At 42.9% G+C, this 238,685-nt stretch overlaps 2 protein-coding genes across 10 annotated transcripts; both read right to left on the minus strand.

The window, feature by feature from the left end:
* Positions 1-1,622: 1,622 nt before the first annotated feature.
* NRF1 (nuclear respiratory factor 1) lies at positions 1,623-154,628 on the minus strand. 9 transcript variants are annotated; one of them, XM_030931841.1, is made up of 13 exons: positions 154,502-154,608; positions 135,636-135,726; positions 106,427-106,655; positions 91,146-91,260; positions 85,005-85,131; positions 72,468-72,608; positions 52,895-53,053; positions 51,732-51,929; positions 50,718-50,819; positions 42,495-42,652; positions 32,088-32,212; positions 15,081-15,137; positions 1,623-3,694 (listed from the first exon to the last, which is right to left on the minus strand). In XM_030931841.1, the coding sequence occupies exons 3-13, from the start codon at positions 106,647-106,649 to the stop codon at positions 3,531-3,533; spliced, it is 1,569 nt and encodes a 522-aa protein (XP_030787701.1). In that variant the 5' UTR covers positions 106,650-106,655; positions 135,636-135,726; positions 154,502-154,608; the 3' UTR covers positions 1,623-3,530. The 9 variants fall into 9 exon arrangements, with proteins under 9 accessions (XP_030787701.1, XP_030787700.1, XP_030787699.1 ...); XM_030931840.1 differs by having other exon boundaries at positions 106,427-106,658; XM_030931839.1 differs by lacking the exon at positions 135,636-135,726 and having other exon boundaries at positions 106,427-106,658; positions 154,502-154,628.
* On the minus strand, positions 152,762-167,405 carry LOC115898178 (transcription initiation factor TFIID subunit 4-like). Its single transcript, XM_030931992.1, has 5 exons — positions 167,383-167,405; positions 166,214-166,278; positions 154,578-154,794; positions 153,903-154,474; positions 152,762-153,761 (listed from the first exon to the last, which is right to left on the minus strand). Exons 1-5 carry the CDS (start codon positions 167,403-167,405, stop codon positions 153,628-153,630), a joined length of 1,011 nt encoding a protein of 336 aa, XP_030787852.1. The 3' UTR covers positions 152,762-153,627.
* Between the last annotated feature and the right edge of the window lie 71,280 nt (positions 167,406-238,685).

Below are 238,685 nucleotides of genomic sequence, written 5' to 3' on the forward strand. Positions count from 1 at the left end.
ACGCTTCATTCATCTGGCACATGACAGGCATTCACGGAGTTAAACGCAACTGACCCTCAGGTCAGGTCTGGTCTACACGTGTTTTATTTTGCCTGCAGAGTATGTACATTTTTTATTTGTTGCAATCACATTTCATACAAAAATCTGGATTCCCCAGATTCTCTGGACAATTTTGAAGATGGGGCATTAGGGTCCATCTTCAGCACCTAGGACAGGCTGCCCCATTTAGATAGATGCTGTCCACTCTGCCTGTCCCCATCACTCCCTCCTCTCCCACGGGAATTGCTTCGGCTTCCCTCATTGATTTGACCTCCCTGGTCCCTGTAGACAGTGGAGTTAGCAGCTCCTGTTGGTGACTTAGGCAGGAATGGAAGGGAAGGTCTCCATCGGCCCCACCAAAACCAGTTGTCAATACATGCCTGTGGCAAAGGCAGCATCTGAGGCTTGCCAGGCAAACAGCAGCTAGAAGGTGCCTCTGGAGAGGCCCTTGGTCAGCAGGGATTCTAGACAACCCAGCTAGTTCATGGTAGTCAACAGCACGGATGTGTGGTTGATTAGGCTGCATTCAATCCTTTTTCTAGTCCATTCTCTCTGGTGAAAAACAGGCGAGGGTATGCCATTTGTGCAAGAAGAAGGGGGAAAGGTAGGCAGTTGGCTTCACCGAACCATTATCAGACATCAAGGAAAAGGCTTCTTGGCCTTCCCATCCAAGCATTCTAATCATGATCACCAGGAAAGCGGCCAAGACACCCAACAATATAAAGAAAGGGGTGGTGGGGGTGGCAGCAGGTCATTCCAGGCTGAGGCTAGGGTATGCACAAGGATGGAGGTGCAGGCCACTGGGGTCTAGGAAGGTCCTAAGGATGGGGCAGGAGGACAGCTGGAGAGGTGACAGATGCCACGTTAAGAGAGTAAGCTGTGTGAGAAACCAGGGAGTGAGGATGCAGGGGAACAATTCATGGCTTGAGGCTTGTGCTTGGAGAAAGACAATTCACTTTAATAGTGATTCCCAAGATTGAGAGGCACCATCACTTACCCTCATTTTTTTTTTCTTTTTTTTGAGATGGAATCTCGCTCTGTTGCCCAGGCTGGAGTGCAGTGGTGCAATCTCGGCTCACTGCAACCTCCGCCTCCTGGGTTCAAGCGATTCTCCTGCCTCAGCCTCCTGAGTAGCTTGGATTACAGGCGCCTGCCACCATGCCCAGCTAATTTTTGTATTTTTAGTAGAGACAAGGTTTCACCATGTTGGCCAGGCTGGTCTGGAACTCCTGACCTTAAGTGATCCACTCACCTTGACCTCACAAAGTGCTGGGATTACAGGTGTGAGCCACCACGCCTAGCCTAGGATTTTTTAAATTAGATTTTTCTCCCAGAACATCAGTGTAAGAAAACAAGTTATATATGAAATGTATGAAATAGAGCTGGTCTGGTGATGAGGCTCGCAGGGGCTCTGGGCAATCTTCAGTGTCTTCTTTACGGAGGTCCTCAGCGTCGGAGCGGCATAGGTCGGAGACCACTGATCTCAAGTAGGACTACATTTTAGAAAGCAGAACAAGCTGCCCCAAGATGGAGTTCCTTTTGCCTAAGAAGCCAAGTGCTCCTATAGAGATGAACAATTCCACTTCCTGTTGCCACATTTTGAACTATTTATTGAATGAGGCAGTCAAAGACAGAAGGGGAAACAACACAGAATCCATGCTCTGCTACTGGGGTTTTGCTTTTTTCTTCGTCTTGGCAACTTCTCAAACTATTTGGAGGTTATTTCACCACAAAGGAACATGGACTTTAAAGTCCCTGGACAACTTCACAATGACGATAAAAAATAATAATTAAAAAAATAACAAATTGTAGAACTAGGATTATTTATATGTAAATTTCCCTCCCCTCCCCCCATTACGTACAGAAAAGAACATATAAAGAACATTAGATAGTTTTATATAAAACAAGCAAATACAAGAATCTGAAACTTCTCTCAAAGGTTGAGCAAGACATGGAGAATCTTTTAATGTCGCATTAAAAAAACACATTAAATACACTATCACACACATGGGGAGAGCTGGGAGGAGGGAGGAGGAGCTGTTCCTGTACTCAAGGAGCAGAGATTTGACCTGTCGAAAAGTCAGGTGAATTCAGCCACGGGAGACTCAGGGCTTGCAGCTGAGAAAGACAGAGTTAACGGTTATCAAGAACACCCAGTCAGTCAACACCTCCGAAGAGGCAAGCTGCTCCCAGCCTGGGCCACCAGGCTGCATCCAGGAATACGGGCCTCCAGGAGTCCCTTCTGAAGCAGGGCCTGATCCAGGAACACAGCAAACACCCTCAGCCGTTTTCTGTGGCCAGGTGTCCCTTCTTCCCTTCCGTGTACTGACCAGGCCCAACCAAGCTTAGCTTCCAAGATCATACGAGATCGTGGATGTTCAGGGTGCTGTGGCCACAGACCAGGTGTCCCTTCCTGTTCGTTCCAGCGCCTCCTCTGTGAAGCTACAGACAGCTAGAGAAAACTGCTCCCACAGGTGTATCCTGGTCTAGGAAGATTTTCCTTTCCTTCCTTTCCCTTCCAACCCCTCCAACCCCCTTCCCATCCTCTCCCCTACCATGCACGCACACACACAAGCACACTTACACGCACGCACTCCTCAAACCCCTAATACTTCTGTTACCTTCAGTTCATATATACGAGCAATTCAGGACTGACCTTAAAACCAGAGCAACATTTTAATAGTCATGAGATCAAGAAGGATTCCTGGGAAGGAGAGGAGATGGGAGGCTGAGGCCCAGGAGCTTTCGAGACATTCATCTGCCTGTGGCAAGGTCAGCACCTGGGCCAGCCCGAGGAGCGTCTCAGCTGGCAGACCACGCAGCCCCTGGACCTTGCAAACACATCTCTGACCCACCCCATGCTGGAGCCTCTTTCCTCAGGTGAGTCCAGCAGGGAGAGTTCTGTGTGGCCACTGGGAGGCAGCTTTGGTGAAGGGCATGGTCACCTCCGCCTGAGTTTGTCAGTAGCTCAACGCATGACCCTGGTATGAACAAAAAACTGGGTGACTGTGTCTGGCCACGTACCTACCACCCACTAAACTGGGTGGATTATTGTTTCCACAGCTCACCTTGATTTCATACAGATAATTCCATGCGGGTTTCATACATATATATATATGTATATATATACTTTATATATATGTAAATGTGTATGTCCATATGTACACATATACATATATTCACACTCACACATACACACACATAAGTATACACACACATTTCCGCAGAAAGAAGTCCTGCCACAATTTGACTTTTTTGGGACAGTGAAATTGACAACGCAGTTTCTTACTCCACCAATCCCAGAAAATCAAGAGTGGTGCTTTAAAAAATGCAATTCCAAAATCCGCTGCCTTTCTTCCTTTTAAAAAAAAAAAGGTTAACAAAACTTTTCTTCCAAAGTCGAGAGACTTAATTCCATTTGATTGCACCTCTGCAAACGTGTAAAAAATTTTGAAGTAGACTAGAAAACGATGCCATAATATGGCTGTATGTCACTGTTCCAATGTCACCACCTCCACAGCTTGGCCGTCCATGGTGACTGCGCTGTCTGATATCCTGGTGGTCACAGGAGCCATGGCCACCTGCACTGGTCCGTTGCCCTGGGCGAGGCTGGTCACCACAGTCTGGTACATGCTCACAGGGATCTGGACCAGGCCTGGAGAGACAAAGAGAAGACCGTTAGTGGGGCTCAGGCTCAAGTTCCCGGATGCTGGCTCAACGGGGGCACCCAGCATTTGAGGTATTGTGGTCACCAACCCCAAGTGATCACATACCCATGGCCCAGGCACAAAGACATCTCTTTCCCACCCATTAAAATTTTTTTCATTAATTTTTAAGATTTATAATTGATATATAATAACTATTCATGTTTATGGGGTATAATGTGATGTTTCAATGCATGTATACATTGTAGAATAATCAAATCGAGATAATTACCATATTAATCTCTTTAAAGATTTATCTTTCATTGTGGTGACAACATTCAAAATCTAGCTGTCTTGAAATATAGACCTCATTGTTACTCACTACAGTCACCCTACTGTGTAACTGAACACCAGAACTTTTATTCTTCCTTTGCACCTGCTGGCCAACCTCTCCTGCCCCCGTCCCCAACCATTCCCCAGACTCTGGTAACTATTATTCTACTCTCTACTTCTATGAAATCAACTTTTTTCCATTTTAACTTTTATTTTTTTTTTTTATTTTTTAAAGAGACAGGGTCTGGCTCTGTAGCCTCGGCTGGAGGACAGTGGCGTGACCACAGGTCACTGCAGCCTCGAACTCCTGGATTCAAGTGATCATCTCACCTCGGTCTCCTGAGTAGCTGGAACCACAGGCATGTGCCACCATGCCTGGCTAATATAATTTTTTTTTTTGAGATGGAGTCTTGCTATGTTGCCCAGGCTGGTCTTGAACTCGTGGCCTCAAGCGATCCTCCCATCTTGGCCTCCTGAATAGCTGGGATTATAGGCGCGAACCACCAAGCCTGGCCATTTTAATTTTTTAAAAACAGACTTATCAGGAAAGAAAAGTTTGGAGGAATTGTGGAAACATGCCTTAGGGTAGGGCCTCCCCAGCTTGCCATGAGAGGGCCCTGCCTGCCTCCGCATCTGGGAAGTACAGGCCTGTCAGGTGTGAAATGTCCCCAGCCTGTCTTCTCCCTCTCAGAAAAGGCCACCATTACTTTACTTTGATATTTGGCTACACTGCCTTTTTCAACCCTCTTTCTGCCTATGCTCAAGTCTCTCTCAGCCTGAAAAGAAAAAAACTTGTCCCTCTCCTATCCTATCTTCTGGCCACTGCTTCATCTATGTGCCTTCCTTCATAGTCAAGCGTATTTATTAATTTATTTATTTTTAAAGCCTAGGTCACTTGTTTCCTGAGTGTTAGATTTCACACACCAGTAAAATGCAAAAACACATTTTGGTGTCAACTTAAAAAAAAAAAAAAGACCCCATCTACTCCCTAATATCACTATTATTTCAGAGTAGAAAGGATGGCTTAAAGGAAGAAGCACATAACCTCCATAAAGGTAGTCCGGCCTAAAAAGGGAAAGCTGATAACTTAATATATTAAAAAAAAGGATTCCCAGTAAGTAAAGCAGTAACTAATCTATACATCAATCTCTCTTCCTTCTGAAACTACAATTACAGTGAATGAGGAAAAAAGGATATAAATGAGGGATGTCAGCATTTTTTGGAAGATGCAAAGCAAATGTGAAATGGTTCTAATTTATCAGAGAAGTGGAAGGGGCAACTCCTATGCTTACACAGGGCTCAGGACATAGAGGCCTAGCTACTGCAGAAAGAGATGAGGCCAAAAATGAGAATGAGTGGGAAGTTTGAATTTAATTGATTAGACCAACCCCAACATCTAGACCTAAAGACCTTTGCTCAGTGGGCCTCTGAGGTTCACCCACTGTATTGAAAAACTGACCCAGAGAGGCCCCTTTTAGTTCTTTTTGACATTTAAATCATAGGCTACTTTGATGAAGATAAAAATTAATTTAAAAAAGGCTTGTCAAAATATTTTCTAATGCAAAAAATCAAATATAAGATTTTCTTTTCCAATGTTAAATTGTATGTAACTGTTTTCTAGGAGCAAGTTCTGCCAGTTTAGGGATAAGGGGTAAGCATTCGACGATGCAATGAGACTTCATGAAGTGAGACTTGGCTGTTCGGGTGACAGATCACTAGAAACCCTGGCTCCTCTGGTGTGCCCTCACACAAATGGAAGACGTGGCCAGTCGCCCCCACACTTGCAATGCAGGCCTGAGAGGAGGAGAGAGACCAGCCTCCATGTGCACATGGGCATGGGGGAAAGCAGGCTGAAGGGCCAGGCCTTGGCCTACAAAACTGTGGGCTTCAATTTCTTTCAAGTAAACCTTTGCAAATGGCTCTTAACTATCTTTAATCAGTCCCTCTTTCAGTTCACCCCTTCCCAGTCACTCAAATTATCTTTATTATTATTTAAAAAAATTTTTTTAAATAGTGACAAGGTCTCACTATGTTGCCCAGGTTGGTCTCAAACTCTTGAGCTCAAGTGATCCTCCTGCCTCAGCTTTCCAAAGTGCTAGGATTGCAGGCATGAGCCACCACACCCAGCCAAATTATCTTTCCATAATGTGTTACTCCCCTCATCTCGAACATTTAAATTCCATGGTTTTAAAAAGGTTTCCAAAGCTTATAATAAAGCTCAAATGATTTAGCATGGTCTTCAAGGCCTCTCATGATTTGCCCTGGTCCATCTTTCCAGTCTCATCTCCCTCACTCTCTCACAGGTGCCCTGTGCTCTAGGTGCCCCCCACCCCCAGACTACTCTCAGTTCCCCCAATCTATCAGCCACACTCTTTTGGGCCTTTGCTCAGGTTATTCATGAGATAGACTTACCCCCCACTTCTTCCCTTTACACTGGGGTCAGTTTTCCCTCCTTGTGGAACCTGCCCCATCCCAGCCTCTTCAATGCTGGAGCAGCCTCCTCTGGATTCTCAGGAGGCCCAGGGACAGCCATGGATAAGCCAGCTGGGCCAGTTGATGCATGTCTGCAACAGGCCTTCCCACTTGACAGAGGGTTCTTTCAAGATCAGGCCTGGCTCTGTCTTATTTCATGTTCCTCACAGTATGAAGTATAAAGTGCGCCACAAGTTGCTATCAGCATAGCCTCAAGGGCCATGTACTGCTGGCCTCAACCAGTGTGCAGCTGGGCCCTCTCCCCAGCGTCTAGATTCAAGGCATGGGCCTGAGTATATGTATGTGAAGACCGTACAACCTCGTTAGTCCCCTGCCTCCTCCCAGTGTATCATGATCATGCTCTCCTCTGGTCAAACAGGCAAAGTTAACGAAATCACCCAAAATGCCCAGTGGCAAAGCCAAGACACCTGTGTACTCCTCCAGGGAACCCACGTGCTGGCAAGTAGCAAGCAAAACCAGAAGCAAAGGTCAGCTTCAGTTCACTGCTCTTGCCTCTGGGCTCCATTCAGTTCCAAAAGCTCCAGGCTTGGGGAACCAGTCCCCTGCTGTGCAAACACAGTGACTACAGTGTGCAGGGAGATCTTTTCTAACTGAGCAACCATCTGGGTTAGGGCTGGTGTGAACAGAAACTAAAAGAATTGTCAAAGTTGAATTTCTTTCACCCTGGCTGTGATGTGTTTGTGGGCATGCCCAGTTGGTGCCCATGTGGGCCCATGCCCAGTTGGTGAAATAGTTTTTATAGTATCACGGAAGATTGTCCCCAGAATAAAATGAAGCAAGGTTCTAATGTAAAAATCTATCTATTGGCTGATACTGCCATCATCAGAATGATCTTCTGAATATCTGACCTGATCTTGCTGTTCTCCTTCACAATTCTTCAGTGGTTTCTGGTGGCTCACGGGATATCAAGTCCAAACCCCTTTGCAGGTATTTAAACTCTTCACGTCGGCCACTGTTGTTCAGTTAAGCCTGGTTATCCACTAATCCCCACTCACTTCACACGCCAGCCAGATGAACTACTTGATTGAGGTTCTCTAAGCACACACCTCCATGCCTTCTGCCTGGAGGGGGCTCCTTCCCTTCCTCCGAGAGCTAGCCCCAACCTCTCTCCTCCCCATCTTGGGTCCTCTTCTCCGATGCTCCTCCTCGGCTCTCTGTACAGGCTCCTTGGAGGCAGTGGCCTCATTCATCCTCACTGCTTGCATGTCTTGTCCCCGAGGAGACTGTAGATTCCTTAAGGGAGGGATTAAGTCTCCATCTTTGAGTGGCTAGCCGTCAGCAGGTGCTGGAATGTTTTCTACTACCATGAATGAAACCTGGCTTCTAAGATTTAACATGTGTCCCTTCTAGAGACTGCGTGATTAAGGTGGGTGAGCCTTAGGGTGATGAGGCTGTTTTGGAACAAGAGCTTCCAGCCAAGAAAAAAAGCAACTTAAAAAATACTACATTCGGCCGGGCGCAGTGGCTCAAGCCTATAATCTCAGCACTTTGGGAGGCCAAGATGGGCGGATCACGAGGTCAGGAGATCGAGACCATCCTGGCTAATACGGTGAAACCCGGACTCCACTAAAAAATACAAAAAACTAGCCGGGCGAGGTGGCGGGCGCCTGTAGTCCCAGCTACTCAGGAGGCTGAGGCAGGAGAATGGTGTGAACCCGGGAGGCGGAGCTTGCAGTGAGCTGAGATCCGGCCACTGCACTCCAGCCTGGGAGACAGAGCGAGACTCCGTCTCAAAAAAAAAAAAAAAAATACTACATTCAAGACTCATCCAAATAAAGCTGGTTTTGAAAGATTCCATCTTCTGTACTCCACCCCAGACAGGGAAGAAGCACATTTGGCCACACCTGGGTGAGGAAATGGTCCCTACCCAAAGCTCCCAGGGATGAGTAACTGGTGAGGACAGCCACACACCTTAGAAGCCCAAGAGAGGGAGGCCATAATGGGAGTCATTTCATAAACTTGCATGCCTTGGAACCCCAATTCCGCTATTTTCTACATAGTTTCTGTCTACTGCCACCTTAAATAAATGCATGACCATCCCACTGTAGGGATTTTAAGACCTCTCTCTCTCTCACACAGCCATTTTGACATGGGATTAGATTAAATCGCCTCAGTGTCTCTGACCTAGCAGCCTTCATGTCCCTGGCAAGGGAAAGGGGGAGGGGCTGGAGGCCTGGAAGCCCAGCGTGCACTAAGTCGGGCAGCTGCCCTTGGAAGAGAGATGATTAAATGCTGAGGTACAGTAATCAGGCTGGGACTGTCCCCGCATCTGCTCAGCCTGCCCCTGATTAGCCCTAATCTAGAGGCGCATGTTAATCCAAGCTTGTATTCTGGGTCATTTCGATTGATTAAGCAACAGGAAGCCCTTCGTGTTCTACTTTAAGGGGTGGAAGCACTCCTTTTTCTTTCTCACAGGGCCCCTGTAGAGTCCTGGTATTGAGACCCTTGGCCTCAGTACAGCCCCTTTCCAAGCCCTCTCACCCCCGCTGCATGTCACTTGACTTCTGCTGAGACCCTCGAGAAGTCACAGGGCAGGGCTCCTTCCCTTTCACGAGTCAGAGCCAGAACCACGGGGCTCATCATAAAGGCACATACTTCTAACATCCTGAAGATTTTAGTATTTCAGAGCTACACACAACCTTAGAGTTCACTCAGTTTAGTAAATACAACCCATCTTTTTTTTTGAACTCAAAAGTAAACATAAAAATTTTATTAAAAAAAAAAACCCTCGGCCGGGCACAGTGGCTCAAGCCTGTAATCCCAGCACTTTGGGAGGCCGAGACGGGCGGATCACGAGGTCAGGAGATCGAGACCATCCTGGCTAACACGGTGAAACCCCGTCTCTACTAAAAAATACAAAAGAAAAACTAGCCGGGCGTGGTGTCGGGCGCCTGTAGCCCCAGCTACTCGGGAGGCTGAGGCAGGAGAATGGCGGGAACCCGGGGGGGCAGAGCTTGCAGTGAGCCGAGATCGTGCCACTGCACTCCAGCCTGGGTGACAGAGTGAGACTCTGTCTCAAAAAAAAAAAAAAAAAAAAAAAAACCCTCAACACAGATCAAAGGAGGGCTGATTTTGTTCCCCAAACGACTGAGTTGATGGTAAAGTCAGGGGCCCAGGCGTTTGATTTGGGAGTTTTTCCATATATTAGAATGTCCTTAACACTTAACACCAGGGCCAGGAAGGACCCAGAAGGGAGAGGACTGTCCTCTTTGGGCCCCCTGCTGTTTTTCTTCTCAAGCTTCATAGTAAAGTTTATAGAATTGGTCAAAATGGAAAAAAGGTCAAAGGTCTGACTCGGAAAGTTCAGGTGCCAACACAAAGATTTCCTCATCAAACAGCAGTCAAACCCAAATCTCTGGAAGAACTGGCTGCAGGACCACATTTCCCTGTCAAGGACAATGAGGCCTGACATGGCTCTATTTTTTTTTTTTTTTTAATGAATATCATTCTTGAGCCAAAATGGGGAAACATGCTTTTCCCAAGTCTCCACTCTTCCCAAATGCAATAACATTCTTCTAGTTGCTCAGGCCAAAAGCTCTGAAGTCATCCTTGACCTCACATTCAACCCACCAGCTGATTCTCTCCCTTCAAATACAGACCCCAAATTCAACACTTTTCCTCCTGCCTCCCTGGATAAACACTACCATCTCTTGCCTTCCTTTGTAATCACCCTACTTTAGCACTTGCCAGAGGGATCTTTTAAAACTTCCATACAAAGTGATGCCTCTGAAATCACATTACATGGGTGGCAGATTATGACATCTACTCATAAGCCTGGCCTTGCATGCTGCAAAACAAGGGGCCATGAGGTTTTACAGTGGTCTCTGATGGTGGCACCAGGGGAGCACTGTGGTAGACCATGGGCGCCAATGAGAGTTGCTTTAAAGGTTAGGGTCACAGCCTTGCACACTCTGGATTTATCATTCATGAGCCAATCTACTCTCTTCCAGCACTCTCCTGGGGCAATGAGTTTCATCACTTGGCTATTCGTAATGGAATTTACACACATACACATATGTGCATGTATATGTGGAATTGGAATTTATTTATTTTATTTGAGGGAATTTATTTTTCCCAAGGCTAACTTCTTTCAGTATTCAGTATTATTGGATGAATAAGTATATATATATGGTTAACATCTTAAAATATTGTTTGGCAAAAGCAATCCCATAAAAAAATTACTTTGCTTTCTCCGATCAGGAAAATAAAGTCCAAATAGCTAATAGTTGAAGGAGATTACGTAGCCTTTCCCGCAAGCACTGTACTCTACCCCCTCATTACAATCACATGTGTCCCCTGGATGCCATGTGAACTTCCTCAGGCAGGTCCCTCTGTCTGGAATTAGGCCCTGCCAGTCTCAGGCCAGTTCTTCTGGCAGTTTCCACATGGTTCATGGGGTTGCCTCTGAGGGGACAGCCTACTTGGTTTCTCCCTCCTGTGACTTTATTGCCGCCAGTATTCATTTGGCCCAGGTATGTGTTGACCTGTTCCCAAGGAGTTGCTGCTTTTCTTTTTATAAATCTGCATGCTTGCATTGTTGGCAGGACTGGTTTTTTTTTTTTTTTTTTGAGACGGAGTCTTGCTCTGTTGCCCAGGCTGGAGTGCAGTGGCATGATCTCAACTCACTGCAACCTCTGCTTCCCAGGTTCAAGAGATTCTCCTGCCTCAGCCTCCTGAGTAGCTGGGATTACAGCTGTGCACCACCATGCCTGGCTAATTTTTGTATTTTTAGTAGAGGTGGGGTTTCACCATGTTGGTCAGGCTGGTCTCGAACTCCTGACCTGGTGATTCACCTGCCTTGGCCTCCCAAAGTGCTGGGATTATAGGCGTGAGCCACTGCGCCCAGCCAAGGACTGTCTTTTAATGCTGAGCAACTTGAACACAGTAGGTGCTCAATAATTGAATATGATATAAAAATGAATCATTGATCATACTCTTCATGATTTTCAGAACCCTCCACAGACTGAAAAGCTTTAACGCCTTTTACTGTGATCCAGAATGAAGTCGAATTTTCTCCACAACCACATTCTCATGGTGCTGTAGATCAGGTGCATTTTATGTGAGAAAAAGTAGACTGTTTGTTTCCATTAAAGGCTTCGCAGTCAGAAAGACCTATATCTGAATCTTGGTTCTGCTGTTCAATGGCTTATGAGCCTGTTTCCTCATATGTAAAATGGTGATCACTCATCTTACAGGGCTGCTGAACTAGATGGGATGACACATTAAAATCTATTACAGTGCTTGGCACATAGTAGGTATATAATAAACGCCACTGCTTTTGAAAGATGACTGAGTACGAAGTTTGATGAAGTCTGGCTGGGGTCACAGATGTTAGACTAAAGCTCTCGGGAAACAGAAAGAAAAACAGAGACAACACAGGTCTCCTTTCAGCAGTGATTTTCTCCTGCCAGGAAGCACATCATTCGCCAAAGGCCTTCAAAGATGTAAAGATTAAAGATAAAAGCCATGAAATCAGGGCAGATGGACTGGCAGGCGGCTTCCCTTCTGAAACACAGCGGTGGTCAGAACTGGCACTGCACATGACGTAGATGAAGCAGTTGCTAATCGAGTGCATTTGTCAATAAGCAACCAGGCGAAACCACTCCTCAATATTAAGAATGTGAAAAATACGATCAGGGCAGTATGATGTGATGTCATCACCCTGATACGTTTCTGAAGTCCTCTAGAAACTAACAGGCTTTAGCCTAGCAGAGCACAGGACTGCAGGGCTGTCGAAGTTATCCAGCACCATAGCAGGCCCTCCTCCCCTCACCCCACGACAAGATAGAGCAGGACAGACAGCCTGAGGAAGAATGGGCCTTTCATTTGCCCTCACAGTCTGGGAAACCTTTGGGAATTGTTGTTTGCTGTAACTGAATCTTTCAGCCCGAAGGCCTTCCAAGTTGGTCATGGAAATATCTTTAGTTGGCAGAAAAATATTGATGGCTGTTCAGAGAAAAAGAGAGAGCTAAACAAATAATAAACATGACAGTTGGTGGAAGAGAAGTAATTCTTAAAACCCAAAGGAAAATTTACATTATGTAATGTCTTCTTTAGTTTATGAACATGAACGCTAACTATGTACATCGAGGAAATACTGGCCCAAATGGGAACCGGGACCATGATTAGAAAGGAGGGAATACATGAGTAAGAAATGAAATTACAGATTATATTGCTTGAGTTTTTAAGGAGCCAGCAAGGGTATCTATAGGTGTTTCTAGGGGTGACAGGCAGGAAGGAAGTCCTTTAAAAATCTTCCATTTACAGGCCTGGAAAAATATTTACATCAGTGGCTGACGTCTAAGGAAAGCCACTATATGAAGAAAAACAGGCATGGTATGTGCCAGTATAGAAGTGGAAGAAGATAACAGGAAATCAGTCAAGAAGCTCGTCTAGCAGGCAGACATCAGTTAGGCTGAGAATACCAAGGACTAGAAGGAAAGAGGACATATGTAGGGCAAGAAGAGGAAGGTCATGAAGAGAACGTCAATATCAAACAAAATGGAGGTCCAAGTAACCTCATGATAGTAGGGCAAGCGGGGAAGAGAAAAAGCATTTCTTTCCCAGTGGTTCTGTTTCTGTTCTATTAGCTCCTTCTGGGACATTTAATTTCCCTTTTCCGCGTTTCCTAAGTCCAAGGCTTTTGGGTACATTTGGAGGATTTATGGATTAAAATATGTCTTACATCTGGCAAATAAGGAATATTCTCATGAAGCCAAGAGCAGCCTCACAGGTGCCTTGGTGCACAGGGTGCTTTTCAGCACCCAGTGTTTTCTTCTGTCTTGCTGGACCATCTCAAGACTCAGAGAAACTGCTTTCTGGAATAACATTCAAAGGAGTGACTCTGGTTGAGACCGGGTCACTCTATCTTTTGCCTGATTTTGCAGACCACCAGGAAGCTTTTCATGCCCCGCATCCCACAGGCCAAATATTAAAACTGAATTCATTTTTACTTTATTAGTAAATATATCTCAAAACCTATTTTTGGAGATATAATATCATGATTGCCTTTTGAAATTACTAGAGATGCCCAGGAGCATTATGAAATCAGGGTTCTGTGTTTCAGTATTCAGAACCACCATGGTTTATTATCTTGAAAATTGAGCTCCCAATGTGGGGATGAACAAGCTAACTGCAAGGCCTGTTGACCCTGCCAAGAAGGCTTTAAACTGAAGACGGCAGGAGAGAAAGCATTCTGCTAGAGCTTGTGGAATATGCATGTGCTCTGGAGCAGCGGTCCTGAGCATTTTTGGCACCACGGACTAGTTTCGTGGAAGACAATATTTCCATGGATGGGGGGTTTGAAGGAGATGGTTTGGGGATGAAACTGTTTCACCTCAGATCATCAATTCACAATAGGGTTCGTGCTCCTATGAGGATCTGATGCCGCTGCCGATCTGACAGGTGGAGCTCAGGTGGTGATGCTCGCTCACCTGCACCCACTTCCTGTGGTGCCAGGGGTTGGGGACCCCTGCTCTGGAGGACATCTGATCTGACTACAGAGAAGGGCAAGGGGTACCCAGTAAATTCCCAGAAGAAATCACTAGGAAGAAGGGTGGGAACAACACTCAGGTTGAGGTGTGTGTGCCAGAGGATAGAGATGCAGAGTGCACCAATATTTTAAAATGGAAAGTGGAACCCAGATGACAAAGAGAAGAAGAAGAAGGTCACCGGGAGCCTGCAACAGTCAGGTGCAGAAATGAACAGCAGGTCCAATCAGGAGTTACTCAGAGTTAGGAAGGGAGATTTGTTTATTTTTCTGTTATTATTTTCAAACTTTTTCTTTTTTTTTTCAAACTTTTTATGATGGAAAATGTCAAATAGGTACCAGGAGAGGGAGGAATACAGCGAACTCCCGTGTGCCTGTCATCCAGCCCCTGCCTCTTCTATCTGAGCAGGGATACAGTGAGGCAAGGAAGCTTCCAAAGATGTGCTCGTGACTTTTCATCCCCTCACTCAGCATAATCTGTAGAGCACCATTTAGGAAAAAGCCACAGAAAAACTAAAACTTTTTAAGAGCACATAAAGGGCAGAATTACATTTGCTCTGGGCAGTGAGACACCTGAAAAAAGCAGATCAGTAAGTGGAAATAGACAGTAATGGGGCTTTAGAGTCAGATGGAGAGAAATCTATCCCAATAAACTTCATCAAATTTCTCTCCTGCTTTTCCTGTCTGAACTGTACTTAGCATAGCCAAATTGTTAATGGGGACAAGTTCTTTATAAATAAAGAATCCCAACTAGAGGTGGGAGGATCACTTGAGGCCAGGAGTTCGAAGCTGTAGTGCGCCATCATCGTGTCTGGGAACAGCCACTGCACTCCAGTCTGGGCAATGTAGTAAGACCCTGTCTCTTAAAAAAAAAAAGAATTCCAGCTAATCAATGCAAAGGAAACATTTAACACTAGAAGAATCCAATAATCAATGGTTACTAAAACGATCAGGTGACCGAGTGAGGGGGACTGCACAGAAGAGGAATCCCACCATCCATGTAGGAAGCAGCGCCTGGAATGACAGCCTCACAGTGAATCTATCCTCTAGCTGCTTCCTTCTTTCCCCAAAGATGAACCCACCTGTGGCTTTGTCAGTCAGGATCCACTTGCGACCTGCACGATCTGCCATAAAGAGGCCTGACAATAACACAGAACTGTTAAAAAAAAAAAAAAAAAGCACCGGGCAAGATGGGCCACCAGCCCCGCTGCGGCGCTGCAGCTTCCCATGCACATCCGGTGCAGGGTGCACAGCCTCGCTCCTTCCACCCGTGAGGAAAGCCTTCGGCAAGCATGCCAGCACCAAGTGCTAATGTGCACTTAGACCACCAGATTTTAGTTCAGCTGAAGGGAGAGGGGGTAATTTCCCTCATATTTCCCCCTCGCCATTGGAATTTGTGATGTAATTTTCTTGTAGCACTTACCTTCCTAATTATGTCTTCTTTAAGCTAATATGAAAACTAATTTGTATTCCCTAAGTACCCAGCAGCTGGGTCGGGGGCGGAGGAGATGGTCCAGGCTTATACTGGCTCGCTCAGAGAAATTGCCCAAGGATTTAAAATGTGTCACGAGTAATCTGCATGACAGATAATCTGTAGGTAACAAGTAAGAGTTGACTATATTCACATTTGCAAAACCAACAGGCCACTTCTGTATCTTAGGACCACTATGAGGATAAATAACATCATGCTTACATGACTTAAGTTCTTGAGAAAAAAGACACAGTCTAAATTTGAAGTAGTGTTGTTATTTTACATGGGCTTTCTCCAGGAGTCAAAGCAACTGTGCAGTAGCTACTAGACACAGACAAATGGAAGAAGCAAGATTAAAGGCCCTGTCCTTGGTCCCAGGAGTTGCTGGAAATGGAAAGTGTTGGCAGCCCAGCGTTCCACGCCCAGCAGCATTGTCCACACAATGCACAATTCGTTTGCACACTCTTGGCTCAAGTGTTCACATGCCCTCTTGTTTTAATAAGATGCTCCGTTTAATGAGAAAAGGACTGTCTGGTCCAACAGCAGGGCTGTGAAAGCTTAATTAGGAGAAGGCCAAGGAGAAGGTCAGCTGAAAGTGGACATTTCTAAAATTAAATTCCCTTCTCATTTGTATGATTCAGGTTTAAAAAAAAAAAAAAAAAAAAAAAAAAAAAAAAACAAGGGGTAGGGGTGGGAAAAGGACATGAAATCCTTGGAGGAAAAATTACAAAAAGCTGAACAAGAACACAGTCTAGGTAACATGGCTGGAAGGAGTTGTTCCAGAAACATTCAGGCAAATTTCATTTTTTCTTTCCAACAAGACTGCACTAGAAACTCCCAGGCTTCCTTAAGCAGTCGAGGCATTTCAAGAGGTTCAGACCAACCTCAAACAGTGCAGTCCACTAGAGCTTCCTGTGATGATGGGCACGTTCTGTTTGAGTGCTGTCCAACACGGTGGCTAGAGCGCTTGAAATGTGGCCAGCATGACTGAGGAACTTATTTTAAAATTTTATTCTGTTTTAAACAGTTTAAATAGCCAGAGTACAGCTCTAAAACCTTTCCAGAGCTTCCAGTGTGCCAACTCCATATCATAAACGTGCCTCCGACAGACACATACACTCACACTGTGTAACACTCTAAGGGTTGCCTTTGTTGAAATGGAAACTCAATCTAAATTGGATGCTTTGTATTTACCTAAAATATAGTTTTCTGGCATTTCCCTTATTTAAATTACAGGTTCTTTCCTTTACTGCCATACCTCATCAACTTATTTTAACACCCTCCAGCCCCCTAGGACTCTGCATGAGAAACTATCAGCATGTGAAAGCAATGCAGTGTAGATGCACGTTACAGTGCTGCAGGAATATGGAGAGGCTGGGCTGGGCGGAGTCAGAAGACTGCTGGACGCCTCTCTAGCAAGCCAATCTGATAGCATGGTCTTTGTAGTCTCCCTCACAGCAGTGTCTCAGTTTCCATATTTAGACTCCTTCAATGATTCTCAGATTCAATTGCTAGGCTTTATGATGGCAAAGTTTTTTTTTTTTTTTTTTTTTTTTTTTTTAATCAATTTCACTTCGAAAATCCCATTTAGGCTCTGAAAATCTCTAAATTGGGGCCTTTCTAATAATGAAGATTTGGTGTAATTATAATGTCACAGGCAATTGTGCTGACAAAGCAAAACCAGTATGTCTCCTTGCCAGGCCTTTGCTCTCAGTCTGACCAACAGGAGGAGAAAAGAGGCTTTGTCAGGAGCAGATGTGTACTGGGAGGCCCCAGGAAAGCAGATCTGTTGAATGAAGCAGGTGCCACTTAGACATTCACTTCACTGACTCCAACCACAACCTCCCCTTCATTTGATATCCTGCTCTTGGCAGGAGGATGGAGAAAGAGCATCGCACAAAGAGGAAGCATGTTTGTCCTGTTCAGATTACTGCTTCTGCCGGGCTGCTGCTGCTGCTGGGTTCTGCACATTTGCTCTTTATTAAGCAAATGTTAGAGCTGGGTGCTGGCAAGTGAATCCCTGTATTTACACAGGTAACCTGAGAGGCAGAGGGCCCCAAACCATCCTGGCTGTGAGGGACAAGCTATTAGAGTTAATAACAGGACACTGACATTCCTTCAAAATCCTAATGGAAGTATAAATAAAAAGAGGAAAGTCCCCTTTACCCAATAACCTGAAAAACTTTATTCTATAAGAATTTTTCCTGTTCTGATATTCTGATTCCTGTGTGAACGGTGATTAATGCCCTTTTTACACGCTCAATTGAAATGACTCCAATTAAACTTGTCCGATTACGGCTCTGGATTTGGTATGCCAGAAAAAAAAAAATTCCTTTACAGAATAGTGCTCACAATGACAGGCACAAGATTCAGTCTTGGTTTATAAGGAGCTGGAATAATCTAAGACCAAAATCTGCCTTTACATACAAAGACTCGGAAAGATCTGCGGACCTAAAGGGAAGGAGAATGAGACAAAGAAGCATGTAACTTGGCCTTGAGGACACCGCGGATGGAGAGGAGACCACAGTCAGTGGCATCCATCTGCCAGATGGCAGGGACCTTCTTGGGAATCTGTCCGGCAGCCCTGACCTGAGTTGTCTGCTCAGAATGTCCCTGGCTCAGATTGCTGTTCTGTTCATAGGATGGTGTGCTGGCTCATCGAGTTCCCCAAGCTGAGAATACCCAAGACAGGCAGACCAAAGAGTACATGAATTACGGAACTGAAGTACAGAAAAGCAGAGTACATGAAGGTATGCCAATGGGGCTTGACAACATGTGCTAATTCCCTGTGGGGCCCTGACACATTGACTGGAGGCACCCAGTCTTTCACATGAAAAGTATCTAAAAGCTGTATCTGAAGGACATGGTCATGGCTTAGATGAACACTAAGAATAGAGACTGCCAGCTAGTGGCCTATCATCTCATTGTAAAGGCCCTCTATGTCCACTTTTGATCTGCCCTTCAAATAGTAGAGCCTAGGTTAGCAGTTCCTGGCATACAAATGATGAATGCCTGAGGCTACCCCAGTTTATAATGGTAGAGAGAGAATGACACATCCCCTCTGGATGTGCAGACTACACAAGGAACCTAAACCTGCAAAGAGGAACAGGAGATACTCTCATGAGGCAGTGCTGGTCTTTCTGGAGGTGTCCACAGCTCAGCATCTCTGCAGGAGGCAAAGAAAAGCACCAAAGAACCCTGGCAACTGGAAATCCCTCCAGCTATGGGGGTTATGCCTGAGGAGCGACAGGAAAGCCCTAGTAATTCTAGAAAACAGAATCTCAGTATGCCTGAAGGATACGATGGACTTCCACCAGGAACACAGGATTCCTGAAGTAGGGATCCTTGTGGGAGATTCACTACCACCTCTCTGCAAATGAAGACTCACTGGCCCCGGCCCTAAGCATGTGTGTCAGAAGTACTAAGAGTGAACCTCCGAAGGTTACTTCCCTTCCCATTCAGTGTGAGTGATTAATCATTATAATGGTAATAATCGTAACAGCAGTTGCAGCAGTGGTAGTCAACAGTTACTGCGTGCCTCGGATGCCCCAGCCGGTAAAGAGAGTAGGATTATAGTCTCTGCTACCCCTCAAATTAGTGCCATCAATACATCTCCCAGGATGGGGGAGACTGGGGAGTCAGGAAAACTGCTACCTCTTCCCAAGAGCTATTTTGGAACGCACATTGGACTTCAGGAGGTCATTATGAAGACAGGGAGGGAGGACACATTTTAGAAGTGAAGAATCACCACTGAGCTGTCCCTTCCCCTCCTCAACACCATGAAAAGGTCGGGTGAGAAACACACATGGGGCAGAGAACTGTACCCCTCTTTGAGTGTCTAGAATCAAGAGCCCCAGTGAACATCTCTGTGCTCCCATTTCTCAGCAGCAGCTCTGTTTCACTGTGAAATCTGGAATTCATCCAATAGTCATGGCTCCTGTCAGCCTTGTGACCATCAGGCTTTGGATATTTAATCTTTTGGCGGGCTACTGTAAATCCATTAGAGCACCTGGCTGCAGATACCTGTAGCCTAGAAGAGAAACTTGCACTTGTGAAGAATCCAAGTGGAAATATGCACGTGGCCTGAGTCATGAATAAACTCACTAGGAAGTGAGTCTCAGTGTCGCCACTGTCTCCGGTCTCAGGTTTTCCTGCTTGGACTCTGCAGTGCTTAAAAATAGATCAGTGCTCCTTGCAACCCTCCTACCCTGCTGTTTACTGGCTATGGATTACTGCAGTCACATGGGTAGATTTTTTTTTTTTCTTTTAAAGCAAAGCCATGCTGTTTATGAGCTGAGGAGGTCACTGGAAGACAAGGTTCATCAAGTATTCGTGTTGTCCTCCCCTGTGCAGAGGGGGCATAACTTGCCAGAAGAGCGCAGTGTTATTGATACAGCCCTTAGATCAGCACTACCCAATAGAACTGTCTTCAGTGATGGACATGTTCTGTATCTGCACAGTCCATTAATGTGGCTACTAGGTACATGTGCCTGTTTACATTTAAATGTGAATAAATTATAATTAAATAAAAAATTCAGTATCTCAGGGCGTATGTGGCTATTCAGCACTTGAAATAGATTGTGACTAATAACTACCTTTAACATTTTATTTCATTTTAATTAACTTGCATTGAAATTCAAATAGCCACATGTAGCTAATAGCTATCCTACTGGACAGTACAGATTTAGATGTTAGGTTTTGGTATCATGTTTTTATTTGCCTCTGCTAAGATTTACCATGACTCTTTGACTTCTGAAGTCAGTAAAACATACCTGCCACCATTCCTTAAAACAATCCTGCAAAGGAGTCACCACACCAAGTACTAGCATAACTAGATGAATAATGAAGACCATGATTTTCATTTGTATTATGCCTTCTTTACTTTCTAGGTTGGATAAGCTGGCAAGAGGGAGTAAAAGGGAAGAAGGGAGTTTTGTTGGGCAGTACAAAGAGTACTGGAGATCTGGTATGATTTCCAGTCTTACTATTTAATAGCTGACAGATCCTGGGCAAGTCCTGGCTTTAGCTGCCCCTGAACAAGGCTTAGAAGATCTGTTCTACTCAGTTTACTGGGCGAAGGTAGAATAATGCAGACATTGCTTAGCCATTTGCAAGGAGATGATGGTGGCAGTGGTGGTGGTTGTAGTAGTAGTAAAACAACAAAATGAAAGAATGGACAATGAAAGGAAAAAGATGAAGACCCTAAATAATTACACTCAATGCGTATAGCCAAAAGGCAAAATTAGAACCAACTGAAATGGTTATTTTCCTGGTATGACATCTACCAACATGTTTCCCAGAATGAAAACGATTCATCTTAGAGAAAAGTTAGCTGAGTTAAATGGGAAAAGTCCCTGTCTGCAAAGAAAGACTATTTCCCAGGGGGGCGTGTGGAAGACCCTAAGAGACACTGCTGTCCCAAGGTGCTGCACCACACACACTATTCAGTTCCCAGGCACAGCCGCCAGCTCCCAGCTCAGCTGGAGCTGCAGGCCATGCTCGCATACTGCCCTCACTCCTCTTCATTTTGATCCACAGCTCACAGCTCTCCTTATAAGAAGGAATCTTTTCAGGTCTATTTAAAAAAGACCTATGATTCCAGAGGAGAAACAGTTGTAATACACAGGAATCTTCATTTGCTTTTTCTTACAGAACAGACGATGCCTCAGCGCGGTCTGAGACCAGCACCCTAGTGTCTTCATTTTCTCTCAAGTCACTCTATCAACAAGGGGGTGGGAGGAAAGGACCATTTACGTTACAGGAGGGCAGCCTAAAAATCCATAGCTACCAGCTGTGCTGCTCTTTGGGGACCTTGAAGATGAGAGGCTTGTATGCTGGGACTCACAGCTCACACAAAAAACAGTTGCTTAGGGGTTGCCTGCTACAAGTCCTAAGGCACTGAGCTTACCATCTTTGGATGAAAGCTACAAATGGTATCACAGTGTCATAGAACACAACAGTACTTTTAAGGCTATTATGCTATGGTGACTGAAAATGCACTCTTACACTAGGACTATTTAACACATTTATTTAAACTTTAATTAAAATAATGAGGCAAAAAGTGATTTAGTACACACTGGAATGGCACATCAGCAACCTTTTTGGGGAAAAACAATACAGTTCCTAAATTAATTTAACATTTACATCTCAATGGACTCTTGTGAGAACAAGCCCGTATGCTGATGTGTCCAGGGAACGAGGAGCACAGAAAAAGGTGGAAGGAGAGACGTGTTTTACAGCCCAACATGCGGAGGATTGGCACCGTCCCTCTCACTTGTAAAGAGCTGGAACAGAGGGACATGCAGTAAGTAAAAATGGATGATGGTGGTGACAAAGAGGAAAAAATGGCAAAAGCCAGCTTTTGTGATGGAGGTGAAATACAATGCAGCTGTTGAGATTTGAAGACAGATTGTGCCATTTTAGGAGTAAAAAGGCCACACTCATGACTGCAAACTATGTACAGAAGAGAAGAGCAGCCCCAGACGAAGGCACATGATAGAGCCTTTAAACAATGTCACCTTGTATTTTCTTCAGTCAAGATTATAGAAAGGGCTTCTGCTCTATTCCCATTTTTACAAGATCTACCTCTGCAACATACATCTTCAACTGCGTAAGGCAAGCATTCAGGTCTGTCTTAAAGACAGGAAAGCAGCGTCTATATAGTACTGTGCACTCTAACATATGTGAGGAACGATGGAGAAGAAATTGATGCCGACAGCTAAAGAATTTTATATTTATGATGCATCCCTGTGCCAGGCACTATGCTAAGAACAGGAATCATCTTGTTTAATGCTCACAACTTCCTTCTGAGTACAGAACTATCATTATCCTAATTTTTATAGCTAAGGCTTAGAGAGGTTAATTTGCTTGCCTAAGATTACAGAGCTTGTTACAGGTTCAGCTTTTAGGGTATCCAGCTCTGTGGGACCTCCCCTCTCCCTTGCTCCTCCTTTTATTCTCAGTACTATACCAGGTATCTTCAAAGTTAAATGATCCTCACCACCACCTTCTGTAGTAGAGGTTCTTAACCTTTTTTTGTGGGCTGGAGATGAAGAGGGGTGGGGGCGGGAGTGGGAATGCCTCTGGTCTAGTTACACATTCAATCAAAGCTATAGATACCCTCCCTGCTGCTAGCAGAGGCAAAGAAAAAAAAAAGGCGATACCAAAAAAAAAAAAAAAAAACCTTTGTATAGAATTTCTCAGGGTCCATAGACCCCAGGTTAAGAATATCTTATTGGGCTGGGTGTGGTGGCTCATGCCTGAAATCCCAGCACTTTGGGAGCCCAGATCATTTGAGGTCAGGAGTTCAAGACCAGCCTGGCCAACATGGTGAAACCCTGTCTCTACCAAAAATACAAAAAATTAGCTGAGTGTGGTGGTGCATGCCTCTCAGGAGGACATGTTCTGTATCTGCACAGTCCATTAACGTGGCTACTAGGTACATGTGCCTGTTTACATTTAAATGTGAATAAATTATAATTAAATTAAAAATTCAGTATCTCAGGGCGTATGTGGCTATTCAGCACTTGAAATATGATTGTGACTAATAACTACCTTTAACATTTTATTTCATTTTAATTAACTTGCATTGAAATTCAAATAGTCACATGACGAGACAGTGGGAAAAAAAATCCTATGGTTCTTATAATACACATAAAGTTGGTTTTCATGGGAAATTAAAACATGTGTTGCCTCCTTTGGCTCTAGCTGGGTTTGCTCTAGCTGGGTTTACCACTTTTATAATCAGTACAGAACAGGCTTTACAGCCATCCTGTCTCACTTGGGAGGCCTTGCAGAATAGAAATCTCTCATGCAAGGACCTCACCCAAGAATCCTGCTTTCTTGTCTGAACTTCTTGTTGGTCCTCACCCATCTTCTCTCTTACCCCTCTTGTTAAAAAGATTTAACTTTTAAGAAAGTATTCTAATGAGCATAGTTGAGATTAAATTCTGCTGGGAAAACATACGTATTTTCACAAGTTTTTAATAAGGTCAAAGAAAACAGGGATGTGAAAAGGTGAAGATTGTTTAGTGTAAAGAGAAGATAGATGTTTTTCCCTAAAGAAACTTCTACACTGACTTAACTTGGTAGTTAGAATGCATAATAAAATGTACGTTTGTTTTACAGTAGCACAGTAAGGCAGAGTGGGGTCTTATAGTTTTATTATTTATTTACTTATTTTATTATTATTATTGTTATTTTTTTAGATGGATTCTCACTCTGTCACCCAGGCTGGAGTGCAGTGGCGCAATCTCGGCTCACTGCAAGCTCCACCTTCCGGGTTCACGCCATTCTCCTGCCTCAGCTTCCCGAGTAGCTGGGACTGTAGGTGCCCGCCACCACAACCAGCTAATTTTTTGTATTTGTTAGTAGAGACGGGGTTTCGCCGTGTTAGCCAGCCTAACACGGATCATGAGCCTGACCTCATGATCCGCCTGCCTCCGCCTCCCAAAGTGCTGGGATTACAGGCGTGAGCCACCGTGCCCGGCAGTCTTATAGTTTCAGATAATGTTATGTTGAAGTCTTAAGGTGGAACCTCAGCAGCAAGACTGTTGCCAGGACCAGCGCAGAACGTGGGACATGCTACCCTGAAGATACATGCGAAGGGCTGCTTCTTCTCTAAGTGTAATGACAATGCCTTGTCATTAGCTTATTTTAATTTTAATTTAATTTAATTTTTATTTATTATTTATTTATTTTATTATTTACTAGGGAGTCTCACTCTGTCAGCCTGGCTGGAGTGCAGTGGCACAATCTTGGCTCACTGCGACCTCTGCCTCCCGGGTTCAAGCGATTCTCCTGCCTCAACCTCCTGAGTAGCCGGGACTATAGGTGCATGCCACCACGCCTGGCTAAATTTTGTATTTTTAGTAGATTGGCCAGGCTGGTCTCGAACTCTGGACCTTGTGATCCGCCCACCTCGGCATCCCAAAGTGCTGGGATTACAGGCGTGAGCCACCGCGCCCGGCAGCTTTAATTTTTAAACAGCCCTCCAGTCCATTTTTCTTCATTCAGAACATGAGGAGGGAAGGTTGAGACCCCTAGTCTTAACTAGGGCAGCATAGGTAGTGGGTGGTTTCTGAGTCTTCAGTGCTGACCGGCGGAGAGAGATGTGCTCTTCAAAATCTCTGGGGGACCCCAAGCAAGGGCTGTAGGCAGAGCCAAGTGGAAGACCTGGTGATGAACTGGGGAAACAAATAAGCCAGTAAACTTGCTCCAGGCAAAAACTAACACGCCCTTGACCCTTTCCCCAGGCTCCACAGTCCTACCACCTTGGTCTCAACTTTGCTAGAGACAGGTGGGAAGGCTGAAAGAGTCCTGGCCTAAACTGAAGGGCAGCAGGAAGGCTCGAGCAGAGGCTTCTAGGAGCTGAGGAAACAACTCGTCTGCTGGGGTTCCTTCCTTCTGAACATCACCTACTTCCCCTTAGTTTCCCTGGCTCTAAATAGCACCCGTAGCCCACCACCCAACTCTAATCAAGATGACACATTCACTAATTGCAAAGTACTCTGCTCACTGAAAATGTTTGAGGCTGACAGCCAGCCAATGACGAGTTCTGCAACCGGAGAAGCATACAGACCTGTCAGCTCCTCTGGCCAGCAAAGGCAGGCCCGTGTGTGTGCAGAGGGAGGGCTGCTGAGCCAGGGGCACTCGGCAGCATGAACCTCCAGAACACTCCTACAGCCCTCACAACAGCTGGGCAGATGGGCACTGTGGCTAAACTAGACTAAGGCAAGCAGCCTCTGGCAGGGGTGGGGAAAGGTTTGACATTTCCAAATGTATTTGTTCAACAATGGTTATCACCTTGTATTTGTGGGGTCTAGGCAGGAACCTAGAGCTCATATCAAAGGGAGACAGTGTAGTACACTGGTTTGGAAACAAATTGCCTGAATTCAAATTCCATGTCTGCCACTCTCTATGTGAACTTGGTTAAGTTACTGAAACTTTTTGTGTCTCAGCTTCCCTGTGTGTTAAATCAGTTTAACAGTGTTTACCTCATAAAGTTATTATGCGTTTTAAATATAATGCATGTAAAACACTTAGAATGCTTGTACATAATAAGCATTATATAGATTGTGTTAAATGAATAAAATTAATGAAACAACAAGATTGAGAGACAGAATGCAAGGTCAACAGGTAAGAAGTATGCTGATGTCCCAGGTCAGAGAACTCCGTAAGTGGGGTATGCCCTCCTAACATCTTTTTTTTTTTTTTTTTTTGAAATGGGGTCTCACTCTGTCATCCTGTCTGGAGTGCAGTGGCGTGATCTTGGCTCACTGCAGCCTCGACCTCCTGGGGTCAAGGAATCCTCTCGCCTTAGCCTCCCGACTAGCTGTGACTATAGGCATGAGCCACCGTGCTGGGCTAATTTTTATATTTTTTGTAGAAACAGGGTTTCACCATGTTGCCCAGGCTGGTCTTGAACTCCTGAGCTCAAGCAATCCACCTACCTCAACCTTTCAAACTGTCAGGATTATAGGTGTGAACTGCTATGTCTGGTCTCCACTAACATCTTTATTACAAAAAATGAAATTGAAAAAAATCAAAAGAAAATAAAGGAGAAAGTGAAATTTCAAAGTGCAAGAATACTTGCTTCCTTTACCCGGTCCATCTCTGTGATGAAAACTCCCTATAAACCTGAACCTGGGGAAAGCTCGGGTAGAAGCAGAAGAGGACTTGAGTCAATTTTACAGTTTGTTAGTGGTTCTGTTGAAAGGCTTGGTAGGATAAAAAATGGCTAAGATAAGGTTTTACTCTTTCAAACGAACTTTAAAATCAGCATAAAGTTCATACTCCCAAAACACTCTTTGGAATTTTGAATGAAAGTTTTTTCAAATTTAAAAGATGAACCTTTTGTTCATTTGAGACAGTCTCACTTTGTCGCCCAGGCTGGAGTGCAGTGGCGCGATCTCAGCTCACTGCAACCTCTGCCTCCTGGGTTCAAGCAATTCTCCTGCCTCCACCTCCTGAGTAGCTGGGATTACAGGTGCCCACCACCATGCCCAGCTAATTTTTGTATTTTTAGTAGAGATGGGGTTTCACCATGTTGCCCAGGCTGGTCTGGAACTTTGGGAGGTTGAGATGAGCAGATCACCTGGGGTCAGGTGTTCGAGACCAGCCTGACCAACATGGAGAAACCCTGTCTCTACTGAAAATACAAAATTAGTCAGGTGTGGTGGCACATGCCTATAATCCCAGCTACTCGGGAGGCTGAGGCAGGAGGATCACTTGAACCTGGGAGGCAGAGATTGCGGTGAGCTGAGACTGAGCCACTGCACTACAGCCTGGAAAACAAGAGCAAAACTCCATCTCAAAACAAACAAACAAACAAACAAATCAAAAAAAACCCCAAAGGACAAAACCCCAAAAAACCCCACCCAAAACCAGCAAATACTACATCCTCTCTTTTTTCTTGTGGCATCATTAGGAAAAGTGTCAGCTATATTAAAAAATGTTGGTGCTTTCTTAGCAGCTCTGGTAAGAGTCTTATTAGGTTGGTGTGAAAGTAACTGCACCAACTTCAAATTTGCCATTACTTCAAATGGCAAAAAAACCCACAATTACTTTTGTACCAACCTATAGTTATGAACTTGTTCATCTATTTTGTTTTCCCCCATCTACTTTTCAGGAATGAAAGATAGCTGTCTGAATCTGCGATAAGATCTCAGACAGCAGAGTGTTTCTGAGGTGGCCAAGTGCCAATATAATCCTTCTCTTTCATTATGTTTGCTGCAATAGGAAGGAAGAGAAAGGTCTGTAGGCCTGGTTTTCTGAGGCTTGCCAACGATGGGTGTTAAGGTCTGGATGAGAGGTGAGAGGCACTCAGCAAAGAGCTCCTCAAGCCTGAGTGAATGTCTGTATCTGTTGATCTTGGAGGTCAGGAGTCCTGGAACACAGGGGGTTCTGGGGACCAGCAGAGAGGAAGGGAGAGTGAAGAAAAACAAATGGGCTGAACTGTATGACTTCTGACATTAAGGTGTGTAGGATGAAAAGAGTACTGAGATAACTGTGTTCAAAAAAAGAAGTAAAGGGCTGGGTGTAGTGGCTCATGCCTATAATCCTAACACTTTGGGAGACTAAGGCGGGAGGATCCTTTTGAGCCCAGGAGTTTGAGATCAGCCTGAGTAACAAAGGGAGATCCCATCTCTACAAAAAATATAATTTAAAAAATTAGCCCGGTGTGGCAGTGCGCACCTGTGGTACCAGCATCTCAGCAGGCTGAGGTGGAAGGATAGCTTTAGCCCGAGGTCAAGGCTGCAGTGAACCAGCCTAGGCACAGAGCAAGACTCTGTCTCAAAAAGCAAAAAACAAAACAAAACAAAACAAAACAAAACAAAAAAAGAAGTAAAGGAAGGAATTCATCTGGTAGCCTTCACCAGCCTTAGACAATTCTACCTACATCTAAACGAAAAGGCACCTGTGAAAATCTTTATATTGAACCAAACCATGAAACTCCATCCTGAGAGACCAAAGACTCTATTGAAAAAGACAGAGAACATAGAAATAATGTGAGTGCTTGGGTAGTTCCTTTAGTGTTGGGGTAGTGTGGGGTAGATGTTCAGAAAAAAGAAGTCTTTGGGGTGCTGGGTGCAATGTCTTCATCAAGTCTGCTTTGGTGATCCATAATTTAAACCTCTGGCATGCATGGGTCATTATCCTTTTTTTTTTTTTTTTTTTTTAAGATGGAGTCTTGCTCTGTTGCCCACGCTGGAGTGCAGTGGCATAATCTTGGCTCATTGCAACCTCTACCTCCTGGGTTCAAGCGAATCTCGTGCTTCAGCCTCCCGAGTAACTGGGATTACAGGTGTTGCCACCACGCCTGTCTAATTTTTTGTATTTTAGTAGAAACGGGGTTTCACCATGTTGGTCAGGCTGGTCTCAAACTCCTGATCTCAGGTCATCCACCCACTTTGGCCTCCCAAAGTAGTGAGATTACAGGTGTAAGCCACTGAGCCTGGCTCTTTCTTTTATTTATTTATTTATTTTTTTTGAGACAGGGTCTCGATCTCTCACCCAGACTGGAGTGCAGTGGTATGATCATGGCTCACTGCAGCTTTGACTTCCTGGGCCCTAGCAATCCTCCCACCTCAAGTAGCTGGGACTCAAGGCCCCCAAGTAGCTGGGACTACAGGTGTGCACCACCACTCCTGGCTAATTTTAAAAATTTTTTTGTAGAGATGGGGTCTTACTATGTTGCTCAGGCTGGTCTTGGACTCCTGGACTCAAGTAATCCTCCCACCTCGGCCTCCCAAAGCGCCAGGATTACCAGGCGTGAGCTACTGTGGCTGGCCTATGGGTCATTGTCTCTAACTTGAAAAACACCATCCCCTAGGATATTGCTTCATAACCTCACCCGCCCCCCCCACTTCTCATTCGTTGTGGACTTCATCAGACTCCACATGCGGTGGTCCTCTATCCCTGCTAGTTCCATCCCATGAACTCTTTCTACTTCAGGACTGAACAATATCCAAATTGCTCTCAGAAGAGTCATCTGCTATTCCAATTTTGATTTAAACCATACTCTGAAATATGGGATACATGTTTTCTCCTAAGTAGTATCTGTTTCCAAGTTAGTTCTATGTCAACAAACAGTACCTTGTTCTGCTATCATCTGGTTCTTCCTGATAATAAACTCTTTCTGATTAAAAAACTTGGCTTGGCTGGGGTGTGGTGGCTCATACCTATAATCTCGGCACTTTGGGAGGCCGAAGTGGGAGGATTGCTCGAGCCTAAGAGTTCGAGACCAGCCAGAGCAATATGGAGAGGCCCCATTTACATTAAAAAAAGAAAAAAGATTAAAAAAAAAAGTGACCTACTGGCAGATACTATAGCTTGTCTGCCCAGAAGTGACAAACATAGGCTGGGCACAGTGGCTCACGCCTGTATTCCCAGTACTTGGGGAGGCTGAGGTGGGTGGATCACCTGAGGCCAGAGTTCAAGACCAGTCATGGCCCATCTCTATTAAAAACAAAAATTATCTGGGCGTGGTGTGGCACGTCTGTAATCACAGCTACTCAGGAGGCTGAGGCACGAGAATCATTGGAACTTCCGGGAAGTGGAAGTTGCAATGAGCTGAGATTGTGCCACTGCACTCCAGCCCAGGTGACAGAGCAAGACTCTGTCTCAAAAAAAAAAAAAAAAAAAAAAAAAAAAAAAAAAAAAGCGACAAACTCTGGCAACAGGACACAATCCAAAAGAATGATGAAAAAGAGAACCTTTAAAAGTCTAGCCAGATATCAAAATTGCTGATTAAGAGGGAAAAATCTGGTTCCAATCCCAAAGTAAATACTATAGCACTGTGGACAAAAATGTTAGAAGATAGGAGGATTATCAAAGTTTCTTGGATCATATCCAATATAAGATTCATTCTTTGGATTCCCAAGGGCAGATGAAATGATTGGCCTTTGCCTAAAACTGCTGGGATACAGCACAACTCAAGAGTCTGATTTGATACAGAAATGCTGCATTGAGAAAGAGAGAACTTCCAACTCTCAAGGCCTGAGTTCAGCAAGTACTGGCAGTCACAGAGTGAGGATGGCCTGCTTTGGGGGAACTAGTGGCTTTTAGGACGTGAACCAGAATTTTCCCAGATCACAAATGTAGCCAACAACATGAAATCACACCAAATGATTCACACAACCCAATGCTACTGAAAAGAGGCAGCTTCCAGTAATCAATAGTAGCGGGTGCGGTTCAGCTTTATCGTATGGCTGAATGGTTCTACTTGGCCAAGAGCCAGAGGGTTCTTGGACTTACCTATAAACTCATCCATCTGAAAAGGTGATGCTGGGGAGAAGCCAGAACTATAAAGCAGTCTGTTCTCTCCCAGACAGGTCAAGTCGATTAGAATGGATAATAAAGTTTCCTACCGAACCCACATGGGAAGTTATTTTTAGCAGTTCCATAGTGAATAAGAGCAATCACACTTCACATGAATACCACATAGCCAGATATCCTACCCTTTGCTCAGGGTGGCTTAGGACTCTGATGAGGAATAGAAAAAGGTAAAAAAAAATAGAAGTAGGGTTCTAGCTAGAAACAGAGGTTTTCCTTAATTCCAACCATGGTCCATTTCATCCTGAACATGTGTGGCTATAAGATGTCCTTTGTCCTGCAGCATTCTGGCTGAGATCAACTCTGTCTAGATTTAGGTAAGTTCACGAAAGCCTCTTGCCCTACAGAAAAAGTAGGCTATAGTTTTAGAATTGAATTTGTTTGGCATCTTTGGAAAATGATTATCAGAAGCCACGATGGCTCTTTGCATTTCCTATGTTATTCTTCTCTGGGGGGACAAAGGTACTTTGTTTCTTCCTATTCCAAAGGAGGACACAGCACTATGTCTTTCTTCAGAGACTTTTCCAACTAATAGATAATTCAGTTCTTCGGGACCTACCATAAACAAAGTGCCAGGAACTTTTCCTTCTGCCACTAATGACATCAAGGAACCTTCTGCCTAAATGATGAAAGTATGTTATTTATCTATCCTCATTCCAGGATTTGTTGTTTCTTTTTTCTGAGACGGAGTCTCATTCTGTCACCCAGGCTGGAGTGCAGTGGTGCAATCTCAGGTCACTGCAAGCTCTGCCTCTAGGGTTCAAGCAATTTTCTTGCCTCAGCCTCGCACACCACCACGGACAGGGTTTTGCCATGTTGGCCAGGCCGGTCTTGAACTCCTGACCTCAGGTGATCCACCCACTTTGGCTTTCCAAAGTGCTGGGATTAGTAGGCATGAGCCACCGTGCCCAGCCCCATTCCAGGACTTTAAAGCAAGAATTTCCCCAAAGCCATGGGGTATTTAATTTGTCCTGCTTAATTATATATTATTTAAAAATGTAACCATCACATAGGGTCTCACAGAACAGATCTGGCCCTCCTCTTTGACTCAGACTTCTGAGGCACTTTCTTGGGCAGCTTAAGTCTTGCCAACTGACTCCTTACCAATGTGGACCCAAAGAGCTGGGCTGAAGTTGTATATTTTTGCCACCATATTTCTATGAATTTTATCCCTTTTGTTTATTCAAGATATTCACCAATGTCCAGGAAGTCAAAGAGCTGGGGAAGAAGCGCAGGATAGGGGCATGTAATTGGCTAAATCCAGAGGTCCTTGGTGAGGCTACATATAACAGGAAGCAGAAACACAGTGCCAACCAGAGAGGCACCGGCATCACAGCCTGCTGCCTGACTCTGAGCACAGGTGAGACGATGGCGCCTTTCTTGATGTAGTCAGAACTTTCCACAATGGTCCTGCCCATGAGAGTCTCTGCTACAGTAAAGGACACTGATCTACCCTATCCGATGAGAGAGTAAAAGACAAAATGGGGCTCACAGCAAATTTTAAGATGCCTCTCAGCAAGTCTTGTCACAACAAGATAATTATTTTTTAAGTAACAATTCAATTAGGTAGCAATTATCATGGCATTTTCCTTCAGGAACCCCCATGTCTCCTGCTAGTGAAAGGAATCACAAGCTCCTAGAATATTCCTAGGCATGAAATGCCTGCCAATGAAGAAAAAAAATCGAAGCTCAAACTCTTTCTGAAGGGTTTGTTGCCAGGCATGTCAGGAAGGTTTAAGTGGAAACAGGGAAGAAATTTAATAAAATATTTATGCTCTCTTACCATTAGCATCTTGGACTCCAGTAAGTGCTCCGACGGCTGCTGCGGTTTCCCCAGACAAGACGATCTGTCCCCCACCTTGTAAGGTGGCCTCAGCCAGGGTGGCGACAGCATGGGCGGCAGCTTCGCTGCGGGCACAGGAACAGGAGAGAGGGGGATGTGTAAGATGAATAGAGGAACAGCACTGCAGCCAAGACAAACCATCCTTTCAACGCTTTCCTTGGGTCTCTCTACTGACTCCATGGTTGTGATCCTAACAGCAAATACGTGTTAACAGTGCTAACAGATAAAGCCAGGAGTAATTCTGAAATAATATTAATGGCTAGAGAAATCTGAAGTCTTACACAGCTATAAAGCTAATGGTGAGAGTTTCTTTGAACCTCGGTGTTTGACGACAGAAGGCACTCATTATCAGTTTCTTCCTTATCAATATCAGTTGAGTGCTTGCAAGCCATAGTGGAAGCTCTGATCCATACTCACAATGCAAAAGCCATTTTGGTTGTCAATCACAAGGTTTTCCTTTTCTCTTTTCTCCTTACAGTAACACAAGGCAGACCATCTGAGACTGTCCTTTTATAGCCAAGGATGAATGATAATATGAGGAGTCAGCAGCAACCTGGACTCACTCTTCAATTAATATTAAATAATAATTTGATTTATAGTCATGCTTTTCAAATACAAAGTAATGGCTGATTTAATATCCTGAAGAGTCCAACTCTACCCTTTGACTCACTGTATATGCAGGCACGGCTAAAACAAAGGCTTAAAATTTAAAATTATCACTACAAGTCCAAACTGTATACATAGTTTGCCTCTATAAATACAACAAAATAATAAACCTCCCTATATTGCACAAATGCTCTGTAGAATAGGAAGACATTAATCATTTGTATATAGCAAGTACTATTTTAGCAATGTGTCTCATTTTTCTTTCCTTCCTTACTACATGCTTTTACTATGTGCATAAATACCCATTTTTCTTGATTCTATGATGCTACAAACTGTAAGACATACTATTATTTTATGGGCCAGTAAGGAAGAAAAATTCCTGACAATTGTAAGATTATAATTTGCCATCCAAATTTCAGAGAGGTAAAAATGTGAAAAAACAGGCAAATTCATTATCCCTTCTGGTAAAGTATCAGGTGTCAATTTGCAGTTACTGAGGGACTATCGAATTCCAGTGGGCATAGAATAGAGATGGTGGTGCCATTTAGTTTAGCAGAAGTGGACAAATAAGCCAGTTGAGTCAGCTTTGCTCTGAAACTGCAGGCTTTGCTGTAACATGGCAGTGGTCTTGTAACCACAAGCCGTAAGTGGAGGTGGGTGAGGGGACAGGGACTAATTGGGTAAACATGTTAGGACCGTGGGCAAAGCAACATGTACCAAACTCAATACTGTCTCCTTAACCTAAGACAGTCAGCACACAAGTAAGACAACAGATATAGTAATTCCCCTGCAGAAGACTTCTTAGTCACTGTAAGGATTTTTTTTTTTTTTTTTTTTTTGAGACGGAGTCTCGCTCTGTCACCCAGGCTGGAGTGCAGTGGCCAGATCTCAGCTCACTGCAAGCTCCGCCTCCCGGGTTCACGCCATTCTCCTGCCTCAGCCTCCCGAGTAGCTGGGACTACAGGCGCCGCCACCTCACCCGGCTAGTTTTTTTTTTGTATTTTTAGTAGAGACGGGGTTTCACCGTGTTAGCCAGGATGGTCTCGATCTCCTGACCTCGTGATCCGCCCGTCTCGGCCTCCCAAAGTGCTGGGATTACAGGCTTGAGCCACCGCGCCCGGCCTGTAAGGATTTTAGGAAGCAGGAAAAGAAACCGAATGGCCAGAAAAGTCTCATTAAATAGAAAAGTTTCCTCTTCTTACTAATTTGTCTTGCTTTTTAATTTTTATGACTGTTTTAAACAGTTATCTTTTTCTGATAATAAAAGCAATATACTTGCTTTTATAGAAAGTTTGAGCAAACTCTATTAAGTATAAAAGAAAATTTAAAATATCATAATTATTTCCTACTAATCTTAAATACAACTTTAAAAAGATAAGATAAGGCCAGGCGCAGTGGCTCACGCCTGTAATCCCAGCTCTTTGGGAGGCCGAGGCAGGCGGATCACCTGAAGTCAGGAGTTCGAGACCAGCCTGGCCAACATGGAGAAACCCTGTCCCTACTAAAAATACAAAATTAGCCAGGCGTGGTAGCGCATGCCTATAATCCCAGCTACTCGGGAGGCTGAGGCAGGAGAATCGCTTGAACCTAGGAGGCGGAGACTGAAGTGAGCTGATATCACACCACTGCACTCTAGCCTGGTCAACAAGAGTGAAACTCTGTCTCAAAACAAAAAAAAAGATAAGATAATAATTAGGATTGTACTGTACAGTTTTAAAAACTATTTTGTTGTGGTAAAATTCACATAACATAAAATTTACATTCTTAACACTAAAGTGTGCTGTTCAGGGAGTTAAATACACTCAAAATGCTGTGCAGTCATCACCATAATTCATCTCTACAACTCTCTTCATCTTGTAAAACTGGAACTCTGGACCATTAAACTTCCTATTCTACCATCTCCCTAGCCCCTGGCAACCACCATTCTACTTTCTGCCTCAATTATTTTTTCATTTTTGTTTTTATTTTTTAGAGACGGGGTCTCGCTATGCTGCCCAGGCTGGTCTCGAATTCCCAGGCTCAAGCAATCCTGCTTTAGCCTCCTGACGTTAACAGCTGGAACTATAGGTGTGTGTGCCTTTGTTGTCATATCTAAGAAATCATTGGCAAATCCAATGTCATTACATTTTGCCCCATGTTTTCTTCTAAGAGTTTGATAGTTTTAGGTCTTAGATCCACTTTTGAGTTTTTTGTCTCTATGATTTTTACTGCTCTATCTCACATAAATACAACCACACAGTATTTGTCCTTTTGTGTCTAGCTTATTTCACTTGGCAGAATGTTCTCAAGGTTCATCCATGTCATAGCATTTGTCAGAATTTCCTTCCTTTTAAAGGCCGAATAATACTTCCATTGTGTGTATATACCACATTTTGTGTATCCATTCATCTGTCGATGATCACCTGGGTTGCTCCCATGTTTCAGCTATTGTGAATAATGCTGCCGTGAACATGGGCATACAAATATTTCTCTGAGATCCTGCTTTCAATTCTTTGGGATATATACCCAGAAGTGGATTTGCTGCAACATATGGTAGTCCCATTTTTAATTTTTTGAGGAATTATCATACTGCTTTCCACAGTGACTGTATCATTTTACATTCCTACCAATAGTGCACAAGGGTTCCAATTTCTCCAAATCCTCACCAACACTTGTTATTTTCTGTTTTTTGGATCGTGACCATCTTAATGGGTATGAGGTGGTATCTCATTGTAGTTTTGATTAGTGATGTTGCATATCTTTTCCTGTGCTTATTGGCCATCTGCTTATCTTCTTAGGAGAAATGTCTATTCGAGACCTTTGCCCATTTTTGAATAGAGTTTTTGTTGTTGTTGAGTTTTAGATATTCCCTATATATTCTGGATATCAATCCCTTATCAGATATGATTTGCAAATATTTTCTTCCATTCTGTGGCTTGCCTTTTTGCTCTATTGATAGTCTTTTGATGCACAAATTTAAAACATTTTTGTAAAGTCCAATTTGTCTATTTTTCCTTTGTGATATCCAAGAAATTACTGGCAAATCCAATGTCATGAAGTTTTGCCCCATGTTTTCTTCAAAGAGTTTTATAGTTGTAGGTCATGGAACCACTTTGAGTTAATTTTTATACACGGGGTTAGGTAAAGGTCCAACTTCATTCTTTTTTTTTTTTTTTTTTTTTTGAGACGGAGTCTCGCTCTGTCACCCAGGCTGGAGTGCTGTGGACGGATCTCAGCTCTCTGCAAGCTCCGCCTCCCGGGTTCACGCCATTCTCCTGCCTCAGCCTCCCAGGTAGCTGGGACTACAGGCGCCGCCACCTCGCCCGGCTAGTTTTTTGTAGTTTTTAGTAGAGACGGGGTTTCACCGTGTTAGCCAGGATGGTCTCAATCTCCTGACCTCGTGATCCGCCCGTCTCGGCCTCCCAAAGTGCTGGGATTACAGGCTTGAGCCACCGCGCCCGGCTTAACTTCATTCTTTTGAATGCAGATATCCAGTTTTCCTAGCACCACCACTCACATTTCTGATTTCAAAACTTAACACAAAGCTGTAGTAATCAAAACAGTATGGTACTGGCATAAAGACAAACATAGAGACCAGTGGAATAGAATTGAGAGCTTAGAAATAAACCTTCACCTATATGGTCACATAGTTTCTGACAAGGGTGCCAACACCATTCAATAGGGAAAGGACTGTCTTTTCAGCAGGGGACCCTTGATCTGGAATTACTACTAAGGCTGTTCTTTACATTTTTCATGGTAGAATTTAATTTTAAAGTGCTTTTAAGTATTTATTAGAGAGACTTTCATAAATTTTAGTACGTAGGCCCTTAATTTTTAATATTTTGTTAAGAAATTTATGTTAATAAACACTACTACCAACCACTGGGAATTTTTTTTTTTTTTTGAGATGGAGTTTCGCTCTTGTTGCCCAGGCTGGAGTGCAATGGCGCAATCTTGGCTCACCACCACCTCTGCCTCCCAGGTTCAAGTGATTCTCCTGCCTCAGCCTCCCAAGTAGCTGGGATTACAGGCACCTGCCACCATGCCCAGCTAATTTTGTATTTTTAGTAGAGACGGGGTTTCTCCATGTTGGCCGGGCTGGTCTTGAACTCCCGACCTCAGGTGATCCGCCCGCCTCGGCCTCCCAAAGTGCTGGGATTACAGGCATGAGCCACCGTACCCAGCCGGGAAATTTTATTAATTACCTATATTGGAGAAAAAAAGTAAAAAGAATAAATATATGATCAGCCAATTTTATAGCATCCACCTGTCAATGATTAATGATACAAATATTTACACTGTGACCTGAGACTTTATGGAAAGTAGGAAAGTATATTCTTTGGAAAAAGCTGTGTGAGAGTCTGAAGAAGAAAACTGTAAATAAGAATTGTTTATATGGAATTAGGATCTTTGTTTATAGGCCACCTCAGTGACTGCTTATTTCCTATAATTCTTCCTACAGTTTACAATGATCTCATCTTTATGACCATCAAAGATGACATCCTGCCACTCCTGTACATCCTGAACACACTCTGGCAGAATGAGTTTCATGGACAGCAAAAGGAGAGGGCAGCTCTCCAAGCGTTGACATTAAAGTGTACCTGCAACTGATCACACTCCTTTCATTTGACTTGAAGCCCTAAAAACTTGAAGTTATTTTCTTTAACTTCTTTCTCAAATATGGTATGGTAGAAGAAAAGCTGGAAACCAGCAACAACCTAAAATAATCTGGAATGCCAGGGATGAGGAGTCCAATGCAATGGGGGTGACAGGTTGACAGGTCAGTACGATTAATTATTCAACCCCCAGTTAGGGTCTTTACATGGGGCATGAAGACAACAATGATGCCTGTGGTAAGCAGGGCTATCATTTCCAGAGCGACTCTAACCTTTTACACTCAACTTTATGGGAAACGACCCAACTAAACTGCTAGAAAGATTTTTTTTTTTTTTTTGAGACAGAGTTTCACTCCTGTTGCCCAGGCTGGAGTGCAATGGCATGATCTCGGCTCACTGCAACCTCCGCTTCCTGGGTTCAAGCAATTCTCCTGACTCAGCCTCCTGAGTAGCTGGGATTACAGGCGTGCACCACCACGCCCGCCTAATTTTGTACTTTTAGTAGAGATGGGGTTTCTCCATGTTGAGGCTGGTCTCAAACTCCTGACCTCAGGTGATTCACCTGCCTCGGCCTCCCAAGGTGCTGGGATTACAGGCATGAGCCACCACGCCCAGCCTAGAAAAATATTATGTTCACCTAAAAAGGTGAATAGGGATTAAAAAGACTTTACAAATTTTTAAACAAAAATTTTGTAATTTTACAAAAATTTGTAAAAAAATTTATAAAAAGACCACTTTACAATTTTTAGACAAAAGTCATTTCAAAACCAAAGCTACAAATAAGAGGTTTCTATCAACCTTTTATCTGTAAGTGTCTAATCTTTACCTATAGGAAAGAAAAGCAGTTGTACCATCGCTGACCTCTATTCCAGAGAAGATTTCTGATCTAAGTTTTCCATCCCATTTTATTGGACAAATATCACTCCACATATTAAAGCCCCATTTTATTTTAATAATATGTCTAATTTTAAGTCAATAATATTTTCATCTTAAAGACTAAGATCAAATTTTTCTTTCAAAATATGACTTTTAAAAAGCAAAATCTTCTCAACAAAAGAAGGACAAATTCTAAAATTCCTTGAGAAGAGGAATTAATCTAAGTATTTCCCCATAGCACTGAGTCACAGCCCTGCACAGAGTAGACACACAATAAATACTCTCTCAGGGTTGACAATATACTATCAAGTAAGTTTCCACTACTTTAGAAACGTAGAGTAAGTCTACAAAGCCAAATCATCATCCTACATGCAAGGACTATACTGGCCATATTCAGGAAATGGGTTTGTAGAAGGACATGTTTAAGAGGAACTACAAGTCCAGGACAGCTTAACCAAAGAACTGAAAATTCAAATTAATCACTGCATCACAAGTAAATGGTGATACCACTTCCTTTCCTCTCTGGTTGTTCAGGCTAAATAGCTTATATATATAAGCTATCATATATATAATGCTATTATATATGTATGTATGTATATACACACACATACACACACACACACACACATTGTTTTAAAGCTGTGATGTTCTGCTCATTTGTTCACTTTGATTCCCTTCCCACCTCCTTTCCAAAAGTGCTGATTTATTCTTTATTTTGAAAACGAAAATTAACATAGTTTTTAAAGGACAATTTCTCCATACCCACTTTGGGTTGTTAGAAAGCCAGGGTGGGCTAAAGGCTGTGGAGCCCTGGGCCCTTGTGACTTGCAGTATGAAATTCTCTCAACAGCATGGTTGAGAAACAAGTCCGTCCTGCAACTGTCCTGATTCCATTGTACCCTGTAAAAGATGAAGGAGCCCCTCTGCCTCCTTATTCCCCAACCTGCCATTGCACGTAGCTTCCTCTCCCTTCTCACCCTGCGCCCACATCTGCTGTTTACATTGCAGCAGAGGTGCAGCTGGTTATAAGAGAACCATGCTTGTTTTATCTGCACCTGAAACACAGACAAGCTGCAAGAGGGCAGATTATGAAACTGCTTTGTCATCATAGGAACAAAGACCAGATTTCTCTGTGTATTTCTCACTGAGATGACTTCCAACAGCAAATTATGTGGAGAGGCTCAGAGTGTAGGGACTAAATGATTCTACTGCATCTCGTCCACAAGGAAGTGAATGTTAAGGGCTTGTGTCTTATATCCAACCCTCCTGACTAAGACATTAGACCATGGGTTACCTCTCTTGGGTTCAGAAAGCCCTGATGTTCCCCTAATAGTCTGCTATAGTCTAGTCTCTGCTGCCAGGCTTGGTTTCATCATCCCCAGCAGAAGCTGTAATACACCAACCCCTAACACTCATTGGGGTAGCAAACTACCTGATTGCAAAGATATGTCAACATCTCTTTATTCCTCCTCTATGCCACAGTGAACACATTCTCCTTCCTTTGGAGTAAACACTGTAGCCACCTCAGCTGCATCTGAGTTTGTTAACAAGCCCTCAGGGGATACCATACCCTCTTGCCTTTAGAAATAAGCCCTGGTCCTTACAACAAAGGGAGCCCAAATGTGCCTCATATTTTCCACTATGTACAGAGTTCCCAGGACACACACACTTCACTGGAATATCCAAGGTGTTGGCTGCAAGTCTCAATGAAATCAAGTTTTGCTGGTCTTTAATGAGGGCCTGTTAGGCCCCATGCTACAGTCGGGTGGGGGATGGGGGCTGTTACTGGACTAAAGGGTGGGAGAGTCACTTGGCCATGCCTTTCAGGAAGTTTATCTGGGTGTTTCTCTCAAAGACAGGGGTAGAATTGAGCCAAGTGTAAGGAACCAAATAAGACTTTCATGTTACTGAAAAGCAACATGGTGGGTATACACGTGAGTGGGGGAAAAAAAGAAATGAAGAGCAACATGAGCAACATGGCTCAATAGGCTGAAAAAAATGTTCTGATCACTAGGGACTAACTGGGTAACTCTGAGAAGACGTGTTGTGTGTGTGTGTGTGTGTGTGTGTGTGTGTGTGTGTGTGTGTGTCTGTGTGTTTCAGTTTCCTATTCCTAATCAACCACTAATCTCTGGCCATACTTCTTTAAAATGAATCACTTAGGCTGGGTGTGGTGGCTCATGCCTGTAATCCCGGCACTTTGGGAGGCTGAGGTGGGTGGATCACCTGAGGTCAGGAGTTCGAGACCAGCCTGACCAACATGGAGAAACCCTGTCTGTACTAAAAGTACAAAATTAGCTGGGCATGGTGGCAGACGCCTGTAATCCTGGCTACTTGAGAAGCTGAGGCAGGAGAATCGCTTGAACCTGGGAGGCAGAGGTTGCAGTGAGCCGAGATCATGCCATTGCACTTCAGCCTGGGCAACAAGAGCAAAACTCTGTTTCAAAAAAAAAAAAAAAAAAAAAAGAATCACTTTACCTCCATTCTTACGACTTTACTTTCCAAGACCTTAACAAGGTGTGCTGGAGTGCCTCTTCCTAACTGATCTTCTAATCTCCTCTCACTATAATCAAATCAGAATAGACAGTTCTTAAAATATAACTTAAATGATAATAATTCTTGAAGTGCTAACTCTGGATTGGACACTGCGATAAGAATTTTATCTATATTATCTCATATACATGATTCTGTATGATAAGTATTATCCTCATTATAACAATGGGGAAAACAAGGCTCAGAGGTTATGTTTCTCAGGATCAAATGGCTAGTGTGTGGTGGAGCCAGGATTCAAACCCGAATATGTGACGTTGGAACCCTGCTCTCAGCCACCATACCATACAACCTCATACAGTGAACCATACACAAATCCATCTTAGCTCTCTAGTATCTATCATAATCAACCTAAACTTTCACTGATTTTATATTTAGGGGAGGTGATCCCCCTCCTCTGAATTTCTACAATGTTCATAGTCTTTACCATACAATTCAACAGTGAGTTATACTCTAAGTAATACTGTTTGCTAAGTGTTACTTAAATCAGTCTCCCCAATAAGAGTATGATTTCTTTGAGGGCAGAGTATATGCTAGAGCACTCTATTCTCTATTTACAGCCTTACCAGTAGAGCTGGCATGTCGCAAGAGTTCAGTGACTATCAAGGACTGAGAGCTGCTATGGATGAGAATAGCAGCCCTTACTGCGTACAAGACACTGACCTAAGGATTTCACATGGAGTAACTCAGTTCTCATAACACCCCTAGAAGAATGTACTGTTATCACTCCCATTTTACAGAATAGGAGAGCCTGGCTACTGAGAGTTCAAATGAACTGCTTGATGCCAAACAGCTCATAAGTGACAGAGCTGGGCTTCAAACCGAAGTAGTCTGGCATCAAGGCTCACACTCTTGACCATTAATTTAAATGCCTGAGTCCATTAAAAATAAAATTGCACGAGGAATGAAGAAGAGGGAGAATGATATGAAGCTGATTTTCCCTGTCAACAACCAGTAGAAGGAACCAAGCAGAGAACAATACAATCGAGTTTCAGAAACCACCTCTTGGAGCATCCCATTCGGCAGCACCCTACCTAACACACCTGAAGAAAAAAGTTCATTATTTCCCCCAATAATCCAAAACTTATTTATCTTGAGCTCACTGATAAGCAAGGGCAACACATTTTTCTCAAAAGCAAGTAAAATCAGCCACTTGCTGCTTAAACATGGATTAATACCCCCCCAAAAATGCACTTTCTTTTGTAGGGCAAAAGGACAATTACTCTGAAGCCTTTAATTTGTTCTGTATTCCTTGAAAACATGAAGCACTCAAGCCTTGCTGCTTCTGCTTAATGGACACAGAATAGGATAAATGGGAAGGCTTGACCAGCAGTCTTGGGCTGGAAGTCAGAAAGGCTGCACTGGTTGTTGGGGCTGGGTGGCGGCAGGAGTGAAGAATGATGCGGAGATGATCTTTCCATCAACAGCCAGTAGAAGGAACTAAGCAGGAAACAATACATTGAGTTTTAGAAACTACCTTTTACTGGAGGATTCCATTTCACATCACCTTTCCTAAGCACACCTGAAGGAAAGAAGTTTAATTTTTCTTGGTAAGGGCTGACCTATTATAGGCCAAACTACAATATCATATGGGCCAAAAGTGTTAAGTTCCTACTGCCAACTGTGGCAAACTGAGATATATTTCTCTTTAAGAGGCCTCCACCCATATCTGCAGGGACAGATTTGTGATCCTCATTTATTCCCGGACTCTTGCCACCACCTGTTAAGCGCCATGGTGACTGTAGCTCCCTGCTGCATCTCCTGAGAAGCTGCCACTGCGGCCTCTGCCAATGATGCCACCGCCTGGGTGGCCTCTGATGCTTGCGTCGTCTGGATGGTCATCTCACCTCCCTGTAACGTGGCCCAATTTTGTTCCACCTGAGGCAGAAAGGACAAGATAGTAAAAAAACAAAGCCACAAACGTATAATTTTAAAAGTAATTTTTCTAATAATTGCTACTTTTTGGCTAAATACACATACTCTTTAAAATTAACATGACCTGCAATGTACAGAACAGAGTTTTAAGCATGCTACCTTTTGTGTAAAAAAGGGGGTATTAGAATATATACCTGAATTTTCTTGCATTTGTCATAAAGAAATTCTGGAAGGACACACAAAAGCCACTGAATATATTCTCTGGATTGTATGTGTGGGGTTGAGAGGAGCTGGAAACAAGTTGGATGGGAGACAGAAAGCAAGACCTTCCACTGTACCTTTTTTGTTTTTTGAGAGGGAGTCTCCCTCTGTTGCCCAAGCTGGAGTGCAATGGCACAATCTTGGCTCACTGCAACCTCCACCTCCCAGGTTGAGCGATTCTCCTGCCTCAGGCTCCCAAGTAGCTGGGACTATATGTGAGCCACCACCTCTGGCTAATTTTTGTATTTTTAGTAGAGACAGGGTTTCACCATGTTGGCCAGGTTGGTCTCAAACTCCTGACCTTAGGTGATCCACCTGCCTCAGTCTCCCAAAGTGCTGGGATTACAGGCATGAGTCACCACGCCTGGCCCACTCTACACTTTTAAATACGTTTCTCAATTTACCTCCCAATGTATACATACTTCAAAACAACACATTGTGCAAAATAAATATATACAATTTTTTGTCAATTTAAATAAATACATAATAAAGTTTAAAAATATATAGGCTGGGTTGTTAGAAATAGCCCATGAGAGGAAAAAAAATTCAAACTATACCAAAATTTCAAACTGTATCAAAGGGAATATGATACCAGTACTCTAGACCCTTTGTCCAAAGGGTCTACTACAGTGCCTATTTTCTTTCTCTTTTATTATTTTTTTATCATTATACAATATTTCCATGTAATATACCTATTTTCTTGTGTACCTTTGTAGAGCTATTCCCACTATATGGAAGTATATTTATACAGACACACACACACACATTCACCCTATGTCCCCTTTCTACTACCTCCTCTTTAAAATAAAAATGGCAGCATATTCTACATATCTTTTGTATCTTGCTTTTTTCACAAACAGTACATCTCCGAAATGATTCCATTTTGGAACATATAAAACTACTTTACTGATTCATGATTCTTAAGAATGGCTGCATGGGATTGCATTTTTTTTTTTTTTTTTTGGGATGGAGTTTCGCTCTTGTTGCCCAGACTGGAGTGCAGTGTTGCGATCTCGGCTCACCACAACCTCTGCCTTCCAGGTTCAAGTGATTCTCCTGCCTCAGCCTCCTGAGTAGCTGGGATTACAGGCATGCGCCACCACACCCAGCTAATTCTGTATTTTTAGTAGAGACAGGGTTTCTCCATGTTAGTCAGGCTGGTCTTGAACTCCCGACCTCAGGTGATCCACCTGCCTCCACCTCCCAAAGTGTTGGGAAGCATTGATTTATATAGAAACATCATAATTTATTTAACAAGTCATCTTTTAATGCACATTTAGGTGGTTTACAGTCTTTTGCTATTAACAAACAGTGCTGTGATGAATAGCCTTATATACTATTATACTTTGTATATCACATGTGAGTCTATTTATAGGGTAAATGCTTAGAGGTAGAATTATGGATTAAACTTACTTTGCATTTTTATTTTGATGGAAACTGCTAAACTCAGAAACTAATTTTTTAAAGTGTAGCAAAAACTGCTTTCTTTTCAGTAGGGGAGAAGTTATGAAGACTCTCCCACTGCCCACAGCAAAAAACTCAAAAACAAAAATCATACTCTCTGGTGATAGGGTACATGAGAATCCAGGTTTGCTAGGCCTCTACAGAGTCTCGCAGTCTTGGCATGCTAACATTTTGGCCCAGGTATCCTTGGTTGTAGGGCTGTCCTGTGCGTTGCAGGATGGTTAGCAGCATCCCGGCTTCTACCCACTAGTTGCCAATAGCACCCTCCCAAGTCAGGACAGTAAAAAATGTCTCCAGATATTGCCAAATGTCCCCTCTGGTCTGGGGTACAGAACCACTGATTTTAGTACAATTCTTTGTGTTTAGAGACTTAGTTCTGAATACCTGTATCTAGTTACTTCAGTCTGTTTTGCTCAATAAATACTGGTTAATTATCCACCCTCAAAACTGAAAAGTAGCAAGGGCAGTAAAAGCAGTTTCTATTCCGAAGTACGGCAGGTGATCCATCAGCTCAGGTGTATATGTCTTTGGACTCCTGGGACTCAAGACCTTAGCAGTGCTTACTGCAGCTCCTGCTATTCCTGCTTCACATTGCTGGGGCCTAGTGAGTAGTTATCTTGTGCCTGCTTGTTATTGTGTCCCAAAGGAAATGCTCCAAGCTTTAGAAGGTAGATACTTTAAATGCTTCCTGCTTTAGTTCTATCACCATACTTAGATTATGATAATGCTTTTCAGAATGTTTGCCAAAAGCCTCCCAGAGAAAGAGACATTCCTTTGAGCTACCTTCGTGTTTGCCCTGAGTTCTCATGGGCAGTGGATTGTGCCAACAAGCCTTCAGAGCCCATCACTCCTGAGGCAGAGATATCCTAGAGCTGCAAAGTTGCCCCTCAGGAACTCCAAAGCGCTTGTTTTCCAAGGTTGGTTGCTTTGATCTCATTGCTCCAATGAACATCACTGCCAACACTGCCAGTGTAAGAGGCAAGCTGCACTATCAATTCTTAGGTGGCTAATGATTCCACTCAAAACATCCACTGAAGCTGGGCAGTGCTGTTGCCTACAGCGAGGCAATGGTCTTCCTGTTTCCTGATCTGCCCCTCTATTTTAGTCCGGCCCATGCTGCTGCTCTCACCTGAGCTTGGTCCAGTGTGGCTCTCTCAAGTCCTCAAACTCCAAAGGCAGCAAGTCACTACAGACACATTTAGTTACAACTATACTTGTAGTGAAAATAGCATTAGAATGCTGCCATATACAGTATAATTTAAGAAAGTTAAATTACGTGTCATGGAATGACAGTAAACAGTGAAGAGAAAAGAGGAGGAGAAACAGAGAAGAGATTTCTAATCAGAAACACAGCAGGTGATCAAGAAATCAGTTCAAGTGCCAGCATCTCTTCGGAATTTCCTATTCCTGAGTCTCAGCGCTTTCTTAAACTGTGTTTACTTAAGCTCTTGTTTCACTTCCTTCCCCAAAGAAAGGGCCACAAGCCCTGGGAGGGGAAGATATTCAGAAGATATCTCATTGGTTACTATGCATTTCTGAGAGAGGCCCTCTACCATAAGGCCCTTCAAACTATGGCTGTTCCACGCTTTCACAAGTTAATGCACTGAATGTGTTGCTCCCTTTGACAGGGTAGAACTCCTATCCCTCTCCTTTGTTTGGCTAGTTACCCCTCTAGTCTAAGCTCAGGGACTTCCTCTGGGAAGTGTTTCCTGAGACAATTCCATTCCCCTGAAGTCCAGATGAGGGCCTCTCCTCTGCTGTTCCACAGCACCCTGGGCTTGCTGCTACTAGACCCTTATCTCACTGCAATTGTTCTTTGCCTTTCTCTACCACCTACCTATGTGCACTTTAAGGGAAAGGGGAGTCTTTATTATCTTTTATCTATAGTCTCTACAGTACCTGGCACAGGGCTCAAAAAGTGTTTACTGAAGGGATGGATGGAAAAATACTATTGGTATTTTCCTACTTGTTATTCAGTCTGCCCATATTTAAGGTAAATTGACATTCATAAAAATACACCTAAAATGAGTTATGCAAATCAAAACTGTTATATATATTAATGGTTCAGTTTAAAATTCACATCTCTAATGTATTTGTACTTTGGCTTTCTCTTCTTCTAACAGAATTATATATACTATTATCGATAGATACTATTCTATTTCAAATTTAGACTTTTCTGACACCTAATGCAATTGATATCACCAATACCTGGTCTTATCACACAGCAGAATGGACTCTCAAACCCATCTGCGTCTTTCAATATGCCATCAAAATAAAAACTGTATATTTTAAAATCAACATAGTTTATTTCACATTATTTTGAACTTCTTTCCTTGTTCAATTATAAACATCTATGTAGGCCGGGCACGGTGGCTCATGCCTATAATCCCAGCACTTTGGGAAGCCAAGATGGGTGGATCACGAGGTCAGGAGATCAAGACCATCTTGGCTAACACGGTGAAACCCCGTTTCTACTAAAAATACAAAAAATTAGCCAGCCTGGTGGCGGGTGCCTGTAGTCCCAGCTACTCGGGAGGCTGAGGCAGGAGAATGGTGGGAACCCGGGAGGCGGAGCTTGCAGTGAGCCGAGATCGCGCCACTGCACTCCAGCCTGGGAGACAGTGAGACTCTGTCAAGAAACAAACAAACAAACAAACAAGTCTATGTAACTTGTTCTGTGTCACTAATTAATTTTCAACTGCTTAAGGCTATAGAGTTTGTTGCTCTGTAATTACTCAGATTACTGAGTATTCTCAGCTCAGCAGGCCCCCAAATGACCCTTCCCATAAATAACCGGACGCTGAAGACAGTGTGGTAATGGTGAGAGCTCTCACTGGGAAGGCTGGGATAACAAAATCACCACACAACTTCTAAAAGTATAGGCACTGCTTGTTGTTATACTTTCTGCCCCATGGGAGAAAAGACCTAAGCAAAAAGGCTGTTTCTACTGAGTCACCTGATACAGTGTCTACACTGGCATTGATGTGGCCTTATATAGCCCACCTCAGAGAAATATTAGAGTCATTACAGTTCTTATGGTTCAAAGCTAAGACACTAACAACTATGTCAACATCTAAGAGAAATCAGACGGCAAACGGAAACACAATATAATCTAAACATGTCACTTTCTGACATAACCTATGCTTCCTCTCTTTATGTCATTTTCATTTCACTGGAAGTGTAGGAAGAGTTAAGAGTATTTTTTTTTCATCTGACTGAATCCAGGTATTTACCAAAAGGCTATAAAAACTTTATATATGTCATTCAGCAACCTCCACAATAGCTGGCTTAACAATGATGTTAGTGTGCCAGAAAAGCCAGACATATGCAACTGAGATTTAAAAAATATTTTCTATGAATATTTGAATATGTTGATTACTTTTGTATGTTATTTAGCAAAGTATATTTCATAGACTTAGTCCCAGAGAAGTATTTAAGAAACACAACTCTGGCCGGGTGCTCACGCCTGTAATCCTAGCACTTTGGGAGGCTGAGGCAGGCGGATCACGAGGTCAAGAGATTGAGAACATCTTGGCCAACATGGTGAAACCCCATCTCTACTAAAAATACAAAAATTAGCTGGGCATGGTGGTGCATGCCTGTAGCCCCAGCTACTCAGGAGGCTGAGGCAGAAGAATCGCTTGAACTCGGGAGGTGAAGGTTGCAGTGAGGTGAGATCATGCCACTACACTCCAGCCTGGGCCACAGAGTGAGATTCCGTCTCAAAAAAACAGAAAAAAGAAAGAAAGAAAGAAAGAAACGCAACTCCATAAATATGTTATAAATATTATGTGTCAAAAACAAAATTTTTATAGAGAAGGAAACAAAGTTACTTTCTTTAAATAGTACCAAGAAACATTCAGTAGAGAGATAGGGTTGATAACACTTTGTCTAAGCCAAAAACTAACACATCTTCTAACTCTACCCCTTGCTGTCTTTTTCACCTCTTTCAGACTTTAAGGAGTGTCATCTCGTTCTAGTGTTCTGGACCTGACAAATTCTTTGCTTTGCTAATCCATATCATTTAATGATGTTTATGTACTTAGAAAGTAAGTGTTCTGTCAACCTTCACCTTTCCTCACCCAATAACCAAGTTTTTCAGTGTCCCAAACTTTCCCAGGCTCCTTAGGTGGAAAGGAGGTACATACGCTTTACAGCATCCCTTACAGCAAGGCTAGAGTTCGTTCACATAGGCCTCTCTCTCTTCCCCACTAGACTGGAGTCCCATGAGGGCAAGGATCCTGTGTGAATCAACCCCACACACCTGTAGCTATACAGGGTTTTGGCACATGCAGGCTGGCCAAGAAGCCTGTGGTGCACTCTCCCTCCATCTCCCAGCTATGCGGCCTTTGCCAGTTCTCCCCCTCTCCTGAGGAGCACATATGAAAGTGACTTTGTGGTGTTCTAAGAGGAAATGCTCCATGGCTCTCAACAAGGGTGAGATAACACTTTTAGCTTTATTTCTGATACTGCTCTTTGATATCTGTTGGCTATTTTTCAAACTTCAGGACACCACATCAGTATCTTCAAGGGAAACACTCATGGTGACGTAACAAACCCTTTCCTTCACTTGTTGAATCTTCACCAATGTCTCAGAGCCTAGGTAATGTTTTTCTCAATTCATTACCAGCTTCAACACTGCTCTGGGACTTTGGGCAAATCATCTAAGCTCTGTTATGTCTCGGTTTTCTCATCTCTGAAGTGAAGATGATAATGGAACTTACACTTCATAGGGTCGAGTGTTTAGCCCACCAAGTGATCAATAAAGGTTGGCTGTCTTTAGATTAACGTCCCATAATTATCTGAATTTTGGTAAGGAAGAATTCTCCTAAGAAATCTTTTCAAAGGCGTATTTAAAATGTAATAAATAATGTTACTGACTTGCAAACATATTTATCCCTTCAAAGAAGGCTTCCCTTAGTTCCAGTTTTAATGCATCATTTTTTTTTCTCATAAAGACCAAAGATGAAATTCTTCGGGATTCACAGCATAAAAATGCTAAAGGGATAATCCCTTTGTATTGTGTATAATACCAAATGCTATACATTCAAATGTAAAATTCTAAGTTCCTGACAGTTGGGTTTGAGTCATACTAATCCATGAATCTTTTTTTTTTTTTTCTCACATATAGTACTTTATTATTTCGCAACTTCAAATTATACTAAAAAAAAGGTTTCAGATGTTTGTTTTTTTGAGGTAACTTTAGCTCCCGCAATCAACAAGCTTCTTCACCCCATAATGTAAATGAGCAGTGAAAAAAAGGCAACAAAGTGAGTCCCGCAAACGGGCAGTAAGAGAAATTCGGAAATCCAGGTCTGTTCCAGGATGACAGCCAGGTCCAAGATTCTGCGTTCTCTTCTTCCATCACTCCTTTCAATAACTCAAAATGCCAGTCAGTGCAGGTAAAGGAAGAGGCACATCCGCCGGTTGCCAATTTTGGAAATTTTCTTGTTACTTCTAGGACACAGGCAAGTGATGCCTTCTCATCTTCGTCCAGGTTTCCTCCAATCTCCGAACACAGCGACTCCGAATCCTCTTGCCACTCCCTTCTCCAGGGACCTACCTAGGCAGCACTCCCAGCCCCTGCCAGCTCTGGAAGCTGCAGAGATCCCGACAGTCTGGGATGGGGATTGAATCCTCTCATTGCAGTGCAATTAAGCGGAACCACGACCACCGCACAGATTGGCTGACAACACACATTCCCTAAGACCAGCGATAGAAATTTTGACAAGCCTTGTCCAATCAACAGGCTTTATTTGGGATTCAGTTTTTTAATTTGTTCTATTAGGAGGAAATATAATCAGCCACCAGCGTAGCCCTCAGCAAGAGGGGACAGAGATGTTTCTCCCCTTTTGCACGCTATAAAGTGAATCTACAAGTAGTAGTTAGTGGAGGGAAAATGGGCCTGCATGGAGAAGGCTCCCACCACGAAGGCATGGCCAAGCCGGGTTGCACGCAAAGAATACACACAATACCCGGTGATTTACACAAACAGCCCCCAGGACCACCATTTTTGTGGTCTCCACGGCAAACGAGTGGGATTCTCCCGGCAGTTTTGCGGCAACAGCTAGTTCAACAAAGCTCTTCACTTGGCTCGCCCAGATCCCGCCTCAGCGCCGCCGATCGCCGCCATCTTGGAGAAGGAGCTAATCCATGAATCTTAATTGTTACAATTAATACACATAGCATAAGACACTTTCCAAAACTTTCATGGGCTCATGTTCAAAAGGTTTAAATGAAAGAGTGCTGCAGACGTGCAGGCTACTCCATCTTCTGGACCCTCACTTCTCCCTCATTATACGTTCACCTATTTAAGAAGATGCAGACAGAATCTCTTTCTTACCTCTCCATCAGCCACGGCAGAATAATTCACTTGGGCAACGGTGACTGTGGTTGGCAATTCTGAAGCATCAGCCAATGTGGCTACTGTTGCCCCTGTACCAACCTAAAAAAAATATGGAAAGTGGTAAGTGTCGGTGGATGGATTCTTCCACTTCTTTACTCAGAAGCTAAGACTCCTTTAATCCCAAATTTAGCACAGATAACAATGAATATGTCTTATGATGTGAAATCTAAAATCATAGCTCACTAAAATTATAGTTCAGAGACTATATCATGAGTTTCAGAATTTTACTTCAACCAAATAAGTCAATATGAGAAGAGCTATCACACTGCCATATCCATGCCCAGTGTCGGTCAACCAACTTTCTATTCTCACCCCAATTTGAACTTCAGAGGTTCCCAATCAACAAATTGTGTTTTATCTCAGAAGAGGTCATTCAGAAGGAATATTCCCTGATCACTGACAGTGAAACTGTTAAACAGAAGTCATTTTAAGGCCGGGCATAGTGGTTCACATCTGTAATCCCAGCATTTTAGGAGACCGAGGCAAGAGGATTGCTTGAGTTCAGGAGTTTGAGACCAGCCTAGGCAACATGGAAAGGCCTTGTCGCTACCAAAAAAAAAAAAAAAGTCAGCCAGGCCTGGTGGCGTACACCTGTAGTCCCAGCTACTTGGGAGGCTGAGGTGGGAGAATCACTTGAGCCCGGGGGGGGGGAGGGGGTTGAGCCTGCAGTGAGCTGTGATGACAGAGAGAGCTCCTGTCTCAAAAAAAAAAAAGAGCCCTTTAAAAGTGCTTTGTTTTGGAAATGTCCAGGAAGCTACTCATAGTTCTGTATTTAGCAAATGCAAAGAATTTGAACTATTCTTCAGGAATCAATTTCAGGTAGGAAGATCTTGGGGAGCTATATAAAGTTCATACAAGAGTTCGCACAAAGGAAACTTTCCCCAGTCTGAGGTGAGGCGCCCACTGATCCATCTCAGAAGCCACAGTCTGGTAGCCCTCAGGTTTACTCACCTGGATAAGCGAGACAGTGCCATCAGGGTTACTAAAGGTCTGGACGACAGTCTGTGACGGTACGAGATGAGCTATACTGTGTGTGGCTGTGGCCTGCGTTTGCGTTTGCTGATCCTCAAAGGCATACAAAAGGTCTTCCCTCCCATGCTGTTTATAACAGTTTTTAACTATGGTCCGTAGTGCCTGGGTCCATGAAACCTGTCACCAAATGACCGGAAAAGCACAGTAAGCCACAAAGAACTTTGGTTATTTAATGCCAATATGCAATAAACAGCTACTTCTTTATCAAATCAAACCAAACCAAACCTCTTATAAACTCTCCTAGGATTATTTCCCACAGACTGGTTCTGGTAGAGAGAAGCTGAGTATGGCTGGGCGTGGTGGCTCACGCCTGTAATCCCAGCACTTTGGGGAGGCTGATGAGGGTGGATGACCTGAGGTCGGGAGTTCGAGACCAGCCTGATCAACATGGAGAAACCCTGTCTCTACTAAAAATACAAAATTAGCCAGGCGTGGTGGCGCATGCCTGTAATCCCAACTACTCGGGAGGCTGAGACAGGAGAATCGCTTGAACCTGGGAGGCGGAGGTTGCAGTGAGCCAAGATCATGCCATTGCACTCCAGCCTGGGCAACAAGAGTGAGATTCTGTCTCAAAAAAAAAAAAAAAAAAAAGAAAAGAAAAAAAGAAAAAGAAAAGAAAAATATGCAAAAAAAGAGTAAGGAATGATATGTAGTTTAGTCTTCTAAAAGTTTTGTTATTAGCAGGCTCAGCTGGCAGACTTCATATCCTTCTAATTCCATATTTACATTGTTCAACAATGATTTTTAGTAACCAGAAATAACAGCATTTCTAAGTGTTCAAGTGATTAATACTTTTACTTCAAGTTTCTCTGATATTCCCAAGCACTTCATAAAATTAAAACTGCTCCAAAAGGCAACCCCAAAGACACAGTTTAGATTCATGAATCCACTCTAGTTTTCTCTTTACAGTATAGTGATGGAGTGACAAATGGAAAAAGCTATAAATCAAAGAACATGAGTCTTTGGAGGGACAGGCTTAACTATTACATGAAGACTTTTTAGCACAAGATGTAGAAATGACAAAAATTGAAGTGGTTAATTTAGGATGGAAAAGCAATCAGGTCACTTAGAGGAATTCTCACCCTCTGCTTTTGCTCTTCTGTGCGGACATCACTCCGGACATTTGCCCAGGGGATATCTTCAGGCCACCAGATGGGCTTGCAGCTTTCTTTCCCCCAGCCTGGTTTTCCCCGACCTGTGGAGTACTTGAGCATCTCTGGGATAAATGCCCGAAGCTGGGCCTGGAAGAGAATAGTATGGTCATCAATACTCATGAAGAACATCTGGGGTGTGTTTATGACCCCTTAAATTCTAACCTTATAAAACAGAGAGGTTTCTGGGAAGGCCCAGAGAATTCTAAGATGTGACTGATGAAAACCCACTGTTTACCATAGGTTCCTATATCTCCATGGGTGGCTGAGAATTATACATATGTTGGTAAAGTGCACCTTAGGCTGCATTTTGTAGACTTCTTCCTATAAGAGTAAGAATATCTGCCCCTAAATTTAATTACTGCTTCCCAAGATATTACTGGTACTATGGCTTATTTCCCTTCTGTAGTTTTCATGCATGTAAGGTGCCAAACTCAGGGTGTTTTCAACACTGTTCTGGAAGTAGGAATCAATGCAATTAGATAAGAGAGAAATAACAAGTGAACTGATAAAATCATTACTATTTATAGATGAAGTAACCTTATATCTAGAGAATTCCAAAGAGATCAAATGAAAAACTACTATAAACAATACAAGAATTCAATAAGGTGGCTGATTATAAAATATATGAAAATAAACAGGCCTTTAACTTAATAAAAAGGGAAAATAACCCTAAAACTCTTCTAGAAATTTTCCAGTAAGCTAGGCCACTGTCCATGAGTCTGACATATAGACATAGCAAAGCATGTGTGAATTTAAATGCATTATGGACTTCATTCAGATTTATTTTACAAATCAAATCCAGACCAAACAGGTTTTAAACCACAAAGACAACTGCCATTCTTATTTCCTGGCATAGTAACCACACTCTGTGTGTGCTGGGGGAGGGTCTACTTTGTGAATATTCTTAATCGCTGATAATGACTTTTGGCAAGAAAAGCAGTTTATCAAGTTATGGTCTATGCCTCCTTCCCAGACCAACTGTTTTCCTTTCACCTGGGGGTCTACAGCACTCCAGAGATAAGTAGCATCCTGCAACTAAGGATGCATCCATACTGCCCCTGCAGCTGAAAACCAAAAAGAGGCCACTTTTAGCAATGAATCAGACTCAGGGGCATGGATTTATAGTTACAAAGTAAAATAAGAAAAAAACTGAAATGGGAATACTTAAGTATTAATGAGAGAATGAGTACAGCAACACTTTATTATTAAAGATTTCTATAAATATCAGGTGTTCTTATCATTCTTATAACACATATTAGATATTATTTTACGAAAAGATGATACAGATTGTTACATAACAGGGAACCAGGAACCCAATCAGTAATGTTTACCTAATAAAGTTCTGGCTGACTGTAGTCATGCTGTTAAGTCCTGTGCCAAGCCTGCCACTTCACCTCTCTTTCTAAGTCCCCCAATGCCCCCGACAGTCTGCCTACAGGATATGATATAATATACTCCATATATATTTGGCTCTGGCATCAAGCAGCAGGCTGATAGAAACGTATCCATTTAAAAACCCATCAGCTGGCTCATGTGGTCATTACTTCAGTTATTTTAAGAAAGTACATCTCAAAGTCATTTTTCCCTTTATTCTAATTTCTTGGGAGTGTGACTTTTTCTAGGCTCAAATACACAGAGCAGGAAAGGGCTTAATCTTCACACACAATATTTTATACTTCTTCACATCAAAAAAAAAAAAAAAAAGGCTTTCTCAGAGGTGTAGATTAAATAAACTGATACAGACTTTCTTTTTTTTTTTCTCTTTTTTGAGACGGAGTCTTGCTCTGTCTCCCGGGCTGGAGTGCAGTGGCCGGATCTCAGCTCACTGCAAGCTCTGCCTTCCGGGTTCACGCCATTCTCCTGCCTCAGCCTCCGGAGTAGCTGGGACTACAGGTGCCCGCCACCTCGCCCGGCTAGTTTTTTTTTTTTTTTTTTTTTTTGTATTTTTAGTAGAGACAGGGTTTCACCGTGTTAGCCAAGATGGTCTCGATCTCCTGACCTTGTGATCCGCCCGTCTCGGCCTCCCAAAGTGCTGGGATTACAGGCTTGAGCCACTGCGCCCGGCCGATACAGACTTTCATAAACTCCCTTTTCTTTGAATATCATTAACAGTTTCCAAAAAGGAGAATTATTTATATTCATACCTAGGACAGTCTGGAGGAAATGACATGAGAAGGCTAAATAATTCTAAATTAACAAAATCCTGAAGTGGGTTGGGTACAGTGGTTCATGCCTGTAATCCCTGCACCTTGGGAGGCTCAGGGAGGCAGATTGCTTAAGACCAGGAGTTCGAGACCAGCTTGGGCAACACAGTGGGACTCTGTCTCTACCAAAAATACAAAACTCAGTCAGCTACAGTGGCACATGCCTATAGTCACAGCTACTGGAGAGGCTGAGGCAGGGGGATCGCTTGAGCCCAGGAGGTTAAGGATGCAGTGAGCCATGATGGTACCACTTCACTCCAGCCTGGGTGACAGAGTGAGACCTTATCTCGAAACAAAACAAAAATCCTAAAGCAGGTGACAGAGCAAGACCCTGTCTTAAACCAAACAAACAAAACAAAATCCTAAAGTGGTCAGAAAGCATTCACTGTGGAAAATACTAGACTGATAGAGTCTGCTCAGATCTACCTGGAACCCTATATATTCCCTAATTCTGGTGATCACTTCACTTCTGACGCCTCACCCTATTTGCACCAATAGTTCCTTATGCGCCTCAGTTCTGGGTCACGTGGATACCTTTCATCCTCAAGTCTTGCTTCGGCTCTCCCACCAGGCCTTCCAACTGAGTTCCAATAACTCAATGTTACTTGAAAGGTGGCCTCAGCATCAGCCTCTTCACTTAAACCCCATCCTACCCTCTCTCCAATCTACTTGTCTTCTCAACTTTTTTATCTTAGCAAGTAGAAAACCACCCTTTCGGCCAGGCGCGGTGGCTCAAGCCTGTAATCCTAGCACTTTGGGAGGCCGAGACGGGCGGATCACGAGGTCAGGAGATCGAGACCATCCTGGCTAACACAGTGAAACCCCGTCTCTACTAAAAAATACAAAAAATTAGCCAGGCGAGATGGCGGGCGCCTGTAGTCCCAGCTACTCGGGAGGCTGAGGCAGGAGAATGGCATGAACCCGGGAGGCGGAGCTTGCAGTGAGCTGAGATCCGGTCACTACACTCCAGCCTGGGCGACAGAGCGAGGCTCCGTCTCAAAAACAAAAAAAACAAAAACAAAAAAAACCACCCTTTCCCCAGATACTCAAACTAAAAATGTCAAAGTTATCTTTACTTTTCTCCTTCAACACTTATCTAGCATTGCAAGTCCTATTCTTTTGTTTTCTTTCAAATGTCTCTGGTGTCTATCCCTTCTTCTCCAGCCCCACCTTTATTCTAACTTTCTGGCCCAAGGCTAGTGCATCCTTCTAGTTGGCTTTCTTGGGGAACTTCGAGTTCTCCCTTCATTCCTTCTTCCCACATATCCTTGCCGGAGAGATTTTCCTAAATGTTACCTACATAGCTCCAATGCTCAAAACACCTTGAAATGTCTTTTAACGATGGCAACTAAACTAGATCCTTCTGCCCAGCTTTTCAGACCCACTACAATCTGGCCTCACACTACAGTAAGTTCCCATTAATTCCCACCACTCAGCCTTGGTCCTCCATCAGACAAGTCTCTGCACTGTCTTATGAACTACTAAGCCCATTCCTACTTCTCTGCCTTTGTTATGTCCCCTTGCTGGACTACTTTCCATGCTACTATACCACTCATTCTTTAGTGCCCAGAAAGTCCTACATTCTTTGTGGAACATATACTACCATTCATTCATTCATTCATTCATTCTGTCTCTCTCTCTCTCATATACTAACTATTCATCCATTTTCATTCTCTCTCTCTCAGATCTTGCTCTGTGGTCCAGGCTGGAGTGCAGTGGCATGAACACAGCTCAATGCAGCCTCAACCTCCAGGGCTTAAGGGATCCTCCTGCTTCAGCCTTCAGTAGTTGGGACTAAAGGTGTGTGCCACCATGCCCAGTTATTTCTTTTTCTTTACTTTTCGTTCTTTTTTTTTTTTTGTACAGAAGGGGTCTCCCAATGTTGCCCAGGCTGATCTCAAACTCCTGGCCTGAAGCAATCCTCCTGCCTCGACCTCCCAAAGTGTTGGGATTTCACATGTGAGTCATTGCACTCAGCTTCACTTCTCTTAAGTTACCTCTTTCTACCAAAAAGAACATAAGGGCTGGGCGCCATGGCTCACGCCTGTAATCCCAGCACTTTGGGAGGTCAAGGCGAGCGGATTGCCTGAGGTCAGGAATTTGAGACCCACCTGGCCAACATGGTGAAACACCATCTTTACTAAAAATACAAAAATTAGCCAGGCATGGTGGCACATACCTGTATTGCCAGCTACTCGGGAGGCTGAGGCAGGAAAATCGCTTGAACCCAGGAGGCTGAGGTTGCAGTGAGCTACGATCGCTCAACTACACTCTAGCCTGGGTGACAGAGCAAGACTCCATCTCAAAAATACAAAACAAAACAAAACAAAAGACTCAGAGTTGGCTCTGAATCTTAATTTTCTCATCTGTAAAACAGTAATAATAACAAATATACAGTGTCAATTAAGAGGCTGAGATAGCAGGTATATTAATTAATAGCAGTTTTATTATTATTACCTTAGTCATCAAGCCATCATTTTTTCAGCAACTTCTACAGTATTCACAACTTTTGTTCTAAAATTTAGAGTTTAATTTGTTATAAAATTTAGGTGCATCATAGCTCTTTGGCAACTGATTGATAATTCTGATTTTATAATAAGAAAAAATTGTTCTTTTTTTAAAAAAAGTAGATGCTTTAAGCATCCACTCTTCAAATCTATTAAATAAAACTACTCTAAATGTAAAACAAATAAGGACTCAGAAACATCATGGCTTTAATCCAGCACAGTTTTAATCCTTAATCTGCTACAGGTTGAGCATCCCTAATCTGAAGATCTGAAATCTGGAATGTTTCAAGAGTCACATGTGGAAAATTCCACCCATGACCTCAAGTGACAGGTCACAGTTTTCAAAACTCTATTTCATGCATAAGGTGTATATAAAACACAAATAAATTTTGTGTTTAGATCATGGTCCCATCTCCAAGATATCTCACTAGGTATATGCAAATGTTAAAAAAATCAAAAAATATATGAAATCCGACGTACTTCTGATCCCAAACATTTCGGGCAGGGGGTACCCAATCTATATTAAGTTTCTATCAAGTCTAAATGTGACCATTTCCCAAAAAGAAATATTTAAAAGATAAATAAGGTTTTACTTTTAAATCAGGGAAAATAGGGAATTTATTCTCCCAATGCAAACAAATAGCCAGCTTTCTGAAACAGTTTACTAATACTGAACACACTGTAATGTACATAAAGACATTCCTCATTAGTTTTTCAACGATGGGTAAAGTGGAAAAAAGCAGAAAGTGGCAGAAGAATGAGTTTATATGTATCTGAAACAAGGTTGAGGATGAGAAATAAAGGGTGCTAGAACTAAGAAGGAACAAATTGACCATTTGGACCAATTATTTGCTTTGAAGCAAGCAAGCTATTACTAACACACCCACAATGTACAGGAAGTTTAGGTGCCTTGTTCTGCTGGGTCCCTGAGCATTAAAAATTTGTATTAATATAAGCAGTTCCCTCTCGCACATGCACTCTTTCTCTCCCCTCAATTAAAAAAAGGGGTGGGGGGAAATGTACAAGCAGATTACTAATGGAAATCGTCAGAAAAAAGGGTAACCATAACGAGAGGAAAGACAGAACTGGGAAACTTTTCAAAGATGATTTATGTGCTAGAAATCTCTGGATGAGAAATGTTTCAAATTCCTAGGAAGATGATCCCAGAGGCTAATATGAGAGGCGGGAGACACAGAAACAGTACAAAAAGAAGGTTACTTCCACAGGCTGAAACCCCATCAAGTCAAAAAATGGAACCAGAGTGAAATCAGCTGCTGGCATACAAGTTCTAATTCAGGAGCAGATCATAGCTCTTAAAAGTGCTAATTATCAAGCATATAAAATTTGCCCCTATACCAAAAGAAGTAAAAGGTATTTTCTACTATAAGAGTTTGTTTTTTAGGTGTGTACATTTTGGGAATGAAGGGTATTTTTTACTTTTAAATGCTTAAGAGATGATTTGACTTCATTGAAAAAGGCAATCTTCCTACAGGTTATTTTTACACTGTCCCAAATAAACAGTGCTAAGGCTAAAGCGACTATTAATAAAGGGAAACTAGCAGTCCAGTACAGGAAGAATTAAATAATTCCTTTCCAGAATTCGGAACTGTGCTCTCATTACCAGTTGAATTAATTACTGATCCTGGAGAGTTTTGGAAACCAAAGCTTTTTGATGTGCTTGTTAAGGAAGGTTTGTCTTTAATCCACAGGGAGACAATCAACAGGATCAGCAAAGCTAAAGCCTAACCTCTCAGACTGTCCTTTAATTGGGCTGAAACAAACTTTCCTGGACTCTCATTCTGATTTAGGGCTTTAGGTGGGCCTAAGGTACCCTAGCTTGGTCAGTAAAGCCACACCAAACCAGCAAAGAATAGAAAATACTACCACTTCCCCGGACAATCAGCAAAGATAAGGATATCAAATTCATGCCCGTGTCAGTGAAAAGTAAAGATTACGTGGAAACCACAGATAGGTTTAAAATAAAAGGTTCTCTAAAACTCTAAAACGTCTAATCCAATCAAAATAAAAAAAAATTCTTGCTATGCTAGAAATTTCCTTTGTAAATTAAGTTAATTCTTTGCTATCCAACAATGCATTATCCTTACACATCCCCAAATACCCTCTTCTCTCGTTCCTCTATCTTTGCTCTGCATTTACCTGAGTCTAGGGATTTTGAGGCTCCTGATGTCCATTTAGGCTCAATTACCAAGAACAGGTCTTTCAAACCAACATATCTGATACCTCCACCTCTACTGAAGAGGTCAGAGAATGCATAATAAATTTTAAGAGAAGGCAGTTGAAAGCAAACCATGCTGAAAGGTTATGTTTTGTATAGCCTACAGAAAATAGGAATGTAGCAGGGAAGGAAAAATGGAGATTTTTCAGACTGTGGCTACACTATTTTAACTTAAAATTATTACCGTCCAGGCTGACAGACCCAATTATATTTGAATGGATAGGCCGGGCGCGGTGGTTCACGCTTGTAATCCCAGCACTTTGGGAGGCCGAGGCAGGTGGATCACGAGGTCAGGAGATCGAGACCACAGTGAAACCCTGTCTCTACAGAAAATGCAAAAAAAAAAAAAAAAAAAAAAAAAAAAAAAAAATTAGCTGGGTGTGGTGGCGGGCGCCTGTAGTCCCAGCTACTCAGAGAGGCTGAGGCAGAAGAATGGCGTGAACCCGGGAGGCAGAGTTTGCAGTGAGCCGAGATCATGCCACTGTACTCTAGCCTGGGTGACAGTGAGACTCTGTCTCAAAAAATAAACAAAACAAAACAAAACAAAACAAAACAAAACAAAATTGAATGGATATCTAAAGGGCATTAAAGAGCTAAAGCAAAGTGATTCATTTGCCCAATGTTCGGAATTATTTGTACTACTGATCTCTATTCGGAGAGATGACTACGGTGGTTATTATCAGAAACACCATTCCAAGCAGAAACACTGGCTTCTCTTAATCTCATTTCCCCTAAAAACATATTCCCATAGAAAACACAAGAAGAGCAAGTTTGGAGAAAAGATCAACGTAACTTCAGAATTAGTGAATTTGAAGGCCAGCCAATGAAGGCACTCATTTAGACTCCTCTCTCAAGTCAACACTTCTGCTTCTGTATCTCGGCACCCTCAACCTACCAAACTTTCTCCCTCTCATTAATCAAAATGCTCTTAAAGTCCTACTTTCTCTTTGAAGGAGACAGGTTGGTTAGTTTCTGTTACCTTATGCTTGTTGTACTCTTCTGTACAAAAATGTAAATAATATAGATAAAGTCAAAGTCCCCTTTGCCATCTATTCTCCCTCAATCCAGTCTCCTGTCCAGAGGCATGAGTTTGATGAACAGCCTTCCTTCTAGGCCAGATTCTATACATTTACACAAATACATGCTAGAAAGGCAGTTTTATGTGATTAAAGAAAAACACAAATGTATTTTTGTGTTTGTACACTATTTTATAACTTGTTTTTTCCACTCAACATTTTGTCATAGAGATCTTCTCATGGTAGTGCAACTAGAATAATTTTTAAAAACAGTTGCCTAGTATCCATGGTATAGAATTTCCATTTTATTTAGCTATCCCCCTATTGATAAACATTTAGATTGCTTACAGTTTCTCTTGCTGTACAGTGCTTGTACATGCTTCTTTGTGCACAGAAAACTCAGCAGAAAATGTTAAATCCATATACCCTTTAACCAGCAATTCCACTTTTCTGAATTCTGAATTCAGAATTTAACATTTTAATACACTGCCAAATTGTCCTCCAGAAAGACTTTGCCAATTCCACTGTCACTAAGAGTACTAGACAATACCCATTCATGCTCTTCCACATTTTATTACCTCTTCCACATTTTATTACCAAGTTTTCTCTCTCTTTTTAAATTTTTCTTGAGACAGTCTCACTCCATCACCCAGGCTGGAGTGCAATGGTGCGATCTCAGCTCACTGCAACCTCCGCCTCCCGGGTTCAAGTGAACCTCCTGCCTCAACCTGTAGCTGGGACTACAGGCGTGCGCTACCATGGCTGGCTAATTGTTTTGTATTTTTAGTAGAGATGGGGTTTCACCATGTTGGCCAGGCTGGTCTTGAACTCCTGACCTCAAGTGATCCACCCTCCTCAGCCTCCCAAAGTGCTAGGATACAGGCATGAGCCACTGCACCCAGCCTTACCATCAAGTTTTCTTATTTTGGCTCATCTGACATGGGGGAAATGGTTTCTTAATTTCCATTACTAGTGAGTTGACAATCTTTTTATATGTTTACTGGTTATTTTTCCTTTCTGTGAACTGCTTATAATGTTTGCTTATTTTTCTAATTATCTTTTTCTTATGAATATGAAGAAAATATTAATCTGCTCTGGATATTAATTCTGTCATATAAATTGCAAATATTTCCTTAGTCCAGTTGTATCCTATGTAAGTAATTTATATGGCTAGTTTCTTCTCTTTAGTATTTCTGAATATACCCTTATTCTTTACTCGAAATATGCTATGTTACATTTAAGAACACAACCAGTGTTTTTATTTGTTACGTATATATTCTCTCTTTCTTTTCCTTTCTTTTTTGAGACAGGGTCTCGCTCTTTTGCTCAGGCTGAAGTGCAGTGGCGTGATCATGACTCACTGCAGCCCTGAACTCCTGGGCTCAAGTGATCCTCCCACCTCAGCCTCCTGAGTAGGTGGGACTATGGATGCACCACCATGCCTAGCTAATTTTTAAATTTTTAGTAGAGATGAGGTCTTGCTGTGTTGCCCAGGTTGGTCTCAAAACTCCTGGCCTCAAACCATCCTCCTGCCTCGACCTCCCAAAGTGCTGGGATTACAAGCAAGAGCCACCACATCTGGCCCACATAAATTCTCTTAATGTCATCATGCCTACTAAACATGACAAGACATCGTATACGTAAACATTTTATGATAATTTCAGACAGTAAGAAGAGCTTGCTTTGCCAGTAAATTCTGGAGAAGCAGTTTGGAATTGTGAGCCACCATAGTGGTTTTCAAAGTTGCCTGCACACTGGAATCACTTGGAGAGTTTAAACACTGCAGATGCCTGGATCCCATCCCTGAAGGCTGTGACTTAATTGGTCTGGAGTGTGGCCTGGGCACTAGGATTTTAAGTTCCCTAGGTGATTCTATTATGCAGCCAATTTTGAGAACCCAAACTAAAATACTTTTTATCCAGTCCTTCTTTTCAAAAAAAATTTTTTTAAACAATGGCAAAATACACATAACATTTATTATTTTAACATGTACCATTTAGTGGTACTAAATATGTTCACAATGTTGTATAACCATCATCATTATTTCTAGAACTTTTTTTTTTTTGAGACAGAGTCTCACTCTGTCGCCGGGGCTGGAGTGCAGTGGCCGGATCTCAGCTCACTGCAAGCTCCGCCTCCCGGGTTCACGCCATTCTCCTGCCTCAGCCACCGGAGTAGCTGGGACTACAGGCGCCCGCCACCTTGCCCGGCTAGTTTTTTTTTTTTTGTATTTTTAAGTAGAGACGGGGTTTCACCGTGTTAGCCAGGATGGTCTCGATCTCCTGACCTCGTGATCCGCCCGTCTCAGCCTCCCAAAGTGCTGGGATTACAGGCTTGAGCCACCGCGCCCGGCCGAGACGGGGTTTCACTATGTTGGCCAGGCAGGTCTCAAACTCCAGACCTCGTGATCTGCCTGCCTTGGCCTCCCAAAGTGCTGGGATTACAGGTGTAAGCCGCCGTGCCTGGCCTATTTCTAGAACTTTTAAAGCATCATCTCAAACAAATTCTGTGTCCATTAAAACAATAACTCCTGACTTCTACCTCCCCATAGTCCCTGGTAACTTATATTTTCTTTCTTTCTTTCTTTCTTTCTTTCTTTTTTTTTATTTTTTTGAGATGGTGTCTCTGTCACCCAGGCTGGAGTGCAGTGGCGCAATCTCGGCTCACTATAACCTCCACCTCCCGGGTTCAAGCGATTCTCCTGCCTCAGCGTTCCCAGTAGCTAGGATTGCAGGCACCTGCCACCATACCCAGCTAATTTTTTGTAAACAATACAAAAAAATTTTTAGTAGAGACAGGGTTTCACCATGTTGGCCAGGCTGGTCTCGAACTCCAGACCTCAAGTGATCCACTTGCCTTGGCCTTCTAAAGTGTCGGTATTAGGCGTGAGCCATTGTGTCCAGCCACTTCTATTTTTTATCTTTATCATTTTGCCCACTCTAGATACCTCATATAAGCAGAATCACCCAATATTTTCCTTCTGTGTCCCGCTTATTTCAATTAGCATAATGTTTTCTACTTTTTGGGTAGAAGAGGTGAGACCTATTTTTTTTCAAAACAGAACAAAACTCTCAAAAAACCTAAGCAGATAACTGACTGGCTGTTTTCTAAGTAAAATATCTCCAAAGCCTTGTGAATAACTCCTTCCTAATGAAGCAAGCACTGTGCTGAACATTTCAGAAGGTTTACCTGAAACTGCTATAAATTACTATCCTGTTGCATCATCAAGCCACGGGAATATTAAAGCAATAAAGATTGCCCCAGTAACAGTAAGAGGAGGGCAGTAAGTTCAAGGAAGGTGAGGGAAGGGAGAAGGGAAAGAAGAGTGGATTTTAATCAATAATACTGCCCAGGTCTTTCCAGTGATGCTTCTTCTGGAATTATAATATATGCCTGGATGTCTTCCAATACAGATTCCAAAGAGATTTACCACCTCCCAAGAACAAGAGAAGCCTATAGGACCCACGTCTGGTAAAGAGCAGAATTGATTTTCCACTAGCAAAATCATAATTATTGCTTAAAGACTCTGCAAGAAGCTACGCAATTCCTTGAACTCAAAGCATAGTCTGAGAAACAGCAGCATTGACATCACCTGGGGGCTCACCAGCAAGGCAGAACCTCAGGCCCATTCCAGACCTACTGATTCCTAATCTGCATTTGAACACGACTTCTCAGGTGACTGCTGCACACTCTGAAGTTTGAGAGGCAATGACTTAGCCCATCCACTAGGACCTGGTCTGTAGTATCCTAAAACAAATTTGCTAACCTGACTTTCAAAATCTGAAAAAGGAGACTTCACTGTAAATGAATTCTAGGGTTGCAGAACCTACCCCAAACTAAGGATCTCTTTTGCTAAGCTTTATCTCAACCTCCTCCAATTCTAAACAGATATGGAATAAGTATAGAGTAAGTTCCAGCCACTATTCTTAAAGGTGCCTCGAAATCCAAATTTTCATTTTAATTACTAAAAATACTACAGAGATATGTAGTATTCTAACACGCACACCCACCTCCCACCCCGCCCCCGCCAAAATAAGGACTATTCCAACTCATGGCACCAAAACAAGAGACTAAAAATCTTACTATAGTCATAATAGTAAAAACAGAAACTTTTCAGGTAAAACGTCCTGTTTACTAATAAAGAATCATACTTTCAACGAAACAAAAAAGCCAAAAGCCAAAAACCAAGAGAGCTGCTTCCTAAAAGAACAGAGCATTTAGTTCTCACAGAACTTCAGACATCGTTATGTGCAATTTTTATCTGTGTAGGAGACAATTTTGAGAGTTTTGGGGCAAGTAAAAAATTTTCTTAAAAAGTAAATGTTGGCTGGGTGCGGTGGCTCACACCTGTAATCCTAAAACTTTGGAAGGCCAAGGCGGGCAGATTGCTCGAGCTCAGGAGTTCGAGACCAGCCTGACATGGTGAAATCCCGTCTCTACTAAAAATACAAAAAATTAACCTAGCGTGGTGGCGTGCGCCTGTAATCCAAGCTACTGGGGAGGCTGAGGCAGGAGAATCACTTGAACCCAGGAGGTGGAGGCTGCAGTGAGCCGAGATCGCACCATTTCACTCCAGCCTGGGCAACAGAGTGAGACTGTCTCAAAAAAAAAAAAAAAAAAAAAGAAAAGAAAAAAAGAAAAAGTAAATGTTTAGTGCAGACTGGCTGAAAGAGTCAATGTGAATAATGAACACAATACAGTTTTATACAAAAAAGATTTTTTAAAAAGCACTGGCAATATGAATGTAGCCCTAAGTTCTATTTGTCACTAGCTTGCTTCATACATTTCATTTTCTATTTATGCCTAAATTTTCAATCTGAAAAATACTTTGTTTTCGTAGACGCCAGGGAAAAGAAAAAAAAAGCCACCTGTATTGTCCCACTTAACTGCTGAGAAAAATTAAAATTCTTGGCTCATGAACTTTCTCTAATAAAGCATGGCTGAGAGATGGTATGTTCAGGTTATTCAAAAATGAATATAGGCAATACATATAATTGCCATTAATAATTAGTAATAATACCTTGGTGTGATGCTTTAGTTTTCCAAACATTTTCCTACACCAAATTTTATTTTTCTTCCTCTGACTCCTTAAGGTAGGAGGGCATGTATTTCATCAGATGAAAGTGAGAACCATGGTTATATGTAGTAGAATTGAGACTAGAAAATAGATCTTCTGACTCTGAGTTAGTATTCTTTCCAATAAATCATGCTAACTTTCTCATTTGTAAAGATACAAAATAATGCAATGCATAATATTAGAACAATATTGAATATAATTTACTCTCTTTAGACGATTCAGAATGTATCTTAGGATCCTATATAGATTTGTAAGTTAGGGTCATCAATATCAAGTCATCTCTATACCATCAAGTGCAGATAAGATGATAATAGAGCTGTCTGGTTAACCCAAGTCTATCTCTATTACAGTCCAGTTTGATAGTTCTAGAATTTTATCACTTCAAGGAAGTCATAAATTACTCATATGTTCTGAAATCTAGAATTAATATCCAGTAAAATGTACTTGTTCTTAATGGCTATAAACCATATCTGAGCTCTGCTTCCTTGACTATAAAATAAGAACTTTTAAGACACACATACACACACACACAAAGGTGGATTAAATGAGATGTCCCTGTAAAGAACTTAGTAGTGTGCCTTCCAACACAAAGTATCTATTTAAGAGGAAAATAAGGGGGGGGAAAAGAGAGATGTTGACATCTTCATGCTAACTTATTAAATAAAAGTAATCTTTGGGCAAAACAAAGCAGAAACATTATCAAACTTTGCACTTTATTTATTTATTTATATTTTTTTTGAGACGGAGTTTCGCTCTTGTTGCCCTAGGCTGGAGTGCAATGGTGCGATCTCAGCTCACCGCAACCTCCGCCTTCCAGGTTCAAGTGATTCTCCTGCCTCAGCCTCCCGAGTAGCTGGGATTACAGGCATGCACCACTAAGCCTGGCTAATTTTGTATTTATTAATTTTTTTAGTTGAGACGGGGTTTCTCCATGTTGGTCAGGTTGGTCTCGAACTCCTGACCTCAGGTGATCCACCCACCTCAGCCTCCCAAAGTGCTGGGATTACAGGTGTGAGCCACTGCGCTTGGCCTAACTTTGCACTTAAAAAATTCAGGTTTAATATAAAATAGGAAAATAGTTTTTTGTATTTCTATTATAAAAGCAATTCATGCTTATTTAGATAAAATGAAAATCACCTATAATGCCACCATGCGTAGATAATTAGTGTTAATATTTTAATGTGCATCCCTCCAAGTTCTATACACACAGAGGCGGGTACATTTTATGTTAATGTTTTAGAAAATGAGATAAATCAGCTCAATTCTGTGTTCCTGGAATTAAAAAAAAAAAAAAAAAAAAACTCCCAAAAGAAAGAGAAAAATAAAGCCCTAAATCCCTCAAATTACAGTATATAAGAAATGTTACTTTACAATCAGTTTTTTTTTTGAGACGGAGTCTTGCTCTGTCAACCAGGCTGGAGTGCAGTGGCATGATCTGGGCTCAGTGTAACCTCCACCTCCAGGTTCAAGCGATTCTCCTGCCTCAGCCTCCCGAGTAGCTGGATTACAGGGGCGTGACAACACACCCGGCTGATTTTTGTATCTTTAGTAGAGACAGGGTTTCACCATGTTGGCCAGGCTGCTTTCCTGACCTCAGGTGATCCACCTGCCTCAGCCTCCCAAAGTGCTGCGATTACAGACGTGAGCCACTGTGCCCAGTGTTAATATGTGCATCCCTCCAAAGTTCTACACACACAGAGGTGGGCACATTTTATGTTAATGTTACAGAAAATGAGATAAATCAGCTCAGTTCTGTGTTCCCAGAATTTTTTTTAAATCTCCCAAAAGAAACAGAAAAATAAAGCCCTAAACTCTTCAAATTACAGTATATAAAAAAATGCTACTTTACAATTTTTTTAATTTAACATACCACAAATATTATTCTACTGCAATAAAGAGCAAATCATCATTTTTAGTGTCTAATAGTTCACTGTATCATCTCTTTTCGGCTATGCTGCTCGTCTTCCTATATGAATTCTAAACACTATCGTAATTTAACCAATCACATTGTTCCCAATTTTCCTATTGTAGACATGCTGTAATAAACAATGTGCATCTGTGTTTAATTGGAGGGCATGATATACACCTTTTAGACTTTGATATGCATTGCCAACGCCAACCTGCCCTCTAGAGAAAGTGTACCAATCTGCATTCGACTAAGAGTGCATTAGACTGCTTGTAGTCCCATACCCTTGCCTATCTAGGTTTGGGTGGAAATAAAACCCTCCTTTTTTACTCCCATTAATAGTGAAAGTCTTTAGGATCAATTATAAAAGAGAGCTATTGGCCAGGCACAGTGGCTCATGCCTGTAATCCCAGCACTTTGGGAGGCCAAGACGGGCAGATCACTTGAGGTCAGGAGTTGGAGAGCAGTCTGGCCAACGTGGTGAAACCCCATCTCTACTAAAAATACAAAAAAATTAGGCAGGCATGGTGGTGCACGCCTGTAGTCCCAGCTACTCAGGAGGCTGAGGTGGGATAATTGCTTCAACCCGGGATGCGGAGGTTGCAGGGAGCTGAGATCATGCCATTGCACTCCAGCCTGGGCAACAGAGTGAGACTCCGTCTCAGAAAAAAAAAAAAAGACAGAGAGAGAGCGCTAGCTATTTAGCTCAGAATAAGAAAAAAGTATTTGAGGAAAACAAACAACAATAAAACGTTGAGGGGGGAAAATGCCAGGATCCAAATACTTGGAAATTCCCATTCAGTTGGGAGCTGGGTTTTTCATCATCCTGCTCCCTCTTCCTCCTCATTTGTTTATTTTATTTTATTTGTTATGTTTGACTTTTTAGTCATCATCTTTGGTAAGAAGGGGAAGGAGGGAGCATATGATAGAGAAAATGTGCACCTCCAGCAAAGCATCTATGCGTTTGACAACTGAGATCCAGCTCCTCATTCACCTGCACTCCAAGCTCTACCAAGTGTGGTTTTGACAAAAATCAAAAAAAACACTTTCAAATGTCTTACCTCCAAAATGATAATAACTAAACTGTTTGTTGACTTCTGCGGCCACTAGCCAATTTTCATGAAAACCAGTATCCACGATGATTTAATATAATCAAAACCTCAGACTGTTTTACCCTAGCACACTAAATGTGACAAAGAATAGCAAATGCCCATCACAGGAGAGGAGTGAACCTAACACAGCATTCGAAACCAAAGGCTTAGGCAGTTTTAGATGTGCTTTACATCTGAGACAGAGTAGATTCTTTACATCAACCAGATAAAAATAATTCACTTTATGTTTTCTTTACTTGAACCAGTCAGAATGCCTCTAGAAACAGAATAACAGAAACTGTTAAAAGACAGTAAAGAAAAGTTTAGATCAGGAGTGTCCAATCTTTTGGCTTTCCTGGGCCACATCAGAGGAAGAATTATCTGAGGCCACACATAAAATACACTAACAATAATAGCTGATGAGCTAAAGAAAAAAAAAATCGCCAAAAAATCTCATACTGTTTTAAGAGAGTTTACAAATTTGTGTTGGGCCACATTCAAAGCCATCCTGGGTCGCGTGCGTCTTGCGGGATGTGGGTTGGGCAAGCTTGGTTTAGATAATGCTTTCCTTTCTGAACCATTATTTAGAGATCCTTCCAGTGTCCACAGAAAGGGCTATGAATCCAACAATCAAAAGATCACTATTTAGGTTTATATTTATAAAATGTAGTATTACTTCAGACCAAGTTGCTGGTTCAGATGGAATAAAAAATAAAAGTGCCACCCCTGAGCAGCAGCATCAGAGTCTGCACTGAGTCAACACCTGCCCAGGGGACTTGCGATCCTGTTCCCCACCATTACACTTAACTCATTTTTACTCTAACCCTGAAGTCATTTACTGAACAGATACTATTATTTAGATGACATGTTATTTCAGAGGCTGAGCAGCTATACTGAACAGAAGTAAACGACAGAAACTAAATTCCTCAAATTCTAGCTGGGGAGACCACAAATAAGTATACAAGTTAACAAATGAGAATATTTCAGGTAGTAACAAGTGTTACACAGACAAGAACACAGAGGATGTATTAGTGGCTTGGTGGGGAGAAGAAAGCTTCATTTAGGTGGGATAATCAAGAAAGGCTTGTCTCAGGAGGTGATATTTGAGCTAGACTTTGAATAAGATAAAGTCCATCATGCAATCATCTGGCAGAACAATATTCAGGCAAAGGGAATAGCGAAAGCAAAAGAATGGATGCAGGGTGTTTGAGGAAAAGAGGGTTAGAGTGGCCGGAGCCCAGTGACTGAGGGGAAGAAGATGAGGCAGAAGAGGCCAGATTACAAAGGGCCTTCAAGGCCACGGCACAGTCTGAATTTGATTCTAGGAATAGTGGAAAACCATTAAAGGGCTTAAACAAGGAAGTGATATGGCCTGAATTAAATAAATAAATAAATTTATTCACTCATTCATTCACTCATTTATTTGAGGCAGGATCTCGCTCTGTCGCCCAGGCTAGAGTGCAGTGGCACAATCTTGGGTCACTGCAGCCTCAACCTCCCAGGCCCAAACGATCCTCCCACCTCAGCCTTCCAAGTATTTGAGACTACAGGCACACACCACCATGCCCTGGCTAATTTTTGTATTTTTTGTAGAGACAAAAAAAAAGAAAAAAAATTCCAGCCTGCTGCCCAGGCTGATCTCGAACTCCTGGACTCAAGGGATCCTCCTCTTGATTACAGGCATGAGCTACAATGCCCTGCACGATGTAAGTTTTTTAAAAAACTACTAGGATGGCTACGTGGAGAATGGACTGCAGCAGACCACAGTGGATAGGCTATACAAGAGATGCTAAAGGCTTGGACTTGGGTGCTGATGGGAAGTGAGATGAATGGCCAGAGTCAGAGTACATTTCAGAGGTGAACTGACATGACCTGCTGCTGAATTAGATGTGGAGGGTGGCAGGGGACTGTGGAGGGAGAGGGCAAAACAGGGAAATCAGGATTACTTCCATGCTGGGACTTGAGCAACCAGATGGACAGCAGTTCCATTAACTGATACGGGGAACACTTAGAGAGGAACAGATGTGGCGTGCAGAGTAGGAACAACCAAAGGTTCTGTTTGGGGCATGTGAGGACCAGACATCTAACAGTGAACATAAGCTGGGTGAAAACAGCATATCGATGATCAGGTGAGAAGAGGAAGAGGGGCCCCAGAAGGGATGAGAGGAGCACCTAGTGAGGGATGAGGATCTTCAGAAGAGGGTGCAGTCAAGAGACAGAGAGAAGATGCTTTAAGGAGTAATCAACTGTGTCAAAAGGTGCTGAAGACTTAGTAAGATAAGGAAAAAAACCTGACAAGTGGATTTAGCAAGAGAGAAGTAAATTAATAAAGAAACAGGGTAGGTTGGGCGTGGTGGTTCACGCCTGTAATCCCAGCACTTTGGGAGGCCGAGGAGGGGGATCACGTGAGGTCAGGAGTTTGTGACCATCCTGGCCAACATGGCAAAATCCCATCTCTACTAAAAAAACAAAAATTAGCCAGGTGTGGTAGCGCACACCTGTAATCACAGCTACTCGGAGGCATGAGAACCTCTTGAACCCGGGAGGCGGAGGTTGCAGTGAGCCAAGTGCAGTGTAAGCCAAGATCGCATCACTGCACTCCAGCCTGGGCTACAGATCGAGACTCCAGCTCAAAAAAAAAAGAAATAGGATGGGAAAATATGTTAAAAAGGTGTTTGATTTTGATCAAGCTAAACTAAAAATATATAAAAGGGATAATCTCATAAAAATTACTGAGGTATGCTGATTTATCAGGCTAAGTACATTTTGACTTCCCTTCTTAAAGGAAGAGGAAATCAGGCTGGCACAGCAGCTCACACCTATAATCCCAGTACTTTGGGAGGCTGAGGCAGGAGGATCGCTCGAGCCTAGGAGATTGAGATCAGCCTGGGCAACACAGTGAGACCCTCATCTTTAGAAATCATAAAATTAAAAAAAATTAAACAAAAATTTTAAAAAGGAAGAGGAAATCAACGACTCAGAAGACTGTCATTCTGGGTTTTACATTCTTATTTCCTGTGGAAGGGAGCTGTACTTAGTAATCATCATGGAGGTATTCAGGATTTACATTGAAAGAGGAGCCGAGCAGCCAGAGGGCTAAAAGTTTACTTGGCTACCTTGATTGTGATTCATCAAACTCCTAATGTTCTTTTGTTCAGAACAACCCCAAGCTAAAAGTTTTTTTTTTTTTTTTTTTTTTTTTTAAATCCAACCCAAAGGACCAAGTGAAAGGGAAAAAAAAACTGCCAGAAGAAAGAGGACACCACAGCCATGCCCTTGGTTGGGAGCACTCTTCTGGCACTACAATGTCTTTTCCAAGGCTGCTACTGTTTCACTACCAGACTCCAGTCTGCATCTCACTCCCTGGTCAGATCACTGAGGACAAAATGCAGAAAAGTGATCAGAGGCCCGCCCACACCTGTGCCACTTGCCTCTGAGTCTCTTCCTCACCTCCCACCCCTTACCTGGGTCATTTTGTCCACAGAGACTGGAATTCCGTCGATGGTGAGAGGCGGCAGTTCTGAGTTAACCTCCTGTGGCGCAGGGGCGTGTTCTGCCAGAGCAGACTCCAGGTCTTCCAGGATCATGCTCTTGTACTTACGCACCTGCAGGGAATTAAGGGCAGAAGTAAACAAGATGCCCAACAACCAGGGAGGATTGGTGCCAAGCAACAAGAGAGTGGGTGGGGCTGGCCTTCCTGAGTCATAGCATAGCTCTAAGAACACTTTTACAAGCAAATAAAAATACCCACTGGTCCCAAAGACAACATACTGAACAGAATTAAATGAAAAGATGATGAAATTACAGGTAACAACAATAGAAAAGAGCCAGTGGAAAAATTTTCCAGAAATACTGCTTCTCAGTTAAAATCACATTTTCTCAATGAGGGTGCCATCGCCTGTTCCAGGTCTAACAGGCATGGTATTCATGGTTCTGCATTTCCCAGGCCAATGGATGAACAACTAGCTGTGGCAGCTCATCACCAAAATCATTTTCAAGATCTTCAAGGACTTACATTTCTAAAACTCAAAGTAACCAATTTGTTCAAAATTGCTGCTACATTCCTGCAAAGTCAGACTACCAAACAGACAGGAGATTCAAGCATACAAGAGACTGAACTGAAAAGAATTAGAGAAAAAAAAAACAAAACCGATAGGTGTATGTTGTAGCTGAGTGCCACTATTGGTAAGGCCCGGGCCAGAGGGAGCCCCCTAGGTCAAATCTCCCTTGCTTCTGGTAGGGCTTGGTGACAGAAGTGAACCTCCAACCCATGACGCCTTTAGCTCTAGCCCAGGTCGGAACCAGATATTGTTGTTTGTTGTCTGCATTCCCACCACTGCCAGTGAAATGTCTCAACTTAACAGTAACACACTGGACATGCACACATTTTTCTATCATGAACAGAAAGGGTGGACAGACACTGGGTCCTCCAACCACCAATATAATGGGCTCTATCAATATAATGGCACTATTTTAGGGGAAAAAATGGAAGAGAAAATGAGGTTTGTCTAGAAGTTCCAACAATGTTTGAATCCTGGGTTGTCTGCTGAGTGGGCTGGACTCTACACACTTCCTTATAAATATCTCGTTATGTGGATTAAAAAAGAAAAATTCCCATACTCTACCCCAAGCATCTGGAAAAATAAATATTATTATTCGCTACATAGTGCAACTTCTGCAGCTGAAGAATCCTCCAAGTAGGTCAATAACTAAGGGGATCAGAGAAAAATAGCACAAACTGGCAGACTCATTATCTTTCCAGAGATGCAGTTGTATCCTGGTCTCTAATAAAAAATAAAGTTTCAAAAAGTATTGCCATTATATTTATTGCAACATAAGCAGCTGATGTTGCCACAGCAACTTTACAGGATTATATTTTCTGCTATGTTTCTGTATTCTAGACAGTATTTATGCTGCCTACTTACACACACACAAAAATGAATCTTACGAGCCTAGTGATATGGTTTGGCTCTGTGTCCCCACCCCAATTTCATCTCGATTGTTATCCCTACATGTTGAGGGAGGGACCTGGTGGGAGGTGACTGGATCATGGAGGCAGTTTCTCCCATGTTGTTCTCGTGATCGTGAGTTCTCACAAGAGCTGATGGTTTAAAAGTGTTTGGCAGTTCCCCTGGCATTCCCTCCCTGCACCTGTCTCTCTGTTCTCTCTCTCTCCTGGCACCATATAAGACGTGCCTTGCTTCCCCTTCTGCCATGATTAAGTTTCCTGAAGCCTCCCTAGCCATGTGGAACTATAAGTCAATTAAACCTCTTTTATTTATAAATTACCCAGTCACAGTTAGTTCTTTATAGCAGTGTGAAAACGGACTAACACACCTACCTTCTGGTCTTAGAACTTCAAGGTTTATAAGGTTAAATCCTTATATTAGGTATAAGCCAATAGGAAGAATGATCATTTTAGAAAAACAGGCTGTGTGCGGTGGCTCACACCTGTAATCCCAGCACATTGGGAGGTTGAGGCAGGCAGATCCCTTGAGCCCAGGAGTTTAAGACCAGCCTAGGCAACATGGTGAGACCCTGTCTCCACTAAAAATACAAAAATTAGCCGGGCATGGTAGTGCATGTCTGTGGTCCCAGCTACTCAGGAGGCTGAGGTAGGAGGATGGCTTGAGCCCAGGAAGTGGAGGTTGCAGTGAGCCGAGATCGTGCCACTCCAGCCTGGGTGACAGAGCCAGACCTTGTCTCAAAAATAAATAAGTAATAATTTTAAAATAAAAACAAACTTCATCTGGCTTTTAGAAACACCTGGCATTCAAAAATGGAAAATCATTAGGTTATTACTTCTTTATTAGCCAGTTTCAAACAATTTCAGCCATTTTTATGAGTCAGTTTATGAGTCAGTGCTATATAATTCTTTTAAAATATCTTGTTTTTGTTTGTTTGTTTGTTTTTTAGTGCCGGTAGAGCATCCCTAAGTAATTTGCAACAAAACAACTTCAGGTATAACCAAAGCATTTCTATCTAAGCTTGCTTACTAAAGTTAAGTAACTTTCTCAGAATTACTCACCTCGTGTTTTAATTCTATCTGATCTATCAATTCTGAGTTGCATTTTTCTTTGATATTTATCAGTCTTCTGAAATTGGGATACATCTTAAAATTGCTATGGACAAGGCAACAACAGGGCATAGCTGTCACTGCCTGCAGCCATGTGAACATGTTTGCTATCCCTGGCCTTTTTACTCAACAAATCATTTAGCACCATTTGAGAAGAGAATGTGAGTCTTGACCGTTGTCTATAACCTTCCCAATGACAACTTCTGGTAAGATCAAGAAGCACTGCCAGGCGCGGTGGCTCACGCCTGTAATCCCAACACTTTGGGAGGCTGAGGCGGGCAGATCACCTGAGGTCAGGAGTTCAAGACCAGCCTGACCAACATGGTGAAACCCTGTCTATACTAAAAATACAAAAATTAGCTGGGTGTGGTGGTGGGTGCCTATAATCCCAGCTACTTGGGAGGCTGAGGTAGGAGAATTGCTTGAACCCGGGAGGGAGAGGTTGCAGTGAGCTGAGACTGTACCACTGCACTCCAGTTTGGGTGACAGGGCGAGACTCTGTCTCAAAAAAAAAAAAAAAAAAAATGTACTTGCATCAAACCTGTTGCTGCTTGTGGGGGCGGGAAATCAGAGACAATAAAAGAGCACTTTTAAAAGAAATACAGCATTGCCCGTTTTCATGATGCCACAGAGGACAATATTACATGAAAAAACACAGATAATGATGACTGAAACAAGAAGTAATTCAAAAGGGTTGGACTCTGAATGTGAAGAAGTTTTAGGAATACCTTATTTCACTTATATTTTCCTTTTTATATACACACAAAAATGATATATGATTAAAAGGTATGTCTAAGAAAGAGCTCTTTCAATGAGTAGAAAATAAAAACTCTAAGTGATAGCACTGTGTAAACACCCATCAGTGTTTTTTCTTTCTTCATAGTACACAAATAACAGCACATCTTATAATCAATGGTGTCACAGATGAGATAAAATACAGGTTTGTGTTCCAACTTATGCCTTCTATTGCAAAAACCACAGCTTACGCCTTTGTCACTCCATACCAATATGTCAATTGGTTTCACAACTAAGGTAAACATCCACTTAAAATCAAAATCAGTTACCACTCTCTTTCCCCCATCTTGTATACCACTGCCGTTTGAAATTTTGGAAACACTTATTATCATCATCAAACACCGTTTACTGAGCACTTACTTTGTGCTAAGGACTACATGTGTTGTCTCAAATAATCCTTACCATAATTCTATAAGGAAAATATTATTATACTCATTTTGCAAATAAGAAAACTGAGCCTTAATAAACTTAAGTAACTTTCCCCAAATCATATTAACTAGTAAGGAGTATAGCCAAAAAACAAACAAATTTTTATCTAGCTCCAAAGCTGGTATGTTTAGCCACATCACTATCATTTATCTTTTTTTTTCTCAAGAAACTGCTATAGTTCCCCACTTCTTAGAAGATGAAGTCCAAGTTTCTCTGGCCAGCATTTCAATCTTTCCAATTATTTGTTTTTTCAATACTCTTTTGCCAGAGCCACCAGAAACAGTTGTACCTGCCTAATCCTGGAGACTATGTGAATGACACCTCTTAAGCTCCCAGCATACAACCTCCATGGAGTCCTATACTGAGCAACTTTGTTCACTTTCTTCCTTCTTTAGCTGCCCAACCTCGTCACTCACCTTGGCATCTAGCAAGTTCTTTTCTTTGAAACTTCTAGAGACCTTTTTTTTTTTTTAAAGATGGAGTCCCGCTCTGTTACCCAGGCTGGAGTGCAGTGGCATGATCTCGGCTCACTGCCACCTCCATCTCCTGGGTTCAAGCAATTCTCCTGCCTCAGGAGAATTGGGATTACAGGTGCCCACCACCATGCCTGGCTATTTTTTTATACTTTTAGTAGAGATGGGGTTTCAATGTGTTGGCCAGGTTGGTCTCGAACTCCTGACCTCAAGTGATCCACCCACCTAGGCCTCCCAAAGTGCTGGGATTACAGACATGAGCCACCACATAAATCTGCTTCTTACCCAAATATTTTCCATTTTTCTAGGACCAGTTCAATTCCCACTTGCTCTGAAAAAACTTCCCAATTATTCTTGCTATAATTCTCTTCCTCCTTTAAATTCCTACTGACATAAATAAATATGTGTCATTTATACTGTTATTTCTGGAATACACTATACACAACCAGTGCATGACATTGCTGAGCACAGGGACCAGGTCTTTTGCTTATTTTATACACACACACACACACACACACACACACACACACACACACAAATGAGACAGGCTCTTACATGTTGTCCAGGCTGAAATATTATAAAGTATTTTAAATATACAAATACAGGTAACACATTAACAAACATTTTATGATTACCAGAGATGGAGGGTGTTTGTGGTATTTGCAGGAGCCATTAGAGTTTTATTTTGTTTTGTTTTTTGAAACAGGGTCTTGATCTGTCACACAGGTTTGTTCACTGCAGCCTCAAATTCCTGAGCTCCAGTGATCCTCCCACCTCAGCCTCCCAAGTAGCTGGGATCACAGGTGTGCACCACCACACTTGGCTAATTTTCAAAATGTTTGCTATATGGTCACTGGGTTGGGTTGCAAAAATAGTCCCAGACAAGATACCGTAATTTTTTTGTATTCCTGCAGCTTGACTGGATAAAGGAAGAGTCTTTGGGAAGGTCTCATAAATTTTTTTTTTTTTTTTAATTTTCTACAAGCTCCTATGAGACTAAAAACATATTGTCATCTGAGGTATGTAACAAAGAGCTGGCCTCAGACCTGTGACTGTGAAGCACATCTGGCTTCCAGCCAGGCCACAGGCTGTGGCCCCTGAAGTTACGCTGATTTCATCCTATTTTCTCTTCAGCCCCAGAGTCTGCCTCCTTTCTTCTCCTGCCTCCGTTCAGGGCTCTCATGTCCCCTTAGTCCTTTGGGATTCCCAGTTTTGAACCCTGAAACCCCAAAGGACTCAGATGGAATCCTTATCTCATACCTTGTATCCAATAGCGTTAAATCGTTATATGTTGACTAAGTAAATACATGAGCAACGTGGCTTTCACTATACTACTTTCCACATATCTTCCACATTGCATGCAACTCCCACGGTTGTTCATCACCCTAAAGACTATGATTATATATCATTAATCATTAGGGAAATGAAAATCAAAATTTGATTAATAATAAATGACCATAATAAGACTAAGGTATAAGATTAGGGAATTATTTGTACCTTAAATGTTTAACAGAAGTCAACCAAAATAATTGGGGCCTAGGGTCTCTTGGAGGGATGTAGTTCTTTAACACTTTTCCAATTTTGTATATGTTTATTACTCTATTGAGGTTTTCGGTTAATGCTTATTCTACTGAGGTTTGGATGTGTTTTGGTTATTTTATTTTCTTACTAGGTTAATCCACTTGGCTGAGTTTTTAACTTGCAAGAACAGAATTAATAGCCTTTTCTTACAATTTTCAATCTCTTCTTGTCTGCAACTATAGATATCTTGTTTCTAAAGGTACATATTTGTTTTCTTCTCCCTTTTCCTCATTAGCATGTAGCAGTTTTTTTGTTTTATTAGACTTTTTATAGAACCAATTCTTGAATTTAACAAGTCTACTTTTCTTGTTCCCTCATTCATTTCTTTCACATGTTTATTTGTTCTATTTTTTTCTTAGACTTATTTTATTATTCTCTTTCCACCTACTTTAGCTAGATGAAGTTTCTTTCTTTTCCAAATTTCTCGTATATATTTTTCTTTTTAAATAAGATCATGAATATTCCTTTGAGTACCAGTTTAGATAATAACTTCTAAGTTTTTATTTTTGATTATTATTTTTGTTTCTAAATAACCTGTAAATTAAGATTTTTCTTTTAAAAATTTCCGGCCAAGCGTGGTGGCTCACGCCTGTAATCCCAGCACTTTGGGAGGCTGAGGCAGGAGGATCACCTGAGGTTAGGAGTTCGAGAGCAGTCTGGCCAACATGGTGAAGCCCCCTCTCTAGTAAAAACACAAAAATTAGCCGGGCATGGTGGCAGGAGCCTGTAATCCCAACTACTCGAGAGGCTGAGGCTGAGAATTGCTTGAACCTGGGAGGCAAAGGTTGCAGTGAGCCAAGATCGCACCACCGCACTCTAGCCCGGGCGACAGAGCGAGACTCCGTCTTAAATTAAAAAAAAAAAAAAAAAAAAATTCCGGCCAGTTGTGGTGGCTCATGCCTGTAATCCCAGCACTTTGGGAGGCCGAGGCAGGTGGATAATCTGAAGTCAGGAGTTTGAGACCAGCCTGACCAACATGGTGAACATGGGCCTCTACTAAAAATATAAAAATTAGCCGGGTGTGGTGGCACGCACCTGTAATCCGAGTTACTTGGAAGGCTGAAGTAGGCAGAATCACTTGAAACCGGGAGGCAGAGGTTGCAGTAAGCTGAAATTGCACCATTGCACTCTAGCCTGGGCAATAGAGCAAGACACACACACACACACACACACACACACACACACATTCCAGGTGACTGCAATTTTTTTATTGTCTTTTGAAATTCTAAAATTCTGAATTTTCTGTAGTATGATCAGAAAATATTCTTTGGGGCCGGGCCTGGTGACTCACACGTGTAATCCCAACACTTTGGGAGGCCAAGGCGGGTGAATTACTTGAGGTGAGGAGTTCAACACTAGCCCAGCCAACATGGCAAAATCCTGTCTCTACTAAAAATATAAAAATTAGCCAGCTACTCAGGAGGCTGAGGCAGAAGAACTGTTTGAACTAGTGAGGTGGAGGTTGCAGTGAGCTGAGACTGCACCACTGTACTCCAGCCTGGGCAAAAGAGCAAGATCCTGTTTTAAAAAAAAAATTATTTGGGGCCTGGTAATAATAAACGGTCAATTCTTATAATTCATTTATGTGATTTTTCAAATATGGTATATTATCCCCTTGAAAGGTGTCAATGCTTCTGTATGTATTGTATCACCTTTATTCTTTTGTTTTTTGAGCCATTGTCTCACTCTGTCACCCAGGCTGGAGCACAGTGGAATAATCATAGTTCACTGCATCCTTGAACTCCTAGGCTCAAGTAATCCTCCTGCCTCAGCATCCCAAATAGCTGGGACTAAAAGTGCACACCACTACACCTGAATCAATTTTTTTTTTTTTTTTTGTAGAGACGGGGTCTCGCTATGTTGCCTAGACTGTCAACCTTATTAAATCTGTTATTCAGATCTCTATGTTCTTGTTTATATTTTGCTTTGTTGATCTGACAAGGATAGTAAATTCTTTTACTACCATTGTGTGTGTGTGTGTGTGTGTGTGTGTGTGTGTGTATGTGTGTGTTTTTCTTTTGGACAGGGTCTTGTTCTGTCATCCAGGCTAGAGTGCAGTGGTGCAATCACAGCTCACTGCAGACTTGACCTCTGGGCTCAAGCAATCTTCCCATCTCAGCCTCCCAAGAAGCTAAGATTATAAGCATGTACTACCACATCTGGCTACTTTTTAAATTTTTTGTAGAGATGAGGTCTCACTATGTTGCCTGGGCTGGTCTCAAACTCCTGGCCTCAACCAATCCTCCCACCTCAGTTCCCAAAGTGCTGGGATTATACATATGTGCCACCATGCCCAGCCCCATTGTGGGTTTTAACTATCTTTTTTCCTTACATTTCTAACTTTTTGATCTACATGCTATGGTATGTATATGTCTGGTGGACCGACTGACTAACTGATTGAGAGACAGGGTCTCACTCTGTCACCCAGGCTGGAGTGCAGTAGCATCATGGCTACTGCCTCAGCCTCCCAAGTAGCTGAGTGTGGGCCAGTATGCCTGGCTTTTTTTTTTTTTTTTTTTTTTTAATTTTTTGTAGAGACGAGGTCCCACTATGTTGCCCGGGCTTGTCTTCAACTCCTGGCCTCAAGCAATCCTCCCACCTCAGCCTTCCAAGTGCTGGGATTACAGGCATAAGCCACTGCAACTGGCCCCATGTTTTGCTTTAAAGTTACTTGAAGAATATAAAGGTTCATGATAAATATGTACTTCTTATTTTAGCTGGGTGTGGTGGCACCTGCCTGTAGTCCCAGCTACTCAGGCGGCTGAGGTGGGAGGATCACTTGAACCCAAGAGGTGGAGGTTGCAGTGAGCCGAGATTGCGCCACTACACTCTAACCTGGGCAACAGAGCAAGACCCTGTCTCTAAATAAATAAATTAATAAATAAATACTTCTTATCAATACTAAATGACCCCTGGTTGTCAGTTAATACTTTTTTGCCTTGACAATTAGGCTTTGTCTGATATTAATGCTGTGATCCATGATTTATTTTTTTCTGACAAACTTTTGCCTGTTATTTTACATTTAACATTTGTAACAGCTTTACTAATACACAGTTCACACACCATATGTATTTGTTTCCTATGGCTCCCACAAATCACCACAAACTAGGTGGCTTAAACCCACACAAATTTATTTTCTTGGTTTCACTTGGCAAAAGTCAAGGTGTTGGCGGGGCCGGGTCCTTCTGCAGGCTCTAAGGGTGCAGCTCCAAGAGAGAATTGTTTCTTTATCTTGTCTAGCTTCTGTCTAGCCTGTATCACTGGCTCTGGACCCCCTCCTTGCATCCAACCTCTTGCTTCCACCAACACATCTACTTCTATGCCAATCTCCCTTCGTTTTCCTCTTATAAAGATACTTGTGATTACATTTAGGGCCTACCTGGATAATTGAGAATAATCTCCCCATCTCAAGACCCTTAACTTAATTACAACTGCACTTTTGCTGTATAAGGTAATAGTCACAGGTTCCAGGGATGGGGACCTGTACATCTCTGGGGGGGGGTCATTATTCAGTTTGCCATACCATACAATTCACCCATTTAAAGGGTAAGACTTCATACTCGTAGGGTCCTAAAATTATCACTAAAATCTAATTTTAGAGCATTTCATTCCCCCTAAAAGAAACTTCATGCCCACTGGCTGTCACTCTCCATTCCTCCCTTCCCCTTCCCCAGTCTCTGGCAACCATTAATCCCTCTCTCTCTATAAATAAGATTTATCTATCCTGGACATTGCATATAAATAGAATCATACAATATGTGATCTTTTGTGACTGAGTTCTTTTGGTTACAACAATGTTTTAAAGGTTCATCCATGCTATAGTATAGTATCAGTACTTCTTCCCTTTTTCTTGCTGAATAATATTCCATTCTATGGATATACCACATTTTATTTATCCATTCATCAGCTGACTGAACATTTGAGTTGTTTCCACTTTTTGACAATTATAAATAATGCTGCTATAAACACTGGATACAAGTTTGTGTGTGAACATATGTTTTCAGTTCTCTTGGGTATAACTCAGGAATAGAACTGCTAGGTCACATGGCAACTCTACTTGTAACATTTTGAGAGACTGACAAACTGTTTTCCAAAGCAGCCATATCATTTTGCCTTTTCTTTCTCCAAATCTTCACCAACACTTATTGTTGTCTTTTTGATTATAGTCATCCCTGTGGTTATGAAGTGGTATCTCACTGTGGTTTTTATTTTCTAATGATTAATAATCATAGTCATGAGGGAAATGAAAATCAAAATGTGATTATTAATGATAAATGACTATAATGATTAATGATAATTATTTATCATTAGTTCTCATGTGCTTTTTGACCATTTCTATATCTTCTTTGAAGAAATATCTATTCAGATCTTTTGCCTATTTTTATTTTTATTATTTTTTGAGACAGAGTCTTGCTCAGTTACCCATGCTGGAGTGCAGTGGCACGTGATCTCGGCTCACTGCAACCTCTGGCTCCTGGGTTCAAGAAATTTTCCTGCCTCAGCCTCCTGAGTAGATGGCATTACAGGTGCCCACAACCACATCTGGCTAATTTTTGTATTTTTAGTAGAGATGGGGTTTCACCATATTGGCCAGGCTGGTCTTGAACTCTTGACCTCAAGGGTTCTACCTGCCTTGGCCTCCCAAAGTGCTAGGATTACAGGCGTGAGCCACTGTGTGCAGCCCTTTTGCCTATTTTTAAATTGGGTTGTCTTTTTGTTTTTTTTTTTTTTTGAGATGGAGTCTCGCTCTGTTGCCCAGGCTGGAGTGCAGTGGCACGATCTTGGCTCTCTGCAATCTCCGCCTCCCGGGTTCAAGAGATTCTTCTGCCTCAGCCTCCCGAGTGGCTGAGACCACAGGCAGGTGCCACCACGCCTGGCTTTTTTTGTATTTTTAGTAGAGATGGGGTTTCACCATATTGGCCAGGCTGATCTTGAACTTCTGACCTCATGATCCGCCCGCTTTTTATTGTTGAGTTGTAAGAATTCCTTGTATATTCTCAACACAAGTTTTTTTATGAGACATATGATTTGCAAATATTTCTCCCATTCTGCGTGTTGTCTTTTCACTTTCTTGATTCTATTACTTGCAGCTGCTTTTAACATTTGTGAGTGGCTGTGAGTATGACATATACACTGAATAGAGACAGGTTTGATTTGGATTGTTGTTCCAACCTGAAAGAACATCTATGCCCTTAACAAAACAGTTTAACCCATTTATATGTATGTTTTATAGCAGAATTAACTGGCCTCACTTGTATTATTGTGTTCTAGACTATGTGTTTTAGTTTTTAAAACTTCCTTCCTTGTTTCTATCTTTTATACAGAGACTTGGTTTCATTTTTTTTCTTCAGTGCTCTGGAAGATATATTCTGCTTCTAATTTTACTGGTACTTGTAGTTCCTAACCTGTATTTATCAATGGCAGTCAAAGGTAAAATGTTTTTTATCTCAGTCTAGTGTATCCTGTTTAACAGAGTCTATATCTTCTTGTATTCTATGAGGGACTCCAACAGTTTTGCAAAACTTAAAAAAATGTTTTTGTAGTGAGTAATTTTCTAAAGTATTTTTCTGAGTCTTCTAGATGAATCTTTTTCATAGATTGCATCATCTTTACTACTATCAGTAGTATTGTTTAAGATTTTTGGTACTAAAGAAGAGAAGATATGCCCAGATTTCATGTTTGTCAACAGTGTGACAGTAAAGGCTATTTCTCAGATACCATTTTGAAGTAGGAGCCTTCTACTATATTCTTCTAAGGAAAAGTCCTAACACATCCTCACTGTAGGGCTTCAGGAATTTTTGGAAAAACTCAAAATAAAACTCAAAAATGTTAAGAAATACCCACAACATTTCAGGGATGGGAAGATGGTGTTTAAAAAAAAAAATACAACAAACAGAATTTCTATCAATTGATTACTAATTCTGAACTCAAAAAATGCCTTTATTCAATATGGGAGACATCTAATAAATGTCATTTTAAGCAAATAAATTTTATCCTAATAAAAACAAAATGCAATTTAAATCTTGACAGATCATTACTCCACTGATTCAAAGTTAATTTGGCCCAAGAAGGAATAGTTCCTATTATATAAGTATGCGGGGGCAAAAGACTATTTTTATAAAATTAGCTCTGGATAGTTATACAATCAAAATGTTCAAATATAGTTCTATATTTGCAGCAGAGTATTAAATCAATTATTTGATAAATGTAAGAGATTTCAAATATGTAACTCAAATAACTAATCAATAAAATGCCCCCCAGGTTTCCCTTAGGAAATCGACACCTTGGAATTATCTACTATTTTGTTTCTGATATAAATCAGTAATTTTCTTACAAAATCCTGCATTGTTTCCTAACAAACAAAACCCCTTGTTTCCCCCTCCCCTCCCCACTTCCCCTGGCTCCCCATTGCATCTGGGCAGGTAAAATACCTTGACACAGGTAAAATACCTTGACACAGGAAGTAAAAACAGTAATGATCATTTTGTTTTGATATGCATAAAGCAATCTGAAAACTAGTCCCCTCTCCCATGCCTGAATTAGGGGGTAACAGAAATGCTAACTGTTATTCTTGACAGAGGATCAGAAGAATGGAAGCAGCTGACAGAAAACAAAGGGCAAGCGAGAACAGCTTGGTTGTGACTTACCACATTCTCCAAAGGTGCTGCACCAAACACTTTAAAGACAGGGTTAGGTTTAGAGGGTGAGATACAGAGGACAATAGCTTGCTGTCCCACGCGAGTAGTATATTCATCTAATGTGGCTCGAAGTTTCCTGAATCAGAAAAGGAAACAAGAATAAAAACAGTTCTAAAAAGATGGAAATTATAGTGACATAGACACAAATGACTTAAGACAGTTTATTCTGATCAGATATGCTTTCTTTTACGTAAAATGTGAAAAGGGGATCAGCAGAAATATGTACATACCTTTTTCTTAAAGACTACTGATAGAAGGCTCAATTGAAGGTTTTGCCTTGGGACATAACCACGACACAATTTGGAACATGGTATAATTCTTCTTGATCTGATAACACCACTTACTACTACTTAAAATTATAAAGATTACAACTGTCCAGGCACGGTGGCTCATTTCTATTGTAATCCCAGCACTCTGGGAGGTCGAGGCGGGCGGAACACTTGAGGCCAGGAGTTCGAGACCAGCCTGGCCAACATGGTGTAAAGCCCGTCCCTACTAAAAATACAAAAACATTAGCCAGGCTTGGTGGCACATGCCTGTAATCCTAGATTCTTGGAAGTCTGAGGCATGAGAATTGCTTGAATCCAAGAGGTGGAGGTTGCAGTGGATCAAGATGGTGCCACTGCACTCCAGCCTGGGCAACAGAGCAAGACTTTGCCTCAAAAAAAAAAAATTACAACCAAGATGTGCTCTTACAAAATTTATTGTATCATCTCCATGCTTAATAAAAGGGGCTCAAATGCTTTGCTTTTACTACCTTTTATTGATATTGTTTATATCTCACTGAGATAATTTTGTTCAAAAGTACTACAAGCATACCTAGTTTTATTGTGCTTCGTTACTTTGTGTTTCACAGACACTGTTTGGGATCTTTCTTTAAAACAAAGGTTTGTGGCAACCCTATGTCAAGCAAGTTCATCAGCGCCATTTTCCTAACAGCATGTGCTCACTGCATGTCTCTGTGTCACATTTTGGTAACCCTAGTAATATTTCAAACTTTTTCATTATGATTATAATCTGTTATAGTGATCTGTGATCAGTGATCTTTGATGTTACTATTTTAATTGTTTTGGGACACCACAAACAGTGCCCACAAAAGACGGCAAACTTAACCGATAAATGTTGTGTGTGTTCTGAATGCCCCACTGATCAACTGTTTCCTGCCTCTCTCCCTCTCTTCAGGCCTTCCTGTTCCCTGAGACACAGTATTGAAATTAGGCCAACTGATAACCCTATAATGGCCTCTAAGTGTTCAAGTTTCAGGAAGAGTCGCACATCTCTCACTTTTAATCAAAAGCTAGACATGACTAAGCTTAGTGAGGAAGGCATGTCAAAAGCCAAGACAGGCTGACAGCAACGCCGCTTGTGCCAAACAGTTGGCCGTGTTGTTAATGCAAAGGAAAGTCCTTGAGGGAAATTACAAGTGCTACTCCAATGAACACACAAATGATAAGAAAGCAAAACAGTTTTATTGCTGATATGGAGAAAGTTTTAGTGGTCTGGATAAAAGATCATACCAGCCATAACAATCCCATAGGCCAAAGCCTAATGCAGAGCAAAGCCCTGACTCTTTCAGAGGTTGGTTCATGAGGTTCAAGGAAAGAAGCCATCTCCAATACATAAAAGTACAAAGTGAAGCTGCAAGTGCTGATGTAGAAGCTGGAGCAAGTTATCCAGATGATCTAGCTAAGTGGTTACACTAAACAACAGATTTTCAATGTAGACAAAACAGCCTTCTATTGGAAGAAGATACCATCTAGGACTTTCCTAGCTAGAGAGAAGTTGATGCCAGGTTTCAAAGCTTCAAAGGACAGGCTGACTCTCTTGTTAGGGGCTAATGCAGCTAGTGACTTTAGGGTCCTTTAAAAATCATGTTAAATCTATTCTGCCTGTCCTCTGTAAACAGAATAATAAAACCTGGATGGTAGTACATCTGTTTACAGCATGGTTTATGGACTATTTTAAGCCCACTGTTGAGACCCACTGCTCAGAAAAAAAAAATTCCTTTCAAACTATTGTTGCACATTGACAATGCACCTAGTCACTCAAGAGCTCTAACGGAGATGTACAAGGAGATTAACGCTGTTTTCATGCCTGCTAAGACAACATCCAAGTAAGAAATACATTTTGAAAGGATACAGCTACTGTAATGATTCCTTTGATGGATCTGGGTAAAATAAATTGAAAACCTTCTAGAATGGATTCACCATTCAAGATGCCATTAAGAGTACTTGTAATTCATGTACAAGTACATGGGAGGAGGTCAAACTATCAACATTAATAGAAGTTTGGAAGAATTTGATTCCAAGCCTCATGCATGACTTTAAGGAGTTCAACACTGCAGTGGAGGAAGTAACTGCAGATGCAGTAGAAAAAGTAAAAGAACCAGAATTAAGAGTGGACCCTGAAAATGGGACTGAATTGCTACAATATCATGATAAAATTTGAAGGGATGAGAGGTGCTTCTTATTGATGAGCAAAGAAAGCAATTTCCTGAGATGAAATCTACTCCTGATGAAGATGCTATGAATACTGTTGAAATGACAATAAAAGATTTAGAATATGACACAAACTGAATTGATGAAGCAGCAGCAGAGTTTGAGGGGATTAATTTTCCAATTTTGAAAGTTTTACTGTGGGCAAAATGCTATCAAACAGCATCACATGTTACAGAGAAATCGTTCATGAAAGAAAGAGTCAATCGATACAGCAAAATTTGTTGTCTTATTTTTAAGAAATTGCCACAGCAGGCCGGGCGCGGTGGCTCAAGCCTGTAATCCCAGCACTTTGGGAGGCCGAGACGGGCGGATCACGAGGTCAGGAGATCGAGACCATCCTGGCTAACACGGTGAAACCCCGTCTCTACTAAAAAATACAAAAAACTAGCCAGGCGAGGTGGCAGGCGCCTGTAGTCCCAGCTACTCCGGAGGCTGAGGCAGGAGAATGGTGTAAACCCGGGAGGCGGAGCTTGCAGTGAGCTGAGATCCGGCCACCGCACTCCAGCCTGGGCCGCAGAGCGAGACTCCGTCTCAAAAAAAAAAAAAAAAAAAAAGAAATTGCCACAGCCACCCCAACCGTCAGCAACAATTACCCCGATCAGTCAGCAGTCATCAACTCCGAGGTAAGACCCTCAACCAGCAATACGATGATGACTCACTGCAGGCTCAGATGAGCATTAGCATCTTTTTAGCGATTAAGTGTTTTAGTGGTCAAGCCCAGTGGCTCACGCCTGTAATTCCACCATTTTGGGAGGTTGAGGCGGGAGGATTGCTTGAGCCCAGGAGGTTAAGCCCAGTCTGGGTAACATAGTAAGACCCCGTCTTCATAAAAAGAAGAAAAAATTTGCCAGGTATAGTGACATGCACCTATTGTCCCAGCTACTTGGGAGGCTAAGTGAGAGGATCACTTGAGCCCAGGAGATGGAGGCTGCAGTGAGCCATGATCGCACCACTGCACTCTAGCCTGGACAAGAGAGCTAGAATTTGTCTCCAAAAAAAAAAAAAAAAAAGGATTTTAAAATTATGGTATGTACATTGCTTTTTTTTTAGACATAATACCATTGCAACACTTAACAGAGTAGAGTGTTAACGTAACTTTTTTATGCATTGAGAAACCAAAAAATTTCTGTGACTTATGTGATACTTGCTTTATTGTCTGGAACCAAACCTGCAATATCCAAGGTATACCTATGCTTTTAAAACATTGTAGCTTCAGATTTTCATTGTGATATAAACAATTATTCTCAGTCCTACAGTATTTCACAAGTGAGGATGAAATGAAAACAGTTTTTTTTTAAGATGGAGTCTCACTCTGTCGCCTAGGCTAGAGTGCAGTGGTGCAATCTGGGCTCACTGCAGCCTCCGCCTACTGGGTTAAAGTTATGCTCCCGCCTCAGCCTCCCAATTAGCTGGGATTATAGGCGCCTGCCACCATGCCTGGCTAATATTTTGTATTTTTAGTAGAGATGGGGTTTCACCATGTTGGCCGAGCTGGTCTTGAACTCCTGACCTCAGGTGATCTGCCCACCCTGGCCTCCCAAAGTGCTGGGATTACAGGTGTGAGCCACCGGGCCCAGCTGAAAACGGCTTAAAAAAATTATTTTACTTTAAGTTCCGGGATACATGTAGAGAATGTGCAGGTTTGTTACAAAGGTATACCTGTGCCATGGTGGTCTGCTGCACCCATCAACCCAAAAACAGGTTTTTAAAACATAGTAACAATGGATGAAACAGAAACACAGCCTCTTCCCTCTGAAATCATGGGAGATGATTTCAAAGTTCTACATTTCATAATTCTGAAATGTGTGAGCAAAGGACCACTTACCAAACAAGAAATCTGATGGAATTCCTTGAAACAATGGTTTATATTCACTGTCTCTAATTCTCCTCTCTCCATTCTCCCTTAAAGCTATTCCAATCTTTTCACCCTTACTGCTCCTTTGAATACACTCTTGTCAACTTCAATCGTGAACTCCATGTTACTAAATCTAATGGTCAGTTGGCATCTTTTTCAACCCGTCAGAAGCATTTGATAGCTGACCACATGCTCTCCTTCCTGACACACTTTTTGTACCTGGTTTCCAGGATACCACTCTCTTGGTTTGTTTCCTGACTCACTGGTTGCTTCTTAGACTCTTTTGCTGGCTCCTTTCATCTCTCTAACCTCCAAAAGGTGGAGCGCTTCAGGCCTCAGTCCATACTCCCTGCCTAAGTGACCTCATCCAGTCTCCTAGTTCTAAATACTACTTACATGCTTATATCATCTTCAGTTAAGGCCTCTCATTTGAATTCCAGGCTCACATATCCAACTGCTTATTTTGTATCTCCACTTAATGGTTAGAGGCATCACAAACTTACCATGTCCAAAACCAAATTCCTGATTCTGTCTCACCCTCACTGTCATGCTTGCTCCCTCTCCAGTAAATGCCATCACAATCCTTCTAGTAATCAGACCAAAAATCACCCTGCACTCCTTCTTTTCTCGCACACTCCACGTCAACGAATCATGATGAGTTGACTTTTGAAATACATCTAGAACCTGATCACTTCTTACTACCCATGCTGCTGCCATGTTGATTTTAAGACACTATCATTTCTGGCCTAGATTACTATAATCACCACCTAATTGGTCTCCCTGATTCCATTCTTGCATCCCCAGATTCTATTCTCAACACTGTAGCCTGAGTGATGCTTTAAAAATGTAAGTAAGATGATACCATTGCTCTAGTCAAAAGCCTACACTGACATCTCATCTCACTCAGAGTAAGAGTCAAGCCCCTGATATTGGACTATAAGATCTCCTAGGCCAGGTGCAGTGACCCACACCTGTAATCCCAGCATTTTGGGGATGAGGCACAAGGATTGCTTGAGGCCAGGAGTCCCAGACCAGCCTGGACAACATAGCAGGACCACATCTACCAAAAAAAAAAAAGATCTCCTGGAGTGGCTCTTCTCTACTACTCCGAACATCTTCTCATATCTCCCTGGTTGTTCCTCAAAAACAACTACCACGTTCCCACTTTGGGGTCTTTGTTCTTGATACTCCCCCTGCCTGAGATGTTCTTCCCCTCAGTATCAACGTGTATGCTCTTTCAGCGTCTTCAAGTCTCTGTTCAAAGGCTGCCTTATCAAAAAGCATTTCCCAGACCATCCTCATAAAAGAGAAAAATGACTATATCCCCCTACCTCCTGACTTTTCTATTTTCCTTACTCCACTGTATTTTTTTTCCCATTGCACTTATCATCACCTGACATATTGCACATTGTTTTTTTTCTTTCCCCCTTCTAGCAGGATACAAGCTCTCTAAAGCAATTTGTTTTGTTCACTCTTCTATGCCCAATGTCTACAACAATGGCTTGCACATAGCAGGCATACAACTTTTCTGAATGGATTAATGTGATATTACATATCTGTTAAATCATATTTCTTTGTTTTCATGTATTTAATTTTGTAAGAATACTTTTAAGTCTACATCTGTCATCAAGGAATCAAACCAAGCATCCTTGACAAACCTAATCATATATGTTCTAAGTCTGTCATCCACAGGAAGTATTTGAGGAATAGTAATAATACGGATAAGGGAGCCCTCACCGAAGCAAACGTGTTTGTTGCCTCTTCCGGATAGATGGATTAGACTCAAATACATGAGGCCGTTTCCGTTTCTTTCCTGTTGCCACAGCAGCAGCAGCGGCCATTCCCACAGGACCTGAAATAATAACGTATGTGCTGAGATTAGGCAGCTGCCTGTAAACTGTTCAAGACAGAAACAATTAAAAAGGTACAAAAAAGGTAGCACTGCTTTCCCAATATGTTGTCAGTAAATACAGAATGGTCCTGATATTACCAGTATACTTCACTATTGTTTAACATGATTCATATTGTGATTTACCAATAAAACACATAATGAATCTTATAAAAAAGCAAATGACTTACACCTCCCCACCACACACCAGTTTGAATTTTGTATAATGTTGTTTTTGTTTTGCTTTGTTTTGCCAGCATGCCCATACTGTTAAGGCAATATTCTTAGAGGTGCTAGGAAAAATTGCAGCACTAAGAGGAAAAGCTTGCCAAAATTGAAAAAATTTACAGATTTTACTTCTATCCCTGTGTCCCTGTTTCCATTACTCCAAGACACTGCCAAGTTAAGGAAGTTGGAGATAATCACTCACATTTGGAACTCCAACAACACCTAAAGGAGTATCTGAATGAATACCATCTTAATTGAAAAAATTTTCTTGTATATCTGGGAATTGTGCCAAAAATGGAGATGTTCAACACAAGGTCAAGTTGATGAAGGCATTCTGGCAGAAAAGAGATAACTTTCCCACTCTGAGAAAATGTTAATAAAAGTTAGTCTGGCTTGCCCTGAAACTAATGTATAATGCCTTGTTTTGTCTTTTGAAGGGTAGATGGAGGGTAGACTCTAAGTAACTGCTGAAGTCTCTGATTCCTGGGACCTCAACATATCAAAGACAATCTTTTTTAAAAGGCATGTTACCTTTATCTTTACTTGTGAATCTTGTAAAAGGCTTAAATAAAAATTAAATTTAATTGCTCATCTGTATATTGGCATATATATTCTAAGTGGCTCAAATAAAATAAGCCTCCCTGTAAACCTAAATGAACTTTTCTACATGTTGTTAGTAGTATAATCAGCCTGACTTAAATAAACCCCTCTAAAGAACCTCAAAGCAAATAAAAAATAAATGACTGCTTTTTCCCTTTCTTTCCATCATAAATAGCTGTTATGGAAAAAATTTTATTGCTGCATTTCCCAACATTTTATTTATTTTTCAAAATTGTGGTGAGAACACTCAACATGTTATCTACTCTCTTAAAATGTAAAGTGTACAATACATCATTGCTAACTATAAGCCCAATGTTGTACGGCTATCTAGAACTTATTCCCCTTGCATCACTGAAGAGCAACTCCCCATCTGTCCCTCATCCCAGACCCTGGCAACCACCATTCTCCTCTGTTTCTATGACTATTTTAGATACCTTCTATAGGTACAATCATGCAGTGTTCGTCTTTCTATGACAGGTTTGTTTCACTTATCATAATATCCCCAAGGTGGAACCACGTTGTCACATATGACAGCATTCCCTTGTGTTTTTAAGGGTGAATAATGTTCCATTGTACATGCAGATCACAATTGCTTTAGCCATTCATCCACCGATGGGCATTTAGGCTATTTTCACATCTTGCTATTGTAAATAACACAACAATGAACAAGGAAGTGCAGATATCTCTTTGGGGTCCTGATTTCAATTCTCTTGGATAAATACCCAGAAGTGAGACGCCAGGATCATATATGGTAATTCTAGTTTTAATTTTTTGGAGGAATCTCCATGCTGTTTTCCATAGCGACTGGACCACTGTACATTCCCACCAACAGTATATAAGGGTTCCAGTTACTCTATGACCTCACCGCCACCAGTTATCTTTTATATTTTTGATGACAGTTGAGCATCTAACCTGTTGGTGATTTTATGTCTTCTTTACAGAGATGTCTATTCGAGTCCCTTGCCCATTTTTTATATTGAGTTATTTGGTTTCTTGCAGCTGAGTTGTAGGAGTCCAATATTTTATTATAAAAACTTCAAAACATATGTGCAAAGTTGAATTTTAACATCTTATTATACATATCTATCCATCTTTCTATCCATTCATCAACTCACATTGAGGTTTTTTCAATGTGTTTCAAAGCAAACTGCGAATATCAATATGATCCCCCTAAATACTTCAGCAGGCACAGCATCAGCTAGAGTTCAATATTTTACAATTTTTTTCTTTTGAGGTAAAATTTGCATATAATGAAGTGTACAAATCCAAGTATACATTCAATAAATTTTAAAAATGTATATACTCATGAAACTCAAATTCTGGCCAGGCGCAGTGGCTCATGCCTGTAATCCCAGCACTTTGGGAGGCTGAGGCGGGAGGATCACCTGAGGTCAGGAGTTTGAGACCAGCTTGACCAACATGATGAAACCCCATCTCCACTAAAAATACAAAATTAGCTGGGCGTGGTGGTGCATGCCTGTAGTCCCAGCTACTCAGGAGGCTGGGGCAGGAGAATCGCTTGAATCTGGGAGGCAGAGCTTGCAGTGAGCTGAGATCACACCACTGCCCTCCAGCCTGGGTGAAAGAGCAAGACTCCGTATCAAAAAAAGAAAGAGGAGTAGGGAGGGCAAGAGAGGGGCAGACTGAGACCCTATCTCTAATAAATCAATAAATACCTTTAAAAATGAAAATTTGAAAAAATTATAATTTCTACAATAAACTAGTATATTTTATAAAGTCAGAGTTAAGAAGAATTCCTTAAACAAAATCCCAAAAAGATAAACCATAAGGTAAAAGATTAATAAATTTCACAATAATATAAATAAGAACCTTCATGAACAAAAAAATAAAATAAATGGGGTGGGCAACAAACTGGGAGAAAATAATCACATATTATTTTTATGTATGCATAAAAATGCATACTGCAACCTCCGCCTCCCAGATTACATAATATGTAATATTAAATGTAATATTAAAATAATTACATATTACATATTATTGGGAAAGGAATGCAAAATATATATCAATAATTTCTACAAATTGATATGAAAAAAGACCAAAAAACTGAGTTGGAAAATGGGCAAAGGTATAAACAGGAAATAGGCAAATAAAGAAAATTGAGAAGTCAATAAAGATCGAAAATGGTGCTCTACTTTGTCTTACTGCACTGGCTGGAACCTCTTGCTCAAAAATGCAAATTAAACCAACACTGAGATGCCATTTCATACCTACCAGATTGGCAAAAATGAAAAAGACTGGTAACACCAATGGTGAGAATGAGAAGCAACAGGCATTACAGCACACTGCTTGTGGGGATGTAAATGAACACGATTTGGAAAGACATTTAGCAATATCTAGTAAAGTTGAAAATGGACATCTTTGGCTCTCCAATTCCCCTCCTGGGTATATCCTCCAGTAGTACTTTTCAAGCTACAGCTAGTGTGACCTTTCAGTGGCTCATGAGTGTTTTGTTTTGTTTTGTTTTGTTTGAGACAGAGTTTCACTCTTGTTGCCCAGGCTGGAATGCAATGGCACGATCTCGGCTCACCGCAACCTCCGCCTCCCAGGTTCAAGCAATTCTCCTGCCTCAGCCTCCCTGGTAGCTGGGATTATAGGCATGTGCCACCATGCCCAGCTAATTTTGTATTTTTAGTAGAGGCGGGGGTTTCTCCATGTTGGTCAGGCTGGTCTCGAACTCCCAACCTCAGGTGATCCACCCGCCTGGGCCTCCCAAAGTGCTGGGATTACAGGCATGAGCCACCGTGCCCAGTCGAGTGCACTTTTTTCTAATAAAATAGAACAGAGTAGAACATATCGCAGAGTATATAATTTGCAGTAGGGGTATTACCTCATTAAAAATTGTAGTTTTGGCTATATGTGTATTCATTTATTCTGGGTCACAATGTAAAATGTATTACTGTGGTACATTGTCAAAATAGAAAAAATTACAAACAACCTGAGTATCTACCAATATGTGAAATATTCAAGCTGGATGCCGTGGCTCATGCCTGTAATCCCAACACTTTGGGAGGCTGGGGTGGGCGGATCACTTGAGGTTCAAGACCAGCATGGCCAACATGGCAAAACCCCATCTCTACTAAAAATACAAAAATTAACCAGGCATGGAGGTGTGTGCCTGTAGTTCCAGCTACTCCAGGTTGAGGCAGGATAATTGCTTGAACCTAGGAGGCAGAGGTTGCAGTGAACCGAGACCACGCCACTGCACTCTAGCCGGGGCAGCAGAGTGAAACTCCATCTCAAAAAAACAACAACAACGGAGAAAGAAATATTCAGATAATGAATGGAACACCAAATAACAGTTAAAATAAAAACAGCCACATTATCAACATGAGTGAATCTCAGAAAAATGTTGAATGAGATAAACATATTACAGAAACATAGTATCAGAGTGATACCATTAATATAAAATTTAACACATGCAAAACAATGCTAAGTATTGTTTAATCATACAGACACATAACAGCAAATATAGACAAATGCAAGAGAATGACAAAGACCAAATCTAGAATACTGGTTACCCCAGTGGAGGGAGGGAGGGAAAGGAGCAGGATTTAAAAGAGTTCTACTGAGAATTTCAATCACATCTGTACTTTTTCTTTTATTTCTTTTCTTTTCTTTTTTTTTTTTTTTTTTGAGATGGAGTCTCGCTCTGTCGCCCAGGCTGGAGTGCAGTGGCGCGATCTCAGCTCACTGCAAGCTCTGCCTCCCGGGTTCAAGCCATTCTCCTGCCTCAGCTTCCTGAATAGCTGGGACTACAGGCGCCCGCCACCACGCCTGGCTAATTTTTTTGTATTTTTAGTAGACGGGGTTTCATCGTGTTAGCCAGGATGGTCTCGATCTCCTGACCTTGTGATCCGCCCGCCTCGGCCTCCCAAAGTGCTGGGATTACAGGCATGAGCCATCACACCCGGCCTGTACTTTTTATTTCTTAAAAAACATTTGATGCAAACATGTGAAAGCAGTAATAACTGAAAAGCTGGGCAGTGGGCACACATGCATTCGTTACGTCAACCTTGATACTTCTCTGTATGATTCAAATATTCAAGTATTTTCTACTTGCTGGACAATTTACCAAAACTATCACTCTCAAGATACTAATTATGTCTATAGACCATGTGAATCTTTCTCCACTTCTTTATTACCCTATCTCTTATCATTTCAAAGAAAATGAAATAATAAATCCAATTTTGTTTAAAAAGAAGTCCTCTAGGGCTAGGTCCAGTGGCTCACGTCTGTAATCCCAACACTTTGGGAGGCCAAGGCAGGAGGATCGCTTGAGCCTCGGAGTGTCCGGAGCCGTGAGGCCCGGAAATTGCCGCGGCCTCTGTTGCTTAAGCTCCTGCATTGTGGAGACAAGATGGCGCACTTCCTGGTTCTTCATCATCAACTTTACCCGCGCGCGAACTTTTCCCGCCCGCGCTTAGTTAACCTCCCATGCCCGGGAAAGACTAAGTCTACCGAGCATGCGCCTGGTGACGTCTCTCATTATTCTCCTCCCCGCCTGCTCTGAGCCCCTCCTCTTCCCTGCCAGCCTATATAAGGCATTGCACCGCCGCCATTAAACGAGACTTGATCAGGCTATTTATCTTGTCTCCATTTCTCATGTTTTCTTGTCTCCTCCATTCCCACTCCCCCTTCCAGGGTCTGTTCGACTGTCCTGCAGGTCGGGACACCTGGCGCCCGGACAGGGACCTGGACATGGGGGAAGAAGTGAGGAAGAAGGCACTAAAGTCGGCCGAAAGTAAAAGTGGAAGAAATTCCTCCGGACGTCGCGGGAGCCTGCCGCGTTGGAACCAGAGAGATGAACTCCAATTACAGATTCCTCTGGACCCTCGTGCTGACTTACAAGGCATTCCAGGCTCATGCCGGTTTCGGTGATCCACGTGAAGCTCTTACGATATTACAACAACGGCATGGTAAGCCTTGTGATTGCGCTGGGGGATATTTCGCCAGCCCACCTAATCCTTATATCACAACTGTATCTTGCTCCTCTCACACAGCATACCTGCCATCTAATTCCCTTAAGTGGAGGTGTGTATTAACCCCAAGAATATCTAGTGGAGGGGATAACATAACCTGCCCTTGTACCACATTTTGGGACTCTATACACAGCTCCTGTTTCACCGCTTATCAAAAATGTACCTCTGGCGGTAAAACATACTATACTGCTATCTTAACAAGATCTAGAACCCCTACTATAGGGGCCAGCAATGTCCCTACAGTATTAGGAAATACCAACAACATTATATCAGCTGGCTGTACTGGAACGGTAGGACAGCCTGTCTGCTGGAATATTCGCCCCCCTCTTCATATCTCTGATGGAGGAGGACCACAAGACAAGGCCCGAGAAATTATGGTACACAAAAAACTTGAGGAGTTGCAAAGGTCCTTGTACCCGGAAATTTACTACCACCCCTTGGCCTTGCCCAAAACTCGAGGGAGAGAAAAAATTGATGCCCAGACTTTTGACCTCCTCACTGTTACACATAGTCTGCTCAATAATTCCAACTCTGGTCTAGCCAATGATTGCTGGCTGTGCTTACCATTGGGAGATCCTGTTCCTCTTGCCATACCCAGTAATGACTCAAGTTATACACCCAATACTTCCTGCGCCATCATTCCTCCCCTTCGAGTACAGCCCCTCGAATTCTCGAACTCCTCTTGCATCTACTCTCAGCTTCTCAACAATTCCTACGACATTGACGTAGGCATAGCTGAGTTTACTAATTGCTCTATTATCACTAATGTTTCTCATTCGCTGTGTGCCCCGAACAGTTCAGTTTTTATATGCGGCAACAATAGAGCATATACATATTTGCCCACAAACTGGACAGGACTTTGTATCCTAGCCACTCTTCTGCCAGATATAGACATTATCCCTGGAGATGAACCTGTACCTATTCCAGCTATAAATCACTTTTTGGGAAGAGCCATAAGGGCAATACAATTTATCCCCTTACTTGTAGGACTAGGCATCACTACTGCCGTAACAACTGGGGTTTCAAGCCTAGGGGTCTCTGTTACTCAATACACCAAATTGTCTCGCCAATTGATCTCAGATATGCAGGCCATCTCAAGTACTATACAGGATCTACAAGATCAAGTAGATTGCCTGGCAGAGGTAGTGCTCCAAAATAGGAGAGGCCTCGATTTATTAACTGCCGAACAGGGAGGTATCTGCTTAGCTCTACAGGAAAAGTGCTGTTTCTACGCCAACAAGTCCGGGATCGTCAGAGATAAAATCAAGCGTCTACAAGAAGACCTAGAAAAACGACGAAAAGAAATGACTGATAACCTGTTTTGGACTGGGTTCCATGGACTCCTCCCCTATATTATACCGTTATTGGGCCCCCTGCTTTGCCTATTGCTCTTACTCTCTTTGGGGCCTATAATCTTCAATAAGCTCATGACATTCATTAAGCAACAAATCGAGGCCATCCAAGCCAAACCCATACAGGTCCATTATCATTGCCTTGAACAAGAAGATCACGGTGGTCCATACTTACGCTTGCCGTAAACCACCTTCCCTGTGCGCTGAAATGGACAGCCAATGACGGGTAAGAGAGTGTCATCTCTCACTAACGTAGGACAGGAGTGCCGTCATAGCTACTGCCTAATCCCATGACGGGTACCAGTGAAGAGATGTGTCACTCCAACCTAAGACAGGCGCAGTTCCCGAGGGACTATCTTCTAGTCACTAATAATATAAAAAAGGAGGACCTGTCCAGAGCCGTGAGGCCCGGAAATTGCCGCGGCCTCTGTTGCTTAAGCTCTGCATTGTGGAGACAAGATGGCGCACTTCCTGGTTCTTCATCATCAACTTTACCCGCGCGCGAACTTTTCCCGCCCGCGCTTAGTTAACCTCCCATGCCCGGGAAAGACTAAGTCTACCGAGCATGCGCCTGGTGACGTCTCTCATTATTCTCCTCCCCGCCTGCTCTGAGCCCTTCCTCTTCCCTGCCAGCCTATATAAGGCATTGCACCGCCGCCATTAAACAAGACTTGATCAGGCTATTTGTCTTGTCTCCATTTCTCATGTTTTCTTGTCTCCTCCATTCCCACTCCCCCTTCCAGGGTCTGTTCGACTGTCCTGCAGGTCGGGACATTGGAGTTCAAGACCAGCCCTGGGCAACATGGCAAAATGGCATGTCTGCAAAAAATTTAAAAATTAGCTGGGCATGGTGGTGTGCACCTGTACAGGAGTCTGAGGTGAGAGGATCACCTGAGTCCAAGGAGGTTGAGGCTGCAGTAAGTCATGATTGTACCACTGCACTGCAGTCTGGGCAACAGAGTGAAACCCTGTCTCAAAAAACAACAACAAAAACCAACATACTGGTGGTTGATACTAAAAGAGGTCAACCAACTTGAGATATTGTTGTTTTATTACTTGAAGATCTCATTTAGTTGCACTACTTATAGACTTTTTTTTTCTTGAAAATCAACAATAATCAGGGGCTGTCTGTGCTGCAGAGAATTAGAAGTGTTTCTGAGGGGCAACACAATATAGTAAATGGTCATTTACCTTTTCTGGGTCACCTTTCAGATATGATGAATGCTACAGACTAGCTCCTCAGAAAAATTCCCAAGCTGGTTAAGTAGAGTTGGGATTCCAACCCAGGAAGCCTGATTCCAGAGTCTGGGCAGGTAAGCACTGTGCTCTGCTGCCTCTCCAAATTCCTTACCACACACAGCCCCTGGGCCCTGGGTGGTCTGACTCATGCCTGCCTCACAAGGTTCCAACCACACTGGCCTCCTTCCCATTTCCCATCTGCAAGTCCTTGCTTTCAATGTTTCTCAGTCTGAAATGCACTTCCCTTTGCTGACACCTAACTGCCTGTCAGTCACAACCTGCCTCCTCAGAGAAGCCTTCCCAGACCACCCAAACTAGCAGCAATCTGCTGTCCTTCTCTCTCCATTACCTTCCCTCATTATTTTATTCAGAAGATCCAATGCTTTCTCAAATTATTTTACTTTATTATTGGTAGCCCTCCCCCACCACTGGATGAAAGCTCCTTCAGAAACAAATTCTTTTTCTTCCCCCAATAAGCCTTTTGCACTCCTAAGAAGCAAACTCTTGCCTGCCTTGTTCATAGCATCTACCTAGGCTACATATATGTACTATACATTATAATTCCTCAATAATTGAATATTAAATTATCAAATGGTAAGTCATTTCTACCAGCTGTGTTTCACTTTCCACATGTGCCACACAAAGGAGTCAAATTAAAGTCTTTTCCTGGTCTTAACACTATGACAAAGCAGTACAGTAATACAGCAAAGCCATGTCTCAAAAGCATCTTCCTTCATAGAAAAGCAGTGGACCTGGATTCATGATGTTAAGATGCCCTCTGCTGGAACACATGAGCATTTCACAAAACATATTTTACAAACATTTCATGTGTTTTGCCACTAAGACTTATTTTTAAATTCACCACTCCAGTAATACACAGTGGACAGTAACTGACAGTAATAAGGGTGTTCGTCATTGCATCTGTCTTCCTCTTCTTAAATACAGCATATATTCAAAACGTAGTATTTTGGCCACTCTTCATCATTAATTTCTTGTCCAGCTTTTCTAAATACCTTCTAAGATCAATATCTAATACCATACCCATTCAGGCATGGTTTATATGAAGTCTTTTCACCATGGTGCTAAATGTTCAATGTAAATAGGAAAGTGAATGATATAAAATGTAGCCCAACTTTAAGTAATTTAGTAGCCCAGAAAATCTCAAAACCTTAAATTGGATTAAGATGATCCAGGATTGCTAGTGCCCTCAGGCATCTGGCAGAAGCAAACAAAAATCCTCTCTAGAGGAAGATAACATTATACTAGACCCCAAATTATTTCTAGAAATAATTTTCCATACACAGCATCCAGCATTCATTGAAATATAACAGTACACCAAGAAAACAGCCAACGTGAACAAGAAATGACATTAACAACATGTAACAGAAACAGACTCATTGGGACTTGAGAGAGAATTACCAGGTAAATTATAAAATTGTTTGCTTAAAAGAAATTTTTTTCCACTATTGGAAACTGTTCAGTGAAAATCTGGGAGGAAACACACACACACACACACACACACACACACACACACACACACACTAGAAATTCTAAAACTGGAGGGAAAAAAACGGTTAGTTTTGGTTAAACTACTAACAATTACCAAAATTAATAAGTCAATGAACAGATTTAAAAGCACCTTAATAAATAAAGAAAAAAACAAAGAAAAAACATAAAAAAAGCACCTTAAACACGGCTGATATGGTTTGGCTATGTCCCCGCCCAAATCTCATCTTGAATTGTACTCTCATAATTCCCACATGTTGTGGGAGGAACCTGGTGGGAGGTAACTGAATCAGGAGGGCAAGTCTTTCCAGTGCTGTTCTTGTGATAGTGAGTAAGTCTCATGAGATCTGGGGGTTTAAAAAAGAGGAATTCTCCTGCACAAGCTCTCTCACTCTTTGCCTGCTGTTATCCATGTAAGACATGACTTGCTCCTCCTTGCCTTCTGCCATGATTGTGAGGTCTCCCCAGCCACATAGATCTGTGAGTCCAATGAAACCTCTTTTTCATCCCAGTCTTGAGTATGTCTTTATCAGCAGTGTGAAAATGGACTAATACAGTAAATTGGTGCCAGGAATGGGGTGCTGCTGAAAAGATACCTAAAAATGTGGAAGCGACTTTGGAACAGGCAGGGGTTCAAACAGTTTGGAGGGCTCAGTATAAGACAGGAAAATGTGGGAAAGTTTGGAACTTCCTAGAGACTTGTTGAATGGCTTTGCCCAAAATACTGATAGTGATATGGACAATAAAGTCCAGGTTGATGTGGTCTCAGGTGGAAATGAGAAACTTGTTGGGAACTGGAACAAAGGTGACTCTTGTTATTTTCAGCAAAGAGACTGGTGGCATTTTGCCCCTGCCCTAGAGATATGTGGAACTTTGAACTTGAGAGAGATGGTTTAGGGTATCTGGCAGAAGAAATTTCTAAGCAGCAAAGCATTCAAGAGGTGACTTGGGTGCTGTTAAAGGCATTCAGTTTTATAAGGGAAAGAAAACCCGAAAGTTCAGAAAATTTGCAGCCTGACAATGCAATAGAAAAGAAAATCCCATTTTCTGAGGAGAAATTCAAGCTGGCTGCAGAAATTTGCATAAGTAACAGGGAGATGAATGTTAATCCCCAAGACAATGGGAAAAATGTCTCCAGAGCATGTCAGAGGTCTTCATGGCAGCCCCTCCCATCACAGGCCTGGATACCTAGGAGGTTTCAAGGGCTGGGCCCAGGGCCCCTGTGCTGCGTGCAGCCTAGGGGCTTGGTGCCTTGCATCCTAGCTGCTCAGCTGTGGCTGAAAGGGGCCAACACAGAGCTCGGGCCATGGCTTCAGGGGCTGCAAGCCCCAAGTCTTGGCAGCTTCCACAAAGGTGTTGAGCCTGCAAGTGTACAGAAGTCAAGGACTGGAGTTTAGGAACCTATGCCTGGATTTCAGAGATGTATGAAAATGCCTGGATATCCAGGGCAGAAGTTTGCTGCAGGGGTGGGGCCCTCATGGAGAACCTCTGCTACGGCAGTGTGGAAGGGAAATGTGGGGTTGGATTGGAGACCCCACACAGAGTCCCTAGTGGAGCTGTGAGAAGAGGGCCACTGTCCTCCAGCCCCCAGAACGGTAGATCCACCGACAGCTTGCATTGTTTGCCTGGAAAAGCCACACACACTCAACACCAGCCCATGAAAGTAGCTGGGAGGGAGGTTGTACCCTGCAAAGCTACAGGGGGCAGAGCTGTCCAAGACCATGGGACCCCACCTCTTGCATCAGCATGACCTGGATGTGAGACATGGAATCAAAGGAGATCATTTTGGAGCTTTAAGATTTGACTGCCCTGCTGGATTCTGGACTTGCATGGGGCCTGTAGCCCTTTTGTTTGGCCAATTTCTCCTATTTGCAATGGCTGTATTTATCCAATCCCTGTACCCCCACTGCCATCTAGGAAGTAACTAACTTGCTTTTGATTTTACAGGCTCATAGGCAGAAGGGACTTGCCTTGTCTCAGATGAGACTTTGACTGTGACTTTTAAGTTAATGCTGAAATGAGTTAAGACGTTGGGGGACTGTTGGGAAGGCATGATTGGTTTTGAAATGTGAGGACATGAAATTTAGGAGGCGCCAGGGGCAGAATGATATGGTTTGGCTCTATGTCCCCACTCAAACCTCATCTTGAATTGTACTCCCATAATTCCCACATGTTGTGGGAAGGACCAAGTGGGAGGTAATTGAATCATGGGGGCAGATCTTTCCCATGCTGTTCTTGTGATAGTGAATAAGTCTCACAAGATCTGATGGTTTTAAAAGGAGGAGTTCCCCTGCACAAGCTCTCTCTCTTTTTGCCTGCTGCCATCCATGCAAGACGTGACTTGCTCTTCCTTGCCTTCCACCATGATTGTGAGGCCTCCCCGGCCAGGTGGAACTGTAAGTCCATTAAAACCTCTTTCTTCCCAGTCATGGGTATCTCTTATCGGCAGCGTGAAAACGGACTGATACAATAACTAAAGAAGAAAATCACAAGTTGAAAGACAGAGGAAACTACACAGAAAGATGATACATACAGAACAGATAGTAAGAGACATACAAGTGAGGAAGACTAACATAAGTAACTGGAACCATGGAATGAAAAGAGATGGAACTCAGCAGAAGCAAAATCTAGTGGCTAAAATGTCCCAGAATTTATGACATTGGTCCACGTAGTCAAGATGTACAAAAAAATCCTAAACAGAATAAATAAATAGAAATCAGAGCCAAATACATCACAAAAACTAAAGAGGAAAATCAGTTGGGTGGGGAGAGGGGGCAGGCTATGTGGGAGATAATCTTTGAAAGACTAGCAGTTAGAATGAAATAGCTGAATTCTCAATAGCAACAATGGAATCCAGAAGACAGTGGAACAGTACCTTTCAACATGAGGAAAGAATAACCACCAAGCTAGAATTCCATACTCAGTGAAAACATCCTTCAAGGTTGAAGTTTAAGTAAAAACATTCATAGACAAACAAAAATAGAACTTGCTACTAGCAGACCCATGTTAACGCAAATACTAAATGGTGTTTTTAGGCGGAAGAAAAACCATCTCAGGAGACCAGTTGGAGATGCAGGAAAAAAAAAATGAATATTATTTATTAAATAAAAATATTGGCCGGGCGCGGTGGCTCAAGCCTGTAATCCCAGCACTTTGGGAGGCCGAGACGGGTGGATCACGAGGTCAGGAGATCGAGACCATCCTGGCTAACACGGTGAAACCCCGTCTCTACTAAAAAATACAACCAACTAGCCGGGCGAGGTGGCGGGTGCCTGTAGTCCCAGCTACTCAGGATGCTGAGGCAGGAGAATGGCGTGAACCTGGGAGGCGGAGCTTGCAGTGAGCTGAGATCCGGTCACTGCACTCCAGCCTGGGCGACAGAGCTAGACTCTGTCTCAAAAAAAAAAAAAAAAAATATTGTTGGCTGAATGCGGTGGCTCAAGCCTATAATCCCAGCACTCTGGGAGGCCAAGGTGGGTGGATCACCTGAGGTCAGGAGTTCAAGACCCGCCTGGCCAACAGGGTGAAACTCCATCTCTACTAAAAACACAAAAATTAGCTGGGCGTGGTGGCACACACCTGTAATCCAGCTACTTGGGAGGCTGAGACAGGAGAGTTGCTCCAACCCAGGAGGCAGAGGTTGCAGTGAGCCAAGATTGTGCCACTGCCTTCCAGCCTGGGTGACAGGGTGAGACTCCATCTCAAAAAAAAAAAATTGTCTTGTGGTGTTTGAAATACAGTTGTCCCTTCAAACCCTCGTGAAATTGGTTCCAGCATCTTGATGTGCAGATGCTCAAGTCCCTGAAATAAAATGGTGTAGCATTTGCACATAACCTATGCATGTCCTTCTGTATCATCTCTAGGTTACTAATGCTAATATTATAATACCTAATACAATGTAAATACTATATAAATAGTTGTTGTATTGGCCTTTTATTTGTATTATTTTTAATTGTTATATTGTTACTTTTAATTTTTTTTCCTAATACTTTTGATTCAAAATTGGTTGAATGTGCAGATGTGGAATCCACAGTAAAGACAGCCAACTGTATACCAAAGGACAATAATAGCATATAGGATGGGCGCATGAAATGCAAGTGTTCTAAGAAATTTGTATTATCCCTGTAGAGAGGTTAAAAGTTTCAAGTACATACAACTTTTTGCTTTTCCTTTTTTTTTCAACTGGACACAAGGCTCTCACTCTGTTACTCAGGCTGTAGTGCAGTGGTGTAATCATAGCTCACTGCACCCTCAAACACCTGGGCTCAAGCAATCAGTCATCCCACCACAGCCTCCCAAGTAGTTGGGACTAGGGAGCACATCACCACACCCAGCTAATTTTTTTTTTTGGTAGAGATGGGATCGCACTACATTGCCCAGGCTGGTCTCAAACTCCTGGGCTAAAGTGATCCTCCCACCTTGGCCTCCCAAAGTGCTGGGATTACAGGTGTGAGCCACTGAGCCTAGTCAACGTAAGACATTGATAAATAAAGGATGTATGCTATAATTTCTACAAGTATTGATAATAGTAAAAGCTTATAACTTTCAAACTAACAAGAAAAGAAATGAAAAAATAGAAAATTTTCAATCACTACAAAAGAAAACGCCAAGAGAAAAGTAAACAGAACAGGTAGGGCAAAGAGAAAGCACATAGAAAAGAAGGTAAATTTAAATCTAAATATGTGTCAGTGATTGTTTAATGTAATTGGAATAAATGCTTCAGTTTAAAGCCAAAACACAGGCAGAATAGATGAAAAAATAAAACCAAAGTCATAACACTGATAGTAAGTGATTCCAGACCTCAAGCCTCAGTACAACACAGGCTCAAGTTATAACCGCAAGGCTTAAAAAAGTTGTGATAAAAGCCAGGCATGGTAACTCACACCTGTAATCCCACTAATTTAGGAGTCCGAGGCAGAAGGACACCTGAGCCCAAGAGTTTGAGGCCGGTCTGCATAACACAGTGAGATTTCTGTCTCTACAAAATATACAAAAATGAGCCAGATGTGGTGGTACGCATCAGCAGTCCCAGCGACTCCGGACGCTGACTGCGATGGGAGGGTCACTTGAACCCGGAATATCAAGGCTGCAGTGAATCATGATTGTGCCACTGCACTCCAGCCTGGGCAACAGAGCAAGACACTGTCTCTAAAATAAATAAATAAATAAAAATTAAAGAAGAGCTTCTAATCCAAACAACATTACCTGCAGCAGCCAGATGAGCTGTCACCTCATCAGCTGCTGTGGAGTTGAGTATATCTGAGTCATCGTAAGAGGTGTCCTCAGGAGAAGAAGGCGAGTCTTCATCAGCACTCAGCATACTGTGCTCAGTGTAAGTAGCCACATGGACCTGCTGCACTTGCTGGGCCACCGCATGTGCTTCTATGGTAGCCATATGTTCGGTTTGGGTCACTCCGTGTTCCTCCATGAAGTTCTACTGTCAGACAAAAAAGAAAAAGAACAGGATTCAGTGTGTAATATAACACAATGCTTAAACTAAGAGATATTTTCTTCAAGATCAGAGGAACCTTGACAAACTTCCAATTTCGCTACTTACCATGCCATACCAAGTCATAGGAAATGGGAAGCACCACTCAAGTGTGACATAAAAATGACAGAGTGGTGTTCCTTATGTGACACCATTTTGATGGAAATTCGCTGTACTAATTTTATACCTCAGATCACAAAACAACAGATACCCTTAATAATAAAAAGACATTCAAATATAACAATAAAAAGATACTCAAGATACCTCAGTGACTAGCATTTGACCTTGTGGACATAAAAACACTTAGTAAATAAGTGAAATACTTAACATTTTCTCTGTATGTCAAAGACAAGTGAGAGTCAACTTTTTTCCCAAAAATTCAAATTGGTCTTTCTCCTTATAAAACTGCTTCTTGAGGGCATGGCAGCACGTGCCTGTAGTCCCAGCACTTTGAGAGGCCCAGGCAGGTGGATCACCTGAGGTCAGGAGTTTGAGACCAGCCTGGCCAACATGGCAAAACCCTGTCTCTATTAAAAATACAAAAAAATTAGCCGGACGTGGTGGCGGGCGCCTGTAATCCCAGCTACTTGGGAGGCTGAGGCAGGAGAAGTGCTTGAACCCGGGAAGTAGAGGTTGCAGTGAGCCAAGGTTGTGCCATTGTACTCCAGCCTGGGCGACAGAGCAAGACTCGGTCTCAAAAACAAACAAATTCCCTACCCCTCAAAAAAACAAAAAACTGCTTCCTTTAAACCCCAAAATGATACAGTAATTTATAAAGCAGTAAACTTAAAAGTTGGCTCTTCTATCACACTTATAATCTCCACTCCTCCCCACCCCAGAAGTTCATTATTTTTGAAAAATAAATTTGGAGCATACATACATAGATTTAAAATAAAAACAGGTTCATATTATACATATTGTCTTTTTCATATTACAATATATCTGGACATTGTTGCATGTCAAAACATACAGATCTACCATATCTTTTTCAAAGAGCTGCATACTTTATTATATCCATGTGTCATAATTTATATAACCAGTCACCTGCTCATCAAATATGCTTCCAAGTTTTTGCTGTTATAAAATAAACATCAATGCAGTATAAAATTTGTCCTTGTATATAAAATTTTATATATTAGTTCCTCAAAAAAAATCAAAAATAGAACTACCACATGATCCAGTTATTCCACTTCTGGATATATATACCCAGAAAAAACTGAAAGTAGGATCTTGAATAGACATCTGTACACCCATGTTCATAGCAGCTTTATTCACAACAGCCAAAACATGGAAGCAACCCAAGTGACCATTGATGAATGCATGGGTTAAAAAAAAAAGTGGTATACACGTACCACCTATTACTCAGTCTTAGAAAGGAAGAAAACGCTAATTAGAAAGAGGGGAATTTCCTCAACCTGATAAAGAACAGCTACAAAAAACCTACTATTAACATCATACTTAGTTGTGAAAAACTAGAAGCTTTCCCATTAAGATTACGAAGAAGGCTGGGCGAGGTGGCTCACACCTGTAATCCCAGCACTTTGGGAGGCCAAGGGAGGTGGATCACCTGAAGTAAGGAGTTCAGGACCAGCCTGGCCAACATGGAAAATATACTAAATATACTGTCTCTACTAAAAATACAAAAATTAGCCAGGCGTGGTGGTACACATCTGTAATCCTAGCTACTCAGGAGGCTGAGGCAGGAGAATTGCTTGAACCTAGGAGGTAGAGGTTGCAGTGAGCTGAGATCATGCCACTACACCACACTCCAGCCTGGGTGACACAGCAATGGCGGGACTCTGTCTCAAAAAAAAAGGTCAGGAAGAAGACAAGGAAATTGCCTCTCACCACTTCTTTTTAACATTGTACTGGAAGTCCTAACCAATGCAATAAGATTTTTAAAAAAGAAATAAAGGGTACCCTGATTGGGAAGGAAGAAATAGAACTGTCTTTCTTCATGGATGACATGGTTGTTGATGTAGAAAATCCAAAATAATCAATAAAAAAACTCCTGGAACTAGTAAGTAATTACAGCAAGGTTGCAGGGACAAGGTTAATTGTTTTTCTAGATACTAGAAATGAATAAGTGGAATCTGAAATTAAATTAAAAACACAATACCATTTACATTTGTACCACCAAAAAGTGAAATACTGAGTAAGGTATAAATCTAACAAAATATGTACAAGATGTATATGAAAACAAATACAAAACTCTGATGAAAGTAATCAAATAAAAACTAAATAGAGATATTCCATGTTCATGGATAGAAAGACACAATACTGTCAAGATGTCAGTTCTTCCAACCTCATCTCTAGATTCAACACTGTCCCAATCAAAATCCCAGCAAGTTATTTTGTGGATATCAACAAACTGACACTAAAGTTTACATGGAGAGGCAAGAGACCCAGAACAGCCAAAAAAAAATATTGAAATAACACAATCAGAAGACTGATACCACACAACTTTAAGACTTACCATAAACCTACAGTAATCAAGACAGTCTGGTATTGGTGAAACAACAGAGAAATAGACCAATGTAACAGAAGGGAGAGTCCAGAAATAGACCCACATAAATACAGCCAGCTGATCTCTGAGAAAGGAGCAAAGGCAATACATTAGTTTGGCAAAATTAGTCTTTTCAATGAATGGTGCTGGAACAAGTGAACAATCACACACCAAAAAAAAAAAAAAAAAAAGAAATCTAGACACAGACCTTACACCCTTCACAAGAACTAATACAAAATGGATCATAAACCTAAATGTAAAATGCAAAACCATAAAACTCCTAGAAGATAACATAGGAGAAAATCTAGTTGACCTTGGGTATGGCAATGACTTTTAAGATATAATGCCAAAGGCACAATCCATAAAAGCAAAAATCGATAAGCTGGACTCCATTAAAACAAGAAACTTCTGCCCTGTGAAAGACACTGCCAAAAGAATCAGAAGACAGGATATAGATAGGGAGGAAATGTTTGTAAAAGATCAATCAGAAGGATTGTTATCCAAAATAAGGAATTCTTAAAACTCAACAATAAGAAAATGAACCCGATTAAAAAAAGGCAAAACACCTGAAGAGATCTTACCAAAGAAGATATATAGATGGTACATAAGCATATGAAAAGATGCTCAACATCATATGTCATGGGAGAATTACAAATTAAAACAACAAGATATCACCACGCATCTATTTAAATATCGAAAACTCGAAAGATTGACAACACCAAACACTGTTGAGGATGTGGAGCAACAGGAACTCTCATTCATTGCTGGTGGGAATGCAACATAGTACAGCCACTTTGGAAGACAGTGTGGCAGTCTGTTATAAAAGTAAACGTACTCTTACCATACAATCCAGCCATTACACTCCTTTGTATTTACCCAAGGGAGTTGAAAACTTACATCCACATAAAAACCTGCACATGGATGTTTATAATTTTATTCATAATTGACCAAACTTGGAAGCACCAAAATGTCCTTCCGTAGGTGAATGGATAAACTGTGGTACATCCAGACAATAGAATATCATTCAGCACTAAAAAGAAATGAGCTTTCAAGCTATGAGAAAATGTAGAAGAAGCTTAAATGCATATTGCTAAGTGAAAAAAGCCAATATGAAAACGCTATACACTTATGATTCCAATCACATGGCCTTCTGGAAAAGCAAAACTATGGGGATGGTAAAAAGATTAGAGGTTACCAAGGATTAGGGGGAAGTGAGGGATGAACAGGCAGAGCACAGAGGATTTTCAGGGCAGTGAAACTACTCTATATGACAAAATAATGGTGGATATGGGTATACATTTGTTCAAATACATAGAACGTAAAATACCATGAAGGAACCCTAATGTAAACTATGGACTTCGGGTAATAACTATGTGCCAATGTGGGCTCAACAATTGGAACCAAATGTACCACTCTGGTGCAGGATGTTGATAGTGGGGGAGCTGTACAAGTGTAAGGGAGAGAAGTATAGGGGAATTATCTGTATCTTCCACTCAATTTTGCTGTGAACTTAAAACTGCTCCAAAAAATAGTCTTATTTAAAATCAGTTTTTTAAAAAAGGAAATTCTGACTCATGCTACAACATGGATCAACCTCGAGGATATTCCGCTCAGTGAAATGAGCCAGCCACAAAAAAGAACAAATACTGTATGATTCTACTTATATGAGGCACCTAGAGTAGTCAAATTCATAAAGACAGAAAGTAGACTAGTAGTTGCCAGGGGCTGGGAGAACAGAGTTTCAGTTCTGCAAGATAAAGACTTCCGGAGATTGGCTGCACAACAGTGTGAATGTACTTAACACTACTGAACCTTATGCCTAAAAATGATTATGATGGTAAATTTATTGTTATGTATATTTTACAACTAACTTTCAAAAATCACCCTATATACCAGTGTAATTTCTGTGCAAAGAAGTGACTAATCTAGCCGGGCGCAGTGGCTCACACCTGTAATCCCAGCACTTTGGGAGGCCAAGGCAGGCAGATGACGAGGTCAGGAGATCAAGACTATCCTGGCTAGCATGGTGAAACCCCATCTGTACTAAAAAAATACAAAAAATTAGCTGAGCATGGTGGCGGGCGCCTGTAGTCCCAGCTACTCAGGAGGCTGAGGCATGAGATTGGCGTGAACCCGGGAGGCAGAGCTTGCAGCGAGCTGAGATGCACCACTGCACTCTAGCCTGGGCGACAGAGCAAGACTCTGTCGCAAAAAAATAAATAAACAAATAAAAATACATTTAAAAAAAAGAAGTGACTAATCTTACAGTAGAATAATATAACCAGCCTGTATTATCTTTATTAAAAATTTTGTATACTATTTGATGATTATTTTAAAAAATAAATTATTTTAAGAATAATAAACTCTTGAAAGTAAATTGCTGGGTCAAAAGGCATACATATTTCAAATTTTGATGTATATTGAAAAGCTGAGTGCTTTAGTTGTACAGTAACACTAATACAAATGTACTCTACTTGTATTAATACAAACGCACACAAACATATACACACATTTAAAATTTGACTATCATGTAACAGTATATAGCACTATACATCTGGAGTTTACCAAAAAATCTCAAACATATAGATATAGAAATATGACCTCTATGGCTACATGTAAAAAGAACGTAATTATTTATTTATGTAAAATATTTATCTTATTTTGTCCTACTCTATTATAGAAGCCTTTCTCCATCTTGAGATCTTTTGATTCTAAAATCCTTTGTTCCTCTGAGTAACTGCTCTCTTAAACTAATCCTGCTATGTCTTTATTCTTTAGGTGATTTGTTTCTATGTAGATAACCAAATTTTCAGTTTTCTGAGGTCTTTGAAAACATGGTAAAATGTGAACATTTGGAAAATCTGGGTAAAGGATACATGAGAATTCTTTGTACAATTCTTGCAACTTTTTCCAAAGTCTGATATTATGGCAAAATTAGAAAAGAATGTTTAAGCTACCTGATAAGCTACCCTTCCATATCCTGTTTTATGTGAGTTTCAGAATATCCAAGGGAATATATCTTAGCCCCCAGATTTGTACTAATCTAAAACAATTTCACACACTAAGTCACACAATTAAATATATATGAGAGAAAGATACCATTAAAAATGCTATTTTTCCATCCATTTTACTGTTCTTTGAGACAAACTGCTTAGGGCATTTTAGAATTCTGGGTACTTCAAAATTATTTTTAAATGATTTGGGATTAGATGGCACCTAACTGCTTTTCAAAGGGATTTGTAGGCTATGCACTTGGCATAATGGATTTCAATTATTTGCTCCAGAATGCAGTTCACAGCATGAATCAATAGGGCTGTCTGCTTCGCAGGCTTGCCATTTCTGCCTAGAGCCTCATCTCTTTCCACCTCTCTCCCTATCCCATTCTTTGGCCTCTCTAACCAATTTTTTTTTTTTTTTTTTTTTTGAGACAGAGTCTCACTCTGTTGCCCAGGCTGGAGAGCAGTGGTGTGATCTTGGCTCACTGCAACCTCCACCAACCTGGGTTCAAGCAATTCTCGTGCCTCAGCCTCCCAAGTAGCTAGGATTACAGGTGCACCACCAAGCCCAGCTGATTTTTGTATTTTTAGCAGAGACTGGGGTTTTACCATATTGGCCAGGCTGGTCTCGAACTCTTGACCTCAGGTGATCCACCTACCTCAGTCTCCCAAAGTGCTGGGATTACAGGCATGAGCCATCACGCCCGGCCTCTCTAACCATTTTTATTCAGTACACTCTGTGAAAAGCAAAGGCAAAGGTATTTCTGACTTCTTTTAACTAGAATGGGATACTTATGAATGATACAGTGTTTCCATAAAATCATAAAGGAAGCAGCCTGGTTAATGCCAGGTATGACTGATATGTCATATGACATATTGCTGGACATCATCAGACCCCACTCTCCCAAGTCAATTTAGTGAAGCATTTTAGCATTTCTCCATGAGGAGTTAGATTCCCTGGATAGTTGAAGTGATGCGAACTGTCAATAGGTAAAAACATATTAAATATTCTCCATTTTATAAAACAGCACAGTCTATCACCAAGATATCCAGAACCCCTGGACAAGTTACTTAATCTCTAAGCTACAATACTATCTTTTTTTTTCCTTTTTCTTTTTCTTTTTTTTTTTTGAGACAGAGTCTCGCTCTGTTGCCCAGGCTGGAGTGCAGTGGCCGGATCTCAGCTCACTGCAAGCTCCGCCTCCCGGGTTTACGCCATTCTCCTGCCTCAGCCTCCCGAGTAGCTGGGACTACAGGCGCCCGCCACCTCGCCCAGCTAGTTCTTTGTATTTTTTAGTAGAGACGGGGTTTCACGGTATTAGCCAGGATGGTCTCGATCTCCTGACCTCGTGATCCACCCGTCTCGGCCTCCCAAAGTGCTGGGATTACAGGCTTGAGCCACCGCGCCCGGACTCTATCTTTTTTTTCTAATAAAAAAAAAAAATGACTACCTATTCTTAAAAGGATGATATGAGGATTAAATGAGATAATCCAAATAAAGTCAGGAACACAGTGACCAGCAGTAAGTGCCTGACATTAATGATGATGATGATGCCAGAATCTCTGTGTCTTCCTGATTCTATCCTTCTTGACTCATTCCTTGACTAGTCTCACAAGCACTGGGCCTCAATTTCTTCATTTCTAAATTAGACAGTCATCTCTGAGGATAGTTTTCTTAACTGTGTGTAAGAGACTGAATCAGGCATCTAAAAAAGCCCTATGTTAACTCCAGCAACTGAAATACTGTTCTCCTAGACATAAAATAAGGGAAACTATAGGAAACCAAGGCCCCTAGCATAATTTCACAAAACAGTGCACAAAATGAAGAGGCAGCAGATGGACCTGAGAGTGATTCCTCTGAACTGATATAAAAAGTAAGATGAAAGCGCTGGCAACACATAATGACCTGTGACCCAATACCACATTCAAATAAAACAGCATATATATCACCCAGAGCCAGTGGTGTTCAGCAGATTAGTCAATACTTCATTTAAAAAAAAAAGAAAAAAGAAAAAAATTCCCCCAAACAATAACTTAACATGGTAACAATTTTACTAAAACCTTTCTTACCCTGCATCATTACCTGGGGTGCAATATATCCTATATCTAAAGATCCTTCTTGGCCAGACACAGCGGCTCACACTTGTAATCCCAGCACTTTGGGAGGCCGAGGTGGGAGGATCACTTACGTCCAGGAGTTCGAGACAAGCCTGGGCAATGTAGGGAGACCCCGTCTTTACAAAAAATGAAAAATTAGCTGGGCACGATGGCACGTGCCTATAGCCCAGCTACTCAGGAGGCTAAGGCAAGAGGATTGCTTGAGCCTGGAAGGACAAGGCTTCAGTGAGCCAAGATTGCACCACTGCACTCTGTGTGAGTGACAGAGTGAGACCCTGTCTCTTAAAAAAAAATTAAATTAAGAAGTCCTTCTTTATTATATAAACTACAAGAGGTTGGGGAAGGTGTAATCTGGTACAGAAGAGTTCCTACTTTTGTCTCTCTAGGCCAGTATAGGTGGGTTAGTGGAAGAAAACACAGAAAAAGATTGTCTTGGTCCAGAGCACCCTGGTACTTGTAGTCAGTAATACCTAAAGAGCTACTGGAATTTGAAGGAAATGTCCAAAGGAGTTAATTTTAGTCTAATCCACACATAATAGATGAGATTAAGTGTAGAGTATTTTAAAAATCAAAGCAGAAAGAAGAGCAGGCCAGGAAATCTAATCAAAGTGTAACTAAATGTAAAAGAAAGCATTAGTCTAATCAATAGCATTATCATATCAAAAGAGAAACCACAAGAACTGCCTAAGGGAAAATCTGACACCTACCCTCCGTCTACAGTCCAAACGCAGGGGAAAAAAAAACCTAGGCAGGCTCAACTTACATTCTTGGACATATCCAGAATATAAACTGCATAACTAGGATAGAAATTTTACCCTTTTTCAAGAAGCCTAAAGAAGCCTAAAGTCAACTATAGGGTTTGCTTCTCTGGGGGATACTAAGGTAATGGATGGAAATCTCACCACAGCAGTAAAAATTAAAAACAATTCCACAGCTCAAGTCAGAGTGAAAATAGAAGCAAAGTAAAATGTGCCTTAATTCTGAGTAAAAATTGAACATAAGAAAAGAAGAATCCATTTGACCCAGGATAATTCTCTTTCAAAGAGTGTATGAGTGATGATATCTGACATGGAGAGAAAAAAATTATCCTCCCACACCACTGGGCTGGCTCCACAGTTGGAAAAAAAAAAAAAATGAAGCTATAGTTGTATATGTAGTCCCATCTCCAGACTCCAACTACAGACCAAAATACAGAAAATGAAATACAAGACAAAACAGAAGGTAAAAGTTATGAACCATGACAATGAAAAAGCAAAGATAAGGCTGACAGAAATTTGGAGGCGGGAAAGGGGCAGAGAGGTGAAAGAATGACTAGAGTATTAATATCCTATCCTTACATGGTGATGGAGTCAGGAGACACTATCAGGAGGAGATGGAAATAGTATTACAATGTAACTATCAACAGCAGAAGCGAAAGAAAAAGTACCAAAAAAATAAGTACCTTATATTCCATAAAAGAAAGTCAACCCGGGCGCTGTGGCTCACGCCTGTAATCCTAGCACTTTGGGAGGCCGAGGCTGGCAGGGCGGATCACAAGGTCAGGAGGTAGAGACCATCCTGGCTAACACCGTGAAACCCCGTCTCTACTAAAAATACAAAAAAATTAGCCGGGCGTGGTGGGGGGCGCCTGTAGTCCCAGCTACTCGGGCGGCTGAGGCAGGGGAAAGGCGTGAACCCGGGAGGTGGAGCTTGCAGTGAGTCGAGATTAAGTCACTGCACTCCAGCCTGGGCGACAGAGTGAGACTCCGTCTCAAAAAAAAGAAAAAAAAAAAAAAAAAAAAAAAAGAAAGTCAATAATGCCCATTTGATAAATCAAGAAATAGTGGTATAGACATATTATTTAGAGTTATGGAGGCATTACTGTTTGATGATACTAAAAACAAACTATAAACAAAAAACAGTTAATTGTCTCTGAAAAGTGGGACTGGAGATAGGGAAAGAATGGCAAAAGACTATTGATTTTTATTGTAAGTCCTTCTATTTGATCTTTTATTATTTCCACTTTTAACAAAATGAGCTTTAAAAACAAATAGCTATGATACAGTAGTCTTCCAAATTCATCCTTTTGAAAATTAAAATTATGGCCGGGTGCGGTGGCTCCAGCCTGTAATCCCAGCACTTTAGGAGGCCGAGACGGGCGGATCACTGGTTCAGGAGATCGAGACCATCCTGGCTAACACGGTGAAACCCTGTCTCTACTAAAAAATACAAAAAACTAGCCGGACGAGGTGGCGGGCGCCTGTAGTCCCAGCTACTCGGGAGGCTGAGGCAGGAGAATGGCGTAAACCCGGGAGGCGGAGCTTGCAGTGGGCTGAGATCCGGCACTCCAGCCTGGGCGACAGAGCGAGACTCCGTCTCAAAAAAAAAAAAAAAAAAAAAAAAAGGAAAAAAAAAGGAAAATTAAAATTAAACGACATGCTAGAGCAAACTGTCACTAGATAAAGCTCCTTACTTCAAGAACTGAGAACACAGTTCAAGTTTAGAAGTAGCCTTGCCTTGGGTAAGACTAACTTCTAATTTGGGGCATCTAAAACTAACAAAATTGTATGACTAATCAAATATTTTTCATACCAATAGGTTAACTTTGTAAATATTCCTTAATATTAATAACACAATAATCCAGTTAACTTTAATAATCCAGTTAACTTAATAACACAATAATCCAGTTAATGCTTTTATATAACGCTTAAGAAAAACAAGCTTTAGGCCAGGCATGGTGGCCCACGCCTGTAATCCCAGCACTTTGGGAGGCCAAGGCTGGGGATCACGAGGTCTGAGGTTCGAGACCAGCCTGGTTAACCCTATCTCTACTAAAAATACAAAAATTAGCCAGGCGTGGTGCCGCTTGCCTTTAATTCCAGCTACTTGGGAGGCTGAGGCAGGAGAATCGCTTAAACCTGGGAGGTGGAGGTTGCAGTGAGCCACTCCAGCCTAGGCAACACAGTGAGGCTCCATCTCAAAAAAAAAAAAAAAAAAAAAAAGGAAAAAAAGAAAAAAAAGCTTTACCACACAACTTCATAATGACTTAGGGATGAGTAGATGATTTTATGAAAATACTGTAAGCGCCGGGCGTGGTGGCTCGTGCCTGTAATCCCGAGAGGCCGAGGTGGGCGGATCACAAGGTCTGGAGTCAGCTGGGCCAACATGGTGAAACCCCATCTCTACTAAAGATACAAAAAATTAGCTGGGCATGGTGGCACATGATTGTAATCCCAGCTACTCGGGAGGCTGAGGCAGGAGAATCGCTTGAACCCGGGAGGCGGAGGTTGCAGTGAGCCGAGATCGCGCCACTACTCCAGCCTGGGTGACAGGGCGAGACTCCGTCTCAAAAGAAAAAAACAAAATACTGTAAGCTCACTGCAGTCAGGGCTTGGGTCCATAAAGTCTCTATGAATAGATCTATCATAACGTGCTCTTGAATAAATGATTGTGGGTAATCAGCTGCACATTTTAATTACTAAAGCTACACCCAGGCAGTTACAGTTTCTGTAATTCTCCTATAAGGCTGTGCTGGCTGTTTCTCTCTCTCTCTCTCTCTCACTTCCAAGCCCTGTCTTCTATTCTGGTCCGAGTTGTACTATTCCTCTGGGGCTGAGCTTGCCAACCATGTTTTCCAGACTTTCCTTCCAGTATCCTGTTAGGTTTTGCCTAGGGAGACTGAAAGGGAAGAGAAGAAGGGATTTCTTTGCCGTTTTCATTGCTATAATATCAGCATTGATCCAGCAAGAGGAGGGTTGCACCTCCCAACTCCAGCTGTGCCCCTTCTCTCCTGGTGGTTGAGTACCAGCTGAATGGCATTCCACTCGGAGATCAGATTACACCTGCAGGAGGACCTCTCTGAGCTTCCAGGTTCTTCTCTTCTGTTCCCCCAAACCCAGGGGCGGCAGTGCTTCCGATCTGGATTACCTCAGTGTCTTTTGTGCTCTTTCATCTTGTAACACCTGTGTACCCAATTCCCAGAATTAAATTCTCTGAAATGCTACACATGGTTTTCTAGGCCCCGATTAATACAAAAAGAAGAAAACACATACCTGCTTCAAAAATTACTCATACGGTGCTGGTAAGCAGCAATCTCGGCTTTTCATACCCTCAATAAAGAAGTGATATAAAAAATGGAGCCCATTTTTACAAGATTACAATTAGAGTTTCTGCTTTCAGACACCGATGAATCTCAAATTTAACAAATCATTAAAAAGATGCTAAGTTATAGAGTGTAAAATGTCTCAGAGGCCTGGTGCAGTGGCTCATGCCCGTAATCCTAGCACCTTGGGAGGCAGGTGGATCACGTGAGGTCAGAAGTTCAAGACCAGCCTGGCCAACATGGTGAAACCCTGTCTCTACCAACAATACAAAAATTAACCGGGTGTGGTGGTGCACGCCTGTAGTCCCAGCTACTCGGGAGGCTGAGGCAGGAGAATCATTTGAATCCCGGAGGCGGAGGCTGCAGTGAGCCGAGATGATGCCACTGCACTCCAGCCTGGGTGACAAAGTGAAACTGTATCTCAGAATAAATAAATACATAAAAATAAAATGCTTCATACAGACAGAAATGGGACACTTAGAAGTGAGAAGGTAGCATAGACAGGAAAGTAGGCGACATCAACACAAACTTGTGTTTGTGAGTCTATCTCACCTACTCTTTAAGTCTAACATTCCTGCAAACCTCAAAATCAACATCATAGCACTATATTGTCTCTTTATAGAAATAACATTGACAAACAGAAAAGGATTTGTCATATTACTTGATGACTAGATCAGGTTTTTGGAAACCAAAGAAAATGTGGCAGCAATGGTACCTTTGACCTTTATCTATCATTCTAACTCCCTAGCGGACTGCACAGACCTACTGAAAATCAATGGTGGGTAATGGATATCATTTCCAGCATGGGAAAGAGTGATTTAGAGTTACCATTCTTTTTTCTTATTATACAACTGGACTCAGCATGTACAACTGTCTAGAGAGTCTCGTTTCCATTCTACCTCATGCCTCCTTAAACACATCCTCACTTCTCCAGCAGGGTGGTACAGACTATGGAACCAGAATACTGCATTCCATTTCCTCCTCTGCCCCTTACTAGCAACTTGGAGAAGTTTCATTTGACTTTTTCTATGTCTTAGTTGTAGCATCTGTCAAATGAAGGAAAACGACAGAATCTACTTCATAGAATTACTGGGGACAAAATGAGTTACTATTTGAAAAAGGGCTTAAGGGGACATGGTATACAGTGAGTGCTATATAAGTGTAACTTATTATTCCATGTACAAAGACAACGGGGACAGCAAAGAGATGTTGAAGGGACAGTTACATTATTATTATTATTATTATTTTTCACACTGGGTGAAATAATGTTTACAGATCACATTAGGAATTTTGACCATACAAATACCTCTACCATAGAGTTCTTAATCGTTTTTGAATCATAAACTCTCTTGGGGATGGGTGAAGCTACAGAGCTCCTCTCTAGAGAAATGCATACACATACAGAATTTTCCAAAATATTACAATCTGCTTCAATTCAAATCACTAGACTATGTATTGCTAGAACACTAGAGGGTGCCACAACCCAAGGAAAAAATGTAAAGAAAGTACAGGGAATTTTGGCTTGCTGGAACATCTTTCCATAGAGAAGAGTTAAATGAATGTACTTCAAATGCTTTAAAATATGTCAACTCTTTTATAGGTGCTGGATTAGCACTGTCCAGTAGAACTTTCTGCAATGATGGAAATATTCTAAATGTGTGCTGTCCAAAACTGTAGCTGCTCATGTGGACTACTGACCACATGAGATCATAAGGAATTAAATGTTTAATTTTAATTAATATCAAATGGCCATATGTGGCTTGTGGCTACTATACCGAACAGTGCAGTTCTACATTCTAAAAAGTTTTGACTTGCTTCTTACCACAGGCCATTATCTAACAGTGTGAAGGTAATCTCTAATAGAGTGGGTTCATATAATTATTCAGGCCAATTTGTCCCTTGTGATAATTCAGCACTGTAGAGATAGAAATAAAGATTGTCAGCATTTTGCCCTTGCCCTACAGACATTCACAGTCAAAAGTAAGCTGTTTTTTTACTCATTATAGACGACCCTACCTACCTAATTTCCTGTTTCTTTACTGAAACATCTCTCTAAGCCCCTGGGATATAAGAGCTTAAAAAATATGTAAGTGTATACTGAAAGACTGAACTAATACAGTTAAGTAAGTAGGCTTTTGCCATTTAAAAAACAAATCTTATTCTAGTGATATTTGCTAAGGGTTAAGGGAGCACAGAGAAGACAAAACCGGAGTCTACAGTCAGAAGCTTGTCAGTCTCCATAATGAAAAAAACGGTACCGCAGGCAGCAGCAGCAGCTTGTGAAAGCACATGGCACAGCAAGGGGACATCAATGAACACCCAGACAGCAGATTCATGGGGAGTCTGGGGACCAAAGGAACACAGCTCTCAACTGCCTCCACACCAGATTCTTTCTTTCCACTGCAATTTAGTCTACTAAAAATAAATCTAATGCTGACCCACCTGTCAAAATGAAAGCAGTCTATCCACACTGTGTAACACCTTACAGTTTACAACCCCGTGTCTGGCGCAGTGCCTGAATGAAGTAGGTGCCTAGTGAAGGTTGGTGACAACAATAAAAAAGCATTAGAGAGTGCGTTCTCAAATATGTAGATGCTTACCAGCAGCTACAAATATCAATAAAAAGCAGGTGAGTTGTTGAAGCTATCCCTGGTTTAGAAAGATAGTAAATAGGAAGTTTGGTCTACCCAAGCATTTGCAACTGGGTCAGAATGCAGCTGGCATGGCTCTTTTTGCAGAATAATTGTTTGTCCACAGCTGCTACCAAATTACCAAAAATCAAATAAGTAGTTGCCATGTGTGATAGCAGGATTACAGGCTGCCTCAATTTCCATTACGGAAAAATAACGTAAATTGTCACAAGTCCCGCCCCCCAGTCTCAAATAAGCACAAAGGACACTTTTATTCAGATCCTGCATACTGTGAAACAGCATTGTTGCCTGGCTGCTTCAGTGGAGGGCTCAATTCTGCTGGATCTGTCACTGCACAACCAACATCCAGTTAAAGCTATTTCCTAGCTTCTGCAGGACAGCTCAATTCATGATTTTTCTTCTGAAATAACTGAACTAAGGATTTGTTTCTGGATTAAATTATGAAAGTATTTAAGTGCCAATACCACAGACCTAGGAATCTCTGCTATTCAATCATTCTCTCCTTCATTCAACAAATATTTACTGAATTCTTATCAGGTACTCCTACATTATTGTAGCATGTGTATTCCAAGAAAATATGTGACTGGCAATTCTAATTTTGTATCTCTAAGTTTAAAAAGTGTATTCTCAGCCTGGATGAAATGGTGAAACCCCATCTCTACTAAAAATACAAAAACCAGCTGCGTGTGGTAGTACATGCCTGTAGCCCAGCTACTTGGGAGGCTGAGGTGGGAGGACGGATTGAGCCCAGGAGGCAGAAGTTGCAGTGACTTGAGATTGCACCACTGTACTCCAGCCTGGAAAACACTGAGACCCTATCTCATTTAAAAAAAAAAAAAAAAAAAAAAAAACTTAAAAAAATGTATTCTTTTAGAAGTGACTTGTGTTCTTTGGGGGTAACTGAGAAAATATAGGGGCATAAAAATAAACATTAATCACTGTAATCTGAGATACCCACATTACCAAGTTAACAATTTTATGTATATGCTTCCAGCATTTTCCCTGCTAGCTTCTTATACGGTTGGTTTTGTTTCATTGTTTTTAAACAAAAATGAGCCTATATTGTATATACTGTATTACAAATATTTTTTCACTTAATATAGATTAAAATATTCCATGTTATTAACATTTTTGTATCATTTTTTAAACATCTACAGAGCATTCCCTATAAGAACATAAAGCAGTTTAGTTTACTAATCCTCTGAAGTCATTTAGGTTATTTCCAATTTTTCACTATTATAAATAGCACTGTTATGATAACTGTAGTATTCAATAAATATCTCTTGAATAAATGAGTAAATAAACGGTTTAATAGGCTGAGTCTTGGCCGGGCGCAGTAGCTCACATCTGTAATCACAGCACTTTCGGAGGCTGAGGCGGGTGGATCACTTGAGGTCAGGAGTTTGAGACCAGCCTGGCCAACTGGGTGAAACCCCATCTCTACTAAAAAAAATACAAAACATTAGCTGGCATGGTGGCGAGTGCCTGTAACCCCAGCTACCATGGAGGCTGAGGCAAGAGAATTGCTTGAACCTGGGAGGCAGAGGTTGCAGTGAGCCGAGGTTGTGCCACTGCACTCCAGCCTAGGCGACAGAATGAGGCTCTGTCTCAAAAAATAAAATAAGCTAGGTGGGGCGCAGTGGCTCACACCTGTAATCCCAGCACTTTGGGAGGCCGAGGCGGGTGGATCACGAGGTCAGGAGATTGAGACCATCCTGGCTAACATGGTGAAACCCCATCTCTACTAAAAATACAAAAAATTAGCCGGGCACGGGGCACACGCCTGTAGTCCCAGCTACTCTGGAGGCTGAGGCAGGAGAATCGCTCGAACCCGGGAGGTGGAAGCTGCAGTGAGCCGAGATCACGCCACTGCACTCCAGCCTGGGCAACAAAGGGAGACTCCATTTCAAAAAAATAAATAAAAATAAATAAAATAAAATAAGCTGAGTCTTTAAGCACATACCAAATTACTTCCTTAGCTTTTAAAAGACAAACATTTTGAGTAATCATACACTTATGATTCTGCATATGTTCATAGCAGGCAGAGAAAGCGAATGCAATAAAAATAGCAATCTAAATATAAAGGAAAGCACACAATACTTGGTGGTGAATGGAAGACAGAATAAAAATATTAACCTTTTATAACCTAGGCAATATGTAAGTTGAGTACTGGCGTCAGAAGGTAGAATATAAAAAGAGGAACGTGAAGGGGGTACTTATAATCCCATTTTCCAAAATGGCAAGTTAAGAGGCCCTACAGGAAGTTGACGGATCAAAAAATTAAAGTTTATCATTTAAAATTATAAAGATGATTAATAAATGACTTTCAAAGTAATATAAATATAAAATAATGATGGGGTAAAAAAGTGAGTTAAATTTTCATTTTTCACATCAAAAAATTCACAGATAATGTCTAAAGTTGATAAATCAAGGAACAAAAGTCTAAACGTATTATTTAGCCTTATGGAAGTAACCACAAGGGAAGCAAAAAACAGAAATAGTGAAATAGTTTTTAAAGGCTGTCTCTGCATAGTTAAGACTGGGATGGCCAAGAAAAAGGAAGAGGCAGGAGGCTTATGGTTTATTCATCATAAGGTCTCCGTGGCTCTGTGATTTTTTAGGATGTACAAATAACACCCTGATAAAGACTGGCTGAAAAGTCTGGAACTGTTTACTTTGGTTTCCCAAATGATATAATCTTACCTTGATAACTGGTCAAATCCAGCTGTCCACAGAGCATTCCTTTAACCAGAGGCAAACCTAAAATGCTTAAGACTTTGGAGACTATCTAGTTTGATGTTCTCATTTTCCAAATTGTGACCAAGAAAGACCTAGTGAGTTACCCAAAGTCACATCTCTAATTGGTGGCAAATCTAAAACTTGAACCCCTATCTCCTGCTTCTCAATCAAGTGTTCCAGCTGCTCCATCAGAGACCCACCCTTTGTACCCGAGCACAGTCTCCCGTCATTACTTGCTTGGGCTCCTTAACTGCTAATGCAAGCTATTATGTATTAATAGCTTAATAATTAAGCTATTAATTATTAATCTTCAAGCCAAAATTTGGGTTTTACTGGGGGTACAGCGAATTTGGGTTTTGTCTTTTATTTTATTTTATTTTTTTTGAGACAGTCTCACTCTATTGCCCAGGCTGGAGTGCAGTGGCGCGACCTTGGCTCACTGCAAACTTCGCCTCTGGGGTTCAAGTGGTTCTCCTGCCTCAGCTTCCCAACTAACTGGGATTACAGGGGTGTGTCACCACACCTAGGTGATTTTGTATTTTTAGTAGAGACAGGGTTTCACCATGTTGGTCAGGGTGGTCTCGAACTCCTGACCTCAGGTGATCCACCCGCCTCAGCCTCCCAAAGCGCTGGGATTACAGGCATGAGCCACTGCGTCCGGCCAGGGTTTTGTCTTTTAAGAGGCAGGGTCTCACTCAGTCACCCAGGCTGGAGTGCAGTGGTGCAATCATGGCTCACTGCAGCCTTGACCTCCTGGGACCCTCCTGCCTCAGCCTCTTGAGTAGCTGGGACTACAGACATGAGCCACCATGCCCAGCTAATTAAAAAAATTTTTTTGTAGGGACCAGGTCTCACTATATTGCCAGGCTGGTCTTAAACTCCTGGGCTCATGCGATCCTCCTACCTTGGCCTCCTAAAGTACTTGGATTACAGACATGAACCAGAGCATCCGGCCTTGAATTTGTATTATAAAATGATATGTATGTTAAACTGATTTTTCAAACTATACCTGCGGCCACCCATCCTGGTCCCTCTAATACATCTCTTGTTCCCTCCACCCTCAACTCCACCATCACTGCCTTAGATAACACACAATAGCTACTTTGAGAGCTGGTTCCCACAAACTGAGAGGCCTGACAGCATGATTCTCAGCCATAGGAAAAAATGCAGTTCATAAAGTTGCCAAAGCAGTCCTGTGAAGCTACAGTCTTCTGTAAGCACCAGAGTGTTCAACTGACTTTATGTTCTTCTTCACCTATATTAAACTGTTTAGCTAACTATCCATTCCCATTTTCAGTAGATGGAAAGAGAAAAAAATTACTTTTTTTAAAAAAGGGGGGTGGGAGGGTGCAGTGGCTCACGCCTGTAAATCCAGCACTTTGGGAGGCTGAAGCAGGTGGATCACCTAGGCCAGGAGTTCGAGACCAGCATGGCCAGCAGGGTGAAACCCCATCTCTACTAAAAATACAAAAACTAGCCAGGTGTGGTGGCACACACCTGTAATCCCAGCTACTCGGGAGGCTGAGGCAGAAGAATGGCTTGAATACAGGAGGTGGAGGTTGCAGTGAGCTCTGAGATCATGTCACTGCACTGCAGCCTGGGCAACAGAGCAAGACTCCATCTCAAAAAAAAAAGGGGGGGGGGTTGGGGGACAAGGGGCTGACTTTTTAAGGAAAATGGAGAATTGTGCATACCATTTTTATGTTTGTATTAAATCAATTTATAAAACTTATTTTAAATTGAATTTTAAAAGGTATGAAAATCTGTACAGATTATTATTTATATAAATTTAGGAAGAAGGCTGGCCGGGCGCGGTGGCTCAAGCCTGTAATCCCAGCACTTTGGGAGGCCGAGACGGGCGGATCATGAGGTCAGGAGATCGAGACCATCCTGGCTAACACGGTGAAACCCCGTCTCTACTAAAAAATACAAAAAAAAAAAATTAGCCGGGCGAGGTGGCGGGCGCCTGTAGTCCCAGCTACTCGGGAGGCTGAGGCAGGAGAATGGCGTGAACCCGGGAGGCGGAGCTTGCAGTGAGCTGAGGTCCGGCCACTGCACTCCAGCCTGGGTGACAGAGCGAGACTCCGTCTCAAAAAAAAAAAAAAAAAAAAAAAAAAAAAAAAAAAAATTTAGGAAGAAGGAAACAACAAACTGTAAAACTGGAACCACGCCAATTACTGGAAATCAAGTGTATACAGAGGAGTCAAGATCAGGTCGGGCATGGTGGCTCACGCATGTAATCCCAGTACTTTGGGAGGCCAAGGTAGGCAGATCACGAGGTCAGGAGTTCGAGAAGAGTCAAGATCAAATAACCAAAATCCCCATAAATTGTCAGGAGTTTGAGAGCAGCCTGGCCAAAATGGTGAAACCCCATCTCTACTAAAAACACAATAATTAGCCAGGTGTGGTGGTGCCCGCCTATAATCCCAGCTACTTGGGAGGCTGAGGAGGGAGGATCACTGAAGCCCTGGAGGTTGAGGTTGCAGTGAGCAGAGACTATGTCACTGCACTGCAGCCTGGGGGACACAGTGAGACCCTGTCTCAAAAAAAATTCCCATATTTACTTTGTGAGTTAATTCATTGAGATAAACTGTATCTTGAATTACTTACAAAATTAAATTTAGGATGCCATATAATCAAAATCACAGGCACAGTAGTAAGAAGGAAAAAAAAATCACATTAGAATCCTACAGAACGTTGTTAAAGTAAAAAAAGCATATTATATTTCAAGACTAAAACAAACAAAATTTATAAAGTAATTGAACATAAAACTAAAATGCCTTTACCTAAAACTAGGCATAACATCTCCATTTGAGAATTTGTTTAAGTCTATAAAAGATATCACTAAACTCACAGAAGGGGAGAAATGCTACCTAAGTTCCTAAAGAAATCAAAACTACCTAAATAACATTTACACTATATTTCCTGTTTAAAAAAACCCATCACCAAAATTTTTCCATGACTACTACCAATGTTCCCATTTAGAACAAGTATAAGCTAGAGAAGAATTATCCTGTAAGAATAAAAAATACTTTTCTCAATACCACTTTCTCAATGTAATCTTTGATAAAATTCTCAAAAACAGAAGGGGAAAAGAGGCCATCAAATGTAATTTACCATACCCACATTTATCAGCAGCTACTCGGTCCTGGCCACAATGGATGTCCTGCAGCTGGCTGTCAAACCACCAAAAGCTGCTCATTATCCACCTTCCTAGTCTCTTAGAACTAAGCTCACTTGGGTCAAAACAAGTCAACCGCCTTTCTCACCAGCAGTAACATGCTGGAATAAAGTGTCAAGTATAATTCTGGCTGCCAAGATTTTGTTCTGAAGAACAGACTTGTAACTATGAAAGGGGACATTAAATTAGAGCTATTGTCTCAAAGAAAAGGGCAATCTGTATCTGTAGCTTGACTGGGATAACACAGGTCTTGATCTGTAGTCAAACCAGAGGAAAAGGAAGCAACCAGAAAAAAAAACACATATCACAACCCCCAAAAAGAGTGAACTATTGAAAAAAAAAAAAGTGTGCCAGTAGCAATGTACAAATAAAACTAGGGTCATACTGTGGAATAGATTCCATGTGCTGTGCAACAAGGAATATTAACCCCTGGTACAGAGAAATATCACAGAAGCCTTAAAGCAGGGGTGTCCAATCTTTTGGCTCCCCTGGGCCACACTGGAAGAATTGTCTTGGGCCACACATAAAATACACTAACACTAATGATAGCTGATGAGCTTAAAAAAAAAAACAAAAAAGAAACTCACAAAAAAATCTCATAATGTTTTAAGAAAGTTTATGAATTTGTGTTGGGCCACATTCAAAGTCATCCTGGGCTGCATGCAGCTTGTGGGCTGCGGGTTGGACAAGCTTGTCTTAAAGGATGAAATAGATTTGTGTATTGACACACAAAAAAATCCATAAAATGATGGAAACTGAAAACAACAGGTTATAAAATCTGCTAGAATGAGTGTGGTCTCATTTTTTTAAGTGTAAATAAATATGGTTGTGGCCAAACAAAATAATTTCAAAAGATATACTAAAACTATTAAGAATACTTTTTATCTATGCAAAATAGAATTACGGATTATAAAAACTTTATTTCTGCTTTATAGATTTCTCCCTTCAAAATAATAAGAATGTGATTACTTTTATAACCATTGTTATGTCCAGGTTTGAGAAAGAAAAGACAAACAGCATAAGCTCTTCTTCCTTTTACCAAACGAAATACCAGAGGCCTCCAAACTCATGAAATCAAGGACACATATGGACTTTCCAAGCTGCCCAACGTCCTCTGGGAGCCATTTTCTTCCTTGCTTGCTTTTTTGCAGGGGTTTCCAATGAATCTTCTTTTTTTTTTTCTTTAAAGCAGAGCTTTTTCTTTAAGCAGAATCCTGTACAGAACCTCAAAATGTAAGATAACCATAGAATTTCTTCTATTGAAGGGGATGGGAATGCAGACAGCTAAAGCCATTGATTCTCCTCACCACGCAGAACTCCAGAGCACAAGTGGAAACACTGTGATTAATCCAAGCATTTCATTATACAGTTGGGAAACTGAGGCCCAAGGATTACTCTCCTGTTAAGCCCTGTCTTATTGACTGGTCTATGAGTCATTTTACTTACTAGGCATTATAGACACAGTAACTGGGGCCTGCAAGCTTTTCAAACACATACTAAAAATTTAAGAGAAACTGAAAACACACAAATTGGCTCCAATAACTGTCAAAAAGAAAAAGAAACATAATGGTTGTTGAAGTTCAATATGATTCAAGCACTCCACACACCCTGGTAGCTTTGCAATGAATACGTTTTCCTATTGTCGGAGGTTTATGTTTAGCCATACGTATCCATCGAAGTAACACAAACTAGAATCAGCTATTGAGAAAAGACAAGTAGAAGAAAAACAGCAGCAGAGGGATAGTTTTCGAAACTGAAAAGAGACAGAAAAGATACATTTATCAAATTCCCCAAAGACCCCAATGGCTTAATGAGTATAATCTAATATGACAAATGTTCACAGGCATAAACATATCATTCTAAACTTTGTTCTAAAAAAACCCATTGAAAGGCCAGGTGCAGTGGCTCATGCCTGTCATCCCAGCACTTTGGGAGGCCAAGGCAGCCAAGTCACGTGAGGTCAGGAGTTTGAGATCAGCCTGGCCAACATGGTGAGACCCCCATCTCTACTAAAAATACAAAAATTAGTTGGGTGTGGTGGCACACACCTGTAATCCCAGCTATTTGAGAGGCTGAAACACAAGAATCACTTGAACCCAGGAGATGGAGGGTGCAGTGAGCCGAGATTACACCACTATACTCCAGCCTGGGCAACAGAGTGAAACTGTTTCAAAAAAAAAAAAAAAAAAAAGGAAAAAAAAAACCCACTGAAGAAAAACAGGATGATGGAGACTTGTGTCATCATCACAGAGAAAGTATAAGGATTCAGAAACACTGGCTCACAGTAGTCTGGAAAAAAAGTATCACATGACAAGCAACATATGCACAATGTGAACAATGGCCACTCCTGTACTTAGCCCTGAGCACTCCACTTTTAAAGGTATGAGAAAAACCCCGTTATATTTCACTGGAACTATGAAAATGCTTAATTAACAAATAGTTAGAAAAATAAGGTGTTTAAATCCAAACAAGGACTTTAGGAATCTCTCTCATAAAATATTAAAAGACCATTATGAGGAAGAGCAATTAGACTTAGTCTGTGACCCTAATTTAAAAAAAAAAAAAAAAGAGGTAAGAAATTATGGTAACATTCTGGTCAACAGATCATTTTTCTAACAGGGGTGTATAGACAAGAGTGTCTAGAAGCAGTGAGCTCTCCCATCACTAGATGTCCTCTTGCAAAACCTAGACAACCACTTGGGGGCACTGGAGACGTGGGCCTTACATGCATCCTGACTCAAACTAGCAGGCAGAAAGAAAGGTAACAAAAAAATATTCCATCCCAGGAGAGTCTGAACCCTGGGGTCCAAAAGCGTTTATTAGGAAGACTATCTCAGGTCATTTGGATACAGACCCCAGATAAGACTGGATACAGTCCTTGCCCTTCTCCTGGGAGAACAGAATCTACTGATATTCTGCTGCAGTTGGGGGTATGTACAAATGTACATACAAACACAAATACACAAATAGTATGAAGCTAGCCTTAAGCAAAGGCTCGGTCTTCTTTAAAGAACTGTAACACTCCCAAAGATGGTATGCTTAAAAAACAAACAAACAAGCAAACAAAAACTGTAACAGTAGAAGCTGAAGAGCTCTCCCAGAGAAAGGTAGGAAAAAACCAAAACTGTTCTGCTATCATAGTCTTAAAACATTTTATGGCCGGGCGCGGTGGCTCAAGCCTGTAATCCCAGCACTTTGGGAGGCCGAGACGGGTGGATCACGAGGTCAGGAGATCGAGACCATCCTGGCTAACACGGTGAAACCCCGTCTCTACTAAAAAATACAAAAAACTAGCCGGGCGAGGTGGCGGGCGCCTGTAGTCCCAGCTACTCGGGAGGCTGAGGCAGGAGAATGGCGTGAACCCGGGAGGCGGAGCTTGCAGTGAGCTGAGATCCGGCCACTGCACTCCAGCCTGGGCGACAGAGCCAGACTCCGTCACAAAAAAAAAAAAAAAAAAAAAAAAAATTTTATACAGCTGCCCTATAATTAACAAATTACAAAGGAAAGCAGGTTTTATTAACGTATTGTTTCCCTTTTTCCATCTCTGAAGATTATATTCTATACAGTCAAATTAATGCTCCAACAATACCTTACTTAATGCTACAATCTCAACCATCCCCAACAGCCCTAGAGACCCTGAGAAAGCACTTGGACTTGTTTTACTTTGCCTTTTAAATTTGTACACTATTCCAACAAATGTAGTCCTCTGATTTCTGAGGACAAAGCAGAAGTGGTAAAGCAAGATAAAGAGAGTAAAAACATAAGCAAAAAGAAAGATAGATAAAGAAAAGAGAAAGCAAACAAGAACAAGCAAAGTACAACCAGCAGGTATTATTTATGTAGGGACAATCAGCGCCACAGACCTCAATTGCTTGTAATCCTATCACAGGGCAAGCATTCCATTAATATATCTGAGTAAGGTGTTTTTGAAAAACACATTAGCAACCTAAAAATATATACATCAGCCACTTTGGAAACCTGTTTGGCAATTTCTTATAAAACTAAACATACTCTTACCATAGGATCCAACAATTGCACTCCTTGATATTTACTCAAATATGCTGAAATTTAGGTCCACACAAAAACCAGCACACAAATAAATATTCACAGCAGCTTTATTCACAATCGCTAAAACTTGAACACAACCAAGATGTCACTCAGTATGTGAATGATAAGCTTGTGGTACATTCATACAGTGAAATATTATTCAGCATTAAAAAGAAATGAGTTATCAAGCCACGAAAAGTTATCAAGCCATTAAATACATATTGCTTAGTGACAGAAGCCAATCTGAAAAGGCTACATTTGTATGACTCCAACCGTAAGACATTTTTGGAAAAGGCAAAACTATGGAGACAGTTAAAAAAAAGTTGTCAGAGGTTAAAGAAAGGAGGGAAGACGGGAGCACCAGGAGACTTTTGGAGCAGTGAAACCATTCTGTATGATGATTATATATTAGTCAAACTGCACAGACTACACAAACACACAGAATGAGTTTGAATGTAAACTATGGACTTCTGTTAATATTAGTTCATCAACTATAACAGATCTACCACACAACAGCAAGATGTTAATAAAGGAAATGGGCAGGAGAGGATATGGTAACTCTCCATACTCTCTACTCCATTTTTCTATAAAGCTAAAAGTGCTCTAAAAAAAAAAAAAAAAAAAAAAAAAAGGTATATATATTTTTAAATACACATGTACAAAAAAAAAAATATTCCCTTAAAAAAATCACAGTCAAAGTGGGGTACAGGGATTTCCAGGCATGGTCAGGAGCTCCTCCAGTCTAAATCACCACAGCCTGCCGTTATATAATTCTGAATACTTTCACAGATTTATAGTTTATATATTATAAATTGGTTACATATAGTTTATATATATTTATTCTTAAAGTACAGTTGTAAGTATATACACACACACATCACTTATAGTTAATAAATATGGTTATCTAGTGCTGAATACATCTGAACGTAAAGGGTGAGGAGTGGTGGAAAAAGACTGAGAAGTCAGGAGAGTGGGTCAGCTGCATCCAATGAAGATTCCATGTTGCTGGCGGAGGTCTCCCCCTACTGCCACTGGTTCAGAGAAATGCCTCAGACTGCTGCTTCTTCACTTTAAACAATAGTTTGGTGGAGCTCTTGTTTGCCAACAGTAGCCTATGGTGGCACTTGTCTTAAATTGTGTATCATGCTTTTCCTGCTCCCTCCCTGCAGTGGCATAGCATGTTAATAAAGATCTAACTAAAAAGTGCACAAGAGTTCAAAGGCACCTAGAACAAAAGGAGTCACAAAACAGTTCAGTAATCAGTGCTTTCCACAGTGACATTGAGTTGCCAAGAAAAGATAAAATTACAAGCACACCACAGTATTCTGGCTTAATGAGCACAGAAATACTTGTAGGCTTCTTTTTATTTTTCTTTTTTCCCATAAAAAATGGTTAAAACCAAAACAGTACTTAACATTTAAAGAGATAAGCATCACCTATCTGGAAAAGCTGTTTACTAGAAAAATCTAATATAAATTTAAAAGCATGTTCAGTAATGCAGCCTCTTTCCAGATGCCACTTCTACAGTGTCTGCATACTAAGAAACAGACTATCAATATCTGGTATAGGTAGTAAATTTACCAAGTATGTCTGATATATAATGCTCATTCATTTTCTTTCCCCGTTTTCAACTAAGAATCAATTAAAATGGGATTACAGGCTTTATGTAGCTTTTTTGCAATCTTATGTAATCCTTAAAACTGGATTCCTTTTATATTAAAGGGTACCAAAAAATACATACGTAAGTGGGAAGAGAAGAAGCAAAGGAAAAAAACAAAATATTGACTAGTATCTCTGGATAGGTGGGCTACAAATGTTTTATCATCTTCATACTTCCTTTTATTTTTAAAATTCCCTATAAAAAACATTTATTACTTTCACACTCCATTATATCAAATATCTACAGCATCTAAAATAAGTAAACCATAACTACATGTACCAATAAAGTTTAACCTCTTATACAAAGCTTAAAAACATATAAAACAATATTATGCTTTTTAGTTTTCCCTGCAACCCAAACATTGTTATTTTTTTTCCAGTGGATACATATACATACAGAAAAAGTTTATAAAAATACAGGGAGAGAATAAATATCAAATTGAGAATAATGGTCACAGCTGGGAAGAGAGGGGACTAGGATGGGGAAGTGGTGCCCAATAAACTTCAACAGTAACTTTTTATTACTTTAGGTAGTAGGTATACGGAATTTATTATATTGTCCTATGTCTTTTATGCCTAAAGTATTTCAAAAATTGTTTAAAGTGGCAACTACTGGAGTCATACCAAAAATAGTAGGACTTAACCCTAATCTCTTCAAACTACTTAAATGGTTTTATAGTACTGAGTAAATCAGAGATAAACATATCTATTATAATAAGAAAATTATTTTAAGAGACAGGGTCTCGCTCTGTCACCCAGGCTGGAGTGCAGTGGCACAATCACACCTCACTGTAGCCTCAAACTCCTGGGCTCAAGCAATTCTTCAGCCTCAACCTCACAAGTAGCTGGGACTGTGTACACATCACCCACGCTCAGCTAGTTTTTAAAATTTTTTTAGCGATGCAGTCTTGCTATGTTGCCCAGGCTGGTCTCGAACTACTGGCCTCAAGCAGTCCTCTTGCCTTAGCCTCCCAAGTAGCTGGGATTACAGACGCAAGCCACTGAGGCTGGCATATAATGAGAAAAGTTTTTGAGAAATTTAAAGCAGTTCTGAAGGTCAGCAGTCATGTATATTTATAAGCAAACAGCAATCTGAAATCTGTATTCCAAAAAATATCTGTAGCAAACATTCCAATCTATGCCTTACACACAGAAATGAAATTTAGATCTGTCCAGTAAACTTAAATACATACGTTATTTTGGATATGCCTTTTTTTTTTACATACTTATAACTCTGAAAGAACATTTTTTACTTTGGTCAGTTTTAAACAGTCTTTTAAGAATATTATAAAAATAGGATGAATTTCTGACTGGTATTTCCCAGGTTGGTGATTTAATATGATTTCTAACCATTCCTGGTTATCAGATGGTTTCAGTTTATCATCTTAAGATACGCTATGGTAAAACCAGGCTGAGGAAGTCCAAGGAAACACTGAATAGGCTTCTCCCTGAAAAACAAGTTCCCGGTCAGCCTCCATGGCTCACACCTATAATCCCAACACTTTAGGAGGTCAAGACGGGAGAATTGCTTGAGCTAGAAGTTTAAGACCAGCCTGGGCAACATAGTGAGACCTTCTCTCTAGAAAAAATTTAAAAAATTAGTCGGGCATGGTGGCGCATGCCTGTAGTCTCAGCTACTTGGGAGGCTGAGGCGAGAGGATGGCTTGAGCCCAGGCATTCAAGACCAGCCCGGGCAGCACAGGGAGACCCCATCTCTACAAAAAAATTAAAAAGAAGACAGGCATGGGTGGTGCACGCTTGTGATCCCAGCTATTCGGGAGGCTCAGGTGGAAGGACTACTTGAGCCAGGGAGGCCAAGGCTACCGTGAGCAGTGATCACACCAGGGCAACAAAACGAGACCCTGTCTCAAAAAAAAAAAAAAAAATTTAAATCAAGTTCCTTAGGAAGATTCAGAAATATTCAAGGATGTTAAGATGTCCCTGGGTCTCTTGCTATAGTCTCACTCAACTTTGTGAAAAGCAAGTAAGCAAACTGATATAAGAAAGCTCATGAAAATGTCCCACATAAAGGCAGAAACTTTGACTCAAGTATTTTAAGTATCAACTTCAAAGTTATAATATTTTCATAATATAAAAAATTTTGCTCAAAACAACACGAGTGTTTCATTTATTGGTCCTCAGCATTTGATACTGATTTAAAATCAATTTAGGACAAAAAGGAGGTCAAAGTTCAAAATGTCTACAAAATAATTTTTTTAGGTTAACATAAAACTGGTTTAAATATTCCAAGTATTTGAATGGATCAATCTTTTTATTAATCTACTTTCTTTAAATGAATAAATAAAAATACTCTGTTTTAAAGCAATGCCCTCACCCAATTTTACATTTTAACTTCTGTGAGGACAAAATAATCTGACAATTTACCCAGTGTAGTCAGACTCTTTCTTATTCAGGAAACCGCCTCTTCAAATCCAAAGAATATCAGGATTTATAGAAAACAAAGGTTTCCTCGGACTACGTCTTACAACAAAACAAGAAAGAAGCCCAACATATTACTTAGAAAGCAGAAGAGGAACAACAAAATGTATTTCTTAACTCACTATGGAAAATCAAAATGATTTGTTTTAACATTCACCTTCTATAATCCCTTTTGAAAAGACATTACCAGATCAAGCACAAGCAGAGACCTATTGAAATTTAAATTGGATGTTTGCTTTTCAGATCAGATCCATCCTAGTTGAGGATTCTTTAAGAGACCATTACAAATTTAAAGACACAAAAAGTAGAGGACTCATTAATAGAAGCCAGGCAAGGCTCAGACTGTCAGCTCTATAAGTACTGTCACCTTATATTTTGTTCTTTTATTTCATCATTTGCATTTACCAAGTGTATATCATCCACATTCCATTTGTTCACTCTATTCTCACAAACATCTACAGAAAAGCTGCGTGGACGGACGGGAGACTGCCTACATTAATTTTACTCACCAAGTTTTGTCCTGTTTAAATGTCAGCGTACCACATTCATTAAACAAATATCCTTTGAGCACCTTTTCTGTGTAAAGTTCTGGACCAGGAACTGAAAGGGGATATTAGGATGATTAGTTCGACCCTCAAATACCTTAACAGCAGTTCTCAAAGTAAACCACGGGACCCTAGGGGTCCTTGAGACTCTTAAGTGATCAATGAGGTCAAAATTATTTTCATAATAACTAAGATGCTATTTGCCCTTTTTCAATGCCTTTATATTTACACTTACGATGCAAAAGCAATGGTGGGGTAAAACTACTGACACTTAGCACAATTTAAGGTAACAGCACAAAACTATACTAGTAGCCATTATATCTTTCACCTGCATATGGTCACAGTAAAAAGGAGAAAAAAGTCCATTTTATTCAAGAATGTGCTTGATGAGAGTAAATATTATTAATTTTATTAACTCTTCTCCCCAGAGTTATGTCTTTTTACCATTCTGCATAACAAATAGAAAGTATGCATAAAGCACTTCTGTCGCATTCAGAAGTGTAATGGCTGTCCCAAAAAGCATGTGTGCGGGCCGGGTGCAGTGGCTCACACCTGTTATTCCTGCACTTTGGGAGACCAAGGCGGGCGGATCACCTGAGGTCAGGAGTTTGAGACCAGCCTGGCCAACATGGCGAAACTCCATCTCACTAAAAGTACAAAATTCAGCTAGGCATGGTGGTGGCAGGCGCCTGTAATCCCAGCTACTCAGGAGGCTGAGGCAGAGAATCGCTTGAACCCGGGAGGCGGAGTTTGCAGTCAGCTGAGATGGCGCCACTGTACTCCGGTCTGGGTGACAAGAGCAAGATTCCATCTCAGGAAAAAAAAAAAAAGGCATGTGTGCCATGTTTTATGTTGCAAGCTGAATTAGCTGCTTTTTTTTCACAAGGAATACCATGTTTACTTTAAAGAGTGGCTGACAGACAAACTATATTGTTCTTCAGACCTCGGTATTTGACGGACATTTTCTCAAAAATTAAAAGTGGGTCTGTCACTTCAAGGGAAACAACTGACAATATTTATTGCCAATGATGAAATTTGATATTTGAAGTGATAATTAGAATTTTGGAAAACTTGTATCTGCTACAGTGAGCCTGATAGTTTTCCATTACTTAAAAGCCTTTTCGGCCGGGCGCGGTGGCTCAAGCCTGTAATCCCAGCACTTTGGGAGGCCGAGACGGGCGGATCACGAGGTCAGGAGATCGAGACCATCCTGGCTAACACGGTGAAACCCCGTCTCTACTAAAAAATACAAAAAACTAGCCGGGCGAGGTGGCGGGCGCCTGTAGTCCCAGCTACTCGGGAGGCTGAGGCAGGAGAATGGCGTGAACCCGGGAGGCGGAGCTTGCAGTGAGCTGAGATCCGGCCACTGCACTCCAGCCCGGGCAACAGAGCGAGACTCTGTCTCAAAAATAAAAAAAAATAAAAAATAAAAGCCTTTTCTCATGAGATTGATGGTGGTGTTAAAGAATGTGATTTTTGTGTCAATATTTGAAAGATCTCCATAAACTTGATGAATTAATATTTTCCAAATTACCAATACATGATATTATGAAATCACGCATCAGTTAAAAGATCCATCCATAGAGCATGATAAACCAATAGGTTTTAATGTAAGGGTACAGTTATTTCAGATTTCATATTGCAACTCATTTTTAAGAAACTACCACTGCTGAGTTTTAATACATCAAAGAATATCCACAATTATCTGAAAAGGCTCTTAAAATACTCTTCCAACCACATATTTGGTATGAGACCAGATCTTCTTTTTATACTTGAACCAAAGCAACATACTACAACAGACTGAGTGCAAAAGCAGATGAGACTTCAGCTGTCTTCTCTTAAGCCAGACATTAAAGAGATTTGCAAAAACTGTAAAATATCATGTTTCTCACTAAACTGTTCTTTGTTTTGAAAGTTATTTTTCATAAAATAGTAACATAATTAAAATATTAACTTTTTAACATGTACAGGGTTATTTTTAAATTAAGAAACATTTTTAAATTTTCTCAGTTTTAATTTCTAATACAGTATCAAAAGTTGTAACACACATAAATAAAAGCTATTGTATTTGGAGTCCTCAGCAATTTTTATGAGAGTAAAAAGGTCGTGAGAGCAAAGATTAAGAACCACTGAGGTGGGCGGATCACGAGGTCAGGAGATTGAGACCATCCTGGCTAACAAGGTGAAACCCTGTCTCTACTAAAAACTAAAAAAACAAAAAAATTAGCCGGGTGTGGTGGCAAACGCTTGTAGTCCCAGCTACTTGGGAGGCTGAGGTAGGAGACTGGCGTGAACCTGGGAGGCAGAGCTTGCAGTGAGCCGAGATTGCGCCACTGCACTCCTGCCTGGGTAACAGAGCAAGACTCCGTCTCAAAAAAAAAAAAGAACCACTGGCTTATAGTCTAGTAAGAGAGAAAAAAACACAAATAATAATCCAAGGCAGAATGTGATGATTGCCAGAGTCCTTCTATTCCTGGGCATTGTAGCTCTTCCTAAACTAGACCTATGCTACTTACCAGGCTCTTGAAATAATTTATTTAGCTCTGCTGTCAATGTAATCAAAATGAGTCATTCAACAACCATGAGAAGGGTACAAGCAATACCAAGATAATGTGTTAAACTAATTTCAACTGATGGGTTTTTCTTTACTTGCTTTCTCAATAAGTGACCTGAATTAAAATTAGTTTTATTTCCCTGGTAGAAACTGAGTCAGCCTATAAGGACAATTCTTTCACAAAAGACTATGACAGGCACCTGTAGTCCCAGCTACTGGGGAAAACTAAGGTGGGAGGACTGCTTGAGCAGGGGAGGCTGAGGCTGCAGTGAGCTGAGACTGTGCTACTGCACTCCAGCCTGGGCAACAGATCCTGTCTCAAAAAAATTAATTAATTAATTAATTAATTAATTAATTAAAGCACTTTCTGGAGAACCATATGCATATATGCTATCATTTGTGTTTTAAAATGGGAAGGACACAAACACACAATTTCTGCTTAGCCTACCTGGAAGAATACGCAAGAAACTGGTAGTAAGATGGTTTCCAGAAAGGGAAACTGGGAAACCCATTTTTCACTGTATTCCTTTTAACTATGTGCATGTAATTACTTATTAGAAACCACACTAACCTAGTTAGTTTTGAATATTTTTAAAATACCATTTCACCTACTTCTCTAGTCTTTTATATCAACTGCAAATTCCAAAAATACTAGTAGATATGAAATCATTAGATGTACACTGGTCACTTTAGCAATGGATACACATCTCACACTTGACAGAAGCATCAGAAGCAAGCTGTCCATCAACCTGAAGGTGATCAGCCATTGATTACCTGAAGGAGTACCTGATTTCCTGATTACAGGAGATTCAAGATGCATCCATCTGCCCAACATAATTGGTGTAGTTGCTACTTCTTTCCCTTTTTGTATTCATCACAGCATTTAAGAAATCTAATAGCACCAAAGTAGGTAAGTTTAAATGCTCCTTTAAGTTACCCAGCAACATTAAATTCAGCATTCATTCAGCTCCTACTATACACTAGGCAGTATGACTTAATCTAACACTTGTAACACACAATGTAATATGTTAGAGGGTGCCCTTGCATCTAAACACTTTAACTATCCAACATAAGTTCAATCACCAATGACAAAGATTTGGAGGTTTTAACCAACTTTAAGTTTAATGAGCCAATTGTATGATGTGGCTACAGATAAGCCTAATTCAAACTTAGACTACCTCACAGTTGGCTAAATGGTGTCCAGAACGCAAAAAAATCGGAGCCACTGTAGTCTGAATTTATCAGACCAGCCCTACAACTCGTGCTGGGTTCTAGGCCACACAGGATACTCACGGACTCCGACAGCAGTGCAACAGGGTCACAGTAGTTTGGTATGTCGAAGGCAACACTGAATGAGTTAGCTACCATGTGCCAAGTATTTACTATGAATTTTTCTTATATCTTCACAAATCAATAACAAAGGCATTATTGTCCCTGTCTTAAAATTAAGGCAATTCAGCCAGGGATGGTGGCTCATGCCTGTAATCCCAGCACTGTGGGAGGCCAAGGTGGGAGGATCACTTGAGGCCAGGTGTTTGAGACCAGCCTGGCCAACAAAGGAAGACCCTAAAACAAAACAAAATTAAAATTTTGTCTCTAAAACAAAAAATTAAAACATGGGGCCGGGCGCAGTGGCTCATGCCTGTAATCCCAGCACTTTGGGAGGCCGAGGCAGGTGGATCACGAGGTCAGGAGATCAAGACTATCCCGGCTAACACGGTGAAACCCCGTCTCTACTAAAAATACGAAAAAATTAGCCGGGCGTGGTGGCGGGCGCCTGTAGTCCAAGTTACTCGGCAGGCTGAGGCTGGAGAATGGCGTGAACCCAGGAAGCGGAGCTTGCAGTGAGCCAAGATCGCACCACTGCACTCCAGCCTGGACAACAGAGCGAGACTCCATCTCAAAAAAATAAATAAATAAATAAATAAAAACATTAGCTGGGCATGGTGGCGCATGCCTGTAGTCCCAGCTACTCAGGAGGCTAAGACAGAGAGATTGCCTGAGTCCAGGAGTTTAAGGCAACAGTGAGCCAGGACTGAGCCACTGCACTCCAGTTGGGGAAACAGAGCGAGACTCTGTTTCTAAAAAACTAATAAATTTGAAAATAAATAAATAAAATTAAGAAGATACAGACTCAGAAAGGTTAAGTAACATGCTCAAGGTAGCAAACTTAGTAAGTGGCATTAACAGAATTTAAGACCAGAGCTCCTATAGCGGGTTGAATGGTGGCTCCCAAAAAGATAGGTTCACATGCTTACCACTGGCACCTGTGAATACTTATTTGAAGAAAGGTCCTCAGAGACGTAACTAAGGATCTTGAGATCATCCTGAATTATCTAGGTGGGTCCTAAATCCAGTGACAAGTGTCCTTTTAAGAGTGAAGCAAATAGAGATTACACAGAGAGGAGACAATGAGACCATGGAGGCAGAAACTGGAGTGACATAGCCACAAGTCAAGGAATGCCACCAAAGGCTGGAAGAGACAAAGAACAGATTCTCCCCCAGAGCCTCCTGAGGGACCACTGCCCTGTGAACACCTTGATTCCAGACTCCTGGCCTCCAGAACTGTGAGAGAATACATTTCTGTTTCTTGAAACCACTAAATTTGTGGTTTTATGGCAGCCCCAGGAAACGAATGCAGTCCACAAACTCACTCTCTCCAGCTTTCCCTACTACCTTCCCACGGTTGAAGGATCCAGGGAATGTAAACTAAAATAGGGACGACTTGGACAATAAGGAAAACGAAAACTAGACTTGCTTTTGCAAGCCCTAGAGAACAGAGTAAAATCAGTAGGTAAAAATTTTAGGGATACCACTCAGGAGGCTGAGGCAGGAGGATCCCTTCAGCACAGGAGTCTGAGAGCAGCCTGGGGAACTCAGAGACCCTGTCTCCAAAGAAAAATAAAAAGGTTCAGGGAGAAATTTCAGTTGGAAAAACTTTCCAACCATCCAAATATCTTAAAGACTAACCAGACTTTTGGTAGGTGGTTACGTTTCCTATCACTGGATGTGTTCAAGGAGATACTGAAGACTTTTAACTTTGGAGAGCAGAGCTGTCTTAGATGATTTAGAATCTCTTCCCACCCTGAGTTCCTAAAATTATAAAGTGTTAGATAGTACCACAAAAGCCTAAGTAAAATATTACAAATGAGTTTGGGGTTTTTTTTTTTTTTTTTTTTTTTGTGAGACGGAGTCTGGCTCTGTCGCCCAGGCTGGAGTGCAGTGGCCGGCTCTCAGCTCACTGCAAGCTCCGCCTCCCAGGTTCATGCCATTCTCCTGCCTCAGCCTCCCAAGTAGCTGGGACTACAGGCGCCCGCCTCGTCGCCCGGCTAGTTTTTTGTATTCTTTAGTAGAGACGGGGTTTCACCGTATTAGCCAGGATGGTCTCGATCTCCTGACCTTGTGATCCGCCCGTCTCGGCCTCCCAAAGTGCTGGGATTACAGGCTTGAGCCACCGCGCCCGGCCTGAGTTTGGGGGGTTTCTACAATCATTCAAATAAATACTGCTTATTATGTGTCAGGCACTGTGCTTGGTAATGAACACAAACACAGTATCTACTCTCATGAAGCTTACAATCTGGTGGGACAGACATATATCAAGCAATATGCAAACAAATGTAAAATTATATATATGACCACCTATAATGAAGGAAAAATGCAAAAAAGAGGGAGACCTGGTAAAACTTCCCTAAAGAAATGATGTTTGAGCAGAGACCTGATGGATTTAGTCATCCTTTGGTACCTGGGGGTGAATCAAAATCCACAGATGTTCATGTCCCCTTCAGTTGGGCCTCCACATCCACAGGTTCTGTATTCTTGGATAGAAAATACCATACCATGTGGCTACAAAATGGATTTCTTCAGAATGAAAGCAATCACTGTGGTGGATTCTCAAGTGAGAATTAGCTCTTGCTTTCATACCTTTCAGATATAGAAGTTTAAGAGACAAAAAGTTTGTACTTTTTATTCTCAGATTCTCTACCTCCCGCTATGTCTGGAAGATAGTGATTTAAGACTCTTGCCAAGCATACATTCTAAAAGCCTTTCTTTTGGAAAAGATCCTAATCTTTCAAAGTAGAAGGAAAGAGAATAAACAAGTCGGACTTTGTCATCGTCACCTCTACAGGCTTTACTATTCTTACAAAATGCAGTCACTAAGAAACTATTTACCCTAGATTTGCTTTCCATTTTGTATAAAAAATAAAAACAAAAACAAATCAGCTACCAGAGGGATTAAAAACAGAATTAAATGAATAGGCAGGAAAATTGGGTTACACTACCAGCTCTAAATAGGATTCCACCATATAAAATCTTTAAGAAAGATACCTTTGAGAAAGTTCCAGTTATTCTTTACACAGAATTGGAGTCATATATATCACATATTTCACTGAGTATATGAGTTGGATTACACAGCATTTTGAATATTTATATTTTATGTATACAAAATCTTTTGAATTCCCTAGAGATAATGCAAAAAAAAAAAAAAAAAAAAAAACAGGTATTTTTAACACTACTGTATTATACTATTGCTGCTACTAATACTTCATGTGCTGACAACTGGAGTAACTCAGAAGGTCCCAGGGTAAAATAAAAGACCAATGCTATCTTGAGACAAGTTTCTTCACTTCAGAAACTATCCTGCAAATAGAAATCTTAGCTTAGGAAGCATCATGGCAGAGTGGAGAAAAAGCAAGTTAATATGTGAACGAAATCGAGGTTAACCCAGGATTTAGCTTTCATTCTGCACTAAGTAAGCTTTCATGGGCAAGCCCTTTACACCCTTACTCCAAGTTACCCTTACCTCAGCAAAACCATAAAGAGTATGAAAGTAAGCATTTCCTCAACAAATATGTATTAGGAGAGAACATTTAAAAGTATCTTTTACGTTTCATTAAAACAAATGGATCTCTAACTGTCCCATTAAGAATGTTTCAAGGTAAAAGTAAATTGATAGTGTGAATATGTATTGTGCATATCCATGTGTGCTTAGAAAAATATCTAAACCAGCTGGTCGCAGTGGCTCAAGCTGGTAATCCCAACACTTTGGGAGGCCAAGGTGGCAGATCACCTGAGGTCAGGAGTTCAAAACTAGCCTGGCTAACATGGTGAAACCCTGTCTCAACTAAAAATGCAAAAATCAGCTGGGCACGGTGGCAGGCACCTGCAATCCCAGCTACTCAGGAGGCTGAGGTGGAAGAATCACTTGAACCTGGGAGCAGGACGGAGGTTGCAGTGAGCCAAGATTGTGCCAGTGCACTCCAGCTTGGGCAACAAAGCGAGACAACAAAGCTGTCTCAAAAAAAAAAAAGAAAAATATCTAAACCATGCATATTAAAATATCTTTGTATTGTAGAATTATTTTTAATTCTCTTCCATTTTTCCACAATGAACACATGACATAGCTTTTTCCATTAACAGAAAAATATATTTATTGTTCAACATGTAACACAGACTTAGAATCAATTTTGGAAGAAATTTTAATTTAGAAGAAAATTTAAGTATTATTTCTGTCCTCCTTTTTCAAATGGGGAAAAATGCCCAGTAAAGATAAGTAACTTGCCTATCCAAAATCTGACAGTGAAGTCATTAGGGCCATAATTGTATTATCTGTATTTATGTTTATTTTTTTCTGCTCATAAAAGCTAATGCATGTTCATTAAGGATAACTTGAAAAACAATGAAAAGTACAAGAAAGAAAATGAAGATCACCTATAAGCTTATAGACCAAAGATAACCACTAATGGGGGGTGTTTTTCTTCTAAATTTTTCACTACAATATATTTTGGCCAGGCGTGGTGGCTCATGCCTGTAATCCCAGCACTTTGGGAGGCCGAGGTGGGTAGATCATGAGGTCATGAGTTCAAGATCAGCCTGACCAACATGGTGAAACCCCCATCTCTACTAAAAATACAAAAACTAGCCCAGCGTGGTGGCAGGTGCCTGTAATCTCAGCTACTCTGGAGGCTGAGGCAGGAGAATCGCTTGAACCCAAGAGGCGGAGGTTACAGTGACCCAAGATCGTGCCAGTGCATTCCAGCCTGGGTGACAGGGCAAGACACCATCTCAAAAAAAAAAAAAAAAAAAAACCATATATATATATAGAGAGAGAGAGAGAGAGAAACTTAAAATAATACAGCCAAAAATTAAAGAAGACAACAATTTTAACACTTACTCAACATTACCACATAATTCTGGTAACAGATCAAAATTAGTGCTTCTTTAGACTTAGTACCTACAGCTAGTTCTGGGGTAAGAGACTACCAGTTCTATGATGGTGTTCCATGATGTGTTCTTATTTAGCAAATCTTGGCTAGTTCTTTGATTTGTGGGCTATTTTTACATGGAAGATCTGTTACCAAAATTTTTATTTCATAATTGTTTCATGAAAGAAAGAACTAAAAAAAGTTCCCAAAGGAAAAGACAAAATACTCCATTCTATCTGGGCCCTCTTTGGCGATGTACTGAACGTAAAGATCATCCACAAACCCAAGCTAATTACAAATTGCATAACACAAGTTTAAGATTACCCAACATATTTATTCATATCATTCTTGTATTTACCAAGACTACTGGTAAAATAAATAAAAGTTGTAGACCCTCTCCCCAGAAAAACCACAAATTAATCCCAAGTGGCAGTAAGTTACTTTGAGGGTGGCAAGCAAAAGTTTAGATATCACTGCCCCAGAAACTATGGCCTAGCTGACAAAACTGCCTCCTAATCTAATTTCAAAGACCCAAAGATTAGCAGCAGGAAGCAAAAATTACCAATTATCTAAAAATTCAGAAAGAAATATTTTGGAAATCAAGATCTAGTGAACACACAATGTGCTTAAATTTCTTAATTTTATTCACGACTTTAGAAATGTGAATGCCAGCAATTTCTTAGCATTAAATCATCTTGGATCTCAAAGTATTCCATAATCGCCCTATTTCAGAAAGACGCTACGAAAACCATCAACGGCATTTTCATTTCATGGTCAGAAAAAGTAAGGAGAAAATAAATGCCTTGCCCCATATCACTAGATTGAAATATTTGTGCATTTAAAATTTTTTCCAAAGCATAAGCAACACCTAACTTAAAAATGAATTTTTTCTGACAAATCAGCCAGCTTGGTAAAAAATTTTTTTTCCAACAAGCACAATCTATCAATCTGTTTTCTTTCAAAACACTTTCCCTTTAAAACAATAGTAATTTGGGCCTGGCATGGTGGCTCACGCCTGTAATACCAGCACTTTGGGAGGCCGAGGCGGGCGGATCACAAGATAAGGAGTTCAAGACCAGCCTGTCCAATATGGTGAAAACCCATCTCTACTAAAAATAAAAAACTAGCTGGGCGTGGTGGCAGGCGCCTGTAACCCCAGCTACTTGGGAGGCTGAGGCAGAAGAATCGCTTGAACCTGGGAGATGGAGGTTGCAGTGAGCCAAGATCATGCCACTGCACTCCAGTCTGGGCGACAGAGCGAGACTCTATCTCAAATAAATAAATAAATAAATAAACAAACAAACAAATAAATAAATAAATAGATTCCCCTACCCCACAAAGCCTACTGTATCTACAGTGCATGAATAAACATAAACTAAGTGTGAGTCCTAGAGTATAAAAAAAAACAAGGAATCCAGAGACTTGACAAAATGCTGAAATTGGTTAAGCTTTGCTTTGGCATTCCTCCTACCTTCCTTCTGGTGCTCCTACTCCCATTTCTAAGAAGTTTCTCATGTCTTTCCAAAGTTCTTCACCTGAGACACCACCTACTCAAGAGTTCTTTCCCTTGATCGATCTCACTTGTTGAGAACTGATTTCAGCCGGCTAACACAATCAACACTTGATTTCATCATTTAGTAAAGGTCCTTGCTTTGCTGTGTGTCAAGAGCCCCCTTGAAAATCTCATAAATGTTGTGGACCCTCTCCCCAGAAAAATCACACATGCACTCACACATAACTTTTCGTACAATTTTAAGGGATTCAGGGTTACACAGCCAAAATACATGAACCCCAGAACCATTAAAACACCAGGTTAAAAACCCCCTTATTTAATATATCAATATCATAAAACCTCAAAACTGTGCAAGAGTTATTTGTATTTTAAGACACTGTCAACTCAAATGAAATTTCCTATTCTCAGAATCTAAGACAATGTAAAAAAGACAAAAAACCCCCAAACAATATGGAGATTTTTAGCCAGCCTTGTCATTGGGGGTCATCTCCCAAAGCATTTAATTAAGCTGCAATTCCCATGAGAGACGTGGAGGAGCAGGACCTACTTCTAAGCATGGGTCTTCTACTAAGTTAGGTTCTGTAGGCCCTACCCCTGAATTTAGTAATGCTCTAGAAATCCATTCTGTCTAAACTATCATGGTTCCTAGCAAAACAATACATACATATATATGTATGCCAAGTCCAGTTTTGATCCCAATGAACTTTTTTTTTTTTTGAGACGGAGTCTGGCTCTGTCGCCCACGCTGGAGTGCAGTGGCTGGATCTCAGCTCACTGCAAGCTCCGCCTCCTGGGCTTACGCCATTCTCCTGCCTCAGCCTCCCGAGTAGCTGGGACTACAGGTGCCCGCCAAGTCGCCCGGCTAGTTTTTTTGGATTTTTTTTTTTTTAGTAGAGACGAGGTTTCAACGTGTTAGCCAGGATGGTCTCGATCTCCTGACCTCGTGATCCGCCCATCTCAGCCTCCCAAAGTGCTGGGATTACAGGCTTGAGCCACCGCGCCCGGCCCTTTTTTTTTTTTTTTTTTAATAGATATGAGGTCTTGCTATGTTGCTCAGGCTGGTCTTAAAGTGCTGGGTTCAAGAGATCCTCTGGCATTGCCCTCCAAAGCAATGAACTCCATGGTATTTCACGCGGCTAACTTCCTTGTCAGGATTCACTTAATCCTCCTCTTCAGCTTCTTCAACCCTATAATCTTACCAGTTTAGCCATTCTTTCTCAACTTACTTCATAGGTTTCTATTCTTCTACTTGACCCTCAGATGTAAATGCTCTCCAAGGTTACCCTTAGTTTTTTTTCTTCACTCCTGATATGGTTAAGCATTCCTAATCCAAAAATTTGAAATCTGAAACGCTCCAAAATCTGAAACTTTCTGAGTGCTGACATGATGTCACAAGTGGAAAATTCCACACCTGATCTCAGGTGACATGCTGCAGTCAGAATGGAATCAAAACTTTGCTTCCTGAACAAAATTATTTAAAATATTGTATAGAACTGCATTCAGGTTGTAAGATGTATATGAAACACAAATGAATTTCAAGTTTAGATCTGGGCCCTATCTCCAGGGTATGTCATTATGTGTATACCAACATTACAAAGCCAAAAAAAACTCCAAAACACTTCTGGTCCTAAGCATTTTGGATAAAGGATACTCAATCTGTACTATTTTCTCTTTTTTTTATTATAGACAGGGTCTTACTCTGACAACCAGGATGCAGTGCAGTGGCCCTAGCATAGCTTGTTACAGCCTCAAACTCCTGGGCTCAAGTCATCCTCCAGTCTCAGCCTCCTGAGTAGCTGGGACCACAGATGGTTACCACTATACCGAACAAATTTTTTAATTTTTGTAGAGACAGGGTCTTGCTGTGTTGCCCAGTCTGGTTTTGAACTCCTGGCCTCAAGTGATCCTCTGCATTGGCTTCCTAAAGTGTTAGGATTAGAGGTGTGAGGCACTATGCCTGGCTTTCTGCAGTTTTTATATGGCATTATACTGATGAATGCAAATCCCTTTATTGATCCCAATGCCCCTTTGAGCTCCAGTCCAAATATCCATGTACTTACTTGACATTTCTTGATTCCCAGATATCTAAATACATCTGGAATCATACTCTATTACCTTCCTCCTCAAATTCTGTTCTTCCTATACATTCCCTATCTTAAAGGCATCATCATCACCCAATAACCAAACTATAATCTTTAACTCCCCTTAACTCAATTGTCACCCAAATCTCACAACTGTGAAGTAAAAATGATCCCCAGAATCTATGTCCTTTTACACTACAATTTAATACTCTCACAAGTCTCTAGTCCAATCTTCACATGTCATCTTTTCAAAAACCAGAGTGGATGTCCTACTCAAACCTCTTATGGTCCCTAAATGCCTATAGAATAAAGTTTAACACTCATGAGCATGGAATTACAAACTCTTCCCAATACGGCCACAACCATATCAGTTTCACTTTCCACTATTCTCCAAGTAAAGCAAAATCCACTTGCTAGTTCTCCAATCAGACTACTGATGCCCTTCCTCTCAGCCTCTCTTCTGTATCAGTAATGCAGCTACTCACCCTACCAAGTCCTACTCAAACTTCCCGTACATGAAAAGTCTTCCCTAACCTCACTTTTCTCTGTGTATCATTCTCCTCTTCCTAGAAGGAATTTCTCCCTCCTCCTATAATCCCACACCACTCTTTGTTTACTCTATTTTGGTTCTCCAGAAGTTGTGTAACATAGCTGGTTGAGCCCATACCTTTCTGCCCTACACGACAAGGCCCAAGATTTGTTACTCTAGCACCTAGCACATGCCCAGCATATGGTGTGTCTTTAATCATTGTCAGGTGAATGAGTGGCAAAACTCCAAAGTGAGAATACACTTAAGGAGGTTCTTTCTCAATGGAGAGAATGCTTCACTCTCCTTTGAACATAAAACAAGAATCAGGTCCCCTAGTCCCCAACACCCAATTCCTAGTCCACTGATTAAATAGATTTAAGCAATGTTTCATGGGGACATTTCCTCATTTCCCCTTGTTCTTTGTAGGTTTAGCTGCCAGCCTAACCACATTAGCATTCAGTAGCAGCAACAAAACAGACTCTTAAAGTTCTAAGACTTTACAATTACCAACACTAAAATACATGCTCTTTTTTAAAAAACCGTCTTAATACATATGCATACAAAGCTCATTCTTCATGAAGATTCAGAAAATGGCTTGGCATAGTTTATCCTAACAGGCACCACTTAAAGAGTTCTTGAGAAAATGTCCACTTAAGCTGTCAGCCAAACTTTTCACATTTGTAACCACAGAAATCAGCATGCATGAATTAATTGAAATACTATGCTTACAAACAATGCAATTACTATAGTCTAAACCACCAAACTGATAATCCATTACAAAAGCAGCTCTTACAACTGTTTTTGAGAATATTTCCCCTAAAAAATTCCAGTGATCATCCCAACCTATAAAACTAGATTCTTATACTAGTATCATCTTCTCTTTCCCCCTCTTCTCCCCACCAACACTCCCTCCAACACACACACACCCCTCCTTACGAGAAATGGCTTCCTCAAGAAATTATCTGATGGTTCAGCAGCAGTTGGAGCTTTACACAAACTATGTTGTGATTGGGCAAGGCAGACTACCAGATCTGGGATTTAGTAGACCATTCCTTATGGTCAGAATATCTTCTAAGTGACTGCTCTTAGAGAAACAACACAGATTTGCCTCAAGAGATTACAAATGTGGTAGGCCTACCTTAACAGCAACTCGTTTTGTTTGTTAAGAAACAGGGTCTTACTGTCGCCCAGGCAGGAACACAATGCCATGATTATGCTCACTGCAACCTCAAACCCCTAAGTTCAAGTGATCCTCCTGCCTCAGCCTCCTCAGTAGCTCAAACTATAGGCATACGCCACCATACCCAGCTAGTTTTTCGGTTTTTAAAAAAATATTCTGTAAAGACAAGATCTCGCTACATTGCCCAGGCTGGTCTAGAATTCCTAGCCTCAAGCAATCCTCCTGCCCTGGCCTCCCAAAGTGCTGGGATTACAGGCATGAACCACCATGCCCAGCCATTGTTTTCTAATATACTAGAACATCTCTGTGAAGTTGTATTTCTGTGACCCTTCTTCGGGTCACAGAAAATTTACTTGGTATCACATAAATGTTCACATTTTAAAACATTTTAGGTCTAAAGACCACAACATGATGAAGTCTTTTTGATGTTTTGCTAAACACACTGCATTAAGTCAGGCTGAAAATACATTAGCCTAATTCTGAAGTGCACTTTTGAAAAAAAAAAAAAAAAAAAAAAAACCATATATATATTCTAAGGTATAAGCAATCCACTTATTTTTCTTGAGCAGTCAAAAATTCATTTCCCAAGTTTTGTCCATATTACATTAAAATAACTTCAAACAAAGCATTCTTGTTGCTCGAGGATTAAAAGTTTCCAATAGCTCAATATGGTTTTAATCTTCTGGAAACACCTGAAATTGATTTGTTTCACCTTTTACTATTTATCTTCCAGTCTGTTTACCTTAGTAGAATACTGATGGATAAAAGTACTAACCGAAAACCCAAGAAAGTGGATAATCCACCCTCTAGTTAATAAGGAAGGAAATATAAGATACATAAGGCACAAAAATTAACATGTATCTTGAGACTCAAAAAACATTGGCCTTGGTCTAAATAAAATGTTTCTAAAATAACAAGTGGGTTCCTTTTTCATTGCTGTTGTACTAAGCATTCATGGAAAATTATATTTGGGTAAGCTCAGACTGAAAACACTAGCTTTAGCTATCAAGGAAAACATGAAAGAACATGAAGAAAATGTCTTTTAGTATAGAACATTATCTGAAATGTTTTTTACAAAATCAAAGATTGGTATTTTAAGATTGATTTTCCAAATACTCTATATATACATATTAATAAGCATCACACATAGTCACAAACATCTAAATTCAGATATCCCACTTCCTGGATGATTACGGGCCCAGAAAGGGCTCATCTAAACTCTCGAGGTTAAAGTAGACATTTGTGAAATTCAACAGCCCACGGAGTTTCCCCTAACCCTCCAATTTTTCACAGTGGCACTGTGTGGATGAATAAGCCTGCTTCAGCATGAAGCAATGGGCTTGTCTAAAGACATCTGACAGAAGCTGAATGTATACATTAACTTCCTGTTGAGGTAGGACTGCAGACTGTTTCTAAAGACTGACAGTTCATAGTCCCTCCAGAAACCAAAAAATCAGCACGCTTTTTCAAATACTCGTGGAAAAATTTTAATTTTAGTAATTACTGTTCTTCGTTATTATTCCTCAACTTTACTGAATGCCTTATTCCATACAAGAAAAGGCATAAAAATTTAATCCCAGACCACAGGAGCTTAAATTTCTCTTAAAACAAGTCACTCATTTGTGGTTATTTCACATAAAATATTTCTAAAGACAACCCAGAGTTTTGGTTGAACTTACAGCGTGGAGGCAATGCAAATTCAGGTATTTAAATCATGGGAAGTTGGCCTTCAGTTCCCTAACAAAATTAGACAAGTGACTAATTATGGTTTAATGAAACAAAAAACCTACAATTTGGGGTTCTAATGACATACACAGGAATTCAGAAGGAAACCTGAAATCCCTTCTCCTTTAAACCCTTCTATATCTGGACAAGGGCCCTCATTATCTCCTACTTCTATAGTTCCTTCTCTTAATACAGGAGCTAAATTTCCTTGAAACAGGTTATGAAGCCACTGCCAGCATGGTGGTGCTTGCCATAGTCTCAGCTACTGTGGAGGCTGAGGTGGGTGCATTCCTTGAGCCCAGGAGTTTAAGGCCAGCTTAGGCAACATAGCAAGATCCCCAACTCTAACTTAAAAAAAAAAAAAATATTATATATATGTATACACACACACACACACACAAAATATATATATTTTTATAAGAAAATTATTGGGCCAGGCGCAGTGGCTCACACCTGTAATCCCAGCACTTTGGGAGGCCGAGGCCAGCAGATCACCTTAGGTCAGAAGTTCCAGACCAGCCTGGCCAACATGGTGAAACCCCGTCTCTACCAAACATTAGCCGGGCATGGTGGTGGGCACCTGTAATCCCAGCTACTTGGGAGGCTGAGGCAGGAGAATCGCTTGAACCCAGGAGGCAGAAGTTGCAGTGAGCCAAGATCGTGCCACTGCACTCCAGCCTGGGCAACAGAGTGAGACTCCGTCTAAGAAAAGAAAAAGAAAAGAGAAGAGACCTATTTCCACAAAAACTCCCAGCTTGGGGATAAGAAATTTTCCTTGCTACATGAGACTATGACCACTGACTACTAAGCAAGTAATTTTCCCTCCTATATATGACCACTGACTACTAAGCAAAAAGTCATTTCCCTCCTATATGTTGAGTTTGAGACTGTGTGCGGAAATTAAAGGACTTCAAATAAGGATGGGTCAAAAGATTAAGTAAAGAATTTTCTCTCTTTTTTTCTTTTTTTTTTTTTGGTGAAGTCTCACTCTTGTACCCCAGGCTGGAGTGCAATAGCAAGATCTTGGCTCACTGTAACTTCTGACTCCAGGGTTCAAGCGATTCTCCTGCCTCGGCAGCCCCCGCCCCCAACCCTCCCAGTAGCTGGGATTATAGGCGCCTGCCACCACACCCGGCTAATTTCTGTATTTTTAATGGAGACGGGGGTTTCACCATGTTGGCCAGGCTGGTCTCGAACCCCTGACCTCAGGTGATCCACCGGCCTCAGCCTCCCAAAGTGCTGGGATTACAGGCGTGAGCTACCGCACCGGGCCGTAGAGTTTTCTTAATCTGATTGTTTTTTTCCTCATGGGCCCTGCTGAAAGCCACTAAGTCCTATAAAAAGACAAAAAAAGCCCCTTGACACAAAAAAATTCTGCACACAATTTAGCATCTGAGTTAAGAGTAAATATTCTACATTGCATGTGATAATTATGTCTGCTTTCGGACTCATAAGGAAATTACTTGGATGCACGGAGAGAACTAGTCATATTTTCACTGTCTTACCGGGTAAACTGTCAAGAACTGTCAAACACAATTTTAGGGAGTCGGGATACTAACGAATCTCACACACAGACACACAAACAGCATCTCCAAGACTCTAACACCGCCCTTTCCCAATTACTTACTGGTCAAGCCCAAAGGAAAAAGAATTTTTTAAAAGCCTGGGCTGAGATGGGATGGGAAAAAGGATCACACTGTGAGCACAGATGATGTCCCGGGACAAAAGCTCTGCCCAACGACTGCCTAAGCTGACAGGCTCACTCACACTACCTTTCTCCTTATGCGTCTCTCAATACACGGTCTCTGAACACTTAAGAAAATGTGAATTTTGCTTTGTCCACAGAAAGAATTCAGCACGATTGACACCAGCTCTAAAATAAGCAATTAATATATTCTAATCTAATGCTTGATAAGAATGGAGAGCAGGCAACAGCTCCTCCAACTGGTTGGAGCACATATCACTGGAAGCCCCCCCAAATATTAAGATTTTTAAACAACTTCAAGTTCTGGTGGGCACAACCAAATACACTGCGGAAACTTTGGGATCAGCAGCCCCGACACAACAGGTGAGAGAGGCAGCAGACATCACTGCACGGTGGAGTGCACAACACGCAATGGCAAACCCGAAAAGGTCTGGGGATATGGGAAAATACCATGCAGACGGCCATCTCAGAGACCCTGTCTTTCCAGTAGCAAAAGGTTCAGTTCCTTCGGAGGGGCATGCCACTCCCCCTCTCCGTCACCCAGGGGACCACCACCCCAGGAACAGGAAGAACCGTGGCCCCTCCGCGGGCACATCTCAACTGGGGAAGAAAACACAATGTCGCTCCTTATTTCTGCGTACAAAAGGACTTTGCGCCCTCCTTCTGGAACTGCCGCCCCGGCCACCTCCTAACTTGCAAGAAGGTGGGCAACGCGCCATATTCCAGCGTCCCCCAGTCTACCTGGGTAACAACCCCACACCACCCGGCAGGAGGGAAGCTTCGGAGGCCGCCCAAAGAGCCAGCCTCCTCTCCCGCAGAAGACAGCGGCTCCCGCGCCCCAGCCCGGCCCCGCCGCACCGCCCGCCCGCGGACGAGAGCCGGGAAGGGCCGAGGGGGCGAGCAGAGAGCCGCGGCTCCGGTCCCGCGCAGCCCGCCCACCTCCCGCTCCCGGGCCCGGCGCACTCTCCCGCGCCTCCCGCTCCCGAGCCGCGGGAAGGCCGGGCCCCGGGTTCCACGGCGGGGAGAAGGCCGCGGCCCCGAGAGCCCCAGGCAGCGAGGGAGGCCGGAACCCTGGGGCTCTCGGGAGGGCAGCGCCTCCCTCCCAAGCCCGCCAGGACGCCTGGGGCCTAGTGCGGCCTGCGCATCCTCGGGGTGGCGGTTTGGCTGGGCCGGGCCGGGGCCCCCCGCCCGAGGCGGGCCGAATCCGGCGGGGGCCCAGGCCCGGAGCCGGGGGCGGCAGGGTGCCGGCTGCGGGGCGGGCCGGCCGGCCGGCTGGCGGGCGGCGTGTTGCGGCTGCGCCGGGGCTGAAATAGCTGGAGATTGCGCGGTAGGGCACTCACCTCAGAGCGGCTGCGCTACCGTGGGCCTGCGCCGTGGAGACTGCGACCGCGCCGGCTCCTCGCAGCCTCCTGCCACCAGCGGCAATGGCGAGCGCTGCCGCTTCTGCCGCCGCCGCCGCCGCCGAGGAGGGGGAGGGGAGGGAGAGGGCACGCACGCGACGCACGGCCCGGCTTCCCCGCCCGGCCGCCGCCATGATGAGGAGGTCGGAGCTGCTGCTCTGCAGGCAGGCCGCGGAGAGGGCTCGCGGCTAGGGCTCCGACCTCCCCCGCCAGCGCCTTGCGTGCACGGAGCGCTTCAGAGGTTTGGTGGAGGCCGGAACCTCAAAAGCAACTGGATTAGCACAACGCGGACACCCAGGAGAAGCGGTGCAAGCGGGCCCAAAATGGTTGCTGATCAGACGAGTGGCATCTCTCGCCCCCCTGCCGCGGGAATTGGGACCTCCAGACTGTGCCTGGGGGATCGGCAAGTGGTTCCCCTCGGGTTTTTTCGGCGCTGCCTTCCCGGTGGCATCCTCACTCTCTTTGGAATGACCTCTGCTTTCCTATCTCTAACTCTTCCCAGATATTTATTTGAAAGAAAAAGTTTTTGTACAAGCAACATATGAATGTATTCAGCCATTCGATCGTTCGGCCAACATTTCTAGGGGGCCCGTGCTGTACCACATATTGTTCTGAGTGCGCTGAAGATGCACCTGTATGAAGACAAAGTCCTGGGTCCCACGGAGCTTATTCGAAGCAGTAGGGACCCCCATACAGGTGCCTGAGAAGTCGGGGAAAACAGCCTAACGGTGGAGACACACATGAGGGGTCTTTTTTTTATTTTTAGAAATGGAGGTGGGTGATCTCCCTATGTTGCCCAGACTGGTCTCGAACTCCTGGGCTCAAGCTGTCCTCCCGCCTCAGCCTCCCAAAGTGCTGGTATTACAGGCCACCATGCCCGGCAGAGGGGTGGTTTTGTTGGTTTTTTTAGTGTCGTCAGGAGACTCCCTACATCAGAATTACTCAGGCTAATTGTTTTGAGTCCTGGACCAGTTGATATCCAGAATCTTGGCTTGTTAGCCTAGGAACCTGCATTTTCACACCCCCACCTCCACACTCCTGGTGATTCTTATGCACATAATCATGTGAAAAGCATTGCATTAGAGAATTGCTAAAGGGTGTCAAAACAGATAAAATCAGGAAGCTTTAATTTTCAAGATTCTATTAACCTCAAAATTCAACGTATCCAAAAATTGAATGTCTTTTTCTCCAGTGTTTTCTAGGAGAGTGCCACCACCAGCCACCCAGGTGCTCAAGCCAGAAACCTGGAAATGATCCATTGCTCCTTCCTCTCTCTCTGGAGTCCCCACATTAAGTTAGATGTGTTTGTTTGTGAGACAGATTCTCACTCTGTCACCTAGGCTGGAGGGCAGTGGTGCAATCATTGTTCACTGCAGCCTCGACCTCTCTGGGCTCAAGGATCTTCCTACCTCAGCCTCCCCAGTAGCTGGGACTACAGGTGCCCACCACCATGCCCGGTTAAGTTTTGTATTTTTAGTAGAGATGAGGTTTCGTCTTGTTGGCCGGGCTGGTCTTGAACCCCTAGACTCAAGTGATCTGCCTGCCTCAGCCTCCCAAAGTGCTGGGATTACAGCTGTGAGCCACTGCACCCAGCCCCAATTAGATCTTTAAAACTGTTGTTCCCTGTCAATTCTTACTCTGGTTCAGGCTACTGTCATCTCTCCTAGAGATACTGCAGTAGACTCCTCGTGGTCTCCCTGCCACCGAAATTGCCCTCTCCAAATCCACAACAGCTTGAATGGTCTTTCAAGAAAGAAAATCATGTTGTTTCCCTGTTTAAGACTCTTAAAAAGATCCCATTAACACATAGGTTAAAGTCTAAAATTCTTTGAGGTGGCTACAGGGCCATTGGTGATCTCATCCTTGTTGCCATCTCTGACCTCATCTGCCACAGATATTTCTCAGGCTACACTCAAAACTGGGAAGCTCTCAGGTCATTTAAGCCTGAAAGTTGTGCCTCCTCACAGCTGTTCCAAGGGCTGTTCCCTTTACCCATAACTTTCTTCATTTCTCTCTACTCCATCTATGCACTTACTTGAATCCTCACCTGAATAATTCCTACTATTCTTTCAGATCCCAACATTAATACCATCACCTCCAGGCAGCATTTTTTCATCTCCCAAGATTGGGTACATTAGGCCCTTTGTCATCACACCCAGTACTTACTCCCGACATTTATTGAGCGCTCACGATGTATCAGGCCCTAGTGTAAGCCTTTATGCACATTATCTTCTTTCTCATTTAACTATCAAGTAGAGCCCACAAGGTAGGTACTATCTTTTTTTTTTTTAACTTTTGAGATAGGGTCTCACTGTGTCTCCCAGACTGGAGTACAGTGGCACAAACAACTCACTGCAGTCTCAACCTCCTGGGCTCAAGTGATCCTCCCATCTCAGCCTCCTGAGTAGCTAGGACCACAGGCAGATGCCACCATACCCAGCTAATTTTTTTTTTTTTTTTTTAATTTACTTTTGAGATGGAGTTTCACTATTTTTACCCAGGCTGGAGTGCAATGGCACAATCTCAGCTCACTGCAACCTCTGCCTCCCAGGTTCAAGCGATTCTCCTGCCTCAGCCTCCTAAGTAGCTGAGGTCACAGGTGCACGCCACCACACCCAGCTAATTTTGTATTTTTAGTAGATACAGGGTTTCACCATGTTGGCCGGGCTGGTCTCAAACTCCTGACCTCAGGTGATCTGCCCACCTCAGCTTCCCAAATGCTGGGATTACAGGTGTGAGTCACCGTGCCTAGCCCTAATTTTTAAATTTTTTTCTAGAGACAGGGTCTCGCCTTGCTGCCCAGGCTGGTCTCGAACTCCTGAGCTCAAGCCGTTCTCCTGCCTCAGCCTCCTAAAGTGCAGGGATTACAAGTGTGCAACTGTGCCCGGCCTGGGTAGGTACTCATCTCCCATTTTACAGATGAAGAAACAAGGACATGTAGAGGTTACTTGCCCAAACCCAGACAATAAGCCAGATCTGAAAGTCATCAGCCTGACCTCAGAGTTGTACTTTTAACCATTACGAGGGTCTCAGGCCAGTACCCACTGATGAAACACATAAATAACTTAGTGGGTCATGACCAACATTTCATTAAAGAAACGGAAAAGGTCAAAGAACATCAAACTTAGTAAGGCTCTTGTTTTGTGAAACTTGTCAGATTCTCTAATATGATAAATACTAAATCTTACAAACATTGAAAATACAAAATTAAAATATTACCAAAGTTAACACAAAAGTATGAATACTACAGATCTGATTTATTTTACCATCCTCATCTTTAATGCTGAACCTTCTTAGGATTAAATGACATTTACCATCCCAAGCAAATTGAGGTTACTGCCCCAAACGGACTGGGCTTACCTTTGCAGGAGAACAGGGGAGGCTGTGTTTTGGCCAGAGATTTTTGGCTAAGAGTCAAGACACAGAGATTCTTCTGCTACCACTGTGAACACATCAAGTCCCTTTCACATACGTGCTATTTCCACAGAGGTCTCCCCACACCCTACCCTACAGATTAGATTCCCATGATGCCTTATTTAATTCTTGTTGGATCTATTGATTTGGTTATGAAGTAGGTGAAATTCTGGTAATCTCACCCAGGTTCCTTCCCCTCTTGATTAGATGCAGCCAATCTATTCACTGGATAATTAAATTTGGCATTCATTTTCTGTGCTTGCCCTATCTGCTACTATGCTGAAGTCATTCTAGTGACCAAAAAGGTACCTTGAGCCAAACTGTAGAGGGTTCTAATGGCCTCCTTAGAATTTTTTTTTTTTTTTTTTTTTTTTTTTGAGACGATGTTTCGCTCTTGTTGCCCAGGCTGGAGTGCAATGGTGTGATCTCGGCTGACTGCAACCTCTGCCTCCCAGGTTCAAGCGATTCTCCTGCCTCAGCCTCCCAAATAATTGGGACTACAGGCATGCATCACCGTGCCCGGCTAATTTTGTATTTTTAGTAGAGACGGGGTTTCACCATGTTGCCCAGGCTGGTCTCAAACCCCTGACCTCAGGTGATCCACCCACCTCAGCCTCCCAAAGTGCTGGGATTACAGGCCTGAGCCACCACACCGGCCAAGGAATTGGCTCATAGTAGGCAATAGACAATTGACAATTTTAGAGCAAAGCACTAAGGTCATGGCAGTGTAGATTCCCCAGGGAGTGAATTGAGCTTCTGGTCTCTAGAGGGCGCTCAAGGCTCCTCCCTCCCCACCCTCTTCTTTCTCCCAAAGTGGAGGTAGGATGGTGAGGAAGAAATTTCACCTCCCCACCACCAAACACACACAAAGGAAGAAACTCTTACTAAAATTGGAGAATATGGAATAACATTTTCTTGGGATGGAGCCCTTAAAAGATAACACGTTCAACAAAAATGGGTGCCACATCTTTCCCATTCTTCAACATACTGTGAGTGGTAACAAGGGCTGCCCTTGCCCTTCTCAGAGGCAGCCCAGCCAGCTTGCTGTCTTTCCCTCTCCCACAAGGTATCCAGACCCTAAGGCTATGGCCCACAGATAAAGTCTTAGCAAGGCCCTGGGCTTGGGGCAAAGAGGCTGCGGATTTGTCTTTCTCTCTAGTTTTTCTGGTTAGTGTGCCTCTATCGCACTCAGAAGAAAAGCTCCAAGACTCATATTTGGGCATTGATGTGGGGAGGATAGACAGAGATGACCAGAGCCCAGCCTATCTTTCCTGACTTCTGCATTGTGGATCATACCCAGCTAATAATAAAGTGCTTCTTTCCCTGGTGTGTCATTGCACATGTACTCCCCACACTCCTCATGAGGAGTAGAGATGGCTAGTCAAGACAGGATTCAGACATTCCCACACCCCCAACCAAATATCCTCTCCATACCATCTTATTAATCAGTCCTTGAACGATTTCCTGAACTCCCTAACAGTCAGGTTGGAGATGACTGAAAGAAATGAAAAGAAGAACAACAAAGGCGATAAAGAAAAAGTCAACACTGCTTAATAACTGATGAGATAGTGAAGGACTAGGAGGGCAAAGGTCAGAAGTAATGCCAGGTGTTCAAGAACTAAATGCTGGAGAGATGGTAGTGTCGTTGACAGTCCTCTAATGGGAAGTGAATTTCAATAGAAAGGATGTGTTTGGTTTCAGACAGATCGAGTGACTGGTGAGAACAGGAAGGCCATGTGTTTGGAGCAGATTACTCTGGGTACAGTCAGCTGCTGGAATGGAAGTGAACAAGGCCCAGCAGAGCATCAGACCTGAGTGCAAACCGTGGTGGTGGTGGTGAAATAGAGGGAAGGGAGGGATTTGAGAGACACTGGGAAGAAAGGTTTTGGTTTTTGAGACAGTCTTGCCCTGTCATCCAGGCTGGAGTGCAGTAGCATAATCTTGGCTCACAGCAACTTCCACTTCCCGGGTTCAAGCAATTCTCATGCCTCAGCCTCCTAAGTAGCTGGAATTACAGGCGAGTGCCATCACATTCAGCTAATTTTTGTATTTTTAGTAGAGACAGGTTTTCACCATCTTGGCCAGGCTGGTCTCGATCCACCTGCCTCGGCCTCCCAAAGTGCTGGAATTACAGGTGTGAGCCATCATGCCCAGCCACCAGAATTTTCATCAAGGCTCAGAGACTGATTACATTTTGAGTGTTTGAGTGAGTTTTCAAATAACTGTCTACAACTTAGCTAATAGCTTTGGACAGTTGCTCTTTTTAAAATGAGATCATTCAGTCATTGCATTTATTTATTCAACAAATACCTCGTAACAGTCATCGTTGGGTATGACTCACTAGTTCAACAGAGTCCCCCTTCTGTAGAAACTTCCGCATTCACAGAGATGACCTCCACCAGTCATGCCTATATTTGAGACCCTCTCTCTCTCTGCCCCCCATTGCTGAGTGATTCGGGGGTGGTCACCCGACCCAAGCAGTGCAACGTTTATTCTCTGTCTTGGAAATTTAGAATGTTTGTTTGGCTCAAAGATACAGAAACTGGAAGCTAGAGCTGATGATGGAGCTGATCACGCTAATGATGGAGCTATGGAGATAAGATGCATGAACACCACTGAGGTCCCCAAGATTGCCAGATTCCTGCAGTGCCTTCTGGCCACAGATAGTTGGTCCAGAAGCAGGTTCCTAACTCAACCTGGGCCAATTAGAGCCTTTCATGGAGATTTTGAAATTGAAGTTGAGATCTCTCTCTCTGCCCTTCTGTGTGTGTGTGTACTTGAGCTGCAACTTACCCAACTTTGGAAGCTGTAGGCAGAGGCAATTTTCCGCTAAGTGAAGTGAGAAACAAAGTCTGTCATTAGGGAGAGAGGAGGAAGGCAGAGGCACACAGAGAAGCAGATAGAGAGGAAGCGGGCGGGAGTGGGGCGGGAGTTCCTGGAGTTCCCACAGTGCTCTAGTTTCTGATTCTCTTCCTGAGACCCACAGGATTCCTGCCTTTGGGTTTCTTAAGTTCCTGAATAGCTCCTGATTGCCTTTGCCTTTTTTACTGAAAGTCCTTTGAGCATGGTTTCAGGTGAGTAGACACTCCTAACCTAAAGAGCTGTAACAAATACACATGGGCTTGTGTGAGGTTCCGTGAGAGGCACCTGGGATCCAGTATGGGTCAGGCGTGGTGCCGCCCTCAAGGAACTTAGTGGGGAGAAAATGAAGTCTGTACTTTAATAACTACAGTGCAGGCTAGGAAGAGAACACCCTTAGAGATGTGCAAATCAAGCTCTTTGGGGGTTTAGAGGAGGCCTAGGACTGCTAAGGTAAGGCTGGGACTAGGGAGAGGTAAGCGAGTCACTGAGGAGGCAAAATTTAAGAAGCCACCCACTCTCAGGGTGTGTGAATGCAGAGTTGGCGCTTGCGTGACCCTGAGAATGAGCAACCCCTTAAATGTTTTATCTTAGGCACCTTGCCAGGCTCACTTTTAGCTTGCTGGACTAATTGTCGGGATCAGGAGGTCTTCAGAGGAAAGTTAGTGTCTGAGCTGAACTGAAGGACAGGGTGGTTTTGGACTTCGTGACATATACTTCAAGGTAAAGTAACAATATGGAAAACACTCCCGTGAGAATGACGTCTGCTCTAGGATCATCACGCTCTTCGGTGTGACTTAAGAGTTCAGGGCATGAAGGAAGAGGGGGCAGTAAGAAAAATGGAGAGAACATAGCATCAGATTCTGCAGCAGAGGAGAAAATTACTAAGCTGGGAAATAACATAATCAGAGCAGTACTTAAGATGAATCTAACAGAATAGCATGAAATAAAGAAAGGCTAAGGAGAGGACAAACAGGAGGCTGTTGTGGCAATCCAGGCATGAAAGTCTAAACTAATCAGCACTGGGAATGTAAATGCCATAAGAAAAATAATACATCATTAATATAACTTGGCCATTGAGTAGATGTTGGAGACAAGAGTAGAGAAATCAGAAACACTGCTAAACACTATGCAGCTGTACCAAGAATGAGAGAGCATTCAGTAAGATCACATCCAAGATATGTACATGAAAAACGCAAGGGATAGAACTGTGTATGTGGCAAGCTATCATTTGCATTTTTATTTTTTAAATTGTATTTATTTATTGCTTGTTTTTTCTTTTTTTTTACTAATTAAAAAAATTAATTATAAAATGTTCAGCCACTTGATTTTTTTTTTTTTTTAAGTTCTGGGGTATATGTGCAGGATGTACAGGTCTGTTACATAGGTAAACGTGTGCTATGGTGGTTTGCTGCACAGATCAATCCATCGCCTAGGTATTAAACCCCGTATGCATTACCTCTTTTCCCTAGTACTCTTCCCCCACCATCCTCTCCTGACAGGCCCCAGTAAGTGTTGTTCCCCTCCCTGTGTCTACGTGTTCTCACTGTTCAGCTCCCACTTATAAGTGAGAACATGTGGTGTTTGGTTTTCTGTTCCTGCATTAGTTTGCTAAGGATAATGGCTTCCAGCTCCATCCATGTACCTGTAAAGGACATGATCTTGTTTTTTTATGGCTGCATAGTATTCCATGGTGTATATGTACCATATTTTCTTTATTCAGTCTATCATTGATGGGCATTTGGGTTGATTCCATGTCCTTGCTATTGTGAATAGTGCTGCAGTGAACATACGTGTGCATGTATCTTTATAATAGAATGATTTATATTCCTTTGGGTATATACCCAGTAATGGGATTGCTGGGTCAAATGGTATCTCCGGTTCTAAATCTTTGAGGAATCGCCACACTGTCTTCCACAATGGTTGAACTCATTTACATTCCCACCAACAGTGTAAAAGCATTCCTATTTCTCTGCAATCTCACCAGCATCTGTCATTTCTTGACTTTTTAATAATCGCCATTCTGACTGGTGTGAGATGGTATCTCATTGTGGTTTTGATTTGCATTTCTCTTTTTTTTTTTTTTTTTTGAGACAGAGTTTTAAAAACTTGTTGCCAAAGCTGGAGTGCAATGACGCGATCTCGGCTCACTACAACCTCCGCCTCATGGGTTCAAGTGATTCTCCTGCCTCAGCCTCCCGAGTAGCTAGGATTACAGGTGTATGCCACCACGCCCAGCTAATTTTAGTATTTTTAGTAGAGACGGGGTTTCACTATGTTGGCCAGGTTGATCTTGAACTCCTGACCTCAAGAGATCCGCCTGCCTCTGAAAGTGCAGGGATTACAGGCGTGAGCCGCCACACCCAGCTGATGATAATTTCTTTTGCTGTGCATAGCTCTTTAGTTTAATTAGATCCCATTTGTAGAAGTTTGCTTTTGTTGTGATTGTTTTTGGCAATTTTATCATAAAATCTTTGCCCATCCCTATGTCCTAAATGGTATTGCCTAGATTTTCTTCTAGGGTTTTTTGTAGTTTGGGGTTTTACATTTAAGTCTTTTTTTTTTTTTTTTTTTTTTTTTTTGAGACGGAGTCTCGCTCTGTCACCCAGGCTGGAGTGCAGTGGCCGGATCTCAGCTCACTGCAAGCCGCCTCCTGGGTTTACGCCATTCTCCTGCCTCAGCCTCCCAAGTAGCTGGGACTACAAGCGCCCGCCACCTCGCCCGGCTAGTTTTTTATATTTTTTAGTAGAGACGGGGTTTCACCGTGTTAGCCAGGATGGTCTCGATCTCCTGACCTTGTGATCCGCCCGTCTCGGCCTCCCAAAGTGCTGGGATTACAGGCTTGAGCCACCGCGCCCGGCCACATTTAAGTCTTTAATCCATCTTGAGTTAATTTTTGTATAAAGGTGTAAGGAAAGGATAGAGTTTCAATTTTCTGCATATGGCTAGCCAGTTCTCCCAGCACCATTTATTAAACAGAGAATCCTTTCCCCATTGCTTGTTTTGGTCAGGTTTGTCAAAGGTCAGATGGTTGTAGATGTGCGGTTTTATATGTGCTGCCAAAGTGAGCACTATTTATTTATTTTTTTTAAACAGAGTCTCACTGTGTTGCCCAGGCTAGAGTGCAGTGGCACGAACATAGCTCACATGGCCTCATTTGCATTTTTAAAAGGAAAAAATGTTTTGTTTTTTGAGCCAGAGTCTCACTCAGTCGCCCAGGCTGAAGTGCAGTGGCACAATCATGGCTCACCACAGTCTCGACCTCAGGCCCAGGTGATTCTTCCACAAGCCACCATGCCTGGCCCTTTTTTTTTTTTTTTTTTGTATTTTTTTAGTAGAGACGGAGTTTCACTTGTTGTCCAGGCTGGTCTTAAACTCTTGGGCTCAAGAGATCTGCCCAAGGTGGCCTCCCAAAGTGCCGTAAAGGCGTGAGCCACTGCACCTGGCCATAAAAAGGAAATATGTAAACAAAAAAAATCTTTGCTTACATATGTTTATATATCCCTAGAGAAATACATATAGAATTGATGACATTAAGTGGCCTGTTTAAGAGGAGAAGTGGGATGGCTGGGGGTCAGTAGTGAGAGTCTTTTTAGTGTTTATAATTTGAATATTTTAAATCTGAACCTTTTGGATGAATTACCTAATGAAGAAAATTAGTTTAAATTGCTTTAAAAAATAAATATGAGCTGGGCGTGGTGGCTCAAGCCTGTAATCCCAGGACTTTGGGAGGCCAAGGTGAGTGGATCACCTGAGGTCAGGAGTTCGAGACCAGCATGGCCAACATGGTGAAACCCCGTCTCTACTCAAAATACAAAAATTAACGTGGGCATGGTGGCAGGCGTCTGTAATCCCAGCTACTGAGGAGGTTGAGGCAGGAGAATCACTTGAACCTGGGGGGCGGAGGTTGCAGTGAGCTGAGATCGCACCATTGCCTGGGTGACAAAAGTGAGACTTCATCTCAAAAATAAATAAATAGGCCAGGCGCAGTGGCTCACACCTGTAATCCCAGCACTTTGGGAGGCCAAGGCAGGTGGTTCTCAAGGTCAGAAGCTCGAGACCATCCTGGCTGACATGGTGCAACCCCATCTCTACGAAAAATAGAAAAAAGTTAGCCGGGCATGGTGGCAGGCACCTGTAGTCCCAGCTACTCAGGAGGCTGAGGCAGGAGAATGGCATGAACCCAGGAGGCGGAGCTTGCAGTGAGCCAAGATCATGCCACTACACTCCAGCCTGGGCGACACAGCGAGACTCCGTCTCAAAAAATAAAAATAAAAATAAATAAAATAAATACATAAAATAAAAATAAATATGTAATCCCAGCACATTGGGAATTCGAGGAGGGTGGATCACCTGAGGTCAGGAGTTCGAGACCAGCCTGGCCCACATGGTGAAAACCCATCTCTACTAAAAACACAAAATTAGCTGGCTGTGGTGCTGCGTGCCTGTAATCCCAGCTACCAGGAGGCTGAGGCAGGAGAATCGCTTGAACCCGGGAGGTGGAGGTTGCAGTGAGCTGAGATCACGCCATTGCACTCCAGTCTGGGAGACAGAGCCAGACTCCATCTTGAAAAAAAAAAAAAAAAAGACATAAATAAATAACCCCAAAGCCCAAATATGATACTGAAGTATGGAGCTGGGTGACAGTAGCTCCATTAACAAAGAATTCAGGAAGGGAAGTGCACTTGAGAAAAATACTGATGTGTTGGCTTGGGATACACAGAGTCTGAGATGCCAGTTGTACATGCATAAAAGAGAAGAAGCCCACAAGCAACGGAGGAAGGCAAGCAATCCAATAGGAAGTTTGAAAGAGCTTTGTCAGAATAGTTATTGTTGAGTGTGCGAGCAAAAGCCAGAATTCAAGAGGCAGCAGGATGAAGGGAAAGTGGGAATATAGCGGTAACTAGAGTAGAATCCTTTAAGAATGGTGGATGGAAAGGGAGTGATGGAGAGTTTGTGATAGCTAGAGAAATCTTGGGATCAAGGCAGCATGTATGTATTGGGCAGGAGGGAGATTTGAACCTAGTTAGAGGCTTCTGGAAAGGAACCCGTAGAAAAAGAGGTTGAAGTGATGGTTAAAAAAAAAAAAAAGGGGAGGAGCATTATGAATACAGGGGGTTAAAAAACAGAAAAAACAAGAGGAAGAAATTTGATGGAGAAAGTGTTCTAAGAAGGTGAGAAAGCACAAAAATGGTGGGGGACTGAAAGGATGTGGGACACCTCCACGTTTGAGAGACTGGAGGGGAAGAAGGAAGGACAGGAGACGGTGTAGACTTGAGTGTTTGCAGGGGCCCTGGGAGGGAGAGAGATGTCAGGCTGGTTGGTTCCTGCTTTTCTATGAGGCAAGAAACAAAGTCATCTGCTGGAAGGGCCCCCCACTGCCAGTCAACAGGGAGCGGGGAGCAATGGCAAAGGTGTGGAACAGGCCTTGTGGAGGGAGAAGACTGCCAAACAAGGGCAGGCAAGAGAGCTGACCGCCAGCGTTGAGGATCCAGATGAAACTAGGACCCACTCAGGTATGTTGACACCATTTGACATGGCTCATTCTTTCTGGAACCTTCAAGAGCAGACCACAAACATTCAGGTGGCTAATGCATACTTTTGTTTGCTTGTTTTGAGCTTTCTGTTCTGTTAAGTCTCAACTTAGGGTTTTCTTGTTGGTTGTTTGGTTGGTTGGTTGGTTGGTTGGTTTTTCTAATTGTGGTAAAATATATTGTATTAGTTTTCTAGGGCTGCCTTAAAATCCCACAAACTGGGTGGCTTGCACAACAGAAATGTATTCTCTCACAGTTCAGGAGGCTGGAAGTCTGACATCAAGGTGTCAACAGGGTTGGTTTCTCCTAAAGCCCCTCTCCTTGGCTTGCAGACACAGTCTTCTAACTGTGCACATGCGTGTCTGGTATCTCCCTCCCTCTCTCCCTCTCTCTCTCTCTTCATGTCCCAATTTCTTCTTTTTTTTTTTTTTTTTTTTTTGAGACTGAGTCTTGCTCTGTCACCCAGGCTGAAGTGCAGTGGCGTGATCTCGGCTCACTGCAACTTCCACCTCCTGGGTTCAAGCGATTCTCCTGCCTCAGTCTCCCAAGTAGCTGGGATTACAGGCATGTGCTACCAGACCCGGCTAATTTTTGTATTTTTAGATGAGACGGGGTTTCACCACGTTGGTCAGGCTGGTCTCAAACTCCTGACCTTGTGATCTGCCCACCTTGGCCTCCCAAAGTGCTGGGATTACAGGCGTGAGCCACTGTGCCTGGCCCAATTTTCTCTTCTTATGAGGATGCCAGTCATACTGAGTTAGGGCCCTCACTCACTCCATTTTTACTTAATTACCTCTTTAAAGGCCCTATCTCCAAACAGTCACATTCCGAGGTACTCAGGGTTAGGGTGTCAGGATTCAAATTGGCAGGAAGTGGGACGCAATTCAGCTCATAACATACGCGTGACATAAATGTACCATGTTAACCATTTCAAAGTGTACAGGTCAGCGGTTTTTTGGGGTTTTGTCTTTGCTTTTGTTTTTGTATGTAGTCATGACGGTTCGTGTGTCTTACCGCTTACTTGCTTTCTGTAGCATGACGATATCCTGGGCAAAAATAAGATGTCTCAGGCTCATTCTGGCCACATACTAACAATCAGCATTCCTATAAAAAGCCCAGGTTCCAGTTAGTGAGGAATATTTATAGATCGCAATTTAGACACTGCAAGAGATCATGACTACTGGGTTGTCATTTCAATGGACAGTGCTATGAAATAAGTGTTTTTGAAAACAACGAAAATAGTTTATATCGATATATCTGATTCCAATTTAACCATACAGTTGTTTAATTAACCTTACTGATTTTATACCTAATCACTTTTCTCTTGCACTGAAAATATTAGTCCTATTAACATTAAGACAATTAGCTATTTGCTTTATAATGTATATAAAATAGCTTCAAAGTAATAATATCAATATTACTATTTACAGCAAGACTATTGAGGAAAGTGTGAGATTTCTTTGCAGCTTTGTGTGCTTTAAAAAAATATTCCACTAAGGATGCATAGTCAAAATACCATGGTCTAGGCAGGGCACGGTGGCTCATGCCTGTAATCCCAGTGCTTTGGGAGGCTGAGGCAAGAGCTTGAGCCTAGAAGTTTGAGAGCAGCCTGGGCAACATAGGGAGACTGTCTCTACTTAAAAAAAAAAAAAAAATGTTTTTTGTTTTGTTTCTTTGAGACAGAGTCTTGCTCTGTCGCCCAGGCTGGAGTGTAATGGTGTAATCTTGGCTCACTGCAACCTCCACCTCCTGGGCTCAAGTGATTCTCATGCCTCAACCTCCTGAGTAGCTGAGACTTCATGCTTAGCTAATTTTTGTTCTTTTGATAGAGACAGGGTTTCAGCATGTTGGCTAGGCTGGGCTCGAACACCTGACCTCAAGTGATCCACCCGTCTCAGCCTCCCAAACGCTGGGATTACAGGTATGAGCTACGGTGTCTAGCCAACAAAATTTTTTTTTTTTTTTTTTGAGATGGAGTCTCGCTCTGTCGCCCAGGCTGGAGTGCAGTGGCGCGATCTCAGCTCATTGCAAGCTCCACCTCCCGGGTTCACTCCATTCTCCTGCCTCAGCCTCCCCAGCAGCTGGGACTACAGGCACACGCCGCCACACCCGGCTAATTTTTGTATTTTTAGTAGAGACAGGCTTTCACCATGTTAGCCAGGATGGTCTCGATCTCCCGACCTTGTGATCCGCTCACCTCAGCCTCCCAAAGTGCTGGGATTACAGGGATGAGCCACCACGCCCAGCCAAAAAAAATTTCTTTTAAGTATCCAGGCATGGCGGGATGCACCTGTAGTCCCAGCTACTCAGGAGGCTGAGTCAGGAGGATTGCTTGAGCTCAGGAGTTTGGGGCTGCAGTGAGCCATAATCATACCACTGCACTCCAGCCTGGGTAACAGAGCAAGACCCTGTCTCAAGAAAAAAACAAAACAGAAAAGACTATGGCCTAAAGACACTTGAAATAATCTTTTTCTCTTTGTTATAATACTAACTTGAGATACACTTAAGCTCATTATTCTTGTTGTGTTAAAAAATGTGTATTGCCCACCTGAGTGTCTGCATACTAGTATGGAAAGTCATGCAACTTTTTTAGTGTAATTTTTGAAGTATTTCGGAATTTTTTCTTTTTTTTTTTTTTCTTTTTACTTTCCTGTGTTATTTTAGGAGGGGTAGTTACTTTATTGGTTGGTATTTTTTGAGAGACAAGGTCTCACTCTACCCAGGCTGGAGAGCCGTGGTGCAATCATACTTCACTGCAGCCTTGGCCTCAAACAATCCTCCTCCCACCTCAGACTCCTGAGTAACTGGGACCACAAGCACATGCCAGCTAATTGTTCCCTCCCTCCCTCCCTTCCTTCCTTCCTTCCTCCCCTCCTTCCTTTCTTCCGCCTCCCCTCCCCTCCTTCCTTTCTTTCTTTCCTCTTTTTTTTTTTTTTTTTTTTTTGAGATACCGAGTCTTCTTATGTTGCCCAGGCTGGTCTCAAACAATCCTCCTGACTCAGCCTCCTAAAGTACTGGGATTACAGATTTCAGCCACCATGTCCATTCCATCTCTACCTTTTCATTGGGATATGTACACTGTTTCTATTTGACTGATGATTGATATGGTTGGCTTTAAATTTATCATCTTTTCTTTTTTTGAGACAGAGTTTTGCTCTTGTTGCCCAGACTGGCGTGCAATGGCGCAATCTCGACTCACTGCAACCTCCAACTCCTGGATTCAAGCAATTCTCCTACCTCAGCCTCCCGATTAGTTGGGATTACAGGCACGCACTACCATGCCCGGCTAATTTTTGTATTTTTAGTAGAGGCAGTATTTCACCATATTGGTCAGCTGGTCTCAAACTCCTGACCTCAGGTGATCCACCCGCCTTAGCCTCCCAAAGTGCTGGGATTACAGGCGTGAGCCACCACGCCAAGTCTAATTTTTTTTATTTTTAGTAGAGACAGGGTTTCGCCATGTTGGCCAGGCTGGTCTCGAACTCCTGACCTCAGGTGATCCACCTGCCTCAGCCTCCCAAAGTGCTGAGATTACAAGCGTCAGCCACGGTGCCCGGCCTAAATTAATCATCTTACAAGTTCTTTTCTTTTTGTTTCATGTGTTTCTTGTTCCTTTTCCCCATTTGCTTGTTTTCTTTGGGACTGAGGGTTTATTTTTCTTTTACAATTCCTCGTTTCTCTACTATTGGCTTATTAGCTAAACCACCTCGTTTATTTATTTATTTATTTATTTATTTATTTATTTATTTTTAGTGATTGCTCTAGATTTTACAAATGTACACTTTTATCACAATCTCCTTTCATTTGATATCACTTCACGTTTAACATAAGAACTTAACTGTAATATAAATCAATTTCTGCCAACTTGTCCCTTCTGCTATTTTTGTCATAGGTTCTTTTCTACATATGTTATAAAGGCCACAGTACATTATCCTATTTTCTCTAACAGTGATTATATTTATGACTAATTTTAAAATGAGAGTAGCATATGAAAAGATGCTCATTATTTGTCATCAGAGAATTGTAAATTTAAACCATGATGGGATACCACTACATACCTATTAGAATGACTAAAATCCAGCCAGGCACAGTGGCTCATGCCTATAATCCCAGCACTTTGGGAGGCTGAGGCGGGTGGATCACGAGGTCAGGAAATCGAGACCAGCCTGACCAACATGGTGAACCCCCTGTCTCTACTAAAAATACAAAAATTAGCCAGGCATGGTGGGGTGTGCCTGTAGTCCCAGCTACTCAGGAGGCTGAGGCAGGAGAATCGCTTGAACCCAGGAGGCAGAAGTTGCAGTGAGCCGAGATCGTGCCACTGCACTCCAGCCTGGGTGACAGAGTGAGACTCCATCTCAAAAAAAAAAAAAGCATGACTAAAATCCAAACAACTAACAATACTAATTGCTGGTAAGGACAACAAACACAAGGAACTCTTATTCATTACTGATGCGAATGTAAAATGGTACAGCCACTTTAGAAAACTGGCAGTCTCTTACAAATCTAAACATAGTGTTAACATATGATCCAGCAAACACACTGCTAGGTATTTACCAAACTAATTTTAACATTTAAGTCCTCTCAGAAACCTGCATGCGATTGTTTATAGCACTTTATTTTTATTTTTTTGAGACAGAGTCTCACTCTGTCACCCAGGCTGGAGTGCAGTGGTGCGATCTCAGCTCACTGCAACTTCCACCTCCCAGGCTCAAGTGATTCTCCTGCCTCAGTCTCCCGAGTAGCTAGGACTACAGGCATGTGCCATGATGCCTGGCTAATTTTTGTATTTTTAGTAGAGATGGGGTTTCTCCATGTTGGCCAGGCTGGTCTCGAACACTTGACCTCAAGTGATCTGCCTGCCTTGCCCTCCCAAAGTGCTGGGATTACAGGCATGAGCCACTACGCCTGCCCTGGATGCGCCTTTTTAAATTGTAGTTTTTAGTTTACATAATAATTGTACATATTTTATGGGGTACACGATGATGTTTCAACATATAATGTATAATGATGAGATCTGAGTAATTAACATATCCCTTATCTCAAACATTTATCATTTCTTTGTGTTAGGAACCTTCAATATTCTCCTTCTAGCTATTTGAAACTGTATATTATTGTTATCTATATTATTGTTAACTGTATTGTATTCAATATGTATATTGAAACTGTATATTATTGTTACCTGTAGTCATCCTACAGTGTTAACTGTAGGGCATTCTAAGTGCACTAGAACTTAGTTCTCTTATCTAGCTGTAGTTTTGTATCCTGAGCCTGCAATATCTTACAGTGCCAGAAAGAAGGAAGTACTCAGGAAACACACACACACACACACACACACACACACACACACCACACACTCCATGTGGTTATTACAAGGGGACATGGGAACCAACTCAAAGACCTCCCAGTGGCCAAAACTTGAACAATGTGGGGCAATAAAAATAGATGACGTGGCCAGGCATGGTGGCTCACACCTATAATCCTAGCACTTTGGGAGGCTAAGGAGGGAGAATCTCTTTAGTCCAGGAGTTCAAGACCAGCCTGGGCAACATAGGGAGAACCCATCTCTACAAAAAATTAAAAATTATCTCATCTGAAGGCTCTAGGAGATAAGAAAAATAATAATAAATTAAAATTAATTTAAAAATTGGCCAGGCATGGTGTCCCATGTCTGTGATCCCAGCTACTTGGGAGGGTGAGGCAGGAGGATCACTTGAGCCTGGGAGATTGAGGCTACAGTGAGCTATGATTCCACCACTGCACCCCAGCCTGGGTGACAAGAGAGTGAAACTGTCTTAAAAAAGAAAAAAATAGGCCGGGCGCGGTGGCTCAAGCCTGTAATCCCAGCACTTTGGGAGGCCGAGACGGGTGGATCACGAGGTCAGGAGATCGAGACCATCCTGGCTAACACGGTGAAACCCCGTCTCTACTAAAAAATACAAAAAACTAGCCAGGCGAGGTGGCGGGCGCCTGTAGTCCCAGCTACTCGGGAGGCTGAGGCAGGAGAATGGCGTGAACCCGGGAGGCGGAGCTTGCAGTGAGCTGAGATCCGGCCACTGCACTCCAGCCTGGGTGACAGAGCGAGACTCCGTCTCAAAAATAAAAAAAAATAAAAAAAAAATAAAAAAATAGATGAAGTGGTATTGGATTGTAATTCAAAGTATAAAATAGATACCCATGAGTTCATAGTGATATAAACAAATGAATGAATGAATGAGGAAAGACAAAGTTTCTATGCAGAATTCTAAATAATATATGTAGATACTCTGCCCTCAAGGAGATGGAGTATAACTCCCCCATCCTTAAGTGTGGGCTGAGCATAGTGACTTCCTTCCAAAAAATGCAATTTGGAAAGGGACTGGGAAAAGAGTAATTTTACAGACTGTCTGAGCCAGGCGGTTGAGGTCAACATCAGCAGTGATAATTCACATTGAAAGTATGTACCCTTGATACAATGTTATGTGAATGGTACTTGACTTCTATGGTTTTTCTCTAAAAAAACGCATCACCCAGTCTAATCATAATTTTTTCATGAGACAAATTCCAATTGGGGGACATTCCACAGAATACCTTATTGGTACCCCTCAAAACTGTCAAGGTCATCCAAAATAAGGAAAGTCCAAGGAACTGTTGCAACCAAGAGGAGCCTAAGGAGACGTGATGGATAAATGTCATATGGTGTCCTGGATGGGATCTTGAGACAAAAGAAGGACATTAGGTAAAAACTAAGGACTTTTGAATAAGGTGTGGGCTTTATGTATGTATGTATGTATGTATGTATGTATGTATGTATGTATCTATCTATCTATCTATCTGTCTATCTATCTATCTATCTATTTATTTACTGAGACAGGGTCTAACTCTGTTGTCCAGACTGCAGTGCAGTGGCACGATCATGACTCACTATAGCTTGACCTCCTTGGGCTCAGATGATCCTTCTACCTCAGCCTCCTAAGTGGCTGAGACTACAGACGTGTGCCACCATGCCTGACAAATTTCTGTATTTTTTGTAGATACAGGGTTTTGCTATGTTGCCCAGGCTGGTCTTGAACTTCTGAGCTCAAGCAATCCACCCACCTTGGTCTCCCAAAGTGCTGGGATTACAGGCATGTAATCCATGTAAACCACTGGACCCGGCCCTGAAATGTGGACTATAGTTAATAATAATGTATCAAGACTTTTGTTTTTCAGTACGGCATGTATCTTAGAAGTCATCTCTCCCATTCATACAAGAAAAAAGCTGAACGAACTGAAATTAATAACTCTTCTTAGACCCATCAGAGAACTGAGGTCACAGGGCAAACCACTGCCCCCAACACCGGAGGGGCAGACTGGAAAATACAGAGAAACAGAGGCATGGATGTGTGTGTCTGTGTGTGTGTGTGTGTGTGTGTGTGTGTGCATGTGTATGTGATGGAGTCTTGCTGTCACCCAGGATGGAGTGCAGTGGCTCAATCTCAGCTCACTGCAGCCTCCACCTCCCAGGTTCAAGCGATTCTCCTGCCTCAACCTCCCAAGTAGCTGGGATTACAGGTGCACTGCCACCACACCTGGCTAATTTTTGTATTTTTAGTAGAGATGAGGTTTCACCATGTTGGCCAGGCTGGGTCTCAAACTTCTGACCTCAGTTGATCCGCCTGCCTCAGCCTCCCAAAGTGCTAGTATTACAGGCATGAGCCACTATGCCTAGCCAGATAATCAGAAATTTTTTTTTTTTTTTTGAGATGGAGTTTCACTCTTGTTGCCCAGGCTGGAGCGCAATGGTGCGATCTCGGCTCATTACAACCTCCACCTCCCAGGTTCAAGTGATTTTCTTGCCTCAGCCTCCCAAGTAGCTGGGATTACAGGCATGTGCCACCACGCCTGGCTAATTTTTGTATTTTTAATAGAGACAGGGTTTCACCATGTTGGTCAGGCTGGTTTAGAACTCCCAACCTCAGGTGATCCACCTGCCTCAGCCTCTCAAAGTGCTGGGATTACAGGCCTGAGCCACCACACCCAGCCCAGAATCAGAATTTATCGGAGCAGAAAGCTCTGCAGCCTGGGATAGGAGAACCTCAACTGTAATTGCAGGATTGCTAGAGGCTCAGCATGGACAAGTTTGAGTTTAAAACTCCAAAGGAGCCCAGTTTCAGTGGGGCACCCACACTTTTGTGAGTTTTACCTCTACCCTGTTCTCACAGTGAAAATACAACAAAAATCCTCTCATGCTTCTGTCAGGAGAAAGGGGAAAAGTCACCATTTAGAAATACACCTAGAGGCCGGGCACGGTGGCTCAAGCCTGTAATCCCAGCACTTTGGGAGGCCGAGGCGGGCGGATCACGAGGTCAGGAGATCGAGACCATCCTGACTAACACGGTGAAACCCCGTCTCTACTAAAAAATACAAAAAACTAGCCGGGCGAGGTGGCGGGCGCCTGTAGTCCCAGCTACTCGGGACGCTGAGGCAGGAGAATGGCGTAAACCCGGGAGGCGGAGCTTGCAGTGAGCTGAGATCCGGCCACTGTACTCCAGCCTGGGCGACAGAGCAAGACTCCGTCTCAAAAAAAAAAAAAAAAAAAGAAATACACCTAGAGCATTCTGTTCTTCCTAACAAGACCAGCCCTCAAGGGAAACTATTTCATTGTAGCCTGACTGGGGTTTTACCATAGCCTGACTGAGCTGGGGAAAGGAAAATACCCAACTCTGGCCCCTTCTAGCCTTCTTGTCTGGTCTAAAGGGGATAGTGGAGACTGACAGGCACTTATGAAGATCACAGCTCAAGGGCACAGGCTCACTAAAAGACTTGAGACCTACTCGTAGGACTTGAGAATGCTTCCCCTATCCCACAACTCAGGCATCCCAACCAGACTCAGATATGTCAGGGATGCTGGAATGATCAGACCAGGAGTTTAACGTAACTATGACTAATACGCTAAGGGTGCTAATGGAAAAGGTAGGCAACATGCAAAAACAGATGGGTGATGTAAGTAGAGAGATGGACATTCCGAGAATGAATAAAAAAAGAAATGCTAGAAATAAAAAACATTGTAACAAAGATGAAGAATGTTTTTGATGGGCTTATTAATACACTGGACACAGCTGAGGGAAGAATCAGTGAACTTGAAAATATGTCAATAGAAACCTCCAAAACTGAAATGTGGTGAAAAAAGACTGGGCCGGGCAGTGGCTCATGCCTCTGATCCCAGAACTGTAGGAGGTCGAGACCAACCTGGGCAATATGGCAAAACCCCGTCTTTACAAAAACAAACAAACACAAATTAGCCAGGCATGGTGGTGCACGTCTATGGTCGCAGCTACTTGGGAGGGTGAGATGGAAGAATGACTTGAGCTTGGGAGGCAGAGGTTGCAGTGAGCTGAGATCGCACCATTGCACTCCACTGCACTCCAGCCTGGTTGATAGAGCTGGACCTTGTCTCAAAAAAGAAAGGAAAGGAAAGGAGAGGGGAGGGGAGGGGAGGGGTATGGAGGGGAGGGGAGGCGAAGGGAAGGGAAGGAAAAGAAAAGAAAAGAAAAGAAAAGGAAAAGAAAAGGAAAGAAAAGAAAAGGAAAAAGAGACTGAAAAGAATAACAGAATATCCAAGAACTTAGGGACAATTAACCAAGGTGTAAATACACGTGATGGGAATACCAGAAAAAGAAGATAGGGAGAAAAGAACAAAAGAAATATTTGAAGCAATAAAGACTGAGAATTTCCCAATATAAATGTATGAATAGTGCCTTTCTTTTGGCTCTTCTCCAGCTAAAGATAGGCCAGACGTGCTGGGGAGTTACACCTCCAGAAATAGCCCTCAGTCAACTATCAGATGGGCACTGAAGGATAATGACCCCAGCTTCTTTCCTCCTTGGTTGGGACCATGTGAAGTGAGTTCTCCACTGTCTCTCCGAGTTCTTCAGCAGGATCCAGCCTCGATGCCCACAATAGAACCTTGCCCTATCGAACACCCTCTGTTGGCTTAACTTCCCTTCCCTGTCTCACTTTCCTATTCCCAACAGAGCTTCTTACCAAGATCACTTCCAAAATAAAATATTGCATGAAAATTATTGCCCACAGGATTGCTTCTGGGGGAATCCAACCCAGTCTAACAAGATATGTTCATTAAGATTTATTACCTTTATAATACAGGATGATAGGGGAAAAAATCATCACATGTATAAGGTGTTTTCAAGCATGAACCTAAAGATAAGATTTTAGCCAGACTCTAGTGTATTCATATTATCTGAGTAACCAGGCATTGATGAATTTGGACAGCAGGGAATGGAAAGGATTTCTTAGCTAAATGAGTTAGAGTACTCTAAGTTGCATATTTGATATTTTGGTACCAGGCCTACTGTAATGCAAAAAAAAGCTGGATAGGAAAACTTGCATTCTGGGTGTAGTCTCATTACCAACCATGTGCTGTATTTTTCTTACCTAAAGGGTAGAGAAAACGAAAGTATCCCTTTTATGTAAATAAGACTATCAAGAGTGTAAACTGCTTCAAGGTACTTGGAATTTAAGCTGTATTATTATACTATTTTTTGAACAGCTAAGTGAAGTTTACTTTGTGTTTTTATCCGACATATATTCACAGTGCTAAGTATTTTAGAGATGACCATAAATGCCGGGTAAATAAACGTATTTTCAAATTATAGAGAAAGTGACTAAAACTCTGAATGAGAAAAATAATGTATTTTACTTTAAAATACATTAATGTGGAGGAAGAAAGATTAGAAGAAAGTGTATCAAAATTATAAAGCAATTTATTTTTAAATGGATGGAAGAGGTTAGGGGTTTTGTTTGTTTCTAGTTTCCAAAATTTTGTTTGTATGATTACATTATTTTCATAAGGAATACAGTATTTTAGAAGAATGATTTGTAGAAACAAATGATAGCAGATTTAATCAAAGGAAAGCTATTCTAGGCCAGGCACGGTGGCTCGCACCTGTAATCCCAGCACTTTGGGAGGCCAAAGCGGGCGGCTCACTTGAGCCCAGGAGTTCAAGACTAGCCTGGCCAACACAGCAAAACCCTGTCTCCACTAAAACATACAAACATTTAGCTGGACATGGTGGTGCATGCCCATAATCCCAGCTACTCGGGAGGCTGAAGCATGAGAATCTCTTGAACCCAGGAGGCGAAGTTTGCAGTGAGCTGAGATAGTGCCACTGCACTCCAGCCTGGATGACAGAGCAAGACCTTCTCTCAAAAAAAAAAAAAAAGAAAAAAAGAAAAGGAAAACTACTCTAATATTCCGCTGTCCTCTTGTTTACATTTGACATTTTCACAATAAGGAAAGAAGACTGGCCGGGTGCAGTGACTCATGCCTGTAATCCCAGCACTTTGGGAGGCCGAGGCGGGTGGATCAGGAGTTCAAGAGCAGCCTGGCCAAAATGGTGAAACCCTGTCTCTACTAAAAATACAAAGATTAGCCGGGCATGGCGGCGGGTGCCTGTAATCCCAGCTACTCAGGAGCCTGAGGCAGAGATTGGCTTGAACCTGGGAGGCGGAGCTTGCGGTGAGCCAAGATGGTGCCACTGTACTCCAGCCTGGGCGACAGAGCAAGACTCCATCTCAAAAAATATATATAAAAATAAATAGAGAAGACTCAGGAAACCACTGTGCATAATTTTGTCAGTCACTGGATTATTAAATAGGGTCTCCTCATTGATTTTTAAGTATATATTTCTTTTTTTTTTTTTTTTTTTTTTTTTTTGAGGCGGAGTCTTGCTCTGTCGCCCGGGCTGGAGTGCAGTGGTCGGATCTCAGCTCACTGCAAGCTCCGCCTCCCTGGGTTCAAGCCATTCTCCTGCCTCAGCGTCCCGAATAGCTGGGACTACAGGCGCCCGCCACCTCGCCCCGGCTAGTTTTTTTGTATTTTTAGTAGAGACGGGGTTTCACCGTGTTAGCCAGGATGGTCTCGATCTCCTGACCTCGTGATCCGCCCGTCTCGGCCTCCCAAAGTGCTGGGATTACAGGCTTCAGCCACTGCGCCCGGCTAAGTATATATTTCTAATAAATTTCTTTCTCTTTTTTTTTTTTTGAGACGGACTCTCGCAATGTTGCCCAGGCTGGAGTGCCGTGGTGCGATCTCTGCTCACTGCAAGCTCAGCCTCCCGGGTTCCTGCCATTCTCCTGCCTCAGCTTCCCAAGTAGCTGGGACTACAGGCACCTGACACCATGCCCGGCTAATTTTTTGTATCTTTAGTAGAGACGGGGTTTCACCGTGTTAGCCAGGATGGTCTCCATCTCCTGACCTGGTGATCTGCCCCCCTCGGCCGCCCAAAGTGCTGGGATTACTGGCGTGAGCCACCACGCCCCGCCTCTAATAAATTTCTTAAATGACATTTAACACAGTAAAGAGAAGTACACAAATCAGAATAGATGTCAATGAAGTTTCAGTTAACTCACCTGTGTAAACTTCCACCCAGGAGAACTATTAGTAGAACCTCACCAGCACCCCAGACTCCCCCTTCAACACCTGACTTCTAACACCATATATTAGTTTTGCTTGCTTTTGAAGCTTATATAAACAGAAATTTACCATATGAATTATTTTGCACCCTGCTCCTTTTGTTTAACATAGTTTGTGAGAGTAACCATATCCTATGTAGCTGCTAGTTATTTGTACCATAATTTATCTAGTCTATGATTCTGGACATTGAAGGTGTTTCTGGTTTGGTATTATTCATGAAGAATGCCTGTATATTCTTGTGTATGTCTCTGGATGCACATAAACATGCAGTTCTGTTGGGTGAATACCCAGCAGTGGAACTGCTTGATCATCAGCTATGTGTATATTCAGTTTAGTAAATATTTCCAGTTTTCTAAGGAGGTTGCACCAGTTTCCACTCCCATGAGCAGTGTGTGAAAGTTGTCGCTGATCCACATTTTTTTGCCAACACTTGACATTGTCAGTCTTTCTAAATATAGCCATTCTGGTAGGTGGGTGTGGTATCTCATGGTAGTTTTAATGTGCATTTCCCTGTTAACTAAAGAGGTTAAACAGCTTTCACATCCTTACTCTTTGTACAATTTCTCTCTTTTTTTTTTTTTTTTTTTTTGAGATGGAGTCTTGCTCTGTCCTCTTGGCTGGAGTCCAGTGGTGTGATCTCAGCTCACTGCAACCTCCGCCTGCAGGGTTCAAGGATTCTCCTACCTCAGCCCCTCCAAGTAGCTGAGTCTACAGGCACCCTTTACCACACCTGGCTAATTTTTGATTTTTGGTAGAGATGGGGCTTCACCATGTTCGTTGGCCAGGCTGCTCTTGAACTCCTGACCTCAGGTGATCTGCCCATCCAGGCTTCCCAAAGTGCTGGGATTACAGGCAAGAGCCACCATGCCTGGCCTCCTTAAGGGACTTCTAGCCTGGAAAGGGAGCCAGACATTTACACAGGGAAAGGTGATCAGCAGCACTGACTGGCAGGGTAATGAACACGAGGCCAGAGGCTTCATTCTTCCCTGTAGTAGTCAGAAGGATTCACAGAGAAAAGGAGACTGTTTTGTGTGCGTGTGTGTGTGTGGTTTTTTTATTTATTTTTATTTTTTTTTTGAGACTGAGTCTTACTCTGTCACCAGGCTGGAGTGCAGTGGTGCCATCTCGGCTCACTGCAACCTCCACCTCCCAGGTTCCAGCAATTCTCTGCGTCAGCCTCCTGAGTAGCTGGGATTACAGGCTCCTGCCACCACACCTGGCTAATTTTTGTATTTTTAGTAGATATGGGAATTTACTATCTTGGCCAGGCTAGTCTTGAACTCCTGACCTCATGATCCACCCACCTCAGCCTCCCTAAGTGCTGGGATTACAGGCGAGAGCCACTGTGCCCGGCTTTATTTTGTTTTATGTCTTATTTTAGTAGATAGTACATTGACACACTGACATGGTCCAACATTCAAAAGGTACAAAAGGGCATACCATGAAAAGCCTTCCTTCCAACCTATTCCCCTGAGCCTGTCAGTTCAAGACTGAAGTTTGATGGATCTATAGGATTGGCACCATAAACTGGGCTCAGTGGCCTCTTCCTATAATTCTAGCTACTCAGGAGGCTGAGGTGGCAGGATCACTTGAGCCCAGGAGTGAGAATCTAGCCTGGGCATCACAACAAGACCCTGTCTCTAAAGACAAAAACAAACAAACAAAAAAATGACACCTGAGGCTAGAGTCTTGGGGTAGGGAGTAAGGCACTGGTGGTGAATGTCATTTAAGCCAACGTTATGAGTGAGGATTTGGAGGGCTAGGCTCAGGTCCTGCTGCCAATGGCCCAAGCCGTGGAGGATTTCTGGTGAAACTGAGGGAACTGTCAGTTTCAAATACCCCCAGTCTGGGTGAGCACAGGGTCAGTGAACACACAGAGGGGCCATCCTGTGCTATGCCACAGACTCCAGGGAAACAGCACTCTCTGGTCCAGTAAGAGTAGTATCATTTTACTGAGAGCTTTGTTTTTAAAATTTACTTATTTATGTATTTATTTACTTTTTAAAATACATATTTTATTTTACTTTATTTCTAAAAATAAATATCCTTAAATTTTGTTTGTAAATTTTAGAATTACAGAAAAATTATAAAGATAGTACAGAGTTCCCAGATCCACAGCCAGCTTCCCCTGTTATTAGTGCATTTTACATAAATCTTAACCAGTACACATTAATATCATATGGTAGCAGTACGAGCTGCAGACAAAACCCCTCAGACACGGTGTTAAAGAAGAAAGTGGCTTTATTTGGCTGGGAGTGTCAGCAGACTTGTGTCTCAAGAGCTGAGCTCCCCGAAGAAAGAGTTCCTGGCACTTTTAAGAACTTATAATTCTAAGGCATCCACATGACAGGGTCATGATAGATTAAGCAAGCATGGGGTATGTGACTAGGTGAGGGTAAGCGAGGCAAGTATTTCTCTATACCATTGTCTGTGATCTATAGATAGCACAAGTGATTAGGATGGGGGTTAATCTTTAATCTACAGGCCTGGCCAGTGGCACTGATCAGTCTGTTATTTTTCAGTTTTTACTTCCTCCTTTTCTTTGGAGACAGGAGACAGTAAGAGAAACATCCTCTCTCCTCATTCCCCCCTTTGAGAACCTCACTTACTAGTGGGAGTTCTCATTCTCATCCTCACTATCCAGGTCTTCCTATGAGACAGATCGATAGTGATTCATGTAATACACTTGTGCTGAAGTTTTCTGATGAACCAAGGTAGCAACAAAACTTCTTAGTAGTTGGGGAACTATGGGTAACAAATAAGGTAGCAATAGACAGGTTCCTAACACTACCACTATACCTATTATAAGAGTTTTAAATCCTCCAAGAGCTGGAAACCACTTTCTAAATAGGGATCCAGGATCAAACCCATGCCAAACCTGCATGGGCACATGTGCCAGCTTTGTTATGTCTCTATTTTTGGCTACTTGTCCTTGATCGTCTATTTGCAGACAGCAATTGGTCAAGTTGAATTTTCCACAGACTCCTCCCTCAGCTGCCAGCAAATAGTCTAAGGCTAATCTATTCTGATAGATGGCATTTCTCATTTGGGTTTCCTGCCGGACTAAAACAGTCAAAGCTCTGCCAGTTTCATTAGTGATTATTTCTAAAACAGCCTGTAACTGTATGATCTGGTTGAACATGTAGATGGGGGTTCAGTATCCCCATGAGCCATCTTGTGCCCATGTGGCAGGCCCATAGTACTGTATGATTCTTTCAGGGGGCCACTCATCATCTTTCCAATTAGCTATGGCTATGCTTCTTTTTTCTTGGGAGGTATAGACTGGCAAACCTAGAAGCTCACCTGTCTTTATGGGTAACAGGGAAAAGGATGGCTTAATGGTACCAATGACACAACTCCCTGTCCATTGGTCCGGTAGTTTGGTGTAGGCTCTATGCCCACATATCCAATACAGTCCAGTGGTAGCCGTCCACTCCCAATGAAATTCTGGATGGGCCTCAAAAGTTTGCAACTTAGGAAACTTACTGAATGGGTTCTTTTCAGTATGGGTTTAAGCCCCACCAGGTAATTTTCTTTGCTGTTCTGTTATACAGCTTTTGTCCTAGGCAACTGAGCTTTCCTACAGGGACAGTGAAGTTTTTTCCTTCTAGCTATGCAATATTGTCCAATAATGGAAGCTTTTTTTTTTTTTTTAGATGGAGTCTCACTCTGTTGCCCAGGCTGGAGTGCAGTGGTGCAATCTCAGCTCACTACAAGCTCCACTTCCTGGGTTCACGCCATTCTCCTGCCTCAGCCTCCTGAGTAGCTGGGGCTACAGGCACCTACCACCATGCCTGACTAATTTTTTGTATTTTTAGTAGAGATGGGGTTTCACTGTGTTAGCCAGGATGGTCTCGATCTCCTGACCTTGTGATCTGCCCGCCTCAGCCTCTCAAAGTGCTGGGATTACAGGCATGAGCCACCGTACCTGGCCAATAATGGAAGTTTTTAAGACCCAGAAGTTGCTAGTTTGGGCCTTCTGGACTGAAATTATGTCAGGAACTGGATCAGTAGGCACTAACACTCGGGCTTCCTGAGGCCATCAGTCTCCCATAGTGGTCCCCCCACATACATATCAGGAAGTAACATTGAGGGAATGAGCTACATTTTCTGCCAACTAGAGAAACAAGTTATTTGTCTTTTTCGGAAGCTTGGGTGCTGGCAGATTCAGCTCATCATAAAAGGTCTGAAACACTGGTTCAGGAGAGCACCTGTGGACCTCCCCTTGGACTGAAATATTTACTCGGGGATCCAGTTCAGTTCCATCAATTCCTAGAGTTACGTACTCTCCTGTTTTCCAACAGGGACAAAGGGGATTGGTAATTAGCAATTCTAAAGGGTTACAGTGACCACTCATGCAGGAAGAGTTACTCCTTCCTTTTTGAAGGCAGACAGGGTCCTTCTCATCTTTTTTTCCAGGTAGCCTAAATGACACAGGATCAGTAACTAGATTCATCACTACACAGTCCCAATTCATGTCAAACATACTTATTTTTTACTATATAGCCCCTTTCCCAATCTAGAGAGCCACATCTTATTCTATTTCCATATGGGTCACTGTTGATTGCTGCACAGGTGTCAAATTTTAAGATAATTTGTTTGGGGACTTCTTTCTCTTCTGTTCTAGTTATTACTTTACTCATATCAGCTTTTCCCCAGCTGCCAGTCCTCAATCTTATTTCAAAAACAGTAGTCATAGAGGGCTCAGATGTGTTATAGCACACATCAGGCTGATTACTTCCTGGGCTACATACCTTGTATAGAGTAGCATTATACAAACAAGTTCCTTTTAGAGTCCCAGTACACTCATAATAACTATAAAATAATAGGACTGCAGCAACCTTTTGTCCTACCTAGGTGACTTGATGTATACACTGGGAACAGTCCCAGTCTGAGGAAGGTCAGTTGAAGTCCTTACTGTACAAGTCCAAAATTTAAGGAAAATGAGTCCTGTTATGAGTTTTCTCATGCTTTGGCCGTGAGTGAACCAGTCAGCTTCCGGGTGTGACTGGAGCAGGGCTTGTCGTCATCTTCAGAGTCACTTTGCATGGGTTGTCCGGGCTTGGTCTCACCTACCAGGTCTCAGGTGCTGCAGGTTTTATGCAGCTGTGGTGGACCCAGGCTGGGATTCCCTCTACCTTCACAGCTGTGGGAGTGGTCAAGATGACAGTCTGGGGTCCTTTCCACCATGGCCGCAAGGGGGCTACGTTCCAGTCTTTGATCCACACTCATTACCTTTGCTGTCTACTGTACCAAGTCAGCCACAAACGCCGGCCCGTTTTCTGAGCCGATCCGTAAGGGCAGTCCAAACCTAGGGATGAGATCTCGGAGAAGCACATGGGTTACTTCACGAGCTTTCTCGGTTCGTGTTGGATAGGCCTCCACCAACCCTGCGTATGTACACACTAGAACTAGCAAATACTTGTTACCTCCACATTTGGGTATCTCGGTGAAGTCTACTTGGAGATCTTCAAATGGGGCTTCTCCATAAACTTGTATGCCAGACAGGACAGTTGGACCTTGCCTAGCATTGTGCTGCCGGCAGGTGACACACTTCTGTGCCACCGTTTTGGCAAGGGCTGACAGATGTGAGATACACAAGTACCGGCCTAACAACTTTTCAAGTGACTCTTGGCCTAGGTGGGTGGTCTCAAGCACAGTCAGTACAACTGCAGCTCCTAGCAGCTGTGGCACAGCTATTCTTCCGTCCGATAACTGGATTCATCCCTCTTCTATCACCTGCCCTCCTTCTGCCTGGAGAAAGTCCTTCTCTTCCTTAGAATAAGTAAGTACAGCCGGGCGTGGTGGCTCATGCCTGTAATCCCAGCACTTTGGGAGGCCAAGGTGGGCGGATCGCAAGGTCAAGAGATCAAGACCATCCTGGCTAATACCGTGACACCCCATCTCTACTAAAAATACAAAAAAGTACAGGTGGTGGCAGTCACCTGTAGTCCCAGCTACTCGGGAGGCTGAGGCAGGAGAATGGTGTGAACCTGGGAAGTGGAACTTGCAGTGAGCTGAGATTGTGCCACTGCACTCCAGCCTGGGTGACAGAGTGAGACTCCATCTCAAAAAAAAAAAAAAAAAAAAGAAAAGGAAATAAAAGAAAAAAGAAAGAATAAGTAGGTACAAGGTCAGGTGCCTGAGGGAGCAGGGGGGTTGTGACTGATGCCTGGTAAGGGGTGGATACTGCTTTTTGAGCTTCTAAGGCCCCCCGGGAGTTCCCTAAGGCAATCGAGGTGGAAGCTCGCTGGTGTCCTCCGCAGTGTATGACGGCTACCTTTTGGGGCTTCCACACTGCCTCTAATAATTGCAGGATCCCTTGCTGATAGTTTATGTCTTTGCCCCCAGAGTTCAACAGACCTTCCCCCTTGTATAACGCTCCATGTACTTGGAGGGTTAAGAAGGCATACCGAGAGTCAGTGTAAACGTTTACAGTCTTACCTTCAGTCAGCTCTAAGGCCCAAATTAAAGCAATGAGTTTGGCCTTCTGGGCTGAATTGCCCTGGGGCAACGACTTGGCTTCAATAACAGTGTCCAGGGTTACCACCGCATATCCCGCACACCTCTCCCCTTGTGGGTTGATGAAGCTGCTCCCGTCCATGTACAGCTCCTAGTCTACTGATGTCCAAGGATGGTCTCGGAGGTCGGGCCTGCTAGAATAAACTGAGTCCAACACCTCTATACAGTTATGTTTAACTGGGCTCTCTGATACAAGGAGCAAGGTGGCAGGGTTTGGGGTGTTGCAAACTTCAATGGTTATGTGGGGATTTTCACAGAGCAAGCTTTGGTACCTAGTTAGTCTAGCATTCGTTAACCAATGATGTCCTTAGATGTTCATTAGTGTTACCACCATGGGCCTTTATGTTTAGGTTTTTCCCAAGAGTTAGCTTATCTGCTTCTTGTGCTAGCAGGGCTGTTGCTGCCAAGGCCCTCAAACATGGGGGCCAACCCTTAGAAACCTCGTCTAGTTGTTTAGAGAGGTAGGCCACTGGCCACAGCCAGGGCCCCACAGTCTGGGTCAAAACACCAACCACTATTTTTTCTCTCTGATACATGTAGTGTAAAAGGTTTTGTCAGGTCAGGTAGCCCCACGGCTGGAGCCGACATGAGTTTTTTTTTTTTTTAACTCATGAAAAGTTCATTGCTGTTGGTTGTAATAGATGTAGTTTATCCAATCTACATTTTTATTAACTATCACCCACCAAAATATTGACTCAAGCCTGCAACTATTTGATTTCAGGCTTTAAATTGATCTGGTATTCCCTGTGGGACTCCAATTGCATCTAAATAGACGTGAGAGTTGAAAGACATATAAAGGGCTTCTCTCACTTTACAATGTCTCATCTTCCTCCTCCTGGTTGATGAAATACCAGGGTGAAAGGGATAGCCAATTGGAGTAAAGCACAAGTGCCGCTTCAGTTATTCGGCAGAGTGTCCAGTAAAGGTCCACCACGATACCACCACACATCCACTCGGGGATGAGCAAGGGCTGACTGATTGATAAGCTTTTTGAAAATTCTTAAGCTCACTACATCCCTTCAGGTCTCCAAGGAATGCTAAGTTTCCTCCCTGTCACAAGAGACACGAAGTGAACTTAGTGTTGGGAGATGGAAGCTGGATGGTCCTTGGGGGCTGACCCACAAGATGCCAAATTTCAGGATATAGCAGAGAGAGAGCTTGGCACGACTTATTACTCCAGGCTGTAGAATCCTGGAAAAGAGATACCATGCAGTCCATGCCTGGTCAACTGGAGGACCACCTTAGTGGAAAGGGGACAATCTGGGCCTCTGGTCTACCATGTGCACAAGCATAACAATTGCTTTTGTTTAACGTGCAGATGGAATATTTGATCTATTCCAACTAGGCATTTGCATCTTGTTATCCTGTCTTAACTGCCAAAGTTTAAGTCTGTATCTTCTCTGATCCTCTAGTAAAATGAACGTATGGTTTTAGGAAATTACAAAAACTGGTTGGGGCAGTCCATCCTTGCTCTTTAGTGGTCCACAGAATGTTGGACCAACTACGGCATAAAAGCTCTACATCAGGGGACAAGACTCCTGATTGACACTGGGGTCTTTATCGAAATCTCCGCAGATTAAATGGTCCCAATTCACTAATGCTCAGTCTGAGGAGAATCAGGAAGAACAGATGTACTTTTCTGAAATAGAAAGCTGTCTTTGCCTTGGCAAATCCCCACAGGGTATAACAAGGCAAGCATTAAATGCAATAGTTTGAGGTGAAATTGACTTGGTTATGTTAATAACTAGATGGTTAGCAATAGAGCAAGGAAAGAAGTAATAGAGTAGATGAAAGAGTTAAATTTCTCTTAGCTTTAGTTTGGTAGGGTTTTCCCCTGGGACTGTGGCTCACGACTCTGGAGGGGGTGGCGCTTTCTTAACTTGGGTGTGATGAGTCCATCCCTTTTTCACTATATAAACAGCAGTCTCTGTGGTTAGCAGCACAAGGTAGGGTCCTTCCCAGGCTGACTCAAGTTTTCCTTCTTTCCACCCTTGGATGAGAACTTGATCTTCAGGCTGGTGCTAGTTTACTGGAAATTCTAGGGGTGGTAAATGTGCTGAAAGACTTTTAGTTTTGAAGGAAAGTAAAGTGGAAGATAAACAAAGTATAGAATTTCTAAGAAATTGACCTTTTGTTTTATTTTTATTTTTATTTTTATTTTTTGAGACAGAGTCTCGCTCTGTTGCCCAGGCTGGAGTGCAGTGGCTCCATCTCGGCTCACTGCAAGCTCCGCCTCCCGGGTTCACACCATTCTCCTGCCTCAGCCTCCCAAGTAGCTGGGACTACAGGTGCTCACCACCTCGCCTGGTTAGTTTTTTGTATTTTTAGTAGAGACGGGGTTTCACCATGTTAGCCAGGATGGTCTCAATCTCCTGACCTCGTGATCCGCCCACCTCAGCCTCCCAAAGTGCTGGGATTACAGGCGTGAGCCACCGTGCCCAGCTGACCTTTTGTTTTAAATGTGGAGACATCAGCAGTGGACTTTACAGTCCTTGGTGCCTTCTTACTGAGCAATTTCCTTTAGCACCATTTTTATTAGTTCTTAGAACAAAGAAAGCCAAACACCATTTTTTATTTGACAGTGCTTCCTGTATGATTTTTATACCAGATAAGCTGAATTTCACCTTTATATTAGTGTGTTATCAATGTTAAACTTAGTTTTAATAAAACTTTGTAGACATATTTATTCAATTTTTAATGTCTGACCATAAGGTAAGTTTTTATAGACTCTTTTTAACATTTTATACTTGTTGTTAAATAGCAGGTTAGTGCTTTAAGAAAAACCCGTTGTGTTTTTATTTTAATGTCCAGTTCACAGAAAAACTGGATGATACCCCTTTAACTTTAGTCAATATGTTTACACACAGAATTTCCTTTACAATTAATGTTTCAAAACTTGCTTAAACCTTCAAAACAAAATTTTTTTAACCTTTTAATGTAGGTAAAAATCTACATTCTCATGCCTCCTTATAATCCTTTTATTAAAAGTATATTTTACTTTCCTTATACACCCTGCACATAAAATGTTTCTTCAATAGTTTTACATTCAGGAGGCCTAATTATTATTATTATTATTATTTTTTTTTTTTGAGAAGGAGTCTCACTCTGTCACCCAGGCTGGAGTGCAGTGGCCAGATCTCAGCTCACTGCAAACTCCGCCTCCCGGGTTTACGCCATTCTCCTGCCTCAGCCTCCCGAGTAGCTGGGACTACAGGTGCCCGCCGCCTCGCCCGGCTAGTTTTTTGTATTTTTTTAGTAGAGACGGGGTTTCACCGTGTTAGCCAGGATGGTCTCGATCTCCTGACCTCGTGATCCGCCCGCCTCGGCCTCCCAAAGTGCTGGGATTACAGGCTTGAGCCACCGCGCCCGGCCGCCTAATTATTTTTAAATTATACAATGTTTCTTGCATGAATTCCTTTTTATGACACACATTTTATTTTCTTTCATGACTTTCACAGACAATTCTTCGACATGCCTCAACTTTCTGACTTATGGCAAACATCCCTTTCTTTAAACAACAAGTTAATTTATTTCAGGACAAGAATTTACCATATAATATTCTTTTTACATAAATTCTCCCCACCTTTGCCACTAGTACAACTGCTGCCTGTCCTCTTAACCACTGTGGGGGTTTAAAACCAGCTGTAACCAAGTGTCTATGTACAGAAACTGGTTTGGGTATCCTGGCTTACCAGCTACCTTGTGCCATACCTTTGAAACAGGGGAGCTGTCTAGGCTTCCTTCTGATGGCCAACCCACTTCAAATGCTGGCCAATCTATCTCATGCAAGGTCCTAAGTTTTCCTGGGGTCATAGTAACCCCATAATCTCCATTAAAACCTTTTTTGAAAATTTTTTTAAACATAATCCCTAACGGGGTGGGCTTACTCTGTGTTTTACCCATTTTCCTCCCCGAGACAAAGCAACACTCTTGCCACAAGAAGGGAAAGAAAAAGGGCAAAGAGTGAAAGGTCACTCACTCGTCAAGCAATTCACACCAAATCAGAATCAAAACCAAAACCAAAGTACCGATAAAGGCATGCTTGTTCATCAAGGAATTCAAACCAAGTCAAAATCAAAATCAAAACCAAAGTGCCAATAAAGGCATGCTGTGGGTGCTCAGGCCATGCTTCCACTTAAATGGAGTGGGCAAGTTCCCAAGACTGGTCCTACTGTATTCCAGATGTCCAGACTCCAAGCGCCAATTCCTTCCTGGTGTTCAGCCACTGAATTGATCCTCCTGCCATGCACTGCTCTGACGAGGTGTTCCACCCGGGCAAATGCCTACCCGGGAGAGCTCTTAGGATCTGCTTCACTCAAGCTGGCTGGAGTCCCCCTACAGGGATGCTCTTCAGGGCAGGCCTAAGCCACCTAAGGGACTGCCTCGGCCGTCTGTCAACCACCTCACTTCCCCGTCAGGGACCCAAGAAATGTAGCAGGTCGAGCTGCAGACAAAACCCCTCAGACACTGGGTTAAAGAAGGCAGTGGCTTTATACAGCCAGGAGCATCGGCAGACTTACATCTCAAGAACCGAGCTCCACGAAGAAAGAGTTCCTGACCCTTTTAAGGGCGTATAACTCTAAGGGGTCCATGTGACAGGGTCGTGACAGATTGAGCAAGTGTGGGATATGTGACTAGCTGGGTGTAAGCAAGGCAAGTATTTCTCTATACCGTTGTCTGTGATCTAGAGATAGCACAAGTGATTAGGATGGGGATTAATCTTTAACCTATAGGCCTGGCCAGTGGTGTCCGATCAGCCTGTTATTTTTCAGTTTTTACTTCTTCCTTTTTTTTTTTTGTTGAGACGGAGTCTCGCTCTGTCGCCCAGGCTGGAGTGCAGTGGCCGGATCTCAGCTCACTGCAGCTCCGCCTCCCAGGTTTACGCCATTCTCCTGCCTCAGCCTCTGGAGTAGCTGGGACTACAGGCGCCCGCCACCTCGCCCCGCTAGTTTTTTTTTTGTATTGTTAGTAGAGATGGGGTTTCACCATGTTAGCCAGGATGGTCTCGATCTCCTGACCTCGTGATCCGCCCGTCTCGGCCTCCCAAAGTGCTGGGATTACAGGCTTGAGCCACCGCGCCCGGCCTACTTCTTCCTTTTCTTTGGAGACAGGAGACAGTAAGAGAAATGGCCTCTCTCCTCAATATCATCTTTTGTGGCTGAGAAACACCCTTCTGTGTTACATGTACTGATCTGTGGTTATACATACTGATCCCTAGATTTTTACCTTTTTAGCTTACATTTTCTCCACCTGGCAAACACCTATGGTTGGTTTGTTACCAGTTCAAATGTCACCTCTGCAATAAAAAGACGTTCCTGTCGTCTTTGGAAGTTACTTTTACTGCCGCTGTGTTGCCATCTTCACAGCCCCCTCTCTGTGACTGTGTCCTTGGATGCCCTGGCAAACACCATGTTCTCTGTTCTCCCAGCATTCTCCCAGGGTTCTAGGTCCAATTCCCATCAGGATTCAGCTGCAAGCCACAGAAGAACCCCAGCTTCAGTTTCCTTATTTGAGAGATGAAGGGGTTGAGTCAGGACTGGGGGATCCCCATTTCTGATATCTTCTGCTTTTTAAAAACAGAATTATAGGCCAGGTGTGGTGGCTCAGGCCTGTAATCCCAGCACTTTGTGGGGGCTGAGGCGGGTGGATCACCTGAGGTCAGGAGTTCAAGACCAGCCTGGGCAACATGGTGAAAACCCATCTCTACTAAAAATACAAAAATTAGCCAGGCATGGGGGAGGGTGCCTGTAATCCCAGCTACTCAAGAGGGGCTGAGGCAGGAGAATTGCTTGAACCTGGGAGGCAGACTTTGCAGTGAGCTGAGATTGTGCCATTGCACTCCAGCCTGGGCAACAGAGTGAGACTCCATCTCAAAAAAAAAAAAAAAAAATAGAATTATAGAATTTTAGTATTGATAAGCTAAAATTCTCCCAAAAAAATCCTTTTATTATAATTATTATTTTCTTTTTTTTTTGAGACAGAGTCTGTCTCTGTCACCCAGGCTGGAGTGCAGTGACACGATCTCAGCTCACTGTGACCTCCACCTCCGAGGTTCAAGGTATTCTCTTGCCTCAGCCTCCTGAGTAGCTGGGACTACAGGCGTGTGCTACCACGTCTGGCTAACTTTCTGTATTTTTAGTAGAGACGGGGTTTCACCATGTTAGCCAGGATGGTCTCAATCTCCTGACCTCGTGATCCGCCCACCTCAGCCTCCCAAAGTCCTGGGATTACAGGCACAAGCTAAAATTTACCATCTTAACCATTTTTAAGTGTACAATTCAGTGGCATCAAGTACATTCACACTGTTGTCCAAGCATCACCATCATCCCTCACCAGAACTCTTTTTGTCTTGCAAAACTGAAACTCTGTACCCATTCAACACTAACTCTGCATTCTCTCCTTCCTCAAGCCCCTGGCAATCACCATTCTACTTTCTGTTTCCATGAATTTGACTGTTCCAGGTACTTCATATAAGTGGTATCATACTGTATTTTCTCCTTTTGTATTGGGCTTATTTCACTTAGCATCATGTCATCCAGATTCATCCACGTTGTAGCATGCATCAGAATTTCCTTTCTTGTAAATTTTCCTTCCTTTTAGTGAATAATATTCAGTTGTGTGTATATACCACATTTTGTTTATCCATTCCGTGTTTTGAGAGTTCTTGCAGATCCTGCTATTTCACTCCTTCATAATGTGCACCATCAAGTACTTTCCTAGGAGGCCAAAGGCCTTATATGCTTCTTATTTATTGGGCAGAAGGACCAACTGGTGTGACTCTCTTTTCCTAGGGACCACAAGCTGACCTCCGACACCTCCAAGGCCAGAGGACATGTCTTTGGTTGACTTGGTTTCTGGAAAGAAACACTTTCTTTCCAAGCCCTTTGGGATCTCACCCCTGTTAGCTGGAAACGTCCTTCTGGAGCTGGACTGGTCCATGGAGATCAGGAGTCTGCCGACATCCTGCTGGGAAGCTCCTGCCAAGGTGCTCGGGATGGTGTTTTTTCACATTCCCCACAAGGAGCTTTACGTGTGCTGCCTTTCTTCACCTTGCCCTTCTTTTTGGGGTCCTGAGGCACAACCTTCTCTGCACCCACCCTTGGCTCCATCTTTTCAGATATTGTGTACCCCACGCACCTGGGGCCTTTGCTAAAGCTTTCACAGGAAAATCTGGGACCCTCAGCCTCAATTCTTCCACCTTCTTAAAAAAACAAACAGCCAGGTGTGGTGGCTCACGCCTATAATCTCAGCACTTTGGGAGGCTGAGGTCGGTGGATCATCTGAAGTCAGGAGTTGGAGGCCAGCCTGGCCAACATGGTGAAACCCCGTCTCTACTAAAAATACAAAAATTAGCTGGGTGTGGTGGCAGGCACCTGTAATCTCAGCTACTCGGAGGCTGAGGTGGGAGAATTGCTGGAACCTGGAAGGCAGAGGTTGGAGTGAGCTGAGATCGCAACATTACACCCTAGCTCAGGCGACAACAGCAAGACTCCATCTCAAAAAAAAAAAAAAAAAAAAAAAGGAAGAGAGCACCATTATTAGGAAATACACACTGAATATTTAGGGGTAAAGGAGCACCATATCTCCCGGTTACAAATAGTTCAGAAAAACATGCATCTGTATAAACATATTCAGAGAAAGGATGACAAAGTGAATGGGGTAAAATGCGGATAACTGGTGGATCTTGGTAAAAGGCTTACTTACAGGAACTCTTTGTAACTGTAACTTTTCTGTGTTTGAAGTTACATCAAAATTTAAAAATTACAAAAACAACAAAATTTCTCTTTTTTTTTTTTTTTTTTTTTGAGACGGAGTCTTGCTCTGCCGCCCAGGCTGGAGTGCAGGGGCCGGCTCTCAGCTCACTGCAAGCTCCGCCTCCCGGGTTGAGGCCATTCTCCTGTCTCAGCCTCCCGAGTAGCTGGGACTACAGGCGCCCGCCTCGTCGCCCGGCTGGTTTTTTGTATTTTTTAGTAGAGACGGGGTTTCACCGTATTAGCCAGGATGGTCTCGATCTCCTGACCTTGTGATCCGCCCGTCTCGGCCTCCCAAAGTGCTGGGATTACAGGCTTGAGCCACCGCGCCCGGCCCAAAATTTCTCTTTTAGAAACAGTACTACTCCCCAAGAATTAAAAAGACGTTTTTTAAACCTTTTTTTATTTATTTTTATTTTTTTATTTTTATTTATTTATTTATTTATTTGAGATGGAGTCTTGCTCTGTCGCCCAGACTGGAGTGCAGTGGCCAGATCTCAGCTCACTGCAAGCTCCGCCTCCCAGGTTCACGCCATTCTCCTGCCTCAGCCTCCCCAGTAGCTGGGACTACAGGCGCCCGCCACCACGCCCAGCTAGTTTTTTGTATTTTTTAGTAGAGACAGGGTTTCACCGTGTTAGCCAGGATGGTCTCGATCTCCTGACCTCATGATCCGCCCGTCTCGGCCTCCCAAAGTGCTGGAATTACAGGCTTGAGCCACCGCGCCAGGCCACCTTTTTTTAAATATAATATTCCAAATTACAAATAAGGTATTTTCACATCTGTGCTCACCTTTGATGTTCCAGATATTTGTTGAGCAATTAAAAGATGGTGTCCCGGCCTTCAAGGCCTTCACGGTTTAGCAGAGAACACAGGAAGTGTTGAGTGCCATCCACATCCATGCCAGGGCAGGGGATGATATTCTAGTGGGAAGTGGTGGAGGGGGCCCAGAAAGTTCTTAAACTTCAGCTAGGTCTTGAAGAGTGAAAACATGGTCGAGGGGACCTGGAAAGTTCTTCAACTTCAGCTAGGTCAGCTAGGTCTTAAAGGGTGAAAACATTAGGGAGGCAGATGCAAGGAGAGAGGACAGAAAGCAGGGCAATTCACTGGGGAGGGGAACAGTGTCTGCTGAGGTGCCTATTATACACCAAACACTGTGCCAGCAGCTGTCCTCTGTGGGGCTAGCAGCTGTCCTCTGACTGAGACCCTGGAAGTCAAATACGATGATCTCCCTTTACCAGGAAGTCTTGGGTGTGGAGAGAAGCCAGTAACTTTCCCATTCAGGATGTGACTCTCTGAGTTCCAATCAGATATGCTTAATTCCAAGCCATGCTGCTCTGCTTCTATGCAGAGGAAACAGCCATTATTCTTGCCTCTATTTTACAAATTGTTGTTGAGTTTCCTCAGTTTCCCCAAGGATCACTGTGTTGGAGACCATGAACAAGAATGGATATGAGAAAATGCAGTGAGCCCGGCCAGGCACGTGGCTCAAGCCTGTAATCCCGGCACTTTGGGAGGCCAAGACGGGCGGATCACGAGGTCGGGAGATGGAGACCATCCTGGCGAACACGGTGAAACCCCGTCTCTACTAAAAAAAAAAAAAAAAAAAAAAAAAAAAAAAAAACCAAAAACTAGCCAGGCGAGGTGGCGGACACCTGTAGTCCCAGCTACTCCGGAGGCTGAGGCAGGAGAATGGCGCAAACCCAGGAGTGGGAGCTTGCAGTGAGCTGAGATCCGGCCACTGCACTCCAGCGTGGGCGACAGAGCGAGACTCTGTCTCAAAAAAAAAAAAGAAAAGAAAAGAAAATGCAGTGAGCCCAAGGTGGACTGGCCCTCTCTAGGGACTCACCACTCCCTGCCAGGGTGGGAGTTAGGGCAGTCTACCAGAAGTCCATTTCTCTAGAACAAAATATACATGAGGTGCTGCGCGGTGGCTCAAGCCTGTAATCCCAGCACTTTGGGAGGCCGAGACGGGTGGATCACGAGGTCAGGAGATCGAGACCATCCTGGCTAACACGGTGAAACCCCGTCTCTACTAAAAAATACAAAAAAACTAGCCGGGCAAGGTGGCGGGCGCCTGTAGTCCCAGCTATTCGGGAGGCTGAGGCAGGAGAATGGCGTGAACCCGGGAGGCGGAGCTTGCAGTGAGCTGAGATCCGGCCACTGCACTCCAGCCTGGGCGACAGAGCGAGACTCCGTCTCAAAAAAAAAAAAAAAAAATACAATACCTGGCACATAAGAAGTGCTATATTCACGGTTGCTGGTGTTATTATTTTATTATTATATATATATACGTATATATATATACGTATATATATATATATACGTATATATATATATATACGTATATATATATATATATTTTGAGACGGAGTCTCACTCTGTCGCCCAGGCTGGAGTGCAGTGGCGCCATCTTGGCTCACTGCAAGCTCCGCCTCCCGGGTTCACGCCATTCTCTTGCCTCAGCCTCCTGAGTAGCTGGGACTACAGGCACCCGCTACTGCGCCCGGCTGATTTTTTGTATTTTTAGTAGAGAAGGGGTTTCACCGTGGTCTCGATCTCCCGACCTCGTGATCCGCCCGCTTCCGCCTCCCAAAGTGTTGGGATTACAGGTGTGAGCCACCGCGCGCGGCTATTATTTTTTTTTTTTAGATGAAGTCTCGCTCTTGTTGCCCAGGCTGGAGTGCAGTGGCGCGATCTTGGCTCACCACAAACTCTGCCTCCCAGGTTGAAGCAATTCTCCTCCTCAGCCTCCCGAGTAGCTGGGATTACAGGCTTGCCCCACCTCACCCAGCTAATTTTGTATTTTTAATAGAGACGGAGTTTCTCCATATTGGTCAGGCTAGTCTCGAACTCCCAACCTCAGGTGATCCACCCACCTCAGCCTCCCAGAATGCCGGGATTACAGGCATGAGCCACCATGCCCAGCTAGTTGCCTGTGTTATTATCTGGGAAACAATAGCAATTGCCCCATGGACCCAGCCACAGTGAAACATTTCCTAGATCAGAAACTGGCTCTCTGGCGAGGTCGAGGAGGGCAGATCACTTGAGGTCAGGAGTTTGAGACCAGCTTAGACAACATGGTGAAACCCCGTCTCTACTAAAAATACAAAAATTAAGTGGGCTTGGTGGCGCCTGCCTGTAGTCCCAGCTACTTGGGTGGCTGAAGCAGGAGAATTGTTTGAACTTGGGAGGCAGGGTTTGCAGTGAGCCGAGATCGTGCCACTGCACTCCAGCCTGGGCAACAAAGTGACACTCCATTTCAAAAAAAAAAAAGAAAGAAAGAAAAGAGGAACTGGCTCCCCTCACCCACAGCGCTGGCCTTTTAAGTGCTCTGTGTTCAGGAGTGGGTCCTTCCGGCTGAACCCTACTTGAAGAATTAATGGCTCCACAAGAAGGGCACTAAATCTTCTCAAGCTACACTGAAGATAAATGTACAGCTGACCTTGCAAATGTCGACTGCTGGAGAAAGGACCCTATGCGTGCCTGAGGTCCATAATAAACGTAGGAAGTCTTACCTGGGTACAAGGTAGGGATCATTGTCTCTGCAGAATAGATTAGACTGAAAAAGCCTAAATAACCTATTCAATTTCAGAGTAAGTGGTTGATATGGGTTCTGAAACCAGTTATCCCTGACTGACATTCATTCCACTAGACTGAACTGATCCATGTCTTAATCCACTGCAAAAGCTTCACTCACAATAATGACAAGGACCCAGGAAACCCAGCTAGGTCTCTGCTGGCAGATTCTCAGGCAAAAGATAAGATTCCTTAGAATTACTTTAGAATATTTTTTATGCTAATTTACAGCTATTCACACCAATCAAGTGGATTTTCTCACTCTCTGAGAAAAATGGAGGATGATTAAATGCAATTTTCATTGCAGGACCAAGCAAGAGGGCCAAGAGAATAGCAGACCCGCATCTCTCCTGGAAGTTTCTCCCTAAGTACAGCACCACAGCCACCCGGGTTTTCCCAGGACAATCTCATTTTCAAATTCTGTCTAGTTACATTATCTTGCATTTTAATTTTTAAAATGCAGTCATTCTGAAGAAATGGAATTCAGGACATATTTGTCAAGCACCCCGTAGGTACCAGGCATTTTTCTAATTGCTGTGGCTGCTAAGGTGAGTAAGACCGACTTGTAGGGGAGACAAAAATGAAAGGCCCTTAAGTATCAGCCTCATACTCTGCCTGTCTTCTAATATCCAACAACTATATCTTCCCCAACATCTCTCCATCCCCACTAGTCACCATTATCTCTTACTTGGGTAACTGTAACCTCCTCTATCTGTTTCCCTTCCAATCCATTTTCCAGACTATTGCCACAGTAGTCCCCTTTTAATGCCTCCAAAGGCTCCCTTTGCTCTGCAAGATCAAAGGAGTTGGGACTTGATCAGGGCTCCTGTCAACCTCTCTGGTTTTGTATCTCACAGCCTACCACCACCCCCTTCTAAATTTCAGAGGAATTTGTTTGTTTGTTTATTTATTGATTTATCGAGATAAGGTCTCGCTCTGTCAACCAGGCTGGAGTGCAGTAGCGCATTTGCACTTACACTACTCCTAGGCTCAGGAGATTCTCTCGCCTCAGCTTCCTCAGTAGCTGGGGATTACAGGCATGAGCTATTGCACCTGGCCCAGAGAAATCTTGAGGTCTTCGAAAACATCCTTCTTTCTCCAGTCTCCAGGTGTGCATAGATTGCTGTCTGAAATGCCATTTCCTATACTTCTTTCTATCCCCAGTCTTCCTTGACTTGTAATGCAGCATGTTGGAATTGACAAATTAGTTGTTTCCTTCTCTAAACTCCAGTGTGAATGTGGAGACCAAGTCCTGTTCACCTTTGTATCCTAGAGCCTCGGGCAGTGCCTGGAGGACCTGACGTGCTCAGTCAATACTTGCTGGATGAACACATTAATGGGTGACTGTAGTGATGCTGTGGGGCTATTAAAGGCAAACAGAAGAGGGATGCAGGTTGAAATCCAAGGAAGAGAGAAAGTTTCCCAAATTAGTCATTTCTTTATTTTATGTTTATTTTTTGTTTTTTCTTTCTTTATTTGGATCTCTGTTCCTGTGTTAAGTAGTCGTTTTCTTTTGTTGTTGTTGTTTTTTGTTTGTTCGTTTGTTTTTGTTTTAAGATGGAGTCTTGCTCTGTCGCCCAGGCTGGAGTGCAGTGGTGCAATCTTGCCTCACTGCAACCTCTGCCTCCTGGGTTCAAGTGATAGGCAGCCTCCCGAGTAGCTGGGATTACAGGCACACACCACCACGCCCAACTAAATTTTGCATTTTAGTAGAAATGGGGTTTCGGCATGTTGGCCAGGCTGGTCTTGAACTCCTGACTTCAGGTGATCCACCTGCCTCGGCCTCCCAAAGTGCTGTGATTACAGGCATGAGCCACCGCGCCTGGTCCCATTTCTTGAAACGAGTCTTGAAAGACATCTTTTAGCCAGGAGGAAGAATGGAGAGAAGAGCATTCCATCCAAACAGAGTCACAGCTGCAAGGAAATGTGTGCTTTGCTCCGCAAAGAACTGTGAATGGCTGGTGCACTGGAAGCATGCAAGGTGAACAATGAAAGGATGAGATTGCAGTGTCTGCTAGAACAGTCACACGGAGATGTGCTGGAAGCAGATGATTACCTGTGTCCAGGACTCAGGAAAGAGGGCTGGACTGGAGATACAAATTTGGATATAGGTAGAGGTAGAATTCTAGGGAATGGGTTGGACTATGCAAACAGAGTGTGCTCATGGAGAAGAGAATGGTCTACGACAGAATTCTGAACAGTGCAGACATCTAAGAGACAGGTAGAGGAGTCAGCATAAAGACCGAGAATTCTCTGGCCAGGCATGGTGGCTCACACCTGTAATCCCAGTACTTTGAGAGGCCTGGATGGGAGGATCACTTGAGGCCAGAAGTTCACGACCAGCCTGGTCAAAATAGCAAGACCCCCATCTCTATTATTTAAAAATGCTTTTTTTAAAAAAAAAAGACTGAGAAATCTCAAGAGAAGCAAGGAAAACAGAAATATATCGGGGCAAGAAAGCCAACATATGGAATGAGATACTGTAGGTTGAAAAGTACCTATTAATATCCATTGGTCCATGTGTAAAATTCCTATTTTTGAAATAACAAATTGCCACAAACTTAGTTTGCCCTCTGGTTCCCAAAGAGTCACATCTGTCCTAAGTGCAAAAATATATTCACCCATAAAGTCTCAACCCATTGCAGCAACAACTGAAATCCAAAATGTCATTGAAGTCTCATCAGCTCAAAAGTCCCAAATCTCATCACCTATATCATTTAAATCAAATACAGATGAGGCTGTTGGTACAGTCCCTCATGGAGCAAAACTTCTCTCCATCTGTGGATGTTTGAAAATAGAAAACAAGTTATCTGTTCCCAAGATACAATGGTGAGACAGGCATAAGATCGCAATTGTAGACATTCCCATTCAAAAAAGGGAGAAAACAGAAGTAAAAAAGGAAGCACCAGTCCCATACAATTTCAAAATCTATCCAGGCAGGCCAGGAGTGGTGGTGTTCACACCTGTAATCCCAGCACTTTGGGAGGCCAAGGTGGGCGGATCAGGAGTTCAAGACCAGTCCGGACAACATGGTGAAATCCCGTCTCTACCAAAAAAAAAAAAAAAGTAGCCAAGGCATGGTGACGCATGCCTGTACTCCCAGCTTTTCAAGAGGCTGAGGTGGGAGGATCACTTGAGCCTGGGAAGTGGAGGTTGCAGTGAGCTGAGCTCATGCCATTGCATTCCAGCCTGGGTGACAGAGCGAGACTCTGTCTCAAAAAAAAAAAAAAAATCTATCTATCTATCTATCTATCTATCTATCTATCTATCTATCTATCTAGGCAAACAACATTAGTTTTCAAGACCTGGCAATGTGGTTCAAGGCTCCACCCGACCCTCTGGGTTCAAACCTTGGCCCTCTGAGTCATCATTCCTTTTTCACAAAACGTAGCTGGTATTTGCAGCCGAATAGTTTTACCAGCCTGTTTCTTGCCAGTAGAATTTTGGGGATCCACAGTCTTCTTACATTTCATCCTCTCTCTCCCTTTCAGTCCAAGCTGGCAGTATTTCTACTGGAATAAAATTCTCAAGAGCCTAGTGGGTTTCCTGTGAATATCATGGGGATTCATTCCATTAGCTAAGAGGCTCATGCACAAATCCTTTCAAGATAACCTTTTGTCTATGTTTGGTTTTTGCCGAGATGACTGGGGTTCTTGTGAATCCCACACTCTTTAAACAACCTTCTTTTTTGTTTGTTTGTTTTTCTTTTTTTGATCCAGGATCTCACTCTGTCACCCAGGCTGAAGTGCAGTGGTGCTATGAGGGCTCATTGTAGCTTCAACTTCCTAGGCTCATGGGATCCTTCCACCTCAGCCTCCTGAGTATCTAGGACTACAGACACGTGCCACTGTTGGGCATGTCACTGTTTTTTGTTGTTGTTGTTAGAGACAGGACCTCACTCTGTTGCCCAGGCTGGTCTTAAACACTTGGGTTCAAGTGATCCTCCTACCTCGGCTTCCCAAAGTGTTGAAATAACAGATTTGAGCCACTGTGCCTGGTCTAAAGAGCCTTTCATGTGACTTTTTTTTTTTTTTTTTTTTTTTTTAATCTTTCTAAGGTATTCCCAAAATGTTGTCTAGATACCTTTGGGTCTTCCTATACAGCATGCGTTCCTGATAGTGAATATCTTAATTTTAACATCTTTTGCAATCTAGCCTGATAAATTCCCAAATAATCCAACTCTTCAGTCCTCTTTGTTTAACAATTTTCCCCTCATTCGATTTATTTCCTCTTGCATTTTGCTATAAACAGCAAGAAGAAACAATGCTGCATCTTCAATGCATTGATTGGAAATGTCCTCAGCTAAATGTCCAATCACATCATTTATAAATTCTGCTCTCCATATGACTGCAGTACACAATTCTGCTCAGCTTTCTGCCACTACATAACAAGGATTCCCTTACTTCTATTCCAATAATTGACCCCTGCTGTCATTTAAATGTTCCTCCAAAACTCATGTTAAAATTTATTTGCCATTGTGACTGTATTAAGAGGTGGGACCTCTAAGAGCTGATTAGGTCATCAGAGCTCTGCCCTCATTAATAGATTAATGCTGTTATAAGAGTGGGTTAGTTTCAGTACTTAGTTATAGTCATAGTAGGAGTGGGCTTTTGGTAAAAGGATAAAACTATCTCTCTTACATGCTCATTTGCCATGTGATGCCTCCTACCACAGGATAACCCTCAACAGATGCCAGTGCCATGTCTTGGACTTCCGAGCCTCCAGAACCATGAGCCAAGTAGACTTCTGTTATTATTATTATTATTATTATTATTGAGACAGAGTTTCGCTCTTGTCACCCAGGCTAGAGTGCAATAGAGATGGATATCGGCTCACTGCAACCTCCACCTCCCGAGTTCATGTGATTCTCCTGCCTCGGCCTCCTGAGAGGCCGAGATTACAGGCGCCCACCACCATGCCCAGCTAACTATAAATATATATATATAGTTATATATATATATATATATATATATATTTATTATATTTATATATTATATATTTATATATTATATTATATTTATATATATTTATATATATATATGGTTTTTTTTTTTTTTTTTTTTTTTTTTTTTTTTTTTTTTTTAGTAGAGAGGGGTTTCACCATGTTGGCCAGGCTAGGCTTGAACTCCTAACCTCAAGTGATCCACCCACCTCAGCCTCCCAAAGTGCTGGGATTACAGGCGTGAGCCACCATGCCTGGCTGACTTCTATTCTTTATACACTACTCAGTCTGTGGTACTCTGTTATAGCAATAGAAAATGGACTAAAACAAGCCCTCATCAGCAATGTGTTTAATATCCATATTTCTACCAACAGCTTGTTTGTGATGATTTTGGTATTCTCTGGGGTGATATATGTTTTCTCTCCCATGCCCCTTACTTCTTTCTGGGACTTGACTGGCAGAATTATTAACATCCATATTTCTACTAACAGCCCGTTCAAGGCAATTCAGGTTTTTTCTATCAAGCTCCTCAAAACCCTTCCAGCCTCTTCTCACTGCTCAATTCCACATTTTTAGGCATTTGTTACAGCAGCACCCCACGTCTAGGTATCAAAATCTGTATTAGTTCACCTTTGCTGCTATAACAAATTATCCCAAACATAATGGCTTAAATCAACACAAATTTATTATCTTATACTTCCATGAGTCAGATGCCTGAAATGAGTCTCACTGGGCTAAAATCAAGGCTTCGCAAGACCATGTTCCTGCTTAAAGCTCTACAAGAGAAATCATTTCCTTTGCCTTTTCTTCCAGAGCCCTCTCACAGTTCTTGGCTCATTGCCCCATTCCTCCATCTTCAAAGCCGGCAATTTCAGGCTGAGTCCTCAAGCTGCTGCCATCTCTCTAGTTCTGTCTCTTCTGCTTCCCTCTTCCATATATAAGGACTTTTGTGATTGTATTGGGCCTGCTAGGATAATCTGGATTAATCTACCCATACCAGCAACTAGCAACCTTAATTCCAGCTTGTACCTTAATTCCCTCTGCAACCTTAATTCCCCCTTGCCATATAACCTGACATATATTTTTTGAGTATTGCTCTGTTGCCCAGGCTGGAGTGCTGTGGAGTGATCTTGGCTCACTGCAACCTCTGCTCTCAGGTTAGGTTGTCATCCCTCTGTCTTGGACAATTACAAGAATTTCCTCTATGGTTTCCCCGCCCAGGTTGGAGTGCTGTGGAGTGATCTCAGCTCACGGCAACCTCTGCCTCCTGGGTTGAAGCGATTCCTCCTGAGTAGCTCGGATTACAGGCGCATGCCACCACACCCAGATAATTTTTGTACTTTTAGTAGAGATGGGGGTTTCACCATGCTGGCCAGGCTGGTCTTGAACTCCTGACCTCAGGTGATCCACCTGCCTCAGCCTCCCAAAGTGCTGGGATTACAGGCATGAGCCACTGTGCTCAGCTGACTATAAGTTTTCTGAGGCCTCCCCAGCCATGCTGAACTATGAATCAATGAAACCTCTTTCCTTCATAAAGCACCCAGTCTGGGGTATGTCTTTATTAGCAGCATGAGAATGGACTAATACACAATCTAACACAATGTGTGATCCTGGATTGGATTCTGTCCCATTAGCAGAACAACTGACAAAATTTAAATTAAGGTGTATAAATTAGTTAATGCTATCAGTGTTAATTTTCTGGTTTTGTTAATTGTATTGAGGTTATGTATGATGCACTTTAGGGGAGCTGGGTAAAGTATATGTGGGTTTTGGGTTTTATTTTGTACTATATTTGCAATTTTTTTTTTTTTTTTTTTTTTGACACGGAGTCTCGCTCTGTCGCCCAGGCTGGACTGCAGTGGCTGGATGTCAGCTCACTGCAAGCTCCGCCTCCCGGGTTTACGCCATTCTCCTGCCTCAGCCTCCCGAGTAGCTGGGACTACAGGCGCCCGCCACCTCGCCCGGCTAGATTTTTGTATTTTTTAGTAGAGACGGGGTTTCACCGTGTTAGCCAGGATGGTCTCGATCTCCTGACCTCGTGATCCGCCCGTCTCAGCCTCCCAAAGTGCTGGGATTACAGGCTTGAGCCACCGTGCCCAGCCTGCAACTTTTTATAAATCTGAAATTATTTCTAAATTAAACCTTTTAAAATGCAAAGAAAAGTATCCAGCTGGGCATGGTGGTTCACACCTGTAATCCCAGCACTTTGGCAGGCCAAGGCAGGCGGATCACGAGGTCAGGGGATCGAGAACATCCTGGTTAACACGGTGAAACCCCATCTCTACTAAAAATATAAAAAATTAGCCAGGCGTGGTGGTGCACACCTGTAGTCCCAGCTACTTGGGAGGCTGAGGCGGGAGAATTGCTTGAACGCAGGAGGCACAGGTTGCAGTGAGCCGAGATTGTGCCACTGCACTCCAGCCTGGGCGAGAGTGTGAGACTCCATCTCAAAAAAAAAAAAAAAGAAAAAAGAAAGAAATAGTGGTATGGAATCAAATAACAAAACGAGTGACACAGACCAGGAGGTTCAGTTTCTGGCTAATAAGAGTTCTGGGGGCAGGGTAGGGAAGCGAAAAAGAAAATAGAAGAAGCTTTCAATGAAGAAATGCAAGAAAACCTCCAGGACTGAAGAACATGAGTTTCTAGAATGAAAGACTCACCAATTACTTAGCACAGTGAACAAATGAAAAAGAAAAAAAAATACCCATCGTCAAGGCATATTGTCATTAAATTTCAGAACATTGGAAATAAACAAAGATCCTGTGATGGGCAGGATAACTGCCCCTTGCCCCAGGATGTCTATGTTCTAATCCCCAGAACCTGTGAATTTGTTAGGTTATGGCAACGGGGACTTGAGCTTGCTAATCATCTGATTTTAACACAGGGAGATTATCCTGGATTATCTGGATGGGTCCAGTATAACCACAAGAGTCCTTAAAAGTTGTAGAGAGAGGCACAAAAGGTAGAACTGGACAAATGGCAGTCTGTGAAGGACTTGGCCCAAGACTGCTGACTTTGAGATGAAGGAAGGGACCATGAGCCAAGTAAAGTAGGCAGCTTCTGGAAGCTGAAAATGCAAGAAGACAGATTCTCTCCTAGAGCCTCTGGAAGGAATGCATGCAGCCAACACTTAGATGGCCCAGTGAGATCCATGTTGGACTTCTGATCTACTATAAAATAAGTTTGACTGGCATGGTGGCTCACGCCTGTAATCCCAGCACTTTGGGAGGCCAAGGAGGGCAGATTGCTGAGGTCAGGGATTTAAGACCAACCTAGCCAACATGGTGAAACCACATCTCTACTAAAAATACAAAAATTAGCCGGGGGTGCACGCCTGTAATCCCAGCTACTCAGGAGGCTGAGGCAGGAGAATTGCTTGAACCTGGGAGGTGGAGGCTGCAGTGAGCAGAGATTGTGCCACTGCACTCCAGCCTGGATGACAAGAGCGAAACTCTTGTCTCCAAAAAAAATGTTCGTGTTGTTTTAAGTTGCTACATTTTGGTTATCTATTACAACAGCAACAGAAAACTAGTGCAGCTCCTAAAATCTTTCACAGAGAAAAAACCAATCACATAAAAAGATCAAGAAATTAGAATGACATCAAACTTCTAGCAGCAGTAATGAAAGCAAAAACACAGTGGAGCAAAGCCTTCAAAATTACAAGAAAAGATAATTTCTGACACAGACTATATACCCAGCCAAACTATTAATCATTATGAGGGTGGGTGAAGATATTTTCAGTCTGCCAGGCATTGGGAACTTTGGTGCCATGCACCTTTTTTTTTTTTTTTTTTTTGGTAAGCCACTGCAGGCTGTGCTCCACTAAAATGCAACCTAGGGAACAGGAAATGCAACAAGGAGGGAGGTGAGGAAATTCACAAGGTGACATTGAGGGAAAATCCCAGGATAATAGGGCTAGAGAGTCACCCTCGCAGGCTGGTACAGGTAAACAGAGCTCCAGGAGGTGAATACCAGAGGGAATAAAAAGGAACTAATAGAGGGCCAGGCGCAGTGGCTCACGCCTATAATCCCAGCACTTTTGGGAGGCCAAAGTGGGCAAATCGCTTGAGTCCAGGAGTTCAAGACCAACCTAGCCAACATGGTGAAACCTCATCTCTACTAAAAATACAAAAATTAGCCGGGCGTGGTGGGGTGGGCGCCTATAATCCCAGCTACTTGGGAGGCTGAGGCACGAGAATTGCTTGAACCTGGGATGGGGTGGTTGCAGTAAGCCAAGATCGCACCATTGCACTCCAGCCTGGGTGACAGAGCAAGACTCTGTCTCAACCAAAAAAAAAAAAAAAAAAAAAGCAACTAATAGAGGAGGAGGAAGAAGATCCTCTGTCTCTTCCCTTTCTCTAATCTGAGCTACTAATAGGAACTTCCATCCTTCCAAAAGTGTTTGAAAGAGTAACGGTGGCCTTTCTCTCAGCCCACTTGCCCACTCCCTCCCTCTTCCCAGGGGAAGAAGGTGAGAATTATTGATTGGTGATGCCACGAAAGGCCTCAGCGTGTGAGGTGCCTCTCTTCCCTCTGGAGAGGGTGTTATCTGCACAACACAGTCTTGCCTGCCTGTGGTGGGATCCCGGAGCATGCTCCGCCTCCTTGGAGGGGCCGCCCACAATTCCAAGAGGAGGTCTAATGCAAGGAGTGGGCCGTGGTCAAAGATGCTTGGCTACCAATCTAAGTTCTGTCCTCCATGCCCCTTTATCTAACAATGTGGATATTTTATCTCAATTTATCTGATTCCTGCATTGCTTTTGAATGCAGAGGGGAATTTTAACACAGCAGATTATCTGATTCATTCGTATGAACAATTTGGATTGAAGGGCTGTTGGAGGATGTGCTACATACAAAGCAAAGTGAAAAACCAAGATAAATATTAACTTTGGGGAGAGGGAGGGTAGGAAATTGTACAAACAACGAAATTAAAGCACAGTAAGTCAACAGGCTTAGCATTCCTTTATTCTAAAAGGTTTACTGACAGCTGTCTATGCACCAGGCATGTTTCCAGGCCTGGGGAAACCTAACAGTAAACAAAGTTCCTGCCCTCAATAAATATATAATTGATATTCAAGTCAATAAGTATATGATATGATGTCAGGGTGTGTGTGTGTGTGACATCTGTGAAGGAAAGTAAAGCTGAGTAAGTGGATGGCAGTGAGGGTATTATTTCAGATAGGAGAGCCAGGAAGTTCTCTCTAATCAGGTGACATTTTAACACAGTCAGGAATGAAATAAGGAAGTGGACAGGAAATGTCAGGGAGGGGCGCACTCTGATGGAGAGAAGGGCGAGTGCAAAGGTCCTGGGGCAGGAGTGTTCTCAGGTCTGAAAAGCCAGGGAGGCCAGCGATGCTGGAGATGAGTGAGTGAGAGGGAAACAGCTGGAGGTGAGGGGGACAGGGAGCCAGGAGCCAGATCCTATAGTGGTTTTTAAGACGTGGCAAAGACTGAAATGATTTGTAATCACAATAACTATACACCAAATATTTATTTAACTAAAATGTGTGATCAGAGGATGGAGGTTGTGCGAAAACATCAAATCCTCATCTACCAGTAACAGAAAACCAACAGATATTTCCTAAAATTGATAAATGAAGAAATATATGAGTGAGCACATTATTTGGAAATGTGGAGATAAGAACCAGAAGAAATAGCTAGAAGAGTTGCCTCTGCAGAGGAGCCTGCCTGGGTGGGCAAGGAGTGGGGAAGGAGACTTGTTTATTGTTGGGAGTCTTTCATTATAATTGAATTTTCAAACTACATGCTATATTGCTTTGACTAAACAAAAAATCAAAACAGGCCAAGCGTGGTGGCTCATGCCTGAAATCTCAGCATTTTGTGAGGCCGAGAAGGGAGGATCACTTGAGCCTGGGAGTTCCAGACAAGCCAGGGCAACATAGTGAGACCTTGTCTCTACAGAAAATCAAAACAATTAGCCAGGCATGGTGGTATGTGCCTGTGGTGCTAGCTACTTGGGAGGCTGAGCCATGAGGACTGCTTGAGCCTGAGAGGTCAAGGTTGCAGTATGCCATGATCATGCCACTGCACTCCAGGCTAGGCAACAGAGTGAGACCCTGTCCTAAAAAAAAAAACCGGCCGGGCACAGTGGCTCACACCTGTAATTCCAGCCTTGGGAGGCCAAGGCGGGTGGATCACTTGAAGTCAGGATTTTGAGACCAGCCTGACCAACATGGCAAAATCCTGTCTCTAGTTAAAATACAAAAAATTAGCTGGGCATGGTAGCACACACCTGTAATCCCAGCTACTCAGGAGGCTGAGGCAGGAGAATTGCTTGAACCCAGGAGGCAGAGTTTGCAGTGAGCCAAAATGCCGCCACTGCACTCCAGTCTGGGTGACAAAGTAAGACTCTGTCTCAAAAAAAAAAAAAAAAAAAAAAAAAAAGAACAAAAACAGGAGCCAAAAACTACCCTAAAGACTGAGGAGTGACTTCCCATGTCTTAGGTCCACAGGCAATGGCCAAGATGGCCTCCTTCTATTACGTTGAAATCTGCTCCCTGGAATTTTCACCCATTGGCCTCGTTCATCTATTTGGAAAGACCCTGAGAAGGCTGCTCCCTCTTTCCCATGAGGGCTATCGGATATTTGAGGGTAGTTCTCTCAGGAAACAGATCTCCTGAGACTGCCAGCTCCTCTGCCTCTTCCTCCCAAGACAAGGTTTCCACACAGAACCAACTCAGCGATAAGCAGTGGCTGCAGATGGAGCAGCCAGGCCATGATAAGGGAGGAACAAGGGTTTGAACTTCAGCCCCAAACCCACCGAGGCCTTCTTGCTCTCCTTCACAACATGGTGTACCACGTATAGCAGGAGGAATCCTGAGAGGGGCCCTTGTATCCACGGAGCACTCACTGTACTCTAGTTTGCATGCTAGAGGCTTTATATACATTATTTCACTTAATCCTCAAAAACGACCCTGTGTGTTTAATGCCATTGAACTATTCACTTAAAATAGTTAAGAAGGTACATTATCCAACCCTCGCAACAGCGAGATCCTGTTGCCACAAAAACATTAAAAAATTGGCCAGGTGTAGTAGCACTTACCTGTAATCCCAGGTACTCGGGAGGGTGAGGCAGGAGGAACGCTTGAGCCCGAGAGGTCGAGGCTGCAGTGAGCTGTGATCATGCTGCTGCACTCCAGTCTGGGCAACAGAGTGAGACCCTATCTCAAAATTACAAAATAAAAAAGAGGCCAGGTGTGGTGCACATGCCTGTAATCCCAGTACTTTGGGAGGCCAAGGCGGACAGATCACTTGAGGCCAGGAGTTTGAGACCAGCCTGGCCAACATGGCGAAACCCCATCTCCACTAAAAATACCAAAATTAGCCAAGCATGGTGGCACATGCCTATAATCTCAGCTACTTGGGAGGCTGAGGCAAGCAAATTGCTTGAACTGGGGAGGCGGAGGTTGCAGTGAGCCGAGATCGCACCACTGCATTCCAGCCTGGGCCACAGAGTGAGAACCCATCTCAAAAAAATAAAAATATAAATAAATAAATAAGAGAAGGTACGTTTTGTGTGATATGTATTTTACCACACTTTAAAACCAAAGCCACAGCCTCCTGCGGAAAGTATTGTCCCCATTTCTGAGAAGAGGAAACAAAGGCTCAGAGACGTTACCTCGCCCAAGCTATCCAGCTAGTCAGTGGGTGTCTGAGCCAGGTGTGAACTCACGTTTGCCTGGCTTCAGAGCTAATGGCTTTCTGCCCTGTTGAGATGTCCTGGGTAATAAGGTAAATGCTCAATGAAACTGAAAGAATCAGTTTTGGGCAGGGATTGTGATCTTTCTTTAGAATCTCACCATGTTGCCCACTTCCAGCTTGGCCCTTCTCCCTGGAATAGTGAACAACTGCCCTGAGAGAGGCGACCCATCTGCCCGTTTCTCACCCACGAAGCCCACGTCAATGAGGCCATGAAGTTGCAGCAGAAATCGAGCCCAGGTGATCGTGCAGCTCTGAGGCTTCTTCAGTACTTCCCAGGACATTTCCTTCCCTTGATTTCGGGCTCTGAATCAGCTGACGTTTTAGACGATGCAAATCGAATTATTTCTCTACAAGAGCTGGGGAAAATGACACCTGACAGAGGGCAGACAGAGCAGCAGCGGATCATCTAAACCCCGCTGTGAGTGCCAGAGCTGGGGGTGGGGGCAGGGTTGGGTGGGGTGATGATGCAGGAGGACAGGTGGAGGTGTGAGGAATCATTATAATGATAAAGCGGGCAAACACGTTTCTACAGTGGGCCAGGTGGCAGGCACTGTTCTGAGCACTTTATATGTATTAATTCACTTAATTCTCATAATCATGCTATGAGGTACCTGTTATTGTCAATTAGCTAAAGGGTACAAAGTGTGAAAAGATCATTTGGCCACGTGTGGTGGCTCATGCCTGTAATCCCAGCACTTTGGGAGGCCGAAGAGAGAGGACTGCTTGAGCTCAGGAGTTCAAGACCAGCCTGGGCAATGTAGGGAGACATGATCTCTACCAAAAATAAACAAAATTGGTCAGGCATGGTGGCATGCAGCTGTGGTCCCAGCTACTCAGAAGGCTGAGGCAGGAGGAATGCTTGATCCTGGGAGATCGAGGCCGCAGTGAGCCACGATTGTGCTACTGTACTCCAGACTGGGCAACATAGCGAGACCCTGTCTCAAAAAAATAAAAATAAAATAATTCAAAGTACTGAATTAGTCTATATTTTCACAAAGAGTATTGTTTATAATACACAAAAACTAAAAACCACCTAAATGTTCAACACCAAGGAATATTAAAGCCATGGAATTAAGGCAGACAAAAACAATAAATAATCATAATAACCATGATTTACTGGGTGCTGCCCATGTCCATGCATGCTTTGCATACGTTATCTCCTGTCTTTATAAGGATCTTGTAAGGGAGGTGTTAATAGGAGACCATTGTGCAGGTCTGGAGACTGAGGCTCAGAAGCTTTTGAAGGCTAGGGTAGATTTGAAACCCAGCCCCACCTAACTTCAGGACCCAAGCTCTTACCTGCTATGTCACCCTGCCTCTGAAGACTAGAAGGCAAAAGGCATTGCACAAAACTGCTACCGATTAGGATGGCAACCACATGAAACTTGAGGCCATGAGAAAATGCCAGTGAGGACTCTGGTATGTGATCTAGGTACAGGGTTAATTTGAGTGCAATGAGTGGAAGTTATTATCTCTGAATACAATTGTCAAGGGAGGCCCAGAACAACACTCTTCCTCGGTTGCACGGGTCACTGTTCTCCTTTAGCTGTCAACATGCTCTCTGCCACTTGGGGCATCTGGTCCTTCATATCCGGGGTTTCTAAAGGAAAAAAGAGAGGCGGCAGAAGGTAGTATTTGTCCTTTCCCAGGCTTCTCTGCACGGACACATTCCTTGTAGAAGACGTCTGCTAGGGGCAGCTGACTGCAGCCAAGCTGTCTCTGCCACCTGCATTTCAGATGAGACCCAAGCGTCCTCTCCCCACTTGCACAGCCTCCTCTATCTCCTGGCTGCTGTGTCCTTCGATGCATCTCAGTTGCACAAGGCATCTCAGAAATGAAACGTGGCGCTCACTTTGACTTTCACTCACCAGAGTTCTGTCAACAGCGTGGAGTTTACTGGTGACTTCAGAGGGGAGACAGGAGAGGCTTACATCGCAGTCGTACAGTGTCAGCCCCTTCAAAGTCCTCTGCCCTCTCTCACCAGTCCCAGCCTCTCTCTGCCCCTCTGGCTCTTGTCCATGTCTCTGGCTCGTCCCTTTCACCGCCCCCCACCCCCCTTTCTTCTTTACTAGTCTCCTCCCTGGTTGGGAGCAAAACCAGGGACTCCTCCTTTTGCTTCCTGCGAGTTGCTTCTCCTCAGCCACCAGCTACCCCCGTTCCCACAAGTCATGCATCTTATCCCAGGAGACTTATCAAGGTTCTTTTCTTCAAAGACACGTCTTTTCCTAAAAAGAATTCTAGTAACAACTGTTAACGAGAATTTTTTTTTTAAAAACTTTTTAATATCTGTGATTATCTTAGGGCAGCTTTCCCAGAAAACAGACAGAAATGTGTGCAGGAGGTTCATTGGGAAACAGCCACCATGAGGAGGGAAGGCAGCAAGACTGAAGAGAGGGAGGGATGAGGCTGGGGAGCACTGCAATGAGAGCGTTTGCCAGGTCCCTGGAAAGCTCTGCAGCTGGAGTGGCCCTTTGGAGTTATACCACTGAGGCACGGGAACCAGGCCTTTGTTCACCCCACTCCACACACACATTAACCACGTCAGGCATGGGGTGTCAGGCAGCCCACTTGGCTGAGGACAGTTCCATATGGGGACATCAGCAGAACTCCCGTCAGCTGGGGAAATGAGCGCCCCAGTCCTGAAGGCGGATGTGGATGGCACAGCACAGAACCCACTATGGTTGTAATAGTCTTTTTTTTTTTTTTTTTTTTTTTTTTTTTTTTTGAGACCGAGTCTGTCGCCCGGGCTGGAGTGCAGTGGCCGGATCTCAGCTCACTGCAAGCTCCGCCTCCCAGGTTCACGCCTTTCTCCTGCCTCAGCCTCCCGAGTAGCTGGGACTACAGGCACCCGCCACCTCGCCCAGCTAGTTTTTTGTATTTTTTTAGTAGAGACGGAGTTTCACTGGGTTAGCCAGGATGGTCTCGATCTCCTGACCTCGTGATCCGCCCGCCTCGGCCTCCCAAAGTGCTGGGATTACAGGCTTGAGCCACCGCGCCGGGCCTGTAATAGTTTTTAAAAAGTAGGAAATCCCGGCCAGGTGCGGTGGCTCACGCCTATAATCCCAGCACTTTGGGAAGCTGAGGCAGAAGGGTCACTTGAAGTCAGGAGTTAAAGACCAGCCTGGCCAACACGGTGAAACCCATCTGTACTAGAAATACAAAAATTAGCCGGGCGTGGTGGCACCAGCCTATAATCCCAGCTATTCGGGAGGCTGAGGCAAGAGAATCACTTGAACCTGGGAGGCAGAGGTTGCAGTGAGCCAAGATCTCACCACTGCACTCCAGCCTGGGCGATGCAGTGAGACTCATTCTCAAAATAAATAAATAGGCCAGACGCGGTGGGTCATCTGTAATCCCAGCACTTTGGGAGGCCGAGGCGGAAGGATCACAAGGTCAGAAGATGGAGCCCATCCTGACTAACACGGTGAAACCCCATCTCTACTAAAAATACAAAAACAAAATTACCCGGGCGTGGTGGCAGGCGCCTGTAGTCCCAGCTACTCAGGAGACTGAGGCAGGAGAGTGGCGTGAACCTGGGAGGCGGAGCTTGCGTTGAGCTGAGATTGTACCGCTGCACTCCTAAGACTCCATCTAAAAAAAAAAAAAAGCTTTTCTTTCTTTCTTTCTTTCTTTCTTTCTTTCTTTCTTTCTTTCTTTCTTTCTTTCTTTCTTTCTTTCTTTCTTTCTTTCTTTCTTTCTTTCTTTCTTTCTTTCTTTCTTTCTTTCTTTCTTTCTCTCTTATCTCTCTTTCTCTCTTTCTCTCCTTTTTTTCTTTCTTTTTTTCAGAAAGGGTCTCATTCAAGCAATCCTCCTATCTCAGCCTCCTAAGCAGCTGGGACTACAGGTGTGTGCTACCACACCCGACTAATCTTTTTAAATTTTTTGTGGAGATGGGGTCTCACTATGTCACCCAGGCTGATCTCCAATTCCTAAGCTCAAGCAATCCTCTTGCCTCAGCCTCCCAAAGCACTGGGATAACAGATGTGAGCCACTGCCCAGCCAAGATATATTCCTAAGTGACAAAAGCAATTTGCAAAACAATATCATCTCATTATCCCATTTTATATTTAAAAAATACATGTACTTGACCAGGCGAGGTGGCTCATGCCTGTAATCCCAGCACTTTGGAAGGCTGAGGCGGGCAGATCACCTGAGGTCAGGAGTTTGAGACCAGCCTGGGCAACATGGTGAAACCCCTTCTCTACTAAAAACATAAAAATTAACCGGGCATGGTGGTGCATGCCTGTAATCCCAGCTATTTAGAAGGCTGAGGCAGGAGAATTGCTTGAACCTGGGAGGCAGAGGTTGCAGTGAGCCAAGATCGTGCCACTTGCACTCCAGCCTGGGCAACAGAGTGAGACTCCGTCTCAACATCAAATAAATAAATAAATAAACTAACTTTTAAAATATACATACAATATAGTCTAAAAATATTTAGTCTAAAGTTAATCCTGACCACCTTTGGGTAGAGGAGTATGCCCAAAAAATTAAAAATAAACATTATTTTTATTATAATAATCTGAGAGTAAAACTTTTCTTAAAACAAAAAGTCTTAGACAAATGCGAGCAGGTAGCAGATGATCAAATTTAAGGAAAGGAAATGAGTGGTCTTGCCGCCGACTTGAATTTCTCTCCCCATGAATTTTCTGTAAGAAATGGCATTTCTCTCCACTTCCTGCCTTGAATTGCGCTGCAGCCTGTGCAGCTGCTGAGCAGCTGTCTCGTCCTGCTCTGACACAGAGGTGGCTGTGAGTACCTACCGGGCAGGCTGCGGGCTTTGTATGTCACGTGGGAGGTGCAGGATGAGTCGGGGTGGCCTCGATTCCACAAAACACGGACAGACTCCCAGGCAGTGGCCAGAGCTCAGCATCCTTTTTGAGGCACGAATCCCTGCTATTCCTCTTCATCCATCATCCTTGTCATCCTTATCATGGAAATAATAATACCATTTATTAAGTCTTGACTGTATGCCAGGCAACGTGCCAGCACTTTACATGTAGCTCATTTCTCTCTCACAACAATCGCATGAGGTTATATACAATTATCCCTGTTTGACAGACAGGAAACTGGTATTTGCAGAACTTTGTGAATATACTGTACTAAGAACCACTGACCTGTATACTTTATATGAGTGAATTTTATGGTATGTGAATACTCTCTCAATAAAGCTTTTTTTTTGTTTAAAAAGACAGAGAGAAAAAACCCACTAAAGTCTGGTCTGGCTGGGCATGGTGGCTCGTGCCTGTAATCCCAGAACTTTGGGAGGTCAAGGCAGTCCAAGAATTTGAGACCAGCCTCGGCAACACAGTGAGACCCTGTCTCTATAAAAGTTTTAAAAATTAGCCAGACATGGTGGTATGCACCTGTAGTCTTAGCTAGTTGGGAGATTGAGGCAGGGGGATCGCTTGAGGCCAGGAGGTCAAGCCTGCAGTGAGCCATGATTGCACCACTGCACTCCAGCCTAGATGATAGAGCAAGACCCTGTTTCTAAAAAAGAGCGAACAAACAGAAATCCCACAAAATTATGGCCAGGCGCGGTGACTCACGCCTGTAATCTCAGCACTTTGGGAGGCCAAGGCAGGCAGATCACTTGAGGTCAGGAGTTTGAGACCAGCCTGGCCAACATGGTGAAACCCTGTCTCTACTAAAAATACAAAAATTAGCCAGGCATAGTGGCAGGCGCCTGTAATCCCAGCTACTCAGGAGGCTGAGGCGGGAGAATCGCTTGAACCCAGGAGGCAGAGGTTGCAGTGAGCTGAGATCATGCCACTGCACTCCAGCCTGGGCAACAGAATGAGACTGCGTCCCAAAAACAAATAAACAAACAAAAATTCCACAAAATTGAAGTCCATAAAGATGACAAGAGCTGCCCAAGGTTACAGTTAGAAAGTCCCAGGATTTTGTTAGTAAGAAGGAGGCAGGGGGTGGACAGTAGGTAGTGTCTGTGATCCCAGTGCCTCCTGACAGGTGCACTGCAAACCCTGGTGCTCAGAGTCACTGACAACCTCAGTTCTTGGGGATGGTGGGGGCTCTGGGGTGGGCAAGCCCTTCAGGCACTCTCTTCCAGCCGGGTAAGAGCATTTGGTCCTCAGAGAGGGGCCCAATCAGTGTGGGGATGGAGAGGAGGTGGTATGAGAGGAGGTGAGGAAAATGGAGACAGCTGGCACTGGAAGCCCCAGGGCCCAGCACTAGGTCAGTAGCTGCTGCAAATGGGTTTGGCACAGGTGGAGATGAGGGGGCTGGAGGGGGTACTGGGGTGTTAGGGAGCGCAAGTGGGGAGAGTGGGCCATGGGTAGGCTGGGCTGGAGAAGCAGCACCAGGCTGGGACCTGATTCACTTCAGCTGGAATCTGTCCTTGTGCACCCATGAGCCCTTTGAGTGGCATCCAAGCCAAAGCATGACACTGGCTCTATAGGCACATGCACAGCTGTTAAACCAGAGGGCAGGCATTATCTTGAAATACTCGGTATGAATGGGCTCATGCCTGTAATCCCAGCACTTTGGGAGGCCAAGGTGGGTGGATCACCTGAGGTCAGGAGTTCGAGACCAGCCTTGCCAACACTGTGAAACCCAGTCTCTAGTAAAAATACAAAAAAAAAAAAAAAAAAAAAATAGCTGGGTGTGGTGGCGTGCACCTGTAGTTCCAGTTACTCGGAAGGCTGAGGCAGGAGGATTGCTTGAACCCAGGAGGTGGAGGTTGCAGCAAGCCAAGATTGTGCCACTGCACTCCAGCCTGGGTGACAGAGTGAGACTCTATGTCAAAAAAAAAAAAAAAAAAAAAAAAGTTTAATGGCTTTGAAACCCTTTGCTTTATCACAAGAAATTTCTATAATAGCTCTTAAACTCTTTAAATGTAATTTCTGGGTTGATGGGTATGGTGGTTGACACCTATAATCCCAGCATTTTGGAGGCCCAGACGGGAGGATTGCTTGAGGTCAGTTCAAGGCCAGCCTGGGCAATATAGCAAGACCCTGTCTCTACAAAAAAAAATTTAAAAATCAGCCTTGCCTGTACTCCTAGTTGGTCAGAGGGCTGAGGCAGGAGGATCGCTCGAGCCCAGGAGTTCGAGGTTACAGTGAGCTATGATTGTGTTACTGCTCTCCAGCCTGGGTGACAGAGCGAGACCGCCATCTCAAAAAAACAGGTAATTTCAACTGCTGTAAAATTGTGAAGAATGGGAAAAACTGTGGGGTTTTTTTTGTTGTTGTTGTTTTGTTTCTTGGGTTTTTTGTTTTTTGTTTGTTTGTTTGTTTTGAGACAGAGTTTCGCTCTTGTTGCCCAGACTGGAGTGCAAAGGTGCCATCTCAGCTCACTGCAACCTCCGCCTCTCGGGTTCAAGCGATTCTCCTGTCTCAGGCTCCCGAGTAGCTGGGATTACAGGTGCCTGCCACCACGCCTGGTTAATTTTTGTATTTTTAGTAGAGATGGGGTTTCATCATATTGGTCAGGCTGGTCTCAAACTCCTGACCTCAGGTGATCTACCCACCTCGGCCTCCCCAAGTGCTGGGATTATAGGCTTGAGCCACCATGCCTGGCCGGGAAAAATTGTTTTTAAATGTTTCTTTCCTACTTAGTCCAAATTTCTCACTGATGGCAGTTATCAAGGACTTGAATAGATCATCATTCAAAAATCTTCATTGCTGATTATTTATAGCCATTTCAAGCGATAAAAAAAGAATGTTTAAAAAAGCCCAAGTCCGTGCTACCTTTGCCATCCTTGCTGCAGAGCAGTGCCTCCTTATCAGGCAGTCACTGGCCACATGTGGCTGCGGAGCATTTGAACTGTGGCTACTCCAAACTGGAATGTGTTGGGTATGTGAAATGCACACCAGATTTCAAAGATGGAGTAAGAAAGCAAGAATGTAAAATAGCTCATTCATAATTTTATATTGATGACAGGTTGAAGTCATAATCGTGTGGATATATTAAGTTAAATAAAATCGATTATAAAAAAGATTAAAGTTATGTTCATGGAAGCACGCTCAGGTTTCTCATTAAAATTTTGAAAATATTTTATTTGGAAAATTTCATACAAATTCAGTATGTAATATGTTCTCTAATTACATCATTTTCATTTTTATAATTCTTTACTCTAAAGAAAACATAATTACTTTCTCCATCAAGCTCCACATAGATGTCCCCAGGTCCCTCCCCCTGCCCCTCCAGTTTACTTAAGTGTGTCATTAAAAAATGGACATTTCTTATGAGTGTGATGACATGAAATGTTTCAAGAAAGGTATTTTTGAGCATCTTTATGATTTGGAAAGACATTTTTGAGCATCTGTTCATCCCAGGTGACCTGCTGGGTTGTGGGGATACGGAGTTGTATATATTGTATATTGTGTTGTATGTACATCAATAATTATGCAGCCAGGCATGTTGGCTCATGCCTGTAATTCCAGCACTTTGGGAGGCCGAGGTGGGTGGATCACTTGACGTCAGGAGTTTGAGACCAGCCTGGCCAACATGGTGAAATCCTGTCTCTAATAAAAATACAGAAACTAGCCAGGGGTCGCGGCATGCGCCTATAATCCCAGCTACTCGGGAGGCTGAGGCAAGAGAATTGCTTGAACCTGGGAGGCAGAGGTTGCAAGGAGTTGAGATTGTGCCACTGCACTCCAGCCTAGGTGACAGAGCAAGACTCCATCTCAGGGGGAAAAAAAAATGCAAGGGAACTCTTGGTTGTTCCACTAAGGAGCTCCCAGCAACCTGCTCTGTGCGCTGCAGAATTTGTGGTTATCCCTGGGAGGCCTGGACCAGCCACAGAGCAGCAGCGGGCCAGGAGGCGTCAGTCTTAACAGAGTGACTTCTAGGAGAGGCAGGGTCCTTTGCTTTTTTGAGGTTGTGTTTAAGTAGAGCCCTTTCTGGGCTCCTTATTGAATGTTTCCACTCTACTGGATTTTCTCTCTATCATCCCGTAAACTCCTGAAGCCCTTGCTCAGCTACCAACATCTGTGTTGGGTTTCCTACAATCCACATGCCTGAGGCAAGGCGTGTCCAGAAAGCAGAGGCTGTGCTACCCGGGTGCTTGTAAACTCGATTATTGTTTATATGTATGGCTTTGGCAACCCATTTAGTCCTCCTTACGGGCAAGCCTAAGGCCAAGACTGACTTTCTATTTCCAACTTCACACTTCTGGGCTGAATCCTGCACACTCCATAAACAGCCTCTGCAACATGGGAAGCCACCTGCGTGTGCCCCTCCTTCACATAATTCAAGAGTTGCTGGCATTTTTTCAGCTCTTCTAGGACCAGGAACTCACTATTGTGGAGCCCAGGAGACTGTCCATTTGGAAAATCATCCAGGAGATCTGAAGCAGGCAGATGTCAACAGCAGGTCCCAGGCTATGGGATCACTTTCTGGACATGCAAATACACAATATGAAATCTGTTCAGGCCAGGCACCGTGGCTCACGCCTGTAATCCCAGCACTTTGGGAGGCTAAGGCAGGCAGATCACTTGAGACCAGCCTGGGCAATGGGGCGAAACCCTGTCTCTACTAAAAATACAAAAATTATCTGGGTGTGGTGGCATGGGTCTGTAATCCCAGCTACTTGGAAGGCTGAGGTGGGAGAATTGTTTGAACCCGGGAAGCGGAGGTTGCAGTGAGCCGAGATCACACCACTGCACTCCAGCCTGGGTGACAGAGCAAGACTCTGTCTCAAACAAACAACAAACAAACAAAAATACGATATGTTCAGATTAATATTGCTTTTTCAAATTCTGTGTGGATTTGGGCCTGCTCTGTGATGTAATTTTGTGATGTAATTCTTCATCTTTGCCCAAAAATATCTACATAATTGTGCCTGAAGTAACCGGTATACAAGGGTAAGTGGAATACATTGCTATAAAAACTCTGTCTATGTGTGAGCTGGGCACAGTGTTGCATGTCTGTCGTCCCAGTTACTCTGGAGTCTGAGGCTGGGGGATTCTTTGAGTCCAGGAGTTCGAGGTCAGCCTGGGCAACATAGCAAGACCCTGTCTCAAAAAAAATCTCCAAACTGTGTGTGTGGATGTACAGTGGCAGGGGTGTACTTAGTTATGAAAAGTGTTGCATTGAGTGCAAGAGGTCATGAGTGTTATTTACTGTTGAGTTGTTTAAATATTAAATAAATATTCAAACCTTAAAAACTGTTCAGTTATTTAAAATGTATGCTTAAATGTTTAAAGGGATAAACTGATAAAGTCCTTTGAAGAAAGCCAGTTAAAAGAATTTCTGCCATTAAAATGTCCAACAATAGGGGCCAGGCATGATGGTTCATGCCTATAATCCCAGCATTTTGGGAGGCCGAAGAAGGTGGATCACTTGAGCTCAGGAGTTCAAGACCAGCCTGGGCAACATAGTGAAACCCCATCTCTACCAAAAATACAAAAAGTAGCTGGGCATGGGGGTGGGCATTTGTGGGCCCAGCTACTCCAGAGGCTGAGGTGGGAGGATCACTTGAACCAGGGAGGTGGAGGTTGCAGCAAGCTGAGATCACACTACTGCATTCCAGCCTGGGTGACAGAGTGAGACTCCATCTCAAAAAAATAAAATAAAATAAAATAACAATAAAATAATATCCAATAATAGGAGAATGATGAAGTAGCTTACAGTATTAATGCATTATCATTTATTGTACACTTACTCTGTACTAGATACAGGCTAACTACTAGGCTAAGTGTTTTGTTTTTTAATTTAAATTTTTTTTTTTTTTTTTTTTTGAGACAGGGTCTCATTCTGTCACCCAGGCTGGAATGCAGTGGTACAATCACAGTTCACTGCAGCCACCACCTCCTGGACTCAAAGCAATCCTCCCACCTCAGTCTCCCAAGTAGCTGGGACTACTTGGGTTCAAGCAATACGCCTGCCTTGGCCTTCCAAACTGCTGGGATTACAGGCGTGAGCCACCATGCCTGGCCAGACCATGTGTTTTATATACATTATTTCATTTTTTAAATGTTCAAAATAACCCCAAAGAATATAACTATTGGCATTATCATTTTCATTTTATTGATATGAAAACCAGGGCAATAGAGACATTAAGTAACTCAGTAAAGACCTTATAGCTAGCTAGTGGCAGAGATGGGATCTGAACCCAAGATTATTTGGGTCCTACACCCAAGTGTTAACCACTAGGTTACCAAGCCACACACTATCACACAGCCACGGGAGATTTTCATAGTCAGGCACACTATCGGTGGAGTTACGATGGTTAGAACCTTTAAAAGGAAGGCAATTTGGGCACAATTAAAAATGCACATGCAAGGCTAGGCATGGTGGCTCATGCCTGTAATCTCAGCACTTTGGGGGTCAGAGGTGAAAGGATCAATTGAGCCCAGGAGTTTGTGACCACCCTGGACAACATAGTGAGACATCATCTCTATCTTTATAAAAAATAAACAAAATGAGTCAAGTGTGGTGGTGCACACCTGTAGTCTCAGCTACTTGGGAGGCTGAAGTGGGAGGATTTCTTGAGCCTAGGAAGTTGAGGCTGCAGTGAACTGAGATTAAACCACTGCACTCCATCCTGGGCAACAGAGTAAGACCCCGTCTCAAAAAATAAATAAAATGCACATACTAATTATCACACAAGTTCACTTCTAGGACACTGTGATGGTTCATTTCATGTGTCAGTTTGACTAAGTTAAGGGATGTCCAGCCAGCTGGTTAAACATGACTTCTGAGTGTGTCTTTGAGGGCGTTTCCACAAGAGATGAGCATTTGAATCAATGACCTGACTAAAGAAGATTCACGCTCACCAATGTGGATGGGCATCATCCAATCCACTGATGGTCCAGAGGGAACAAAAAGGTGGAGGGTGAACTCACTCTGGGCACTGAGACATCCATCTTCTCCTGCGCTTAGACATCAGAACACCTGGTTCTGGGGCCATCAGACTCTGGGACTTACACCAATGGGGCCTCTTCCACCTCTTGCTCAGGGCTTTGGCCTTGGACTGGGAGTTTCACCACTAGTTCCCCTGGTTTTCAGGCTCCCACACTGAGACTGAGTTATGCCACCTGCTTTCGTGGGTCTCCAGCTGCAGACACGGACTCCCTGGCCTCCGTAATCATGTGAGCCAATTCCCGTCACACATCTCCTCTTCTATCTATACCTGTAGCTCCTATTGGTTCTCCTTCTGTGGAGAACCCTGACTAATGCAGGCACCATCCAAGAGAAATGAATCTATAGATGCAATATTTGGCAGCTCTCTCTCTCTCTCTCTCTCTCTTTTTTTGAGATAGGGTCTCACTCCATCACACAGGCTAGAGCCCAGTGTCCTGATCTCGGTTCACTGCAGCTGAAGCGATCCTCTCACCTCAACATCCCGAATAGCTGGGATTACAGGTGCACGCCACCACACCAAGCTAATTTTTGTATCTTTTTTTTTTTTTTTTTTTTTTTTGTAGAGACAGGGTCTCATCCTGTTGCCTAGGCTGGTCTCAAACTCCTGACCTCAAGTGATCCGCCTGCCTTAGCCTCCCAAAGTGCTAGGATTACAGGTGCGAGTCCCGCACCTGGCCTTGGCAGCTTTCTGAAAGTGCAGTGGATTCCTATGTACTGATACGAAAATAGCTCCAAGATATACTGAAAAGCTAGTTGTAGAACCATTTTTTTTTTTTTTGAGACAGAGTCTCATTCTGTCACCCAGGCTAGAGTGCAGTGGTGTGATCTTGACATCTCGGCTCACTGCAACCTCCGCCTCCTGGGTTCAAGTGATTCTCCTGCCTCAGTCTCCCGAGTAGCTGGGATTACAGGCCCCGGCCACCAAGCCCGGCTAATTTTTGTATTTTTAGTAGAGACAGGGTTTCGCCAGGTTGGCCAGCCTGGTCTCAAACTCTTGACTTCAGGTGATCCACCCACCTCAGCCTCCCAAAGTGCTGGGATTACAGGTGTGAGCCACCATGCCTGCCCAGAACCATTTTTAAAAGCTGTTTTGTATGAATAGAGAGAAAGGTCTGTGGCCAGGCATGGTGGCTCATGCCTGTAATCCCAACACTTTGGGAGGCCTAGGCGGGGGGATCACTTGAGGTCAGGAGTTTGAGACCAGCCTGGCCGCCATGGCAAAACCCCGTCTCTACTAAAAATATAAAAATTAGCCTGGCTTTGCAGCACGCACCTGTAATACCAGCTACTCAGAAGGTTGAGGCAGAAGAATCGCTTGAACCCGGGAGGCGGAGGTTGCAGTGAGCTAATCCGGCCACTGCACTCTAGCCTGAGCATTGGAGCGATATTTCATCTCAAAAAAAAAAAAAAAAAAGGTCTGCAAGGATAAAAACTAAACTGTTAAAAGAACTGTTAAAAGTACTTCTCGGGTTGGGGTAGAGGGGAGGGATAGCATTAGGGGATGTACCTAATGTAAATGACGAGTTAATGGGTGCCAGACACCAACATGGCACATGTATACATATGTAACAAACCTGCACGTTGTGCACATGTACCCTAAAACATAAAGTGTAATAATAAAAAAAAAAAAACTGGTTCTTCCTGAGGCATGAGGGGAAAAAGAATTAAAGTGAAAATTTTTACTTTTTTCTTTACATATTTCTGAATTTTTTTTACAGTAAGTATGTATTACTTTTATAATAAAAAAAAGAACATGGAAAACAATTAATGTTTTCTTTTCTTTTCTTTTTTTTTTTTTTTTTTTTTGAGATGGAATTTCACTCTAGTTGCCCAGGCTGGAGTGCAATGGCACGATCTCGGCTCATTGCAGCCTCACCTCCTTGGTTCAAATGATTCTCCTGCCTCAGCCTCCTGAGTAGCTGGGATTACAGGTGTGCACCACCAGGCCCGGCTAATTTTGTAGCTTTAGTAGAAATGGGGTTTCTCCATGTTGGTCAGGCTGGTCGCGAACTCCTGACCTCAGGTGATCCGCCCACCTTGGCCTCCCAAAGTGCTGGGATTACAGGCGTGAGCCACCGCGCCTGGCACCAGTTAATGTTTTCAACCGATTTTAATGATATGGGCAAATACTGTAACAGGTGAAAAAAATTAGAGCATGAAATGATGTGTACCATATGATCTCAGCTACAGAAAAATGCATTTAAAATCCAGGAAGGAAATACATGAAAATGTTAATAGGGATTGCCTCTGGGTGGCAGGATTATAGGTGGGTTTTTTTTCTGCTTTTACTTTTCTATACTTTCTAAATGTGCCTTATTATTTGTATAATGAGGAAAAAAATCAGTTGATCTGCCAAAGGTTCATGGCAGGTTGTAAAACACAGGCAGCCGAGGCCGGTTTCAACTGCAGGTCATTGCTCCCGCACCGGGGGACGTGACGGCCCAATGTTGTTAACCAGCAAAGGAAAATTTCCTAATTGCAATTTTCCTAATTGCAGGCAAGGAGAAAAGACAGTTTGTCTCCATTTTGCTTTTCTGATTAGATTACAAGAGAAGACAGGGGAGAGAGAGAGCAAGGGAATGAAGTTCTCCTGATAAAGAGGAGTCCCCCAAAAGGGAACAGAATCAGGTTTTGAAGGTAAGAACACCAGGCCCCCTGCCAAGGGGCTCCCCATCTTGAAGGGCCCATGATGAGCTTTCAGGGGAATTTGGGGGATCACTCTGACTCTAATAGTTTCTGCATACTATAGTCGTGTTACTGGGCCCAGAGGGCAGCAGCGGGGCCCAGGCAGCATTATTGGGGGGTGCAAGGGAAAGCAAGCACCATGACACAGTGGAGGCAGACTGTTGGCTGGAGTGTATTGAGTAGTTTCCAGAGACTGGCTGTGATGCTCCATGACATGGTGCTGAGGTTGGGCTCACAGTAGCTGTGGTATTGGGGAAAAGGGGTCACCGCTGCCCTTTCTTGATGTAACAGTCAAATAACAGCCTGGGGAACAGAGCACCCTGAAGCCTATTTTACTGGCACTTTGGAGGAACTTTGGAAATTATTCCATTATTCCTTCACTCATCCCGCTTTCATTTGGAGGATTCTCCTCTCAACACCATGCCCCACAAGCCTTCCTTTGACATCAGAGCAGCCACTCTCTCCTAATGAGGCTATTCCTGCTTCCTCAAAGACCCAGGAATGATCTCTTTGAGGGAGTTTTTGCTGTTATAGACTGAATGGCTGCATTACCCCCAAATTCATATGTTAAAACTCGAATCCCCATGTGATGGTATTTGGTGATGAAGCCTTTGGGAGGTAAGTCATGAGGAAGGAACCCTCATGAATGGGATTAGAGCCCTTATTGAGAAGATGCCATCAAAACTTACTACCAAGCTGCAGTAAACAAAACAGTGTGGTACTGGCATAAAGACAACATAGAGACCAATGGAAGAGAATTGAGAACCCCAAAAATAAGGCCTCACATACATGGTCCAATGATTTTTGACAAGGGTGCCAAGACCATTCAGTGGGGAAAGGACAGTCTTCAATAAATAGTGCTGAGATAACTAGATATCCATATGTGAAAAAATGAAGTTGAAACCTTGCCTAACACCAAATATTAAAATTGACTCAAAATGGATCAAAGACCTAATTGTGAGACCTAAAACTATAAAACTCTTAGAAGAAAACATAGGACACACATTGCATTTGGCAGTGATTTCCTGGATGAAAGCACAGGTAACAATAACAAAAAATAGGCATATTGGACTTCATGAAATTTTTAAAAATTGTGCATCAAAGGGAAAAATATCCACAGAGTAAAAGGGCAACCCGGCCAGGTGCGGTGGCTCATGCCTGTAATCCCAGCACTTCGGGTGGCCGAGGCGGGCAGATCATGAGGTCAGGAGATGGAGACCATCCTGGCTAACACGGTCAAACCCCGTCTCTACTAAAAATACAAAAAATTAGCCAGGCGTGGTGGCAGGTGCCTGTAGTCCCAGCTACTCGGCAGGCTGAGGCAGGAGAATGGTGTGAACCTGGGAGGCAGAGCTTACAGTGAGCCAAGATCGTGCCACTGCACTCCAGCCTGGGCTACAGACAGAGCGAGACTCCGTCTCAAAAACAAAAAAAGGGCAACCCACAGAATGGGAGAAGCTATTTGCAAATCATTTATCTGATAAGGGATTAATATTCAGAAAATATAGAGGACTTCTAAAACTCAACAACAAAAAACAAGCAACCCAATTCAAAAGTGGGCAAAGGACTTGAGCAGACATGTTTCAGAGAAGACATACAGATGGCCAATAGGCACATGAAAAGGTGCTCAACATGACTAAACATTAGGAAAATATGGCCAGGCAAAAAAAAAAAAAGAAAAAAGGAAAATATGGCCAGGCACAGTGGCTCATGCCTGTAATCCCAGAACTTCGGGAGGCCAAGGTGGGTGGATCATTTGAAGTCAGGAGTTCGAGACCAGCCTGGCCAACATGGCAAAATCCCGTCTCTACTAAAAATACAAAAATTAGCTGGGCATGGTGGCGGGCACCTGTAATCCCAGCTACTCAGGAGGCTGAGGCAGGAGAATCGCTTGAACCTGGGAGGCAGAGGTTGCAGTGAGCCCAGATCATGCCATTGTACTCCAGCCTAGGTGACAAGAGTGAAATTCCATCTCAAAAAAAAAAAAAAATCCTACAGTGCTTACCAGAGATCCTATCTTCAGTATGCCAAGTACAGTACCTGCCAGTGCTGATCATTGCTTGCTCACTGGTGGCCTAAATCCAAGACTCAGAGGTGGCCTGTGCTAAATAAGGTTGAGAAACCATTCCTTGGATCTTTAATGATATCATTATATTCTGAATTAACTAACCCTACACTTTTCCTACCTTGGATTTCTTGTTTGTGGTAAGACGAACTCCTTATTGATTCAACTACTTTTAATTGGGTCTTCTGTTACTTCAAGCTAAAATCATCCTAACTTACACAAGTGGTCAGGTTACAGAGTTTTTTCCTTAAATCTACCTTATATTCCAGTTCGGTCAGAGCAGAAAACCAAAAGAGGTGCCTTATAGAAGAAAAGTGGATTGCCATAAGCCTAACAAAATGGTGATTTCATTTACAGCTGCTATTCGGGATTTAGTCTCTTTTGTGAATCAAATAAACACCACCTCTGGCCTCTGTTTTGCAACTATGTATTTAGTCTTTTTTCTCTCTTTCTAATCAGATGAGCAGAGAATACTGAGAATTGTTTTCTTTTACATGGTAAGGAAAGCAGTACGCTTCACAATCTAGTTCAGGGTTATGTCAACTTCTGGTTCTGTGCTACAATATCATTCCTAGGAACCTTATTTGTCTCACTATCTCACAAGAAATATGCTTTTGTACTTCATTCATGACACAATGCTGATCAGGCCTAAAGAAAAGGAAGTAGCAGCTTTCCTAGCTGTTTTGGTAAGACACATGCATGGCAGAGAGTAGAGATACATTCCACAAAAATACAGAGGACTAATACCTCAGTAAATTTTGGGGGCACAGGGGCCCGTAGTCTGAGGCTATTGAGATAACTCCTCTAAAGCAAAAAACAAGTTGCATTCCCTTGCATTACCTTGCATTCCCTTTCACTAAGAAAGAAGTGGAATGCTTGTTAAGCTTTTTGAATTTTGAAGGAAATGTATAACAGATTTGGGTGTGCTGCTCTGATCATTCACTGAGTGACCCAAAAGTTTCCAGTGTTGAGTGGGCCCAGAGCAAGAGAAGCTCTGTAGCTGGTCCACGCTGCAGAGAAAGCAGCTCTGTCACTTGGTCCATTGACCTAGTGGATCCAACACTTCTTGAAGTGTTTGAGATTAAGATACTTTATGGAGTCTGTGGCAATCATAGAGGTGAGCTCTAGGATTCTGGAGAAAAGCACATCTCTTTCAACAATTATCCACCTTTTGAGAATCAGCTCTTGGCTTACGAGCCAATTCTGGGCCTGTTTTTCTTTAGATGCCTTTCTTGCTCTTCTCCTGCCCTACTCTGACATACAGAAGGGCTGATCCCTGAAGCAGTTTCCCTGCCTCCTGGGTCAGCTGAATTCTGGCTGGGTTTAACCAGTGAGAGACACTGTTAGGAGACTGGAAGAAAATTCATTTGCTGACTCAGGTGATGTCTCTGGCAGCAAATGAGTTTCTTCCATGGCATCAGCTTCCACTGGCTAACTTTGGGTTCCAGTAACCCCACTTCCTTTCTTTGTTCCTCCACCTAGGGACACTAGTGGCTTCCTGCTACTGCTAATCTCTGGATTGTTTGTAATCAAGTCCCTGCATTCAATTCTCTCTATTGAAAGTACCTTAAGTGGTTTCTGTTTTTCTGGTTAGACTTTCAGGATTGAACCAGAAAAGGATGTTACTGATGCTTTCTTGGTTTTGGGTGGTCCCAGTAAACAGAACCTCAAGATGGGAATAGTTAAGATTTATTCTGTGCAATTCGCTTATCCTGTCTCTTACTATGGCCCCCTGGAGTGCCAAGTACTGTTAAGTCTTTAATTTACATACATACAACCTGGGGATCTCATTAAAATGTTGATTCAAACTCAAGTAAGTCTTAGGATTGAGAGTCTGCATCTCTTTTTTTCTTAATATTATTTTAAATTGAAATCATAATTATATACATTTATGAGATACAAATTATGTTTTGAGGTGTGCATAAATGTGAAACGATTAAATCAAGCTAATCAACATATCTGTTGCCTCACTTACTTTTCCTTTTTTGTGGTAAGACATTTGAAACGTACTGTCCTATTTTTTTATTTTTTATTCTTTTGAGTTGGAGTCTGGCTCTGTTGCCCAGACTGGAGTGCAGTGGCGTGATCTCAGCTCACTGCAACCTCCACCTCCCAGGTTCAAGCAATTCTCCTGCCTCAGCTTCCTGAGTAGCTTGGGATTACAGGCACCCACCACCATGCCTGACTAATTTTTGTATTTTTAGTAGAGTTGGGGTTTCACCATCTCAGCCAGGCTCGTCTTGAACTCCTGGCCTCATGATCCACCCATCTTGGCCTCCCAAAGTGTTGGGATTATAGGCATGAGCCACCATACCCGGCCCTCTCCTAGCTATTTTGAAATACATGATATATTATTATTTGCAATAGTCAGTCTGCTGTGCAACAGATCTCAAAAACTTATTCCTCCTGTCAAATTGAAACATATAAGTGAAATCATGCAGTATTGGTCTTTCTGTGCCTGGTTTATTTCACTTCGCATGCTGTCCTCCAGGATTCATCCATGTTGTCACAAATGACAGGATTTCCTTTTTTTTTTTTTTTTTTTTTTTGAGAAGGAGTCTCGCTCTGTCCCTAGGCTGGAGTGCAGTGGACCGATCTCAGCTCACTGCAAGCTCTGCCTCCCGGGTTTACGCCATTCTCCTGCCTCAGTCTCCTGAGTAGCTGGGACTACAGGCGCCCACCACCTTGCCCGGCTAGTTTTTTTTTGTATTTTTTAGTAGAGACGGAGTTTCACTTTGTTAGCCAGGATGGTCTCGATCTCCTGACCTCGTGATCCACCCGTCTCAGCCTCCCAAAGTGCTGGGATTACAGGCTTGAGCCACCGCGCCTGGCCAATTTCCTTCTTTTTTAGGGCTGAATGGTGTTCCATTGTGTATACACTCTAGCATCCTTTAATAGTTTAGAGGCGGTTGTCCTCTACAGCACCATCACTAAGAAAGAGGCATAATACTAAGTGGAACTCTATGGTTCTCAGCAGCAACATAATTCCACATTTATGTACACTGTTTTGACACATTTGTTGAGTAGGGAAGCCAGCTACCTGGTGGCAGGGTGACTGACTCCTTTATTATGGCATCTAGAATTGTTATGCCTGAGAATTTACTTAAATACATTTTATCTTTATTTTTTACAAATTATTCATTTCTCCTTTATTATACAGTTAGGAATAGAGATAGAGAGATGGATAAATAGATCTTAAAATGCATGTATGTAGTTAGGATGTTTAACCTCTGAATTTCATTCAGTGTAGTAAAATATTTGTTTTACAAAGAGGCTTTGGGGTGGGAATAGAAATCCTGGACCAGGATTACAGGCGCAGTGGATCACACCTGTAATCCCAGCACTTTAGGAAGCCGAGGTAGGTGGATTGTTTGAGCTCAGGAGTTTGAGATGAGCCTGGGCAACATGGCAAAACCCTGTCTCTACTAAAAATACAAAAAAAATTAGCCAGGTGTGGTGGTGCGTGCCTGGTAGTCCCAGCTATTCGGGAGGCTGAGGCAGGAGAATCGCTTGAACCCAGGAGGCGGAGGTTGCAATGAGCCAAGATCGCACCACTGCACTCCAACCTGGGCGACAGAACAAGACTGTCTCAAAATTTTAAAAAATTAAAACAATTAAAAATTAAAAGGGAAGAGCCTCATGCTTCCCCTCTCCTGAGGCAGGGTTCATCCTACATGTCCCCACGGTTCCTGTCCAGTCACCCCAACTGCTTTGTGGGGTGGTCCCAACCTTTCAGTCACTCTTGCTACAAATGGCTTTTGTTATTTGTTTTCTCTATCTAGCCAATGTCTTCTCTCGCATTTTGACTCTAAATTTTCATCTCAGAAAGTAATCCTTTTTTTTTTAGACAGAGTCTGTTTCCCAGGCTGGAGTGCAGTGGTACGATCTCGGCTCACTGCAAGCTCCGCCTCCTATGTTCACGCCATTCTCCTCCCTCAGCCTCCAGAGTAGCCGGGACTACAGGCGCCCGCCACTACACCCGGCTAATTTTTTGTGTATTTAGTGGAGACAGGGTTTGACCATGTTAGCCAGGATGGTCTCGATCTCCTGACCTCGTGATCCGCCCACCTCGGCCTCCCAAAGTGCTGGGATTACAGGTGTGAGCCACCGTGCCCGGCTTAGAAAGTAATTCTAACTTCATCTGGGGGAGCTCTGCCAACTCTCCCATGCAGAATGTGACATATGGCCATAAACGACCTGTCAGCCTTGTGCAGACAAGGAGCTTGATGCTGCTCTTGCAAATGTTGTCACTTAGGTGCTCCTCAGGACCCTCAAGGTCAACAGGTCCAAAGAGAATTCGTCACTTTTGTTCACTTAACACTCCTCCTCCTTTGTCTCTCTCCATCTTCCTAGTTACCTGGGCTCAAAATCAGAACTCATATTTTATACCATCTTCCTGTTTGTGTCCCAACTCAAACTTGTGACTGTGAGTAACTTGGAAGTCTTTGTCCTCAGGCATTTGGAGCACTGCAGAGGCCTGGCAGGAACCTGTGCTTCAAGCATCCAGGCTGCTGAGAGGGAAATGAATTGTTTAGCAAGGGAGCCCCGACCCCCTGCAGCACCTTCAGCCCAATGGGTGATGCTCTTAAAGCTGGGGATTCCTGAAGGTCTGCAAAAGCACCCCTCATGGATGACAAGGACCCATTCCATCGCCTCTACGACGTCTCTGAGGCTCCTGTGCTGTTTGCTCCCCAGGCCCATTTGCGTGCTCATCTTCACTTTGGCTCTGGCAGATGATTTCCTCATTTCTTCCTGTCCCCATACATATGGCCTCCATCATGAAGGTTCTCTCTCACACACACACCTGGCCACACCCCTCTCAGACCTTTGGGAGGGACTGTATCCTGCAGAATCAGGGCTGAGCCTCTCACCTGGCCCTCCAAGCCATCACAGCCAGGTCACAGCCCTTTCTCCAGTCTTCCCTTCCGTGCAGGCTTTTCTTCCTCATTGCTGCCTCTCCTGCTGCTACCAAATTCACCTATGTGGCTACTCTGTGAAGAAGGAACCAGCCCATGTCACGTGCTCTGTCAATCTGATCAGTGTTGTCATTGTCCTGGGTCATCATATCGTTACTGTTACTACCCTCCCAAACTATAAATAGTCTGCTAAGAAGAGGAAGACCAGGCCAGGCATGGTGGCTCACCCCTGTAATCCCAGCACTTTGGGAGGCTGAGGTGGGTGGATCACTTGAGGTCAGAAGTTCAAGACCAGCCTGGCCAACATGGTGAAACCCTGTCTCTACTAAAAATACAGAAATTAGCTGGGTGTGGTGGCTCACGCCTATGATCTCAGCTACTCCAGAGGCTGAGGCACGAAAATTGCTTGAACCTGAGAGGCGGAGGTTGCAGCCAAGATTGCGCAATTGCACTCCAGCCTGGATGACAAGAGCGAAACTCCATCTCAAAAAAAAAAAAAGAAGAGAAAGACCATAAATGCTGAAAACAGAGCTAATGATTCAAGTTGCGTAAATTAATTATATAAGTGAGAGAAAGGACAGGGACCTGGTGACAGCATGTGGCCTTGGGCTGAAAGACGGCCTGTTCACCCCAGGAGGGCCCGGGGAGATGGGAAGATATGGCGAACAGCATGCCTCTGCCACGCTCCTGGGCCTCGTCCCCAGCCAAGCTACCCCACTGAGGCTGCCAAATCCACAATGTGAGGAGATGCAACTTCACATAAAGGAGTTTTCTAACCTTGTGGCTGGAAAAATTTCTGGAGGTAAATGCATTCTCCCCAGAGCTCTGGTGGATTCGAGCAGGCACTGATGTGAGAGCAAGGGAAATAGAGGGAACTAAATAGGTCACATCCTTGATCTCGTCCCAGGCCTGGCCTCTCCGTGAATCCAGGCTTAGCCTTTGGGCGTTAGGGGAAAGGGTAGAAGAGTCAGGAGCTAGAGAAGGCGGGGAAGAGGCCACTCACCCTAATGTAAGAGGCAGGCGGGTGATGCGCAGGATGCCCCCTTGTAAATGGGAGAGGGGACAGCTTCAATGAGAGTGGCCCACTCTGGCCCTCCTCATCCCTCTTTCCTGTGGCTTAAAATGAACCTGGGGCTTTGTTTTTCAAGCAAAGAGAGCAACAGCTCAGGGGCTGACTGCCTTTGAAAAAGTAGTTTGTTACTCACAGTTCCCATGAGGAAGGGGCACACCACAGCACACAGGCTCACACAGGGCAGCACCAGGTTGGTCAGGAGGCAGAGGCAGTAAGAGGGGAACATGGGCCGGAGCCTTTATGGGCTGAAGGGTTTATGGGGCAGAAACACGGGCCGGAGTTTTGTGGGAATTCATGTGCAAGGCAGGGTATGCAAGCTGAGCAGGCTCTGGATGAGACAGTTTGAATAATTTCGGTGGGCTCCAGGGGTGGTCCCTAGTTGTCTGCTACCTGGCCTTGGAGTGATTCAGACCAGGGGATAGTGTCCTGGACTGCAGGAGCCAGTCCTGATCAAAGGACCCAGATTGGGAGTGTAGACTCAGAAGGCGCTGGTCTGGGCCAGGCTCAGTGGCTCATGCCCGGAATCCCATCACTTTGGGAGGCCAAGGCAGGAGGATCACTTGAGCCCAGGAGTTTGAGACCAGCCTGGGTAACAGAGTAAGACCTTATCTCTACTAAAAATTTTAAAAATTAACCAAGCACGATGGTGCACACCTATAGTCCCAGCTACTCAGGAGGGTGAGGTAGGAGGGTGGCATGAGCCCAAGCAGCCAAGTCTGTAGTGAGCCATGATCGTGGCACTGCCACTCAAGCCTGCATGACAGGGTGAAGAGGTGACTGGTTTGCATACGAAAGGCAAGCTCCTAGGTGAGTTGTCTGCTTTTACTAGGAATTAACTAGCCCTGGTATAAGAGCAGTCTCTCTCCAGGTTCACAAGGCCCCAAGATGTCAAAGCATCACAAAATACAGAAGATAAAAAACATAAGTAATATCTGCCAGAATGTGACAAAGCATCCGCGAATCTCTGCAGGATCTGCAACTTTTCTGTAAGCCCCACCCAATGACGTAGGGCCCAAGAGCCAAAATGGCAAAGTCACAGCAAGATGCTCCAGGTTCCCTCAACTCTGACGTCAGCTGGTGGAAACTTACACTGTCACCCTCTCCTGGGCGTCAATTTCAATTATCAGTTACTGCTGTGTGATCTTGGGCAGGTTACTTCTCCCCTCTGAACCTGGGAGGGTTATTGTGAGGATTAAAGAAATCTGTGTACAGAAGCTTCTCTACCTAGGCTTCTTGCTCTGAGCTGCATAACTCCTGCCTGAGGTCCCTCTGGAGCTGACTAGGAAGGTCCTGACTCTACCTTCGTATGACCTGTGCCTGGGTCATGCTCAATAAACTGTGGATACATCGTGTGGCCAAGAGAAGTGGCCTTTTTTTGGAGACAGAGTCTTGCTCTATTGCCCAGGCTGGAGTGCAGTGGTGCAGTCTCAGCTCACTTCAACCTCCACCTCCATGGTTCAAGGATTCTTAAGCCTCCTAAGTAGCTGGGACTACAGGTGCACACCACCACCCCCTTCTAATTTTTGTTTCTGTTTTTGCTTTTTTGAGACAGGGTCTCGCTCTGTCACCCAGGCTGGAGTGCAGTGGCACCATCTCAGCTCACTGCAACCTCAGCCTCCTGAGTTTAAGCGATTCTCATGCCTCAGCTTCCCAAGTAGCTGGGACTACAGGTATGTACCACCATGCCAGGCTAATTTTTGTATTTTTAGTAGAGACGGGATTTTGCCATGCTAGCCAGGCTGGTCTTGAACTCCTGGCCTCAAGTGATCTGCCCACCTCGGCCTCCCAAAGTGCTGGATTACAGGCGAGAGCCACCATGTCTGGCCCTTAATTTTTTTTTTTTTTTTTTTGTATTTTTAGTAGAGATGGGTTTCACCACGTTAGCCAGGCTGGTCTTGAACTCCTGGCCTCAACTGATCCATCTGCCTCAGCCTCCCAAAGTGCTGGGATTTCAGGGGCGAGTCACTGTGCCTGGCCGGAAGTGACTGTCTTAAGGAGACATTTCAGGGAAGAACAGGCAGATACTGGGGCAATGTCAAGTCACCCCAAGCAGGTGAAAATGAACACCATTAACTAGGAGGGCTGGCTGGGCTAGGCATTCATCATGAAGGGACTGGAAGGGGGCTTTGAGGGCCTAGGACACAGAGCTCACCTCAGAGTGTGAGGTTTCTTCCAGTGCCACATGCAGCAGGCTGGCATCCCTCGGCTGGTCCACAGATCTGCTGTAGCCCTAATACTGAAATGAGGGATGTAGCGTAAACACACAACAAAGACAACGTTTTCAGCTCTTTTAGGCCCAGGATGAGAAATAAATTCACAACCTCAAAGGAAAATGGAAATGTCACATCCTTTTCAAGTTCCTGGTACATTCCAAACTGGAGAATGGACTATTCGTTTACTTTGCAAATGGACCTTTTTTTTTTCTTTGAGATGGAGTCTTGCTCTGTCGCCCAGGCTGGAGTACAGTGGCGTGATCTTGGTTCACTGCAACCTCCACCTCCTGGGTTCAAGCGATTCTCCTGCCTCAGCCTCCCGAGTAGCTGGAATTACAGGCACCTGCCAACACACCTGGCTAATTTTTATTTTTTTATTAGACATGGGGTTTCACTATGTTGGCCAGGATGGTCTCGATCTCCTGAACTCATGATCTACCACCTTGGCGTCCCAAAGTGCTGGGATTACAGGTGTGAGCCACCGCACCCTGCAGAGAATGCACCTTTTTAATTTTATTTTTATTTATTTATTTATTTATTTTTTGAGACAAAGTGTCACTCTGTTGCCCAAGCTGTGATGCGATCTCTGCTCACTGCAACCTCCACCTCCTGGGTTCAAGCAATTCTCCTGCCTCAGCCTCCCGAGTAGCTGGGACTACAGGCACGCGCCACCATGCCCGGCTAATTTTTTTATTTTTAGTAGAGACGGGGTTTCACCATGTTGACCAGGCTGGTCTTGAACTCCTGGCCTCAAGCGATCCACCCTCCTCGGCCTCCCAAAGTGCTGGGATTACAGGCGTGAGCCACTGCACCCGGCCTGAATGGACCTTTTTAAAAGTAAGATTGTTTCTCCTACAAATTCCATAAAGACTAAACATTTAGAGTTCATCTCCGCAAATACTCCCCAATCTCACCTCCTCTCCACACAAATATATCTCTATATAATTCCTGATGAGAGAACAACCTTTCGTTGAAAAGATTTCACAGAATTCTGTAGCCAACACTCTTTGTCATCCCATGTCCCAGCCAGCACTGTGATCGTGGAACCACCCAGACCTTAGACCCCAGGGTACCGCTGTACCCCTGTTTTCTAAAACGCCTGACTCATCCTGCCCAGGCTTTCATGAAGAAAGTGAAGTGAAAGCCTCCCACACGCCTTTAAAAATGTCTCCTCTAAATTCCAGTTGTCGTAGTAACATCTTCACGCTGCCTCGGTGCCTTTATATATTTTGGTGCTGATGGACCCTCCGTTACCATGGGAACAGAAGTAGATTTAAACAAAGAGAATTTTGTGGTGCTTATCTTAATGTCATATGGAAAACAAAACCCACGCCCACGGCGACCCCCTCAGAAGAGTTCAGAGGGTTTAACAATGGAATGACAGGAAGTCCTGGGTTCCCGGGACCTAGAACGCCACTGGAGTTCCATTTCATTTGTTCTTCGAATTTTATTTTGAGGAAAATGTGCATCGTTGTTGTTTTTAAGATTCTGTTGTACCATTGCCATTCTGAAGTGAGCAGATCTGTTGTAAATGCATATTCTTACCTTCAGCTTTGAGGACAAACTTGTCACTCCTACCACAAAATTGTAACCATTTCCTGAGCTATGCTTCACTCTACCCCCATACCCCAGCCCCAGAACCCCTTGTGTCAGGGCAGTGCCAGCTGAACTGATGTTCCCTGCTATTTCAGACTCAAGGTCTGTGCATCCATTCTTTCTTTCAAAGCTAAATGTTTGAAAAATGGAAGGTCTTTGAGCTCAAGGACATTAACACACACTTCTTCAGCACTCTCTGCATAGTCCTAATTGTCAGTTTGTTCGACTTTTTTTTTTTTTTTAGATGGAGTTTTGCTCTTGTTGCCCAGGCTGGAGTGCCATGGCATGATCTCAGCTCACTGAAACCTTTGCCTCCCGGGTTCAAGCAATTCTCCAGCCTCAGCCTCCCAAGTAGCTGGGATTACAGGCGTCCGCCCCCACAACAAGCTAATTTTTGTATTTTTAGTAGAGACAGGGTTTCACCATGTTGGCCAGGCTGTTCTCAAACTCCTGACCTTAGATGATCCACCTGCCTCAGCCTCCCAAAGTGCTGGTATTATAGGCATGAGCCACCACGCCTGGCTTTGACTTTAAACTTTCCACTCTGATGTACAGAATTAAATTTCTGTTGAGAATTTTAAATAGTTAACTTCACAGGATTTGTGTGTGGGAACAAACTTGAAGGTAGGAAGAAACCAAACCCACAGTCTGAATAGGAGGCTGTGTCAGTGACACATTCCTTAATCAGTCCTTGAGAACACTAACATGTATTGTGTATTTACCACATGCTAGGCACTAGGGTAACCACATAGCATGTTGTCCTCATCTGTTTTCTGTAGCTATAACAAAACCCATATACTGGATAATTTATGAAGATAAACTATTTCTTACAGTTTTGAAGGCTGGGAGTCCAAGTGCATGGGGCCGGCTTGTTTCAAGGGTCTTCTTGCTGCTTTGTAACACCGTGAAGGACATCGCATGGAGAGAGGGCAAGAGATTGTGTGTCAAGTTATGTCTCTCTTCCTTGCTTTTTTTTTTTTTTTTTTTGAGATGGAATCTCGCTCTGTCGCCCAGACTGGAGTGCACTGGTGCAATCTCGGCTCACTGCAACCTCTGCCTCCCGGGTTCAAGCAGTTCTCTTGCCTCAGCCTCCTGAGTAGCTGGGATTACGGGCGCCCGCCACTATGCCCAGCTAATTTTTGTATTTTTAGTAGAGACAGGGTTTCACTATGTTAATCAGGCTCTTGAATTCCTGACCTCAGGTGATCCGCCTGCCTCGGCCTCCCAAAGTGCTGGGATTACAGGCTTGAGCCACTGTACCCAGCCCTCACTTCCTCTTCTAAAGCCACCAGTCCCATCATGGGAGCCCCACCCCGATGACTTTATCTAATCGTAAATACCTCTCAAAGGCCCCACCTCCAATCAACATATGAATTTAAGGATTAAGTTTCTAACCCATGATATTTGGGGGACAGTTTCAAACCATATCACATGTATTATCTCATTTAATCCTCACAATACTCTATCAAGTAAGTTCAGTTTTTAATCTTCCATTTTATGAATGAGAAAACAGAGCCACAGATAAATTAGGGAACTTTCCCCAGGGTTACACATCCATCTACCCAGTAGAGCCTGGATTTGATTACAAGCATCTTGCTCTACAACCCACGACTTAACCCCCAAGCTAAGGAAATTTATATTTTACAAAGACATCCAAAATCCAAAGCCAACGGGAGGGGTTTTGTACATCTGCACAAACTCTGCAGCAGATGACCAGACCGGGATCCTGTCCTGGGCTGGTCGTTCCCCGAATTCTGTCTTTCTGCATTATCACTTTGCTATACCTGTCCAGGCAGAAGCAAATGCTTAGGTTCAGCTACAAGTGTGAGAATCCAGTCATTGCCAGTGGTCCTGTAAGTCAATTGAAAAATAACGGCCAGGCGCGGCGGCTCACATCTGTAATCCCAGCACTTTGGGAGGCTGAGGCAGGCAGATTACCTGAGGTCAGGAGTTCGAGACCAGACTGGCCAACATGGCGAAACCCCATCTCTACTAAAAATACAAAAAAATTACCTGGGTGTGTTGGCACACGCCTATAGTCCCAGCTACTCGGGAGGCTGAGGCAGGAGAATCGCTTGAACCCTGGAGGTGGAGGTTGCAGTGAGCCGAGATTGTGCCATTGCACTGCAGCCTTGGGGACAGAGTGAGAGTCTGTCTCCAGAGAAAAAGAAAGAGATAGAGAGAGAGAGAGAAAGGAAGGAAAGAAGGAAGGAAGGAAGGAAGGAAGGAAGGAAGGAAGGAAGGAAGGAAGGAAGGAAGGAAGGAAGGACGGACAGAACAGGACAGAACAACATGTCCTATAAAAAAAAAAAGATCTCAATAAAGGAATTTACTTTCTAACCTGCTAATCCCACTTACAGGAATGCATTCTTTTTTAAAAAAGGAAAAATTCCTGGTGAAGTTCACAAAGAATTTATTAATTTCCTTTTTACATTTATTTTTAAAAGTAAGAGATGAGGTCTTGCCATGTTGCCCAGACTGGTCTCAAACTCCTGGGCTCCTCAGCCTCCCAAAGTGTTGGGATTACAGGCACGAGTCACTGCGCCTGGCTGGAATTTATTCTAAGAAAATAATTTTTTAAAAATCTATAACAAAAAGGGATTCATTCAGCATTATATGTAATAGTGAATATTGGAGCAATATAAATGTCCCACTACAAGGTCCAAGTGTGGTGGCTCACGCCTGTAATCCCAGCACTTTGGGAGGCCAAGGTGGGAGGATCACCTGAGACCAGGAACTCAAGACCAGCCTGGCCAACATGGCGAAACTCTGCCTCTACTAAAAGTATAAAAATTAGCTGGATGTGTTGGTGGATGCCTGTAATCCCAGCTACTCAGGAGGAGGATGAGGCAGGAGAATCGCATGAACCCAGGCAGTGGAGGTTGCAGTGATCTGAGATCACGCCACTGCATTCCAGACTGGGTGACAGAGTGAGACTCTGTCTCAAAAAAAAAAAAAAAAAATTAAATTAAA

The sequence above is a fragment of the Rhinopithecus roxellana genome, chromosome 6 (genome assembly GCF_007565055.1).
Source record: "Rhinopithecus roxellana isolate Shanxi Qingling chromosome 6, ASM756505v1, whole genome shotgun sequence".
Classification (NCBI taxonomy): domain Eukaryota; kingdom Metazoa; phylum Chordata; class Mammalia; order Primates; family Cercopithecidae; genus Rhinopithecus; species Rhinopithecus roxellana.

Coding starts and splice junctions, on each gene's coding strand:
- LOC115898178 (XM_030931992.1), bottom strand. CDS start 167,405: ATGCTACAGAAAGCAAGTAAGCG. Junction 166,279..167,382: donor CTACAGAAAGCAAGTAAGCG/GTAAGACACACG, acceptor CTTGTTTGGCAG/TCTTCTCCCTCCACAAGGCC. Junction 154,795..166,213: donor CCGCTCCCTGTTGACTGGCA/GTGGGGGGCCCT, acceptor AAACCTCTGAAG/CGCTCCGTGCACGCAAGGCG.
- NRF1 (XM_030931839.1), bottom strand. CDS start 106,649: ATGGAGGAACACGGAGTGACCCAAACCGAACATATGGCTACCATAGAA. Junction 53,054..72,467: donor CTGTGGACAAAATGACCCAG/GTAAGGGGTGGG, acceptor ATTCTCTTCCAG/GCCCAGCTTCGGGCATTTAT. Junction 15,138..32,087: donor TGGAGTCCAAGATGCTAATG/GTAAGAGAGCAT, acceptor TGTTATTGTCAG/GCCTCTTTATGGCAGATCGT.